Source organism: Hemitrygon akajei, chromosome 19 (assembly GCF_048418815.1).
Source record: "Hemitrygon akajei chromosome 19, sHemAka1.3, whole genome shotgun sequence".
In the NCBI taxonomy this organism is placed as follows: Eukaryota; Metazoa; Chordata; class Chondrichthyes; order Myliobatiformes; family Dasyatidae; genus Hemitrygon; species Hemitrygon akajei.
Window position 1 is genome coordinate 1615172 of NC_133142.1, and position 288358 is coordinate 1903529.

At 43.6% G+C, this 288358-nt stretch overlaps 2 protein-coding genes across 8 annotated transcripts in view; both read right to left on the reverse strand.

The window, feature by feature from the left end:
* Positions 1-8938: 8938 nt before the first annotated feature.
* Positions 8939-227631, reverse strand: usp19 (ubiquitin specific peptidase 19). Of its 7 annotated transcripts, none has more exons than XM_073071970.1 (28): positions 227312-227629; positions 225373-225493; positions 217168-217461; positions 209990-210034; positions 189021-189149; positions 170791-170927; positions 156733-157245; positions 139287-139677; positions 123458-123614; positions 120742-120813; positions 115559-115674; positions 110811-111025; positions 105879-106071; positions 105167-105300; positions 95318-95476; positions 93121-93231; positions 87765-87875; positions 82134-82235; positions 69383-69523; positions 66662-66777; positions 62585-62722; positions 52809-53173; positions 46474-46584; positions 28314-28530; positions 26549-26701; positions 23129-23292; positions 19201-19379; positions 8939-10611 (listed from the first exon to the last, which is right to left on the reverse strand). In XM_073071970.1, the coding sequence occupies exons 3-28, from the start codon at positions 217304-217306 to the stop codon at positions 10471-10473; spliced, it is 4449 nt and encodes a 1482-aa protein (XP_072928071.1). In that variant the 5' UTR covers positions 217307-217461; positions 225373-225493; positions 227312-227629; the 3' UTR covers positions 8939-10470. The 7 variants fall into 7 exon arrangements, with proteins under 7 accessions (XP_072928071.1, XP_072928069.1, XP_072928074.1 ...); XM_073071968.1 differs by lacking the exon at positions 8939-10611 and adding an exon at positions 11811-12649 and having other exon boundaries at positions 110811-111019; positions 227312-227631; XM_073071966.1 differs by lacking the exon at positions 8939-10611 and adding an exon at positions 11812-12649 and having other exon boundaries at positions 227312-227631.
* A 15397-nt stretch (positions 227632-243028) lies between these two features.
* lamb2 (laminin, beta 2 (laminin S)) overlaps positions 243029-288358 on the reverse strand; it is a gene marked incomplete at its 5' end in the record, with an annotated part of 243025 nt that continues 197695 nt past the window's right edge. The window contains 13 exon segments of the mRNA XM_073072944.1: positions 243029-246077; positions 247969-248128; positions 251496-251672; positions 256027-256168; positions 263730-263937; positions 264769-264913; positions 267642-267845; positions 269859-270100; positions 270895-271079; positions 280239-280611; positions 281755-281851; positions 282575-282792; positions 287988-288212. Coding sequence (XP_072929045.1) covers positions 245941-246077; positions 247969-248128; positions 251496-251672; positions 256027-256168; positions 263730-263937; positions 264769-264913; positions 267642-267845; positions 269859-270100; positions 270895-271079; positions 280239-280611; positions 281755-281851; positions 282575-282792; positions 287988-288212 — 2513 coding nt within the window.

Here is a 288358-nt window from a genome sequence, read left to right on the forward strand (position 1 = left end):
AGACATGATAGATGGAGGGATTACAGGGGCAGGGGGTGCATTACTATTAGGGAAAATGTCACAGCAATGTTCTGTCAGAATAGATAGGAGAACTCACCCATTGAAGCTATGTGCGTAGAACTAAGGAATTGGGAAGGTATAACCACGGTAATGGGATTATGTATACTATGGACCACCCAACAAGCCATGGGGATTTAGAGGAGTAAATTTATGGAGATCACAGATTGTTGCAAGAAACATAAGGTTGTGATAGATGATTTTAAATTTCTGCATATGGACTGGGACTCTGTAAAAGGACTGGATGGAAAATTATCTCAAATGTGTTCAGAAAAGTTTCCTTAATTGGTACATAAAAATCCCACCAGAGTGTGATCCAAATCTCCAATTAAGGAATGAGACAGGGCAGGTGACAAATGTCTGTGTAGGGGAACTTTTCACTTAGTGATTTCAATGTCATTAGTTTAAAAATAAACACACAAAAAGATGGGTCTGGTCTGTGGATTGAGATTCTAAATTGGAGTAAGGCTGATTTTGATGGTGTCAGAAAAGATCTGGCAAGCATAGATTGGGATCTGTTGTTTTCTGGCAAAGTTAGTTGTAAATGGGAGGCCTTCAAAAGTGAAATTTTGAGAGCACGAAGTTTGTATGTGCCTCAGAATAAAAGGGAAGGACCTTGGTTTTTGAGGATCATTGAGGCTCTGGTTAAGAAACCAGGTGATTAGCAGGTAGCAACAACTAAGGTATTTGAGAACATGTAAGGAAATTTAGGAAGGCCAAAAAGTATGAGGTTGCTCTAACTGACAAGGTGAAGGAAACCCTAAGGGTTTCTACAGGTACATTGAGAAAAAGGACAGTAAGGGACAAAATTGGTCCTCTGAAATACCAGTGTGGTATTCAATGCATGGAGCCAAAAGAGCATGAGATCTTAAATAGATATTTTACAACTGTATTTACTTGTCTGAAATACCAGTGTGGTATTCTATGCATGGAGCCAAAAGAGCATGAGATCTTAAATAGATATTTTACAACTGTATTTACTTGGGAAATGGACATAAAATCTATAGATTCCAGGCAATGCAACAGCGATGTTATGGACCCTACACAGATGAAGAGGTGGTTGCTTGCATTAGGCAAATTAGGGTGGATAAGTCTCTAGGGGCTAATGCAGAAATTGCAGGGGCCCTAACAGATATTTATAAACTCTTTAGCCATGGGTGAGGTATTGGAGGATTGCTAAAGTTCTGTTGTTTAAGAAAGGCTCCAAGAATAAGACAGGAAATTATAGGCTGGTGAACCTGATATCAGCTCACCAGCTATCGTAAGGATCTGGATATATATATTTGGATTAACAGAGACTGATTAGGGTTAGTCAAAATGGCTTTGTGTGTGGTAAGTCATGCCTCACCAACCGTAGAGGTTTTTGAGGAAGTTACCAGGGAAGCTGAAGGAAAGGCAGTGTGGACTTTAGCAAGGCCTTTGACAAGGTCCCACATGGGAGGTTGGTCAAAAATGTTCAGTCACGTGGCATTCAGGATGAGGTAGTAAATTGAATTAAACATTGGCTTTGTGGGAGAGGCCAGAGGGTGGTAATAGATGGTTGTCTCTCTAACTTGAGGCCTGTGAGTAGTGGAGTGTTGCAGGGATTGGTGCTGGGTCATTTGTTTGCTATCTGGATCAGTGTTCTGGATGATAATGTGGTTAACTGGATCAGCAAATTAGACAATAGACAATAGGTGCAGAAGTAGACCATTCGGCCCTTTGAGCCTGCACCACCATTTTGAGATCATGGCTGATCAATTCCTTATCAATACCCGGTTCCTGCCTTGTCCCCATATCCCTTGATTCCCCTATCCATAAGATACCTATCTAGCTCCTTCTTGAAAGCATCCAGAGAATTGGCCTCCACTGCCTTCCAAGGCAGTGCATTCCAGACCCCCACAACTCTCTGGGAGAAGAAGTTTTTCCTTAACTCTGTCCTAAATGACCTACCCCTTATTCTCAAACCATGCCCTCTGGTACTGAACTCTCCCAGCATCTGGAACATATTTCCTGCCTCTATCTTGTCCAATCCCTTAATAATCTTGTATGTTTCAATCAGATCCCCTCTCAGTCTCCTTAATTCCAGCGTGTACAAGCCCAGTCTCTCTAACCTCTCTGCGTAAGACAGTCCAGACATCCCAGGAATTAACCTTGTGAATCTACGCTGCACTTCCTCTACAGCCAGGATGTCCTTCCTTAACCCTGGAGACCAAAACTGTACACAATACTCCAGGTGTGGTCTCACCAGGGCTCTGTACAAATGCAAGAGGATTTCCTTGCTCTTGTACTCAATTCCCTTTGTAATAAAGGCCAACATTCCATTAGCCTTCTTCACTGCCTGCTGCACTTGCTCATTCACCTTCAGTGACTGATGAACAAGGACTCTGAGAACTCTTTGTATTACTCCCTTACCCAACTCTATACCGTTCAGATAATAATCTGTCTTCCTGTTCTTACTCCCAAAGTGGATAACCTCACACTTATTCACATTAAACGTCATCTGCCAAGTATCTGCCCACTCACCCAGCCTATCCAAGTCACCCTGAATTCTCCTAACATCCTCATCACATGTCACATTGCCACCCAGCTTAGTATCATCAGCAAATTTGCTGATGTTATTTTCTATGCCTTCATCCAAATCGTTAACGGATGACACCAAGATTGGGGGTGTCGCGGACAACGATGAAGACTGAAGGCTTGCAGTGGGACCTAGACCAGCTGGAAAAATGGCAGATGGAATTTAAGGCAGAAAACTGGTGTTCCACTTTGAGAGGACGAACCAGGGTAGGTCTTACACAGTGAACAGTAGGGTAATGAGGAATGTGGCAGAACAAAGGGATCTGGGAATACAGATCCATCATTCATTGAAAGTGGCATCACAGGTAGTAGGGAGGTTTGTAAAGAAAGATTTTGACACATGGCCTTCATAAATCAATGCACTGAGTACAGGAGTTGTGATGCTATGTTGTAGTTGTATATAACAGAGGGCTTAATTAATTTGTCCAGTTTTGGTCACCTACGTACAGGAAAGATGTAAATCAGATTGAAAGAGTGCAGAGAAAATTTACGAGGATGTTTGCTGTATCTTGAGGACCTGAGTTAAAGGGAAGGGTTGAATAGGTTAGGACATTATTCCCTTTAATGTAGAAGAATGAGGGGGAGATTTGATAGAGGTATTGGTGTTGGTAGGGTAAATAAAGCAAATAAATAAAGTAAATAAATAAGTAAGTAAATAAATGGAGGTTAGGTGAAGCTAGAACTAAAGGTAATGGGCAAAGGGTGAAAAGTGAAATGTTTAAGGGGAAAAGAGGAGAAACTACTTCAATTATAGAGTGGTGAGAGCACAAGTGGTGAATGTGGGTTCTATTCCAAGATTTAAGTTTGGATGGGTGGGACTATGGTTCAGGTGCAGGTCACTGGTGCTAGGCAGACAAATGGTTTAGCATGGATTAGATAGGTTGGTTTTGTGCTGTAGTGCTCTATGATACTGTTTGTCCTCCCACAGATGCTGCCTAACCAACTCAGTGTTTCCAGAAGTTAGTAATTTCATCCCTGTAGGTTTCTCTTGGACATTAAGGCCAAGGTCAAGAAAGGATTTCAGGCACTACATGTGGTGGATAGTATTCCTACAGAACAGTAAAACTCTTTTAGACCATTCAGGAATTGCAGAGAACTTTTTAGCATTCTGTCCTTTCTATTGCAATAGGGAAATGGAAATGTGGATAAATTGGAAACTAAAGCCAGTTTGTAAATTAGTGCAGGTGCAGGGGAGGCTTGTGACATGAAAGGAATAGACACTTGGGCAATTAAATGACACTGGGTTGGTGGGCAAGATAAAAGGGAGAACATTGAGTGAAAAGCCACTACAACATAGTTTGGTTTGTGCATGAATAGAAAAGATAAATGATTAAAAGATGAATAGGAAAAGCAAGAAGCAGTAAAAAAAAAAGATGAATTAGATGAATGGAAAGAGGCACCAATCCAAAGATTACTGACTGGAAGCATTTAAACATGGGCAGGTGAAGTATCTTGCAGCAAAGAAGAAAGGATATTTATCGAAGATTGGAGTTCATGGACTGGATTACTATTGAAACTATGGATATCATCAAAATGTATTTCAGAAAACTAGAAATTCTTGCATCCTATTTCTGCATAAAAAGGAGCACTTGTTGCTTAAGTAACAAAGAAACATTGAAATCATCAGGCTCTCCCAACACAGCTGGGACAGTTTGCACCACAACTGGAGGGAGATTAACATCCTAGCAGGAAGGTTTGCTAGTGCTGCACGGGAGGGTTTTAAACTGGAGTTGTGGGGGTTGGGAACCAGACAGACAGATGATAGAGTGGTTGTGGGGAATGGAGTTAAGCCTACATACCAAAACAGGAATCAAGATGTTGAGCATGGTAGATCTAATGTTGCATCTACTTCAATGCAAGTATTGTAGAAAAGCAGATGAACTTAGTGCATGGATGGGCACATGGAATTGTGACATTGTGGTGAGACATAGTTGCAGGGGTAGGGCCTGGAATCACTGTTCCAGGGTTCAGTAGTTTTAGATGTGATAGAGTGGGAGGGATGGTAATGTCATAGCAGTGCTCAGTCAGGACAGAATCAGCTCTTCTACGGAGGCTATAGGGATGCAGCTGGGGAGTAAGAAAGGGATGACCACACTTAAGAGGAGCAGCACACACAAAATGCTGGTGGAACACAGCAGGCCAGGCAGCATCTATAGGGAGAAGCATTGTCGATGTTTCAGGACAAAGGGTCTCGGCCTGAAACATCGACAGTGCTTCTCCTTATAGATGCTGCCTAGCTTGCTGTGTTCCACCAGCATTTTGTGTGTGTTGTTTGAATTTCCAGCATCTGCAGACTTCCTCGTGTTTGCTTTAAGAGCAAACCTGGAGAGGGATTGCAGGCTGTTGCAAAAAACATGAGGTTGCTATAGTAGGTGATTTTAACTTTCCACTTTGACTGGGAATCCTATACTGTAAAAGAGCTAGATGGGATAGTTTGTCAAATACGCTCAGGAAAGTTTCCTTCATCAGCACATAGAAGTTCCAATGAGTGAGAGAGAGAAATTCTTGATCTGCTATTAGGGAATGGGACATAAGTCTGTGTAGGAGAACACTCTGCACTAAGTGATAATGCCATTAGTTCCAAGTTAATTATAAAAAAGGATGGGTCTGGTGCTCATGTTTATTTTCTAAATTGGAAAAAGGCCAATTTTGATGGTATCAACAAGTGTGGATTAGGGCAGGTTATTTACCAGCAAAGGTGTAGTTCGTAAATGGAAGGCCTTCAAAAGTGAAATTGTGGAAACAGAGCTTGGATGTGCCTGTCAGAATAAAAGACAACTTTAACAGGTTAAGGGAACTTTGGCTTTTGAGGATTATTGATACCCTGGTTAAGAAGGAGGCACAAATGAGGAATTTGATGAATATAACTAATGCAAGAGAACACTTAAGGAGGAAATGCAGAGAGCTAAAAGGCATGAGGTTGCTCTAGCAGACAAGGTGAAGGAGAATCCTAAAGGGTTCTACCGATATGTTGAGCAAAAGGATAGCAAGCAACAAAATTGTTCCTCTGTAAGATCAGAATGGTAATCCATGTATGGAGCCAAAAGAGATGGGGGGAGATCTCGAACAAGAGGATCGGCAGATGCTGGAAATCAAAGCAACATTCACAAAAGGAGGAACTCAGCAGTTTGGGCAGCTATGGAAAAGAATATAGTTGACATTTCCAGTTGTGACCCTTCATCAGGAATGGAGAAAAAAAATTATCTTAAATGCAGGTTTTTGCACCTGCATTTATGCAGGAGATGGACACAAGCTATAGAAGTGAGGCAAAACAGCATCAATTCTCCCTCAGAACCTGTAGACGGTAAGTGCAGAAATTGCTGGGGACCTAGCAGAATCATTTACAATGCCCTTAACAGGCGAGGTGCCAGAGGATAGCTAATGTTCTGTTGTTTAAAGCAAGGAAGTTATAGGCTGGTGAGTCAGACATCAGTAGTGGGTAAAGGACTGGAAGCTAGAATAGTCTTTTAGCTATTCTAAAAGACTGGATATATGTGTTTAGATAGACAAGGACTGATTAGGGATAGTCAATATGGCTTTGTGTAAGGTAACCAATCTTTTTGAGGTTGAAGGCAAGGCACTGGATGTTGTCTATATGGACTTTAGCAAGGTTTTTGACAAGTTTCTGCATGGGAAGTTGGTCAAGAAGGTTCAGTCACTCAGCATTTAGGAGGAGATGGTAAATTGGATTAGACATTGACCTTGTGGAAGAAGCCAGAGTGGTTGTAGATGGTTGCCTCTGACTGGAGACCTGTGACTAGTGGAGTGCCACAGAGAGGGTCCTTTGTTGTTAGTCATCTATATCAATGATCTGTATGAGCAAATTTGTGGATGACAGGTGAGATAGGTGGCATAGTGAGGAAGATGTTCAAAGCTTTCAATGGGGTCTGGACCAGCTGAAATATGGGCTGAAAAAATGGCAGATGGAATTTAATGCACCTTGGAAGGACAATCTAGGGTTGGAAATGCATGCAAAGCAGTGTTTTCTCCACTGAGGTTGAGTGAGACTAGGAGAGCTCATGGGCTAAGCTTGAAAGGTGCAACATTTAGGGGGGCCTTCAGAGGGCGATGAGAGTGTGGAATGAGATGCCAGTGGAAGTGGTAGATGTGGGTTTGATTGTAAGGTTAATGGAAAACATTGACTGGGTACCTGGATGAGAGGGGCATAGCAGACAGGTCAATGGAATTGGGCAGATTAATAGTTTGGCACACTAGATTAGCTGTAAGGCATGTTTCTGTGCTGCAGAGCACTATGACTCTAAATCACTGCAATTTATCCATGTCACATCTGCTCCAAATTTCAGCCAGAACTAGAGCTCTGAAGGTAGATCATGAATAATCAGGGTCAATCGTCAAGCGGAGAATTCAGATTTGAGTCTGTGCCCCCAGATGGGGAAAGTATTTTAAAATAACTCTTAGTAAAGTGCAGCATAAAATCAAAAATGAGCACAGCAATCCATAAGACAAAAGCAGAACTATCATGTTTAATCAAAATGAGATCAAACTGAAGTAAACAATTCTTCTTGACAAATTTTGATAAAGTTGGGGCTGCAGAGAGAGAGAGAGAGAGAGGGCAACTATAAATCAGTAAACATCATTGGGGAACTGCCTGAGAACGTGAGGGAGATGCAGGAGTAGTGTTTAAAGCAGAAAAAGATGGTGTGCACATGGGAAGGGGAGGAATGTGTGAAGGAGGGGGGAAATGTGGCTGGAAAGTGAGCATGAAAGGAGGAAAGAGCAAGGAAGGGGAAGGAAATTGAAATGTTGGGACAATAGCGGGAGTGACGAGGAAAAGATTGAGAAAAGTGAAGTTATGCACACGTTCTACTATTTAAAAAAGCTGCCGATCTGTGAATAGGAACTGAAACAGAATAATTTCTTCTGTTAGACATTTCAGAATCTCAAGTGCACTTCAGGAAGTCGGAGGCAGTGTCCAAGGGCTCTGTACCTAATGGCATTCCTAGCCTGCAGCCCCAACTTTTGGAGGCAAAGAGTCCTCAGCCACCGGAAACAAAGCTTGTGCCTGTTAACCGCCGATATAACATTAAAGTCAACGCAATTAAGGCCACTTGCATAAAAATAGAAATACAATTTTGCTTACTTTCCTATTCCTAACATGTCTTGTGGCTTTCTGACATGAGACCATAAGACATTGGTTCTGAATTTGTCTATCTGGCCCATTGAGTCTGCTCTGCCATTCCATAATGCTGATTTATTATCCCTCTCAACTAATCAAGAACCTATTAATCTCCACTTCAAATACCCACTGACTTGGCGTCCATAGAGATGTGTGGCAGTAAATTCCAGACTCATCACACTGTGGCTGAAGAAATTCCCCCTGAACCCTGTTCTGAAGGGATGTCCTTGTATTCTGAGACTGTGCCCTCGAGTCTTAGACTTCCCCCAAAACAGGAAATAATCATGTCCCAAATCTTTCCCGCTGGTTGTTCAGGAAGGCACTTACTCACCAGATGAGATGAGCAGGATTGGAGAAGAAAGGTGCAATCACTGTCCTATCATGTCTCCACCATCCCCATGCACGGAACTCCATACTGGATATCAAGAACCCAATCTCCCCCCTCATGTACTTAAAGACAAGGTCTAAATCCTGAAAATGTCTTCACCAAATGGGCTGAAGAGCTCTGGAAAGAAGGTGAATCACAATGAGGGATTGGTAATAAGAGGCAGTGGCACACGAGGAGTGCTGGGGTGAGGTTTTATTCATTATATACTGGTCAACCAGCTTTCCTTGAGGTTGTTATAGCCAGGGGAGATAGTGGGAATAAGCTCCCACTACCTATTAAATGCTCCCAATAATGTGTGCCTCAAGTAGCCACTGACAACCAAATCCAGCTACCAGCCTTCATGTGTCGCTTAGCTATCAAGCCCAGCAGAACCATTTCTACTGACAGGAGAAGGGGCAAAGGCAGATTACTGGCATCTTAAAACCAGTTGATTTGAGAAGATGGGGCTCATCAGCCATGGTTGGCAGCTCATCTAGAAGGAAAACTCTGATCTCAAACCTCCACTGCCTTGTGGCAAAACCCCACTCATGGGGAAGTCTTCAGGAGTAAACAGAGAAAAAAAAATCCACAGTTGGAGTCCCTAAGGCTGAGTTCAAAGCTGATGAGCAATGCCTGCATTAGCTGTGTGGAAGGGGGAGCCTGCTATAAGGGCCTAACTGGTCGTACATATAGGTCTGTACAGCTCTTACCCTGAATCGCTAAACACATAGATCCACTGGGAGAAGATTCAGAATAAACCATGGTTAACAGGGGATTACATGCAGCTACTGAAATAATGAGACACGAGCCAAGCCCACTGGAGTTTGTTTTTTAGTATATTATAGCAAATACATTTTGAGAATAAAATAGGAAACCAATTCAATAAGGGAAGAGTGTCTTTGGAAATTTATATTGGAAAGGGAAGGTAGAGAGTCAGCTTGTGGATTTAACAACAGCTTCAGAAACTCAATGGTTGCTGCTCCTTGGTAATGGAAGTTGGTACAAAAGGAAATGTGGCTTCTCCCGGTGATTGTCAGCCTTGCCCACTGGCTGCAAAAGCAGCCTCATCTTGAAAACATCTTTCAGCCGAAGTAGGAGTAGACAGAAGATTGGGCACTGTGTTGATTCCTGCGTTAGTCACCATATTGTGGGGCCGCTTTCCCTCAGGTAATACTTAACTTGAAGCAATTGAGAGTTAGTTGGATAAAATGACAAGGCAGAAATCCCTAAAATGCTGGTTATTATAGTTGCACTGTATTTTTAGGGCAACTGAATTGCAAGGAAACCCTGAATGATCCAATTTAAGCTGTAATTACTATTCAGCAGGCTGCACAACAGTTGCTGTGTTGTTTCGTAGAGCCCAGTGTGTTGAGAGGACATCCAGCTTTCTTTCCAATTGCATGAATGACAGATCACCAATATCGCAAAAGGAAAATGCGATCATGCCCTCACACACAAATATCCACACACACACACACGCATGCGCACATTTCTATACCACTGACAGATGTCAAAAAACATGGGCAAGTTAGAGACGAGCTTCAGCACTCAAGGACACCAATTTTCCAGAGAGGTTTAGAGGGGGTGAGGAAAAGCATTGAGAATAACCTTCATGCAAAGATATCACCAATTACAAGAGCACACAGAGGTCAAGAAATCACTCCATTCTCCTCTCAGCCAGCAGATAGTCTGATTAACACCAATGCCTTTTACTACAGAAATACAACTCCTCTGGGCTCGTTTTGTGTTATGTTGAGCCACGAATCCAATGCACACCCCGAAGAGCACCACAGTATCTCTGCTGGCTCTACTCTCCAATGCTTACCATCTTCACTTGCAAGCATACGAACAAAAACAATCCTCCTTTTGCTTTTCCTTCCTTCAAAGGTTCAGAAAACATTATACAAATCAAAAGGACCCCCTTTTTTTATATATATAAAGCAGCGTGAAGAGAGGTTTTAAACAATAGCTGAAACAATAATCATAAACAGGTGACCCCGGATGTTATTGCCAGAACAAAGAGCACATCAGTGCTGATGATCCATTCATGTGCACATTGGTAACAGAATCATTATTCAAACACACTTATTTAAAAACCCACTTCAGCAGTGTTCTCACCCAGAACAGCATCAAAACACCAAAACAAATTGTCCCCAACCATCTCGTTCCTAGTGGCTACAGTTCAGGCCCCAGACACAGGCATGGGGAAGGTACACGGAGTTGAGGTTGGGGGAGGAAAAAGGGAAATAAATTAGTTTATGAATTGAGGGATTGTATTTTTTTTTGTCCAAAGTGCCAGGTCTCTTGCTGCGACATGCAGTTTTATACACAGTCCCCATGATCAGGACAATCAGTCTACTTCTTCCACGTTTCCATAGGCCGGGGTGCAGTGCTCGGCTGGATGTGTGAACAAGTCAGACACCGTGTCTGCAGTCAGCTGGGGAGAGTCTTCGGGGTCCAGACCTGCCCCCCGCACTGCCTGACTAGAAGCCTGCAAATATATTAATCCCAAGATTTAGGACAAAAAGAGTGTACAGAAATGCTGTGCAACTCAAAGTTGGCTGAAAAAGTGCAATAAAAATTTATTACAAGGTTTTTGCATTCAACTGCACAATATATTTTAAGGAACATATTTAAAGCTCAAATCGATAGAATTTATCGATTTATCGATGACGTAAATGCCCTGAGTAAAAGTATTTTAAATTATAAATCAGGTTTAAACTCCCCGGCTTTACACACTTTAAACATATCAACATTACAATTTTTAAAATATGTTAAAATATACATTTGGTGGGGAGAGGCATCATCGTAACATCTAATTTTATACAATCCAATGACAACCAACACCACCCTCCCGCCACAAAGACAGACAGACACACACCCACACAGAGCATTAAGCAACCTTTACATGCAACATTTGAGATACAAGATACAATGTTAGGGACTTTTTTAAAAAAGCAACAGAGCATGAATGATCAGCAGTTTATAATCCTAATCAAGTGTTAGATTTTCAACGCAAGATATAAACATCCTGCAAAGACACAATTAACATATTTTATTTCTTGCTTGGCTGTCTCATTCTGCACAGCTCTGAATTTATTAATGATTTCTGACATTTAGGCTCCAAGTTCAGCTCTTTGATGTGGCAGTGCTCAACCGGCCTTTGGTGGAATGAGATAGTTGCACCTGAGCCCCAGCGGAGATATTCGACAGTCGCCTAAGGTAGATTCACCTGTACTTGCCCCTCCATCCAAAAACTGAAGGTGGGAGGCAGATGGGTTCTGCCCCTGTGTGAGAGGGGCGGGAGGACGGCGCACGGCTACGCAGGTGTGTGGGAGGGGGAGGTGCCCAGCAGTGCGGGTGTGGGGAGGGGGAGGTGCACGGCTGCGCAGGTGTTGGGGATGGCTCCGGCAGTGCGGGTGTGGGGAGGGGGAATGCTCCGGCTGCGCAGGTGAGGGGGAGGCACACGGCTGCGCGGGTGTGGGAGGGGGAATGCTCCGGCTGTGCGGATGTGGGGGAGGGGGAATGCTCCGGCAGTGCGGGTGTGGGGGGAGGGGGAGGCACCCGGCTGCGTGGGTGTGGGGGGGAGGGGGAGGCGCGCAGCTGCGCGGGTGTGGGGGAGGGGAGGCTCCCAGCTGCACGGGTGTGGGGGAGGGGAGGCGCCCAGCTGCACGGGTGTGGGGGAGGGGAGGCGCCCAGCTGCATGGGTGTGGGGGAGGGGGAGACCTCTGGCAATATTGCGGGGGGGGGGGTGGGTGGGTGCGGGCTGCATGGTTGCCTGTGCTCTGCTCTCTCGGTAGCACAAAGAAAATAGTTCTCCGTTCAGCATTCAGTGTATTTCACGGGACAAAACAAAAATCTCACATTGCTTTCAGAGGTTTATTAACCAGATATCCTTAAATTCTAAACTATAATTTAAAAAATAGTATTAAGATTAATCAGTAGGCAGAGGTCCAAGGCTACCAGTATTCAAGTTTTATTCGTTTAATTTTAAGAACCATGATGTAAGTTTTGGTGAGTGAAGATGTCATCACTAACTCTCACCATCCAACACTGGCTCACAGACGGTAAGCGGACTCTTCAGAGCACTGTTCTATTAAAAAATCAATAATCTGTGGGGAAACAAGGCAGCTGTGTGCTGTACAACTGGGAGTACACAAATAACTGGGACCCCATGTCTGTACCGTGCAAATCACAACAGTGAAAATGGGGAGGATGCAAGAGACACAGAGGGGGCTGGTGTTGTGGAAGTGTGTACAATTGCTGCCTCCCCCTACTACTGCGATACACAGGTGCTAGATGAGCAGAGGGTACAGGACATTTACAAAGAGAGCTAGCATGGCAGCAAAAGTGCTGAGGACAAAATATCGGATGTAATCCTGGTCTGAGTAGTCTGAGAGCCAGGTTCCTGAGAGCTCCTCGTGGATCCGAGACTGCAGTGGCCTAAGTCCCTGATTATGCCTGCCTGGTGTGCGTGGTGCCTCTTCCCCAGTATCTTCTGCCTCCAGCTCCTGCCATATTAGAGAAGCCTGCGATTTGTGGAAACTCCTGTCAGCCTCTCAATAAAACAGTTGTAATACAGGCCTTCACTAACTCACTGTCCAAAGCAACACAACTACTTAGACACAGTAAGCCAGGAATGTGCAAGAGGTTCTGTGACAATCATGAACAAAACAACCAGTTCAATACTTCCACGTTAAGGTAAAATGGATACGACAAACCTACTGACATCTGTGTGTACAAGGTGATGCCCTGTGCACGTAAGTGTAAGTATGAGCTAGTGGGTACGTTTGCAGTGTTATCACAGACTTCACACTTTGCCTCACACAATTAACATTTGTGTCAAATGAAGGAAAAGAGATATTGAAAACATTTCTTTTTAAATGAAAAAAAAACAAAGCCCAATACACTGGAGAAGACTCAAGGTTTCAGGCCAGTGTGGGTATTCATTCAGATGCAAAAAGGCAGACTCAATCCACCATTACACTGCACCTCACAGAAACTTCACAAGGAACGGATTGCGGTGATGACCTGCATTTCTGTCCCAAATACTGTTGATTGAATGCTTCATTGTTGGACCTAATCAGTGAGAAGGATCAAAGATTCATAAGCCAGTCGTTTTGCAAACTTATTTAAAGTGACTGTAATTATGTGGGACACACTTTTCATGAATATTGCTGCAGAACATATTGTACATTCCAAGATGCCACTGATAAACCAGGTTAAAATATTCAGCCTGACTTAGGGTCAGGCTCATTTGAGAGTAAGCTTGGTAACACTCAAACTGGCTTTAACAGCTCTGTTGGCCAGTCGTGCAAGGTTACAGCTTAAGTTGAATTTAACACTTGAACCTGCCACCCAGCAGAGTTTAAAGCAGCACTACTCTCAGGTTAGCCTGCCTTAAGTTATTGGACTGCATGAAACCAAGATAAAATACAACTGTGTAAACATCAAAGGTCTAATTTAATGTTAACTAGAACGTTAAATATACGTAACATCGCTGCAATAAAATTAACACAAACTATGTAAATATAAGCATTCAGCTGTGTTTAAAACTTTTTTTGGAAGATATTCTAGTTACTTATAATTGAATGGTAGCTGTGGTGGATTTGTTACTACACCATATCTAGATGTTAATGGTGTGCTGGCTAGAACTGTTGAGAAGTTGTGTCCCACACATGATCACTACGGGGGGGGGGGGGGGGGTGGGGTGGGGGTGTGTGTGTGTGTGTGTGTGTGTGTGTGTGTGTGTGTGTGTGTGTGTGTGTGTGTGTGTGTGTGTGTGTGTGTGTACGCGCGCGGAACAGGGGTTCACTATGATGCTGCTTTGTTGTATAACTACCTAATGTTAGGGAAAGGTTCTGAGCCAGAGAAATGCTAGAATGTCTCCAGTCTTTTCTGTGGAGACAGGGAAAAGGAGCAGGAAAAATAACAAGACCACAGAAAACCATATAGAAAAAGGCAAAGTTTCCTCTGGCTGAATGACACAAGGGGACTACAGAAAAGTCTCATGTAATAATAGTGTTTCCTTAATCCATAAGGAAATGTCCCCATTTTAAACAAGGCAGTTCAAATTTGGAGCAATACAATGTCAGTCCGAGCAAGCTTTCTTATACAAACACAGCCTACAAGGTTAGGATTAAATTCTGTACTTCTTAACAAGGACATTTCCCTGGTGTCCTCAATGTTGTAAGCAGCATAGTAACTTTAAAATCAATTAGAATTATTCAGCTTGAAGGAGATAGTCACACAGGGAATATGTGCAAAGTTTACTTGGACAGAGCTAACAAATTTATGGTGAGATGGTGATTTCGGCCAGGGGCAGAAACAAGGAAGACTAACGTACTATGAGGGCTATTGTTCAGGTGTAGGTGTGTGGCAGAACAATAGATTATCATGGACTACTAGATGGACTGAAGGCAGTTCTCTGACTTGTTACTGGAACACTTTTAATAATCTGAATATCCTTCTCGCCTGTTGGGCTTGCAGTCAGTTGCAGTGTTTTCAATTTTCACTGCCGTTTCCTTTTGCCTCTACAACGCTTTGCCCAAGGCCAATCCCCAGTAAACTCACTTCTCACAAGGATATCCCCAGATGTTGGGAAGGATAGAGTATGAGCAGCAAGAGCAGACAGATGGAGCAGGGCTACAGGGAGGCAGGCAAAGCAGATCTGCTGAAGGCAATGAACAGCAGGCGGCCTTCAGGGACTGTGGCTAAATTAAGAAAGGTCACCTTGGAGCACTTAATCTTACCAAGACTGTGAACATGGAGGCCTCCAGCAGACTGTTACACAAAACTATTTTTAGCATGTTTTGTATTTGAAGGAACAGTTGCAGAAAATCTTAGAATTTAGAAACTTTAGTAAACTGCTGAGCACTGACTGGGAGTCATGGGTTACGAATGAAGAATGCTGCAACTTCCTCAGACTTTCCTGCTGTGACTAAGGACAGAATCATTTCAGAACATCTCCCTAATTCACTGAGAAGCAGCAATGGCATGGGCCATTTCCAGCAAGTGGCTACCATGTTAGTCAGCTTGGTCTAGCAGTGCAGTACGTCAACCTCGGAACCCATGGTCATTGACGGCAGTGTCTGAAATGCCTTTCCCACCAATTTCCCCGTCCGGTCAAGATTAATACCAACAATGTGCTGGAGGATCTCAGTGGGTAATGTAGGGCAACACAGTAGTGCAACACTATTACAGTGACCTGGGTTCTGTCGCTGTCTGTAAGGAGTTTGCATGTTCTCCCTGTGACCAAGTAGGTTTCCTCCGGGTCCTCTGGTTTCCTCCCACTTCCAAAGTCCTGTTGGTTAGGGTTAATAATCTGTGGACATGTTATGTTGCTGCCAGAAGCATGGCGACACTTTCAGGTTGTTCCTAGCACATCCTCAGACTGTGTTGGTTGTTAACATAAACGATGCATTTTACTGTACAGAGCCCTTACCAGCTCGGTGCAAGAGTTATCCAGCCAGTCACCCCCAGAGACTCAATCAAGGTCCCTACAACTGAATTAGCTGAATTTTTAAAAAAGTGTTTGGTGTGCTGACCTTCATTAATCAGGGGATTGAGTTCGAGAGCCATGAGGTAATGTTGCATCTTTACAAAACTTTGGTTAGACCACAAACCCAGTTTACATGCAAGGCCACTCAGGTTTTGAAAATATTTCCTTTTTTTGTTGCAATTACTCAAGGACAAGGTCACTTTGGGAATATTATCTGTGGATATTCAAAGTAACAGAAGTTACTCATGAAAGTGAAATAATTCTTGGTTCAGTGGTGTTTATGATACATTACTTCAACTCTCAATCTTGTTGCAATTTCTGATCGGCAACACATGAGGAATTTAACTTTTAATCAGTTCTACTAAACAAAACTGGTTCATAACACAAAAATACAACTGCAGATGCTGTGGATCAAAGAATACGTACACAACGCTGGAAGAACTCAGCAGGTCAGGCAGCATCCGTGAGAAAAGAGTAGCCAACATTTCGGGCCGAGACCCTTCATCAGGAATGGGGGGTAAGAGAGGGCCGAAGCCCAGTAATAGAGATAGGGGAGGGGGTAGGGCCTAGAGGTGCCAGGTGGAAAACCAATCAGAGGAAAGATAAAGGGGGAGGGGATAAGCATGAAAAAACTGTAGAGATAAAGAAGCAGAAAGTTGAAAGGGGAGAGAGGCAGAGAGGGACCTGGGATAGCGGAAGGGGGAGGGAGAGGGAATTACCGGAAATTGGAGAAAGAATAATCTAGTTTATATACATTTCCATCAGCATGACTAACACAGAAAGATTAGATTAGCTTTATTTATCACATGTACATCAAAACATACAGTGAAATGTGTCATTTGCATCAATGACCAACAAGGATATGCTGGGTGTAGTTGCAAGTGTTGCCATGCTTCCAGTGCCAATGTAATATGTCTACAACTTACTAACCCTAATCTGTACACTTTTGGAATGTGGGATGAAACCAGAGCACCCAGAGGAAACCCACATGGTCACAAGGAGAATGTTCATACTACTTGCAGTAAGCAACAAGAACTGAAACCCAATTGGTGACTGCTGGTGCTCTATTAGCATTATGCCAATGGCTACATTACTGTGGCACCCGTAAAAAATACACGTACGTGTGAACATGAGACACAAGGCAGTGGCGGAGTGGGGGTGGGGAGATGGGGCACGGGGGGGGAGAGAGAGAGGAGGGGAGGAAAGGAGAGGAGCAGGGGAGGGGGAGGGGGAGGAGGGGGGAGAGAGAGAATGAATTTATGTACATGTGACTATCTGCATAGAGTGCCAACAATACTCCCCAATGCCATTCGGCTTTACAATTCAACCGCCAGGAGTAAGATATGTTAAAGTGCCGGGGTTAGGACTCAATGTATTTAAGTAAACTACTTAAGAACTTTTTAAAAGCTATTATTAATGCTTTTTGAGAGGGTGATTTTAGATGCAAATCATATTTTTACTGAGTTAAGTATTGTATGTAATTAGTTTTGCTACAATAAGTGTATGGGACATTGGAAAAAATGTTGAATTTCCCCATGGGGATGAATAAAGTATCTATCTATCTATCATAATCCTGTTCAACTTGCTCAATATTATAACAGTGAAAATGTACTTCAAAGTGAAAACACGATAAATGATCTGCTGCCACATCAGAAATTATTTGAAGCACAATACTAAGTACAGTGAAATCTACAATGTGGCTAAATTAGGTGTGAGTGAGAAACCCTTCGCCAAACTAAATACAAGTTCTGTGGGCAGGTAAAGAGAGTAGGGGGGACAACCAGGAACTAGTTGCAGTTGTGGCCAAGTTTGTGGATGATATAAAGATAGGTAGAGAGGAAGGCAGTGTAGAAGAAGTAGGGATCTGCAGAAGTTAGATAGATTGTGAGAATAGGCAAAGAAATAGATGATGGGATAGTGTAGGGAAATGTATGGTTATGCACTTTGGTAGAAAAAATAAACCCGTGGACCATTTCCTAAACGGGGAGAAAATACAGAAATCTGAGGTGCAAAGGGACTCAGGAGTCCTCGTGCAGGATTCCCTGAAGGTTAATTTGCAGGTAGAGTTGGTGGTGAGGAAAGTAAATAAAATGCTAGCATTCATTTCTAGAGGACTAGAATATAAAATCAAGAATGTGATGCTGAGCACTGACACCTGTGGAACACCACTAGTCACTGTCAGTCAACTGGAAAAGGCCCCCTTTATTCCCACTCTGTCTCCATGCAGTCAGTCAATCTTCAGTCTCTGCTGTTATCTTTCATTGAATACCATGGGCTCTCATCGTTAAGCAGCCTCATGTGCGGCAGCTTGTCAAAAGCCTTCTTAAAATTAAGTAAATAACATCCACCAACTCACCTTTGTCTATTCTGTTATTTTCTCAAATAATTCCAACAAATTTGTCAGGGAAGATTTCCCCTTAAGAAAACCATGTTGACTTTGGCTGATTTTATCATGTGCTTCCAAATACCCCAAAATCCCATCCTTAATAATGGACTCCAACATCTTCCCAACCACTGGGCAGACTAACTGGCCTATAATTTCCTTGCTTCTGTCACCCTTCCTTCTGAAAGAGTAGAGTGACATTTGTAATTTTCCAGCTCTCTGGAACCATTCCAGAATCTAGTGTTTATTGAAAGACCATTACTAATACCTGCATAATCTCTTCAGGCACCTCTTTCAGAACCCTGGGTCTAGTCCATATAGTCCAGGTAATTTGAGGAAACAACAAACAGAGACAAAGGAGAGCCCGTGAATGTGGTCTACTTGGATTTTCAGAAGGCTTCTGACAAGGTGCCACACACGAGGCTGCTTAACAAGAGCCCATGGTATTACTGGAAAGATACTAACATGGATAGAAGATTGGCTGACTGGCAGGAGGCAAAGAGTGGGAATAAAGGGGATAATTTTCCCACTGCCATAACAGTGACAGAGTTCCTCTTACCTACCACCCCATCTGCCTGCTATAGAAGGATATGGGAAATGTACTGCCAAAGAGGATAATGATTTGTATCCTTCTGCATGACTATGCAGTGATGTGGTCACAAAACCAGCTCAGTTGGCACCCCTGAAGCAGAGCAAATAACCTTGAGAAAAGTGGCACAGTGGAACATATTTCAACCACAAAATGCTGGAGGAACTCAGCAAGTCAGGGAGCATCTAATTGCTGAAGTGTTTTAGCCTGAAACATCAACTGTTTATTCTCCATAGATGCTGCCTGATCTGTTGAGTTCCTCCAGCATTGTGTGTGTGTTGTTTTTCAGCATCTGCAGACTCTCGTGTTTAACATATTCCAATCAACTTTCACTGTAAACACCATGGCTAACTTGAGAGATGTTTATTATGGCACCTGTAATTGCTCAATGGCCAGGGTAGTACATAATAATTAATTAGCAAGTCTGGGAAACGGCACATCAAATAGCTACACCCTTCTTGATTATGGAAGAGAAGGAATGATACTATAGCATTGAGAGGTGGCAAGTTTGATGTCAGTCTCTAGACAGGCAACAAAACCAATAGATAGCATCTGTGACAAAAGACTGAAGAGCAGGGGAAAGAGATGCCCCACCCTGTCTACAAACCTGGGAGGCTGTTCCATCCGTCTCTGCCGGGCACTCTGCTCCCCGAGTAGCAGCTCTTGTCCGTGAAGGCCTCACTACGGGAGAATTGCGGCGGCGATAGAACAGCACGTAGGCATGCCGAGCTACCACTTGGCTTTCATCAACCGTTGTGACAGTGCTGTCGTCAAAGAGGCGCCAACCTGAGCAGACAGCACAGACAATGCATCAACTTAGTTGCCAGCATGAAGCTAGTGATTCCCACGTTGTCCATCGACACGGCTAGAGCCAAAACAGATGGGGAACTGAGGGAGATGATACACATGTGATAAAGAACACACAACAGTACAGTTCTCAGTGTATGTGTCCACCATGATGCCAATCCAAACTCATTGCATCTGCCGCACACGGCCCATTCCCCAGTTGTTCATGTGTCCATCCGAATACCTCTTAAATGTTGACATTGTATCTGCTTCCAGCACCTACCCTGGCAGTGTTTTCCAGGCAAGTGTGCTAACTGCATTCTTCTCTGTGTTACTATTTTCAGGGAGCACAAGATTCCTTGTACATCAATACTCCAATAGGTCCTGCCATTTACTGTACAGTTCCCAAAGCGCCAAACCTCACATGTTGGTGAGCTTTCTCATCTGTGGTGTCTACTTTGTCTCACCTGTTCAACTAACTTATCTCACTAGTCTACACAGAAAGACAGGGATAGGCTTGCCTTCAGAATGGGAACCACTGAATCCTAGAGCAATTCATTGTAATGAGGACTTTTAGATAGCAGGAACCAAACAGATGTATTTATGGTTGTTTTACAACACCACAGGACTATTTCCTCTCTACCATTTATCACCCAACCTGCACCATTCAATCTGTAAATGGAGTTTGCTCACAGCACTCTTTCACTTTTGCTTAAAGCAGACTTTCTACAAACACAATGTATTTCTTAGACATCAAATGAGCAAAATACTTAATTCGGCATCAGCTGGGCGAGGTACTTACACTATGTACACAGAATAACCCAAGACATGCTGCCCGCCGCTCTTCATTATCAATGCTTTTAAGGCCAGTAGAACCTGATGAGATGCTGTGCTGTTTTTAGAGGGATATTTATAGGGGACATTAGAACAGAGAACACTACACCTTTGGCCCATGATGTTGTACCAACCCTTTCACTTACTCCACTAACCTGTGAGTGTGAGTGAGGGCCTCCATCGGTCAGAGTTAACCATGGATATTGTGTCCTAGCTGCCTAGATATACAAGCCAGGGCTGTACAATATGAAGAGCAAGTTGTTGCCCATGTAGCAAGCTCCCTCTCTCCACACATCTGATGAACTCAAAGGAATGGCAGAGACCAATACAAGTTAGTACCAGCAGTGTTGCAGGAGTTGCCAGTCAATATTGATCACAAGGTAGGCCTGCCAAAGGAACTCCAGCTCCGGACTTTTCCCCTCATGAGCGGGTAAAGCTGCAAGGCAGCAGGGGTTTCCTTCTCCTGGATGAGTTGCCAACCATGGCTAATGAGCCCCATCTGCCCGAAGTGACTGGCTTTAAGGTGCCAGTAATCCACCTACGTCCCCTCTCCTGTCAGTAGAAATGGTTTCACCAGGCTTAATAACTAAACCATATGTGAAGGCCAGGAGTTGGACATAGTTGTCAGAGGCTATTTAAGCCTCCCACAAAACCCTCCATTTTTCTATCATCCATGTACCTATCTAGAGTCTCTTAAATGTCCATAATGTATGTATCTGCCTCTACCACCACCACCACCCCTGGCAGGATGTTCCATGTACCCACCACTCTACCTAACTCTGACATCCCACTAATCAGTAAGAAGCAGCCATTTTGCTGAAGGTTTAGGTACAATAGGCAGGATCTACATGAAGTGTCCCTGCATCATACACCATCCACAGAAACAGATGGGTATTCTTATTCATCTGAAACTGGTGGTTCAACAATGAGTTACCAATTTCCCAATCAGCACACACAAAATGCTGGAAGAACTTGGGACTGACAAAGGGTCTCAACCTGTAAACTTCCCTCTGGAGATGCTGTCCGATCTGAGATTCTCCAGTATTTTGTGTGTTGATTCAGATATCTGGCATCTGCAACTCTTGTGAGTCTTACTAATTGTCTTATGAGGACAAGTTGGACGGATTTCAGTCGAGACAAAACTGTGATGAATCAAGGCATATGAATTTTACTTTGAGGGTCATGAGTTTTTTTTTAAAAGAGACCCTCCCCCTCAAAGGGTAGAGAAAACAGCTGAATATTTTTAAAACAGAGTTTGATAGATAATTAAAAGGTGAAATTTATCATGGGTCATAAGATAGTAGGGGTGCAGAAGATGAGAAGACATTAATAGCAGAGTTAGGCAATTCGACCCATAGTCTCTTCTGCCATTCAATCATGGCTATATATATTTCCTCTCAACCCAAGTTTCCTACCCTTCTCCCTGTAACCTGTGATGCCCTGCCTAATGGCGTTTGCTTTAAATATACCCAATGACCTGGCCTCCACATGCATCTGTGGCAATGAATTCCAAAGATTCACCACCCTCTGGCTAAACAAATACCCTCTCATTTGTTCCAAATGGATATCTCCCTATTCAGAGGCTGTGTCCTCTGGTCATGGACTCTCCCACTGTGGAAACCTCCTCCCCACACCCACTCTATATAGAGCTTGTCTTGCAAGGGGAGGTTTCTTTGGTGCAGAAGAGCCTGAGGGGTGAGCTTTATAAAAGAATGAGGGGCTTAAGGAGCATGGTCACAGGATTGGTGAGGGTATAAGCTTAAGGAGAGAGGGGTAAGATTTAAAAGGGATCGATGAGTAATATTCTCACATAGGGTTTGGTGGGTACATGGAACAAGCAAATTGGAAAAATGGCCAAAAACATGGCAGATGGAATACAGTGTTGGGAAACGTATGATAATGCATTTTGGTAAAAGATAGTGTGGATTATTGAAATAGGGAGAAGGTTCAAACGCCAGAGGTACAGAGGGACTTAGGAGTCCTTGCGCAAGACTCCCAGAAGGTTAATTTGCAGGTTGAGACTGTAGTAAAGAAGGCAAATACAATGTTGGGATTTATTTCAATAGAAATAAAAGCAAGGGAGTAATGCTGAGGCTTTATTAGACACTAGTCAGGCTGCACTTGGGAGTATTGTCTATAGTTTTGGATCCCCTATCTCAGAAACAATGTGCTGTCATTGGAGAAAGTCCAGAGGACGTTCATGAGGATGATGCTGGGAATGAGGCAGTTAACATATGAGGAGTGTTTGGCTGCTTTGGGTCTGTACTCATTGGAATTTAGAAGGATGTGGTGGGGGGATCTCATTGAAACCTACCGAATGTTGAAAGGACTATATAAGGTGGATCTGGAGAGGATGTTTCTTCTGGTGGGAGTATCCAGAACCAGAGGGCACAGCCTCAAAATTGAGGGGTGACCTTTTAGATCAGGGGTAAGGAGAAATTCTTTTAGCCAGAGAGTAGCAAATCTGTGGAATGCTCTGCCACAGACTCCGGTGGAGGCCAAGTCTGTGGGTATATTTAAGGTGGAAGTTAGTTTCCTGATTGTTCAGGGCATCAAAGGATATGGTGAGAAGGCAGATGTATGAGGTTGAATGGGATCCAGAATCAGCCATCATGGAATGGCAAAGCAGACTCGATTGGCTGAATGGCCTAATTCTGCTCCTATTTCTTGTGGTCTTATGAGATTCATTCTAGTGACAAAGCTGCCCGAAGAAGTGGTTGAGGTGGGTACAGTTTATATTTAAAGACATCTGGATGGGCACATTGATAGGAAAGATTTTGAGGAATATGGACGAAGTGTAGGCAAATGGAACTTCAGATAAACATCTCAGCATGAGCTAGTTGGGCCCAAATGTTCTGTATAATTCTGACATCATGTATCTGTAACTTGGACAGATCTGGTGGTTACCAACTCACCCACATCACTCCGCTGACTGTTCTTGTCATTAGGTAGGCGTGCATAGGCAGTGTAATGACCCCCAATCATTCCACCATAGTGATTGATTACTGCATACAGATCGTAGACAGGAGGCTGTCGGTCATCCTTCTGACCAATGCAGAACTTACTCAGGTCCAAGTTCCTTTAAGGCAAGTAGAGTGATGTTAAACAAGAAATTACCACTTCAAGTACTGTAAAAACATTTCAAGTTCGAAGGGCAGTTTTATAAACAACTCAAAGGAATCTCATTCAGATCATCAATATCGGGCTTCATTGCCGAGGCTGTTATGCAAAGGGTAGAAAAGAGAGTGCTTCTAGTCCTCAAACCCAAACTCCGGGTACAATACGTAGACGATGAAGACCATAGGATATAGCAGCAGCATTAGGCCATTTGGCCCATCACATCTGCTCTGTCATTTCATCATGGCTGATCCAATTTTCCTCTCAGCCCCTATCTCTTGCCTTCTCCCCGTACCCCTTCATGCTATGACCAATCAAGAAACTACCAACCTCTGCCTTAAATATATATAAAGACTTGGCCTCCTCAGCTGTCTGTGGCAAAGAATACCACAGATTCACCAAATTCTGGCTGAAGAAATTCCTCATCTCCATTCTAAAAGGATGCCACTCTATTCGGAGGCTGTGTCTTCTGGTTTTAAACTCTCCCACCATAGGAAACATCCTCTCTACATCCACTCTATCAGGGCCTTTCAATGTATGATAGGTTTCAAGGAGGTCACACCCCATTCTTCTAAATTCTAGTGAATACAGGCCCAGAGCCATCAAACACTCTTCATATGACAAGCCATTCAATCCTGTAATCATTTTTGTGAGCCTTCTTTCAACCCTCTCCAACTTCAGCATATCCTTTCTAAGATAAAGGGCCCAAAACTGTTCACAATACTCCAAATGAGGCCTCACCAGAGCTTTATAAAGTCTCAACATTACATCCTTGCTTTTATATTCTAGTCCTCTTGAAATGAATGCTAACATTGCATTTGCCTTCCTTACCACATATCCAACCTGCAAATTAACCTTTAGGGAATCCTGCACAAGAACTCCCAAGTTCCTTTGCTCCTCAGTTTTTTGTATTTTCTCTCCCTTTCATTTCTTCTACCAAAGTGCATGACCATACACTTCCCATCACAATTGCATCTGCAATTTCTTTGCCCATTCTCCTAATCCGTCTAAGTCCCTCTGAGGCTTCTCTATTTCCTCAAAACTACCTGCCCCTCCACCCATCTTGATATTGTCTGTAAACTTTGCAAATCATTGACATATAACTTACAAAAAATCATTCCAACACAGACCCCTGTGGAACACCACTAGTCACTGGCAGCCAGTCAGAAAAGGCTCCCTTTATTGTGACTCTTTGCCTCCTGCCAATCAGCCACTGCTTTATCCATGCTTGAATCTTCTGTAATACCATGGGCTTGTAGCTTGTTAAGCAGCCTCATGTGTAGCGCCTTGTCAAAGGATTTTTGGAAAACCAAGTACATACTCCTTTGTCTACTCTGTTTGTTATTTCTTCAAAGAACCCCAACAGTTTGTCAGGCAAGATTTTCCCTTGAGGAAACCATCCTGACTATGGCCTATTTAATCATGTGCCTCAAGTACCCTGAGACCTCATCCTTAATCGACTCCAACATCTTTCCAACCACTGAGGTCAGACTAACTGGCCTTAAGTTTTGTTTCTTCTGCCTCTCTCCCTTCTTGAAGAGTGGACTGGCATTTGCAATTTTCCAGTCTTCCGGAGCCATTCCAGAATCTAGTGATTCCTGAAAGATCATTACTAACACTTCCACGATTTCTTCAACCATCTCTTTCAGAACCCCTGGGGTGTACACTAACTGGTCCAGGTGACTTATCTACCTTCAGACCTTTCAGTTTCTCTCTGGATATGGTAACTTCACACACTTCATGCCCCCTGACACCTGGAACTTCCACTATACTTTTAGTGTCTTCCACAGTGAAGAATAGTGCCAAATTTCTTATTCAGTTCATCTGCCATTCTGTTGTCTCCCATTCTACCCCTCCAACATCATTTTCCAATGGTCTGATATCCACTCTCACATCTGTTTCACACTTTATATATCTGAAGAAACTTTTGGTCTCTTCTTTAATATTACTGGCTAGCTTACTTATCTTTGTCATACTCAAATGAAATGAAATAGAGGATACCTTTAACCAAATCGACTATGTATTTGGTGAGATCAAGTTTACAATGGAAAGAAAAAGTGAGAACCGACTTGCATTCCTGGATGTACTTGTTATAAAAGTGACGGACATCTATTGGAAGGGTACATACACAGACCAGGTATTGGGCTACCACAACAACTATCCTGCCTGCCTCAAGAAAAGCTCATCTGAACAAACACACTGCAGCATCACCGAACTTTGGGCGAGGGAAGAGAAGCACTCATTTAAAGTGCTCCAGAACAATGGTTACTCACGGAATTTCATCAGGAGATGCTCACTAAGGAGAGAGAGTCATGTAGATCTTACTCAACATGCACTGAAACACACAACCTTGCCCTACATCAAGAAAATCTCAGAAATGATAGCTTAACGGCTCAAACCTCACTGCATCACAATTGCACACAAAACAACAACAACTTTTAAGGAAGCTTATCTCAAGAACCAAGGTACCAGGAAAGACAACTGACAAAAACCGATAACAAACAGACATCAAAATTGACAACATCTACAAAACCTTAAGAGCTAAAGAAACACAAGCCTATAGAATTCAAAGGTCAACTAACAGGGAGCTATATAAACGAGCACTCCCAGAGAGAAACACCAACAACTGTGAACTGAGGATGTCACCTCAACTGGTGATGAAATGTCTACAAGCTAATTGCCAAACTCAGCTAACACCACAACATCAGGCTTATTGAGTATACTCACAAGAAATTATTCTCAAGTTTGTATATAACATGTATGTACTTTGATAACAAAATCTACTTTGAACTTTGAAACACAGTTACTTGCCCCAAGCCGTCAGGTTAACTTTAACATTTCCTGTCAGAATCACCTTAAGTACAGATAGTCTGGTACCTAGTGTCACTTTATGTACATTCAGTCTATGTATATAAGCTCATCTTATGTTTATTATGTTACTTTATTTTTTATGCTTATTGTATTATTTTAATGTTGCATCAGTTCTGCAGCAACAACCATTTTGTCCTCCTTTACACTAAGTACTGATGAAGGATATTAAATAATATTGAATCAGCCACAATATTAAACTGAGATATTCTTCAGAGGTCGATGTGGACCTCACTATGATATTCTTTCCAAGAGCCTCAGGTACACTGGTCTGGGTTGCTTCCCCCTGCACTCTGATAATGAAAAACAGGGAATAATCAAACATGCACTGGCTTTGCTGTGCTACTTACCTGACAGGAAACTCCACCATATCATTGATTTTATCTCTCCAGATGAAATTGCGAAAGGAAAAGCGTTTCAGTTGAATGATAAGGACATTTGGGAGCCACCATAACATCAACTGCTTGGATGCCTCCCTGTGCTGTTTACATTTGGGACAGTACCTACAACAGATCAGAGGCAGGGTCAGTCTACGTTCTGTACAAGCCAAGCATGTGCAGAAAGAATAAATACACTAATCATGCAGAGAGCCTTACAGCTACCTGGGCCTTTACCCTATCAATTTACAACTCAAATCCAAACATAAAAGTAACATTAGCTACTTTTAAAGAAGTTCTATTTATTTATTGATTGTGATGCAGTGCTGATTAGGCCTTCCGGTCCTTTGAGCCGCACTGCCCAGCAACCTCCGATTTAACCCTTGCCGAATCAAGGGACAATTTACAATGAGTACTTAATATATCAACCTGTATGTCTTTGGACTGTAGGAGGAAACCCGCATGGTCACAGGGAGAGAATAAAAACTCCTTATTGACAGCAGTGGAGGGATTACAGTTATTCTTGCAACATCAGTAATTTGCAAAACCAATTTCAGCCAGCAGTGGTCAATAATTTGGGAGGAGATATCACTACTATTTGGGCTAGTCATGACAGAAAGTTCTTGCAAAAGAATCAATTTCAAAAGCAATGGATTATGGTCTGTCCTACCCCTGGGCACTGCCCAGTGTCAAGAATTGTATAGAGTGCTGTTCATTATAGGTTCTATCCATGGGAACTGCACAGCTTTGAGAATTGTATAGAGTACTGATCATTATTAATTTTACCCTGGGCACTGGCCAGTGTTGAGAATTTTTATAGAGTACTGATCTATTCTACCCCTTGGCATTGCTTAGCTTTGAGAATTGATGCAAACTTATTCCAGCCACTGGTGAGCATTCCATATCTGGATTATGAAAAGAGGAAAAATACAAAGCTGAACTCTCCCTTTCACAGAAGAAAGAACTGTCCATATTGTTAAGTCTTCTGGAACTTCCCTTTAGAATACTAGAACAGCTGCTATTAGAATAGGTGTTGTATAAACTATGGAAAGCGAGCCATGTACAGGAAGTTAACACAATGTCAGTAATGGCCATTAGTCTAGTTAAAGGGATATTGGTAGAGAGCTAAATTTGGCCAGTACACTGGAGAAATATTTTCGAAATAGTGTTGAGATATTTTACAGCGATTGAAAGAGGTCAGGAACGCAATGTTACAACTTGTTTGAGCATTAGCATCACTGGTGGTGTAGTTGTTTCTTCAGGAGTTCTTTGAAGAATCAGTTTGAATGACTCAATGAGGAATAGCTGAATCATGTTGAGAGTAAACATTGAGACCCTTGCATAAAGTGATTTGACACAAATGACACATTTTACTGTGACAAGTAAAGCTAATAGAACGACGAACAGCGCAGGCCCTTCGGCCCACATTGTTATGCCGACCAGTTAACCCAGACTAAGATCCATCTAATGCTTCCCTCTGACATAACCCTGCATTTTTCTATCATCCATGTGCCTATCTAAGAATCTCTTAAATGTCCCTAATGTACCTGCCTCTAACACCACTCCTGGAGTGCGTTCCACACCCACCTATCTCTGTGTGAAGAACCCATCCTTGATGTCCCCCTTATATTTTCCTCCAATCACCTTCAATTGATGTCCCTGACAACCTTTATCATTCAGAACAGCACTCAAAGTCAGTGTTGAGGGTGGCGGTGGGAAGAGCTAGATGAGGTCTTACCAGGCTTCCTCAGGTGCCAGCACCTCGGGTTTAGTGAAGAGATTCAGACATTGCTCCAGTGTGAAGTAGCCGGCTTTGGCTGCTTCATTGGCTGAATTGGGATCTTCAATGTACTCAAGTTCTTTGGATTCCACCAGCACATACTCCTTCTGCCGCTCATTGTTCTTCCAAACCATTGCTAAAGAAACATTATCAGGAAGTTCCAAGGGAGCATCACCTGTGCAGGAGGGAGATGAGATGAGAAGGTATTGACTACGAGTAAATATTCAATGTAGCAGATTAGACTGTACACAATTTATCATTCGAGCCCACTCTTCATGTCAATTTTGGATGAGGGGTAAATATCATCCAAACTACTTCTCTACTTAACAATCAACATAGGGGTCCACAGTTGATTAACGCTGCATCACTTTCCCAACACTGACCCTTCCCCCACTGGTAGTGTAGCGTGCTGCCCCAGTCTTGAATGCCTTTCTTGCAGAAGCTGGTAAAATTGCTTCTTCCCAAGGAGATACTGATGCAATGCTACACTGCCATCATAGAGAAGATCCTCACATCAGCCATTATTGGGAGCCGTTTTGGGCCCTTATCTAAGACAAGATTTGCTAACAAGGGTCCAGAGGAGGTTTACACGAATAATCCTAGAACTGAAAGGGTTAACATATGAGGAGCGTTTGAATACCCTGGGCTTGTACTTGCTGGAGTTTAGAAGAATAAGAGGGGATCTCATTGAAACCTATTTAATATTGAAAGCCCTAGATAGAGTGAATGTGGATAGGATGTTTCCCATGAGGGGGGGAAGTCTAGGACCAGAGGTAAAGAGGAAGTTCTTCAGAGAGGGAGGTGAATTTGTGAAGTTCATTATCATAATTGGCTGTGGACACCAAGTCATTGGGTATATTTAAAGCAGAGGTTAATAGGATCTTGATTAGTCAAGATGTCAATGGTTTTGAGAAGAAGGCAGGAGAATGGGGTTGAGAGAGAAAATAAATCAACCATGATCAAATGGCAGAGAAAACTTAAAGGGTCAAATGGCCTAATTCTGCTCCTATATCTTCCGGTCTTATTACTGTCTGGTTTGGTTCTTTCTGAAGTGCCTCAAGACTATTGAAACAAAAACTTAATCCCACCTTAAAATTTCTTCCCCCAAGCAGGTAGTCCCCTCCCAGCTAGTACCCCCGTCACTGTAAACACATGCTGGTGTTTATGTATTGATGCACATTTTATTTCACACCTGTACTGTAATCTGATTTTATTAGCTTTTATAACATATATAATGTTTTTTTTAAAAAAAAACACTTCTTTATAATGGTTGAACGTCTTTTTTTGTTGCATGTTACACCCTGACCACCACACCACAGCAAATTCCTAATACATGTAAATAGTGAATAAAGTTGACCCTTGACAATATGGCACTCCCTCGGTACTGACACCCTGACATAGTTGAGTTTCATGGTACCGTTCAGATCATGATATACCAGTGTAGTAGAGCCAAAGAAATTATCAGAATGCGATTGCTGTACAACTGTAAGACATGTTGGAAAGAATGCTACACCTCCACATCTCCCAATTCCCCCTTCCCACTCTCAGTCCACAATAGAGACCCATATCAGAATCAAGTTTATCATCACTCAAGTCATGGGATGTTCTTATTTTGCAGCAGTACAGTACAGTGCAATACATAAAATTACTAGTTTTGTGCAAAAGTCTTAAGACACCTTAACTATACATATGTGCCTAAGATTTTTGCACAGTACCGTACAAATAATTATATAAAAAAAGTTGTAAGTACAAATATAGAATAAAATGTGCAAAAATACATGAGTACCAGTAGGTAATTATAATGTAAACAGCAGAACAAAATTGGTTTAAAGTGTTTACAGTGCAGAGATGTGATGGGGCTAATAGAAAGGGGTGGGGTCTAATTAAAATTACTGATCAGATTAACTGTCTGGGTGAGAAAGAGTTAATGGAAGATTTCACAAGGCACTGGGAAAGTTTGAAGGTGATGCGCAGGTCTCTATGCACCACAGCTAGTTCTGCTTACCGGTAGTGCACAGATTCAGAGTTGGGAATGATGGCGATGTCAAACAGCCACTTACTGTCCACCTGGGTGGCTAAGGCAGTGACAATTTACCTTTTTAATAGTCCAGTATACACAGTTTCATGCAGAAAATTATTAAAATATTACATAAAACTACTTTAAGGGTATATGTATAAGCTGCATATGCAATGTAAATGAATTTTGTTTAGACTTGGGTCTCACTCCGAGCTATCTCATTATATAGTTCCAAATATTCCAAAATCCCAAAAAAATCCAAAATCCAAAACATTTTGTACTCTAAGCATTTGGATAGGGAGTGCTCAACTTGTAGTCTTGTGGAGCTCTCCAGCTGTATTCTCACTTCTCCTTCCCTATAGCCATGCCAATGTTTGACCCTCCAATATTTCTCCAATTCCCTTCTGGATTTATATCGACTACATTATCAGTCACAACTACCTAGTATACAAACATTTGTATGTCACGTGACAAGTGGACCCTCATTGGTGCAAAGCCAGAGCACTTGGAACATATCATCGCTACAGCTAGCCATACAGCATATCAAGCATCATTTTCTGAAAGAAATCTAATTTTCACAACTAAGATGCCACAAGGGAGGCAGGTTCAGGATAATAATGAAGGCTGTAAGCCTGGGGAGAGTTTCACTGAAACATAAATTAGAACTGAGGGTAATTTTCCTTCACACATCAGATGAGCTATATTGCATTCTCCATTTTATTATTGGTTCTGTAAGTGATAAAGGAGTATTTCTAAATGACTGTAATTATTAAGACAGAACCAGAGTGGTCAGGCAAGTGACCCGAATCATTCGAAGGAGATTAGTTATAGTGAAAGGTTGAATAGGTTAGGACTTTATTCCCTAGAGCATCAGAGATTGAGATGAGATTTGACAGAGGTATACAAATTTACGAGGGGTGTAGATAGCGTAAATGCAAGCAGGCTTTTTCCAGAGGCTAGAGGTCATGAGTTAAGGATGAAAGGTGAAATATTTAAGGGAAACATGAGGAGAAACTTCTTCAATCAGATGTTGGTGAGAGTAGAAAAATACTCAGTAGAAGTGGTGGATGCAGGTTTGATTTCAACCTAAAAGTACATGGATGGGAGGTGTATGGAGGCTATGGTCTGAGTGCAGGCTGATGGTACTAGGTAGAATAACAGATCAGCATAGACCAGATGGGCTGAATGGCCTGTTTCTGTGCTGAAGTGCTCTATGACTCTATATTTCAGGGTGTGGAACATAGTTATTGTTTGAATGATTGATTTGTTGAAAACACTAACATCTTTTTAAATATACCAAATGCAGCTTTTGATGACATGCTTCAGAACATCATCGGGACAGCAGTATCCATCCGTTTGGTGTTTGAACCTCATCGGGATACCAGTATCTGTTCACGTATGGTGTTTGAACATCGTCGGGATACCAGTATCTGTCCACATTTGGTGTTTAAACCTCGTCAGGATACCAGTATCTGTCCGTTTGCTGTTTGAACATCGTCAGGATACCGGTATCTGTTCACGTTTGGTGTTTAAACATCGTCAGGATACCAGTATCTGTCCGTTTGGTGTTTGAGCCTCATTGGGACACCAGTATCTGTCCACGTTTGGTGTTTGAACATCGTCAGGATACCAGTATCTGTCCATTTGGTGTTTAAACCTCGTCAGGATACCAGCATCTGTCCATTTGGTGTTTAAACCTCGTCAGGATACCAGTATCTGTCCGTTTAGTGTTTGAACCTCATTGGGACATGAGTATCTGTCCACGTTTGGTGTTTAAACCTCGTCAGGATACCAGTATCTGTCCGTTTGGTGTTTGAACATCGTCGGGATACCAGTATCTGTCTGTTTGGTGTTTAAACCTCGTCAGGATACCAGTATCTGTCCACGTTTGGTGTTTAAACCTTGTCAGGATACCAGTATCTGTCCGTTTGGTGTTTGAACATCATCAGGATACCAGTATCTGTCCGTTTGGTGTTTGAACATCGTCGGGATACCAGTATCTGTCCGTTTGGTGTTTGAACATTGTCAGGATACCAGTATCTGTCCGTTTGGTGTTTGAACATCGTCGGGATACCAGTATCTGTCCGTTTGGTGTTTGAACATCGTCGGGATACCAGTATCTGTCCACGTTTGGTGTTTGAACATCATCAGGATACCAGTATCTGTCCGTTTGGTGTTTGAACATCGTCGGGATACCAGTATCTGTCCACGTTTGGTGTTTGAACATTGTCAGGATACCAGTATCTGTCCGTTTGGTGTTTGAACATCGTCGGGATACCAGTATCTGTCCGTTTGGTGTTTGAACATGGTCGGGATACCAGTATCTGTCCGTTTGGTGTTTAAACCTCGTCAGGATACCAGTATCTGTCCGTTTGGTGTTTGAACATTGTCGGGATACCAGTATCTGTCCGTTTGGTGTTTCAACCCCGTCAGGATACCAGTATCTGTCCGTTTGGTGTTTGAACATCGTCGGGATACCAGTATCTGTCCGTTTGGTGTTTGAACATGGTCGGGATACCAGTATCTGTCCGTTTTGTGTTTCAACCTCGTCAGGATACCAGTATCTGTCCGTTTCGTGTTTGAACATTGTCAGGATACCAGTATCTGTCCGTTTAGTGTTTGAACCTCGTCAGGATACCAGTATCTGTCCGTTTAGTGTTTGAACATCGTCGGGATACCAGTATCTGTCCGTTTGGTGTTTGAACATCGTCGGGATACCAGTATCTGTCCGTTTGGTGTTTGAACATCGTCGGGATACCAGTATCTGTCCAGGTTTGGTGTTTAAACCTCGTCAGGATACCAGTATCTGTCCGTTTGGTGTTTGAACATCATCAGGATACCAGTATCTGTCCGTTTGGTGTTTGAACCTCATCGGGACACCAGTATCTGTCTACGTTTGGTGTTTAAACCTCGTCAGGATACCAGTATCTGTCCGTTTGGTGTTTGAACATGGTCAGGATAACAGTATCTGTCCACGTTTGGTGTTTAAACCTCGTCAGGATACCAGTATCTGTCCGTTTGGTGTTTGAACCTCATTGGGGCACGAGTATCTGTCCACGTTTGGTGTTTAAACCTCGTCAGGATACCAGTATCTGTCCGTTTGGTGTTTGAACATCGTCAGGATACCAGTATCTGTCCGTTTGGTGTTTGAACCTCATTGGGACACCAGTATCTGTCTACGTTTGGTGTTTAAACCTCGTCAGGATACCAGTATCTGTCCACGTTTGGTGTTTAAACCTCGTCAGGATACCAGTATCTGTCCGTTTGGTGTTTGAACCTCGTCAGGATACCAGTATCTGTCCGTTTGGTGTTTGAACATGGTCGGGATACCAGTATCTGTCCGTTTGGTGTTTAAACCTCGTCAGGATACCAGTATCTGTCCGTTTGGTGTTTGAACCTCATCGGGACACCAGTATCTGTCTACGTTCGGTGTTTAAACCTCGTCAGGATACCAGTATCTGTCCGTTTGGTGTTTGAACCTCATCGGGACACCAGTATCTGTCTACGTTCGGTGTTTAAACCTCGTCAGGATACCAGTATCTGTCCGTTTGGTGTTTAAACCTCGTCAGGATACCAGTATCTGTCTGTTTGGTGCTTGAACATCGTCAGGATACCAGTATCTGTCCACGTTTGGTGCTTAAACCTCGTCAGGATACCAGTATCTGTCCGTTTGGTGTTTAAACCTCGTCAGGATACCAGTATCTGTCTGTTTGGTGCTTGAACATCGTCAGGATACCAGTATCTGTCCACGTTTGGTGCTTAAACCTCGTCGGGACACCAGTATCTGTCCACGTTTGGTGCTTAAACCTCGTCAGGATACCAGTATCTGTCCGTTTGGTGTTTAAACCTCGTCAGGATACCAGTATCTGTCCGTTTGGTGTTTGAACCTCATCGGGACACCAGTATCTGTCTACGTTCGGTGTTTAAACCTCGTCAGGATACCAGTATCTGTCCGTTTGGTGTTTGAACCTCATCGGGACACCAGTATCTGTCTACGTTCGGTGTTTAAACCTCGTCAGGATACCAGTATCTGTCCGTTTGGTGTTTCAACCTCGTCAGGTTACCAGTATCTGTCTGTTTGGTGCTTGAACATCGTCAGGATACCAGTATCTGTCCACGTTTGGTGCTTAAACCTCGTCAGGATACCAGTATCTGTCCGTTTGGTGTTTGAACATTGTCGGGATACCAGTATCTGTCCGTTTGGTGTTTAATCATTGTCGGGATACCAGTATCTGTCCGTTTGGTGTTTAAACATCATCAGGATACCAGTATCTGTCCGTTTGGTGTTTGAACATTGTCGGGATACCAGTATCTGTCCGTTTGGTGTTTAAACATCGTCGGGATACCAGTATCTGTCCGTTTGGTGTTTGAACATCGTCGGGATACCAGTATCTGTCCGTTTGGTGTTTGAACATCGTCGGGATACCAGTATCTGTCCACGTTTGGTGTTTGAACATCATCAGGATACCAGTATCTGTCCGTTTGGTGTTTGAACATCGTCGGGATACCAGTATCTGTCCACGTTTGGTGTTTGAACATTGTCAGGATACCAGTATCTGTCCGTTTGGTGTTTGAACATCGTCGGGATACCAGTATCTGTCCGTTTGGTGTTTGAACATGGTCGGGATACCAGTATCTGTCCGTTTGGTGTTTAAACCTCGTCAGGTTACCAGTATCTGTCTGTTTGGTGCTTGAACATCGTCAGGATACCAGTATCTGTCCACGTTTGGTGCTTAAACCTCGTCAGGATACCAGTATCTGTCCGTTTGGTGTTTGAACATTGTCGGGATACCAGTATCTGTCCGTTTGGTGTTTAATCATTGTCGGGATACCAGTATCTGTCCGTTTGGTGTTTAAACATCATCAGGATACCAGTATCTGTCCGTTTGGTGTTTGAACATTGTCGGGATACCAGTATCTGTCCGTTTGGTGTTTAAACATCGTCGGGATACCAGTATCTGTCCGTTTGGTGTTTGAACATCGTCGGGATACCAGTATCTGTCCGTTTGGTGTTTGAACATCGTCGGGATACCAGTATCTGTCCACGTTTGGTGTTTGAACATCATCAGGATACCAGTATCTGTCCGTTTGGTGTTTGAACATCGTCGGGATACCAGTATCTGTCCACGTTTGGTGTTTGAACATTGTCAGGATACCAGTATCTGTCCGTTTGGTGTTTGAACATCGTCGGGATACCAGTATCTGTCCGTTTGGTGTTTGAACATGGTCGGGATACCAGTATCTGTCCGTTTGGTGTTTAAACCTCGTCAGGATACCAGTATCTGTCCGTTTGGTGTTTGAACATTGTCGGGATACCAGTATCTGTCCGTTTGGTGTTTCAACCCCGTCAGGATACCAGTATCTGTCCGTTTGGTGTTTGAACATCGTCGGGATACCAGTATCTGTCCGTTTGGTGTTTGAACATGGTCGGGATACCAGTATCTGTCCGTTTTGTGTTTCAACCTCGTCAGGATACCAGTATCTGTCCGTTTCGTGTTTGAACATTGTCAGGATACCAGTATCTGTCCGTTTAGTGTTTGAACCTCGTCAGGATACCAGTATCTGTCCGTTTAGTGTTTGAACATCGTCGGGATACCAGTATCTGTCCGTTTGGTGTTTGAACATCGTCGGGATACCAGTATCTGTCCGTTTGGTGTTTGAACATCGTCGGGATACCAGTATCTGTCCAGGTTTGGTGTTTAAACCTCGTCAGGATACAAGTATCTGTCCGTTTGGTGTTTGAACATCATCAGGATACCAGTATCTGTCCGTTTGGTGTTTGAACCTCATCGGGACACCAGTATCTGTCTACGTTTGGTGTTTAAACCTCGTCAGGATACCAGTATCTGTCCGTTTGGTGTTTGAACATGGTCAGGATAACAGTATCTGTCCGTTTGGTGTTTAAACCTCGTCAGGATACCAGTATCTGTCCGTTTGGTGTTTGAACCTCGTCAGGATACCAGTATCTGTCCGTTTGGTGTTTGAACATCGTCAGGATACCAGTATCTGTCCGTTTGGTGTTTGAACCTCATTGGGACACCAGTATCTGTCTACGTTTGGTGTTTAAACCTCGTCAGGATACCAGTATCTGTCCACGTTTGGTGTTTAAACCTCGTCAGGATACCAGTATCTGTCCGTTTGGTGTTTGAACCTCGTCAGGATACCAGTATCTGTCCGTTTGGTGTTTGAACATGGTCGGGATACCAGTATCTGTCCGTTTGGTGTTTAAACCTCGTCAGGATACCAGTATCTGTCCGTTTGGTGTTTGAACCTCATCGGGACACCAGTATCTGTCTACGTTCGGTGTTTAAACCTCGTCAGGATACCAGTATCTGTCCGTTTGGTGTTTGAACCTCATCGGGACACCAGTATCTGTCTACGTTCGGTGTTTAAACCTCGTCAGGATACCAGTATCTGTCCGTTTGGTGTTTAAACCTCGTCAGGATACCAGTATCTGTCTGTTTGGTGCTTGAACATCGTCAGGATACCAGTATCTGTCCACGTTTGGTGCTTAAACCTCGTCAGGATACCAGTATCTGTCCGTTTGGTGTTTAAACCTCGTCAGGATACCAGTATCTGTCTGTTTGGTGCTTGAACATCGTCAGGATACCAGTATCTGTCCACGTTTGGTGCTTAAACCTCGTCGGGACACCAGTATCTGTCCACGTTTGGTGCTTAAACCTCGTCAGGATACCAGTATCTGTCCGTTTGGTGTTTAAACCTCGTCAGGATACCAGTATCTGTCCGTTTGGTGTTTGAACCTCATCGGGACACCAGTATCTGTCTACGTTCGGTGTTTAAACCTCGTCAGGATACCAGTATCTGTCCGTTTGGTGTTTGAACCTCATCGGGACACCAGTATCTGTCTACGTTCGGTGTTTAAACCTCGTCAGGATACCAGTATCTGTCCGTTTGGTGTTTAAACCTCGTCGGGATACCAGTATCTGTCCGTTTGGTGTTTGAACATTGTCGGGATACCAGTATCTGTCCGTTTGGTGTTTAATCATTGTCGGGATACCAGTATCTGTCCGTTTGGTGTTTAAACATCATCAGGATACCAGTATCTGTCCGTTTGGTGTTTGAACATTGTCGGGATACCAGTATCTGTCCGTTTGGTGTTTGAACATCGTCGGGATACCAGTATCTGTCCGTTTGGTGTTTGAACATCGTCGGGATACCAGTATCTGTCCGTTTGGTGTTTGAACATCGTCGGGATACCAGTATCTGTCCACGTTTGGTGTTTGAACATCATCAGGATACCAGTATCTGTCCGTTTGGTGTTTGAACATCGTCGGGATACCAGTATCTGTCCACGTTTGGTGTTTGAACATTGTCAGGATACCAGTATCTGTCCGTTTGGTGTTTGAACATCGTCGGGATACCAGTATCTGTCCGTTTGGTGTTTGAACATGGTCGGGATACCAGTATCTGTCCGTTTGGTGTTTAAACCTCGTCAGGATACCAGTATCTGTCCGTTTGGTGTTTGAACATTGTCGGGATACCAGTATCTGTCCGTTTGGTGTTTCAACCCCGTCAGGATACCAGTATCTGTCCGTTTGGTGTTTGAACATCGTCGGGATACCAGTATCTGTCCGTTTGGTGTTTGAACATGGTCGGGATACCAGTATCTGTCCGTTTTGTGTTTCAACCTCGTCAGGATACCAGTATCTGTCCGTTTCGTGTTTGAACATTGTCAGGATACCAGTATCTGTCCGTTTAGTGTTTGAACCTCGTCAGGATACCAGTATCTGTCCGTTTAGTGTTTGAACATCGTCGGGATACCAGTATCTGTCCGTTTGGTGTTTGAACATCATCAGGATACCAGTATCTGTCCGTTTGGTGTTTGAACCTCATCGGGACACCAGTATCTGTCTACGTTTGGTGTTTAAACCTCGTCAGGATACCAGTATCTGTCCGTTTGGTGTTTGAACATGGTCAGGATAACAGTATCTGTCCACGTTTGGTGTTTAAACCTCGTCAGGATACCAGTATCTGTCCGTTTGGTGTTTGAACCTCATTGGGACACGAGTATCTGTCCACGTTTGGTGTTTAAACCTCGTCAGGATACCAGTATCTGTCCGTTTGGTGTTTGAACCTCATTGGGACACCAGTATCTGTCTACGTTTGGTGTTTAAACCTCGTCAGGATACCAGTATCTGTCCACGTTTGGTGTTTAAACCTCGTCAGGATACCAGTATCTGTCCGTTTGGTGTTTGAACCTCGTCAGGATACCAGTATCTGTCCGTTTGGTGTTTGAACATGGTCGGGATACCAGTATCTGTCCGTTTGGTGTTTAAACCTCGTCAGGATACCAGTATCTGTCCGTTTGGTGTTTGAACCTCATCGGGACACCAGTATCTGTCTACGTTCGGTGTTTAAACCTCGTCAGGATACCAGTATCTGTCCGTTTGGTGTTTGAACCTCATCGGGACACCAGTATCTGTCTACGTTCGGTGTTTAAACCTCGTCAGGATACCAGTATCTGTCCGTTTGGTGTTTAAACCTCGTCAGGATACCAGTATCTGTCTGTTTGGTGCTTGAACATCGTCAGGATACCAGTATCTGTCCACGTTTGGTGCTTAAACCTCGTCAGGATACCAGTATCTGTCCGTTTGGTGTTTAAACCTCGTCAGGATACCAGTATCTGTCTGTTTGGTGCTTGAACATCGTCAGGATACCAGTATCTGTCCACGTTTGGTGCTTAAACCTCGTCGGGACACCAGTATCTGTCCACGTTTGGTGCTTAAACCTCGTCAGGATACCAGTATCTGTCCGTTTGGTGTTTAAACCTCGTCAGGATACCAGTATCTGTCCGGTTGGTGTTTGAACCTCATCGGGACACCAGTATCTGTCTACGTTCGGTGTTTAAACCTCGTCAGGATACCAGTATCTGTCCGTTTGGTGTTTGAACCTCATCGGGACACCAGTATCTGTCTACGTTCGGTGTTTAAACCTCGTCAGGATACCAGTATCTGTCCGTTTGGTGTTTAAACCTCGTCAGGATACCAGTATCTGTCTGTTTGGTGCTTGAACATCGTCAGGATACCAGTATCTGTCCACGTTTGGTGCTTAAACCTCGTCAGGATACCAGTATCTGTCCGTTTGGTGTTTGAACATTGTCGGGATACCAGTATCTGTCCGTTTGGTGTTTAATCATTGTCGGGATACCAGTATCTGTCCGTTTGGTGTTTAAACATCATCAGGATACCAGTATCTGTCCGTTTGGTGTTTGAACATTGTCGGGATACCAGTATCTGTCCGTTTGGTGTTTAAACATCGTCGGGATACCAGTATCTGTCCGTTTGGTGTTTGAACATCGTCGGGATACCAGTATCTGTCCGTTTGGTGTTTGAACATCGTCGGGATACCAGTATCTGTCCAGGTTTGGTGTTTAAACCTCGTCAGGATACCAGTATCTGTCCGTTTGGTGTTTGAACATTGTCGGGATACCAGTATCTGTCCACGTTTGGTGTTTGAACATCGTCAGGATACCAGTATCTGTCCGTTTGGTGTTTGAACCTCAACAGGACACCAGTATCTGTCCGTTTGGTGTTTAAACCTCGTCAGGATACCAGTATCTGTCCACGTTTGGTGTTTGAACATTGTCGGGACACCAGTATCTGTCTACGTTCGGTGTTTAAACCTCGTCAGGATACCAGTATCTGTCCATTTGGTGTTTGAACATCATCGGGACACCAGTATCTGTCTACGTTTGGTGTTTAAACCTCGTCAGGATACCAGTATCTGTCCGTTTGGTGTTTGAACATCGTCAGGATACCAGTATCTGTCCGTTTGGTGTTTGAACATCATCAGGATACCAGTATCTGTCCACGTTTCGTCCATGTGCTCTCCCAAACTGTAATGTCTCCTTTTATATATGATGTTTGGATTTAGGAAAATAAACCTCAAGATATTCCAGTAAGTCTGCAGGAGAGTCCTTGACCAGAAACGTTAATCCAGTATCTCTTGAACAACACACACAAAATGCTGGAGAAACTCGAGTTGGGCAGCATCTATAGAAAGGAATAAACATTTGACGCTTCAGACTGAGACCCTTCACCAAGACTGGAAAGGATGGGGGCAGAAGCCCGAATAAGATGGTGGTGGGAGTGGAAGGAATACAAGCTGGCAGGTGATATGTGAGAACAGGTGAGGGGGTAGGTGGATGAGTGGGGAAGGGAGGACGAGGTAAAAAGACAGGAGGTGATAGGTGGAAGAGGTAAAGGACTGAAGGTGGAAGAATCTGATAGAACAGTGGGTCATGGAAGAAAGGAAAGGGGGTGGGGAACCATAGGGAGGTGATGGGCAGGTGAGGACAAGGGATGTGAAGAGAACCAGAATTGGGAATGGAGAAAGAGAAAGGGCGGGGGGGGGGGGGGGAGAGAAATCACAAGAGGAAATATGAATGTGGTCAACATTGTGGCACCAGAGGAGACCATGAAGCGATATGTCAGAATAGGAAGTCAAAATGAAATGGGCTGCCACCAGGAAGTCCTGCCTACTATGGCAGATGTATCAAAGGTTCTCGACAAAGTGGCCCGCAGCATCTCTCTCTACAGTTACTGCCCGGAAGAGGTGAGCTTAATGGGTTGAATGGAATGGGTTATAAAATGTGTACTGTGGACTGAAGGATCCACTTCCCTGATGCTTGACTGTTTCCAGTGTTTTAACTTCAAATGTCCAGCACTGGCTGTTACAGCCCTTGGACTCCAGTTTCAGTGCACCCATCCACTTTGCCCCATGTCATCAGTAATTGGGCATGGGTGATACTTTTGAATAGGAATTGTGGACTCTCCACAGGGCAGGTCTGCACGATCAGTACTGTTCAATCGTTTAAACATATGCCACATGAGAGGCATAGATAAGGTGAAAGCATTCTATCTTCTTGCCAGAGTTGGGAAGCCAAGAACTAGAGGGCACAAGTTTAAGGTGAAAGGGGAGAGGTTTAGGCAGAACTTTTTTGTTTTATCTATGTGGAATCAGCTGCCAAAGGAACTGTGAAAGGCAGGCACACTGATATTTAAAAGACAGTTGGACAGATCAATGGAAAGGAATTGTTCAACATATGGGACTGTCATATGTTGAAAGATTGGAGCGACTGGGCTTGTATACACTGGAATTTAGAAGGATGAGAGGGGATCTGATTGAAACATATAAGATTATTAAGGGATTGGACACGCTGGAGACAGGAAGCATGTTCCCGCTGATGGGTGAGTCCAGAACTAGAGGTCACAGTTTAAGAATAAGGGGTAGGCCATTTAGAACAGAGATGCGGAAAAACTTTTTCACCCAGAGAGTGGTGGATATGTGGAATGCTCTGCCCCAGAAGGCAGTGGAGGCCAAGTCTCTGGATGCATTCAAGAGAGAGTTAGATAGAGCTCTTATAGATAGCGGGGTCAAGGGATATGGGGAGAGGGCAGGAACGGGGTACTGATTGTGTATGATCAGCCATGATCACAGTGAATGGTGGTGCTGGCTAGAAGGGCCGAAAGGCCTACTCCTGCACACCTACTGTCTATTGTTCAGAGAAATATGAGCCAAACACTAGCAAATGGACCAGATGGGCTTAAGGGCCTGTTCTTTTACTATATAACTACGACTCTACTCAGGAAAAAATTAATTTATCAAATAACGTAGGTAAATGATGGTTCTTTGGATAATTTAGGGACTTTCCAGATTATGGAAGACCTGACCTACAAAAATCTATGCAAACTCTGCAATAAATTAAGAATTTTTCAAGATAGCAAAACTTGTTACAGGAATGCAAATACCTCCTGGGGTTATAGAAATGCAGTAGCAGCTAGTTAATTCAAACGACATCATCTTTTAAAAAATTACATGCAACTTCTTGGCAGTAATAAGACACCATTGTCTTGAACACAGGGGCTACTTCACAACAGGAGGCCATTCTAATCATTTGCTTTGGAAACTGCTAAGGCAATCTCATCTGACAGTTGTAAGAATCATCAATCAATTTAACATCCTTTGATACTAGAAGGCCATCAATTGTGTTTCATTGTAACTATACAGGGGAAAGCAATAAATCAATGTTTGTGCTGATTGACCCTCACTGAAGTTTCTGAGCTGTGGAACAGTCTATGACAATTTTCAGAAATCGATCTCTTGCGTTTCCCAGGAACTCCTTGTATTGAGTCAAGCTCATGAAACAAGGAAGTTAAACATTCAAACCCCCAAACCCCCCCCACCCCAAAAAACACTTCCGCTATTTTATATGCCATTTCATTAATAGACAGTGGTTACAGCAAGTGCAGTGGCAGGGGTAGAAAATGAAATGTCATCATTTGGAAGTCTGGCAATTCTCTCTGATCAAATCTTCATACTAATCTCATATGATATAACAGACAGTTAACAATACTTAGAATTTAACTGAAACAGTTTGTCAGAAACAGAGTACTTCAGTAATGGGCTGCCAGGTTCAGCATGAGAATAACAGCCAGCTTGGATGGAGAAGCCACATTGACACTGTTGCCTCTGCTCTGGCAGAGTTGCTGCGACAGCTGCCACTGACATTCTTTGTACATGGTTTGGTCTGGGGGTGACAGCAGTAAACCTTCCTGATGGGCGACCAAGGGATACAAGAAGGCCCTTTCCTCCCGAACAACCCCAATAAATAGGAAACAAATAAAGTTCGAAGTACATTTATTATTAAAGCATTTATATGCCTCTATACTATACTGCCTTGAGGTTCCTTTTCTTAGACCATAAGACATAGGAGCAAAACAAGGCCATTTGGCCCATCAAATCTGCTCTGTCATCCCATCATGATCAATTTAATATCCATCCAAACTCCACTCTCTTTCTTCTCTTTGTAACCTTTCCTGTCCTGACTAATTAGGAACCTATCAAACAATGCTTTAAATATACGCAATGATTTGACCTCCCCCATTACCTGTGGTAATGTATTCTACAGATTCACTACTGGCTGGTGACAGAAATTCCTCCTCATCTCTATTCTAAATTGATGTCCTTCTATTAAGACTGTATCCTCTGGTCCTAGACTCCCCCACTATCAGAAATATTCTCCCCACATCTACCATATCCAGTCCTTTCAATATTTGATGGGTTTCAATGAAATCTCCCCTCATTCTTCTAACCACAGCTATCAAAAGCTAATACATTAACCCTTTCATTCCAAGCATCATTCACATGAACCTCTAGACCCTCTCTAATGTCAGCACATCTTTTCTTAAATAAGCGGCCCCAAAACTGTGCATAATACTTCAAGGGCAGAATGCTGAAAATGCCTTATAAAGCCTCGCATTATATCCTTGCTTTTATATTCTAGTCCTCTCATAACGAATGCTAACATTGATTGCATTTGCCTTCCTCACCAACCCAACTTGCAAATTAACCTTTAGGGAATATTGCACAAGGTTACCCATGTCCATTTGCACCTCTGCTTTTTGAATTTTCTCTCCATTTAGAAAATAGTCAACAGAATTAATTTCCTCTACAAAATGAATGACCCCACATGCCCCGACACTGTATTCCACCTGCTATTGCTTTGCCCATTCTCCCAATCTGTCTCGGTCCTCCTGCAGATTCCTTGCTCCTTCAATGCTATCCGCCCCTCCACCTATCCACCTACCTTCATATCGTCTGCAGACTTGCCACAAAGCCAATAACCTTGTCATCCAAATAATAGACATACAACATGAAAAGAAAAGATCCCAACACCAACCCCTGTGGAATACTATAGCTAACCAGAAAAGACTCCCCTGTTGCCTTCTGCCAATCAACCAATGCTCTATCCATGCTGGTATCTTTCCTGTTAATACCATCGGCTCTTAACTTGTTAAGCAGCCTCATTGTCGCACCTCGTCAAAGGCCTTCTGACAATCCAGGTACACAACATCCACCAATTCTCCTTTGTCTATACTGCTTGTTATTTCCTCAAAGAATTCCAACAAATTTCTGGTGGATTACATTTTTGTGTGTGTTTGAATTTCCAGCATCTGCAGATTTCCTCATGTTTGATTCCAACAAATTCGTCAGGCAACATTTTCTTTTGAGTAAACAATGCTGACCACAACCTATTTTATTGTGTGTCTCCAAGTACTCTGTGACCTCATCCTCAATAATCGACTCCAACATTTTCCCAACCACTGAACAGACAGACAGACATACTTTGTCTGACTAACTGGCCTAAAGTTTCCTTTCTTCTGCCTCTCTCCCTTCTTAAAGAGTAGAGTGATATTTCCAAATTTCCAGTCCTCCAGCACCATTCCAGAATCCAGTGATTCTTGAAAGATCACCACTAATGCCTCCACAATCTATTCCGCTACCTCTTTTAGAACCCTAGGGAGTAGTCCAACTGATCCAGGTAACTTATGTATCTTCAGACCTTTCAGCTTCCCAAGCACCTTCTGCTTAGTAATAGCAACTAATATCACCTCTGCTCAATGACACTCTGGATTTTCTAGCATAATTCTAGTGTCTTCCATAGTGAAGACTGACACAGAATACTTAAAGTTCATCCACCATTGCAATCCAATATTCACACTCACTTCTCTGTTTCTCTATGTATTTGAAAAACGTTTGTTATCCTCATACTACTGGCTAGCTTACCTTCATATTTTATCTCTTCCCCCTTTATAATTTTTTTAGTTGCCTTCTGTTGGTTTTTAAAAGTTTCCCAATCCTTTCTAAATTCCCACTAATTTTTGCTATATTATATGCCCTCAATTTTGCTTTTATGCTGTCTTTGATTTCCCTTGTGAGCCACGGTTGCCTTATCCTCCCCTTAGAATGCTTTATCTTTCGGATATATCTATCCCGTGCCTTCTGAACTGCCCCCAAAAACTTTAGCCATTGCTGTTTTGCAGTCATCCCTGCTAGTGTTCCCTACCAATCAACTTTGGTCAGCTCCTCTCTAATCCCTCTGTAATTCCCTTTACTCCATTAGAATACTGATAAATCTGACTTTAGCTTCTCCCTTTCAAACTGCAGGGTGAATTTTACTATGTTATGATCATTGTCTCCTAAGGATTCCTTTACCATAAACTCCCTAATCAAATCTGGTTCATTATACAACACCCCATACAGAATTGCCCTTTCCCTAGTGAACTCAATCACATGCTGCTCTTAACAAGCCACCCTGTAGGCATTCTACAAATTCCCTTTCTTGAAATCCAGTACCAACCTGATTTTTCCAATCTATCAGCATACTGAAATCCCACAAGATTATCATAACATTGCCCTTTTTAACATTCCTTTTCAATCTCATTGTAATTTGCATCCTACATCCTGACTACTGTTTGGACGCGTGTACATAACTCCCATCAGGGTCTTCTAGTTTTTTAGCTCTGCCCATGGTCTCTACATCTATGTCACCTCTTTCTAAGAATTTAATTTCTTAGAAAGTCCCCCAGAGTCCCCCACTCCCTCATCCTACCTGCCTGTCCTTTTGATACAAGCTGAATCTTATGATGCTAAACTCCCAACTACAAATTTGTTTCAGCCATGACTCAGTGATGCCCACAATGTTGCACCTGCCAATCTCTAATTGTGCTACAAGATCAAACATTCCATATACTGCGAGTAATAAAATGTAACACCTTCAGTCTTGTATTCATCAGCATTTTCAATTTTGCCCCATGTTGCACTTCAATTCATCCCACTAACTACAATTTTGCCCTATTATCTGCTTGTTCTGTCTCACTTGGGGTTATTCACAGTAAAACAAATATCAACAAAAAGCTCCAAGAAAGAAGCAACCAATGTGCAAAAGGGAGTTAATTTTCATGGTAGATTCTTGGCCAAAGGTGTAAAGCAGGAGCTAGCAGATAACTGAAAGACGAATGTGTTTGTAAGGGCAACACTACAGGACTTGTGCTGAGGCCATTTATCTGGAAAGATTCTGGTGTAACTGGATTAAAGCAGATGTGCTCAAAATGACTAATGTTCCCAAAATAGCTGCAGTTGCTCTACATTTCAAAACAGGCTTTTTCTTTAGCAGCCTGGTACAGTACAACAGCTGGCAACAATCATAAAATGCCACCAACACAGACATACACTAACAGATAGCCACATCCAGAAAACTCACTAAAATAGGTATGAGCCCCATTTCTTTGACCTCACCTTTGTCTTCCATTTTCTGCTCTTTGTTTGATGGGTCAATGAGTTTGATGTAAAACTGTGGTGTGTGAAAACGCACTGATGCAGACGGTTGCTGGTAACCAGGAATCACAGCTGTGGAACAAGAGTTCAAAAACTATGTTATACTGACATTTCCTAATAAACCTTTGAGAGGTCAAGCCACTACTTATCACAAGGACACTCAGCTTCAAGTGCACCAGGTAAAACTGATGACGGAATACAGGCAGTCCCCGGGTTACGTACGAGTTCCGTTCCTGAGTCCGTCTTTAAGTCGGATTTGTACGCAAGTCGGAACAAGTATTATTTAGTGTCAGTTAGTCAAACGTTTGTCTTAGTATATAGTATATATTTTACCTTTCTATGCATATAAAACACTTAAGAAACATATGTATTCCAATAATTAAACCACTGCGTTGCTTAGTAATAATTGTAGCTTTCATCGGGGCAGGGCCTTTCACATGCTCCATTATTCTTACTTTATCCGTTATCCTTTAAAATTGTTCCAATCGTTGACCGACTGTAGCCTAACGCTTTTCCAATGACCGATGGCATTTCACCTCTTTCCAAACGCTTTATTATTTCCACTTTATTTTCAATCGCGATTGCTTCCCGTCAATGGAACAGAAACACTACGGGCGGCAGGTCCCGACCTGCGCCGGCTCCCGAGGTCCACTGGGTCCTAAGGACCACAGCACTGAATTCCCCAGGTCCTAAACTGCACCGTACTGAGACAGGTTAAATGGGACAAGTGGGGGCTGTGCTGGGTTTGGGTATTTGATCCTCCACAATATTCCACGTGGGAATTTAAACTGGAGGTGGCAGTTTTTTTTTTTTACGAAGTCATGTTGTGAGCTCGACATCAACCTGGCACGGTTGGTACAGGAGTAACTGGATCGACATCAACCCAGCACGGGAACTCGGGAACTAAATTGAACTCGGGAACCTCCATTCTCTGGCCCGGCGCTGATCTCACTGCGCCACCAGCTGACTGGAACGGTCAGGGTGAATCTTACTAAGAAAATTTTAAGCCAAATACAAAGTCAAACACTCAACACAGTGTCAACGGCAACAACTTAAAATGGCGGACGGCGTTCTCCTTCCTCGGTTCATAAGTACGAGTTGTTCGTAAATTGGACGTTCATAACTCGGGGACTACCTGTAAACGGAAAGTGGTTTCCAAGCTTTCAGAGAACATTTGTTAGTTCTCCAGGAAAGATTTCCAGGAGATATTTTAGTCAAACTAAAGGGCACAGGAATGAAGATGATTGTAGGAAATGCAATGTCCTAGTGTTTGGTAGAGGGTGGATGATGAAGTGAGAATAATGGTCCTTTGCTCCCAAATCTATTTTCATTAGCCTTACACATATAGACTTTAAATTACAACATTACAGGGGGATAGAAACCAGAGAGCCAGAAGAGTCAGTGGACAGGTTGTGGAGGCAGATGTTGGTAAGATCTCAGACAAAGTCAGGAATCAGAAGGTTAAGCATGGTGTGACTAGTGTTCTGAACTGTGTATATTTCAATGCAAGAATTATCATAGGAAAGGTGGATGAGCTCGGGGCAAGGATCAACACCTAGAATTATGATGTTGTAACCATTAGTGAGACTTGGTTGCAAGAGGGGCAGGACTGGCAGCTCAATATTCCCGTGTTCTGTTGTTTTAGATGTGACAGAGTGGGAGGGATTAAAGGAGGAGTGGTGACATTACTAGCCAGGGAATGTCATGGCAGTGCTCAGTCAGGACAGACTGAAGAACTCAACTAGTGAGGTATATGGGTGGAACTAAGAAATAAGAAAGGTATCATATTAATGGGGCTATATTAAAGGAACAAATTTATAAACAGATCGCATGTTGTTATAGTAGGCAATTTTAACTTTCCACCTATTAACTGGGAATCTCATACTGTAAAAGGACTAGATGGGACAGAGTTTGTCAAATGTGTTCAGGAAAGTTTTCTTCATCAGTACGTAGAAGTCCCAACGAGAGGGCATGCGATAGTGAATCTACTATTAAGGAATGAGACAATGCAGGTGACAGAAGTTTGTGCAGCGCAACACTTTGCACCCAGTGACCACAATGCCATCAGTATCAAAAAAATATGCAAAAAGATAGGTCTGGTTTGCGGGTTGATGTCTAAATTGGTGAAAAGCCAATTTTGATGGTATCAGAAATGATCTGGCAGGTGTGGTTTGGGATTGGCTGCTTTCTAGCAGAAGTGTACTTGGAAAGTGGGGAGGTCTTCAAAAACAACATTTTGGGAGTACTAAGGTTGTATATGCTTGTCAGAATAAAAGGTAAAGATAACACATGCAGGGAAGCTTGGTTTTCAAGAGATATTGCAGCCCTAGGGAAAGATGTTAAAAGCATTCTTTGCATATTTACTTGGGAAGTGAATACAGAGTCTATAGAAGTGAGGGAAAGCAGCATCAACTTCATGGACCCTGTACAGATTACAGAGGAGGAGGTGCTTGCTACCCTGAGGCAAATTAGGGTGGATAAAACCATAGGGCCTGACTAGGTGCTCCCTCGAACCCTATGGGAGGTAAGTACAGACATTGCCAGGGCGCTAGCAGATATATTTAAGGCATCCTTGGTGAGAGGACACATACCAGAGAATTGGAGGATGGCTAATGCTGTTCTGTTGTTTAAAAAAAGCTCTAAACAGAAACCAGGAAGTTATAGACCGGTGAGTCTGACATCAGATGTGGGAAAATTATTGGAAAGTATTCTAAGGGACTGGGTATATAAGCATTTGGATAAACATGGACTGTGTAGGATAGTCAGCATGGCTTCAGGCATGGTAGGTCATGCCTAATCAATCTTATCAGGTGTTTTGAGAAAGTTATCAGGAATGTGGATGAAGGCAAGGCAGTGAATGTTGTCTACATGGAGCATTTGACAAGGTGAGGCTGGTCAAGAGGGGTCAGTCACTTGGCATTCAGAATGAGGTAGCAAACTGAATTATACATTGGCTTTGTGGGAGAAGTCAGAGAGTGCTAGTAGAGGGTTTCCTCTCTAGCTGGAGGCCCGTGACTGGTGGTGTGCTGCAGGGATCGGTGCTGGGTCCTTTGTTGCTTGTCATCTTTATCAATGATCTGGATGATACTACAGTTAACTGGATCACCAAATTTGTAAATAACACCAAGACTAGGGGTGTACTGGACAGTGAGGAAGGCTATCAGGGCTTGCAGAGGGATCTGCATCAACTGGAAATATTGTGCTGAAAAATGACAGATAGAATTTAATGTAGACAAGTGTGAGGGTTTGCATTTCAGTTGGTCTTACACAGTGAATGATAAGGCACTGGGAACTGTGGTAGAACAAAGGAATGTTGTTTAAGATGTACAAGATGTTGGTGAGCACTAATTTGGAGTATTGTCTGCAGTTTTGGTCACCACCTACAGGAAAGATGTAAACAAGGTTGAAAGAGTGCAGAGAAAATTTACAAGAATTTTGCTGGGGCTAGAGGGCCTGAGTTATAGAGGTAAGGTTTAATATGTTAGGATCGTATTCTTTAGAATACAGAAAATTGAGAGGAGATTTAATAGAGGTATACAAAATTATGAGGGGTATAGACAGCGTAAATGCAAGCAGGCTTTTTCCACTGAGGTTGGGTGGGACTACAAGCAGAGGTTGAGGACAGACATGCGTGAAATGGAAGGGATGTGGGTGAGGGTACCGTTGATGGTAGAGGAAAGGAAGTCCCTTTTTTTGAAAAAGGAGGACATCTTCATTCTGGAATGAAAAGTCTCAACCTGAGAGCAAATGTGGTGGAGGTGGAGTAAATGAGAGAAGGGGATGACATTTTTACAAGTGACAGGGTGGAAAGAGGTATAGTCCATGTAACTGTGAGAATCAGTGGGGTTAGAAAAGATCAGTGGATAAACTATTTCCAGAGATAGCGACAAAGATTGAGAAAGGGGAAGGAGGTGTCAGATATGGCCCAGGTAAACTTGAGGGCAGGGTGGAAATTGGAGGCAAAGTTGATGAAGCTGACAAGCTCCACATGAGCAAAGGAAGAAGCACCAATGCAGCTGACATAGCATAGGAAAATTTAGGGAATGATACCAGTGTAGGCTTGGAATGTAGACTGTTCCACGTAGCCAACAAAGAAGCAGGCATAGGGGGGACCCATGCAAGTGCACATGGCTACACTTTTTGTTTGAAGGAAGTGGGAAAGGCCAAAGAATAAATTATTGAGAGTGAGGACAAGTTCTGCTAGATGGAGGAGAATGCTGGTGGAGTGCATCCGGTGTCCAGAAAGAAGCAGAAGGTTTTAAGGCCAACCTAATGGGGGATGGAGGTAGAAAGGGACTGGATAACCTTAGTGAAAATGAAACAACCAGGGGCAGGGAACTTGAAGTCATTGAAAAGATCAAGAGCGTGTGAAATGTCACGGATGTACAGTGCTTATAAAAAGTATTCACCCCCTTGGATGTTTTCATGTTTTACAACATTGAATCACAGTGGATTTAATTTGGCTTTTTTATGACACTGATCAATAGAAAGAGATTCTTTCATGTCAAAGTGATCTGAATTAATTACACAAAAGCAACATACACAAAATGCTGGTGGAACACAGCAGGCCAGGCAGCATCTATAGGAAGAAGCACGGTCAACGTTTCGGGCCGAGACCCTTTGTCAGGACTAACTGAAAGAAAAGATAGTAAGAGATTTGAAAGTGGGAGGGGGAGGGGGAGATCTGAAACAATAGGAGAAGACAGGAGGGGGAGGGATGAAGCTAAGAGCTCGAAAGTTGATTTGCAAAAGGGATACAGAGCTGGAGAAGGGAAAGGATCATGGGACGGGAGGCCTAAGGAGAAAGAAAGGGGGAGGAGAGCAGAGGGAGATGGAAAGCAGGCAAGGAATGATTGTGAGAGAAGCAGAGAGATTGAACTCCATCTGCCACTTCTCAGCCCAGTTTTGCATCTTTTCGATGTCCCACTGTAACCTCTGAAAGCCCTCCAAACTATCCACAACACCCCCAACCTTTGTGTCATCAGCAAATTTACTAACTCATCCCTCTACTTGCTCATCCAGGTCATTTATAAAAATCACGAAGAGAAGGTGTCCCAGAAAAGATCCCTGAGGCACATCACTGGTCACCATTGGTAAAGCCGAGACAGTTATCATCTTGTTGGCAGTTAGTAATGAAAAGATCCAGAACAGGCAGAAGACCTGAGAGGGGTTTCCAGGAAGAGGAGAAGGGGTCATTGGTGCAGGGTTAACAGGTCTTGCCAAAGAAGTAGGCACGGTGACAGGTGCAGCAGAAGAGTTCAGTGTCATGGTGGCGCCAGAACTCACTGAGGCATGGGTGCAGAGGGATGGAGGTGAGGCCTTTGCTGAGGACAGAATGTTCTGCCTCAGAGGGAACTGTGAAGACCCAACACGAATGAGACCTGGGGTTGGAGGGGAGAAGAGGGTTGGTAGAGTCTGAGGAGAGGGGAGGGTTGGGGTGTTCAGGGAAGGTAGGGTGAGAGGAAGATGGAACTTCCAAGGACGGTGGGTCCTGAGAGACATGGGATGACAAAGTGGTGGTGGGGGAAGGGGAGACTGGTGTTCCAGCGGCAGCACGTAAAGACCAGGTCTGGAAGTGTTGTCAGTCAAGGTCCAGTCTGGAATTGGAATTGGAGGTTGCACAACAGGCAACAGCCTGTTGTCCATATTGTACTGTCCTGGCTTGTATATCATGTAGACAGCTGAGACACAACATCCATGGTCAACCCCGACCAATCATCTCTCCCTATACATCACCATCCAAATGAAGAGCCCCAACACTATGAGCAAATAAATTAGCAGAGAGCACAAAGCAGCAGCTGATGCATTAGTGATGGTATACAACAGTTCTAGGTGGTCTCTGTACAATAACATCAAGCAGCTCCAGTGGAATCGCAGCTTGACCAGCCAAGTATTTACAGTTGTTACAGTAATGATTAAGGCTTCACTTTCTTGCTGAGTTTAAGGATCATAAAGTTTCGAACCTGAACGTGGTATTAATAATTGAAGTGACTTTCCTCATACCTTGCTTCCCCCTATCTGTGAGGTGAGGTGCAATGGGGTAAGGGGCTTTTACTGGGATTTATTTGATATTGGTTTATTATTGTTAAATTTTCCAAGGTACAGTGAAAAGCTGGTCTTGCATAGTGTTCATACATGGTGCATTGAGCTAGTACAAGGTAAGACAACAATGCAAGATAAAGTATTAATGATATGGAAAAAGTGATAAGGTGCAAGATCATAACGAGGAAGATTGTGAAGGTAAGAATCCATTTTATCTTACAAGAGGTCTTTGTGAAGAAAACTACAAAGCTTACCCTCAGGCTTTGGAGCTTTCTCGTAAGAGGTTTCCTTCTCACATCCCAAGTGGTCCTGTGATTCCGGCTGCATTTCCGAGAACCCCGAGTCGTAGCTGTGAATTGAATCCCTCTCTCTGCCCGGCCAGCTTGTTCCCTTTAAGAAAGCAGAGGCCAGGAGGGGCTCGGACATAGAGCTAGTAATGTGAGTACGTTGGAGGGGCCGGAAGTCTCGTTCCTGAACTTCCAGTGGCAGATTTCCATCTCCAGTTTCAGAGCCGGGACTGATTCCAGTGCTGGGCTGCATATTGTCCATCTTGGAAAGGGGTGGCTCAGGTGAGATTCGACCAGGTTGGAATGGGGGCTGGAACACATTAACTGAATATCTGTAGCAGAATACAATGCAAATATGAATCAGAATCAGGTTTATTACCACTGACATTCAGTATGTTGTTTTATAGCAACAGTACAATGCGATACATAAATAAATTACTGCAAGTTACAATAAGTAGGTTAGCACACCAGCTTACAGCACCAGGGAGCACCAATCGCTGAGTGCAGGTTTTCAGGCTCCTGTACCTTACAGACATTCATATCATTATACCCTATATAACATAGGAGGTGGCCATTTGGTCCATCATGGTGATGCCAGCTCGGTAGTTAGTCTTGTAACCAATGCAACAGCCTTCCTTTTGCAATATTCACTCCAGTGCAACACAAATCTGCTTCCACTGGTTTCTGTACATCCCGTCATAGCTCAATGAGCATAATACATTTCTCAACCAGTGGAACTTTTTACCAGTGATCAGATCTAGTCATAGGTCTACTGATTATTGACCTCCTCAGTGTAAACACTTTCTGTTAATTTTCTCTGCAAAATCTTCTCATATTTTGGAGTATGATGACTAACCAGCTGTTGATTGCAGTTACTGATTAGGCAGCAGCCTGAACTGACCTGTGGTATGGTACCCGAAAAGCAGATTGCCCTTGAAGATAGAAGGCATAGATCAGAGGCAAGTATTACCCACATGGTACATTTCGTCAAGCACAGGAGTCAAGCACAAATTACAGCTGGTTGCTTGGATTTGTTCCTGGTTAGAGAGGCACCATTGTCGTTGGCCATATCAAACATGGTGACAAATCAGCAAACTGGCGTGGGATTGTAAATCTGTCTGAGTGGTGTTTCAACAACAATCTCTTACTTGCTGTAGCAAGGTCCGGGAGCCGATTATTGACCAGGAGGGAGAAACTGGGGGTCCATCAGCCAGTCCTTATCAGGGGATCAGAGGTGGAGAGGGTCAGCAACTTTAAACTCCTCAGTGTTCATATTTCAGAGGATCTGTTCTGGATCCAGCATGCAAGTGCCATTACAAAGAAAGCACAGCAGCACCTCTACTTTCTTAGAAGTTTGTGAAGATTTGGCATGTCATCTAAAACTTTGACAAACTTCTATAGATGTGTGGTGGAGAATGAATTGGCTGGCTGCAACGTGGCCTGCTATGGAAACCAATGCTCTTGAACGGAAAGAAACCTACAAGTAGTAGTGGATATAGCCCAGTTCACCACAGGTAAAGTTCTTCCCACCAATGAGTGCTGTTGCAGGGAAGCAACACCCATCATCAAGAACCACCACCACCCAGGCCATGCTCTCTTATCACTGCTGCCATCAGGAAAATGGTACAGGAGCCTCAGGATCCACACCACCAGGTTCAGAAATAGTTACTACCCCCTCAACCTTTAGGCTCTTGAACCAGAGAGGATAACTTTATTCTACTCACCCCATCACTGTACTAATCCCACAACCAAAAGACTCACTTTCAAGGACTCTTCATCTCATCTCCTCAATATTCATTGCTTATTTATTATTATTATTTCTTGATTTTGGTATTTGCACAGTTTGTTATCTTTTGCATATTGGTTGTTCATCCTTTTGGGTGCAGTCTTTCATAGATTTCATTATGTTTCTTGTATTTACTGTGAAAGTCTGCAAGAAAATGAATCTCAGGGCTGTATATGGTGATATGTATTATACACGTGATTATAAATTTACTTTGAATTTTAACAGAGCGATTACACAAGCTGTTCCTGCTGACAGAAGGCTCAGTAACTAGAAGACCAGACAACTTGGCAAGACAAGTGGACAGGGTGGTAAATAGGCAATATGGGACAGCATGGTGGCGTAGCAGTCAGCACACTTTATAGCGCCAACAGTAAGATCAAGGTTCAATTCCCAATTTATACATTCTCCCCATGACTGTGTGGTTTCCTCCCACATTCCAAAGACATATGGATTATTGTTAATGAGTTGTGGGCATACTACGTTGGCACCAGAAGCATGGCAATGGAGGAGCAGACACATGAACAGGCAGGGAATGGGGAGGGTGAGATATGGACCATGGACAGACAGGGAATGGGGGGGGTGAATATGGATCATGGACTGGCAGAGAATGGGTAGGAGGAGATGGATCATGCACAAACAGGGAATGGGGGTGGGGGGTTATGGACCATAGATGGGTAGAGATGGATTATGGACAGACCGAAGGGATTTAGTTGATTTGGCAGCATTATCATTGCAGACATGGTGGGATGGAGAGCCTTTTCCTGATCTCTACTGTTCTAATACTGCACATCACCCAGGTAACACCTTACCTACTGTAAAGTATGGTGGAGGTGGCATCAAGCTATGAGGATGCTTTTCAGCAGCAGGGACTGGAAATCTGGTCAGGATTGATAGGAGGATGAATGCTGCTAAATACAGAAAGATCCTGGATAAAAACCTTCTGGTCTCTGCTAAAAATTGGGGAGGAAGTTTATCTTTCAGCAGAAAGGCAAGTCAATGTATACTGCCACAGCAACCATGGAATGGCTTCAAATGAAGAAAATTGATGTCCTTTACTGGGCCGGAGAATACTGACCTTAATACAATCGAACATTTCTGGCAAGACCTCAAGATTGTTGTCCACTGCCAATCCCCAACTAACCTGGCACAACTTGAGCAAATTTGTAAGGAGGAATGAGCAAATCTTGCCCTATCACCTTGAGCAAAGGTAATAGAAACTTATCTAAAAAGACAACTGTGCAAAGAGGAATGAGTACTTTTGAACTGCCGACATATCAGTTTTTGAATATTTAGTTTTTCATTCTTTAAAATGTTGCCTTCTTTTTGGATCTACTGTGGGGAAAAAAGGAGCATGTGATTCACAAATAAAACTTCTCAACTAAGTTGATCAAAATCCCTGATTGCAATACTCGTTTATATAAACAAATAGTTAGGGAATGTATACCATGACAAGAATACTGATCGTAGAATTGAGCCCTATCAGCTGACTTCACCCATGTCGACTGTGATGCTAATCTACACTAATCCTTTTCGCTTGTATTAGGCTCACAAGCTGCAAGAACCATGCCTTGAGGAATAACACTATGCTTCAGGCCTCTACCAAACACAAATATTTTGTTGGCTCTTTTGCTGCACCTGAAACCCTGCTATTCATTCACATTTTTAAGTCATAGAAGTCACAGAGCACTATAGAACAGAAACCGAACCTTTGGCCCATCTAGTCCATGATGAATTGTTATTCTGCCTAGTTCCATCGACTTGCATCCATACTATAGCCTCCTTACTCCTCCCATCCATGTATCTATCCAAACTACAACTGAAACCCCATCTATCTCTTCCTCTAGCAGCTCGTTCCACACTCTCACCACCGAGTGAAGATCTCCCTCATGTTTCCCTTGAGCATTTCACTTATTACTCTTACCCAACCTCTGTTGAACAAGCCTGCTTGCCTTGTCCACAGTATAGCCCTCCTAATTTTGTATACCTCAATCCTATCTCCCTTCATTCTCCTTCACTACATGGCACAAAATCCTATCCTATTTAGTCTTTCCCTGTAACTCAGGACCTCAAGGATCAGCAACATCCTTGCCAAATCTCAAGCTTATTGTTATCTTTACTGTAGGTAGGTGACTAGAACTACATAGAATACTCCAGATTAGGCCTCAATTAATGCAGACAAGGGTGAGGTGTTACACTTTGGGAAAACAAACCAGGGTAGGACTTGCACAGTGAGTTGTAGGGCACGGAGGAGTGCAAAAGAACAGAGGGATCTGAGAATAAAGATTCTTAATTCCTTGAAAGTGGTCTCACAAGTAGATAGGGTCGTAAAGGCAACTTTTGGCACATTGGCCTTCATAAGTCAAAGTATTGAGTACAAGTGTTGGGATGTTTTGTTGAAGTTGTCTTAGATATTGGTAAGGCCTAATTTTGAACATTGTGTCCAGTTCTGGTCACATACAGGAAAGATGTTAATCAGACTGAAAAGAGTGTAGAGCAACACACACAAAATGCTGGAGGAACTCAGCAGGCCAGGCAGCACCTATGGAAAAAATATATAGTCGACATTTTGGGCCAAAACTCTTCGGCAGAACTGGAGAGAAAAAGGCTGAGTGGTAGATTTAAAAGTTGGGGGGGGGGGGGGGGCGGAGAGAGAAACACTAGGTGAATGGTGAAAGCTGGAAGGGGAGGGATGAAGTAAAGCAAAGAGTTGGAGAGAAGCAGGGATCATAGCAGAAGAGCAGCAGTGAGAGTGTGTTTCACTGAACTCCCATCAAAGGGAAGATTTAAGTTTCTTCAGGGTAGGCATCCCTGAAAGAGATCTGCAGATCTTCTCTTGTTCATGAAAGTGGAGAGAAAATTAACAAGGATGTTATTGTGACTTGAAGACCTGAGTTATAGGGAAAGATTGAAGAGGTTATGACTTTACGCCATGGAGTATAGGAGAATGAGGGGAGATGAGGAAACACCCTAAAGATTAACTTGTAGGTTGAGTTGGTGGTGAGGAAGGCAAATGCCACGTTAGCATTCATTTCAAGACGTCTAGCAATGATATGATGCTGAGGCTTTATAAGGCACTGGTGAGTCCTCACCTTGATTATTGTGAACAGTTTTGGGCCCCTCATCTTAGAAAAGATGTGTTGGCATTGAAGAGGGTCCAGAGGAGGTTCACAAGGTGAATTCCAGGAATGAAAGGGTTATCATATGAGGAACATTTGATGGCTCTGGGTCTGTACTTGCTGGAATTCAGAAGGATGAGGGGGGATCCCATTGAAACCTTTCGAATGTTGAAAGGCTTAGACAGAGTAGATGTGGAAAGGATGTTTCCCACGTTGGGAGAGTCTAGGACAAGAGGGCACAGCCTCAGGATAGAGGGGCGCCCTTTCAAAACAGAGAAACAGAGAAATTTCTTTAGCCAAAGGGTGGTGAATTTGAGGAATATGTTGTCACATGCAGCTATGGAGGTCAGGTCATTGGGTGTAATTAAGGCAGAGATTGATAAGTTCTTGATTGGACATGGCAACAAAGGTTACAGGGAGAAGGCTGGAAACTGGAGTTCAGAAGGAGATAGAAAAAAAGGATCAGCCATGATAGAATGGCACAGCAGACACGATGGGCTCCTATGTCTTATACGGTCTTGATAGGGGTATACAAAATTATGAGGGGTATAGATAAGGTAAATGCAAGCAGGCTGTTTTTAGAGGCTGGGTGAGACAGGAGCTAGAGACCATGGGTTAAGGATGAAAGAAGAACTGTTTAAGACTATAACCCCGAAAGACACAGGAGTGGAATTAATTCATCTGACCCCTCGAGTTTGCTCCACCATTCCATCAAGGCTGATTTATTGTCCCTCAACACCATTCTCCTGCCTTCTCCCCATAACCTTTGGCGCCCTGACTAATCAAGAACCTATCAACTTCCACTTTAAATATACTCAATGACTTGGCCTCTACATCAGTCTGTGGCAATGAATTCCTTAGATTCACTACCGTCTGGCTAACAAAATTTCTCCTCATCTCTGTTCTAAAGCGATGTCCCTCCAGTCTGAGCTCTGGTCCTAGACTCACCTACAGTAGGAAACATCCTCCCTACATCCAGGCCTTTCAATATTCAATAGGTTGCAATGAGATTCCCTCCCCCCATGTTTCTAAACTCCACCAAATGTAGGCCCAGTGCCATTAAATGCTCCTCATATGTTAACCCTTTCATTCCCAGAATCATTCTTGTGAACATCCTCCGGACCCTCTCCAATGGCAGCACATCTTTTCCCAAGCCTGCTCGCAATACTCCAAATGTCGTCTATCCAATGCCTCATATGCTTACCACCGACTCAACCTGCAAATTAACCTTTAGAAAATCCTGCTCAAGGACTCCCAACGCCCTTTGGACCAGTCTGGCAAACAGCCAACGCCTTTATTCCTTGTACCAAGTGCATGACATTATACTTCCCTATCTTATATTCCATCTGACACTTTGCCCAATCTCCCAATCCAACTCCTTCTGCAGACTTCCTGCTTCAACACTACTTGCCCCTCCACCTGTCTCCGTATCAACTGCAAACTTGGCCACAAAGCCACCAAAATCAGTGACTTATAACATGAAAAGAAATGGCCCACCACAGACCCCTGTGAAATACCAATAGTCACTGGCAGCCAGCCAGAAAATGCCCCCTTTATTCCCTTACAGCCTCCTGCCAGTCAGACAATATTCTATCCCTGTTAGCATCTTTCCTGTAATACCATGGTCTCTTACCTTGTTAAGCATCCTCATGTGCAGCACCTAATCAAAGGACTTCTGAAAATCTAAATAAACAACATTCATTCATTCTCCTTTGTCTATCCTGCTTGTAATTTCCTCAAAGAATTCCAGCAGATTTGTCAGACAAGAAACCACGCTAACTTCAGCCTATTTTATCAGGAGTCTCCAAGTAACCAGAGCCCTCATCCTTAATAATGGGACTCCAACATCTTCCCAACCACTGAAGTCAGACCAACTGGCCTATAATTTTCTTGCTGCTCCCTCTCTCCCTGCTTGAAAAATGGAGTGACATTTGCAATTTTCCAGTCCTCTGGATCTATTCAAGAATCTAGTGATTCTTGAAAGATGATTACTAATGCCTCCACAATCTCTGCAGATACCTCTTTCAGAACCATGGGGTACAGTCCATCTGGTCCAGGTGATTTGTCTACTGTCAGACCATTCATCATCCCAAGCACCTTCATCATAGTAATAGCAACAAAGCTCATTTCTGCTCCCTGACACAACTGAATTTCAGGCATACTGTTGGGAGTCTTTCACAGCAAAGACTATGCAAAATACTTAAGCTCCTCTGCTATTTTTTTTTGTCCCATTACTGCCGCTCCAGCATCCTTTTCCAGCAGTCCATTATCCACACTCGTCTCTCTTTTGGTCTAACTATTTGAAAAATTTTTTTTGTATCATCTTTTATTATTAGCTAGCTTATCTTCATATTTAATCTTCTCTCTCCTTTTTTAGTTGCCTTCTGTTGCTTTTTTAAGTTTCCCAATCCTCTAATGTCCAACCAAATTTTGCTATATCACAGGCCCTCTCTTTAGCTTTAGCTATATATGACTTCCTTGTCATCCATGGTTGCCTCATCTTCCCTTTAGAATACTACTTCAACTTTGGGATGCATCTATCCTGCACCTTCCTAGTTGCTCCCAGAAACTCCAGCCATTGCTGTTCTGCTGTCATCTCTGCTAGTGTTCCTTTCCAATGAACTTTGTCCAGCTCCCCTCTCATGCTTCGATAATTCCCCATAATATTGACACATCTGATTTTATGTTCTTCCTCTAAAACTGCAGTGAATTCTATCATATTATGGCACTGCTTCCTAAGGGTTCATTTACCTTAAACTCCCTATTCAAATTTGTTAATTACAGAACACCTAATCCAGACTGCCATTCCCCTAGTGGGCTTAACCGTAAATGGCTCTAAATAGACATCTTGTAGGGATTTTCCAAATTCTTTCTCTTGGGATCCAGGACAAACCTGATTTCCTCAATCTCCCTGCATATTGACAGCCCCCATGACTATCATTGTAATTTGCACCCCATATCCTAGCTACTTGGAGGACTGGATACAACACTCATCAGGGTCTTATTACCCTTTCAGTTTCTTAACTCTACCAGCGACTATTATACATCTTCCAATCCAACTATCTCATCCTCAGCCCTATGATTCCGATTCCCATCCAGCTGCCTAATGAGTTTAAACTATCCCCAGCATCTCTAGCCACCCTGCATATTGGTCCCTCTCAGGTTCAGGTGTAACCAGAAAAGATTCCAATGATCCAGAAATCTGAAACTGTGCCCCCTGCATCAATTCCTTAGCCACATGTCTATCTGCCAAATCATCTTATTCTTACCCTCACTGGCGCATGGTACAGCAGCAATATACAGCGATTACTACCTCAGAGGTTCCGTTTTCCAGTTTTCTACCTCATGCCCTATATTCTCTCTTCAGGACCTCCTCCCTTTTTATCCATGTCAATATGTACCAAGACTTCTGGCTGCTCACCTTCGCCCTTGACAAAGCCATGGACCCAATCCAAGACATCCCTGACTCTGGCACCTGACAGGCAAAATACCATCCAGGTATCTCTTTCACATCCACAGAATCTCGTCTGTCCCCAAAACTAAGGAATCCCCTATCACGACTGCATTCCTCTTCTGAGTCACAGAGCCAAACTCAGTGCCAGAGACCTGCATGCTATGGTTTCTCCCTGGTAGATCAAACCACAACACCTCCCCCCCGCACCATCCTTCCCCCAAAAGAATCCAAAATGGTATACTTATTCTTGAGGGGAAGGGTCACAGTGGTACTTTGTACTGGCTGCCCACTTTTCTTCCTTCTCCTGACAGTCACCCAGTTATCTGCCTCCTGCAACCTAGGGGTGACTACCTCCCTGTAGCTCCTGTCTATCACCTCCTTATTCTCCCGGATTAGCAGGTTAGCAGCAGCTTGTGCACATTGTGCAGATGTAGTTATCAGGGAGACTGGAGGTCTCCCAAGGTTTGCACATCTCACAGAAGGAACATACCACTACCTCTGGACCCATTCTTGGTGTATTCACTATGTACTAACAGAAAACAACAAGCTTACTAAGAACTCCACCTGCTTTAAGCAGGACATGAGGGGGAACCTCTTCACTTAGAGGGTGGCATGACCTATCAACAGTAGTGGTGGATTTGGGTTTGCCATCAACATTTGAGAGAAATTTGCACAGCTACATGGATGGGAGGGGCATGGAGGGCTAAGGTCCACGTGAGGTCAATGGGACTAAGCAGGTTTTGCACAGACTAGATGGGCTGAAGGGCCTGTTTCTGTGCTCAGTGTTCTGTGATTCTATGACCAATGTCTTACATAACTTCAAACCAACTAATTGAAACAATGGTAACAACAATAAGCCTAGCTTTCCGTTGAGTTAAAGCAGAAAGGGCATTCAGCCTTAAAATCATGCACCACTCCATTCTCATCTAAGGTTCCAACACACATTTAAAAGCAAGGCATCGAGAGGTCATGACACCAACAATGTTCTGATGCTGAACTTCCTTGAGCTTTTCCAGGAAAACTGTTCATTTGCAGCTGCAAGCACCCACCCCAGTCTCCAACCCACTGACTGATTAGTTATAACAGCTAACTCAGCACTGACCACACAGCTTGAAGAGGAATTAAAATTCACACCCCATGCATTGCAGAACAATAGAGTCAGTCGACCCACCACATAGCTCAAGCGTCAAAGTCATATCCCTGTGACTAGAGCATTCTTGTATATCACTTGTTTCAATGATTCATAAAACCCTTCGGTAATGTTGAGATAACCTGAAAGACATGCATGTGTTCAGCCATTGTTTCACAACCCAGCGGGAGTACGGAACAGCTGTTTCTTGGAGCCAGTGCTGTGCTAACCCTATATATTCACTGATTTCCATTGTACCTTGAATATCCCTCCAACAGTTGAGTCAGCCTGGAATAGGTAAGCCGCGATTCCTGCACACTAATTATGAAGGGCAAGCCGATGTTTTCTGCTCTGCATTGGTTTTTGTGATCTGACCAATGATTCATTTGACAAGTCCTGTGGGAGGGGAAAAAAGAATTACTCCAACAAATTTATATTAAAAGTACATACATTATCACAGGAGAGCAATTCTTCATCTTCTTCAAATAATTAGAAAAATTATTTATTCAGAAGGACAGAACTACAGGCCATTAAGCCAGAAAGAGAGCAAAGGAGATTTTATGAAGATGTTACAGGGACTCAAGGGACTGAGTTATAGAGAGAGGCTGAGAAGGCAAAGAGAGAACCCTGATCTTTCAGAGGAGTACAGAAAGGGTGAACATATATACTCTTCAGGGGTTGGGAGTCAAGAACTAGAGGGTCATAGGTTCAAGGTGAGAGGGGAGAGAATTATAACCATATAACAATTACAGCACGGAAACAGGCCATCTCGGCCCTTCTAGTCCGTGCTGAACGCTTACTCTCACCTAGTCCCACTGGCCCGCACTCAGCCCATAACCCTCCATTCCTTTCCTGTCCATATACCTATCCAATTTTACTTTAAATGACAATACCGAACCTGCCTCTACCACTTCTACTGGAAACTCATTCCACACAGCTACCACTCTCTGAGTAAAGAAATTCCCTCTCGTGTTACCTTAAACTTTTGCCTCCTAACTCTCAACTATGTCCTCTTGTTTGAATCTCCCCTACTCTCAATGGAAAAAGCCTATCCACGTCCACTCTATCTATCCCCCTCATAATTTTAAATACCTCTATCAAGTCCCCCCTCAACCTTCTATGCTCCAAAGAATAAAGACCTAACTTGTTCAACCTTTCCCTGTAACTTAGGTGCTGAAACCCAGGTAACATTCTAGTAAATCTTCTCTGTACTCTCTCTATTTTGTTAACATCTTTCCAATAATTTGGTGACCAGAACTGTACACAGTACTCCAAATTCGGCTTTACCAATGTCTTGTACAATTTTAACATTACATCCCAACTCCTATACTCAATGCTCTGATTTATAAAGGCCAGCATACCAAAAGCTTTCTTCACCACCCTATCCACATGAGATTCCACCTTCAGGGAACTATGCACCATTATTCCTAGATCACTCTGTTCTACTGCATTCTTCAATGCCCTACCATTTACCATGTATGTCCTATTTGGATTATTCCTACCAAAATGTAGCACCTCCCACTTATCAGCATTAAACTCCATCTGCCATCGTTCAGCCCACTCTTCTAATTGGCGTAAATCTCTCTGCAAGCTTTGAAAACCTACTTCATTATCCACAACACCACTTACCTTAGTATCATCTGCATACTTACATATCCAATTTACCACCCCATCATCCAGATCATTAATGTATATGACAAACAACATTGGACCCAGTACAAATCCCTGAGGCACACCACTAGCCACCAGCCTCCAACCTGACAAACAGTTATCCACCACTACTCTTTGGCATCTCCCATTCAGCCACTGTTGAATCAATTTTACTACTTCAATATTAATACCTAACGAGTGAACCTTCCTAACTAACCTTCCATGCGGAACCTTGTCAAAGGCCTTACTGAAGTCCATATGGACAACATCCACTGCTTTACCCTCGTCAACTTTCCTCGTAACCTCTTCAAATGTACACTGTACACCCATGATTGTGTAGCCAAGTTTCCATCAAACTCAATATATAAATTTGCTGATGACACCACAATTGTAGGCCGTATCATGGGTAATGATGAGTCTGAGTACAGAAAGGAAATATATCAAATATCACTGTGATGATTGTAAACTCTAGTATCAATTGTTTGGTGACAATAAAGTAAAAAAATTCAATAAGATTTGTCAAACATGACCTTCCACGCACAAATCCATGCTGACTGTTCCTAATCAGACCCTGTCTATCCAGATAATTATATATACCATCTCTAAGAATACTTTCCATTAATTTACCCACCACTGACATCAAATTGACAGGCCTATAATTGCTAGGTTCACTCTTAGAACCCTTTTTAAACAATGGAACCACATGAGCAATACGCCAATCCTTTGACACCATCCTCGTTTCTAATGACATTTGGAATATTTCTGTCAGAGCCCCTGCTATTTCTACACTAACTTCCCTCAAGGTCCTAGGAAATATCCTGTCAGGACCCGGAGATTTATCCACTTTTATATTCCTTAAAAGCGCCAGTACTTCCTCCTCTTTAATCATCATAGTTTCCATAACTTCCCTACTTGTTTCCCTTACCTTACACAATTCAATATCCTTCTCCTTAGTGAATACCGAAGAAATCGTTCAAAATCTCCCCCATCTCTTCTGGTTCCACACATAGCTGTCCACTCTGATTCTCTAAGGGACCAGTTTTATCCCTCACTATCCTTTTGCTATTAATATAACTGTAGAAACCCTTTGGATTTATTTTCATCTTACTTGCCAAAGCAACCTCGTATCTTCCTTTAGCTTTTCTAATTTGTTTCTTAAGATTCTTCTTACATTCTTTATATTCCTTGAGCACCTCATTTACTCCATGCTGCCTGTATTTATTGTAGATATCTCTCTTTTTCCTAACCAAGTTTCCAATATCCCTTGAAAACCATGGCTCTCTCAAACTTTTAACCTTTCCTTTCAACCTAACAGGAACATAAAGATTCTGTACCCTCAAAATTTCACCTTTAAATGACCTCCACTTCTCTATTACATCCTTCCCATAAAACAAATTGTCCCAATCCACTCCTTCTAAATCCTTTTGCATTTCCTCAAAGTTAGCCTTTCTCCAATTAAAAATTTCAACTCTGGGTCCAGTCCTATCCTTCTCCATAATTATACTAAAACTAATGGCATTGTGATCACTAGACCTAAATTGCTCCCCAACACATACCTCCGTCATCTGACCTATTTCATTCCCTAACAGAAGATCCAACACTGCCCCTTCTCTAGTCAGTACCTCTACGTATTGCTGCAAAAAACTATCCTGCACACATTTTACAAACTCCAACCCATCCATCCCTTTTATAGCATGGGCTTCCCAGTCTACGTGTGGAAAATTAAATCTCCCACGATCACAACCCTGTGCTTACTACAAATATCCGCTATCTCCTTGCAAATTTGCTCCTCCAATTCTCGCACCCCATTAGGTGGTCTATAATACACCCCTGTAAGTGTTACACCTTTTCCATTCCTCAATCCCACCCAAAATAAGCTCCCTAGACGAGCCCTCTAATCTATCCTGCCAGAGCACCACAGTAATATTTTCTCTGACAAGCAACGCAACACCTCCCCCTCTTGTCCCTCCGATTCTATCACACCTGAAGCAACGAAATCCAGGAATACTTAGTTGCCAATCACACCCCTCCTGCAACCATGTTTCACTAATAGCTATATCATCATATTTCCAGGTATCAATCCATTCTCTAAGCTCATCCACCTTTCTTACAATGCTCCTAGCATTACAATAAATGCATTTAAGATATCCTCCACCTCTTCCTCTCTGTTTATCTCTAACAGTACAAAGAACTTTACTGTCTTCTTTTTCTTCCTTCTCCCATACATCTGTTAATTAAAACCCGAGGGGCAAATGTACATAGAAGAAGCTGCCAGAGGAAATGGTTGATACATGTGTATTAATAACATTTAAATACATTTTGAGAAGTACATTTACATGATAGGAAAGATTTAGAGGGATAAGACCAGAAGACACAGGAGCAGATTTAGTCCATTTGGTTCATCTAGTATGCTCCACCATTTAATCTTGGCTGATTTATTTTCCCTCTCAATCCCAATCTTCCGCCTTTACCCCATGACATTAGGTGCCCATACTAATAAAGAACCCATCACCCTCCACTTATTGAATGATGTCACAGGCTCCAACAGTTAAAGAGCCTCTTGCTATTCCATTGTGGACCATCAGACTGTCACTTTACTCTATTCTCCAACGTAATTGCTGTAGGACATGAAATAAGGCAAACCCGGCTCACACCCGTGTACATGGGAAGGAAGGACCAACTCACTGGTTGCAGTAGGCAACTCGGTAGCAGCTGGTGCAACGACGCAGTTTCTCCTCTGGCTGTTGTGGCTTCTGGCAGGCAGCACACTTGTTGATCGCAATGTTTGGGATTAACAACCTCTGTAGACAAACAAAGCATGAAGTTACTCATGTCCCACCATCATGGCACAGGTAATGCAGTCAGCAAGTTCATATACAGCCAGTGTGTTCCTGGCTCATTTTGAGACAAACGAAAACCACGTTAAACACCAGCCAGAGCATTTCACCAACACACAAAATGCTGGAGGAACTCAGCAGGTCAGGCAGAATCCATGGAAATGAATAAACAGTCAACATTTCAGGCCGAGATCCTTAGTCAGGATTGGAAAGGAAGAGGGAAGAAGCCAGAGTAAGAAGGTGGGGAGGTCAAGGGTTACAAGCTGGCAGGTAATAGGTGAATGGGGAAGCAGGGGTGGTGAGAACCTGCAAGGTGATAGGTGGAAATTGTAAAGGGCTAGAGGGGCACCAGAGGGAGGTGATAGGCAGGTTAGAAGAGGTAAGAGGTCAGAATGGGGAAGTGAAGATGGTGGGGGGGGGGGGGGGGGGGGAGGAGAAGAGAGGGGGAAATGACCAGAAGTTGGAGAAACCTATGTTCATGCCATCAGGTCAGAGGCTACCAAGATGGAATGAGGTATTGTTCCAATCTGAGCATTGTGGGTTAACACCAACAGAACTCTACATTATTGAGCAAAAGGAGAAGACAGGACAGATGTCGATGAGCACTGAGCCTGTTCCACAGAAAACACAGTGCAGTTCAGAATTCAAAGACCCAATACTGAATTCTCCAACCTTAGATAAATGGGTAGCACAATAGTGTAGTGGTTAGAGCGACACTTTACAGCACCAGCAATCCAAATTTATTCCCATTATCTGTAGGGAGCTTGTACGTTCTCCTCATGACTGCGTGGGTTACTTCCAGGTGCTCTGGTTTCCTCCCACGGTTCAAAGATATACAGGTTAGTAGGTTAATTTGTCACATGGGTGTAATTGGGTAGCGCAAGCCTGTTGGAAAAGGCTGTTACCATGCTGAATATCTAAGAACAAATGTATAAATAACTTGCTTTCTTTCAGTTTATATCCAGACTGGCTATCACAATCTGGTATAATATCACTGGCATAGGTCATGAAAATTGTTGTTGTGTGGCAGCACTTCATTGCAATACATAATAAAAAGTCTAAATTCTAATAATTATACTTACATAAATAAGTAGTGCAAAAAGAGAGGGAAAAAACTGAGGTAGTGTTCATAAGTTCACTGTCTATTCAGAAACCTGATGGCAGAGGGGAAGAAGCTGTTCCTGAATCATTGAATAAATGTCTTCAGGTTCCTGTTCCTCCTCCTTGATGGTAGCAATGAGAAGCTGGCATGTCCTGAGTGATAGGGGTCTCGAATGATGGATGCTGCCTTTCGAAGGCATCCTCATACTTGGGAGACCAGTGAGTTTATAAATCTCTACAGCTTGATCTGCTCTCTTTTGTACATCTGGATCATTGTGGTTATACTGACCAGACTTCATTAATAACACAATGGCCAATTATTACATTACTACACCCTTTATCCAACCACTGACCTCCCACACCTTCCCTGTCACTGAGCAACTTAATTTCTCTCTCTGTGTGCTCAAAGGGTCTTCAACTGGAAAAGATAATTCAATCAATTTCCACAGATGCTGTCTGACCCAGCCGAGATTTTGCAGCAGTTTCTGTTTTAAAATTCCATTAGGGAAAATCTTTAAAATTCTTGCTTTCATGGACTGGCAATGCTGACATCAGTATTGGACAAATGGCCCATGATGCAGGCTAACCTACCAAATTGCATCTCTCAGTCCATTAGAAAAACAAAATCACCACGACTGATCTGTTACATGCAGCTTACATTCACCAAACTGACCCAGTGCCTTTGAGAAATGACAGACCACCAATAAATGTACTGAGCTCAAGCCTAGGGTAAATCTCTTCCTTATCCTAGAATATCTGCAAGTTCTACTCAGTTAAGACTATAGGACATAGGAGCAGAATCAGGCCATTCAGCCCACTGTCTGATCTGTCATTTGATCATGGCTGATTTCTTTTTCCTCAAATGCCATTCTCTTGCCTTCTCCCCATAACATTTGATGCCTACATTTATCATGAGCCCATCAACCCCTGCTTTAAGTACACCCAATGACTTGACCTCCACAGCTGTCTGTGGCAATGAATTTCACACATTCACCACTCTCTAGTCCTAGACTTTCCCACTATAGGAAACATGCTCTCTCCATCCACTCTGACTAGGCCTTTTTGGTAGGTTTCAATATCGCCCCCCCCCCCCCTCATTCTTCAAAAAACTCAAGCAAGTATAGACCCAGAGCCATCAAGTGTTCCTCATACAGTAACGATTCCATTCCCAGGATCATTGTCATAAACCTCCCCTGAACACTCTCCAATGCCAGCACAGTGTTTCTTAGATAAGGGTCCCAAAACTGCTTACAATACTTCAAGTGCAGTCTGACCAATACCTTATAAAGCCTCAACATTAAATCCTTGATTTTATGTTCCGGTCCTGTTGAAATCAATTGCATCTGCCTTCAGGAGAAAGAGGAGAAGAGCTCTCTCTGCCTTGGAGCTCAGGTAACCTCTACTGCCATTCCATCAGAAAGAGGGAACATAGAAAAGCTCTGCAGAAGCAACAACTGGTGACTCCTACCTGTTGTACTTGCAACTCGACTACTCTCTCCTTTGTAAGGTCTTGAGACAGCACCTCGAAGCAGAAGAGTGTATCACTGGGAGACACTGTATCCAGGGACTGAGATGCCAGAAATAGCCGCTGGAATCTATTTCTCACAACCTACAGGAGAAAGTGTCAAACAAGAGTGATAGAGCTGTCAGTAGCAAAGAAACCTGCAGCATTGAGATTTGTACAGTATATCAACGAGATATTGCTCAAATTGTTAAACCACCTTAGTTCACTTGAGTTATTTCACCAATTTCTTCATTTTGGTCTGAAGCAGTGAACAGACAGTGGAAGAAAAAAAGAGAAGAGTATAAGGACCTTCAGCCCATAATGATGGTCAACCTTTTAATCTACTCTGAGATTCAACTAACCCTTCCCTTTCACATAGTCTTTCATCCATTTGCCTATCTAAGAGTTTCTTAAATGTCATCAGTATATCTGCCTCTATCACCACCCTGGTAGCATGTTCCATGCACCCACCATTCTGTAAAAAAAACTACCTGTGTCACATTTATTAATGCATTGACCTGAATATTAATAATAAATTGGAATTACTTCATGAGATTTTTGATGTTGTTCTGAAACCTGGATCAGGCAGTGCAAGAGAAACTCCTTTTCACTTTCAAATTAATTTTAGAGGTGTCAGAATTTACTATTTAAATTAATAGCTCTTCTATGACTGGAAATTATTGCTGGGGCAGCTGATAGTCAGTGTACATCTATAAAGAGAAGTGTGAGGTACCACACGTGGGGAGGTGCAATAATGCAAGGGAACGTATGACAAATGCAACAGTAGCGAGTGTTGCTGAAGAACAAAAGCACCTTGGAATAACATCCACTGATTCATCCAGGTAAAAAAAATATTTCCGTATAAGCCAAAGCACAGACGGTTCAGTAGCATAGTAGTTAGCAAAATGATTTTCAGTGCCAGCGATCACCATTGACTGTCAGGAGTTTGTATGTTCTCCTCATGATAACGTGAGCTTCCTCTGAGTGCTCTGGCTTCCTGCCACACTTCAAAGTGGGTTAGTAAGTTGTGGGTATGCTATGTTGGTACCAGAATCACAGCAACACTTGGGAGGCTGCCCAGCACAATCCTCGTTGATTTGATTTGACACAAACTCTGCACTTCACCATATGTTTCAATGTACATTTAAAGCTAATCTTTAATAAATTTTTGAATACAAGATCAGGGCGTCATCACATTTCTGCATAAGTACTACATACAGTCTAATCACCAGATTACAGAAAAGATGCCATTACACTAGAGCTTGGGTAAGAAGAGTGTGGCTACAAAGACTGACTAGATAAGCTAATTATTTACCTGGGAAGAGTGTGGCTACAAAGACTGACTAGATAAGCTAATTATTTACCTGGGAACAAGGGAAGCTGAGACTTCACTGAGTTGCATAATTGAGGGGCCTCACAGTCAGTTGGAACAATCATTTACGTTACATAATTATATAAAATATGTGTTAATTTAAGTTTGTTAATTTATATGTCCTTGCCTTATGCTGCTGCCAAAAATCTAACTTTTATGGCATGAATGAATTGAATTGAATTAGAAACATAGAAAACCTACAGCACATAACAGGCCCTTCAGACCACAAAGTTGTGCCGAACATGTCCCTACCTTAGAAATTACTAGGCTTACGCATAGCCCTCTATTTTTCTGAGCTCCACGTACCTAACCAAAAGTCTCTTAAAAGACCCTATCTTATTCGCCTCCACCACCATGGCTGGCAGCCCGTTCCACACACTCAACACTCTCTGTGTAAAAAAACTTATCCCTGACATCTCCTCTGTTCCTACTCCCCAACGCCTTAAGCCTGTGTCCTCTTGTGGCAACCATTTCAGCCCTGGCAAAAAGCCTCTGACTATCCACACGATCAATGCCTCTCATCATCTTATATACCTCTATCAGATCACTTCTCATCCTCCGTCACTCCAAGGAGAAAAGGCCAAGTTCACTCAACCTGTTTTCATAAGGCAAGCTCCCCAATCCAAGCAACGTCCTTGTAAATCTACTCTGCACCCTTTCTATGGCTTCTACATCCTTCCTGCAGCGAGGCGACCAGAACTGAGTGCAGTACTCCAAGTGGGTTTGACCAGGGTCCTATAATAGCTGAAACATTACCTCTCAGCTCCTAAGTTCAATTCCACGATTAATGAAGGCCATTACACTGTTCTTAACCACTTCTTAAACAATTCTAGTTTAAACTCTCCCAGTAGCCTTAGCAAACCTCCCCGCCAGGATGTTGGTCCCCCAGGATTCAAGTGCAACCCATCCTTTTTGTACAGGCCACACCTGCCCCAAGAGGTCCCAATGATCCAGAAGCCTGAATCCCTGCCCCAATCCCTCAGCCACGCATTTATCCTCCACCTCATTCTATTCCTATTCTCACTGTTGTGTGGCACAGGCAGTAATCCCGAGATTACTACCTTTGAGGTCCTACTTTTCAACTTCCTTCCTAACTCCTTGTAGTCTTTTTCAGGACCTCTTCCCTTTTCCTACTATGTCATTGGTACCAATATGTACCACAACCTCTGGTTCTTCTCCCTCCCACTGCAGGTTATCTTGGACGCGATCTGAAACATCCCAAACCCCAGCACCTGGGAGGCAAACTACCATCCGAGTTTCTTTCCTGCGTTCACAGAATCTCCTGTCTGACCCCCGACTAGAGAGTCCCCTATCACTACTGCCTTCCTCTTCCTTTCCCTACCCTCCTGAGCCACAGGGACAGACTCTGCCAGAGGCACGGCCACTGTTGCTTCCCCCAGGTAGGCTGTTGCCCCCAACAGTACTCAAACTGGAGTACTTATTGTCAAGGGGTACAGCCACAGGGGTTCCCCCAGTACCTGACTCTTCCCCTTCCCCCTCCTGACTGTGACCCACTTGTCCGTCTCATGTGGCTCTGGTGTGACCACCTGCCTATAACTCCTTTCTATCACCTCCTCGCTCTCCCTGACCAGGTGAAGTTCATCGAGCTGCATCTCCAGTTCCCTAACCCAGTCCCTTAGGAGCTGCAGCTCGACACACCAGGTGCAGATGTGGCTGTCTGGAAGGCCAAGACACTTCAGGACCTCTCACATCTGCCACCTGTATTACTCACATCCTTCACATACATGAGGAGTAAAAATTTTTACGTTACGTCTCCGTCTAAATGTAGTAATTTGTAATAAATAGAACAGTCAATGTAATATAGAGTACACTCAAATCAGGTGGAAGAAGCTGTCCTGGAGCCTGTTGGTCCTGGCTTTTATGTTGCAGTACCGTTTCCCGGATGGTAGCAGCTGGAACAGTTTGTGGTTGGAGTGACTCGGATCCCCATTGATCCTACGGGCCCTTTTTACACACCAGTCTTTGTAAATGCCCTGAATCATGGGAAGTTCATAACTACAGATGTGCTGGGCTGCCCGCACCACTCTCTGCAGAATCCTGAGATTAAGGGAGGTACGATTCCCATACCAGGCAGTGATGCAGCCAGTCAGGATGCTCTCAATTGTGCCCCTGTAGAAAATTCTTAGGATCTGGGGGCCCATACCAAACTTCCTCAACCGTCTGAGGTGAAAGAAGCGCTGTTGTGCCTTTTTCACCACATAGCTGGTGTGTACAGATCAAGTGAGGTCATCGGTGATGTGGAAGCTGAGGAACTTAAAACTGTTTACCGTCTCAACCCCGGATGTCAATAAGGGTTAGCCTGTCTCCATTCTTCATGTAATCCACGACCAGCTCCTTTGTTTATGCGACATTGAGGGAGAGGTTATTTTCTTGACACCACTGTGTCAGAGAGATGACTTCTTCCCTGTAGGCCACCTTGTTATTGTTTGAGGTAAGGCCAAGCAATATAGCGTTGTCTGCAAATTTAATTAGCAGATTAGAGCTGTGGGTGGCAACACAGTCATGGGTATACAGGGAGTAAAGGGGGGGGGGGCAGTACAGAGCCCTGAGGGGCACCTGTGTTGAGGGGCAGAGGTGAGGGAGCCCAGGTCTTGCCACCTGCCAGTGATCTGACAGGAAGTCCAGGATCTAGTTACACAAGACAGGGTCAAGGCCGAGGTCTCTCAGCTTCTTGTTGAGCCTGGATGGAACTATGGTGTTGAATGCTGAACTGTAGTCCACGAACAGCATCCTCACATAAGCATCTTCTTCTCCAGAAACAAACTTATTAACAGAAACAAGAGCAACCAAGAAGTCAAAAGTAACTGGCTTTCTCCAAAGGCTTGGTGGGAATCTGGAAACCACTGGCTGAAAAAGGAACTAAGTGGCAGAAACGCTAATAATATTTACAATGTAGTTAAATTTTGGACCACTTTGGGAATATTGTGTTTAGTTCTGGTTGCCTTGTTATAGGAAGGATGTGGAAGCTTTAGAGAGGGTGCAGAGGAGATTTACCAAGATGCTGCATAAATTGCAGAGCATATCTCATGAGGTTAGGCTGGGCAAGCTGGGGCTTTTCTCTTATAGAGAAGGAAAATGAGAGGTGACTTGATAGAAGTGTATTACGAGATAAGAGACAAAGAATGGATAGCCAAAGGCTTTTTCCCCAGGATGGAAATGGCTAATACAGGGGCTAAGTTCTTAAGTTGATTGGAGGAAAGTATAAGGGGAATGTCAGAGGTAAGTTTTTTAAAAAAAAGAGCAGTGGGTGTGTGGAAGTAGAAGCAGATACACTGCCGACATTGAAGAGACTCTTAGATAAGCACATGGATGAAAGAAAAATGGAGGGCTATGTGGGAGGGAAGGGTTAGATTGATCATAAGAGTAGGTTATAAGGTCAGCACAACATCGTGGACCAAAGGGCTGTGTTGCAGTACTGTATTAAAGAACTATGATGGGCAAGACTATAGACCTGATACTGAAAGGTTGCTGCCTCTGTTGCAAGTTTTCTAAAAGTCAAGGCAGCTGGATATAGGTCACAACCAGCCACGATCTTACTGAACAGGCTCAAGGGCAGAATGGGCCATTGTATTACTATATTAAGAAAGTGTGCCAGCATCTTAATCAATCGCAGAAATTTCATTTGATGCCCAGCTCACGCCTCAGTTTTCATTCATAAGTGCACATTTTCCAAGCTGAAATCATTTGTCGACCTTCAGGATCAGAAACATCAGCTCCATTTGCCTTTAATATGCTCAGGGAAACATACAAAGGAAAAGCCTCACTTCAGATTCAGATTATTGTCATTTAGAAACCACAAATGCAATGCAGTTAAAAAATGAGACAACGTTCCTCCAGAATGATATCACAAAAGCATATGACAAAACAGACTACACCAGAAAATCCACATAACGCTTGGCAATCCCCAATCCAGAGTCCAGAGAGGTTTCTGCTGCATATTAATATCGTGCTACCATCTTAGCGCGTTCCCTGGAAAGGAGCTCCAAATCCAGCAGACAAAACAAGACCAAAAGCTAAAGCTACAAGACCTGCACAAAACCACATAGTTACAACAGTGCAAACAATAGAATAATTGATAAAAAAACAGACCATGGGCACAGTAAAAATAGTCCAAAGATGTTAAAAGACTAAGTTCAAAAGAAACCACCACACAGTTTCCACAAGTCCTCAGGGTCCCGATTTGACTCGTCATCTCACGCTGGCGGCAGAAGGGAATACCCCCGCTATGGACTTCCACGGCGCCGCCCGACTCAGCCTTGCAGACCAGCACACAATGAAAGCTCTGTCGAACCCAGCCTCGCAGACACAGCACACAATGAAAGCTCCGTCGAACCCAGCCTCGCAGATGCAGCACACAGCGAAAGCGACCTGACCGCAGTGGACTCCGAGTCCGTTGAAACTCTGAGCCTCCGACCATCCCCTCCGGCACAGCTTCTCCGAGCACCATCCTCTGCCGAGCATATTAAGACGTCCCTGCCAACGGCCATCGGCAATGCGACCCCGAGGACTGGGTGCCTGTTCTTCCCAGCAGAGACCCGGACCTCACAGCAGCAGCAGCAACGAAGAAGGTCTTCCTGGAGATTTTCAGATGTTCCTCCGTGCTCCCAAGTCCGTTTTTCATCCGATTATGATTGTGCACGGCACCCCGCTTCACAAATAACAGATAATCAGCTCCGGAGTGGTGGACTTGTGGTCTTTTTGCAGTTAGACAATACTATAGGGGTCAAAATCCACTGTAACCCCTCTTGGTCTACATCCAATGGACCTACAGAGGTATGAATAGGTGATGCAGAATATTCCCAGTTCACTAGATCAAATGGTAATATTTTTAGGAAAGTATACCCCAAAGGAACATGTATTTAAAATTATAAAGATATTGAATTGAATTCTCTGGCATTTGTTGGAAGCTTACGTACGTTTTCTCTAGCTGCATGGGTACAGAAAAGATTCATGAAAATGTTAGTGAGACTGTAGGGCCTGAGTTATAAGGAGAGGCAGGAAAAGCTGGGACTTCTTTCCTAGGAGTGGGGAAAACTGGGGGAAGATAAGGTGGATGGTCACAGAGTTTTTTAGCCCTCCAGAATCTAAAACCAGAGGAAGGTGTTGGCCAGAAGAAGCTACAATCAGTGAACAGGAATGGAGGTGCCCATTTTGTGAACTGTTTGATGAAGCAATTCTTGCTCTGGGATAACTTAATCAGAGCAATTGAACACGGGCACAAGGAGTTTCTGTTAATGATCTGCTAAACCTGAGGCCATTCTCAGATAAGAAACATGTTTATTGTGTAAAATGATAGGTTTGTGGAAGTAATCTCATCACCTGGTCTGAGTATCTGGATGGACCGGTTTGACTGGTTTGAGCCAGTCAGAGTTGAAGGCAGAACCTAAAAATAATACTGCTTATAGCACTGGCTACATCCAACGGGAATTTGACACAGATCAGTCAGATGATTGAGGGAACAAAATTGAAACATCATAGGATTGACCTTGTAATGTATGGATCTGTTGTCTGTGCACGCGCATTGTTCTTTCTCTCTGGCTGCAATGTGAATACACCAGTTAAAGCCATCTCTTGCGTGCATGCTTATATTGAATTGATATGTAGTTGTGCGCAGACACAACAAATTGGTGACATGTATGAACCTAAATGTCACCAACTGCACTGATAGTTACGAGACAAAACAACAAGAATTAAATAGCATGAGAAAGCCGAAGGACCCGTGAATAACAGTGAAAGACAGGCTGAATTTAAAGTGAAAATAACGTAGCAATGTCTTCAGTCAGGAAAGTTGGTGAATTTGATAGCACTAATGAAGGCTGGGAGTCATATATCAAGAGAGTGGAACTGTATTGTAACGCGAACAACGTGGAGGAGCAAAATAAAGCCACTACATTTCTTAACTTAATTGGCCCAAGAACGTACAGTCTCTTATGCAACTTAGTAACCCCTGCAAAGTCAGCAAAACACTCAATGAAATTATTACAAGATTACAAAATCACTTCAGCCCTAAACCAATGGTAATAACTGAGAAATTTAGATTTTACAAAGGAACCAGTTAAAAGATGAAAGCATTTCTGAATACATTGCAAAAATGCTCAAACTTTCCCAGTACAGTGACTTTAGAGATGGAGTTTCTGATGCATTAAGAGACAGGCTTGTATGTAGTACACACAGTCAAAACACTCAAACGAGGCTATTATCCGAAAGAAACCTAACCTTAGAACGGACATTAACCATTGCAATATCATTAGTGACTGTAGCAAAAGATGCAGCAGAACTACAGAAGAGGTGGTTAGAATGTCAAATGCACAAAACGTCTCTGAATGGTGCGAAAAGCCAAAGATGTTATCAATGTGGCAAATCCTCCCATGATGCAAATGACTGCTGGTTCAAAGAAAAGTCTGCAGAAAGTGTCACAGACAAGGTCACATAGAAATAATCCGCAAGGCAGACAAAAAGTACAACTGGGTGAAAAGTCTTAAACACAAAACTACGGTAAGTAAATGCATAAAGTTACCAAATGTAAAACAGATTCAGACAACATAGAGTCTGACAAAGGTGAACTGTCATGCCTAGAACTGCATAATTAGATCACAATAGATGATCTGGATTACAATAGATGCGTCCAGTGTAAAACTGAAAATAGAGCAGCTTTGTCCATAATTCTGAGGTTGACAACAGACCCTAAGATACCATTGGAGAAGACCTCAGGGATGCTAAAGACTTAGACAGGTAAAAAAGTGTCTCCCAAAGGCAATCTGAAAGTAAGTGGAGGCCAAGCACAATGTATTGAAAAGTGGATGGCCAGCACTTTTTGGACGTGAATTATTGAGAAAAATCCAACCAGACTGGCACTCAATCAAAGCTCTTAGTGTGACATCAACAGGAAACTGCAGCCCAAATGGTAGCACTGGCAGAGACTGGCACAGCTGCTAATGCTAGTGAGGAGGTGATTGAGAAGGTAAACTCAAAGGCATGAGGGCCAGAATTGAACTGGATGAAACAGCAACACCAAGATTCCATAAAGCTCGTCAAGTGCCTTACGTACTGTCTTAAAGTGGATGCTGAACTGCAGAGCTTGGAGGCGTCTGGCATTCTCTCCAAGGTTGAGTGGAGCGACTGGGCCATGCCCATCGTCCTGATGATCAAGAAAGGGAAGGCTGGAGGCATTTGTGTATGTGGGGGTTTCAAGGTGAGCAACAACCCAGGGCTGCGTCATGTGCAGTATCCCCAGCCACAAATAGAAGACATTTTTGCATCTATGGCAGGCGGGGAGAGGTTTTCAAAGATTGACTTGTCACAAGCTTATCTGCAAATAAAGGTTGAGAAGTCAAGCAGGAAGTTCCTCAAAATCAACACTCACAAGGGATCGTTCTAGTATAATCATCTCGTCTTTGGCGTCGAATCAGCTCCAGCAGTTTGCCAAAGAGCAATGGACCAAGTGCTTCAGGATATCCCAGGAACTCATTGTTACCTTGAAGATATCATTGGGACTGGCAAAGGTGATGAAGAGCACCTCCAAAATCTGGTAAAGTGCTTACCAGGCTGAGTGAGCATGGTCTGTGCGCAAAGAGAGAGAAGTGTGAGATTTTTGAGAATGAAATCTCCTATTGTGGATTTGTCATTGACAAGCATGGCTTACGTAAGTCATGAGAAGATTATAGTAGTGTTTCAGACACCCAAACCAGAAAATATGTCACAACTCAGCTCTTGTGAACCTTGTAAACTACTACCACTGGTTTCTCTCAAACATTGCAACAGTGCTGCATCCATTGAAAACACCGTTACAGACAGGAGCAAAGTGGGAATGGTCAGAAAGATGTGAAAAAGCATTCAAGCAAACAAAGAGACTAATAACTTCCAATGAACTGCTCACCCATTATAACCCATCCCTGCCCATCTGACTGGCATGCGATGCATTCCCTTATGGCATTGGAGCTGTTTTGCCACATATTATGAAAGATGGATCTGAATGTCCGATTGCATTTGCTTCAAGATCACTGATGAGTGCAGAATGCAGCAATGCACAGATTGGCCAAGAGGCCCTAAGTCTAATATGGGGAATAAAGAAGCTCCACCACTACCTGTACAGAGAAAAGTTTATGCTAGTGACAGATCACCATCCCCAAGAATGGTGATTTTCAATCCCAGGAAGGGAATTTCTGTGATGATTGCTACCTGGCTACAATGTTGGGCACGGTTCCTTGGAACCCAACTCTGAACATAGAGTTCGAGGGTACCGAACTGCACAGCAACACTGATGGCTTGTCATGTCTTCCACTATTGGCAATTGAAGAAACGAAAGTCTTCATATTGTGACCCAGCAGAAGTGTTCTACACTGCACTGGTGGACCAGTTGTTGAAAACAAATTCCAAAATACAAAGGGAAACAAGGAACAACCTAACATTGTCAAAAGTCTATGAAATCAGCATGCAAGGATGGCCAGCTCATGGTACATCTTACAATTCCAGAGACCAACTGTTGGTATGTCAAAGTACACTGATGAGTGGCTCTTGTGTTGTGGTTCCCTCTAAACTACGCACCAGAGTGCTAGAAAATCTGCATGAAGGACATCTGGGTTAAGTCAAGGTGAAGAGTCTCACTTAGAGCTACGTGTGGTGGCTAGGGATACAAAACAGGATTAAAAACTTGGCCAAAAGCTGTTTGGAATGCCACAAAATTCAAAATGCAGTGCACAGGCACTGTTACACCCATGGGAGTGCTGACATCACCTTGGCAAAGAGTACATATTGATTTTGCAGGGCTATTCATGGACTTCATGTTTCTGATGCTCAATGTGGCCGGAGGTCATACCAATGAAGTCAACCATGTCAGCAAAGACCGTCCCTGCTCTGAGGACTACCTTAATCAGAAATGGCTTACCCAACCAAATTGAGTGACAACAGACCACAATGTACATCAGAACTTTGACTTTATGACGAAAAATGGTATCAGACATTTTAAATCAAACACGAGAAAATGTGTTGGAAATCCAAGCCACACACACAAAATGCTGGAGGAACTAAGCAGGCCAGGCATCAACTATGGGAAAAAAGTACAGCTGACGTTTTGGGCAGTGACCCTTCGGCAGTCCTGGCCTGAAACGTCAACTGTACTTTCCACCACCCCTCCCCCCCCCCCCCCCCCCCCCCCCCCCATACACACTGCCTGGTCTGCTGAGTTCCTCCAGCATTTTGTGCATGTTGAGCACACATTTCAAGTCAGCTCCTCACCAACCAGCAACAAATTGGTTAACTGAAAGGTTTATCCAAACCTTCAAGTCGTCCATTAGTGTGATGGACAAGGAGGACATTTCTCTACAGCAAAAGTAGACAACTTCCTTCTTGTGTATCGGAACGCTGTTCATGCAATGACAAATCAAACTCCTGCACAGATGGAATCTGAGATCTCACGTAGACCTCCGGAAAGGTACAGAATAAACAATTCAGCCAGTTGCAAAGTAAAACATCAAGGAGCTTCGAGATTGGACAGTAAGTCCTAGCGCGTGATTACCAAGAAGATAAGTGGACACCCAGTAGGATAGCTACAAGAACTGGACCACTGATATACAGAGTGAATGCTGGAGATCAGACATGGAGAAGTCAGGTGAACTATATACTGGATGCTCAACCAAAGAACACACCTGAGTCGATGGCATCCGACAAGACAGACACATTTCAGTCACCGGACCTGCCTCCCAGTAATGATCATGTCACTGACAGCATAGTGACACAGGAAACTGAGAATGTTGTCTTAGATAAGATGCTTACCAAACCTGATACCACTCCTTGGGTCCAGAGGTGTGACAAGAACATTATTGTTGACAAGACTTGTCAAACCTGATGTCACTCCACAGTCCAGAGGTGCTATCCTGAAAGGAACAGAGCATCACCCAAAAGAACTGTGAAGTTAGTTATGGACTGTTGTTGTGAAAGCATGTTTATTTGGAATATGGGTTTATGAAAGGAAAATTTAATGTTTTCTACATATACAGTTCATGTTGCATTAATCCAAAGGGGGAGGAAGTGTAATGTATGAATATATTTCTTTTAGAGCAATGACACCCCTCTTAGCACTACTTATTGATCTGTTGTCCGCGTATGCGCATTGTTCTCCTTCTCTCTCTCACGGCAATGTGAATACACTAGTGAAAGCCATCTCCGTGTGCGTGCTTTTATTGAATATACAGTATATGTAGTTATGCACAGACACAAAACACCTAATGAGGAAAAGTATAAAAATAGAGGATTTTGACAGCTCAGGAAGCAACAACTCCTCAGTGACCAACCACTGCAGATGTGGAGGACCCCACATCAGACATATGGGGATTAGATCAAGGCCATGAAGAACACATGGTTAGTTGGATTTTTCCCAGGTAATGACTTTTCTATTCTTTGACTGTTCATGGAGGGGCAGGAAAACTTAGTTCATGAGCACTTAGATATTCAGTTGTGTAAACTCACATGCTTGTAAACTGAGCCAATAAAAGTACTTGTAACACAGGTATAAGGTGAGAAAGGAATGATTTAAAAGGGACCCAATGATGATGGTTATCTGGAACAAGTTGCCAGAGGAAGCTGTAGAAGTGGGTATAATTACAATGGGGTTTAAGATGTTTTGACAAGTACACAGATAAGAAGGTTGAGAGGAATATGGGCCAAATGCAATCAAATGGATTACCTTGGTCAGCTTGGACCACAGGTTGTGCTTCTGAGTTGTTTGGTCTGTGACTTTCTGACCGCGAACTGGCTAAGTTAAATGCCATTTGCCATTCTGTAACATCACTGTCCACTACACTACCAATTTTGGTGTAGTCCACAAACTTACTAACCATGTTAATAACAATTCCATCCAAATCATTGGTCAACAGCGGACACACACTAATCTCTGTGGCATACCAGTGGTAACAGACCCCTCATCTGAAAACTGAACGCCCACTACCAGCACTTGTGTTCTACCACCACACCAATTAGCCAACTCATCCTGGACCCCATGTGATCTAACCTTCCAGACAGCCCTTTCCTTGCCTTCTGAAATAAACGCACAACTTTAGCCACCCTCCAGTCATCTGGTATCTCACCCATGGCTAAGGAAAAAAATCTCTGCCAGTGCCTCAGGAGGTTCTTTCCATCATGTCCTAGGATGCACTCTGGATTTGGCCACCTCAATGTGCTTCAAGACCACCAGCACCTCTGGAGGAACAAGTAACTCTTTAGATAAAGATGAACTTCAAGTCAGGAGAACTTTCTTGCTCAACCCATCTTCCCATCACCTTCCCTAGTTTAATCACAAGTCACCTTTGCACAGTTATAAGGACTTACCTCAGCTAGTCGAAGAGAGTCTACTTTTACCTTCATGTTCCGGGCAACAGCTTCAAAGATGTCCGTGGCGCTGGCATTTTCCTTGCTCACACTCACCAAGATCTATTAGCAGAGAAGGAGAAAAGGAGCAATCAGGTTAACTAAAATACATTTAGAACATGCTTAAATGAATAAAACATTCCAAGGCTTTTCTCAGAATCAAAAACAAATTCTAACACCAAGCAACAATTAACTTGTTTAAGCACATTGGCCTTCATAAATCAAATCATTGAGTACAGGAGGTGGGATATTATGTAGAAGCTGTATAACACAATGGTGAGGCCCAATTTGGAGTACTGTGTCCAGTTCTAGTCACCTACCTACAGGAAACAGAACAGAGAAGTCTACAGCACATTAGAGGCCCTTTGGCCCACAATGCTGTGCTGACCATATAACATACTCTAGAAACTGCCTAGAATTTCCCTACTGCACAGCCCTCTATTTTTCTAAGCTCCACGTACCTATTTAAGAGTCTTTTAAAAGACCCCATCATGCTGGCGGTGCATTCCAAGCACCTACCACTCTGTGAAAAACTTACCCCTGACATCCCTCCCTGTACCTACTTCCAAGCACCTTAAAATTATGCCCCCTCGTGTTAGCCATTTCAGCCCTGGGAAAAAGCCTCTGGCTATTCACACGATTAATGCCTTTCATTTTATAATCTCTATCAGGTCACCTCTCATCCTCCATCACTCCAAAGAGAAAAGGCCAAGTTCACTCAACCTATTCTCATAAGGCACACTCTCCAATCCAGGCAATATCAATGTAAATTTCTGCACTCTCTCTATAGTATCCACATCCACAGTGAGGTGACCAGAAGTGATCACAAAGATTGAAAGAGTACAGAGAAAGTTTACAAGATGTTGCTGGGTCTTGATAATCTGAGTTATAAGAAAAGATTGAATTAAGTTAGGACTTTATTCCCTGAGGTGTAGGAGAATGAAGGGAGATCTGTTAGAGGCATATAATATTATGAAGGGTATAGAGTAGATGCAAGCAAGATTTTCCACTGAGGTTGGGTGAGACTAGAACCAGGGGTCATAGATTAAGAGTGAAAGGTGAAATATTTAAGGGGAACCTGAGGGGGCAACTTCTGCACTAAGAGGGCAGTGAGAATGTGGAATGAGCTGCCAGTGAAAGTGTTGGATGTGAGCTCAATTTGAATATTTACATTGTTTGGATAGGTGTATGATTGGGAGGTTTATGGAGGACTATGAACCAGGTGCATGTCGATGGGACTCAGTAGATTAATAGTTTGGCACAGACTAGATGGATCAAAGGACCTGTTTCTATGAATATTTGGACAGCTAACCAAGAGCTTGAACAAAGCAGCAAAGTTTAAGAGCATTCTAAGAGAGGAGAGAGACCGAAGGAGAGAACCTTAGAATTGACATTCCAAACCTTAAGACACAGGATACAGAAGAGAAAGCCTTAAATTGGGGTGATTAAATCTTGGAATCCATTGAAGGACAAGAAAGGAAGATCCCAGGGATATGATGGATGGATGTGACAAAATGGTAGAGTGCAGAGTGAGTTTTACAACTGAAGGGACATGTATGTGGTGGGAAATTCTCTATTCAAACTCATGTGGTTCCAGAATCATTTAGCATATTCCAGGCAAAGACTGAGGTTAATGGAGAGTAAACAGGTAGAGATGAAAGATTAGGTCTATTTGTCACATTTACATTAAAACATTGCCTCTGGCGATGATCCCTGCATTATCAATGGGGACGGGAGAGGTTCCGGAGGATTGGAGGGTTGTGGATGTTGTCCCTTTATTCAAGAAAGGGAATAGAGATAGCCCAGGAAATTTATAGACCAGTGAGTCTTCCCTCAGTGGTTGGTAAGTTGATGAAGAAGATCCTGAGAGGCAGGATTTATGAACATTTGTAGAGGTATAATATGATTAGGAATAGTCAGCATGGCCTTGTGAAGGGCAGGTCATGCCTTACGAGCCTGATTTAATTTTTTCAGGATGTGACTAAACACATTAATGAAGGAAGAGCAGTGGATGTAGTGTATATGGATTTCAGCAAGGCATTTGTTAAGGTAAGTCCTATTGAGAAAGTAAGGAGGTATGGGATCCAAGGGAACATTGCTTTGTGGATCGAGAACTGGCTTGCCCACAGAAAGCAAAGAGTAGTTGTAGACAGGTCATATTCTGCATGGAGGTCAGTCACCAGTGGAGTGTCTCAGGGATCTGTTCTGGGACCCTTTCTCTTCATGATTTTTATAAATGACCTGGATAAGGAAGTGGAGGGATGGGTTAGTAAGTTTGCTGATGATACAAAGGTTGGAGGTGTTGTGGATAGTGTGGAGGGGTGTCAGAGGTTACAGTGGGACATTGATAGGATGCAAAACTGGGCTGAGAAGTGGCAGATGGAGTTCAACCCAGATAAATATGAAGTTGTTCATTTTGGTAGGTCAAATATGATGGCAGAATATAATATTAATGGTAAAACTCTCGGTAGTGTGAAGGATCAGAGGGATCTTGGGGTCCAAGTCCATAGCACATTCAAAGCAGCTGCGCAGGTTGACTCTGTGGTTAAGAAGGCGTACAGTGTACCGGCCTTCATCAATCATGGAATTGAATTTAGGAGCCGAGAGGCAATGTTGCAGCTATACAGGACCCTGGTCAGACCCCACTTGGAGTACTGTGCTCAGTTCTGGTTGCCTCACTACAGGAAGGATGTGGAAGCCATAGAAAGGGTGCAGAGGAGATTTACAAGTATGTTGCCTGGATTGGGGAGCATGCCTTATGAGAATAGGCTGGGTGAACTCGGCCTTTTCTCCTTGGAGCGAAGGAGGATGACAGGTGATCTGACAGAGGTGTACAAGATGATGAGAGGCATTGATCGTGTGGATAGTCAGAGGGTTTTTCCCAGGGCTGAAATGGTTGCCACAAGAGGATACAGGATTAAGGTGCTGGGGAGTAGGTACAGAGGAGATGTTGGGTAGGTTTTTCTCCTCAGAGAGTGATGAGTGTGTGGAATGGGCTGCTGGCAACGGTGGTGTAGGCGGATACGATAGGGTCTTTTAAGAGACTTTTGGATAGATACATGGAGTTTCGTAATTTCTAAGGTAAGGACATGTTCAGCACAACTTTGTGGGCCGAAGGGCCTGTATTGTGCTGTAGGTTTTCTATGTTTCTAACATACAATGAAACAGTGTCAATGACTAACACAGTTTGAGGATTGTAGGGGGTAGTCCACAAGTGTCGCCATGCTTCGGGCACCAACATAGCATACCCATGCTGACTGCTATGTTATCATGGCTGCTGATGTTTTGACACAGGAGATTGTAGCTACTGAGATTTGGAGCTGATAAGGTAAGAGAATGGGTATTGAGATAGAGAAAAGGCATAAGCTATCACATGACACAGCAAGCCGAAGGGCTGAATGGTCCTCTCCTACTTTCACTGTATGCTTGTACGGTGGAGTGAATTAGTACATGGACACCAGATCAGGATGAGATCAATTCTTTCCATAATATGTCGATTTGAGGGTGAGTGAGACAGCAAAGGAAGCACTGAATCTAGCAGGAAGAGGAAATGGATAACAATCTTGGCAAATAAAGCAAGGTTAGAAGGGCATGTTGGGGAGGAAGCATTAAGAAGAGGGACGCCTCACGTCTTAATAAGCTGGTAAGGAAGGCGGGCTCTGTCGTGGGCAAAGTACTGGAGAGTTTAACATCGGTAGCTGAGCGAAGGGCGCTGAGTAGGCTACGGTCAATTATGGATAACTCTGAACATCCTCTACATAGCACCATCCAGAGACAGAGAAGCAGTTTCAGCGACAGGTTACTATCGATGCAATGCTCCTCAGACAGGATGAAGAGGTCAATACTCCCCAATGCCATTAGGCTTTACAATTCAACCGCCAGGACTTAAGAACTTTTTAAAAGCTATTATTAATGCTTTTTGAGATAGTGATTTAGATGTATATCATATTTTTTACTGAGTTAAGTATTGTATGTAATTAGTTTTGCTACAACAAGTGTATGGGACATTGGAAAAAAGTTGAATTTCCCCATGGGGATGAATAAAGTATCTATCTATCTATCTAATGTTAGGAGATGGAAGTATTCAGTCTTGGCAGACAGTGGGGATGTGGAGTCGAACTCCTGCCTATAGTCAGATTCAGCTGAGAAAGGGAGGGAGCCGGGTACGGGAGCGGAGGCAGAAAATTCAAGAGATATCCCACAGATCAGTTTACAAATGGCAGAAGACCTAATAGACTGGGTGGGGAGGGGGAAAATACCTGATTGGGAAACACTAAATTACGAGGGCATGGCTAGGACTGAGAGCAAGGAACCTTCCTCAGAGTGGTGATATCTGCAACCAGAGAGCTCATTTACAGTAAGGGGTAAGAAATTTAGAAAGAATCTAAATAAAAACTTTTTCATCTAGAGTGGTTGGAATCTGGAATACTACCAGAAACACTTGCGTAAAGGAGTATCTGGATGAAGACTCCAGCGCCGGTATTAAATTAGCACAGCTGGGTATTTCATGGTTGGCAAAGGGCCTGTTGCTATATGAATGTAAAATTCAATTGCAGAGTGGTTAGCATAACAGTATTACAGCATTGGTGACCCAATTCAATTCTTGCTGCTGTCAGTAAGGAGTTTGTATGTTTTGCCTGTGACCGAGTTAGCCTTCTCCGGGTGCTCTGGTTTCCTCTTGCATCCCAAAGACATACAGGTGGTTGGTAGATACATTGGTCACATGGGTGTAATTGGATGGTGTGGTTTGTTGGGCTGGAAGAGCCTGTTGTCATGCTGCATCTCTAAATAAAAATAAAATAACTCCAGCTAATTTTACATGCAAATCTTCTTTAGGGGACAAGCCATTAAAGTTCAAAGTAAACATATTATCAAAGTACTTATGTGTCACCATATACTACCTTAATATTGATTTCTTGCAGGAGCTTATAGGAAAATAAAGTAGACTTTATGAAAATCTATGCATAAAGACTGAAAAACAACCAATGGCAAAAGACAAATTGTGCAAAATATATAAATTAATATTGTTAATCGGTTAAATAATCAGTTCAATGTCAAGGTGAGTGAAGTTATCCACACTGGTTCAGGAGCCTGATGGTTATAGTGTAATAATTGTTCCAGAACCTGGTAGTGTGGGACCCAAGACTCTGTACCTCCTTCCCAGGGAAGCTGTGACAAGAGAGCATAGCTTGGATTCCTCCCAAAATTGCCAAGGAGAGAGACTAACCAATGAGAACAAACTGCTGTCAGGAATTACAGTCTCTATCACCAAGGACAACATGCAAACTGGCCATACATTGCACTGTGTCTGAGGGAGGACAGTATATACAAGCCAGCTAACATTGTTGCAGAGTGCTTTGTGTTGACTTGAGAATGTGCGTATGAGTATATAAATGTAGACTTTGTTTCAAGCAAAGAGAATGTTATCTACTTAGTGTTTGTCATCTGATTAGTGGCATGAAAATTTACTTTCTAATGAAACTTATTCTTTCCTGTCATTTTTGTATTGGCCCATGTCAAAGCAAGCCTCAGCAGTTTGAAGACTGTGGAAGGAACAGTGCACGGTTCTGCTCACTGCGACATGACTCTTACCTTGATGGGTTTTATATGGGGCTCTTTAGCAAAGTAGAAAACAGTCAGCACCTTCTGCTTCTGTGGCAGTGGGACAGATAAGTAGAGGAATGGATCAAATGTGATCGATACCTAGAAAACAAAATGCACACAAAATGAATGGGAGACAGGCAGAGACACATGCAGACAAAAACAGAGTCATCCTCACCTTCACCATATCTACAGGACAACAATGCCTCCAGTTCCTTCCTGCAGACTGAAGCTCTCGGATATTGTGCACAGCTCGCAAAGGAGATTCCTATCCCAATTAAGGATAAATTTGATTCCTGGCCATGGGAGATAATAAGGCAGCATCCTGCTTCTCCCTCCGCCCTTATTCTCAGTAGTACTTTCGTCAAATTAGTTTCAATATTTGAGTGTGGGATCTCAATGATCACTGAGGGGATGCATCACCTGTCATTCTCTAGTGCAAATACAAGCCTCTCCACCATCTCATATTACCTTTTTAGAAACATAAGAAAACCTACAGCACAATACAGGCCCTTCAGCCCACAAAGTTGTGCTGAACATGTACCTACTTTAGAAATTACTAGGCTTACCTATAGCCCTCTATTTTTTTTATTTTGAAAGGAGCTCCATTTGATCTGGACACCAGATGGAGTAAACGCTGGGGATAAATGGAAATCCTTTCATTTAGAGCCTACATGAAAAGCAGAGTATGTGATGGAGTCTGCACAACCAAACACCCACTCTCCTAATCCCTACATTTGGCATCTGGGGGTGGGTTGGGGGCAAGAGGAGTCTTTGAATCAGATTAGGGCAATATTGAAAGCAAGAAATCATGAGATTAAACACCAATCCCTGCAAGGCTAAAGTTAGAACAACTCACACTAGTAAATTAGAGAGTTTACGATCTAAAACACGCATCCAGTGATCTCCAATGACCACTGGCAGAGAGAATTCCAAGTGTGACATTTGGGTGCCAAGGCAGCGTAGTGGATAGCACAACATTATTACAGCTTGGGGCATTGGAATTTGGAGTTCATTTCTGGTGCTGTTTTGTAAGGAGTCTCTGTACGACCTCCCCGTGGAATGCATAGGGTTTCTCTGGTCCTCCGTTTCCTCCCACAGTCCAAAGACATTCTGGGTAGGTTAATTGGTCATTGTAAATTGTCCCATGATTAGGTTAGGGTTAAATCGGGGTTGTCAGGGGTTGCTGGGTGGTGCAACTTGAAGGGCCAGAAGATCCTAGTCCACACTGTATCTCTAAATCATTACCATTACTTGGTTCTGACACACCTTTCTCAATGAATGGCAGAACATTTGGTAGAGGACATGTATAATAATGGTGCTGAGGAATGTTTATGAACTGAAGGACGTCGTGGTTCAAGTTGATATTACTCTGAAAATGGCAACACAGGCGGATAGGTTGAAGGCAGATGTATGCTTGACTTCATTAAGAGGGGTACAGAATATAAAAGTTGGTATGTTATTGTGTTCAGTTCTGTTCACCTCATTGTTGGAAGGATGTAGAAGCTTGAGAGAGGGTGCAGAGCAGATTTATCCAGATGCTGCCCAGATTACAGAGCGTGTCTTATGAGGATAGGATGAGTGAGTTAGGGGTTTTCTCTTTGGAGTAAAGGTGGGAGAGAGGAGACGCGACAGAGGTGTACATGATAACAGGCATAGATAGAGTGGACAGTCAAAGACTTGTCCCCAGGATAGAAATGGCTAATATGAGTATAATTTTAAGGTGATTGGAGGAAATATAGGGAGGAAGGATGGCAAGTTCTTTCCGGAGAGCGGCGAGTGTGTGTAATGCTCTGCTGGGGTGGTGGCAGAGGTAGATACATTAGGAGAATTTAATAGCCTCTTACATGGGTGCATGGTGCATGGATGATCGAAAAAGCGAGGGCTATGTTAGAGCAGGTTAAAAGGTTGGCAAAACATCATAGGCCGAAGGGCTTGTACTGTTCTATGTTTTGCTGCATCTTTGTAAACTGATGGTTCCACCACACTCGGTAGCATTGTGAGCAGATCACATCTCCACTCTACAGAAAGAATGTCATTGTGCTGGAGAGATCAGAAGACGCTCACCTGGATTGGAAGGCTTTGGTTATGTGCTGGACAGGTTGTGTCTGGTTTGGATTGAGTGAAGAAGGCCTAGGGGTGCTCTTATAGAATCACCAGGGGTGGATAGTTACAGTCTTTCCCCAGGGTTGAGGAGTCTAAAACTAGAACACATAGGTTAAAAGTGAAGGAAAAGATGAAAAGGGCACCAGAGGGGCATATGGAATGAGCTACCACAGGAAGTGGAAGAGAGAAGTACAATTATAACATTTATAAGATACTCTTACAGACTCACAGAAAGGAAAAGATTAGAGGGAAATGGGCCAAATGCAGAAAAAGATGGGACTAACTTAGATAGGTGCCTTGGTCAGCATGTTTGAGTTAGGCTGAAGAGCCTGCTGTATAGCTTTATGACCATAAATACACACAGAATAGGGTAGATAGAATATTTTTCTCATTATAGGGGCATTGAGAAGGGCAAGTTTGAGGTGAGAGGAAGAAGTTTTAAAGTGGATTTATGGGGAAAGTTATTTATTTGACTCTGTGCAGTGGAGGTGGTGGGTATTAGATGCAATCAGTATGCTAGAGGGGCATTTAGTTGGGCACTTAAATAGGCAAAGCAAAGAATATTATCATCCAACTGAGTGTAGTGGACAAATGGGTCAGCACTGTTGTGGTGGAAGGAAGGGCCTGTACTATACATTACAACTCTGACATTAATGCTCTGAACCTTGAAAGTCCAGAAATCCCCTTTTGCCTGGTGTGGATTATTTTTCACAAGAACTGGCAGACTGGAAGCCATTGCTTACGTGCTAGTTCCTGGGTTGAGGTTTACATCTTTACATGGCTGTAACTTCAACTGAACAGCACCACCTAGTGTTAAGTTGCCTGCAAACTGTTCCTCACAATCTGATATATTATCACCGACTTAAAAGACATGAATTTTTTTGTTTTAAGGCAAATCCTAACAGTAGTAAAATTTGTCCAAATTCCTTCCTTCCGACAACAGCAGGCAATTTGAATTCAATAAAATCATGGTATTCAAAATAAGTTCACCATTCCAGCCTACACATTTTCAGTTGTTCTCTCTCAGCCAGCCAGTCGGAGTTTAGAAACACTTGATTCCATTCCAATTCTACAGGCTCTACTGAAGCCAACATGCGATCTGCTGGCACTGGCATGGACAGGGTTGCTGGAATTGATGGGAAGCAGATAGGTTCCCAGGCGATGTGCACCACAGAAAGCTCTGAGAAGTGAACTCACATATGTAATGAATAGAAGTTAATAAAGAATAGAAAAACACTGCATAAAGCAAAAAAATGAAGATCTCGATCATGCTTTGACAATGGATTCCTCAGCATCAGAGAGAACATATGCCACCTAGTGGTATGCCGATCATGAAACAAGCAAAGATCTATCACAACAAACTCAAAATTAAAGGTAGTTGTGAAAAATCAGCAGGCTGGTTGCAGAAATTTAAGTCTACAATGCTGATTGTTTTTATACCTTACATAAAACCTAAAAAAGTAAAACACACCATTTAATCAAACACAACATTGTAGGTGGAGACTGAACGCCTGCTGTTGTTTGTTGTTGTTCAACAGCTGATTCAGGTTTTCTCCTGATGCTACCGTGCTGCTTCTGTCACCTTGCACACATTATATTTTCATTATATTCATGGTATCTAATCACTTTTACTGTTAAGTACAGTAAATGAAGTGTGATGGACACTGGTAGCACATAAATTCAAAGTCAAAAATGATGGCGATCCAAGCTCTCTCATGATAAATTGCAGAAACAAAAAAAATCCAAAATACTTCTGGCCCCAAGAACTTCAGACAAGGGGTACTCAACCTGTACTTTTTACTGACTGGTGATTCCCAGCTATTAGAAATGATCCATTGATCTATATTTCCCCAGATCTCATTGTACATCTAGATTATCAGAAGTACTATTGTTTTGTGAGGCTGGGGAGTGTGCAAGGACAGGGTTAGGTTGGTAGAGGACTTTGTCTTTATGTAGTTCAGTGAAAAGCTCATTCTTTAACTAAGGGAGTAAACAATGAGCTGGAGCTGTCTCCAATCTTTCCTCAGTGAAAAGTTTCCAGTGATCATTAACCCTTTCTTCACCCTCTCCATACCAATCACATTTCTCTTGTAACAGAGGCACCATAGTGTTCCAAAAACAACACACTGAAAGTCAGCAACATGGGTAGATAGGCAGTGAAGAAGGCACATGGCATGTTTACCTTCACAGGACTGACACCAACTTACTGCCCTCTAACTGTGCCTATTGTCTTGTCTATTATTTATTGTAATGCCTGCACTGTTTTGGGCACTTTATGCAGTCATGGGTAGGTCTGTAGTCTAGTGTAGTTTTTTTTTCTGTGTTGTTTTTCACGTAGTTCAGTGTAGTTTTTGTACTGTTTCATGTAGCACCATGGTCCTGAAAAACATTGTCTCGTTTTTACTGTGTACTGTATCAGCAGTTATGGTTGAAATGACAATAAAAAGTGATTTGACTTGACAAGACATACATACACATAAGGGCACTATATTAAAATGTTAGAGAACATTGGTTAGACCATCCTGAGTACTATGTGCCGTTCTGGTCACCACTCTATATGATGCAATTGAGATGGAGAGATCCAGAAGAGATTCACTGGGATTTTTCTCTGGACTGGAGGCCTTTAGTTTTGAGGAGAGATTGGACAGGCTGGGCTTGTTTTTCATGGAGGGAAGGAGACTGATAGAAGTATGTAAAATTATGAGGCATACATAGGGTAGATAGTCCGATTCTTCTGTCCCACAGAGGGAGTAAAGATGGCATAGGTTTATATATAGTTTTTTCATAAATTCTATTGTATTTCTTTATTTTCCTTTAAACGCCTGAAAGAAAATGAATCGCAAGGTAATATATGGTGAATATACGTACATTCTTTGATTATAAATTTACTTTGAACTTTGAAGGGCTTAGGGTGAAAGGAAAGGGTTTTAAAGAGGATGTGAGGAGTAGTTTATTTACACACAGTGGTTGATATGTGGAATGTGCAGCTAGAGGTGGTGGTGGAGTCAGATACTGACTTTCTTTAAGAGACATTTTGACAGGCGAGGTACAGGAGGATAAGGATCTTGGTGCAACAGCGATTAGAATGCAAGGTTGGCATGGACATTGTGGGCTGTGTGACCATCAGAAGTCAGATGGGGCTTTGGCTTAACTTCTCATAACACTGTTGCCATCCTTAGTATAGTTTCTCAGGGTGAACCACACTAACCCCCTCACCCCATCTCATTTTCTGCATACTCACCTTGAAACACATGGGACACACCAGCTTGGACTTGTACTGGCCCTGGAACAGGTCCACAATGAAGGAATCATTTCGCATCTTGTGACGCTCCCAAGCTTCCTCTGCCACCACCTATAGAGTTCAATGAACAGGAGATGCTGCAGGTGAAACATGTGATAAGACTCCTTTGCTTATTTACACCACAGCAAGTACTGGCAAAGTGAGATCACCTGCACTTAATCTGCTCTCTTGGTTATTTACATACACCTCCCGCTGCTGTCCAAACATTCTCTCCGTGGTTTCCTCAAAGTACTCCGATTTCCTCTCACAGTCCAAGGACATGCCAGCTGGTCGGTCAATTGGTCATTGTAAATTGTCCCACGATTAAATTGGGGAGCTGCTGGGCAGCGCAGCTCAAAGGGACAGTTCCATGTTGTATCTCAATAACTTCCGGTAATGTTCCCCTCTACCCCTCTCCATTCCCCATCCCTTTTCCCTCTCTCACCTTATCTCCTTGCCTGCCCATCACCTCCCTCTGCGACTCCTCCTCCTTTTTCTTCCTTCCATGGCCTTCCGTCCTTCCTATCAGGCTTCCACTTCTACAGCCCTGTATGTCCTTCACCAATCAACTTCCCAGCTCTTTACTTCAGCCCCACCTCTCCTGGTTTCACCTGTTGCCTTTTGTTTCTCCCTCTCACCCCCCACCTTTTAACTCTACTCATCTTTTTTTCTCCAATTCTGCTGAAGGGTCTCAGCCCGCAATGTCGACTGTACTCTTTTCCATTGAAGCTGCCTTGCCTGCTGAGTTCCTCCAGCATTTTGTGTGTGATGCTTGGATTTCCAACATCTGCAGATTTTCTCTTAACTAAGATCTCAGGACATCTTTAGAGAGCAGTGTCTCAGAAAGGCAGCGTTCATTGTTGAGGTCCTCCAGCACTCAGGGCATGCCCTTTTCTCACTGTTACCATCAGGTAAGAGGTGTACAGAAGCCTGAAGGCACACACTCAGTGATTCAGCAACAGCTTCTTCCCCTTTGCCATCTGATTCCTAGGTGGATATTGAATCTTTGGACACTACCTCACTTTTTAAAAAAATATACAGTATTTCTGTTTTGGCACATTTTTAAATCTATTTAATATATGTAATTGATTTACTTGTTAATAAATGTTATTATTATTTTTATCTTATTTATTATTATAATTTTTTCTCTGCTAGATTATGTATTGCATCGAACTGCTGCTAAACAAATTTCACGTCACATACCGGTGATAATAAACCCGATTCTGATCTCCCCCATCCGTTTTGGCTCTACACATCGATTAACATTCTGGTCATTCTGCTGGAATGCTCTTTGACTAATCTGCTGCTGTTATTGACACTACCTCAGACTGCCCTACAGTCTCTACACCATTCTGCTAGCTTGCTCCTTAATTATTATGTACTGTTACTCCGTGAGCCTGATGTACACGACAGTAAACCCACCTCATCTAATTCTCTCCAAAATACAACTTTAACCTCAAGACAGGAAATTCTGCGGATCAAACACAAGAAAGTCTGCAGATGCTGGAAATTCATACAAAATACTGGAGGAACTCAGTAGGTCAAGGAGCATCTATAAGCAGTTAACTTTCTGGGCTGAGACCCTTCATCAGGACTTTGCAAAACTGCTTTTGATGTTGTGTCTAGTTGATAACACTTCTCCTTTCTCACCAAAAGCCCGGTTTAACAAGCTATGGTAAACACTAGTTCAGAGGAATGTCAATGCTTTGGAGAAGGTGCAGTGTAAAAAATGCCAAGGATATTGAAGGTTTAAGTTGAACAGAGGATCATAGAGATGTGTAAATGCAATAATTTAATGTCAGAACTAGACTGGAAAATGAAGCTGGATTTTTCTTTAGCCATTCCTCCAAAGGAGTCACAAAGGCCTCTTCAAATTACCAGAGCTCCAGTTTTCCTGACATTATCTGAACACTCCTCTTTGTAAACAGACTGGCCAAACTAAATGGTGACACGACAAAGTGCTTAACAAACAGGCACACACAATTGTTGTGCACAGGAGGCAATGTCGAGGGACTCGTGCACTAAATCCAAGCTGCCAGAATGCAATATCTGGAACAAATGCAACAAAAGGCAACAGCTGCAGCTGTAGATCTGAGGTACCCAGTATAGCTCAATGGGCTGAATTGCCTAATTCTGTTTCCATTTCTCATGGTCTTACCTCATCGGGACGTCCATCGGAGTCCACTGTCTCTGTGTACGGTTTGTTCTGTATCCTATTAAGGTCCTCATGCAGGCCATCCAATAGAAATGCCATAAACTCCTGTGCATCGTGCTGTGCGTAACCAGTGAACTGGCTGGCTTTACTGGCCACAATAGCCTGGAAAGAAAGAGCGACATGTAGCCAAAACAACAGACACATTTATTTGCATCACACCACAGATTTAGGCAATGAGATACCAGTAATATCTATTTTATCCTTTTACCTGTCATGGGTGCCCTTTGCCCTGGGCCAAAGTCTCAGCAGATGCCAGAAAGTGACACATCAGAATAAAGAACATAGAAACCTACAGCACATTACAGGCCCTTCGGCCCACAACGTTGTGCTGACCATGTAACCTACTCTAGAGACTGCCTGGAATTTCCCTACTGCACAGCCCTCTATTTTTCTGGCCCCATGTTCCTATCTAAGAGGTTCTTAAAAGACCCTATTGTATCTGCTTTCACGACTGCTACCAGCAGTATATTCCATGCACCCACCACTCTGTGTGAAAAACTAACCCCTGACATCCCCTTGGTACGTATTTCCAAGCACCTTAAAACTATGCCCCCTCGTGCTAGCCATTTCAGCCCTGGGGAAAAAAAGCCTCTGACTATCCACATGATCAATGCCTCTCATCATCTTATACACCTCTATCAGGTCACCTCTCATCCTGTGCCACTCTAAAAAGGCCAAGTACACTCAACCTATTCTCATAAGGTACACCCTCCAATCCAGGCAACATCCTTGTAAATCTCCTGTGCACTCTCTCCACATCCTTCCTGTAGTGAGGTGATCAAAATCAAATGCAGTACTCCAAGTGGGGTCTTCTATAACTGAAAAGATGTGGCACTGCCACTGTACACTGGCTGGCTGGCTGAGTCTCTGCAGTACATTCTTCCTGCGAGCTGAGCCACAGATTCCAGTGTTTGTACAGCTTTTCCTAGTAATGCTGTGGAAACTGTGTGCCTATTACATTTTTAAAGACTGCTTTGTGTGATAATGATCTCATCACATTTATAAGAAAAAAGCAGCAGTCAGCCAATTGGCCCCCTGAGCCTGCTGTACCATTCAGCACAATCACCTCTCACACCCAACCTTCCTACATGCAGTTACAGAAAACTACATGAGGAACAGGCCATTCGGCCACTTAGCCCATGCTGATATTTTGCCTACTCCCATCGACTCAAGGCTGGACCATAACCCTCCCATCTATATACTTAACCAAACTTCTTTTAAATGTTGAAATCAAACCAACATCCACCACTTCCACTGGTAGCTCATTCCACACTTGTATCACCCTCTGAGTAAAGAAGATCCCCCTCAGGTTCCCCTTAAATACTTCACCTTGCACCCTTAATCTATGACTAGTTTTAGTCTCACCCAATCTCGGTGGAAATGCTTGCTTGCATTTACCCTCTCTATACCACTATCAAATCTCCCCTTAATCCTCTACATTTTCTGGATTAGTATGGATTCAAAAGCTACCAGGAGAAGGTAGGAAAATGGGGTTGAGAGGGCCTATAAATCAGCTCTGCTTGAATAGAGGAACAGTCTCGATGGGCTGAAAGGCCTAATTCTGCTCCTATATCTTCTGGTCTACATTATAGGGGTTGAACTAGTGAACTGTCTCAGTGCTCACCTCTCACTGACATAAAGCAGTGTTCCATTATCACTACTGTTTAACAAGCTGTCATTCACAGCTTTGGGAAATTCATTTTTGAGAAATGAGTTTTGGCAGATTAACAGCAGCATGACATGGTGTAAGATGAGCAGAGGCTGTACAAAGTTACTTTCTGGTGTCACTTGCCTGGCAGAGCCTGGGGCGATAATGCTGGCTGCACAAAACTGCCAGATATTCATTACTCCTGATGCATGATTTCAAAGCATGCCTGATGCACTCAGTGCCACAAAGCAACCCAGGAGTTGAAAGCAGGTCACACTGCTCCTGCAACTAGTGCAGTCTAGAATGATAAGGCCAATTCCTAGGATTTGCTCTGGGAGGCTGAAAACCAGATCAGCACACAAAATGGTGGAGGAACTCAGCAGGTCAAGATGCATCTATGGAGCGGAATAAACATTTGATGTTTCAGGCAGAGACCCTTCAACACTGTATTTCCAGTATTTACAGATTATCTTGTGTTCATAAACTGCAAAAAAAAGTCTAGAAGTAGTGAATAGAGCAGAGTCCATCACAAGCAAAGCCCTCCCCACCACTGAGGAGGAAAGCAGAATCCATCATCAAGACCTCAGCCTTGAAACCTCCTTGTGCAAGTGTATCCCAGGTTGTCTCTAATGTAGATCCCAGTCAGTTCGGATTGGCAACATCTCCTCCAGTACAGATGCACCACAAGGCTGTGTGCTTACATTTATGGCTAAGCACAGCTCCAATGCCATATTTAAGTTTGCTGACAACACCACTATTGTTGGTCAAATCAAAGGTAATGACAAATCAGCATATAGGAGGCAGATTTGAAATCTGGCTGAGTGGTGACACAACACAACCTGACTCAATGTCACAAGGAGCTGATTATTACCTTCAGAAGTGGGAACTGGAGGTTCATGAGAAGCAGGACCTCAAAGGTAGTAATCTCGGGATTATTGCCTGTGCCACGTGACAGTGAGTATAGGAATAGAGTGAGGTGGAGAATAAATGCGTGGCTGAGGGATTGGAGCAGAGGGCAGGGATTCAGATTTCTCGATCATTGGGAGTTCTTTTGGGGCAGGGGTGATCTATACAAAAAGGATGGATTGCACTTGAATCTCAGGGGGACCAATATCCTTGCAGGGAGGTTTGCTAAGGCTACTGGGGAGAGTTTAAACTAGAATTGCTTGGGGGCGGGGGTGGCAACCGAACTGAAGAGACGGAGGAAGGGGTGGTTAACTTACAAATAGTGAAAGCTTGGAGACAGTGCGAGAGGGAAGATAGGCAGGTGATAAAGAAGGATGCATGCAGACTGATGGTCTGAGATGTATCTACTTTAATGCAAGAAGTATCAAGAAAAAAGCGGATAAGCTTAGAGCATGGATCAGTACGTAGAGCTATGATATTTGGCCATTATAGAGACTTGAATGGTTCAAGGGCTGGAATAGTTACTTAAGAGTGTCAGGCTTTAGATGTTTCAGAAAGTACAGGGAGGGGGCCATAAAAGGTGGGAGCATTGCATTGTTATCAGAGATAGTGTCACGGTTACAGAAATGGTGAAAGTCACGGAGGGATCGTCTACTGAGTCTCCGTGGGTCTAAGTTAGGAACAGAAATGGGTCAACAACTCTACTGGGTGTTTTTTATAGACCACCCAATAGTAACAGGGACATCGAGGAGCAGATAGGGAGACAGATTCTGCAAAGGTGTATTAATAACAGCATCATCATGGTGGGAGATTTTAATTTCCCAAATATTGATTGGCATCTCCCTAGAGCAAGGGGTTTAGATAGGGTGGAGTTTGTTAGGTGTGTTCAGGAAGGTTTCCTGACACAATATGTTTAAAAAGCCTACAAGAGGAGAGGCTGTACTTGATCTGGTATTGGGAAATGAACCTGGTCAGATGTCAGGTCTTCTTAGTGGGAGAGCATTTTGGAGATAGTGATCATAATTCTATCTCCTTTACCATAGCATTGGAGAGGGATAGGAACACACAAGTTAGGAAAACGTTTAATTGGAGTAAGCAGAAATATGAAGCTATCAGGCAGGAACTTGGAAGTATAAATTGGGAACAGATGTTCTCAGAGAAATGTACGGCAGAAATGTGACAAATATTCAGGGGATATTTGCTTGACTTTCTGCATAGGTACGTTCCAATGAGACACGAAAAGGATGGTGGGGTGCAGGAACTGTGGTGTACAAAGGCTGTTGAAAATCTAGTCAAGAAGAAAAGGTTAAATAAACTAGGTAATGATAGAGATTGAGAAAATTATATGGCTAGCAGGAAGGAGCTTAAGAATGAAATTAAGAGCGCCAGAAGGGGCCATGAGAAGGCCTTGGCGAATAGGATTAATGAAAACGGCAAGGCATTCTGCAAGTACGTGAAGAGCAAGAGGATAAGACGTGATAGAATAGGACTAATCAAGTCTGACAGTGAAAAAGTGTATGGAACCAGAATAGCAGAGGTACTTAATGAATATTTTGCTTCAGTATTCACTACGGAAAAGGACTTTGGCGATTGTAGGGATGAATGACAGTGGACTGAAAAGCTTGAGCACATAGACATTAAGAAAGAGGATGTGCTGGAGCTTTTGGAAAGCATCAAGTTGGATAAGTCACCGGGAACAGACAAGATATATCCCAGGCTATTGTGGAAGGTGAGGGAGGAGATTGCTGAGCCTCTGGCAATGATCTTTGCATCATCAATGGGGACAGAAGAAGCTCTGGAGGATTGGAGGGTTACAGATGTTGCTCCCTTATTCAAGAAAAGGAACAGAGATAGGCAAGGAAATTACAGTGAGTCTTACTTCAGTGGTTGGTAAGTTGATGGAGAAGTTCCTGAGAGACAGGATTTATGAACATTTGGAGAGGCATAATATGATTAGGAACAGTCAGCATGGCTTTGTCAAAGGCAGGTCGTGCCTTACGAGCCTGACTGAATTTTGAGGATGTGACTAAACACATTGATGAATGTAGAGCAGTAGATGCAGTGTATATGGATTTCAGCAAGGCATTTGATAAGGTACCCCAATGCAAGGCCTATTGAGAAAGTAAGCAGGCATGCAATCCAAGGGGACATTGCTTTGTGGATCCAGAACCGGCTTGCCCACAGAAGGCAAAGAGTGGTTGTAGATGGGTCATATTCTGCATGGAGGCTGGTGAACAGTGCTGTGCCTCAGGGATCTGCTCTGGGGCCCCTACTCTTTATGATTTTTATAAATGACCTGGATGAAGAAGTGGAGGGATGGATTAGAAAATCTGCTGTTGACACAAAGGTTGGGGGTGTTGTGGATAGTGTGGAGGGCTGTCAAAAGGTTACAGCGGGACATCGACAGGATGCAAAACTGGGCTGAGAAGTGGCAGATGGAGTTCAACCCAGATAAGTGTGAGGTGGTTCATTTTGGTAGGTCAAATATGATGGCAGAATACAGCATTAATGGTAAGACTCTTGGCAGTGTGGAGGATCAGAGGGATCTAGGGGTTTGAGTCCATAGTACACTCAAAGCTGCTACGCAGGTTGACTGTGTGGTTAAGGAGGCATATGGTGCATTGGCCTTCATCAACTGTGGGATTGAGTTTAAGAGCCTAGAGGTAATATTACAGCTTTAAAGGACCCTGGCCAGACCGCACTTGGAGTGTTGTGCTCTGTTCTGGTCACTTCACTACAGGAAGGATGTGAAAACTATAGAAAGGGGGCAGAGGAGATTTACAAGGATGTTGCCTGGATTGGTGAGCATGCCTTATGAGAATAGGTTGAACTCAGCCTTTTCTCCTTGGAGTGACAGAAGATGAGAGGCGATCTGATAGAGGTGTATAAGATGATGAGAGGCATTGATCATTTGGATAGTCAGAGGCTTTATCTCAGGACTGAAATGGCTAACATGAGAGGGCACAGTTTTAAGGTGCTTGGAAGCAGGTACAGAGGAGATGTCAGGGGCAAGTTTTTTTAATGCAGAGAGTTGTGAATGCGTGGAATGGGCTGCTGGCGACAGGGGTGGAGGCCGATACTACAGGGTCTTTTAAGAAACTCCTAGGTAGGTACATGGAGCTTAGGAAAGTAGAGGGTTGCCCCAGGTAATTTCTAAAATAAGTACATGCTCGGCATTGCATCTTGGGCCTGTTTTTTATGTTTCTAACTTCACTTGCCCAGTACTGAACTGTTCCCACATCCTACGGACTCACTTTCAAGAAATCTTCATCTCATGTTCTCAATATTTATTGCTTATTTATTTATTATTATTTTTCTTCCTTTTTGTACTTGCACAATTTGCTATCTTTTGCACATTGGTTGTGCACTATCTTGCTGGTGCTCCAACATGGTGGTTTTGTGGAGCTCATGTTCCATTGACTTGGAACACCTAACCTAATGGACCTAATTGGTCCATTCTATTCACCTTGGGAGTTCTCTTCTGTAGTCCTGACTGCAGTTTACATACCACCAACAGCCGACTATAGTTGCACGTTGTACAACACTTCATGATGTCACCTCCAAACAAGAAGCAGTCTATCCTGACACATTTCACATCACAGTTGCAGATTTCAACCAGGCTTGTTTGAAGAAAGTGCTGCCCAATTACCACCAGCATATAACCTGTAGCACTGGAGGTTCCAATTATACTAAGACAAGGAATGCCTACCGTTCTTTGCCCAGACCGTAAGTATTTTGGTAAACTGGATCACTTGGCTTTCTTTCTCCTAACTGCATACAGGCAGAAGCTAAAAAGCAAGGCTCCAGAGATTCGGACAACAAAGAGGTGGTCACTGGAGGCAGAGGAGCAATTACAAGATTGTTTTGAGTCAGTGGACTGGATTGTGTTCAAGCACTCATTTAGGAATCTGAATGAACACACCATGGTTGTAATGGACTTTATTAAAACAGCTGTACATAATTGTGTCACTTAAATCATTCAGAGTCTTCCCCAATCAGAAGCCCTGGATGAACCATGAGATCTGAAATTTGCCAAGGGCCAGATCAGAGGCATTCAAGCCTGGAGACCAAGAAAGTTACATGAGGTTCAGGTACAATCTTCAAAAAGCCATCTCACAAGCAAAGTGGAAATTCCAGACCAAACTTGAATCAATAAGGGATGTTCAACAGCTGTGGCAGGTCTTGAATGCCATAACTTCTTATAAAGTTAAATCAAGCAGCATAGGAGACAGCAGGCTTCATTTCCAGATGAGATCAAAGCCTTCGCTTTGATTGCCCAGAACACAGAAGAACCATCTCAAACTCCTACATCCAATGATGTCAGTCTCTGAAGCTGACATGAGGGTGAACCCAACGAAAGCATTTGGACTGGACAGACTACCTGGCCATGCACTAAAGACCTGTGCTGATCAACTGGCAGGGTGTTTTCACTGAGATCTTTAACCTTTCACTTTGGTTAACCTGCATCCCCTCAACTATTAGGCTCCTGAACCAAAGGGGATAACTTCACTTGCTCCCACAAACAATGGACTGATTTTCAAGGACTCTTCATCTCATGTTCTTGTTTATTGCTATTTAACTATATTCGCATTTATACAGGTTGTTGTCTTCTGCACTCTGATTGAATGCCCTAGTTGATCCTGTTAAAGTTATTGTTCTATAGACTTGTTAAATAAGCCCACAAGAAAATGAATGTCAGGGTTGTACATGGTGACATACACGTACTTTGAGAATGAAATTTACTGTGAACTTTATGGGTGTGGTATTTCATCAATTCTATTATGGTTCTTTGATTTATTACTTGCCCACAAGAAAATAAGTCTCAGGGTTGTATATAGTGATGTATATGTAATTTGATAATAAATTTACTTTGAACTTTGAAGCACACCACCATCCAAAGCAATGCTCTCTTCTCACTGTTGTCATCGGGAAGGAGGTACAGAGGCCTTAGGCACCAGGTTCAGAAATAAACATCAGGCTCCTAAATCAATGTGGATAACATCACTCACTTCAACACTAAGCTAATTCCACAACCTATGGGCACACTTTCAAGACTCTACGAGTCATTCTCAATACAATTTATTACTAATTTTTTTTTGTATTTGCACAGTTTGTTTTCCTTTGCACATCTGTATTTCTTCCTCTTTCTGCTTAGTCTTTTATTTAATCTATCTTTTGTGAATGGCCACAAGAAAATGAATCTCAGGGTAGTACGTGGTGACATACACATACTTTGATAATAAGATTATTTCCAACTTTAAAAACAAATGGTTGACACTTTCACTAAGAAAGAGAAGTGACAGTCAGGATACAGAGTAGGATTCACAAGACAGGTGGCAAAGTTACTTCATGTTCAATTCACTGTCACCTGACTGTATACAATCAATGAAACGTTCCTCCGGACCATGGCGCACCCATAAGACATATCACACAAAACACAAACCAAAATATTATCATAAATAAATTAGTAAAATATAACTCAAAATGCATGTAGTGTGCAGCACAGGTAAAGAGCTCACTGACCTAGTGACGAGACCTCTAGTGGCAGGGTATTCATTAGTCTCACAACCTGAGGGAAGAAGCTGTGTCTTCCACAGGCTAGTGCCTCAAGAATTAGGGGAAAAGTTTTAAGTAAGGGGTTACTTATTTAATACTGAAAAGTCCTCACTTGAAGGCTGCTTTTTATTTGTGATTTCTGTATTGCGGTTGATCAGCTATTGCTCATTTTCATGGCTCTGGTGATATATAGGAACAAGGCAAAGAATCGGTCATCATCTTATTAAATGTAATGTTTCAGCTCTATACAACACTTGGAATATTGTGTTCAGATCTGGCTGCCTCATTATAAGTAGAATGTGGCAGAGAAGATTTACCAGGATGCTGCCTGGATTAGAGAGCATGTCTTATGAGGATAAGTTGAGAAGGTAGGGCTTTTCTCTTGGAGTGAAGGAAGATGGAGAGGTGACCTGTTAGAGATATAGATTGAATGGACAGCCAGAGACATTTTCTCAAGATTGAAATGGCCAATATGAGGGGATGCAAATTTAAAATGATTGGAGAAAAGTATGAGGGATGTTAGACGGAAATTGTTTTTTTTTAATGTACACAGAGTGGTGGGTGCATTGAATGTTCTGCCAGGGTTAGAGGCAGATACATCAAGGACATTTAAGAAACTCTTAATTAGGCACATGGATGATAGAAAATTGGAGGGCTATGTGGGAGGGAAGTTAGATTGATCTTAGTAGATTAAAAAGTCAGCACAACATTGAGGCTGAAGGGCCTATACAATTCTATATTCTATGAATGCAGATCAACAATGAGTGTTCACTACTATTTCTAACAACACAGGAGACAATCCCATTAGAACCTGATAGACAGAAATAGAGGACTGCCATTCAAACTCTCCAACCCATTTCACTGGTCAATTACATTACAAACAACCAAAAGATCACATTTCAGAAACTGAACTAACTCAATTTGGGGCAAGAGGTTAAGGAAAGGTTAGAAAGATTACCTTTATTTGTCACACGTGTATTGAAACAGAGTGAAATGTTGCTTGCATCAAATCAGCGAGGATTGCACTAGGGTTTTAGAAAATTCTTCAATTCTTCAGCCCAGCCCACAACATCTCCCCAACACTAGTCAACCATTTCAAGAGGCAACACTGCCATGAGTTATTTCATTGAACCACTGTGTCTGTCAGATCTCCGGCAGAGCAAATTCTCACTCAGTGCCAAACCCGTAATTACTGGTATTACCTGGAAGAAGGGCACCCACCTACACCTTTTCCTTCTGTAAAGGAAGCTAAATACAACATTTAAACCTCCCCATAACATAACATAGCTATTTAAAAATAAGAGATTCTGCAGATGCTGGAAATCCAGAGCAACACACACAAAATGTTGGAGGAACTCAGCAGGCCAGCATCTATGGAGGGGAATGAACATTCAATGTTTTGGGCCAAGACCCTTTAACAGGTGCGTCTTGGCCTGAAATGCTTATTTCCTTCCCTAGATGCTGCCTTACCTGCTCAGTTCCTCCAACATTTTGTGTGTTACATAGCAACTTAAGCTTCTAGTTCCTCTTTCAGCCATCAGATGATCAATGCCCAATGAGCTGAATGGCCTCATTCATTCTCATGTTCCCACAGTTTGAGCTGTGCCCAAGTTGCCAACTTGCTGGCAGATCTGGCAGTGTTTCTGCTGACTCCAGGGTTTTGTCAAGTATGGTTCACTCACCTTCAGCTTAGACGGCTGGTAGGCATGGTGCGTTCCTTTCCACAGAGCCCTCAAAAGCACTGCAAAACCAATGGCCAGTCGTCCGCCCGTTCCCAGAGGGTTGTTGTAATTTATTTCAGACTCAAAGGATTGATCTAGGAGCACAATCAGAGTTCCTGGTTAATCTTTCTTCAAACATGGCTAGTATCAAAACAAAATCCTAAAAATTTGTAAGCATTAAAATATAGCAATGTATTTCCCAATTAATCACTTAAGGTCACAGCTATGGATATAAGCAGATGCTGTTCCAAGACGACCATTTCCTTTAATGCTAATGATGACTGTGAGAAGAATCTTAGCAACTATATAACAGCCATACACAAAGTGCTTTGCAGCTCAACACGTTCTGAAGTGTAGCCACTACACGCTGCATACTCTCAGAAACTAATATGACAACCACTGTGAACTGGTTTATGCCTGTTGGTTCAGGATAACTACATAACTCTCATACTAAGCAGCAACTGGTTTAACATCTGAGTCGACAGCTGTTGTCTGAAATGCCAGACTGGACCACTGCAGTACCACTGAATCAGTATTCCCCTGATTCTACAGCTGGCCAGGATGAACTGGATTCTTTAGGAAAGGACTCAAGCCCATAACACTGGTTTAGAGAGAGGGCTACCTTCTGCAGCCACACCACTGTTAATGTTTTGGCTTTTCACACTTCACTAACCGTGGAAGTAGTCACGAAGCTCCCGTGTGTTGGATAACGATTGGATGACACTGTTCATGAAGCAAGTGTTGCCCAAGTTGACCAATCCTGTAAAGCCTGGAAGACAGACCTTCTTTTCTTCCTCTTCCTCCTCTGTATGTTCAGCCCCAGTGATGCTGTGAGTCATTGGAGTCACCATACAGGTAGGCTTGGGCTGCAAGCACATGAGACAGCTTAGAGGAGATCAGAATCAGAATTAGCTTCATTACTGACATGTGTCGTGAAATTTTATGTTTTGCAGCAGCACCACAGTGCAATACATGAAATATTACTATAGGTTACAAAAAGGAAAACAAAATAAACAATGCAAAATGAGAGCAAAATAGTGAGGAAGTATTCATGGACTGTTCAGAAATCTGATAGAGAAGCTGTTCCTGAATCGTTGAGTATGAGTCTTCATGTCCCTGTATCTCCTCCTCAATGGTAAAATAAGAAGAGATGCAGAAGGTTTTTAATGATGGATGCCACCTTACTACCTGATTATTTGTTCTTTGCACTATTTAATATCATTAAACTATAAGACATAGGAGCAGACTTTGGCTATTCAGCCCATTGAGTCTGGTCTGCCACTACTCCATCATGGCTGATTTATTATCCCTCTCAACCCCAATTTGCTGCCTATGTCCTGTAATCTTTGATACCCTGACTAATGAAGAACCTATCAATCTCTGCTTTAAATATACCCAGTAACTTGGCCTTCACAGCCCTCCATAGTGTGGCAATGAACTCCACAGATTTACCACCCGCTAGCTCAGGGTTTCTCATCTAGGGTTCCTTGAGAAGTCGCCAGGGGTTCCACGAGAGATCATGACTGAAAATAATAAACATCGTTTTTTGAACTTCGTACAACGCACGATGCTAGCGCTTGCAGTGGTGTGCAGTGACTGAGCAGCCCCATTTGAAATCTCTTTAGAGGTCTCTCAGCCCAGTATGGCTGTGTGCAGTAGGACCATGTTTATTTTCAGTTCTTGATGCAAGATAAGGGAGGCCGCTGATAATTGGCCGCTATATTGCACAGAGGAGAGGCTGGCAAACTGATAATGAACGCTGTATTGCACAGAGGGGAGCATGGTAGGTTGATGAGCATGAAGTACGTTTTCTGAGCATTGAAAGGACTTGCCTAACTTGGGCTGTGATGTCAGCCTCTCACTCCCGAATTGCCTCTCCAATCTTCCAATTAAGTGCCGCCAACTGACTCACGGGAGTGAACAAACTCCAGCAGTGCAGTAGAAAATTGGAGGGAAATTTTCATTCTAATGTAGGAACTTTTACATATCCTGACTCAGCTGCTGCCCTGCCGCTTTACTGTTGTTGTAAACATCGCAAAAGATGGATTGTGTAGGTTAGAAGTGAATTGTATTGTGATGTGTTTGTATTCTTTGTGATTTTCTTGTTTAGTTATCTATTATGCTGTTTTTTAAAAAAATATCTTGTTAACCCCTGTTTCTTTGAGCCTAGAATATGAAAAACAACATACAAATGCAGCAGTGGTTCCAACAAAATTAAAAGACATCTACAAATCACAGCCATACGACAGGTAAAAGTGCTGATGATTTTAAACGGCTGCTGGAATCTCAAAACAAACAGTAAAGCTTTTAATAAAAATCAATTTACAACCTTTATTTAAATTAAATCTACTAAGTCTACCTTTAGAAAAGTTAAATCCCATTTTGGCTTAAGCCAGTTATTTAACAGAAATTTATTATGTTTGACTTGAGTTTTAAAAATTTACATTCTCCACTCAAAAGATCATTGACAATTATCTGCGTGAACTGCATCTGGCTGCAGCTCCTTGAAGACAGTGTTAGGGATCTGGAGCAGCTGCTGGATGACCTTCGGCTTGTACGGGAGAGTGGGGAGATAATTGATCGGAGTTAGAGAAGTAGTCACCCCTAAGTTGCAAGAGGCGAGTAGCTGTGAAACTGTCAGGAGAAATGGAAATGTGAATAGGCAGTTGGTGCAGAGCACCCCTGTGGCCATTCCACTCATTAAGTATACAGTACCATTTTGGGTACTGTTGTGGGGGATGCCACAGAGACCAGGTTACTGGGACTAAGCATGGGTCCGTGGTGCAGAAGGGAAAGGGGGAGAAGAAGGGAGAGGTAGTGATAAGGGACGTAATAGTCAGGGGAACAGACAGGAGATTATGTGGGCATGAACGGGACTCCTGAATGGTATGTTGCCTCCCAGGTTTCAGGGTGAGGGACATCTCGGATTACGTCCACAACATTCTGGAGAGGGATGGAGAGCAGCCAGACGTCTTGGCACACATTGGTACTGATGACATAAGAAGGAAAAGTAAAGAGGTCCTAAAAAGAAAATTTAGAGCTAGGTAGAAAGCTGAGAAGCAGTAGCTCCAGGGAAGCAATTTCTGGATTGCTGTTTGTGCTATGCGCCAGTGAAGATAGACAGCGTGATCTAGCAGATTAATGCGTGACTGAGAAGCTGGTGCAGGGGGCAGGGCTTCAGGTTCTTGGATTATTTGAATCTCTTCTGGGGGAGGTATGACCTGTACAAAAGGGGCGGTTTGCACCTGAACATCTGAGGGGGACCAACATTCTTGTGGGCAGGTTTGTTAGAGCGTTGGGAAGGGTTTAAACTAATTTGGCAGGGGGTTGGTGGAAGCTGGAGTGAAGGGACTCAGGATAGAACAAATGGTTAAAAAAAAGCAAAGATAACATACAGTCAGACTGTCAGGAAGGGCAGGCAGATGATAGGACATAATTGCAGCCAGCAGGGTGTGTATCAGTGCATTAGGGAAGCAGTATCAAAAAGGGTAGCAAATACAGTATTTAGTGTTAAATCTCAATGCATGAAGTATAAGAAATAAGGTATATAAGATCTTGTTGCATGATTACAGATTGTCAGGTATGATGTTGTGGCCATCACTAAATCATGGCTGAAGGACGGTTGTAGTTGGGAGCTGAATGTCCAAGGTATCGAAGGGATAGGAAGGTAAGCAGAGGGGGTGGCATGGCTCTGTTGCTAAAGAATACCATCAAATAAGTAGAAAGATGTGACATAGGATCGGGGGATGTTGAATCCTTGTGGGTTGAGTTAAGAAACTGCAAGGCTAAAAGGGCCCTGATGGCAGTTATGTACAAGCCTCCCAACCGCAGCTGGGATGTGGACCACAGATTTCAACAGGACATGAAAAAAGTGAGTCAAAAGGGCAATATTATGATAGTCATGGGAAATTTCAACATGCAGGTTGATTGGGAAAACCTGATTGGAAAAGGGTTTGTTGAATGCCTATGAGATGGCTTTTTAGAACAGTTTGTCAACGAGCCTACTAGGGGATCAGCTATACTGGATTGTCTGTTACGTAATCGGCCGGAGGTGATGAGAGAGGTAAAAGAACCCCTAGGAGCCAGTGATCACAATATGATTGAATTCAACTTGAAATTTGATAGGGAGAAAGTAAAGTCTGACATTGCAATATTTAGGTGGAGTAAAGGAAATTACAGTGGTATGAGAGAAGTTGGCCAAAGTAAGTTGCAATGAGATGCTCACAGGGATGACAGCAGAACAGCACTGATGTGAGTTTCTGCATGGATAGATATATTACAAGAATGAAGAAACACTCAAATGGCAAAATAGTACAACCATGGCTGACAAGGAAAGTCAAAGCTAATGTAAAAGCAAAAGAGAGAGCATACAACAAAGTAAAAATTAGCCAGCAGACAGGATTCGGAAGCTTTTAAAACACCACAGAGCAAGTAAAAGAATCATTAGGAAGGAAAAGATGAAATATGAAATCAAGCTAGCAAACAATATCGAAGTGGATAGTAGAAGATTATTCAAGTATGCAAAAAATAAAAGAGATGAAAGTGGATATAGGACTACCAGAAAATGAGGACAGAAAAATAATGAAGGCCAAGAAGATTGCAGATAAACTAATTTGAGTCTTTTGCACACCCGAAGAATGTCCAGGGGGTAGCCTGCAAGTGTCACCACAAATTCAAAAACGGAAGGTGCTGGAAATCCAAGCAATGTACACAAAATGCTGGAGGAACTCTGGAAGTCCAAATATACAACATTCACAGATCCACACAGTGCCAGATGTTGAAGGGTGTGAGAGAAGAGGAGTGCAGTTACCATGACAAGGGAGAAAGTGCTCAAAAAGCTGAAAGACCTAAGGGTACATAAGTCACCCGAAGCAGATGAATTGCACCCCAAGGTTCTGAAGAAGTAGTAGAAAATGTGGAGGCATTAGTAATGATCTTTCAAAAATCATTGGACTCTGACATAGTGCCAGAAAACTGGAAAATTGCAAATGTCACTCCACTCTTTAAGAAAGGAGGAGGCAGCAAAAAGTATAGACCAGTTAACTTGACCTCAGTGGTTGGGAAGATGTTGGAGTCAATTGCTAAGGATGAGATTAAGAAGTAATTGGAGACACAGGACAAGATAGGACAAAGTCAGCATGGTTTCCATAAGAAAAAATCTTGCCTGACAAACCTGTTGAAATTCTTTGAGGAGATTACAAGCAGGATGGATAAAGGGGATACAGTGGATGTTGTATATTTGGACTTCCAGAGTTCCTCCAGCATTTTGTGTACGTTGCTTGGATTTCCAGCATCTTCAATTTTTCTTGTTTGTTTTGAGGTTGTTGTTTGTGTTGTTTTGCTGAACATTGTGGATATGCTCTGCTGGCACTGGAATGTGTGGTGACACTTGCAGGCTGCCCCTAGACACTCTTTGGGTGTGCTGGTTATTAATACAAATGACACACTTCACTGTATTTTTTGATGTACATGTGATAAATAAACCTGAATCTGCAATGCAAAGAGACAATGGACAATAATTTTTGGCTTTGTCCCCAACGGGAATAAATCAAAATCTGACCCTCACCTTAAGAACAAGGACAAAGGTGAAATAAACTTTACTTACCGATGTTACCAGCGTGTCCTGCTTAACCTGGACATTCTCGTGCGCTGGCCTGATTGCCACCGGGTCGAGGCTGGCCTCCTCAGAGCGTATCTTCTCCTTCTCATTTGAGCGTGGCTCCTCCTTGGGAGGAAGTGTGTGCTGGCTGCTCCCAGGCTGAGCTTTGTCTAGTGACGGTGGGCCTGCAGGCACAGCTACTTTGGCACCACCCACTGCACCTTAAACAGGGGAGCACATGGCTTGTGTTTAGAAGGTCTAACGAAAACACAAAGGTATTTCGACACTTTTTAAATCAAAGCTGTAGGTCACTTCTCATATGGGCTGGACACAGTGAAAATCTCTCCACGTCCAATTGCATATTGCCAGGATAGGAACGGGGTAGTTTTAGTTTTAGAATCTTCAGCACTATTACCATTGGGAAGGAGGTACAGGAGCCTGAAGTCTCACACCACTAGGTTCAGCAACAGTTATTATCCTTAGGCTATTAAAACAGTGTAGATAATTTCACTCTCTGTAACACTGAACTAACTGCACAACCTACAGGCCCACTTTCAAGGACTCTTTACAACTCATGTTCTCAGTATTATTTATTTTCTTATTTTTATTTGCACAGTTTGCTTTCTTTTACACATTGGTTGTTTGTCAATTTTTAGTTATATTCATGAACTCTATTGCATTTCTTTATTTTCCTATGAATGCTTGCGTTAATGAATCTTTGGGTAATATGTTGCAACATGTACGTACTTCGATAATAAATTTACTTTGACTTTAAATTCCATCTACAATGTTCGGTTAAGTACTTAAGGAAAAAGCAAACAACCTGCTGGGGAAGATCAGCAGGTTGAGTAATGCAAGTGGTGGAAAAGAATTGGATCAAACCCACTACTAGAACTCTCAAAGCAGAATTCCATTGTTTAGTGGGTTATATACTGAATAAATTCCCTCCATGCTACTCTATTTCAGTATCTATGTTCTATCTTATATCTATGGTCTGTCTGAATGTGACTTCCAAGCAACCGGAGAATGAAAGATACTCCAATGCTGTAAATATACAATGTAATTTCAGGTAGAGCCCTTGTGGACAATTTGGCCTGTTTTCTATTTAGATTCTCAAGCAGAAGGCTAGAATGCCACTCAGCCAACTGGTCTTAATGCAGAGAATGAAAAACCATTTTCAGTTTTCAAGAAAACATCACAACAATATAGAATATGCCTGAAAAAACATACAAGAATGCTTTTCATGTACTTCCTAATTCAAAGTACATAATCAAATTAAGCACGATGATCGCGTTAAGTAAAGGCTATTTGATTTTCTATGATTATTGAAAAATAGCTTGAATATCTTTAACCAAAAAGAAAATTACAGCAAATAAGTGTCTACCGGGACAGATAAGCAAAAGTCTGGTAGAAAGGAAAGAAAACCTGATGATGCAACTCTGAAATAGAAATACAAGAAGTGCTCGAAATGCTCAGGTGCTATTAGCATCTGTGGAGACAGAAACAGCATTATGTTTCGACCTCAACAGATACTGTTCACTGGTTCAAGTACCTGCATCTCTTTGAAAAGGTACACCATAAAACAGTGAGCAGAAAGGTAATCAGCAATAAGGACTACAGAAGCTGAGGTACAGCCACTTTAATGGTGTCAGGGAGGATAGAACTGAAGATTGGAAACATTACTACCACTAGGATGTAGTAGAAATTATGTGATAGTTATATTCTAGTATCCATTTGGAATCCAAAGAGCAGGTATCTGCAATTAGGTTATAAAAAACTTCCCTTCACACTCAGTAACACAGAAAATACTGGTCTGGCAGCATCAACGGAGGGGAATAAACAGCTGACATTTTGCACCAAGACCCTTCATCAGGACTGAGTCTCCACACGGAGCCTGTTGTTTCATCAGCTAAATATGCAAGTGCTATTAATGTAGTCATTGCAGTCCTTGTTCACAAAGACAAACACCACCTGAAGTATAATCATCTGGGCATTGCACAGCAATGAATGATCACAAGGCACCTTCATTGTACACAGAGTAACATCCCAACTCAGCATCATCACTGAGCAGCGGCGACTATCCCAGGGTCTCGACCCGAAACGTTGACTACTTCTTTCAACAGATGCTGCCCAACCTGCTGAGTTCATCCAGCTTTTTTATATGTCTTGATTTGACCACAGCATCTGCAGTGTACTTTGTGTTGACTATCCCAGTATTGTCATGGAATAGCAGTAACAGACAGAGCAGTCTATAGCACATTACAGGACCTTTAGCGCCCAATGTTGTGCCAACGTGAAACTGGCTAGAATTTCCTACCACATAGCCCTCTATTTTTCTAAACTCTGTGTACCTAAAAGTCTCTTAGAAGACCCTATTGTATCCGCCTTTACCACAGTCTCTAGCAGTTCATTCCAAGCACCCACCACTCTGTGTGAAAACCTTACCTCTGACATCCCCCTTGTACCTATTTCCAAACACCTTAAACCATGCCCCCTCATGTTAGCCATTTTAGCCCTGGGAAAAAGCCTCTGGCTATCCACATGATCAATGGCCTCTCATCATCTTATACACCTCTATCAGGTCACCTCTCGTCCTCTGTCGTTCCAAGGAGAAAAATCCAATTTCACTTAACCCATTCTCATAAGGCACACTCTCCAATCCAGGCAACATCCTTGCAAATCTCTTCTGCACTCTCTCTATAGTATCCACATCTTTTCTGTGGTGAGGTGACCAGAACTGAACACATACCCCACTTGGGGTCTAATTAAAGTCTTACATAGCTGTAACATTACCTCATGGCTCTTGATCTTAATCCCATGGTTGAGGAAGGCCAACACACCATATATGTTCTAACTACACTGTCAACCCGCGCAGCAGCTTTGAGTGTCCTATGGACACGGCCCCCAAGATCCCTCAGATTCTCCACACTGCCAAGTCTTATTAATATTATATTCTGTCTTCAAATTTTACCTACCAAAATGAACCATTTCACACTTACCTGGGGTTGAACTCCATCTGCCACTTCTTGGCCTAGTTCTACATCCTATTGACGTCCCGCTGTAACCTCTGACAACCCTCCACACTATCCACAACACCCTGAACTGTGTCATCAGCAAACTTACTAACCCACCGTTCTACTTCCTCATTCAGGTTATTTATAAAATTCTCAAAGAGGAGGGGTCCCAGAAAAGATACCCCACAGAACACCATTGGTCACCGACTTCCATGAAGAATACGAACCATCTACAACCACCCTTGTCTACTGTGGGCAAGCCAATTCTGGATCCACAAAGCAAGGTCTCCTTGAATCCCATGCCTCCTTACCTTCTGAATGAGCCTTGCATGGGTAACCTTATCAAATGCCTTACTGAAATCCATATACACTACATCCACTGCTCTACCTTCATCTGCTCCCAAATTCCTGCCTAACAGCATATTTCCCCCTACCCCAATTAAATGTCTTCCCAAATTGTTGGCTCCTATCCCTCTCTATCTCTATGGTAAAGGAGTTATGATCAATACTTCCAAAATGCTCTCCCACCAAGAGATCTGACACCTGACCAGGACATCCATACAGGACTGAACTATACACTTCTGTACTCTACCCACAATATACCCTGACTGACTTGTGTTACATCAAGAGCAACTCATACCCATCTGTATGCCTAGCTTACGTGATGTGTACCTACTGCACACATGTGGTTTGATGTGTTCTCTACCCTAGAGACAAACCCTACTGCCAGACAACAGATTTTGATCATCTAAATTCAGAAATTCAGCTACTGTCTGTTCCTCAGCTTCTTACCAGACTCTATGCAGACAGCTTAATGATTTACTGAAACTCCAAAAGCAAACCTACACAGAATCAAAGAACACTATACCACAGAAACAGGCTCTTCAGCTCACCTTGTCCATGCCAAACTATTTATCTAACTAGTTTCATCAACCTGAACCCGGACCATAGCCTTCCATACCCCTCCCATCCATTACCTATCCAAATTTATCTTAAATGTTGAAATCCAACCCGTATCATCCACTTCTGCTGGCAGCTTGTTCCACACTCTCACTTCCCTCTGATTGAAGATATTCCTCCTCACGATCCCATTGAACATTTCCCCTTTCACCCTTAACCTATGACCTCTAGCTCCAGTATCTCACAATCTCAGTGGAAAAAGCCTGCTTACATTTACCCTATCTACATCCTTCATAATTTTGTATACCTATATCAAATTTGCCCTCAATCTTCAAAGCTCCATGAAATAGAGTCCTAATTTAACTTTTCCCTATAATTCAGCACCTCAAGTACATAGTATGTACAGTACTATATTATAACAATAATTTGCATGCTGCAGTTGCAATGGGATTAAAGCAGCCCTGGTTAGCACAATGCTTTACAGTATCATCAAGTGGGTTCAATTCCCGCTGCTGCCTGTAAGGAGTTTGCACATTTTTCCCGTGACCACATCTGTTTCCTCTCATGGTCCAAAGACGTACCGGTTGGTAGGTTAATTGGTCATTGCAAATCGTCCCATGATTAGACGAGGATTAAATTGGGTTTTGCTGGATGGTGCAGCTTGAAGGACCAGAAGGGCTATTCTGTGCTGTATCTCAATAAATAAAAAGCCAGAATAAAACACAGCAGCCCAGTCAGTATCTGGGAAGAAAGTAAGGTGTGTTCCCTTTGTCATCAGATGCTGACTGGCCTGGCTTCCATTTGTAGTAATGTGAAGCACTCGGATGTCACTCTGCAGACCTTGTGCTGCCAGGGCTTCGAGCCCTCCCCACCGCTGGTTCCGCCTCTTCTTCAGACAGATGTCAATACGTGATGCCGTGAAGGTATAGTGACACTGCTCTGGATTAATCAGGTTCCTACAAATGATTAAAACAGATTGTTAGACAACCTTTAACGCCCCCCATTTATCTTGCTCTGTAGCTGCTGCCATTCTGATGTCTTACCCTGGAGAGGTAGCTGAGAACAGTGCAGTGACAGGGACTGCAACACTTTTGTGTTCAGATTAGAGAAACCTTGTACTGCACTTGACAGAAAACTTAAATACAAAGCTGATTGCAGGACAATGGAACAGAATCAGAATGGCTATGACATGATATTGCTGTTGCAAAGATGTGAATAGTTGAGATAGAGGAACAAATATTTGTTTTTACAGGAAATAGTGATTGACAGGGGAAGAAACACCAGACAAACAAGCTTTGCTACCAGCAAAGAAAATGACAGCAAATCAGTGGGTGTTGTCTACATGGACTTTAGTAAGGCATTTCACAAGGTCCCACACTGGAAGCTGGTCAAAAAGATTCAGTCACTTCGCATTAAGGATGAGGTAGGAAACTGGATTAGACATTGGCTTTGTGGGAGAAGCCGGAGTGTGGTAGTAGAGGGCTGCCTCCTTTACTGGAGGCCTGTGACTATTGGTGTGCTGCAGGGATCATTTCTTGTTTGTCATCTATATCAATGATCTCGATGATAATGTGGTCAATTGGATCAGCAGATTTGCGGATGACACCAAGATTGGGGTAGTAGTGGACAGTGATGAAGGCATGGCTTGCAGAGGGATCAGCTGGAAAAATGGCAGATGGAATTTATAATTGTCAAGTGTGAGGTATTGCACTTCAGTAGGACCAACCAGGGTAGGTCTTACACAGTGAACATTAGGGGGCTAAAGAGTGTGATATATAAAAAACAGGTCCATAATTCATTGAACATGGCATCACAGACAGATAGGGTCATAAAGAAAGCTTTTGGCACATTGGTCTTTATAAATCAATGTATTGAGGACAGGAGATGGGATGTTATGTTGAAGTTGTATAAGATGTGAGACCTAATTTGGAGTAATGTGTACAGTTTTGTTCAGCTACCTACAGGAAAGATTGAAAGAGTAGAGAGAAAAATTTTGAAGAATGTTGCCAGGTATAATTTATAATTTTATTTTTAAAAATCAATAAAAAAAGATTGAAAATGAAATGAATGTTGCCAGATCTGAAGGATCTGAGTTAGAAGGAAAGATTGAGTAGATTAGGACTGCATTCCTTAAAATATAGAAGTTCGAGAGATTTGATAGAGGTATACCAAGTTATGAGGCGTATAGACAGGGTAAATGCAAGCAGACTTTTTTCTGAGTTGGGTGGGAACATGAGGGGAAACTTCTTCACTTAGACAGTCATAACAGTGTGGAATGAGCTGCCAGCACAAGTGGTACAGGTGTGCTGAATTTCAACATTTAAGCAAAGTTTAGATAGGTATATGGACAAATGACATATGAACAAAACAGAGGAGCTCAGTAGGTTATGCAGCATGTATGGAGAGGAATAAATAGGTGTCTTGAACAAAGACTTCATATTATTTTGTTATAGTATATAGGGGTGGACACAGATTTATTTCACAAATCTGGACTGAACTGTAGTCAGTGGCAGCCTTGTCCATTTTCTATACCAAATCTCTTGACAAGAACTCTACTCAAACATTAAAAACAATGAACAGTGTAAGAAAAAGAATTGGAATTGCTGTACTGAGATAGAGTAGAAAGTTTGTCTTGTGTACTGTTCCTTTCGATCAGATCATTACAGTGCATTTAGGTACTGCAAGGGAAAAACAATTAGACAATGCTGAATGAAGAGCAACAACTACAGAGAAAGTGCAGTGCAGGTGGACAATAAGGTGTAAGAATTCACACAGAGAGCTCTACTTGCTTGGCGTGTTTGATATAACACCCTATAAAAGCTTTGTACATACCACTAGATGTGTGAGCTCTAGAATTTAATTTGTGGAACTACTTCCATGAACAGCCCAGACAATCAATGTGTTAAATGAACATTAATTATACATGAAAACACAAGCAGGAGTAGGTTCTATACTCCTTGTAGTCTACTCTGCCATTCAATATCATGGTTTGTTTGACCATAAGACATAGGAGCAGAATTAGGCCATCCGGCCCATCGAGTCTGTTTCGCCATTCAAACGTGGCTGATCCTTTTAGTCTACCTCCTGCCCAACCCCAGTTCCTGGCTTTCTCGCCGTAACATCTGATGCCATGTCCAATCAAGAACCTATCAATCTCTGCCGTAAATACACCCAATGACCACAACTGCATGTGGCAACAAATTCACCAGCCTTTGGCTAAAGAAATTTCTCCACATCTCTATTTTGAAAGGGCGCCCCTCTATCCTGAGACTGTGCCCTCTTGTCGTAGACTCTCCCAACATGGGAAACATCCTTTCCACACCTAGTCTATCTCGGCCTTTCAACATTTGAAAGGTTTCAATGAGATGGCCCCTCATCCTTCTGAATACCAGCGAGTACCCAGATCCATCAAATGTTCCTCATATGATAACACTTCCATTTCTGGAATCATCCTTGTGAACCTCCTCTTACCCTTTCCAATGCCAGCACAACTTTTCTAAGATGAAGGGCCCAAAACTGTTCAGAATTCTCAAAGTGAGGCCTCACCAGCGCTTTATAAAGCTTTAGCATCACATCCTTGCTCATGAATTTTAGACCTCTTGAAATTAATGTTACCATGGCATTTGCCTTCCTCACCACCGACTCAACCTGCAAGTTAACCTTCAGGGTGTTCTGCACAAGGACTCCCAAGTCCCTCTGCATCTCAGATCCCTGGATTTTCTCCCAGTTTAGAAAATAGTCTGCACATCTATTTCTTCTACCAAAGTGCATCACCATGCATTTTCCAACATTGTATTTCATTGACCTTTGCCATCAAATCTACTTCCCCGTCTGATCCCCAGAACCCTTGATTTTTCCAGTCTAAAAATCCCAGCCTTGAATATATTCAATAATTCCAAAAATTCACAGCCCTCTCCAAAAGAATATTCAATAATGCCTCTTCCTGGGCTGAAGTGGCCAACCCATTATTCTTGTATGATGTGCTCAGTTCTAGATACTGAAATCAGATGAACATCCAAAATCATCTACTGTCAAGCCATAATGTTTCTTTTAACTCCAGTGAGCATATTTTATTTTGAGATACAGCATGGAAAAGGGCCCATCCAGCTCAATGAGTCCACACCACCCATTTACACCCATGTGACTAATTAACCTACTAGCCCATATGTTGTGGGAATGTGAGAGGAAATGGGAGAACCCAGAGGAAACCCACAGATCCCTTGGTACCCTATATCCTATCTCCAATGCAAGTGCATTTTGTGTAAACACAATTAAAAATATACACAGGACAGCAGATATGATATTACAGAAACCTTGTTGATTTGTCACTGAACTTTTGTATTCACTGTTACAAGATTCTTGAACAGACATCTTGTACAATGATCGATTTCACTGCACCTCGCTTTCTCTGTAACTGTAAAACTACATACAGCACCTGTTGTTCACCTTTCCCTTGTACTAAGTTACACAATGTACTTAAGTTGTGAAATGATCTACATGGATGGCATGTAAAACAAAGTTTGTCACTGTATCTCTGTACTCATGACAATAATAAACCAAAAAACAATACCCCATTTTCCATTAAGATGGACAATCCATGGATAGTAATTGCACTCCTTGTAGATGATAACTATCCCTATTTAATCTTACACTTACAAATTAATAAGGTTAGAGAAAGTAGTGGATATGGCCCAGTACAGCACAAGAAAAGACCTCCCCACCATTGAGCACATTTACATGGAGACCTGCCACAAGAAAGCAACATCCACCATCAAGGACCCCCATGATCTCGGCCACGCTCTCTTCTTGCAGAGTGCTGAGTGCATGGAATGGGCTGCCGGCAACGGTGGTGGAGGTGGATATGATAGGGTCTTTTAAGAGACTTTTGGATAGGTACATGGAGCTTAGAAAAATAGAGGGCTATGAAGAAGTCTAGTAATTTCTAAGGTAGGGACATGTTTGGCACAACTTTGTGGACTGAAGGGCCTGCATTGTGATGTAGGTTTTCTATGTTTCTATTAGCTGTTTCTTTATCTCTTTATATTCCTTTGAAGACAATGTGTTCTCTTCATAGATTCATTGCTAACAAACTGAATACATTATTCTTTGTGCCCATAGCAACATTAAAGATGGCATATATCAGGGGTGTCAAACTCATTTTAGGTCACGGGCCGGATTGAGCAAAATGCAGCTTCATGCGGGCCGGATCAGTCGGACGCATGCGAACGCAGCTTTCGTTGCCTCCGTTTTTTCAGCCTGCTCTCATGTGTCTCAGTCTCTGCTATAACTACATAAGTATTTCACTTTACAAATTCCATTTCTTATGAAGAAGACTGCCGAGCAAGACTGCCGAATAAACACTAAAAACCCTGAAAACCCGGTACCTGAATAAACTCAGCATTAGCCATATCATACGCCATAGGCGCTTCGATTACTGGGGCCAGCTTTAATAGTAATTAGATATTATCTCGCGGGCCAAAGATAATTCCACCGCGGGCCGGATTTGGACCGCGGGCCTTGAGTTTGATATATATGGCATATATAGTAGTTCTGGCATTAATTTCCTGTTTAATAGACTAGATATAGTTTGTTAACTGGAAAGTAGCCTGTTTATCCCTGTTCTTATCTATTAACTAATCTGCTAATCATGGATTACCCTCAATGATAAACCCATTCAAAAAACAGAAGCACTTGATCCATCTGCTCAATGTGGCAAACAAATCACAGCTAGGAGCTCAAGGGACCTCATTCTGCACATCATTTTCCACTTCGCAGAGTTTCAGTACTATAGCATGTCACGCAATTGAAGCAAGTCAAGAATATGCCAAACTATTCACATCAGTTAAAGATCTGCTCCAGTCAATAATATAAAATGCTTATGAACATTTTACATTCTTTCCAAACAATCCTCTGTTAACAACTTACTTCAGCAACAGGAGCTTTGCTATGACCTACCACCCATTGAAGCTTCTCATAAACAACGCAAATTCTACGCCAAACATTTACAACACAACTGGTCTTACCGAACTTTCACCTGCCACTTGAAGATGGTGTTTGGTCCACTGTCAGGGTGGATACGCAGAAATGGCTCGTGGCTTTAAAAGAAAACCAGAACATTAGTTCAGCAAATTCAGTCTGCTTATTAATCAATCACATATATAATACCAATACTGGCTCATATGAAGTAGTACAAAGTAAGAAAACAGTATTAATGAACACTACTCCTCTGAAGTACAAACTAGGCTTCAGTACATGCCAATGCCAGCTGAAATTCAGTTCTACTGGGAGTCACAAAATGTAATGACAAAGAGTCACCATTTACAAAACAGGATTTATCTGCAACTTGCAAATTAACTTAAACAAGTGAACAGGGTTAAATTGAGTGTCTTCCGGGCTTCCTGTTTGGGTGAAAGTGTAATGATGAGAAAATTCCTGTTCATATCAATAGTGGCAGAATTATTGAAGACTGCAGAGAGTGGTGAAGATATGGGATGCCACATTTCATTAACTGATGTGACGACAGAAGTTATAAGAATACAAAAGAACTACAGTAGTTCAGTCACAGATGTCTACACACAAAATGTAGTAGTGGCCTCAGATCAGCCGCAGATGCCAGGGAAATCTTGGAGAAAGTTCAGGTAAATGCAATCAAAATAATTAGAGGCCTAAACCAATCAACAGACAGAGAAACAGGTCTCATTGGTGCAAGGATCTGATTCTGATTTAAAAGGAGATTGGCAAAATAACCAAAGTACAACCATTCTCCCATAGCAAGTAGTTGGCATTGGAAATGCAGCAAAAAGCTGGAGGAACTCAACAGCCAGGCAACGTTGCTGGACAGTTGACACTTCGGGTTGCTTTAAAACCAGAGACATCAGCTGTCCATTTCCCTCCACAGATGCTGTCTAACCTGTTGAGTTTTTTTTTGTATAAAGGGATATAGCAGAGCAAACAGACCCAACTGTACCCATATAACCAATCAACCTGCTGATTCATGTCTTTGGAATGTGGGAGGAAACTGGACCACCTGGAGGGAACATGTATAGATATGGGGGGAACATACAAACTCCTTACAGACTGCAGTGAAAATTGAACCTGGGTCAATGGTGCTATAATTGTGTTACACCAACCACTACACTGCCAGGTCACCCAAAACTGGAGTTCGTTTATATTTTATTTAGAGATACAGCATGGAACAGGCCCTTCCGGCCCAATGAGCTACACTGACCAGCAACCCACCTATTTAACCCCAGCCTAATCACAGGACAATTTACAATGACCAATTAATGGAGGAAACTCACACAGTCACGGTGAGAACGTACAAACTCCTTACAGACAATGACAGGAAATGAACCCGAGTCACTGGTGCTGTAAAGGAATGTGTTGAACTGCAATGTCACCATGCCACCTCTTCCAGCTTCCTGTGTGTTGCTCCGGATTTACAGTATACACAGTCACTTGGAAATGCATTGACCAACTGGCAGTGGATTTCAAAAGGGAGTTTAATAGCACTTGAAAGGGGAACAAAACACAGCTTTGAGGGAAGGGTAGAGGACTGGGACAGCGGAAATGTTCCGCTATAAACCTGAAGAGCCTTTGGTCCTCCTGTCCAGTTACCATTCACTGCCCAACAGTGTGTTCAGGTTAGGAGATATGGAAGTTGAGTTGATGAAGACAGAGCTTTGGATGTGCTGCATTTGGATTTTAGTGACGTATTTGATAAGGTTCCCCATGGTAGGCTCATGGATTCGAGGGAACCTGGAGGCAGAGGATTCGAGGGAACCTGGCTGGGTAGATTCAGAATTAGCTTGGCTACAGAAGCCAGAGAATGGTAGTAGATGGAGTGCATTCTGTCTGAGGGTCCGTGACCTGTGGTGTTCTGCAGGGACTCGGATGAGGAAGTGAAGGTGTGGGTTAGTAAGTCTGCAGGCGACATGAAGGTTGGTGGCGTTGTGGATAGCGTAGAAGGTTAAGATGTCGATAGGCCGCAGAGCTAGGCTGAGAAGTGGCAGATGGAGTTCAGTCTGGAAAAGTGTGAAGTGATAGAGTTTGGAAGGTTGAACTTGAAGGCAGAATACAGGATTAATGGCAGGATTCCGAGCAGAGTGGAGGACAGAGAGATCTTGGGGTTCATAGATCCCTCAAAGTTGTTGCACAAGTTGATAGGGCAGTTGAGGTGGTGTATAGTATATTGGCCTTCATTAGTTAGGGGAGAGTTCAGGAGCTGCAAGATAACGTTACAGCTTTATAAAACTCAAGTTAGACTACATTTGGAGTATTGTGCTCAGTTCTGGTCATATTATAAGAAAGATGCAGAAGCTTTTAGAGAGGGTACAGAGAAGATTTACAACATCATGGGCCGAAGGCCTGTACTGTTCTGTGTTTTACATTCCCACAAACAAGAAACAAACATTGATGAGGTGAGAGAAAATTCCCATTTTTATCAAAAAAAGCAAAGAAATTTTTCATTTCCTGCTGACAGGGAAACTTCTCAATTCATGCACAGCCCCAAGATTACCACACTCCCTCTGTGGTAGCTCTGTGCACCTCTTGCAGCATGCAAACTGAGGGGGCAATCTCAGACTCAAAAGCAAGCATGCTACCCACCTTGCAATGGTACACTCTGCCAATGTGGGAGAAGATCATATTTCACGTTCCACAAAACTAGGTTGCATTTTTTCCTCTGCCGATGGAGAGTAAATGTTCATCTCTGAAATTTGCTCGAAATCTGGAACTCACCTGGTTTGGAAAATCAAGGTAAAGTCTTGCTCGCGGAAGAGCACCTTCGACGTGGATTTGCAGATCTCCTTCACGTACACATGGACCACCATTGCATCTGTGCCCTTCTCGTACGAGTCATACTTAACAAAGCTCAGATTCACATAACCATCTGGCACTGCAGGAGATTAAAGAGATTAACAATTTGTTTTATTTGTCACATGTACATCAAAACATGCAATGAAATGCATCATTTGCATCAATGCCCAATGTATTCTGAGGATGGTGCTGGGGACAGTCCACTAGTGTCGTCATGCTTCTGGTACCAACATGGCATGCCCTCAGCTTACTAACTCTAACCCATTCTGTTGGCCCAAGAGCAGGCCACAGCGATGAGGTTTCTTGCAGATCAGCAACACTTGTTCAAAAGTTCAGTAGGGACAAGCTGTTGTTGGGAGTAGGCCAATGGTGAGAGTAAAAGTGTCAGGCTTTGGCTCAAAGAAGGCAGTGGGTAAGTTTTTGTTAAGGTTCCCTTTGGTCTCTCTTATAGTACCTAGTGTAGTAAATGGCCTAGCTCACTAAGTTCTCAGGAAACTACATCTGCATGAAGGCATCCAGCTGCAACTCCTTGAAGATCGTGTTAGGGATCTAGGGCTCAGCTGGATGATCTATGGCTTGTACGGAGAGTAAGATAATCAATCGGAGTTACAGGAAGTTGCAGGAAGTGGGTAGGTAGGGGACTGTCAGTAGAAATGGAAATGTGAATAGGTAGCTAGCACAGAGCACCTTGTGGCCATTTCCCTCAATAATAATTATACCCTTCTGGATACTGTTGTGGGGGATGACCTCCCAGGGGAATGCCACAGAGACCGGGTTACTGGCACTAAGCATTGCTCAGTGGCGCAGAAGAGAAAGAGGGAGAAGGGAGAAGCAGTAGTGATAGGGACTCAATAGTCAGGAGAACAGACAGGAGATTCTGCAGACATGAACAGGACATCTAACTGGTATGTTTCCTCCCAGTTGCCAGGGTCAGGGATGTCTTGGATCGTGTCCACAGCATTTTGGAGAGGGAAGGAGAGCAGCCAGATGTCTTGGTACATATTGGGAGCAATGACATAGGAAGGATGATGCACCATTAATAACTCACTCTGAGACGTAAAAGTGAGGTATCGACTTTTATTGACTGGAAGAAGGAACAAGCAGTGAGTGACCACCATACTACATCCTGGAGACTGAGAGGCCGGGCTCAGACCTCCATCACCTTTATACAGGGGTCTGTGGGAGGAGCCACAGGAGCAGTCATCAGGGGGCGTGTCCAGACAGGTATATGTAGTTCACCACAAAGGAAAAACAAAGTCCTGAAAAAGAGAATTTAGAGTGCTAGGCAGAAAGCTGAGAAGCAGGATCTCCAGGGTAGTAACTTCTGGACTGCTACCTGTGCCATGTGCGAGTGAGGGTGAAAACAGGTTGATTTGGCAGATAAATATGTGGCTGACAAGCTGGTGCAGAGGGCAAGGCTTCAGGTTTTTGGATCATTGGGATCTCTTCTGGAGAAGTATGACCTGTACTAAAGTGGCAGGTTGTACCTGAACCTGAGGGGGACCAACATTTTCGTGGGCAGGTTTCTTACTGCTGTTGGGGAGGGTTTAAACTAACAGCAGGGGATGGGAACTGGAGTGAGGAGCTCAGGATAGGGCAAATGGTAAAAAAGCAAAGATAGCATACAGTCAGACTGTCAGGAAGGGCAGGTAGATGACAGGACAAAATTTCAGCCAGCAGGGTGAGTATCAGTGCATTAGGGATGAAGAATCAATAAGAGTAGCAAATACAGTAGTCAAAAAGTTATATCTCAATGCAGGGAGTATAAGAAATAAGGTGGATGATCTTGTTGCACTATTACAGATTGTCTATGATGCTGTGGCCATCACTGAATCATGGCTGTAGGATGGTTGTTTCTGGGAGCTGAATGTCCAAGGTTATAGATTGCATTGAAGGGATAGGAAGGTGGGCAGAGGTGGTGGCATGGCTCAGCAGGTAAAGGATGGCATCAAATCAGTAGATAGATGTGACATAGGATTGAAATATGTTGAGTTAAGAAATGCAAGAGTAAAAGGACTCTGATGGCAGTTATATACAGTAGCTGGGATGTGGACCACAGACTACAACAGGAAATAGAATAGGCGAGTCAAAAGGGTAATGTTACGATAGTCATGGGAGATTTCAACATGCAGGTCGATTGGGAAAATCAGGTTTGTAATGGATCGCAAGAGAGTGTTTATTAAATGCCTACAAAATGGCTTTTTGAGCATTTTGTCGTTAAGCCTAATAAAGGACGTTGCACCTGAACCTGAGAGGACCAATATTCTCGTAGTATTGTTTATTAGAGCTGTTAGGGAGGGTTTAAACTAATTTGGCTAATTGGTTAAGTAATGAACTGGAGGTGATTAGGGAGTTTAAGTTAAAAGAACCTGTAGGAGGCAATGATCACAACATGATCAAGTTCAACTTGAAATCTTTTAGGGAGAGAGAAAAGTCTTCAGCAGAATTTCAATGGAGTAAAGGAAATTACAGTGGTATGAGAGAGGAGTTGGCCAAAGTAAATTGGAAGGAGATGCTGGCAGGGATGACAACAATGGTGTGTGTTTCTGGGGAAAATAAGCAAGGTACAGGATAGACTTATTCCAAAATCAAAGGAATAATCAAATGGCAAAATTGTACATCTATGGCCAACAAGTCAAAGCTAATGTAAAAGCAAATGAGGGCATACAACACAGCAAAAATTAGTGGGAAGACAGAGAATTGCGAAGCTTTTAAAAACCTACGGAAAGCAACTAAAAGAATCATTAGGAGGGAAAAGATGAAATAGGAAAGTAAGCTAGCAAACGATATCAAAGTGTATAGTAAAAGCTTTTTCAAGTATGTAAAAAATAAGAGACGAGAGTGGATATAGGACCACTAGAAAATGAGGCTGGAGAAATAATAATGGGGGCCAAGGAGGTGGCAGATGAACTAAATGCCATCAGTCTTCACTGTGGAAGACATTAGCATTGTGCCAGATGTTGAAGGGTGTGAGGGAAAACAAGAGAGTGTAGTTCCTATTACAAAGGAGAGGATGTTCAAAAAGCTGAAACACCTCGGGTACATAAGTCACCTGGAGCAGATGAACTGCACCCTAGGATTCTAAAACAGTTAGTGGTAGAGACTGTGGAGGCATTAGTAATGATCTCTCATACATCACTGGACTCTGGCATGGTGCCAGAGTATTGGATAATTGCAAATGTCACTCCAGTCTTTAAGAAAGGAGGAAGGCAGCAGAAAGGAAATTATAGACCAGTTAGCCTGACCTCAGTGGTTGGGAAGATGTTGAAGCCAAATATTAAGGATGAGGTGATGGAGTACTTAGTGACACAGGACAAGATAGTGCAAAGTCAGCGTGGTTTCCTTAAGGGAAAATCCTGCCTGACGAACCTGTTGGAATTCTATTTAGATGATGGAATAGATGGCATTGCTGCCAAGTTTGCAGATGATACGAAGATTGCTGGAGGGGCAGGTAGGGGATGCAGAGGATTTAGACAGATTAGGAGAATGGGCAAGAAAATGGCAAATGAAGTACAATGTTGGGAAATGCATGGTCATGCACTTTGGTAGTAGAAATAAATGGGTGGACTATTTTCTAAAGGGGGAGAAAATCCAGGAATCTGAAATGCAGAGGGACTTGGGCCTTCTGAAGGTTACCTTGCAGGTTGAGTCGATGGTGAGGAAGACAAATGCCATGTTAGCATTCATTTTAAGAGGTCTAGAATACAAGAGCACGGATGTGATGCTGAGGCTTTATAAAGCACTGGTGAGGCCTCATTTTGAGTATTGTGAACAGTTTTGGGCCCCTCATCTTAGGAAAGATGTGCTGGCATGGGAGAGGGTCCAGAGGAAGTTCACAAGGATGATTCCAGGAATGAAAGGGTTATCATATGAAGAACATTATCATTGATGGCTCTGGGTCTGTACTCGCTGAAATTCATAAGAAGGAATGGGGGAGGGGGGCGGGAAGCAACCTCATTGAAACCTTTCAAATGTTGAAAGGTCTAGATAGCGTAGATGTGGAAAAGATGTTTCCCATGGTGGAGAGTCTAGGACAAGAGGGCACAGCCTCAGGATAGAGAGGCACCCTTTCAAAACAGAGATCCAGAGAAATTTCTTTAACCAAAAGGTGGTGAATTTGTGGAATTTGCTGCCACATGCAGCTGTGGAGGCTGGGTTGTTAGGTGTATTTAAGGCAGAGATTGATAGGTTCTTGATTGGATGTGGTACAGTCGGCCCTCCTTATCTGCGGATTCTGCATGCGCGGATTCAACCAACTGCGGATCAGGAAAACCCGGAAGTTCTCTCTCCAGCACTCGTTATTTGAGCATGTACGAACTATTTTTTCTTGTCATTATTCCCTAAACAATCCAGTATAACAACTACTTACATAGCATTTACGTTGTATTAGGTATTGTAAGTAATCTAGAAATGACTTAAAAGTACAGGCAGTCCCCGGGTTATGAACGAGTTCCGTTCCTGAGTCCGTCTTTTAGTCGGAATTGAAGTCGGAACAGGTACATCCGGTATTATTTAGCGTCAGTTAGTCAAACGTTTTTCTTAGTATATAGTACATATTTTACATTTCTATGCATATAAAACACTTAAGAAACATACGTATTTCAATAATTAAACCACTGCGTTGCTTAGTAATAATTGTAGCTTTCATTGGGGCAGGGCCTTTCACATGCTCCATTAAAATTGTTCCGATCGTTGACCGACTGTAGCCTAACGCTTTTCCAATGACCGATGGCGTTTCACCTCTTTCCAATCGTTTTATTACTTCCACCTTATTTTCAACCATGATCATGATTATTTTTATGAACAGAAACGCTGTGGATTCAGAGCTGCACCGCCAGGTCCTAATGTCCACCGTATTGAACATGTTAAATAAAGTCTGGGGTTCTGCTGGGTCCTAAAGACCACTGCATTAAGCCAGGTTAAATAAGGGACTTGAGCATCCGCGATTTTTGGTATCCGCGGGGGGTCTCGGAACCAATCCCCCATGGATAAGGAGGGCTGACTGTATATCAAAGGTTATGCGGGGGGGGGGGTGAAAGGTCAGGAACTGGGGTTGAGGAGGAGATTTAAAAAAAGGATCAGTCATGATTGAATGGCAGAGCAGGCTCGATGGGCCAGATGTCCTAATTCTGCTCTGATGTCTCAAGGTCTAAGTTTGTTTTAAAGCAGATTGGTAGATGCCTGGAATGGGTTACCAGTGGGTTATAGCAGTGACAGCAGGCAGTTTGGAGGAGTTTAAGAAGTTTTTCCTATATAAAAAGAGTTCAGAGACTGGAATGATACATAGGAGGACAGTTAGTACAAATTGCTATCAAGTTCAGCATAACATCATGGGTTGAATGTACTGCTCTATGAGACCCTGGTTTCCTCAAATGTATTAATACTTTAACTTATCAATCTTTGATTTAAAATGAAGAGAATTTTTTTTGAGTAAGTAACTAAGAGAACTGAGAAAATGCGGTACACATTGTCTATGTGGAGGGCCTTTGACAAGGTCACACACTGTTGGTCTGGAAGGTCAGAACATATAGGATCCAGGGTGAGAGAGTAACTTGGATGCAAAAATGGCCTGCTGGTAGGAGGAAGAGGATGGTAATGAAGGGTTTATTTTCAGCATTTGTGACCTGTGACTTAGAGGTCTGCCTCAGCAGGTTTTTCGTTGTTTGCCATACTTCAAGACCTTGAATTCTACAACTGAGCTTGACTAGTTTTTTTCCTCCATTCTCCTCTTTATATATGCTCAGCATGGACAGTTGGGATGGTCAGCAGGAGAGTGGAATGCTTCTCTTGCAGGATGTGGGAAGACAGGGTGATCTCCAGTGTCTCTGACTATAACTGCGAGAAGTACATCCAGCTGCAGTTTCTAACAATCTGCATTAAGGAGTTGAAGCTGTAACTGGATGAACTCCGGATCATTTGGGAGGCTGAAGGGGTGATAGATGGGACATATAGAGAGGTAGCTGCATGACACAGGAAACTGGGTGACAGTCAGAAAGGAGAAAGGGGTTCAGAAGCCAGTGCAGAGTACTCCTGTGGCTAGCCCCCAACAACAGGTGTACCACTTTGGATACTATTGGGGAGACTGACCACACAGAAGAAAGTCATAGTCTCAGGCTCAGGAGTCCGGCTCTGTGACTCAGAAGGTGGGGGGGGGGGACAGGCATACCATCGTGATAGGGGATTCGTTAGTATGGGAAGTGGACAGGAGGTTCTTTGGGGAGAACGAGATTCCGGGATGGTATATTGCCTCCCAGGTGCCAGAATCCAGCATCCTTAAGTGGGAGGGTGGTCCATGTAGGTACCAATGATATGGATACGATGAGTGATGAGGTTCTGCACAGGAAGTTCAGGGAGTTACATGCTAAGGACTTCCAGGGTTGGGATCTCAGGATTGTTAACTGTGCCAGGTGCTATTGAGGACAGAACCAGGAATCTCATACTGTTTAACACATGGCTAAGGAGTTGGTGTGGGAGGGTGGGCATAACAATTTTTGGATCATTGGGCACTCTTCCAGGGAGGATGGGACCTGTACAGAAGGGACAGTTTTCATCTGAACTGTATGTAACATGATGTAGGGTTTCACTGCTGTGTAACATGCTGTAAGGTTTCACTGATAATGTAATTGTTTCTCTCTAGCAGCAATGTTTGGGTTATGACTAGAGATAATGGGGTTTGGAATGCTGTTTTTCTTCCTTGTGAGCTGGAAGAGAGATTTTCATGGTCTTTTTGCCGGGGAGAGATGAGGAGAGAAGACACGAATGGAGACAGTTATAGACCGCCAGATGGGGTGGATTTGAGCGAGGGTATGAAGGGCAGCAACGACTGGAGAAGGTCGATGGAGGATGATTGACTTATCAGTGAGCTCAAACATTGCGCAACAGACTGTTTAATAAGATTGGGCCCTTTTTCATTTCTTTACTAACCATATAGTCAAAGAAAGAATTATACAGCTTAGTTGTTTAATTGCATATTGTGTACTGTTTGTTATTTTGGGGTACCGATTTGTAACAGGGGACACATTGCGCAGCATCCACACAAACAAGATTTCTTAAGTTTGGCCAGGCGGGGGCTATCACCCCCCCATATTAAGCCGCTAGCCGAAGTAAGAGTTGCATGTAGGAGGACTAATATCCTAGTGGGAAGGTTTGTTAATGTTACACAGTAGTGTTTACACTAGATTTGCAGGGGGACGGGAACCAGAGTGCCAGAACAGTTAATGGAGAGGTTATGCAGGCAGATGTTTGTAAGACCTCAGACAAAGTCACAAATCAAAAAGCTGAGTTGGTGCAACTAGTGTCTTGAGAAGCATATACTTCAATGCAAGAAATATCGCAGGAAAGGCAGATAAGCTCAGAATCAACATCTGGAATTATGACGTTGTAGCCATTCATGAGACTTGACTGCAAGAGGGGCAGGACTGATAGCTCAATATTCCAGGGTTCCATTGCTTTAGTCACAACTGAGTGGGAAGTGGCAGGGAAAATGCCACGGCATTGCTTCATCAGGACAGACTAGTGAGGGAAATGAGAACTAGGGAAGGTATAACCGCATTAATTGGGCGATAATACAGACCACCCAACAGTCCTAGGGATTTAACTTGTTAGAAGAACAAGTTGGTAAAGAGATCCCAGTGTTGAAAGAAACATGAGATTGTTATAGTAGGTTATTTTAACTTTCCACATATTGACTGTAGTCTCATACTGTAAAAGGACAAGATGGAATGGAGTGCATCAAATGTTGTCAGGGAAGTTTCCTTCATCAATACGTATAAATCCCAACGAGACAAAGTGTGCAACACTAGATCTGTTATTAGGAAAAGAGACAGGGCAGGTGACAGAAGTTTGTGTGGGGAAACTTTGCATCCAGCGTCCTCAATGCAATTAGTTTCTTAGTAAATATGCAAAAATTTGGGTCTGGTCCACGGGTTGGGATTCTAAGTTGGAGAAAGGCCAATTTTGATGGTTCTGGCAAGTGTGGATTGGGACAGGCTGTTTTCTGGCCGAGGTGTACTTGGAAATGGGAGGCCTTTCAAACTGAAATTTTGGGAGTACAAAGCTTGCATGTGCCTGACAGGATAAAAGGTAAGGTTGACAAGTGTAAAGAACCTAGGTTTTCAAGAGATATTGAGGTCCTGATTAAAAGAAAAAACAAAGGTGCATTGTAGATATAGGCAAGAAGGAATGAATGCTTATGAAGTACAAAAAATGCACAAGAACACTTAAAAAAAAAATCAGGAAGGCTAAAAGGGAGCATGAAGTTGCAGACATGGTGAAGAAGAATCCCAAGGGATTCTGCAGATGTATGTTAAGAGCAAAATGATTGCAAGGGACAAGATTAGACCTCTGTAAGACAAGAATAGTAAACTATGCATGGAGCTAAAACAAATGGGGGAGATCTTAAATCTTTATATCTAAGATGGATGCAGATTCTATAGAAGTAAGGCAAAGTGGGATCAACTTTACGGACCCTATACAGATTACAGAGGAAGGAAGTGTTTGCTACCCTGAGGCAAATGAGGGTGGATAAGTCCCCAGGGCCTGACAAAGTGTTCCCTCTGACCCTGTAGGAGGCAAGTGCAGAAATTGATGGGCCCTTAGCAGAGATATTTAAAAGATCCTCAGCAACCAAAAGAGGTACCAGAGGATTGGAGGATAGCCAATGTTGTTCTGCTGTTTACAAAAGGCACTAAACATAAACCAGGAAGTTATAGGCTGGTGAGTCTGACATCAGTTGTTGGAAAGTTGTTGGAAGGTATTTTAAGGTACCGGATCTATAAGTATTTGGATAGACATAGACTGATCAAAGATAGTCAGTACTGCTTCGTGTGTGGTAGGTCACGTCTAACTAATCTAATAGAGTTTTTTGAGGAAATTACGGTACCAGGAAATTGGATGAAGGCAAGTCAGTGGATGTTGCCTCATGGACTTTAGTAAGGCATTTGTCAAGGTCCTGCAAGGAAGGCAGGTCAAGATGATTCAGTCACTTGGCAGTCAGGATAAGGTAGTAAAATGCATTAGATATTGGCTTTGTGGGAGAAGCCAGACAGTGCTAAGTAGAGGGTTGCCTCTCTGACTGGAGGCCTGTAACTAGTGGTGTGCTGTAGGGATCAGGCTGGGTCCTTAGTTGTTTGTCATCTATATCAATAATATAGATGTGGTTAACTGGATCAACAAACTTGCAGATGACACCAAGATTGGTGCAGTGGACAATGAAGAAGGCTATCATGGCTTGCAGAGGGATCTGCATCAGCTGGAAAAATGGGCTGAAAAATTGCAGATGCAATTTAATAGTGAAAGTGCAAGGTTTTCCATTTCAGCAGGACCAACCAGGGAAGGTCTTATACAGTGAACGGTATGGTACTGAGGAGTTTGGTAGAACAAAGGTATTTGGGAATACAAGTACATAATTTGTTGAAAGTGGTGTCACAGGTAGATAGGGTTATAAAGAAAACTTTTGACACTTCATAAATCAATGTATTGAGTACAGAAGGCAGGACGTTATGTTGAAGTTGTATCAGACATTGGTGAGGACTAATTTGGAGTATTGCATGCAGTTTTGGTCACTTACCTACATGAAAAATGTAAACAAGGTTGAAAGAATGTAGAAAAATTTAGAACGATGTTGCTGGGTCTGAGTTATAACGAAAGACTGAATAGGTTAGGAAGGTATTCTTTAGAACATAGAAAATTGAGAAAAGATTTGATAGAGGTGTACAAAATTCTAAAGGGTATTGATAGGATAAATGCAAGCAGGCTTTTTCCAATGAGGTTTGGTAGGACTACAACCAGAGGTCATGGGTTAAGGAGAAAGGTAAGAAGTTCAAGGGGAAACTTCACCCATACGGTCCTGAGAGTGTGAAATGATATGCCAGCGTAAGTCATGTACGTGATTTTGATTTCAACATTTAAGAGAATTTTACATAGGTATATGGGTAGTAGGGATATGGAGGACTATGGTCCTGGTGCAGATTGATGGGAGTATGCAGTTTAAATGGTTTCGACATTTACTAGATGGGCCTAAGGGCCTGTTTCTGTGTTATACAGCATGAAAGTGAGCTCCTCAGCACAACTTGTCAATGCTGATTTAAGTACCTACATGAGCTACTCCCATCTTCCCAAATCCCTCTAAATTTTTCCTATCCACGAACATGTCTATATGTATTTTAAAAACTGTAATCCATTTATTCTGCATGCCCACCACTCTGTGGAAGAAGTTGTACCTCAGGTCCCTTTTAAATCTTCAACCTTACCTTAATTCTATGAAATCTAGCTTCAGACATGGGGTGGGGGGAGGGGGGGGAGGTTGATGGTGAGAGAGATGTTGGCTATTCACACTATCTATGTCCATCATGATTTTAGAAAGCTGTATTAGGTCACCCCTCCGTTTCACATGCCACATTGAAAAGAATCCTAATCTCTTCTTACAATTCATTCCCTCCGGTCCTGACAATATCCTTGCAAATTAAGTCAAGTTAATAAATGACCTTCAGTATCATGACTTTCACCCTTAAGTTAGACGTACATGTGTTGATCTGATTCAGTCACTTCTGGAAGTCTATATGCGTAACCTCCATAGACATTTCCCTGCAATTTCTTCAAAAACAAACAGCAGGTTTGTCAGGCAGGACCAATCTCTATGAATCAATGCTGTCTGTCTGATCAGCAGAACAATTTGAAGATATTGAGACACTCTGTCTTAAATTACATGCCCATCTAATTTCCAAATAGATGTTGAGATAACTGGGCTATACTTGGAAAACCGACTGATGTCATTGCAGACATTAAGCTGTGACAATCCATACGGTTAAATGCAAAACATGTTGGTTCATTCTTTCATTGTTAGGAATCTTTTAAGACTCTCTGTCTTAGATTAACTTCACTATTTATCACACATACATGGAAAAACATAGTGAAATGTGTTGTGCATCAAATCAAATCAGTGAGGATTACGCAGGCCAGCCTGCAGTGTCATAATGCTGCCGGTGCCAAAACATTCCCTAACAACACATCTTTGGAATGCAGGAGCAAATCGGAGCAGCGGGAGGAAACACATGCAGTCATGGGGTTTGAGTTCGCCAGCATCAACACTGGACCCAGGCGACTCCCTTTGTCGCCACTGACACCAGGCCCGGGTGACTCCCGACACCAGCAACAGTATATCCGAACAACATTCTTCACCACTATTGGTAGTATATCAGTGCAACTCCCTTCACTATCTGATATAGCCTCCAGCTGCAAGTGGGAAGGATTTCATAGTCATTCACATTACTTTCACTGTTTTTCATCTTTTGTCCTTGGTGTTCTTCAGTCTTTACGTATAGTTTTTAATAAATTCTATTGTATTTCTTTTCCCTGTAAAAACCTACAAGTGAATCTCAAGGTAGCATATGATACCATCTACTTTTAATTTGTACTTTGAAATTGAGAATATTAAAAAGAGAATATTCACCAGTTCTTTCCACTGTCTGATGTCAGTCATTAAAGAAACAGAGAACATATGATAATATTTTGCAATATGATGATCTAATGTGATCCAAATACTTTGCTCCAAAGGTATGAAAACAGGTCTTTCAGAAATTAAAGATTTGAAATTGTATGGGGAGGAGGGTGGGATTATTAGTATTTTCCCCCCAAGGTTATTGGAGTGACAGCATGGGCTGAAATGACTGTGTTGTTTAATTTCTGGGGGCAAAGTCATCACAAGAATGGTTCAACATTGTGCAACTCACCTAATCCTGCGTCAGGTGAATTGGCTCAAAAGGGATAAGCAAGGCATATTCTTTTCTACTTCCATGTCCAGATATTTTTAGAGACATCGCACTCAAAAACTTCTATAGTTGTACTGTGAAGAGCATTCTGACAGGCTGCATCACTGTCTGGTATGGAGGGGCTACTGCACAGGACTGAAAGAAGCTGCAAAAGGTTGTAAATCTACTCAGCTCCATCTTGGGAACTAGCCTACAAAGTACCCGGGAAATCTTTAGGGATCAGTGTCTCAGAAAGGCAGAGTCCTTTATTAAGGACGTCCAGCACCCAGGGCATGTCCGTTTCTCACTGTTACCATCAGGTAAGGAGGTACAGAGGCCTGGGAGCACACACTCAGTGATTCAGGGACAGCTTCTTCCCCTCTGCCATCTGATTCCTAAATCAACATTGAAGCTTTGGGCACTGCCTCACTTTTTTAATATACAGTATTTGTTTTTGCACATTCTTAAAAAATCTATTCAATATATATAATTGATTTACTTGTTTATTTATTATGTTTTATTTTATTTTTTTTCTCTCTCTCTGCTAGATTATGTATTGCATTGAACTGCCGCTAAGTTAACAAATTTCATGTCACATGCTGGTGATAATAAACCTGATTCTGATTCTATGATCAACTTTTTAAAAAACTGATGTAGGAATTGCCATGGGACAATAAAGATTGAGGGTGTGAGGCAGGGCCTGGACCAGAGAGCATGAAACAAGCCGACGTATGGCCATTGCTGGAGTGGATGGAGCCAATTCAAAGCAGCAGAACTGAGGCAAGGCGAGGAGAAATCAAGGCAGCAGGACCCAGGTCCAAGAGTGAGGAACTAGCTGACGTCTGACTGATTTAAGGGCCAGGCCAGATTGGGGACAGGTCGGAGCAAGGCTGCGGTTCCCACACCAATCTCAAGTCTGTATATTGTATAAGTTGAAAATAAATGCACTTTTGAGTTTTGAAAAGGTTTTACATTTCCAATTCAAAAATGATTAGGGGTGGTGTGGATGGATTGAGTTAATGTGATACCATCTTATGCGAAGTTAAAGGCATGAACTTTATCCCACGATTCCATTGTTGCCTCTCTAACACTCACCTCAAAAACATACTCTCATGATGCAGATTATTCTACCAACGTTATGTAAAAATTGGCAGTCATCTCTCCCCTGGGTCTGATGTTGCAAAGTCGATAGACTGGAAACTCATCAATGTCCTGGCTTCATGCACTTTGTGTGCAATCTGAAGCCAGGTTTATACAGGATGTGGTGTGTGAGCTTTTCTGGGAATGGATTTCTTACTGCTGCTTCGTGAATCAGTCAAGGTGAGGAAGGGCATGCTTCTGAATTACATAAATTCACAAACTCTGCATGACATCACTCTTAACCAAGAGTGCAGTTTAGCATTCACATAACTGGAGAAAACAGGCAGCACAGTGACAGCTGAAAGATTTCTGAACATACAGAAAATGAGCAATGATCCAAGTTTGAGAATGGCCTAGACCCTTGGTCAATTCATTCCCCAACTAGTGCAGTACAGCAATCACTCGAAGCACAAGTTCCGAGTATAAACCATGTCAGCTCATGACCAAATTTCTTTGACTGATTAGAATGTGTCCAACTGTAGTTACTGGTCACCGAGATGGAAGGGGCAACACAATGGCTCAGTTAGTATACATAGAACACTACACTACAGTAAAGGCCCTTCAGTCCAACATGTTGTGTTGACCTTTTAATGTACTCAATGATCAATCTAAAACTTCCTTCCCACGTAACTCTCCATTATTCTAGCATCCCTGTACCTAAGAGTCTCTTAAATGTCCCTAATGTATCTGCCACTACCACCATTCCTAGTAAGTCATTTCCACTGCTCTCTGTGTAAAAAAACCTAACTTTAACATCTCCCCCCATACTTTTCTCCAATCGCCTTAAAATTATGCCCCCTTGTATTAGTCATTTCCACCCTGGGAAACGATCCCTGGCTGTCCACTCTATCAATGCCTCATTATTTTAAATAGCTCTCATCTTCCTTCACTCCAAAGAGAAAACCCTTAGTTCATTCAATCTATCTTCAATGTTCTCTAATCCAGACAACATCCTGGCAAAGTTCCTCTGCACCCTCTCTAAAGTTTCCATGTCCCTCTATGAGGCAACTATAACTGAATACAATACTCCAAATGTGGTCTAACCAGTTTTAGAGATGCAACATTACTGTGGGCTCTTGAACTCAATCCCGACTAATGGAGACCAACACACCACATCCCTTCTTAACCACCTTATCAACTTGAGCATTAACTTTCAGGGATCTATAGACACAGACCCCACAATCCCTCTGTTCCTCCACACTGGTAAGTTTCCTGACATTAACCCTATTAACTTGAAGTCAGAACAATCTTCCAAAGTGAATCATTTCACACTTTTCCGAGTAGAACTCCTCTGTCACTTCTCAGCCCAGCTCTGCAACCTGTCAATGTCCCATTGTAAACTATGACAATCTTCTACACTCTCAACAGCTCCACCAACCTTTGTGTCATCTGCAGAAAGTAAAGCTGTCATCTGTCAGCTTCAGCAACCCAGGTTTATCTGTGCTGTATGAAGCTTGTTAGTCCTTCCTGTGATCATGTCAGCTTGCCCAGTATTCCAGTTTCCTCCTACAAGGTAAATACATGCAAGATGGCAGGCTAATCCTTCACTAAGTTGTCGATGAGTGGTAGAGGAATGGATTGGGGGGGGGGGGGGGTAAAAAAGTTTTAAGCAATTGGATTACTCTATAAGCTGGTATGGACCTGATGGGCCAAAATAACTCATGGCTTCAGAAGATACGAATGAAGACAGTACAAAGGTACTGAATCTGTCTGAGCACCAACCAAGATGCTCCAGTTGGAGTGTGTGCCAAGAAAAAACCCATGGTTGCCCTTCAGCATTGATCAATCTCCTGGTGAACAGAACTAACATATTGCTGCTGGATAATATCGAACTGGGCATACAGCTTCATAGAATAAGCTGCAAAGATTACTAGCAGGAGAGCTGATCAGATAGAACGCATATGAAGTGGTCTGGGAAAGGAGACATTGGGAAGATGGGTCCACTTGGGAGAAAACAAATCTTCAAGTTAACTACAAAACTGTTACTATTAGATTGAGGAAAGATAATAGATTTAAAGATGAGCTCTATTTGTCACATGCACAGCGAAAGTCGCCATTTTGCATCAAATCAAATCAGTGAAGATTATGTTGGGCAACTCACAAGTATCGCCACACTTCTAGCACCAACACAGCCGTAACCTGTACATCTTTAGAATGTGGGAGGAAACCTACATGGTGACTGGGAGAGTGTACGATCTCCTTAGACAGTGACATGAATCAAACCCTGATCTTACAGGTGGTACTGCAAAGTTCCACACTAACCACTACCCCACACCTCTTTAAATTCCGTATCCAGATTAAATAATGAAAAGAAAGAACATGGAACTCTCTCACATGAGAAGCATTAAGGTGAAAATAACTACATTCAATGGAATTAAATATAATATACAAACATATAAACGAGCAGCAGGAGGTTACTCAGCTTCTTGAGCCAGCTCTGTCATTTATGACAAGTGCAGCCTCAACTGGAGGCAGACAGGAACTCTTCATAGCCACCTGCCTCTCATAACCCTTCATCCCTTTGCTTAACAAGAAACAATCTACCTTACCTTAAAAATACTGAGAGACTCTGTTTGGAAGAAGAGAGTTCCACAGACATACAGCTTAGAGGGAACAAATGTCATGCACTCCCTCTGTGGCAAGCAGCTCTTCTTAGATAGGGTAAAACTCCTGGCATGTTCTCACCAAGGCCTAATATAATTATAACTAGACAGCTTTTACACCATACAAATTCTCTCATTCAGAAGTCCAATGCCTCAGCAGAGGTACAAAGCAAAGCAGCAAACCAAAAAACAGAAGTTCATTTATAGCATCTCCAACCTCTAAACAGTACTAAATTTTAAAAAGATACAAAAGGTGATCACCTTCAACTTTTTCCTCAGAAAGACTTTCCTTCATCTGGTTGGTGCTCTCCATAGATGAATGAGACGGTGATGTGGTGCCCTCACTAGGCCTTTCTAATGGGACCTGCCCTTCAGTCAGTTGTTTGATAGGGTCCATTTGGCTTCCAACAGATGTGTCAGAATTCTCATTTACAGAATCACTCCATGTCACTGTCCTTTCAACAGTTACATCAGCAACCTCAGGACAGTTTCCAACAGATTCCTGAGCCTTTGTCCCAGTGTCACCCACTATTGGATTCACGGGAACATTTACACCTGAAGGCTGTGCCACACTTTCACAGAATAATCGAGCTGATGTAGCGTTGATATCATGGCTCTCAGGAAGCAGTTTCTCCTTCTCGGTCACTTCCAACTTGTGCAAAGAGAAGAGAAGATAAGCATTAGTATCATGGGAGAATTCACTGGCAGAGCATCACAATCTGAAAGCAGCCAGATTGGCTCAATTGACATCATGCTTCCAGAAAACCAACCCAACCATCTTCCTCAAAACTGTGTGCATCATTCACAGACAAATGCAGTCAGTTTAAACTAAACAGCACGAATCAGTCAGTCAAATAGTATGAAAATGGCTTTTGGCCCACTAATCTGTACCTACCACTGAGTCCATACCTACCAGAAAACACCAGTGTTACCCACCATAAAACCCTGTCTGTAGCTACTAGAAAACACCAGTTACCTACCGTAAAAACCCTGTCTGTAGCTACCAGAAAGCACCAGTGTTACCTACCGTAAAAACCCTGTCTGTAGCTACCAGAAAGCACCAGTGTTACCTACCGTAAAAACCCTGTCTGTAGCTACCAGAAAGCACCAGTGTTACCTACTGTAAAAACCCTGTCTGTAGCTACCAGAAAGCACCAGTGTTACCTACCGTAAAAACCCTGTCTGTAGCTACTAGAAAACACCAGTTACCTGCCGTAAAAACCCTGTCTATAGCTACCAGAAAGCACCAGTGTTACCTACCATAAAAACCCTGTCTGTAGCTACCAGAAAGCACCAGTGTCATTTTACTCTTCTCACATTCATAGTCACTGCTCACCTTGCCCTGTATATGCTCATCCCATTTGCCAGCATTAGTCCAGTTCCATCAATGCCTTTCCTACCTATTGTCCAAATGCCTTGTATATGTTGCAATTGTATCTGCTTCCACCTCCTTTGACAGCTTGTTCCAGATATTCACCACCCTCGAGGAAAACTTATTCAAATCTCCTCTCAGGTTAAGTTTACAGCTCGCCAGACCATGTTAGGGAATGGAGCTTCAGCTTGACGACCTTCAGATTATTAGGGAAAGCGAAGCAGTGATGGTCAGGAGCTACAGGGAGGTAGTCACCCCAAGGCTACAAAAGACAGATAAATGGGTGATTGCCAGGAGAGGGAAGGGAGATCGACAGTGGAGAGCACCCCTGTGGCATTCCCCTCAACAACAAGTACACTATTTTGAGTCATGTTTGTGGTGGGGGGGGGGGAGAAGAGAAGAACACCTTCCTGGGGGAAACAACAGCTGCTGTACCTCTAGCACCGAGTCTGGTCCTGTAGCTCAGAACAGTAGGGGAATGAAGAGGATGGCAGCATGGCAGCAGTAGTAGGGGACGCTATAGTCAAGGGGACAGATAGGTGATTTTGTGGACACAAAAAGGAAACATGGATGGTAATTTGTCTCCCAGGTGCAAGGGTCTGCAATGTTTCTGAACATGTCCACAATATCCTGTGAAAGGAGGGTGAGCAGCCAGAAGTTGTGGTACATATTGGTACCAACGAATTAGGTAGAAAAAGGGAGGTCTTGAAAACAGAATACAGGGAGTTAGGAGGGAAGCTGAGAAGCAGGACCTCGAGGGTAGTAATTGCGGGATTACTGCCTGTGCCACGCGGAAATGAGGATAGGAACAGAATGAGGTGGCAGGTAAATGCATGCCTGAAGAATTGGAGCAGGGGGCAGGGATTCAGATTTCTGGATCATTGGGACCTCTTCTAGGGCAGGTGGGACCTTGATGGGTTGCACAAATCTGAGGGGTCCAATATTCTTGTGGGCAGCTTTACTAAAGCCGTTGAGAGTGGTTTAAACTAATATGGTAGGGGGATGGGAACTAGGAGGATAGAGCTGAGGATAAGCCACCAGAGTTTACAAGTAGATGATGGGTGTAACATGAATGTAAAGAAGGACAAGCCAATGATTGGGTACAAATGCAGACAGAGCAAAGAGTTAAATTGTACCACAGAGGAAAATTCAAAAGGGTGAAGAACACAGGACTGAAGGTACTGTATTTAAATGCACGCATAATTTGGAATAAGGTGGACGAATTTGTGGTGCAATTAGAGATTAGTTGGTATGATGTTGTAGGCATCACTGAGTCATAGCTGAAAGGTGGCCGTAGCTGGGAGCTTAACATCAAACGATATAACTTGTATCACAAGAACAGGCAGGAAAGCATAGGTGGTGGTGTGGCTCTATTGGTAAGAGATGGAACATCTTTAGAAAGAGGTGACAGAGGGTCAGAGAATATTGAATCTTTGTAGGTGAAATTATGAAAATGCAAGAGTAAAAAACACCATTATAGGAATCACATATAGGCCTCCAAATAGTAGCCAAGATGTAGGGTTAAGATTGCAAAAGGAGCTGGAAAAGGCATGTAATAAGGGTAATGACACAATTGTAATGGGGTATTCAATATGCAAGGAGATTGAGAAAATCAGGTTGGTGTCGGATCGCAAGAGAGGGAATTTGTTGAATTCTTATGAGATGGTTTTTTTTAAAAGAGCAGATTGTGCTTGAACCCACTCGGGGAAAGGTCATCTTAGATTGGATGTTGTGTAAAAACCCAGACCTTATTCAGGAACTATATGTAAAGGAACACTTAGGAGGCAGCAATCATAATGTGATTGAATTCATACTGCAATTTGAGAGGCAAAAGCACAAGTCAGACGTATCGGTATGGGAATGGAATAAACGGAATCACAAGAGAGGAACTTGCCCAGGTGGATTGGAGGACACTGGTGGGGACAACAGCACAGCAGAGATGGCTTAAATTTCTGGGAATAGTTCACAAGGTGCAGAATAGATATATCCCATAGAAGTTGTTCTCAAATGGCAGGTGCAGGCAACCCTGGCCTACATGGGAAGTTAAAGAATGCATTAAAGTCAAGGAAAGGGTATATAAAGTAACTAAAGTGAATGGGAAGCTTTTAAAATCCAACAAAAGGCAACTTAAAAAAGCTATAAAGAAAAAGATGAAATAAGAGGGCAAACTAGCCAATAATATAAAGCAGGATACTAAAAAAATTTTAGTTATATAAAGAGTGAAAGAGAGGTGAGAGTTGATATTGGACCACTGGAAAATGATGCTGATGAGGTAGTAATGGGGAACAAAGAAACAGCAGATTAACTTATTGGGTACTTTGCATTTGTCTTCACTATGGAAGACCCAGCAGGGTTCAGAGGTCTGTGAGTGTCAGTGAGCAGGAGTGAGTGCTGTTGCTATTACAAAGGGAAAGGTCTTAAGGTGAATAAGTCACCTGGACCAGATGGACTACATCCCAGAGTCTTGAGAGAGGTTGCTGAAGAGATAACTGAAGCATTGCTCACGATTTTCAAGAATCACTTGATTCTAGCATGGTCCCAAAGGACTGCAAATGTCACTCCACTCTTTAAGAAGAGAGGAAGGCAAAATAAAGAAAATTATAGGCAAGTTAGCCTAACCTCAGTGGTCAGGAAAGTGTTGGAGACTAATGATAAAATAAGTCAAAGTCAACATGGTTTCTATTAAGGAAACCATTGACAAATCTCTTAGAGTCCTTCGAGGAAGTAACAAGTAGGGTGGATAAAAGAGAGGCAATGGATGTCACTTACTTGGATTTTCAGAAGGTATTTGATAAGGTACCACACGAGGCTGCTTAACAAGATAAAATCTTATGGTGTTACAGGAAGATATTGGCATGAACAGAGGAATGGCTGACAGGCAGGAGGCAGCAAGTGAGAATAAAAGGGGCCTTTTCTGGTTGGCTGTCAGTGACTAGTGGTGTTCCTTGGGGACAGTATAGGGACTGCTATTTTTCACATTGTTTGACAGTAATTTAGGTGATGGAATTGATGACTTTGTGGCAAAGTTTGTGGATGATACTAAGATAAGTGGAGGGGCAAGTAACGCTGAGGAAGCAATGCAATTGCAGCAAGATTAGACAAATTGGAAGAATGTGCAAAAAAGTGGCAGAATGGAATACAGTGTTGGGAAATATATGATAATGCATTTTGGTAAAAGGAACAATATTGCAGACTATTATCTAAATGGAGAGAAGATTCAAGTATCAGAGATGTAGAAGGACTTGGCAGTCCTCGTGCAGGACTCCCAGAAGGTTATTTTACAAGCTGAGTCTGTGGTAAAGGTGGCAAATGTGATGTTGGCATTTATCTCAAGGGGAACAGAATATAAAAGCAAGGAGATAATGCTGAGCCTTTATAAGACACTAGTCAGGCCACACTTGGGAGTATTGTCAACAGTTTTGGTCCCCATATCTCAGAAAGGATGTGCTGTCATTGGAGAGAATCCAGAGGAGGTTCACACCAATGATTCTGGGAATGAAGGGGTGGACTGTACTCTTTTTATTAGATGCAGCCTTGCCTGCTGAGCTCCTCCAGCATTTTGCGTGTGTTGCTTGGATATCCAGCATCTAGATTCTCTCGTTTATGAGGAGCATTTGGCAGCTTTGAGCCTGTACTCACTGGAATTTAGAAGAATGCGTGAGGTGGGAGTAGAGAGGATGTTTAACTTGAGCCTTAAACTTGAGGAGTGACCATTTTGAACAGAAGTAAGGAAGAATCCTACTAGCCAGAGTAGTGAATCTGTGGAATTCTCTGCAGCAGACTGTAGTGAAGGCCAAGTCTGTGGATATATTTAATCCAGAAGTTGATAGTTTTCTCATTCGTCGGGGAATCAAAGGATATGGCAAGGCAGCTATATGGGGTTGTGGTATTCCTGAATGGCCTAATTCTGCTCCCATGTCTTATAACTCTAACCATCTATACAACTCATTTTATAAACCTTCACAAGGTCATCCCTCAGCTCCAATTTTCAGAGAGAAGAAACCCAGTCTCTTCACTCCAGGTAACATTTGGTGAATCTGCTGTCATCTTCCAAGTATTTCCATATCCTTCTGGTAGGGTGGTGACCACAACTGGGCATGATACTCGGTGCAGCCATACCAGCGTTCTGTGCAACTAAAACATGACGCTAAGCACGTCAAATAGCATTTTCACAACCTTATCCACCTGCATCCATTTTCAGGAATCTGTAAATTTGCAACCCAAGATCTCTCCAATATATATATATATAGAGTACATATGATCTATAGGTCCCATTGGTATTTAAAATCTCGAAGTGCATGGCCTGATTCTTGTCTGGATTAAACATTATAAACCACCATTCCTTGCAGTTTTTCCAGATGATTTGTATGTGCTGTATCCTTAGACAACTATCTTTGCATTGGACATCAAAACCAACCTTTATGTTGTCTGCAAATGTACTAATCAGACCCCTATGTTTTTCTTCCATCGTTTATACCTGTTAGAAACAAAGCTTCCAGTTCCAGTCACTGTGGAACAGCACTGGCCACAGCCTTCTAGTCTGAAAATCCATCCACCACTCTCTGCTTCCTATCACCAAGACAACTGGGTTCCAGTCTGCCAACACTCTGCAGACCCTTTGTGCCTTAACCCCTTACCCATGGAGACAAATAGAAAACAAACACGAGATTCTGCAGATGCTCAAAATTCAGAGCATCACACACAAAATGCTGGAGAAACTCAGGTCAGGCAGCATCCATGGAAATGAATGAACAGTGAACATTTCAGGCCAAGGAGAGGAAGGGGGAAATTGTAGGAATAAAAAGGTGGGGGGGAAGGGAAGAATGACAAGCCAGAAGGTGATCAGTGAAGCCAGGTGGGTGGGAAAGGTAGAGGGCTGGAGAAGAAAGAATCTCATAGGAAAGGACAGTGGAGCTTGGGAGCAAGGGAAGTCGGAGGGACATGAAAGATGCAGGAAGGGGTGGGGGAAAAATTACCAGGAGGAGAAATTGATATTCATGCCATCAGGTTGGAATATGAGATGTTGCTCTTCCAACCCGAGAGGTGATTCATTGGGACAAAAGAGGAGTCCATGGACTGACATGTCAGAATGGGAAAAGGAATTTAAATAGTTGGCCACGGAGAAATTCTGCTTTTGGCAGATGGAGCGGAAGTGCTCAACAAGCGATTCTCCAGTTCATATCAAGTCTCACCAATGTAGAGGCAGTGGCATCAACATTGGGAGAATCAGATATATTAGACAACTCCATTAGATTCGCAGGTGAAGTGCTGCCTCACATGGAAGGTCTGTTTGAGGCCCTGAGTAAAAGCGAGGGAGGAGGCAAATTTCTACCCTGCCTTTAAATTCACTTGGCCCATTTCTGATCACTGTCTCCATCTCCAGAAATACACTGTCAACTGACATATTTTATAAACCTACTAATTTCCAAGGCTATCTTGACTATACGTCTTCCCACCATCTCTCTTGTAAAAATGTTCTTCCCTTTTCTCAGTTCCTTTGTCTCCACCGCTCCTGTTCTGAAATGCAAGTTTCCTTTCCTTCTTTAAGGATTAGCCTCTCTTTCTTCAAAGAATGGGGATTTCCTTCCTCCACCATTGATGATGCCCTCACCTACATCTCCTCCATTTCCCAGACATCTGCACTCACCACATCTTCCGGTCACCTCAACAGTGGTAGAGTTCCTCCTGTCCTTACCTACAACCCTATGAGCCTCCACATCCAACACATCCGCCATTCTCCCCAACTTCCACCATCCCAAAGGAATCCTACCACCAAGTACATCTTTACTTCCTCCCCACTCTCCGCTTTCCATAGGTACATTTAACGTCCTACATGATCCTCTTGTCCATTCATCCCTCCTCACTGATATCCCTTTTGGCACATATCCCTGCAAGGAAGTGAAATGCTACACCTGCCCATTCACTTCCTCCCTCCCTCAAGGCATCAAAGATTCCAGTGAGAGGACAGAAGAATAGGGTTGACAGGGATAATATATAAACCATGATGGAATGGCAGAGTAGACTAATTCTACACCTATGTGTTATTTTAAAATCTTATTTATTATCAGTGGTTAAGATGATACAGTGCCTATAGAAAGTATTCACCCCCTTGGGAAGTTTCTATAATTAATTGTTTTACAACATTGAATTACAGTGGATTTATTTTGGCTTTTTTTTGACAATGATCAACAGAAAAGACTTTCATGTCAAAGTGAAAACAAGTTTCTACAAATTGGTCTAAATTTACTGCAATCATTAAATACAAAATAATTGATTGCATAAGTATTCACCACCTTCAAGTCAGTATTAAGAAGATCCACTTTTTTTTTACAGTAGGTGCAGGAGTAGGCCATTCAGCCCTTCTAGCCAGCACCACCATTCACTGTGATCATGGCTGATCATACACAATCAGTACCCCGTTCCTGCCCTCTCCCCATATCCCTTGACCCCGCTATCTATAAGAGTTCTATCTAACTCTCTCTTGAATGCATTCAGAGACTTGGCCTCCACTGCCTTCTGGGGCACAGCATTCCACATATCCACCACTCTCTGGGTAAAAAAGTTTTTTCGCATCTCTGTTCTAAATAGCCTACCCCTTATTCTTAAACTGTGGCCTCTGGTTCTGGACTCCCCCAACATCGGAAACATGTTTCCTGCCTTTAGCGTGTCCAATCCCTTAATAATTTTATATGTTTCAATCAGATCCCCTCTCATCCTTCTAAATTCTAGTGTATACAAGCCCAGTCGCTCCAATCTTTCAACATATGACAGTCCCACCATTCCGGGAATTAACCTTGTGAACCTACACTGCACTCCCTCAATAGCAAGAACGTCCTTCCTCAAATTTGGAGACCAAAACTGCACACAATACTCCAGGTGGGGTCTCACCAGGGCCCTGTACAGCTGCAGAAGGACCTCTTTACTCCTATACTCAATTCCTCGTTATAAAAGCCAGCATGCCATTAGCTTTCTTCACTGCCTGCTGTACCTGCATGCTTGCTTTCATTGACTGATGTACAAGAACACCTAGATCTTGTTGTACTTCCCCTTTCCTAACTTGACTCCATTTACATAGTAATCTGCCTTCCTGTTCTTGCCACCTAAGTGGATAACCTCACATTTATCCACATTAAACTGCATCTGCCATACATTTGCCCACTCACCGAACCTGTCCAAGTCACCTTGCATTCTCATAACATCCTCCTGACATTTCACACTGCCACCCAGCTTTGTGTCATCAGCAAATTTGCTAATGTTACTTTTAATCCCTTCATCTAAATCATTAATGTATATTGTAAACAGCTGCGGTCCCAGCACCGAACCTTGCGGTACCCCACTGGTCACAGCCTGCCATTCCGAAAGGGACCCATTAATCACTACTCTTTGTTTCATGTTAGCCAGCCAATTTTCAATCCATGTCAGTACTCTGCCCCCAATACCATGTGCCCTAATTTTGCCCACTAATCTCCTATGTGGGACTTTATCAAAAGCTTTCTGGAAGTCCAGGTACACTACATCCACTGGCTCTCCGTTGTCCATCTTCATAGTCACATCCTCAAAAAACTCCAGAAGATTAGTCAAGCATGATTTTCCCTTTATAAATCCATGCTGACTTGGACTGATCCTTCTACTGCTATCCAAATGTGTCATAATTTCCTCTTTTATAATTGACTCCAGCATCTTTCCCACCATTGACGTCAGGCTAACCGGTCTATAATTCCCTGCTTTCTCTCTCCCTCTTTTCTTGAAAAGTGGGACAACATTAGCCACCCTCCAATCAGCAGGAACTGTTCCTGAATCTATAGAACATTGGAAAATGATTACCAATGCATCCACAATTTCTAGAGCCACCTCTTTAAGTACCCTGGGATGCAGACCATCAGGTCCTGGGGACTTATCAGCCTTCAGACTCAACAGTCTATCCAACACCATTTCTTGCCTAATATAAATTTCCTTCAGTTCATCCTTTACCCTAGTTCCTTTGGCCACTATTACATCTGGGAGATTGTTTATATCTTCCCTAGTGAAGACAGATCCAAAGTACCTGTTCAACTCGTCTGCCATTTCCTTGTTCCCCATAATAAATTCACCCGTTTCTGTCTTCAATTGCCCAATTTTGGTCTTAACAATTTTTTTGCTATTCACATACCTAAAGAAGCTTTTACTATCCTCCTTTATATTCTTGGCTAGTTTACCTTCGTACCTCATTTTTTCTTGGTGTATTGCCTTTTTTGTTATCTTCTGTTGCTCTTTAAAAGCTTCCCAATCCTCCGGTTTCTGGCTTATCTTTGCTATGTTATACTTCTCTTTTATTTTTATACTGCCCTTTACTTCCCTCGTCAGCCATGGCCGCCCCTTACTCCCCTTAGGATCTTTCTTCCTCTTTGGAATGAACCGATCCTGCACCTTCTGCATTATTCCCAGAAATACCTGCCATTTTTGTTCCACTGTCTTTCCTGCTAGGGTATTGTTCCATTGAACTTTGGCCAGCTCCTCCCTCATAGCTCCATAGTTCCCTTTGTTCAACTGTAATACTGACACATCCGATTTTCCCTTCTCCTTCTCAAATTGTAGATTAAAACATATCATATTATGGTCACTACCTCCTAATGGTTCCTTTACCTCAAGGTCCCTGATCAAATCCAGTTCATTGCACAACACTAAATCAAGAATTGCCTTCTCCCTGGTAGGCTCCAGTATAAGCTGTTCTAAGAATCCATCTCAGAGGCACTCCACAAGCTCCCTTTCTTGGGGTCTAGTACCATTCTGATTCTCCCAGTCTACCTGCATGTTGAAATCCCCCATGACAACTGTATCATTACCTTTGCGACATGCCAATTTTAACTCTTCATTCAACTTACACCCTACATCCAGACTGCTGTTTGGGGGCCTGTAGGTAACTCCCATTAGGGTGTTTCTACCTGTTAAGAATTTCTCAGTTCTATCCATACTGACTCTACACCCCCAGATTCTATGTCCCCCCTCACAAGGGACTGAATATCATTCCTCACCAACAGAGCCACCCCACTCCCTCTGCCAGTCAGTCTGTCCTTTCGATAAGATGTATATTCTTGAATATTCATTTCCCAGGCCCTGTCCACTTGAAGCCATGTCTCAGTTATTCCCAGAACATCGTACTTGCTAATTTCCAACTGAGCCTCAAGCTCATCTATTTTATTCCTTATACTTCATGTATTCATATATAATACTTTTAATTCAGTACTCCCCTCTCCTTTCATATCAATTCCTATTTCACTTGGCCATACTGTATGATCTCTTCTTGAGCTTTCTCCTCCATTGATTCTGTTGTCCTTTTTAACTTTTCTTATTTTCACTTTCCCTTTAACTCCATCCTTATATTTCCAATTCATCCCCTCCCCCCCACTACTTAGTTTAAACACATCCATGTTGCAGTGGCAAACCTGTCTGCCAGAATGCTGGTCCCCCGCCTATTAAGGTGCAACCCGTCCCTTTTGTACAATTCATCCCTACCCCAAAACAGATCCCAGTGGTCCAAGAATCCTTGCTTCCTGCACCAGTTCCTCAGCCACACATTCAGATCCATTATCTCCCTGTTCCTGCCCTCTCCAGCACGAGGAACTGGAAGCAAACCAGAGATAACCACCCTGGAAGTCCTGCTTTTCAGCCTTCTTCCGAGTTCTCCGAAGTCCCGCTGCAGAATGTCCTTCCTCTTCTTCCCGATGTCATTTGTGCCGACATGCAATACCACTTCCGGCTGTTCACCTTCACCCTTGAGGATTCCCTACAATCGGTCCGTGAAGTCCTGGATCCTAGCACCAGGGAGGCAACACACCATCCTTAAATCTTGCCTGTTGCCACAGAAACCCCTTTCCGTACTTCTTACTATGGAGTCCCCTACTACCACGGCTCTTCCTGATGTCTGACTCCTCGGCTCTGCTTCTGCACTAATTTTCGGCTCGCAGACCTGTCCGCCTCTCAGACTGGCAGTATCTTCTGTCCTGACAGCTTCCAAGGAGGTGAACCTGTTTACGAGAGGTACATCCCCTGGGGTCTCCTGTACTTCAAGCATCCTTTCCTTCCTCATCGTCGCCCCCTTTCTCTCTTCCGGTATCCTCAGTGTAACGACCTCACTGTAGGTCCTGTCCAGAAAACCCTCGTTTTCGCGGATAAACCTGAGGTCATCCCGTTCTTTCTTCAGTGCTGCAACATGTTCCTTCAGAAGCTGAACCTGGACACACTTTCCACAGCTGTAGCAGCCGGGGGCACCATCAGTGTCCCTGACCTCCCACATCATGCACGTAGCACACTGAATCAGCTTAGCGGTCATGTCTTCGCCCTCTTCAATTGTGCCTGGCGTAGTCTCCTCGCCGAAGACTCTCGAGCCAAAGACTAGCACTTTTCACACCAGGCACTTCCCTCGACCAGGCCACTTCTGGCAGCGATTACAGCCTTGAGTCGGTGTGGAATAGGTCTGTATCAGCTTTGCACATCTGAACACTGCAATTTTCACCCATTCTTTTTTACAAAACTACTCATGCTGTCAGATTGCATGGGGATTGTGAGTGACCAGCCATAGATTCTCAATTGGATTGAGGTCTAGACTCCAACTTGGCCACTCCAGGACATTAACTTTGTTGTTTTTTTTAAGCCATTCCTGTGTAGCTTTGGCTTTATGCTTGGGGTCATTGTCTTGCTGGAAATCAAGTCTTCTCCCAAGTCACAGTTCACTAGACTAGATCAGGTTTTCCTCCAGGATTTATCTGTGTTTTGCTGCATTCATTTTACCCTCTACCTTTACAAGCCTTCCAGGGCCTGCTGCAGTCACCATGCTTCAAGGTAGGGATGGTGTGTTTTTGATGATGTGCAGTGCTTGGCTTACACCAAACATTGTGTTTAGTCTGATGGCCAAAAAGCTCAATTTTGGTTTCATCAGACCATAGAAACTTCTTTCAACTGACTTCACAGTCTCCCAAATGCTTTCTGGCAAACTCTAGCCAAGATTTCATGTGAGTTTTTTTTTAAAACAGTGGAATTCTCTTTGCCACTTTCCCATAAAACTGTGACTGGTGACGCACCCGGGCAACAGTTGTTGTATGCACAGTCTCTCCCATCCCAGCCACTGAAGCTTGTAACTCCTCCGGAGTTGTCACGGGTCTCTTGGTGGCCTCCCTCACTAGTCCCCTTCTTGCACTGTCACTCAGTGTTTGAGGACGGCCTGCTCTAGGCAGATTTACAACTGTGCCATATTCTTTCCATTTCTTAATGATTGATTTAACTGTACTCCAAGGGATATTCAGTGACTTGGAAATTTTCTTGTATCCATCTCGTTCTTTTCAATAACCTTTTTGTGGAGTTGCTTGGAGTGTTCTTTGTCCTTGTGGTGTAGACTTTGCCAGGATACTGACTCACCAGCAGTGGGACCTTCCAGACACAGGTGTATTTCTACCGCAATCAATTAGAACACCTTGACTGCACACAGGTGATCTCCGTTTCACTAATTATGTGACTTCTAAAACCAATCGGCTGCACCAGTGATGATTTGGTGTGTCATGTTAAAGGGGGTGAATACTAATACAATAAGATAAGACTGCTGAACAGATCCTGACCCGGATCTGGGCCATACCTTCAAAATATCTGGACCTGACTTGCACTACCTTACTTTCCCTTTTCTATTTTCTAATTATGATTTATAATTTAAATTTTTAAATTATATTTATTTTGATTTGTACTTCAGGGAACACGAAGCGCAGAAACAAATGATCACTGTGATGATTGTATGCTCTAGTATCAATTGTTTGGTGACGATAAAGTAAAATCAATTATTTTGTGTTTTATATTTGTAATTAATTTTGATCACTTTGTAGAGATGTTTTCACTTTGACACAGAGTCTTTTTCTGTTGATCAGTCAAAAAATCTTAATTAAATCCACTGTGATTCAATGTTGCAAAACAAGAAAGCATGAAAACTTCTAAGGGGGAGGGTGTGGTGGTGAATACATTGTAAAGGCACTGTATACTTTTAAAACTTAATTAGTAAAGAAGAAAAGCAAAGAAAGCTGCAATTGAATGAAGTTGTCCCAATGCCAATGGAATGTGAGCACATGCATGAGGCACAGAAACAAAGTTAGAAATTAAAATGAAGCTTGTGCTGATGTCACTCTGGCAATTTCATGTATATACACTGGGTTCTTGTTAATTGGGACACATCAGGACCAGTACACTTTGGCTCAACTAGCTACCCTGAAAAGCCAAAGCTTCATGGAAATAGTTATAAAGGTATAAAAAAGACAATCAGAGTAACAAATTATGTATTTAAGTGAAATACAGAACAAATATGAACACTATCAATACCACTACAGTACTAGGAAACTACAACTGTCCCTAGCAATTACTGGAGTAATTCATCCAGTGTACTCTGCCGTGTTCTTTTGACTGACTGTAAATGAACACCTAGTGCAGATAATGTCTGCCTTCACACAATGCTTTCAATTATTGCATCCTCCAAATCTTTATTTTTATTGTAACATTCAAGATGATTGTTAATACCTTCAAATTCTTCATAGCTCCTAACATGAAGTAGTGAAATTGTTTCACTTTCACTTCCAGTCGACTCTGGTATCTCCAAGCCTGAATGCTTGAAAACAGTGAGCAAATCAGTTCTGAATTGACTTACTGCTTCTTTCTCGCTAACCATCAGTGACAAAAATTGCTGCTTTTTGAACACAAGCATTTGCAATTGACAGTGCTTAAAAACTGTTTGCTCTGAGCATGGTGTAGCGACTAATGGCCACACAAATGCACACTATTGACGCTAGTTAGAAACTGTTCACAATAGTTTCCTGCCTCAATTATGTGGCACGGTGTTCCAAATAAATAACGGGAATCCCAACTATTTTCCTGATTAGGTTTTTGTTCTTTAAGTGTTGTCCAAAATAAGTGGCTGCCACAATTAACTAATTGCCTAATTAACCAGAATCCAGTGTATAAGGAAAAATGGCTCCCCCCCATTCATTGGTACTTTACACTTACACTCCACATCTCATACCTAACACTGACACACTCCTCTCCACCCACTTCATCCCCACTTGCTGTCACTTTACACTGACACTCCACACCTCCCACCTACACTGACACACTCACTCTATTGTGTTTTCATCTGCCCTTGCTGCTACCTAGAAGAGTTTCTCTTTCCAAGAGTCACTATTTCCTGTCACAGTCTCCTCATGTACAGATACCCCTGCATGTAGCATCACTATATGTGTGTGTGATATACACACACACTTTTTTTTGATATGGAGTAACAATCATTTTGTTCTCGTTTTCACTCGTGAACTGAAGAATGACAATGAACAATCTTGAATGGTGAATGCATTCACTGGAACATAATGATGCAGCTGCTAGACAACATTTTCTACAGAAATTAATGGAAGTACTTTCTTGTCAATTCAATAGTTTCATGATGTAGGTTAATATCTAAACTCCTTTCCCTTTTTTCATGACTACTCCACTCATTTCAAAATGACAGATTTTAGACTGCTTCCTGCAAAGAATGTCTCCCAAGGTCAAGTTTTCACTGCATTGAGAGATCAGGCAACACAATTCTGTTTGAATATGCTGTTAACCTGTTGGCCAAGCTTCAGTTTTCCAGCACAAGGATTATTAAATGGGTCAAGGGAGAATGGGGTGTAAGGTTTGGGAAGTGGAGAAAGGCCAGATGGATATTAAAGTGTTGTGGAACGCCATAATGGGACGAGGTCAATGCATTCTAGGATATAGTGCTGGGCAGTAGGATGTCAGTGGTATTTTGAAAGGGAAGAGGAGAATAGGGATGGATTGGGTGAGATGTTTCTGGGTTCACTAAGGAGCTGATGACAGACATATGGAAGGCGAGTGGAATGGGTCTGGGGTAGTGGACAGCTGGTATGACATTGTGGGCATCACTGAATTGTGGCTGAAAGAAGGTTATAGTTGGGAGCTTAATAACAAAGGATATACTTTGTATCAAAAGGACAGGCAGGAAGGCATAGGCAGTGGTGTGGCTCTGCTGGTAAGAGATGGAATTACATCTTTAGAAAGAGGTGACATAGGGTCAGAGAATGTTGAAGCTTTATGGATAGAGTTAAGAAACTGCAAGGATAAAAAAGAAATTATGGAAATAATATATAGGCCTCCAAATAGTAGCCAAGATGTGAGATTGAGATTGTAAAGGGAACAGGAAAAGGTATGCAATAAGGGTAATATCACAATTGTAATGGGGGATTGCAATATGCAAAGGGAATGGGAAAATCAATTTGGTGTTGGATTGCAAGAGAGAGAATTTGTTTAATGCCTACAAGATGGCTTTTTAGAGCAGCTTGTGCTTGAGCCTGCTCGGGCAAAGGCTATCTGAGATTGGGTGTTACGTAGTAATCCAGATTTTATTAGGGAGCTTAACGTAAAGGAGGCAGTGATCTTAATATGATTGAATTCATACTGCAAGTTGAGAAGGAGAACCATAACTCACGTATATCAGTATCGCAAAGAAATGGAGGTAATTACAGAGGCATGAGAGAGGAACTTGCCTAGGTGGATTGGACGGCGATGATGGCTGAAGCTTCTGAGAGTAGTTCACAATGCGCAGGATAGATATGTTCTACAGGAGATGTTGTCAAACGGCAGGGGCAGGCAACCATGGCTGACGAGGGAAGTTAAGGACTGCATAAATACCGAGGAAAGGACATATAATGTAGCAAAAGTGAGTGGGAAGTTGGAAGATTGGGAAGTTTTTAAAATCCAACAAAAGGCAACTAAAAAAGCCCTAAGGAGGGAAAAGATGAAATATGAGAGCAAACCAGCCGATAATATAAAGCAGGATACCAGAAGTTTTTTTTCCCAGTTATAAAAAAAGGGAGGTGACATTTGATATTCGACCACTGGAAAATGATGCTGGTGAGGTAGTGTTGGGGGACAAAGAAATGGCTGATGAACTTAATCATTTCTTTGCATCAGTCTTCACTGTGGAAGACACTAGCAGTGTGCCAGAGGTCCATGCATGTCAGGGAGCAGGAGTGAGTGCCATTGCTATTACAAAGGAATAAGTGCTGGCAAACTCAGAGGTCTTAAGGTGGATAAGTCATCAGATGGACGACACCCCAGGGTTCTGAAAGAGGTTGCTAAAGAGATTGTAGAGGCATTAGTAATGATATTTCAAGAATCACTAGAGTCTGGAATGGTTCCAGAAGACTGGAAGATTGCAAATCTCACTCCACTCTTCAAAAAGGAAGAAAGACAGAAGAAATTGGAAAGTTAAGATTGGATCAGCCATGATCTTGTTGAATGGCAGAGCAGGCTTGAGGGACCAATTGGCCTACTCCTGCTCCTATCTCTTATGTTCTTATGTAAATTATAGGGCAGTTAGCCTAACCTCAGTGGTTGGGAAAGTGTTGGGAGTCCATTATTAAGGATGAGGTTTTGGGTACTTAGAGACTAATGATAAAATAAGTCAAAGTCAGCATGGTTTTTGTAAAGGGAAATCTTGCCTGACAAATTTGTTAGAGTCTTTCGAGGAAGTAACAAGCAGGGTGGATAAAGGAGAGGCAGTGGATGTCACTTATTTGGATTTTCAGAGGGCATATGATTAGGTGTCACACACAAGGCCACTTAGCAAGTTAAAGATGCTGTAATTGGTGGAGGAACTCAGGATGCCAGGCAGCATCTAGGGAAAAGAATAAACAGTCGATGTTTCATGCTGAGACTGTTCATCAGGATTGAAAAGGTAGAGGCCAGAATAAGAAAGTGGAGGAGGAGAAGCTAGAACATGATAGGTGAGACTAGGTGAGGGGTAAGGTGGGCGGGGGGAGGGGAAGAGTTAAGAAGCTGGGAGGTGATAGGTGGAAGAAGTAAAGGGCTGAAGGGAAGAATCTGATGGGAGAGGAGAATGGACCATGGGAGAAAGGGAAAGAGGAGAGGCAGGAGAGAGGGTGATAGACAGTTAAGGAGAGAAGAGATAAGAGAGGAGCCAGAATGGGGAATGGAGAAAAGGCAGACAGATGAAAGGTTTTGGCCAGAGGTACTGGAATATATTCCCACCTCTAGTTGCCCAGTGAAGGTGGAAGTGTGCTAATTGAATCACTATGGACAGACCAATCTTTTGCCAGGCCACTGGACATCCATTGGACTTGCATTCACTCCATTTATGTGACATTCGTTTTTACAAATCTGAATGCCTAATGGTGAAGTAAACTGTGACCAACTTTATGTTTTACAAATGTTGTCTCAAACAAGCTAAAAAAGAAAATGCTTTGTATTTTAGGCCACAGGCCTGCACACAGTCCCACATGTGAAAGATACACAACTGCAGCGTGGAAAACCTACCTCAGCTTTCTCAGTTGATACTAGCCCTGTATTGGCCTCACATTTCTCCTCCATGTGCCAGTCTCCCTGAGGACCCCGGCCATTCCTCTTCACCTTACATTCAACTGTTGAATCCAATAGTCCTCCATCAGAGTCACTTATATGAAGTTCATTTGCTGTAGTTTTTGGACTTTCAGCACACTTTGCGTCCTTTTCAAAGGAGACAGAGTCGGTTCCTTCACTGGACTTGACGTAGACAGGCTGCGTTGCAATGGGCTCGTGGATAACTCGAGTGTTATCCAGATTCTTACACTGAATGGTACGTTTTACCCCAGGCTCAGGTGGCGATTCTGTCTTTCCCAGGGCTTTCACTTTGATGGGGCGTTTGATTCCGCGCTCGGATTTTGCTCTTTTTTCCGTGAGGTCAGACAATTTTCCCGATTTTACCTCTTCGGAACTTTCAATGGGTGAAACCTTCTCTTTCCCAGCATCCTTTGGTGGAATAATCGTGGCCTGCCCTTTATTTTTCTTCTTCTGTAATGGTAATGAGAACACAGGTGAGTGTAAACCCTGCACCTTCAAACTGCATTTTAAAGATCTGTTGAATCTTCCAACACCAATTCGACCCATTGTCTGTGCTGAACTCCTGAAAGACATCTCATTGTCTCACTCCCTGCACTTGCCCCAATCAACCTGCAATATTTTGTTCAAGAACATGTGTATTTACTTTTGGAGAATTATTACTCAACTTGTTTCTGACGCCATTACACTGCGTACACCAAATTCTCAGAATCAGAGTTAATCCTGGATTGGGGAGCATGCCTTATGAGAATAGGTTGAGTGAACTCGGCCTTTTCTCCTTGGAGCAACGGAGGATGAGAGGTGAACTGATAGAGATGTACAAGATAATGAGAGACATCGATCATGTGCATAGTCAGAGGCTTTCCCCCAGGGCTGAAATGGCTAGAACGAGAGGGTACAGTTTTAAGGTGCTTGGAAGTAGGTACAGAGATGTCAGGGGTAAGTTGTTGTGTTTTTTTTGTTTTGTTTTGTTTGTTTGTTTGTTTGTTTGTTTTTTTTAACGCAGAGTGGTGAGTGCGTGGAATGGGCTGCCGGCGGTGGTGAAGGCGGAAACGATAGGGTCTTTTAAGAGACTCCTGGATGGCTACATAGAGCTTAGGAAAATAGAGGGCCATGGTTAAAGCCTAGGTGGTTTTAAGGTAGGGACATGCTTGTCACAGTTTTGTGGGCCGAATGGCCTGTATTGTGCTATAGGTTTTCTATGTTTCTATAACCGGCAAATGTCATAAAATTTATAACTTTACAGCAGCAGTACAATGAAATACATGATGAATAAATATAGAGGAAAAAATGGAATTGCATTAACTATATATACGTCTATTAAATAGTTAAGTTAAAATAAGTAGTGCAAAGTAACAAATAAAAAAGTAGTGAGGTAGTGAACATGGAGTCAATATCCATTTAGAAATTGGATGGCAAAGGGGAAGAAGCTGTTCCTGAATTGCTGTGAAGCCTTCAAGCTCTGTACCTCCTTCCTGATGGTGATAGTGTGTAGAGGGCAGTCCTGAATGGTGGGGGTCCTTCACCGCCTTCCAAAGGTGTTGCTCCTTGAAGATGTCTTGGATACTACAGAGGCTGGTACCCATGATAGAGTGGACTAATTTTACAAGTTTCAGCAATTTACTTCAGTCTTGTGCAGTAGCTCCCCCACCCGTATACCAGACGGTGATGCAGCCAGTCAGAATATTCTCCACGGTACATTCGTAGACGTTTAAGTGTATTAGTTGACAAACCAAATCTCCTCAAACTCCTAATGAAATATAGCCGCTATCTTGTCTTCTTTATAGCTGCTCAATATGTTGCATCCAAGGTTAGGTCCTCAGAGATATTAATACCCAGAAACTTGAAATTGATCACCCGCTCCATTTCTGACTCCTCTATGAGGGTTGGTTTGTGTTTCCTCGTTTTACTGAGGTCCACAATCAGCTCTTTGGTCTTTCTGACACTGAGTGAAGGTTAATGCAGTGACACTGCTCAACTAGTATACCTCGCTCCTGTACACCCTCTCATCACCGAGAGCGGCCAGTGAAGGAGTGCAGCTTAGAGGCTTCAGCGAGAAGAGGCAGAGGACGTGCTTGCTCCCAGTGAGGTAAGGCCAGGTAAGTTTCTTTAATTAATTTAATTAACTTAGGAGTTAATGGAGGCAGCAGTTACGGCAGTCAAGTGCTCTGCATGCAGGATGTGGGAAATCAGGACAGCACAATTGTCCCTGACGACTACTCCTACAAAAGGTGCATCCAGTTGCAGCTCCTGACAAACCAATTTAGGAAACTGGAGCTGGATGAACTTCCGATCATTCGTGAGGCAGAGGCAGAAATAGACAGGAGTTTCAAGGAGACCGTCACCCCTAAAAGTCAGGAGACAGGCAACTGGGTTACTGTCAGGAAAAGGGAAGGGGAATAGACAGAAAGAGCAGAGCACCCCTGTGGCCGTTCCCATCAACAATAAGTATACTGTTTTGGATGCTGTTAGTGGGGACGACCGACCAGGGACAAGTTGTAGTGGTCACGTCTCTGGCACCTAGACTGGACCCTCAGCTCAGAAAGGAAGGAGGGAAAAAGAGGAGAGCAGTTGTGATAGGGGATTCGACAGTTAGGGGGGACAGATAAAAGGTTCTGTGAGAGAGATTGAGAATCCTGGATGGTCTGTTGCCTCCCTGGTGCCAGGATCCGCTATATCTCGGATCTCAGTATTCTCAGGAGAGAGGGTGAGTAGCCAAATGTCGTGGTCCACATGGGGACCAATGACATAGATAGGAGTAGGGATGAGGTCCTGAAGAAGGAATATAGGGAGGTAGGAAAGTTAAAAAGCAGGACCTCAAGGGTGGTAATCTTGGGACCACTTGTGCTGGGTTCAGGATAGGTTACAAGAGGATATAGACAGGATTCAGAGTTGGGCAGAAAAGTGGCAGATGGAGTTCAATCCAGATAAGTGTGAGGTGATGCATTTTGGAAGGATAAACCAGAAGGCTGAGTACAGGGTTAATGGTCGGTTACTTAAGAGTGTGGATGAACAAAGGGACCTTGGGGTTCAAATACACACATCCTTCAAAATTGCTGTACAGATTAATAGGGTAGTTAAGAAGGCCTATGGGATGCTAGGCTTCATTAACAGGGGGATTGAGTTCAAGAGTAGAGAGGTCATGTTGCAACTCTACTCTTAAGTGTGGTCTCACCAGAGATTTGTATTCTGTTCAGTTCTGGTCACCTCATTATAGGAAGGATGTGGAAGCTATGGAGAGGGTGCAGAGGAGATTTACCAGGATGTTGCCTGGATTGGAAAACAAGTCTTATGAGGCAAGGTTAGCAGAACTGGGACTTTTCTCTTTGGAGCGTAGAAGGATGAGAGGGGTCTTGATAGAGGTCTACAAGATTATGAGAGACATAGATAGGGTGGATAGCCAGTACCTGTTTCCCAGGGCACGAATAGCAAACACCGGAGGGCATATGTACAAAGTTAAGGGGAGACATAAGGAGTAATTTTTTTAAAATATATATACAGAGGGTTCTGAGTGCCTGGAATGACTTGCCAGGGATGGTGGTGGAGGCTAAAACATTACGGGTGTTTAAGAGCCTCTTGGACAGGCACATGGATGAAAGAAAAATAGAGGGTAGTGTGGGTTTAGCACTTTTTTTAAGGAATATATGGGTCGGCACATTGAGGGCCGAAGGGCCTGTACTGTGCTGTAGTATTCTAGTGTCTAGTGTTTACATCATTAGCAAATTTATAGAGGCTGTTTGAGCTATGCCTAGGGACATAACCATGAGTGTAGAGAGAGTAGAGCAGTGGGTTAAGCACCTGACCCTGTGAAACGCCAATGTCAACTGTCAGCGAGCCGGAGACGCTATAATCAATCCACACAGATTGTGGTCTCCCATTCAGGAAGTTGAGGATCCATTTGCAGAGGGAAGTACAGATACCCAGGTTCTGTATCTTTTCAATCAGGGCTGTCGGAATGATGGTGTTAACTGTCGAGCTATGGCCAATAAACGACATTCTGACATAGGTTCTTGCATTGTTCAGTTGATCCAAGGCTGCACAGAGAGCCATTGTGACTGTGTCCACTGCAGACCTAACGTGGTGATAGGTGAAATGCAGTGGGTCTAAGTCCTTCCTGAGACGGGTGTTGATTTTAGCCACGACCAGCCTCACAAAGCTGTGAGCGCTACTGGATGATATTCACTGAGGCAACTCATGCTGCTCTTCTTGGGCACTGGTACAATAGTTGACCTTTTGAAATTCCAACTGTAGCAGTGAGAGATTGAAAATGTCTTTGAATACTCCTGTCAGTTAGTTGGCACAGGTTCTCAAAGCCTTAACAGGTACTCCATCAGGCCCGCTGTCTTGTGAGGGTTCACCTTCTTGAAAGACAGCCTGACGTCAACCCCTGAGACAAAGATCACAGGGTCATCAGATGCTGCAGGGATCCTCATAGATGTGGTTCTATTTTCCCTCTCAAAGGGAGCATAAAAGGCATTGAGCTCGTCTGGTAGTGAAACATGGCTCCTGTTCATGATGTTGGGCTTCACTTGTAGGAAGCAATGTCCTGCAAACACTGCCAGAGTTGATGTGCAACCGATGCCGTCTCCAACCTCGTCAGAACTGTTTCTTCGCTCTTGAAGTAGCCCTCCCAAAGTTATCCCTGGTTTTCTTGTACAGACCTGGGTCACCAGACTCAAATGCCACAGATCTAGCCCTCAAGAGACTATGAGTCCCTTGGTTCATCCGTGGTTTTTGGTTTGGGAATGTACAGTAAGTTTTCGTAGGCGCACACTCATCCACACAGGTTTTAATGAAGTCGGTGACAACTGTGGTGTACTCATCCAAGCAATAAGATGGCTCCCTGAATACAGTCCAGTCCACTGATTCAAAGCAGCCTCCCTGGTCCTCACTACTGGTCTCTGCCTACACTCTGAGTGTAGAAGTACAGGCAGGTGACCACACTTACCAAAGTGCGGGCATGGCATAGCACGGCAAGCAGTCTTGAACTCAGTGCAACAGTGGTCCAGTGTGTTATTTCCTCTAGTACTACAGATGATTTGTTTATAATAATTATTTAATGACTTTATCAAGCTGGCGTTGTTAGAATCCCTCAAAATGCTGGGGAAGGCATCAGGATGTGCTGTTTCATGCCTGTTGACTCCATCGTTCAGTTCTTCTAGAGCCTGTTTCACATTAGCCCAAGGTGGAATGTACACTGCTACCAAAAAGATCAATGAAATCTCCCAGGGCAGGTAAAATGGCTAGCTCTTAATTGCAAGGTATTCCAGGTCTGGTGAGCATTATTGGGATGTCACCAACACATTAGTACACAAGGAGTTGATCACAAGGCATAGATCTCCACCTCTCCTTATGAGACACTTGATCCAGCTTTCCTGATAATGAATCATGAACACATCTATTCGAATTGCTGTGTCTGGCACGGAAGGGGGTAACCAAGACTCTGTAAAACAAAGGACACACGTGCTCCTAACGTTCCTCTGATACAGAACCCCAGCTCTGAGATAGTCAATTCTATTTATCAGAGACTGTGTTTGCCAGCAGTATAGTTGATCTTGGGAGTCAGAAACCTCAAATTTTTAAAAATGTGGCATCAGATCAGGCATTGACCTTTCTTTTACCAGTGGTTTCTTAAAGGGCAGTGTGCTGCCCACAGTCAGTTTTAAGAAGCACTAGATCTGACTGAAGCCTCTCTTTGTTCAAGTCTTGAAGAGCTAAAGCCTCAAGATCACCACACGATGTCTATTCCTACTATGGCGGCTGCGACAATGGCTGCTACACTTGTCCCTGCCTTCCTTATAATTTGCTTTTGCTAATCAATCCCAAACGCTGAATAATCAAACTTACAGTTAAATGAGCTGCAGGCAAAGTCCAGATTAACTCCTAGGTTCCCTGGGCATTCTCAAACCCAGGTTTCCTTCCAATGGTCAAAGCCACACTTTCCTTTGCAGATGTCTATGGATGTAATTACACCACAGCTCTCTTGGACATGACACTATTCCGTGAAGAAGTTTCAATTCATTTAGCACGCTTTAACCAGTTGGAATAGAGTCAATGGACTGCCGTGACTTTTAAACTGATCTTACCTAAAAAAAATTTTTGGGGGGGAGAGAGAGAGAGAGAGAGAGAGGGAGGGGGGGAGGGGAGAGAGAGAGAGAGAGAGCGCACACACGCATGAGCGAGCAAGAGAGATTGCTAGCTCAACACTCAACCCAGGCACAGATGCAGAGTGTGCAAAGGAGCCAGCTGGATTCGAACTCGGGACCTCTTGCCCAGAAATCCAGCACTGATGCCACTACGCCACTCCCTATGTAGGCTTATAATATTTTCTGCAGTTATCTTTTAACCTTGACAGAGGCCATTGAAGCATTAAGCTGCTGTTCAGCAAGTCAACTGCTGTTTATTTCAGAGTCCACTTCACTGTAGTGGGAAGTGAAGCAGAGCAAAAATAGCACAGCATTTGCACCTAGTCAGCAAAGCAAGGAAAGGCAACATCCAGAATAGAACCCAGGTACACAAACCCGCAAGAAAAATAGGCTGTCTGTCAACTCACACCAGCCAAGCACTGATCTCAATGCCATTGTATCTGTGTAAAGAGGTGATGGGAACAAGGAAAAGAAACTCAGTGCCCAATGCTCTAATAATCTGACAGATTTGAAAATGATGGGGCAAGAACAGGCAGAGCTGGACGCACTATAGATCAGCTTGCTTTTTTTAAAATCAGTTTATTCTCAGGTACTGCGTTTCAGTCAACATGACTGAAACGTCTGTCCATTAGCGCAGGAGTGCTGAAAATTGGCAGCTGATGAGAGTAAAGACTACCAAGGCTGACAACAGTTAGTCCAAACTCAATGCTTTCAAAGAGGGTAAATTTTAAACTATAGGTGGGAATCTACGAATAACAAACACCCACAAAAACACCTGACAAAAATCAGTGGGACACATACACATGCTTAGTGGAAGGACAGAACCAGAATATGGTGCCACAGTAGCATAAAGGTTAGCTCCGTGCTGCATCAGAGTTCAGAGTTTACTTCCAACCACACATTGCCAGGAAATCCTTTGGGACTAATATCAGCTGAGTTTGAAACAAAGTCATGTGTTGGGATGCAAAATTCTTTTACAAGAATTAAACTGAAAGCAGGAGTAGCCTCCAACCCTACAGTGCTATTCACAATTCAGTTTCTTTAGAGACATCTTACAGATAGTGAAGCATTTCTGAGATGCAGTTACCATGGTGACGAGAGAGCTTTGACCGACAAGACAGCATTGTGAGAATGACCTAAAATCATTCTGTGATATCAATGAAAATTTTCAAAATTATTTCAGGAGATTTTTGCATAGTAAGCTCTGACAGCAGGTAAGCAATGGCCTGATAGATCTTAAGTTAAAATCACATCCAAAAGCTGGCACCTGCAATGGCCTCATCTCTGGCTTGAGAGCACAATTCAAAGCTGAGTGAGGATAAGCCCAACAAACAAAGGCTGATCTGTTTAACGTTACTGAGAGGAAAGGCTTTAGAAGCATTAGAAAGTTAAGACTTTATTCCTTGGAAGGTAGAAGATTGAGGGGGGGGGGGGGAGATTTGATAGAGGTATACAAAATTACAAAGGGTATAGACAGGGTAAATGCAAGCAGGCTTTTTCCACGACTAGAACTAGAGGTCACGGGTTAAGGGTGAAAGGGGAACTCGAGGGGGAACTTTTTCACTCAGGCAATGGTTAGTGTGTGGAATGAACTGTCAGCAGAAGTGGTGAATGCGGGTTCAGATAAATACATGGATTTGGGAGGGAGAATATGGAGGGCCGGGGTTCAGATGCAGGTTGATGGGACTATGCAGAATAGCGGTTCGGCATAGATTAGATGGGCTGAAGAGCCTGTTTTTGTGCTGTGGTGCTCTAAGCTTTGATCTGGGACAGGATCGATAGATATCTGAAAGGACATGGTTTAACCGAGGCATTTATTGAGGGCAAATCTTGCTTAGCCAACTTGATTAAAAAAATTTTAATGTGGTAATGGAAGATTTAATATAGGTAACACACACAAAATGCTGGGGGAACTCAGCCAGTCGGGAAGCATCAATGGAAATGAATAAATAGTCGACATTTTGGGCCAAGACCCTTTGTCAGGACTGGAAAGGAAAAGGGAAGAAACCAGAATAAGGTGGGGGGGGGGGGGGGGGAGAAGGGCAAACTAGAAAATAATAGGTGAAGTCAGATGGTTGGAGGAGGGGTGGCAAAGTGAGAAGCTGAGAGGTGATATGTGGAAAAGGTAAAGGGCTGTAATCTGACAGAAGAGCGGACCGTGAAAGAAAGGGATAGAGGAGGGGCACCAGGGAGAGGTGATCAGCAAGTGAGAAGAGGTCAGAGGCCACAGTGGGGAATAGAAGAAGGGGGAAGGGAGAAAAAAAATTATCAGGAGGAGAAATCGATGTTCATGCCAATAGGTTGGAGAATAACTAGATGGATTATGAGGTGTTCCTTAACCATGAGAGTACCCTCATCATGGCAGAAGAGGCGGCTGTGGACCAACGTTTCGGAATGAGAATGGGAGTAAGAATTAAAATGATTGGCCATGGGAAATTCCATTTGTTGCGAATGAAGCAGAGGTACTAAAGGTAATATAGACAATGTGGCATACATGGATTTAGAGAAAGAGTTAACTGAGCTTTGCAACAAAGTAGAAAAGGGACAATGGGAGCACAGATACAAACCTGGTTAAGTAACAGGCAGTGAATCATGATGAATTGTTGGATTTCATACTGGAAGAAGGTGAATAGCAGGATTGGTGTTAGAGTTTTTTTTTGATATATTAATGATGCAAACTTTGAGTGAAAGCCACAATTTCTAAATTTTCAACAAACTTTGGCAGCATTGTGTACCATGAGAAGGAAAATGATAGACAGTAGGAGATAAACAGGTTGGTAGAAAAGGCAGGTGTGACGGAAAAGCAAAGCAGGCTAATGCACTTTGGTAAGAAGAGTGAGGAGAGGCAACACCAGAATAAAGGATGGGATGAAAGAGTTGGTAAAGAACATGATATTCTTTCATAAATTAGCTAAGGCACAGGAGGTCATCATTTGGCTCTGGGCTTGTATTCAATAGAATTCAGAAGAATTTCAACCTCATTGAAACCTATCAAATAGTGAAAGGCCCTGATAGAGTGGATGTACAGATGATGTTTCCCCTGGCGGGAGAGTCTCAGACCTGAGGTCACAGCCTCAGAATAGGGGGTGTCCTTTTAGAACGTAGATGAGGAGGAATTTCTTTAGCCAGAGAGTGGTGAATCTGTGGAATTCTTTGCCACAAGCAGCTGTGGAGGCCAAGTCTTTATGTATATTTAAGGCAGAGGTTGACAGATTCTTGATTGGTCAGGGCAAGGCGGCAGGAGATTGGGGCTGAGAATAAAATTGGATCAGCCATGATGAAATAACAGAGCAGACTCAATGGGCCAAACAGCCCAATTCTGCTCCTATATCTTATGATACTGTTCTGAAAGGGATGCTGGATCTTATGAACACACAAGCCACTGAAAATGGGAGGGTGTACTGACAAAGCAGTTAATAAGGTATACACCACAGTGTTTCATCAATGCAGGAAGAGAGTATAAACACAGAAGTCATTCTGAGCCTTTGTACAGCACTGATACGGCCTCACCTGAACCACTGTGTCTAAAGCTGGGAGCTACATTAGAGGACAAATATTAATGAATTAGAGAGTCCAATGACATTTAAAGGAGGGTTTGTGGAATGAGGGACTGTACTTATAAGGCTATCCAAGAGGGGCCGGGGACCAGGAAATTGAGATCTGATAGGGTGCTGGACACATTGAATGGAAGGAGGTTAATCCCATTCATGGAAGGGTGGAGGTCTCAGTGGCTACAGGCACAAAGTTGAAAATATTTTAAAAAGACACATTGATGCAAAGTGTAAACACGAGGAAATCTGCAGATGCTGGAAATTTAAACAACAACACACACAAAATGCTGGTGGAACACAGCAGGCCAGGCCGCATCTATAGGGAGAAGCGCTGTTGACGTTTTGGTCCTGACGAAGGGTCTCGGCCCGAAACGTCGACAGCACTTCTCCCTATAAATGCTGCCTGGCCTGCTGTGTTCCACCAGCATTTTGTGTGTGTTGTTGATGCAAAGTGTGGTTGGAATCTGTAATACACTGTGTGAATCTGCACTGTGCAATGCAGACAGATTCCAGTGCAGTTTTCACTACAGAATTGAATAAAAATATGGTCTGGACAAATCTGCAAGGTGAGAGAAAAGGCCAGCAAGCAGAACAAATGGATTCCACCTCCCCCCCCCCCCACCCCCCCCTCTTCCTTCCATGGTCTTCTGTCTCTTTCACCAATCAGCTTCATAGCTCTTTGCTTCACCTATTGCCTGGTGCTTCTCTCTCCCCTCCCCCCACCTTTCAAATCTATTCCTTAGCTTTTTTTTCTCCAGTCCTGCCTAAGGGTTTTGGCCTGAAACGTCAACTGTACTTTTTCCACATAGAAGCTGCCTGGCGCACTGAGCTCCTCCAGCATTTTGTGTGTTTTGCTTGGATTTCCAGCATCTACAGATTTTCTCGTTTGTACACTGGTATAGTGTTGTCATGGACACAAGAAGCCAAATGAACTCCTTCTGTGTCTTAACCAATTTATGAAAGAATATCATGTTTTTACCAACTCTTATCTGATTCTTTAACTTTTCCTACATTACATCTCACAGACCTGACTTTATTCATTCTCTCCCATCACAAAACTGATCACCCCATTTCTTCTTCTTTAATTCAGTTACATCTTCACATTCCCAGTTAAAAAATGTCTTTCACCTGCTCCTCCTGTGAGTTTCTGAAGGTGATGGGATTTTCTGTTGCTAGCATTAAGCATAGTCACTTAAGCAGTGAGCCACTACATGCCATTACATAAGAAAATTGTCTTTGGAGATCCAAAGCCCTTTTCCCAAGGGTGGAAATGGCTAAATGAGGGGTTATAAGTTTACGATTGGAGGAAAGAATAAGCAGGATGTCAGAGATAAGTTCTTTACACAGTGGTGGGTGATGCAGGTGGTGGTACAGACAGTTACAATAGGGGTATTTAAGAGGCACATGGATGATAGAAAAGGGCTCTGTGGAAGGGGAGGGTTAAATTGATCTTAGAGTAGGTTAAAAAGTGAGTACAACATTGTGGGCTGAAGGGCCTGTACTGTGATGTTCACTGTTCTAAGTTGTAGCAGGTTAGGCAGTACCCATGGAGACAGAAGATTAATGTATCAGGACACTTCATCAGTACTCATGAAGGGGGTTAATATTTCTGAGACAGTCTATTCTGCTAAATATTTCCAACATATGCTGCTTTATTTCAGATTTGCATTTGATGCTTTCTGATTTTCATTTGTGTCTTGTGCAAATAGTGCATGTATATCCAGCAAGTAGGGACGGAGAGGCACTGCTCATGCCAGCTTCTGGATGCGTTGGCATCCTGAACAGTGCATGGTGAGCTGCTCGATCTCCTGATCTATCACAGGCCACCATTAAAAGCTTCGAGCCAATACTTTCATTTTGATCATACCTAGATGACCAACATGTAGCTCCTCCAACACTTTAGCTCTCAGCTTGGATGGTACAACTCTCAATCTCCACATACAAAGCAATGTCCATCAAGAAAAAGTTCATCCCAGTGCAGATAAAAATGGGGGATCTGCAATTTCTGCTGCACATTCCAGCCATTTTGAGTTGCCATGTATACCTGAGACAGTTTGGGGTCTTTTCTGATTTCCCTTTACATCATCTGTGTTGGTGCATGGCCAAGTGGTTAAGGCGTTGGTCTAGTGATCTGAAGATCGCTAATTCGAACCTCAGCTAAGGCAGCGAGTTGTGTCCTTGAGCAAGTCACTTAACCACATATTGCTTTGCGACGACACCAGTGCCAAACTGTATCGGCCCTTGCCCTTCTCTTGGACAACATCGGTGGTGTGGAAAGGGGAGATTTGCAGCATGGGCAACTGCCGGTCTCCCATACAACCCTGCTCAGGCCTATGCCCTGGAAACTTTCCAAGGCGCTAACCCATGGTCTCTCAAGACTAACAGATGCCCATATTACATCATCTCTGCCATAATAGGAGACTTTCGATTTCCATTAGGGAGCACATGTCAAGAAGAATGTTCTCTTTTGTACAGAAATGCTTTAGTGTGTATTGAGTATGCACCAAGACAAATATACCATATACTGAAGGAACTCCTCAGCATTTTGTGCGATTGCTCAAGATTTCCAGCATTGCCGAATTTATGTTCCAGATATTGTAAAGCTTGTTTTTGATTTACCTTAAAGATGTGACCTCACTGCATGCTGTAATATTTATATTGCAATTATCACATGATGTGGAAATAAAAGACCCATAGATAGCAAGGAAATTACGGGGTATAGGGTTTACTGCAGGGGAACGGCACTGAGATAGAAAAATGAGGCATAAATAGCAAAGTAGTCACTAGGTATAGAAAGGCTTCTAGTTTTTATGTTTTCATCTTACATAAAGAAGAGTTTGTTCAATTACTTGTCACTGAAACCAACGACTCAAGAAACAAAAAGTAAACACATAGTACAAGGGATATTGACCATAGACTCAGAGATCAATTACAAGTAGGTGCTTCAGCTGTAGAGCCTAGGTCAGACCTAACTTGGAACAGTCTGTCCTATTTTAGGCACTACTTTTCATAAAAGCCACACAAGACATGGGAGGGGTCAAACAAAAACGAGCAAAGATGAAAGGAGATCTAAAATAGTTAAGTTATAAAGTTTAATTACAGAAACATGACTTAAAAAATCCAGTGTTTAGAAATCGTATGTTTCCTTTGTATATAATAAAGGTTTCAGTAGTTAACCAGAAGTCTTTTCTGGAAATCATAACAGATCTTTAAGTTACAGATGAATTATTTAGCAATGAAATAAAGTAGTACTTTATGCATAGTAGGGATAATAGAATTTCTCCATAAAAAGCTATGGATGTACGCATGTGTATCAAACTATTCAAGGCTAAAAGGAAGATTTTCTTGCAAGCGAAAGAGCTTGGAATTAAAAATGGGCCCAGAAGTCAAGGCCCAAAGATCAAATTTGTGACTGGTGTCTTGGTGATGAAGTACAAAGTTGGAGAGCTGATGTCAGACTCCGAGGCCTCCCTGTGGGTGGAAGGGATGGGAAAGGGGCCTATTTTGCCTATTGTCTTGTTTTGTTGCTGTTGTTTGTGCTGTTTTGCTGAACATGGTGGGTGTGCTATGTTGGTGCCAGAATGTGCAGCAACACTTGTGGGCTGCCCCTAGCATATTTTTGGGTGTGCCAGCTGTTAATGCAAGTGATGCATTTCAATATATACATCGATATATATGTGATAATCAACCTGAATCTGAAACAAAAGAAATGGTAGCATCTGTGTAGGTAAAACGTAAGAGGCAATATTTCGGGTCAAGACTGAGAGAGAATAGGAAACAGTGACAGTACAGAGCAATACAAAGGGAAGCCGGTTGGAAACAGGTAGATAATTGGTGAAAGGGCTTAAGAGCAGATGGAACTAGGTGGTGGGAGGATTCATGAGACCGGGGGGAAAAAAAATCAACATTGTCAGGTGAATGAGAGACAGATCAGGGAACTTGCGGTGTTGGTCAACCGAAATTGGAACTACAATCGGAAACCAACTGAAATTGGGTTGCAAACTTGTGGAAATGTTTTCACTAACAAGAAAAAGTTGGACAAGGAGCAACCTGAGTGGTAATTAAGATGAGGAGCCTATAAATCTTACATAAGGTAGTGAATTACTAAAATTCTCTGCCCCAGAGTTGTGGAGACTTGCCCATGAAAGAACATCGCCTGCAAATACATACTGGCCATGGGTGCCATGCCCCATCCAAGAGAACCATAAAAGCCACTTATCCCACTGAATCTGCAACCACCTCAGTGAAGAACAGTTCTGAGAGAAATAACGGTTGTTACATATGCCAGTGATTTACTGTACCATGAGTGATGACCATGTGTATAGAGGAATCTTCTTTGGCATAACAAGCTGCAGGAATTTTCCCTTCTCCTTGTACTGCAACTTAGTGCACGAGCTCTCAATCTCTTCGTGGAACTGACAACTCCACTGGCGTCCATCTATGTTACAAGGTGTCACAGCAAGACAAAGTACAAGGTTAAATGAAAATTAAAATATATACGTATAATTTTTTTAAAAAAGAGTACAACTCAATTAGTGAAACGTGAGCCACTTTGCTGCATTGATAGCCTACATAGCTCCTTTTTCAAATGCAACACCCACAGAATGCTCGAGAAACTCAGCAAGTCAGGCAGCACCTATAGAGCTGATGAAATGTCTCAGGCCTAAACATTGACTCTTTATTCTGTATCCCACAACTTGCTAAGTTCCTTCAACATTTTTTTTGTGTTGCTCAAAAATTACAGCACCTACAGACTCCCGGTTCAAATTCCTATTTTAATAACTATGATTTTATATAAAAATTAAATTATATAGAAGTCAAAATTGAACGAACAGTTTCAAATCAATTTCAAATTATTTCAAGCCTTCCCCAGCCAATGACTAAAGGGGGCTCAGGAAATTGTGAAATACAAATGCAGGTGTGATCTGGCAAGACACTACAGCAGACTGTAAAGGCTCCAACATACATGGTAAGATAAGCCCCTTACAGAATGAAAAGAAAATTGAATAGGAAAATGGCAGAGAAATTAAACGAATATTTTGTCTGTCTTCATAGTACAAAGTAATGTCACAGAGCAGCACAAATAGTGAATAAACTGGAAGTTAGCATTAGTTAAAGAATGAGGAGGAGAAAATAGTGGGACTGTTAAGGCAATAGATCCTTGCAAATTGATGACCTATATCCAAAGGCTTTGAAAGAAGTGGCTGTGGAGATTCAAAACGGCAACTAGACATTGCACCAAAATTTCACAGTTCCTGTGGTAGTGAAGGTAACCCCACCATTTACAAAAGGAGGATTGGTGGAATATGGGGGAGTAAAAAAAAATCAGCAAACCTGGGAACATGTTCCAATTTCCTGAACCTCCTTCAGACAGCACCTGTTTTCCCCCTAGGGGAGCGTCTGTTTAAGGTGAGTGAAGTCAAGTTAGGGGAGATGCCAGAGGTAGAAATTCTTTTAAAAAACAGTGGGAGGTGCCTGAAATGCACTGCTAGGCATGGTGGAAATATAATAGAAACATTTAAAAGACTCATATGGGCACACAGATAGAAGGAAAATGAAGGGTTATAGGTTATGTAGATAGGAATGGTTACTTTGATTGCAGAGTAAGTTAAAAAGTCAGGTCAACATCATGGGTTCAAGGATCCCTTACTGTGCTATAATGTTGTATATTCTATCCATCACTTCCTGCATATCTCTTTTAGATTTGCCCTCTCTCACCATAAACCTATGGTTTCCAATATTTCAACATTTTCACAATGGGGAAAAAGATGGTAACTATCTCTACACTCAACTAACTATCTTTAATAATTAAATATTTCCATCAGATCTCCATTCAGCCTTCACCATTTTAGAACAAACAATCCAGGTTTACCCAACCTCTCCTTTTAGCCACATTCTGGTGACCCTCTTTAAAGTCACCACATCCTTCACCTGATGTGGCAACAGCTACTCTGCACTTTGCTGCACGGAGGCTGACGCTACGGGCCTGCTCAGGGCTTCACAACGTTTACTCCGCTACGTGCTGAACTGATGCTGTGGTCTGCTCCATCTGTTCCAGGCTTCGTGTCCGAGGATTCACTTTCATTCTAAATGCTATTTGCTTGCAAATGACCGGGCAGACTCAACATGCTCCTAAATGAGAAACTGAATTTGACAATTTTTTCTTATATCTAGCAGTCTATCACAGGCAATGCCTTCCAACCATTAAGCACAAAAAAAACAGGATCCAACAAGGACCTCACCATCCAGGCCATACCCTCTTCTTGCTATGACCATCGGGAACCTCAAGTCCCACAGCATCAGGTTCAGCAACAGTTACTACCCTACAACCATCAGGCTCCTGAACTTCACTCACCTCAACTCTGAACTGATTCCACAACCTATAGGCTTACTTTCAAAGACACTTCACAAATTATGTTTTCAGTTTTTTTTTATATGCACAATTTGTCCTTTGCACATTGGTTGTTTTTTAAGTCTTTACGATTTTTATAAATTCTATTGTATTTCCTTATTTTCCCATGAATGCCTGCAAGAAAATGAATGACAAGGGAGTACATGGTATCATATACGAAATTTGATAATAAGTTGACTGACTAGATAAGGGGGCCTTTCTGATGATATTTGAAAAAAGCACATGCAATGGCACAGATTGAAGAGCCACTGCCTCAATGCCAGTGGCCCAAGTTCAATCCTGACCATCACTACTGTGTGGAATTTCTATACTCTCCTTGGGACTGCCTGGGTTCTGAGAACTCAAATTTCCTCCCATCTTCCAAAGACAGGGAAATTAACAGGTTAATTGAAGATGAATGGTGGAACCTAGCTTGGCGTCAATCAATAAAGAATGTATAAAATGGGGTGCCCAAGGGTCAGCAAGGACTCAGGGACCGAAAGGTATGTTTCTGCATCTCTCTATGGTATGTGGCAAAGGTAATGTCGCAGTAGTTATGGGGGATTTCAACATGCAGGTGAACTGGGAGAATCAGGTTGGTGCTGGACCCCAGGATAGGGAGTTTGTAGAGTGCCTACGGGATGCATTCTTGTACGAGAGCCGACCAGGGACAAGGCTATTCTGGATTTAGTGTTATGTAATGAACAGGATTTGATAAGCGATCTTGAAGTAAAGGAGCCATTAGGAGGTAGTGATCATAATATGATGTTTTTATCTGCAATTTGAGAAGGATAAGGGCAGCTCAGAGGTGTCAGTGTTGCAGTTGAACAGGGGAAACTATGGAGCCATGAGGGAGGAGCTGTACAAAGTTAACTGGACGGATATCCTAGCAGAAAAGACAGTGGAACAGCAATGGCAGGTATTCTTGGGAATAATGCACAAGGTGCAAAATCAGTTCATCCCCTGGAGAAGGAAGGATTCAAAGGGGGGGGAAGGGGGCCACTGTGGTTGACAAAGGAAGTCAGAGATTGCATAGCATTAAAAAAAAAGGAAGTATGACAGAGCTAAGATGATTGGGAAATTTTTAAGGAACAACAGAACTTAACTAAAAAGACAATACGGGGAGAAAAAAATGAGGTACTTACGCAAGCTAGCCAGGAATATAAAGGAGGATAGCAAAAGCTTTTTTAGGTACGTGAAGAAAAAGAAGATAGTTAAGAACAATGTTGGGCCCTTGAAGAATGAATTGGGTGAAATTGTTATGGGAAACAGAGAAATGGCAGAAGAATTTAATGAGTACTTTAGATCTGTCTTCACTAGGGAAGACACAAGCAATCTCCCAGATGTATGGATGGGCCAAGGACATAGGGTAACAGAGGAAATGAAACAGATTGACATTAGGAAGGAAACAGTGATGAGTAGACTGATGGGACTGAAGGCTGACAAATCCCCAGGTCCAGATGGTCTGCATCCTAGGGTACTAAAGGAGGTGGCCCTGGAAATTGCGGATGCATTGGTAATCATTTTCCAATGTTCCTTAGATTCAGGATCAGTTCCTGAGGATTGGAGAATGGCTAATGTTATCTCACTTTTTAAGAAAGGAGGGAGGGAGAAAACAGAGAACTATCGACCTGTCAGCCTGATATCGGTGGTGGGGAAGATGCTAGAGTCCATTATTAAAGATGAAATAGCGGCATATCTAGATAGCAGTGATAGAATTGGGCCGAGCCAACATAGATTTACCAAGGGTAAATCATGCTTGACTAATCTGTTGGGAGTTTTTTGAGGATGTAACCAGGAAGTTAGACGGGGGAGATCCAGTGGATGTACTGTACCTCGATTTTCAGAAGGCATTTGATAAGGTCCCACATAGGAGATTGGTGGATAAAATCAAAGCTCATGGCACTGGGGGGAAGACATTGACATGGATAGAAAACTGGTTGGCAGATAGAAAACAAAGGGTAGCGGTGAATGAGTGTTTCTCGGAATGGCAGGTGATGACTAGTGGGGTGCCACAGGGCTCGGTATTGGGACCACAGCTGTTTACGATTTACATCAACGATTTAGATGAAGGCATTGAGAATAACATCAGCAAGTTTGCTGATGATACTAAGCTGGGTGGCAGTGTGACATGTGATGAGGATGTTAGGAGAATTCAGGGTGACTTGGATAGGCTGGGTGAGTGGGCAGATACTTGGCAGATGACGTTTAATGTGAATAAGTGTGAGGTTATCCACTTTGGGAGTAAGAACAGGAAGGCAGATTATTATCTGAACGGGGTAAAGTTAGGTAAGGGAGAAATACAAAGAGATCTAGGAGTCCTTGTTCATCAGTCACTGAAGGTGAATGAGCAAGTGCAGCAGGCTGTGAAGAAGGCTAATGGAATGTTGGCCTTTATTACAAAGGGAATTGAGTACAAGAGCAAGGAAATCCTCTTGCATTTGTACAGGGCCCTGGTGAGACCACACCTGGAGTATTGTGTACAGTTTTGGTCTCCAGGGTTAAGGAAGGACATCCTGGCTGTAGAGGAAGTGCAGCGTAGATTCACAAGGTTAATTCCTGGGATGTCCGGACTGTTTTACGCAGAGAGGTTAGAGAGACTGGGCTTGTACACGCTGGAATTAAGGAGATTGAGAGGGGATCTGATTGCAACATATAAGATTATTAAGGGATTGAACAAGATAGAGGCAGGAAATATGTTCCAGATGCTGGGAGAGTCCAGTACCAGAGGGCATGGTTTGAGAATAAGGGGTAGGTCATTTAGGACAGAGTTAAGGAAAAACTTCTTCTCCCAGAGAGTTGTGGGGGTGTGGAATGCACTGCCTCGGAAGGCAGTGGAGGCCAATTCTCTGGATGCTTTCAAGAAGGAGCTAGATAGGTATCTTATGGATAGGGGAATCAAGGGATATGGGGACAAGGCAGGAACCGGGTATTGATAGTAGATGATCAGCCATGATCTCAAAATGGCGGTGCAGGCTCGAAGGGCCGAATGGTCTACTTCTGCACCTATTGTCTATGACAGAATGCAGAGCTTTAATAGTCAAAGTAAATTTATTGTCAAAGTACATATATGCTCAGTGATTCATAAACACAAGAGATTCTGCAGGTGCTGGAAATCCAGAGTAACATACACAAAATACTAGAGGAAACACACATAATGCTGGAGGAACTCAACAGGTCAGGCAGCATCTATGGAAAAGAGTACAGCTGATGTTTCAGACCAAGACCCTTCAAGAGGAATGGAGAAAAAAAACATGACAAGTCACAATTAGAAGGTGGGGGGAGGGGAGGAAAAACACAAGGTGATGGGTGAAAGGAGGGGGTGAGGTAAAGAGCTGAGATTGGTGGGAGAGATAGAGGGCTGGAAAAGGGGGTAGCTGATAGGAGAAGACAGAAGACCATGGAAGAAAGAAAAATGGGAGGAGCTCCAGAGGGAGGTGATGGGCTGGTAGGGAGATAACGTGTAAGACTGGTGAGGGGCGGGTGCATTATCAGAAGTTCAAGAAATCAATGTTCATGCCATCAGGTTGGAAGCTACCCAAAGACTGTGTGGGGCCCTGAATGGTAGTGAGGGAAAAGATGTAGGGGCAGATGTAGCACTTGTTCCGTTTGCAAGGATAACTGCCAAGAGGGAGGGACATCAGTGGGGAGGGACAAATGGACAAGGGAGTCACGTAGGGAGCGATCCCTGCGGAAAGCAAAAGTTGGGGTGTGAGGGAGTTGTGTTTGGTAGTGGGATCCCATTGACAGAAGTTACACAGAATTATCTGCTGGATGCAGAGGCTGGGGGGTGGTAGGTGGGGACAGAAGGAACCCTATCCCTGATGGGGTGATGGCGTATGTGCGGGAAATGGTAGAGTCCTTCCAGGTGAGGCCACATGTCACCTGTGAGTCTGGTGGGGTCATCTACTGTATCTGGAGCTCCTGGTGTGGCCTCCTGTATATCAATAAGACCCAATGTAGATTAGAGACCGCTTCACTGAACACCTACATTCCACTCCCCAGAAAAAGCAGGATCTCCCAGTGGACACCCATTTTAATTCAACTTCGCAGTCTCATTCTGACATGCCAGTCCATGGCCTCCTGTACTGACGCGATGAAGCCACACACAGGTTGGAGAGGCAACACCTTATATTCCGCCTGGATGGCCTCCAACCTGATGACATGAATATCAATTTCTCAAACTTCCAGTAATGCACCCCTCCTGCCCGTCACCATTCCCCATTTTCTTTTCCCCTCTATCACCTTACCTCCTTATTACCTCCCCCTTGTACCAGCCCTGTACCTCTCTTTCGCCAGTTAACTTCTCAGCTTTTCTTTTCATCCCACCTCCCCCTTCCCAGTTTCACCCATCAGGTTGTGTTTCTTCATCCTCCCCCCCCCCCTCTCCTAACCCCAACACCTTTTTTTCCTCCAGTTCTGACGAAGGGTCTTGGCCCGAAACATCGACTGTACTCTTTTTCATAGGTGCTGCCTGGCCTGCTGAGTTCCTCCAGCATTTTGTGTTGCTTGGCCTTCCAGCATCTGCAGATTTTTTCTTGTTTGTGATTGAAATACTAGAGGAACCTAGTAGGTCTAGTAGCACCTATGGAAGTTAATAACCAGCTGATGTTTTCGGTCAAGACCCTTCATTAGGTCTGGACAGGAACGGGGAAGAAGACAGAATAAGAAGGTGGAGGGAAAGAGAGGTGCAAGCCAGAAGCTATTTGGTGAAGCCAGGTGGGTGGGGGTATTTGGTGAAGCCAGGTGGGTGGGGGAGGGAGGCATGAAGTAAGAAGCTGGGAGCTAACAGGTGGAAAAAGTAAATGGCTGGAGAAGATGGAATTGAATGAGAGTGGACAATAGGAGAAAGGGAAGGACGTTGAGCACTAGGGGGAGATGATAGGCAAGTGACAAGAGGTAAGAAGTCAGACTGGGGAACTGAAGAAGAGGGAAGAAAATTACCAGAAAATGGAGAAATTGATGTTCATTCCTTCACATTTGAGGCTACCTACACGGAAAACAAGGTGTCGTTCTTTCAAACTGAGTGTAACCTCATTGGAACAGAAGGAAAGCCGTGGATCGACAGATTGCAATGGGAATGGGGACAGGAAATCCTGCTTTTTTGCAGATGGAGCTGAGGTGCTTGACAAAGCACTGAGAGGCTACTTTATTAGGTATACCAGTACACTTGCTCATTAAGAACATAAGACATAGGAGCAGAGTTGGGCCATTCAGCTCATCCAGTCTGTCTACCATTCCACCATGGGTCATTTATTATATGCTCAACCCCATTCTCCTGCCTTCTCCCTGTAACCATTGAAGCCCTGACTAATCAAAATGTTAATCAACCTCCGTTTTAAATATACCCAATGACTTACCTTCCATGGTCATCTGTGGCTATGAATTTCTACGAATTAATTACCTTCTGGTTAAAAGAAATTTCTTCTCAAATCTGTTCTAAACAAAGGTTCCTCTATTCTGAGGCTGTGCCCTCTGGTCTTAGACTTTCCCACTATAAGAAACATCCTCTCCACATCAACTATACCTAGGCCTTTCAATATTTCGTAGGTTTCAATAAGATCCCCTCTAATTCTTCTAAACACCAGCAAGCGCAGGCCCAGAGTCAAATGCGCTTTATATGTTAACCCTTTCATTCCCAGAATCATTCTTGTAAACCTCCTCTTGACCCTCTCCAATGCTAGCACATCTTTCTTAGATAAGAAGCCCAAAATTGCTCACAATACTCCAAGTGCAGTCTGACCATTGCCTTATAAAGCCTCAGTATGCTAGAAAGAATATTCTGCAGCCAGAGTCATACTTTGAATGTGATAAACGAGCCTGTTTGTTGTTGACGGTGAATTACCTCAGCTCCATCACAGAAGAATCCCTCAGGACAGTGTGCAAAGCCCTAATGCTCTCACTTGATTTCCATTGCAGAACCAGAGATGGTGGGATGGTGGATGGTTGCTAAACAACATTTAATTCTGTTAACAAATCCACTGAAAATTCAAGCTATTTAACCTGCATGCAACAAGATCTAGACAACAGTCAACTATCTGCCTATAAGTACATGTTCATCCCACATTTTTACATTCAATGAGCTTGTCATTGCCAAGTCCTTCATTATCAACATTGTTGGGACCACAAGACACAGGAGCAGAATTAGGCCATTCAGCCGATCCAGTCTACTCTGTCATTCCATCATGGCTGATCCCAGATCCCACTCAACCCCATATACTTGCCTTCTCACCATATCCTCTGATGCCTTGACCGATCTGGAAATAATCAACTTCCACCTTAAGTATTCCCACAGACTTAGCTTCTACTGCAGACTGTGGCAAAGCATTCCACAGATTCCCTCTGTTCTACAGAGGCGCCCCTCAATTTTGAGGCTGTGCCCTCTAGGTCTGGATACCACCACTGTAGGAAGCATCCTCTCCACATCCACCCTATCTAGTTCTTTCAACATTCAGTAGGTTTCATGAGATCACCATGTATTCTTCTAAATTCAGTGAGTACAGGCCCAAAGCTGCCAAATGATCCTCACATGTTAACCCCTTCATTCCCAGAATCATCCTTGATAACCACCTCTGGACTCACTTCAATGACAATACATCCTTTCTTAGATATGGAGCCTAAAACTGCCTGACTAGCGCCTTATAGAGGCTCAGCATTATCTCCTTGCTTTTATTTCAAGGGGAATAGAATATAAATATCAACATTGCATTTGCCTTCTTTACCACAGACTCAACTTGTAAATTAATCTTCCGGAAGTCTTGCACGAGGACTTCAAGTCCCTCTGCACCTCTGATGTTTGAACTTTCTCCTAATTTAGATAACAGTCCACAGTATTACTCCTTTTACCAAAATGCATTATCAATAGGTTGAGTGAACTCGGCCTTCTCTCCTTTGAGCACTGGAGGATGAGAGGTGACCTGACAGAGGTGTACAAGACAATGAGAGGTATTGATCGTGTGGATAGTCAGAGGCTTTTTCCCAGGGCTGGAATGGCTAGCATGAGAAGGCACAGTTTTAAGGTATTTGGAAGCAGATACAGATATGTCAGGTTATGATTTTTTTTAAAAAACACAGAGTGGTGAGTGCGTGGAATGGGCTGCCAGCAATAGTGGTGGAGGCAGATACAATAGGATCTTTTAAGAGACTCCTGGATAGGTACATGGAGCTTAGAAAAATAGAGGGTCATGGGTAACTCTAGGTAATTTCTAAAGTAAGTATATATTTGGCACAGCATTGTGGGCTGAAGGGCCTGTATTGTGCTGTAGGTTTTCTATGTTTCTATACATTTCTCCACACTGTATTGCATCTGCCACATTTTTTGCCCATTCTTCCAATTTGTCTAGGTCCTGCTACAATCACATTGCTTCCTCAATACTACCTACCCCTCCACCTATCTTCGTATCATCCACAAACTTTGCCACAAAGCCATCAATTCCATTATCCAAATAATTGATAAACAATGTGAAAAGCAGTGATCCCGATGCTGACCCCTGAGGAACATAACATCATTGGCAGCCAACCAAAAAATGCCCCTTTTATTCCCGGTCGTTGCCTTCTGCCTGTCAGTCATTCCTCTATCCAGACCAGTATCTTTCCCATAACGGCAACAGGATTTATCTTGTTAAGCAGCCTCATGTGTGGGACCTTATCAAACGCCTTCTGAAAATCCAGGCAAATGACATCCACTGCCTCTTCTTTGTCCTCCCTGCTTGTTACTTTCTAGAAGAACTCTAAATTATCAGGCAAGATTCCCCTTAATGTTGATTTTGACTTATTTTATCATTAGTCTCCAACTACCCCGAAACCTTATCCTTAATAACAGACTAATAATAACACTTTCACAACCACTGAGGTTAGGTTAACTGCCTATAATTTCCTTTCTTTTGCCGCCCTCCCCACCCAATTTGCAATTTTCCAGTCCTCCTGGACCATGCCAGAATCAAGTGATTCTAAACAGATCATGATCAATGCATCCGTTATCTCTTCAGAACCTCTCTCAGGACGCTGAGATGTAGTCCATCTGGTCCAGGTGACTTATCCACCTGAGTTTGCCTAGCAGCTTTTCTTTTGTAATAGCAATGGCACTCATTCCTGCTTCCTGACACTCACGGACTATTAGAACACTGCTGGTGCCTTCCACAGTGAAGACTGATGCAAAATACCAATTAAGTTCATCTGCCATTTTTTATATAACTGAAGACTTTTAGTATCCCGCTTTATATTACAGGCAGTCCCCGGGTTACGTATGAGTTCCGTTCCTATGTCTGTCTTTAAGTCAGATTTGTACGTAAGTTGGAACAAGTACATCCGGTATTATTTAGCGTCAGTCAAACGTTTGTCTTCATACATAGTATATATTTTACCTTTCTATGCATATAAAACATTTAAGAAACGTATGTATTCCAATAATTAAACCACTGCATTGCTTAGTAATAACTGTAGCTTTCATCGGGGCAGGGCCTTTCAAATGCTCCATTATTTCTCACTTTATCCTTTAAAATTGTTCCGACTGTAGCCTAATGCTTTTCCAATGACCAATGGCGTTTCACCTCTTTCCAAACGCTTTATTATTTCCACTTTATTTTCAATCACGATCGCTTCCCATCAATGGAACAGAAACACTACGGGTGGCAGGTCCTGAACTCCGCCGGCTCCTGAGGTCCGCTGGGTCCTAACGACCACTGCACTGACACAGGCTAAATGGGACAAGTGGGGGCTGTGCTGGGTTTGGGTATTTGATCCTCCACAATATTCCGCGTTGGAATTTAAACTGCAGGTGGCTGTGTTTTTATTATGAGGTTGAGTTGCAAGCTCGAAATCAACCCGGCACAGATGGTACAGGAGTCACTGGATCAACATCAACCCGGCACGGGAGCAATCTGTCACTGGATTGAACTCACAAACCTCCATTCTCCAGCCCAGCGCTGATCTCACTGCGCCACCAGCCGACCGGAACGGTTGGGGGGGGGGGGTGGTCAGGGTGAATCTTACTAAGGACAATTTAAGCCAAATATAAAGTTAAACACACAACACAGTGTCAACGGCAAAGACTTAAAATGGCGGACGGCATTCTCCTTCCTCAGTTCGTAAGTACAAGTTGTACGTAAGTCGGACATTCGTAACTCAGGGACTGCTTGTATTGGCTACTTTGCTTTCATATTTCATTTTTTTTTCCTTTCTCATTGCTTTTTTAGTTGCCTTTTGAAAGCTTTCCAATCATCCAACTTCCTGCTCACTTTGCTACCTTATATCCCCTCTTCCTTGGCTTTTATGCAATATTAAATTCCCTTGTCAGCCATTGTGCCTACCCCTGCCATTTGAGAACTACTTCTGTGGGACACATCTATCCTGTGCCTTATGAAGTATTCCCAGAAACCTCAGCTACCATTGTTTTGTCATCATCCCCGCCAGTATCCTCCTCCAATCCAGCTGGGCAAGCTCCTCTCTCATGCCTCTATAATTCCCTTTATTCCATTGTGATACTGATACATGTGACTTGTGCTTCTCCCTCTCAAATTGCAGTATGAATTCAATCATATTATGGTCACTGTCTCATAAAGGTTTCCTTACCATATAGCCATTACAGCACGGAAACAGGCCATCTCGGCCCTTCTAGTCCATGCCGACACTTACACTCACCTAGTCCCACTGGCCCGCACTCAGCCCATAACCCTCCATTCCTTTCCTGTCCATATACCTACCCATATACTTACAATAAGCTCCCTGATAAGATCTGGGTTATTACATAACACCCAATCTCAGATAGCCCTTCCCCAAGCAGACTCAAAAACAAGCTGCCCTAAAAAGCCATCTCGTAGGCATTCACGACTTCTCTCTCTTACGATCCAACACCAACCTGATTTCCCCAATCCCCTTGCATATTGAAGACATCATTAGAATTGTGACATTATCCTTATTACATGCCTTTTCCATCTCCCTTTGCAATCTCAACCCCACATCTTGGCTATTATTTGGAGGTCTATATATGATTCTCATAATGTATTATTACCCTTGCAGTTTCGTAACTCCACCAACAAAGATTCAACATTCTCTGACCCTATGTCACCTCTTTCTAAAGATGTAGTTCCATCTCTTACCAACAGAGCCACACCACCACCTATGCTTTCCTGCCTGTCCTTGTGATATAAAGTATATCCTTTGATGTTAAGCTTCCAACTATGAGGTCCTTTGAGTCACGACTCAGTGATGCACGCAATGTCATACTGATCAATCTCTAATTGTGCCATGAGTTTGTGCACCTTATTCCGAATGTTACTCACATTTAAATACAGCACCTTCAGTACTGCATTCTTTACCCTTTTTGAGTTTTGCCTCTGTGGTACAATTTAACTCTTTGCTCTGTCTGTATTTGTATTCAGTCATTGGCTTATCCTCCCTTACATTCATGTTACTTGTATCTACTTGTAAACCTGCTGGCTCGTCCTCATCTCCATCCCCCTGGTTCCCATCCCTGTCATAATAGTTTAAACTACTCCCAATAGCTCTAGTAAACTGCCCTAGATAGTCTGCATTGATTAGAAACTCAACTGGTACTATCATATAAGCCAAAAGTAAAGTTGTTGTTACATATACGTCACCATATACAACGCTGAGATTAATTTTTTGCTGGCATACTGAATAAATCTAATAACCATAATAGAATCAATGAAAGACCAACAGAGCAGACACCAGCAATGCACAAAAACAAACTGTGCAGATATAACAGAAACAAGAATTGATAATAATAACCAATAAAAATTGAAGACATCTTCATAAGCTATCATGTGTTATGTGTACTACAGTGCTTTACACCCTGGTTCAGACAAACGTCTCGTTTCTATATACATTATATGGTTAGGTATATTATATACATGTATGTAGTTAAATGACAGTAAGCTTAACTTGAGATGAAGTTTCCTTGAAAGCAAGTCCATAGATTGGAGGAGCTGTTCAATGATAGGGCAAGTGAAGTTATCCCCTCTGGTTCAAGAGCCTGACGGTTGAGGGGTAATAGCTGGTCCTGATCCTGGTAGTGTGTTTCCTGATGCTCCTGTACCTTCTTCCTGAGAGTAGCTGCAAGAAGAGATGGTGGATGCTGCTTTCCTGTGACAATGTTCTGTGTAAATTAACCATGACGGACTGGGCTGTATCTCCTACTGTTTGTAGGATTTTCCATTCAAGGGCATGATACACCACACACATACAGAAGTTTGTCGAAGTTTTAGATATATTGCTGTCATGCTTCTTCATAATTGCACTTGCAAGCTGGGCCCAGAACAGGTCCTCTGAAATGATAACACTAGGAATTTAAAGCTGATGATCCTCTCCATCTCTGATGATCCCCTGATGAGGACTGGCTCATGGACCTCCCGTTTCCTCCTCCTGAAGTAAATAATCAGCTCCTGGGCCTTGCTGACATTGAGTAAGATGTTATTGCTGTGGAACCATCAGCCAGATTTTCAGTTTCTCTCATGCTGATTCGTCACCACCTTTGATTCAGCCATGACAGTGGTGACATCAGCAAATTTAAGTATGGCACTAGAGCTGAGCTTACCCACAGTCATAAGTGTAAAGCACAAAGCATTGTGATGTACCTGTGCTGATGGAGATTGTGGAGGAGATGTTGTTGCCAATCCAAAATGACTATGTTCTGCAAGTGAGGAAATCGAGGATCCAATTGCACAAGGAGGTTCTGAGGCCAAGGTCTTGAAGCTAATTGATTAGTTTTGAGGGATTGATAGTATGACTGCTGAGCTGTAGTTGATAAAGAGCATCCTGATGTATGTATCTTTGCTGACCAGATGTTCCAGATTTGTGCGAAGAGCCAATGAAATGGATCTTTTATGGACCTATTGTGCAGGGAGGCAAATTGGAGCAGACCCAAGTCTGCTCAGGTAGGAGTTGATATGTTTCATCACTAACCTCTCAAAACACTTCATCACTGTGGTTGTAAGTGCATTGAGACAGGTTATCACATTCTTCTTGGTCACAGGTATAACTGAAACCTGCTTGAAGCAGGTGGGCACCTCAGAAGGAAATGTTGAAGATCACAGTGAACACTTCAGTCAATTGATCAGCACAGGTCTTTATTACTCAGCCAGGTACCACACCTGGGCCAAATGTTTCTGTAAATTCACCCTCCAAAAGAATGCTCACTCGTTGGCCTCAGCAAATAGAATCATAGGGTCGTTGGGGGCTGTGGGTGCTAGTGATGGTTCCTCCATGTTTTGTTGGTCAAAGCGAGCATAGAAGACATTGAGGTCATCTGAAGCAAAGCCCTATTGTCACCTATGTCACTTGATTTCACTTTGTTGTGGTGATAGCATTCAGGTCCTACCACAGTTGTTGAGAATCCTTCATGATTCAAGTTTGGTCTGGAATTGCCACTTTGCCTGTGAGATGGCTTTCTGGACCTAGACCTCTTGTAACAACACACTAAATATACCCTCAATAACCACTTTATTAGGTACACCGGCTCATCAATACAAATATCTAATCAGCCAACCACATGACAGCAACAATGCATAAAAGTGTGCAGAGTGTTCAGACCAAACATCAGAATGGGGAAAAAATGTGATCTAAGTGACTTTGACCATGGAATGATTGTTAGTGCCAGACAGGCCAGCTTTTGTATCTCAGAAACTGCTGATCTCCTGGGATCTTCATGCACAACAGTCTGTAAGAGTTTATAGAGAATGGCACAAAAAACAAAAATAACATCTGGTGATCAGTTCTGTGGGTGAAAATACCTTGTTAATGGGACGTTAGAGGAAAATGACCAAACTGATTCAAGCTGACAAGAAGGCAACAGTGACTCAAATAACCATGTGTTATAACAGTGAAATGCAGAAGAGCATCTCTGAATGCACAACACATCGAACCTCGAAGTAGATGGGCTACAGCAGCAGAAGACCATACCGGGTTCCAATCCTGTACCTACCAAACTTTGTTTGTAGATGACCAGGTGGCCAGAGTTAGAGCACAGCAGTGCTGTGCAGAATATTGGAAGAATTTTGTATGTTTAAGCGTGTTGATTCAGGAGCCAAAGCAAATCAGTGACTATGCATTTAATGTGGTGAGCTCTGATGCAGACTGGTCAGGTTTCTGATAAATTGCATCCATGTTTATATGGAGCAGAGGTTCCAACTTCATTAGTCATTAATGGCAGGTATATAGTAGATTATTCCACTATGAATATTCTGGACATTTGGCTTGGGTATACATATTCAGTGCTTCTGCTGAAGTCAGACACTCATTGGCTTTGTGTGCTGTATAACTATTAATTACTTTAATCAACTCAATGAGCTGTGGCATTTCTCACAAAAACTGCCAGTTCCACCGTTGGGCTCTTTGAACAGCAATGTCATGTGTAATTTGTTCAAGATAAATACACACAAATTGCTGAAAGATCCCAGTAGGTCAGGCTGAATCACTCTCAAACCTATTCTCCTATCTTCTCTCTTTAACCTTTGATGCCCTCACAAATCAAGAAGCTATCCACCTCCACCTTAAATATACCAAATGACTTGGCCTCCACACTGGTCTGTGGCAAAGAATTCCACAGATTCACTACCTTCTGGATAAAGAAACTCCCCCTCGTCTCAGGTCTAAAGGGATTATTATGACAGTCAATATTTCAGGGCTCCTGATGAAGGGTCTCAGCCCAAAACATTGACTGTTTATTCCTTTCCATAGATGCTGCCTGACCAGATGAACTCCTCCATCATTTTGTGTGTATTGCTCTGGATTTCCAGCATCTGCAGAATCTCTTGCGTTTATTATTGCTTGAGAATAAATGTTTTAGAAAAGAAACCTAGTATCATACACATGAAAACAATGAAAGTGTGCCCTTCTAGCCCACCTCTTAAATATCTACTGCCATGTTTATCTATGCTGGTTCCATCTGGCCGTCAAGTACTCCACCCAGCTTCCAGACTGATCTACATACCGCTGTATTGTTTAAACATTCTTCAACTTCGATGACTCCAATTATTCTTGTGTAGATTTAAACCTACTAATCAGACCACCTACATTCTTGTTCATTTATAGACATAACAAAGGCCCCAGTAACAATTACAACACGCTGGAGGAACTCAGCAGGTCAGACAGCATCCATGGAAACGAGCAGACAACGTTTCTGGCCGAGTCCTGACGAAGGGTCTCGGCCCGAAACGTTGACTGCTCATTCCCACAGATGCTGTCCGACCTGCTGAGTTCCTCCAGCGTGTTGTACGTGTTGCTTTGACCACAGCATCTGCAGTGTACTTTGTGTTTGCCTCAGCAACAATTCCTGTTGAACATCACTCAGTATAAAACAAGTTGGAAAAACACTCAAAGTTACACTTCTATTAATATTCAAAGATCTTTTGGACAGGTACATGGATAAGAAAGATTTGCAGTAGGGCTTCCCAAACTTTTTATGCCATGGACCTATACCATTAGGCAAAGGATTCAGGTTGGGAACCCTTAATTTAGAGGGATATGGGCAAAACATGGCAAATAAGACTAGCTTAGATGAGCACCTTGGCCAGTGTAGATCAGGTGGGTTGACTCTAAATACCATCTTCCAAGATAATTTTGTCAGGATGCCTCCAATCCTTTGAGTTTTAACATTCTGGATCACATTAATTCCATGTAGATCACGTTAATTCCATGTAGATCACATCTAACCCTCTGCCTTCATCAATTTCCCAAGTTTGTTCCTCAAAAGATTCAGATTTGAAGGTCATGACCTTCCCTGCACAAGACCATACAGACACCTCCTAAATCAGTTCCTGCTTCTGATATACACAGCTTTTAGGATTATCTGACCTAACTTGCCAAGGTCATTTCACGGCCTTGGTTTGCCTTTCCATTCTCTAAGATCTTTCTAATAATCCCTTTAAGCCTTCTGACTCATTCAATAGCCACAGACTTTTCCCCAGGTCAGAAACAGCTAATACAAGAGGGTATAATTTAAGGTGTCTGGAGGAAAGTATTGTGGGGGATGTAGGAGGTATACACAGAGTGATGGGAACACCCTGCCAAGGATGATGGTAGGGGCAGACAGATCACGCTATCTAAGAGAAAAATGCAGGACCATGCAGAAGGGAAGGGTTAGATTGATTTTGGATGTTTAAAAAGTCGACACAACATTGTGGGCTGAAAGGCTGGTTCTGTGCTGTTATGTTTAATGATATCAATATGCAACAGCTCTCTTGATTCACAAGGGTCAGAAAGAAACCATACAGTGAGGTATTTACTAATTAGCCACCAATCTTTCTGAAATTGTATTGAACACCCTAAGAGTGGGAATACAAAAATTAAAAGATGACAAGTGGCCATGGAGAAGTTTCATGATGCAGCCAAGTAGGGACCAAACCCAGGAAAAGATCTTGATGAACAAGGAGGTTTTAGTTAAATAGAATTGCAGATAATAATAAAAGTAGGCAAACTATCAGAAGCTTTAGCAACTTAGGAGGAGAAGCAACTGAGCTGAAGGATCAGGGAGATTTGGGGCTTGGGTGGTGTTGACAGTAGGTCATGATACAGAGTAATAAGACATTATCTTCTGGAGCAGCATCACATCAGTGCCTTAATGACAGTATAGAAGTGGATGATACAGAATACTTCAGGTTTAGAAGCAATAGGAGGGGATGGGAGGATAGGGTTGACAGCAAAGTACATCGAGAGAAACCCATGAGTGAAAGATTAAGGTCTTAAAGATTCAGCTTTGTCATGTATATGTTGAAGCATACAGTGAAATGAGTTGTTTGTGTCAAATCAAATCAGCTGGGTCACCATACTTCCAGGACTAACACAGCATGTTCACAACTTACTAACCCTAACTGTATACTTTTGGAATGTGGGAGGAAACCCACACAGTCACTGGGAGAACATACAAACTCCTTACAGACAGCAGCTCGAATTGAAGCCCGGTCACTGGCACTGCAAAGTATTGTACTAACCACTATAGTTTCTGTAATAAAGACTAAGGAAAAGATAAATTAAATGCACAAAGGAAGCTTAAAGAAACCCAGGGACTTGGCAGTGGAGGAGTTCATCATTACACACCTGCCACCATGTCCCAAAGGTTGCTCTTTGCTGTGCACGATCAATTAAAAACAGCAACAACTTTCCCAGCACGCATCAACAGCTCACCTGGTAGTGTAATGATGCAGTCAGAGTCTGTGAAAGCTGCATCAATCTCTTCAACCTTTAGGTTTCCCTCGCCTGGCTTCAACTTCACAATAACCTCATCTGCATTCTGTTTCCAGTCAACAAACAGATCTGTAAGACAAAGCAGATTTACAGGAAATATTGGCAATGTAAAGCAATCTAACCACATTTCACTGTGCATTAGTTTGAGGTATTAACAAACAGATCAGATTAACATAGTCATTAAACAGCAATACATCATTGTACCAAGTTCAAATGTCAAAACTGAATAATTATTAGGCTAGCATTTCCTTTTTAAAACTTATCAATCTAATGGGAAGGCAGCTGCCCAGATAGTTTAAAGGTACAACTTCCTGGAGTAATATTTTGCTGATCACAAGAGATTCTACAGATGCTGGAAATCCAAAGCAACATGCACAAAAAGCTGGAGGAATTCAACAAGTCAGGCAGTCTATGGAGCAGAATAAATAGTCGACGTTTTGGGCCGACACCTTTCATGAGGGCTTGAAAAGTGGGGCAATAGGTAGGTGGGGGTGGGAAAAAGCCTAAGTAAGGTAGTGGGGAAGGGAAATTTCTCCGCCCGCCCCTCTCCCTTTCCATTCCCCATTTTGGTTCCCATTTCACCTGCTCATCACCATCCTCTAGTTCCCCTCCTCTGACATTTTCTCCCATGGTCCACTCTCTCCTATCAGATTTCTCCTTCTCTGGCCCTTTACCTTTTTCACCCATCATCTCCCAGCTCCTTACTTCTTCTGTCCCCTTTTCCAGTCCTGATGAAGGGTCACGGCCTAAAATATCCATTGTTCATTCATGTCCATAGATGCTGTCTGACCTGAGTTCTTCCAACATTTTGTTTGCTTTGCTTCATTTTGTATTTTCCTGATGTGGGAGTACAAAACAAACCTGAACCAAACCCACAGATTCTACAGATGCTGGAAAACCACAAACACAAAATGCTGGAGGAACTCGGGTCAGGTAGCATCAATGGAAAGGAATAAAGAGCTGATGTTTCGTGCCAAGAACCTTCATGAGGACTCACATAGTTCCAACTACCAAGACTCAGTTTATACTATTACCATAACTAGGCAAGTGACAACAAAGAGTAAAATATGAGTCCAGACACGAGCTGCCTATCAGTGAAGAAAGAAGGGAACAAACCCAAAAACCTTACCACTGCCACACTGTAAAACAACCCAAGCAATAAACAAAAACCAATGTTTGATAGCAAATGTCAAACAGGTAACTGGGATGAACCCTGTGCAAATGCAGGCCAATCCTTTAATCTGGAATGAAGTACTTCACCCATTAGTCTGCAAATGTTTAGGCATGTTTATTATTAAAGCACAAAGAAAGCTATAAATGAATAGGCTGCTAGATGTCTAACCCACCCTGCCTTTCATTAGCATGGTTGATTTGACCTAGGGCTGAACTCCTCTTCTTTGAGTTCCTCAAAGCCCTCAATTCCCCATTGCTCCAATGGTGTTTACCTCTTCTAAGTATTTGTACCAGAAGTATGGTACCAGAATGTAGAGAATTCCAGAAGTTCAGCACTCTGAGAAGATCCAACATATTTTGGTTTTCAATGACCATCTTTCATGATTCTTCCATGGTGAAAACAATCTCAGCATCTCTCCTGTCATGCCCTCCCAGGGTCCCTCATTCTTTGCAATTCCAACTAGGGACTGAATATTTTTAGCTGCTGTGACAAAGCAAAACTGCCATTCTGGGAAATAGCCAACTGACTCTTTTTCACTGGTATACCCTTTCTTCAACAGAGAGGAAAAATGCATTGCTCCAGGTGTGACTCCACTCATGCAATTATCATGGAATTTTAGTAGAGCACAGCACAAAAAGAAGCTTTTAGCCCATCTAGTTCATGCCAAAACCACAAACTGGCTACTGCCATCAATCTGCTCCAGGACCTCTGCCCTCCATAGCTCTAAATCGAGCTTGCGTGCACTTATGTTGTCAGCTTGCTCCACACTCTTACAACCCTCACATTCATCTTAAACTTCTCATCTTTCACTCTTAACCTATCACCCTAAGATATAGGTAGGTGAACAAAATGGCATGCAATACTCCAAATTAGGCCTCACCAATGCCTTATACAACTTCAACATAACATCCCGTCTCCTATATTCAATACTTTGATTTACAAAGGCAAATGTGCCAAAAGCTTTCTTTAGGACCCTATCTACCTGTAACATCACTTTTAATGAACAATGGACCTGAATTATGAATTTGTTCTACCACTTTGATTTTTAGAACCTTTCTTAAACAGAACAACATTGTCTAACCTCCAATCCTCTGGTACCTCTCCTATTGCTAAGAATAATTTAAATATGTCTGCTAAGGCCCCAGCAATTTTTGCACTTGCCTCCCGCAGGGCCTAAGGGAACACTTTGTCAGGCCCTGGGGATTTATCAACCTGATTTGCCTCAGGACAGCAAGCACCTCTCACTCTATAATCTGTATAAGGTCCATGAAGTTGATGCCACTTTGCCTCACTTCTATAGACTGTGTTCGTGTCCTGAGGAAAAACAGATGCAAAAAAATTATTATTTTTAAAAGATCTCCCCCATCTATTTTGGCTCCACATGGATTACCAATCTGCTCTTCCAGAGGATCAGTTTTGTCCCTTGCAATCCTTTTGCTCTTAACATATCTGTAGAATATCTTGGGATTCTTCTTCATCTTTTCTGCTAGAGAAACCATGCCTTCCTTTAACAATCTTGATAACTTTAAGCATTCTCTCATGTTTCTTATATTCCAAAAGCACCCAAATTCCTACCTGCCTATATCTGCCACACATCTTTTTTCTTCTTAACCAGAGCCTCAATATCTTTTGAAAACTAAGGTTCCCTACATTTCTTATCTTTACTTTTTATTCTGACAGGCACATAGAAGTGTTGTGCTTGCAAAATTTCACTTTTGAAGGCCTCCCAATTACTAAGTATACCTTTATCAGAAAACAGTCTGTCCAAACCACACCTGCCAAACCATTTTTGATACCATCAAAATTGGCCTCTCTCCAATTTAGAATCTCAACCAGTGGACCAGACCCACATTTACTTTGAAACTAATGACACTGGAGTCCCAGTCAATATGTAGAAAGTTAAAAATCACCTACTTTCACAACCTTATGTTTCTTGCAATAAATAATCTGTGGTCTCTCTATAAACTTATTCTTCTAAATCTGACTCTTGGGTGATCTATTATTTTCCCTCATTAATGTGGTCGTACCTTTCTTATTTCTCAGTTCCACCCATAACACCTCACTAAACAAGTTCTCCAATCTGTCCTAACCAAGCACTGCTGTGACATTTCCCCTGATCAATAACACCACCTGCCCTCCTTTAATCCCTCCTGCTCTGTTGCATCTAAAACAACAGAACCCCAGAATATTGAGCGCCAGTCCAGCCCCTCCCACAACCAAGTCTCGCTAATGGCTACAACATCATAATTCCAGGTGTTGATCCATGCCCTTATCTCATCCGCCTATTCTGCAATACTTTCTGCATTGAAATATACGCAGTCACATTTTACACAACCTTTTGATTCCTGACTTTGTCTGAGGTCTTGCTAACATCTGTCGCCACAACTTTTCCACTAACTGTTCTGGCACTTTGGTTCCCACCCCCTGCAACTTTAGTTTAAGCCCCACTGTGCAGCACTAGCAATCTTTCCTGCTAGGATATTAGTCCCCTTCTGGCTCAGGTGCAAAATGCCTCTTCGGTACAGATCCCACCTAACCTGGAAGGGAGGTCAATGATCCAAAAATCTTAGGCCCTCCTCCTACACCAACTCCTTCACCACATGTTAAACGGTATAACCTTACTACTTCTGGCCTCACAAGCATATGGCATGGGCAGCAATCCTGAGATCAGAATCCTGGAGGTTCTGCCCTTTAACTTAACACCATCGCCCTGAACTACCTTTGCAGAACCTCATCACTCTTCCTACACGTTATTGGTAACTACATGGACCACAACCTCTGGCTGTTCACCTTTCCTCTTAAGAATGCTGAGGACTCAATCCGAGATGTCCCAGACCCTGGAACCTAGGAGACAAGATACCATCCGGGAATCTTGTTCTGGTTCACAGAATCCCCTTGCTATTCCCCTAACTAATGAATCCCTCATCACCACAGCTCGCCTCTTCGCCCCCTCTTCCCTTCTGAACCACAGTATCACAGACCTGATCACTATGACTTTCCTCTGCTAGGCTATCCTCCCCCCGAAGTGATCCAAACTGATATATCTGTTGTTGAGGGGGATGGCCACGGGTACTCTGCACTGGCTGTTTGACCCCTTTACCCTTCCCGGCCCAAAATGTCGACTACTTACTGTTTTTCATGGATGCTGCCTGGCCTGCAGAGTCCTCTCGCACTTTGTGCATATTGCTTCGGATTTCCAGCATCTGCAGATTTTCTCATGTTTGTGGTTGTACCTCTCCACATGTCCTATGTATGACACCCTCAGCCTCCCAAATGACCCTGTGTTCACACAGTTCCAGCTCCAACTCCTAACACAGATTGTTAGAAGCTGCAACTGGAAGGACTTCTCACAGGTATAGTTATCGGGGGCACCGGAGGTCTCCCTGCCTTCTCATTACCTGCCAGAATAGCATTCAACTCTCCTGCCTGACACCTCTACTGTTCGAACTGAGCAAATCTAAATAAAGGGGGAAAAACTCTACATCTTTTATTTTAATTGTAATACTACCCGTTTCTGAATACCAGCCATCTCACAATAAAGGCCAAAATGTCATTTGCCTTCCTAACTCAATAGATCTGATGGTTCTCATTTTGTGATTTACGTTCAAGGACATCCAGGTTACTCCAAAAGATTTTGTCACGATGGATAAAATAAAGGGTTAATGAGATCAGGTGGAAAAATTATAGCATACAGAAACAGTTACAATTACTTTGTTATGCTTGAGGGATCTAAAACCTATTCCTGCTTCTCTTTTCTTAAATCATTGATTTTTGTTCCTCAATCTCTAGCAGAGAACAACATAAATCAGTATAAATCAGTGTAAGGATTTGGAAATTGAATACACTGGACAACAAATTTTTTCAGAAATGTTGGTTCCTCAGAATTTTTTTGTAGTTATGATAGACCACTTGAAGCTGAACACACATATCATTTCAGACTACCTGTATCATGTAGGAATTTGGAGAAACAAGAAATTAACTTTTATTGAATATAGTGCGCTTTGTTGTGAATGGTGCTGATGCTTTGCAATTGTTCATCTAAGCTAAAAATGTTTTGTCAATGATTTTCATTTGTATGCAATGTCTGAGGCTTCACGCTTCAATGTCCAACACTAAATCAGCCAACACTAATGGACTCCATTTGCCCGAATATTGCAGCGCCATGACTGCAATGTCCTGGTGAAACTTTTCACCATACTCATTACTGACAGCGCTACGATTTGCAGGGAAGAATGGGAATGCAGAATAGTAATCTTCAGTGACATGTTTCACTTCATAGCCGTGTATGCTTGAAGCATGTTGTCAACCAGCTGCATGTAGCTCAATGCTGTGGTTGCCAAGAACATTTTCAACAACATCCTTCAATGTTTCCATGCGATTTTCTCCAGACCAACTACAAGTTCTTCCAATGACCTGTTATTGATGACCTGTTTGATTTGTGGACCGACAAAAATGCCTTCCTTAATCTTGGCGGCAGTTATTCTGGGAAACCTCTGCCTCAAATATCAAAATCCTTCACCTTCCTTGTTCATCACTTTCACAAAATTTATTACAAGCCTCAGTTGTATATGAAGAGGAGGCAATTGTTGAGTCTACAAGTAGCTTATGTGCCACATATTTCTGACCTGCAACCAACTACTTACAGAACAGCCAATCCTTTTTAACGTAATTAAAAGGCACTTGACAAGGTACCCAATGCGAGGCTTATTGAGAAAGTACGGAGGCATGGGATCCAAGGGGACATTGCTTTGTGGATCCAGAACTGCCTTGCCCACAGAAGGCAAAGAGTGGTTGTAGACGGGTCATATTCTGCATGGAGGTCAGTGACCACTGGTGTGCCTCAGGGATCTGTTCTGGGACCCCTACTCTTGGTCATTTATAAAAATCACTAAGAGTAGGGGTCCCAGAACAGATCCCTGAGACACACCACTGGTGACTGACCTCCATGCAGAATATGACCCATCTACAACCACTCTTTGCCTTCTGTAGGCAAGCCAGTTCTGGATCCACAAAGCAATATCCCCTTGGATGAAGAGTGGAGGGATGGGTTAGTAAATGGGCACGAATGGAGATCAAACCCAGTAAGTCTCGCAGTATCTCAATTGTCAAAGGTCGGCTCACCGACATAAGGTCTCGTATCAACGCTGAGACAATACCAACTGTCCTGGAGAAGCCCATCAAAAGCCTTGGATGTTGGTACAACGCAGACCTCAGAAACACCGAGCAGGTGGAAGAACTAAGGCAGGATACAATCAGTGGCCTCAAGCTAATCAACAACACGGCTCTCCCAGGGAGGTTGAAGCTTTGGTGCTTTCACTTTGGACTGCTGCCCCAACTTATGTGGCCAATTACCATGAGGTCACTACGTCTCATGAAAATCAGCTGGAGAGGCCGGTGAACTCACATGTGAGGAAGTGGCTTGGGCTACCGAGATGCCTTAGCAGCATAGGACTTTACGGGAATTTCTGCCAATTTCTAGCCTGGTGGAGGAATACAAATGTGACAAAGCAAGGCTGGAAATGACACTCAAAAAATCTCGGGACCCAACTGTAAGAGGCGTTGCTCCTGCTCTAGCAACAAGGATTTTTTGAAGCAATTACTAGGAAAGTTGACGAGGGTAAAACAGTGGATGTTATCTATATGGACTTCAGTAAGGCCTTTGACAAGGTTCCACGCGTAAGGTTAGTTAGGAAGTTTCAATCGTTAGGTATTAATATCGAAGTAGTGAAATGGATTGAACAGTGGATGGATGGGAGATGCCAGAGAGTAGTGGTGGATAACTGTTCATCAGGTTGGAGGCCGGTGACTAGTGGTGTGCCTCAGGGATCTGTACTGGGTCCAATGTTGTTTGTCATATACATTAATGATCTGGAAGATGGGGTGGTAAATTGGATTAGTAAGTATACAGATGATATTAAGATAGGTGGTGTTGTGGATAATGAAGTAGGTTTTCAAAGCTTGCAGAGCGATTTAGGCCAGTTAGAAGAGTGGGCTGAAAAATGGCAGATGGAGTTTAATGCTGATAAGTGTGAGGTGCTACATTTTGGTAGGAATAATCAAAATAGGACATACATGGTAAATGGTAGGGCACTGAGGAATGCAGTAAAACAGAGTGATCTAGGAATAATGGTGCATAGTTCCCTGAAGGTGGAATCTCATGTGGATAGGGGGGTGAAGAAAGCTTTTGGTATGCTGGCCTTTACAGATCAGAGCATTGAATATAGTAGTTGGGATGTAATGTTAAAATTGTACAAGGCATTGGTAAGGCCAAATTTGGAGTATTGTATACAGTTCTGGTCACCAAATTATAGGAAAGATGTCAACAAAATAGAGAGAATACAGAGGAGATTTACTAGAATGTTACCTGGATTTCAGCACCTAAGTTACAGAGAAAGGTTGAACAAGTTAGGTCTTTATTCTTTGGAGCGTAGAAGGTTGAGGGGGGACTTGATAGAGGTATTTAAAATTATGAAGGGGATAGATAGAGTTGATGTAGATAGGCTTTTTCCATTGAGAGTAGGGGAGATTCAAACAAGAGGACATGAGTTGAGAGTTAAGGGGCAAAAGTTTAGGGGTAACATGAGGGGAAACTTCTTTACTCAGAGTGGTAGCTGTGTGGAACGAGTTTCCAGTAGAAGTGGTAGAGGCAAGTTTGAATTAGTCATTTTTAAAAAAAAAATTGGATAGGGTATATGGACAGGAAAGGAATGGAGGGTTATGGGCTGAGTGCAGGTAGGTGGGACTAGGTGAGAGTAAGCGTTCGGCACAGACTAGAAGGACCGAGATGCCCTGTTTCCGTGCTGTAATAGTTATATGGTTATATGGAAGAAATGGACCCCAGCCGTAGCAGTACTGGATGCAGAAGCCACCCTCCAATACAGGGACATAGTGGGCTATGTCCAACAGAGTAGAGGAGGCTTCGGCCTTGAAGCAATGAAACCTACCTGGCAAAAGGCTACTACAACTGAACGCTGGCACCTGGTGGTGGAGGAGGTGCACCACCAAGAAGAAGCAGCTAGATGTGCCAAAGCAATATCCCAAGCCAAGCTAGACTGCTGGATGAGGTGGGAGGGTGTTGAGAGGAGGGAAATCACATGGAGTGAGCTGTGGAGCATGGAGTCAAACAGATTCAGCTTTATCATCAGAGCAACATATGATGTCCTGCCCTCTCCTACAAACCTAAACCTTTGGCTGGGAGAGGATCCAGCCTGTCCTCTTGTGTCCAGTTCCGGCATCCCTCAAGCACATCTTGGTTAGTTGCAAGACCAGCCTAATACAAGGCAGATAAAACTGGCAACACAACCAAGTGCTGAGGTGTCTGGCAGCTGAACTTGAGTGTAAGAGAGTAACCATCAACGTCAGGCCTCTCGATGCCCAGACTACGTTCCCACAACTACCATCCTTCATCCAGGAAGGAGAGAAACCAGGGGTTAATCCCTTGCCTCATGACTCATGCCCACTGAGTGCAGCCAGGGACTGGGAAATGCATGTCGATTTAGGCCAGAAACTTACCTTCCCATCTGAAACTGCAACGACCAACCTGCAGCCTGACCTGGTCCCTGTCTTTATCACTGAGCTGCCAGTCTCTTGGGAGGATGCTGTGGATGGGGCTTACAAACAGAAAAGGCTGCGATATGCCAACCTTGCAGATGAAGAAGAGGAGCGAGGCTGGAAAGTAAAACTGTGCCCAGTTGAGGTGGGGTGCAGGGGCTTTGTAGCCAGTTCCACCATAAGGCTGCTGAGGGAAGTATGAGTCAGAGGGCAGACCCATAGGAAGGCAATCAAAGCACTTGCTAATGCTGCCGAAATGAGCAGTCACTGGCTGTGGCTGAAAAGTAGGGATGCTGTCTGGGCTGCCAAGTGACCATCTAGAGACTAACCATGTGACACACACCCAGGTCTGATCAGCCTGTGGTGGGCCTGCCTCAGCTGAGGGTGTCTTGTGATAAAAGGCCAAAACACCCGGTAATGTCCAGATACACAACTGAAGATGTGTTGTAATGGTAGAAACAGCATCTAGTGGTCATCTTTAAGAACTACTTCCACTCAAGTCAAGTGCAGTGCAGAGAACTTTAGGGATTGTAACATCCAGTCCTATTATTCAAACTGCTGATGACTCAAAGGTTGGGGGTGTTGTGGATAGTGTGGAGGGCTGTCAGAAGTTATAGCAGGACATTGACAGGATGCAAAACTGGACTGAGAACCCAGATAAGTGTGAGGTGATTCATTTTGGTTGGTCAAACATGATGGCAGAATAAAGTATCAATAGTAAGACTCTTGGCAGTGTGGAGGATCAGAGGGATCTTGGGGTCCGAGTTCACAGGACACTCAAAGCTGCTGTGTAGGTTGACTCTGTGGTTAAGAAAGGATACTGTGCATTGGCCTTCATCAATTGTGGGAATGAGTTTAGGAGCCAAGAGGTAATGTTACAGCTATATAGGACCCTGGTCAGACCCCACTTGGAGTACTGTGCTCATTTCTGGTTGCCTCACTACAGGGAGAATGTGGAAACTATAGAAACGGTGCAGAAGTTCGCTGATGACACGGCCATAGTGGGGTGTGTCAGGAATGGACAGGAGGAGGAGTATAGGAAACTGATACAGGACTTTGTGATATGGTGCAACTCAAACTACCTGCGTCTCAATATCACCAAGACCAAGGAGATGGTGGTGGACTTTAGGAGATCTAGGCCTCATATGGAGCCAGTGATCATTAATGGAGAATGTGTGGAGCAGGTTAAGACCTACAAGTATCTGGGAGTACAGTTAGACGAGAAGCTAGACTGGACTGCCAACACAGATGCCTTGTGCAGGAAGGCACAGAGTCGACTGTACTTCCTAAGAAGGTTGGCGTCATTCAATGTCTGTAGTGAGATGCTGAAGATGTTCTATAGGTCAGTTGTGGAGAGCGCCCTCTTCTTTGTGGTGGCGTGTTGGGGAGGAAGCATTAAGAAGAGGGACGCCTCACGTCTTAATAAGCTGGTAAGGAAGGCGGGCTCTGTCGTGGGCAAAGTACTGGAGAGTTTAACATCGGTAGCTGAGCGAAGGGCGCTGAGTAGGCTACGGTCAATTATGGATAACTCTGAACATCCTCTACATAGCACCATCCAGAGACAGAGAAGCAGTTTCAGCGACAGGTTACTATCGATGCAATGCTCCTCAGACAGGATGAAGAGGTCAATACTCCCCAATGCCATTAGGCTTTACAATTCTACCGCCAGGACTTAAGAACTTTTTAAAAGCTATTATTAATGCTTTTTGAGATAGTGATTTAGATGCATATCATATTTTTTTACTGAGTTAAGTATTGTATGTAATTAGTTTTGCTACAACAAGTGTATGGGACATTGGAAAAAAAGTTGAATTTCCCCATGGGGATGAATAAAGTATCTATCTATCTATCAGAAGAGATTTACAAGGAAGTTGCCTGAACTGGGGGGCATGCCTTATGAGAATAGGTTGAGTGAACTCAGTCTTTCTTCCTTAGAGCGACAGAGGATGAGAAGTGACCTGATAGAGGTCTATTAGATAATGAGAGGCACTGATTGTGTGGATAGTCAGAGGCTTTTTCCCAGGGCTGGAATGACTAGCATGAGAGGGCACAGTTTTAAGGTATTTGGAAGTAGGTACAGAGATGTCAGGGTTAAGTTTTTACTCAAGAGAGTGGTGAGTGCATGGAATGGGCTGCTGGCAACGGTGGTGGAGGCGGATACGATAGGGTCTTTTAAGAGACTCCTAGATAGGTACATGGCGCTTAGAAAAATAGAGGGCTATGGGTAACCCTAGGTGATTTCTAAGGTAAGAACATGATCGACACAGCTTTGTGGGCCGAAGGGCCTGTATTCTGCTGTAGGTTTTCTATGTAACTGGACTCGCTCGCATGGCTGTTCCATTTGCAAATAAAACAGCACTACTTGGTGTATCTGAGCTGCATTTCTAGTAGCAGCACTGCTACTTTCAGATCACACAGATATTCCAGTTGTAGTTGCTGTACCGTACATGCTTCACCAAGACTTACAGATATCAGTTTTCTTTCATGTGTACGGCTCAGCCAATTGGTATTGAAGGATGAAAATTGCCGTTCTGTAGCAACACAACTTTCAGGCTTAACACTGAAGAATCAATAAAAAGAAGCCATTGTAGTGGGCCCTGCTGGCAACCCAAAGCAGTCAAAAGCCCACTAACATCAGAAATTTTCAACTTGACCAAAGAATTCTGTCAAATCTTCATGGTGGCTGCGAAAGACAGACATAGTGCTGTGGTAGGGAAATTTCATGGTGATTTTCATGATCAGCAGCCCAACATTCATAAGATATACCCAAAAGTATCCAAGAAGCAAAATCTTTGTTGTCCAGTGTTACCAAATATAGAACTGTGCAACACAGGAACAGGCCTTTCAGCCTGCAATGTCTGTGACATATTCAGTAACTCCATCTGCCTACACTATCTACTTCCCTCATTCTCTGAATACTTATTGCCTTACTTAGAAGTCTCTGAATGTCAATATTGCAACTTCTTCCACTATCACAATTGCTAACATGCTCCAAGCACCCACCTCTTTAACATTGCCTTGCATGCTCCCATTATACTGTCTGCCCCAACCCCCCCACCACAATCTTACAAAGCTACTACACTTCTTTCTTAGGTAAAAGGTTCAGGCTGCTCTAATTTTATAAACTACTCTCCGGTCTCCCCTCATAGAAAACAATGTAAGCTTGTCCAGCCTCTCTGCAGCTCATGCCCTCTAATCCAGGCAGCATCCTGGTAAACTACTTCTGCATTTCTCCAAAGTCTGTACCTCCAACTCATAATGCACCCTAACCACAATTTTATATGATTGCAACATGACTTCTGACTCATATTAATATTGTATACAATTGCGTTGTCACTTTCACTGGTACGAACTTGGACCCCAAAATCCCTGTCTGTCAAAATTGTTAAGGGTGCTGCCAATAACTATACATATCCCTTGCATGTGATTTCTGACTTACCTGCATTAAGATTCATCTACCATTTAGTACTGCCAATATCAAACATACATTGCAAAGTCCACACCCCTTTATCTACTCCTGTAGTCACATTCCTCAAGAAACAAGTCTCAATGGGTTTCCTTAAATCTGGGCTGATACTGCTCAATCCTGATATTCTTTCAGAGTAATAGTCACACAGCACTGCAGCACACAAACAGGCTATTTGTCCCATCCACTCTGTACTGGTGTTTTTCTGGGGCAATGGCACTTGGACCCTAGCCTCCACATTCTTTCCATCCATGTACCTCATCCAAACTGTTACAATTAAACCTGCATCAACCATTTCAGCTGGCTATTTGTTTCACACTCTCACCACCCTCTGAGAGAAGTTTCCCCACAAATATTTCACCTTGAGTCCTGGTAACATCCTTGTAAACTTTCTCTGCACACTTTCAGTCTTATTGATACCTTTCCTGTAGGTAGGTGACCAGAACAGGGCACAATACTCCACATTTGACCTCAGCAATGTCTTATACACCTTCAGCAGAATATCCCATCTCCAGTACTCAACACTCCAACTTGTTTGGATCGGTTATTCTATCCTTCAGTGTAGATTCCAGGACAGACAATTAACTAATAGATTCAGGAGCTCCCTATTTTCTCTTTTTTAAAATAAATTTGATACCATACAATAAAGGCTGATTTATATTTCTGCATCAAATGAACGCCGTAGGTACCCATAACCTACACTGTACCCTACGCCATAGCCTGACGCGCACCTCTCCAAAAATGTAACTGCTTGTCGTGGTGACGCAGACCGCAATAACTGATTGGTCCTCTTGGTAGCATCGCATTTCCTCCTCTCTATAGGCATACTGTACATACACTGATGCGAAATAAATGGTTGGAGACGATGAACCAAATCGTCAAATCTACCTGCCGACATCCGAAAATATCTGAAATGCATTTCCTCGTCCATGTCTCTCAGAAAATTCACCCTCCTTCTGCCTCAATCAGTTCAATGGTCATACATACCATCTCCTCTGACGTCTTCTCTCTTTTCTGCGTTGCAGTAATTTCAATAAAAATAACCCCTGTTCAACATTTATTAGCTCCAACTCCAACATGCTGCGCTCAATCGCCATTAGAAACCCTACCGCCAACTAGCATTTTGGCAGTGAACTGCAGAGCGACACAGACACATCAACGCATCAGAGGTTTAAATGCTCACAATGGCGCGGGCCACTTACGAAGGCTGCGGCATAGGCTACTATGCAGAAGTATAAATTAGCCTTTAGTGGAAACTCCAGAACCTATTGACCAGGACCAGTTTCTGCTGTTCTGATACAGGGCCTTGACCTGAAACATTAATCACCCTGTTTCCTCCACAGAATTGCTCAGTCTGCTGAGTTCTGTCAGAAGTTGGATTCTTGCTGAAGATTACAGCAACTATAGTCCTTTGTCTCCGATTTCCCCACAGAGAGGTTTGCTAATGTCACAAAGGGTTTAAACTAATTTGGCTGGGTAAGATATTGAGCAAAGATTCAGAAAGAAGAAATGCATAACTAGAAGAAGGAAGACTAGAAAGTTCACAAAAGTGTTTTAAAGACAAAGTTTGAAGATAGACAAAAGGTATTCTGATATGCTTAATGGTTTAATCCTAAATGCAAGTGGATTAGGCAGGCAGGTTGAGAGAATGTTACATTCTTTCACATGCCTGTACTGAAACACGGTTTGAAGAGGGGTACGGCTGCGAACAATGCTCTTGATTGCGAGGTTTTCAGACAAAATGGAGAACAACACACACAAAATGCTCAAGGATCTCATTAGGTCATATATGAAAATGAACAGTCAACGTTTCAGGCCAAGGCTATTCATCAGAACGAGAAACAAAGGGAAGAAACTATGATGGTGCTAAACAGTGTCTTCTTCAAGTTCATCTGTGGAAACAGCTTCATTTTTACCTTTAATATCTCCCTTTTTCCTTTTCAAGGTGGAAGGAGTTCTGTTGAAGACCCTGCCCGAGAGCTACACTCAAACTTTAGTTTGTTGCGGCGATGGGACCCACTCCTGGGATTCAGGGGTAGGCACTAGAACAGCTGTGGCCTTCAGTTCAATGGGCCTAGTGCTGCAAGGTGAGATTAAGCCAGGCTAAATCAGCTAGCAGAGGAATGGGAATAATTGCTTCCCTCTGTACCGCCACTGCATGATATTCCAGCAATGAAATTGTGGATTTACATAGTCCGTAGTTGCAGATTCACTGCTACACACAATGATGGAATTAGGAGACACACAGCATTTAAGTACTAGAATTGGAGAATTAAAAGTCCTGTTCACCAGATTGCCACTCACAGTTCTGGGCACTCCACGTAAAAGAACACGTAGACTTTGCAAGGAATATTGCACAAATTGCCAAAAAGTTATCAGCACACACTGGTGTCATTGCTTAACAGCAGTTGTTACAAACACTAAGATCAGGCAGCCTGTAAAAAGATTCAATTCAAATTTCAGGCTTGGGACTTTCCATAAGACCATAAGACAGAGGAGAAGAATTAGGCCATTTTGCCCATTGAGTCTGCTCCACCATTCAAACAGGGCTTATCCTTTTTTCCTCTCCTCAACCCCATTCCACAGCTTTCTCCCAGTAACCTTTGATGCTGTGTCTAATCAGGAACCTATCAATCTCTGTCTTAAATACACCTAATGACCTGGCCTCCACAGCTGCCTGTGGTAACAAATTCCGCAAATTCGCCACCCTCTGTCAAAAGAAATTTCTCACCATCTGTTTTAAATCGATGCCCCTCTACTCTGAAGCTGTGCCCTCTTTTCCTAGACTCCCCACCATGGGAAACATCCTTTCCACATCTTCTCTGTCTCGGCCTTTCAACTTTCGAAAGGTTTCAACGAGAACCCCTGTCATCCTTCTGAATTCCAGCAAGTTACAGACCCAGAGCCATCAAATGTTTTTTGTGCGATAACCCTTTCATTCCCACAATCATCCCTGTGAACTTCCTCTGAACTCTCTCCAATGGCAGCACATCTTTTCTAAGATCAGGGGCCCAAAACTGTTCATAATACTCAAGGTGAGACCTCACCAGTGCCTTATAAAGCCTCAGCACCACATCCTGCTCTTGTATTCAAGACCTCCTGAAATGAATGTTTACATTGCATTTGCTTTCCTCACCAATGACTCAACCTGCAAGTTAACCTTTAGGGTGTCTGCACAAGGACTCCCAAATCTCTTTGCATCTCAGATTTTTGGATTTTCTTCCTGTTTAGAAAATATCTCCACATTTATTTCTTCTACCAAAGTGCATGACCATGCATTTTTCAACACTGCATTTCATTTGCCACTTTCTTGCCCATTCTCTTAATCTGTCTAAGTCTTTCTGCACCCTACCCATTTCCTCAACACTAACTGGCCCTCCACCAATCTTCGTAACATCTGCAAACTTGGCAACAGAGCCACCTACTTCAACATCTAAATCATTGATACACAGCATAAAAAGAAGTGGTCCCAACACTGACCCCTGCGGAACACCACTAGTCACTGGCAGCCAACCAGAAAAGGATCCCTTTATTCTCACTCGCCGTCTCACACCAATCAGCTAATGCTGTAACCATGCCAGTAACTTGCCTGTAATACCATGGGCTCTTAACTTGGTAAGTAGCCTCATGTGTGGCACCTTGTCAAAGGCCTTCTGAAAGCCCAAATCTACAACATCCACTGCATCCCCTTTATCTATCCTACTTGTAATCTCCTCAAAGAATTCCAGCAGGTTCGTCAGGCAAGATTTCCTCTTAGGGAAACCATGCTGACTTTGTACTATCTTGTCCTGTGTCACCAAGTAGATAGATAGATAGATAGATAGATAGATACTTTATTCATCCCCATGGGGAAATTCAACTTTTTTTTCTTTTTTCTCCATGATCTCATCATTAATAATTGACTCCAACTACTGAGGTCAGGCTAACTGGTATATAATTTCATTTCTGCTGCCTTCCTTCTTTCTTAAAGAGTCGAGTGACATTTGCAATTTTCTAGTCCTCTGGTACCATACCAAAGTCCAATGAGTTTTGAAAGATCTTTGCTGATACCTCTAAAATCTCTACCACTAACTCTTTCAGAACCCTAGGGTACAGTTCATCTGATCCAAGTGACTTATGTACCCTTGGGTCTTCCAGCTTTTGAGCACCTCCCTTGAAATAGTATCTGCACTTGCTTCTCCTCCTTCACATACTACAACATCTGGCACGCTACTAGTGCCTTCCACAGTGACGACTGATGCAAAATACTGATTTATTTTGTCTGCCATCTCCTTGGCCCCTGTTATTATTTCTCCGGCCTCATTTTCTAGCGGTCCTATACCCACTCTCATTTCTCTTATCTTTTTAAGATACTTGAAAAAACTTTTACTATCCACTTTGATATTGTTTGCTAGTTTGCTTTCATATTTCATCTTTTCCCTACTAATGATTCTTTTAGTTGCTCTCTGTGGGTTTTTAAAAACTTCCAAATCGTCTATGTTCCCACAAATTTTTTTCTTTGCTGTATGCCCTTTTTTATTTTTACATTAGCTTTGACTTCGCTTGTCAGCCATGGTTGAATTATTTTGCAATCTGAATATTTCTTTGTTTTTGGAATACATCTATCCCACACTTTCCTCATTTTTCCCAAAAACTCATGCTGTCTTCCCTGCTAGCATCTCCTTCCAGTTTACTTTTAGCTATCTCCTCTGTTGGGGGGCCTGCATATAACTACCATCAGGCTACTTTTACCCTTTCAGTTTCTTAACTCAACTCAAGGATTAAATATCTTCCAACTCTATATAACATCCTTCTACTGATTTGGTGTCATTTGTTACCTGCAGAGCCATGCCAACCCCTCTGCCTACCTTCCTATCCCTCCGATACAACATGTAACTTTGGACATTCAGCTCCCAACTACAGCCATCCTTCAGCCTTGATTCGGTGATGGCCACAACATCCTACCTGACAATCTGTAATAGTGCAACAAGATAATCCACCTTTTTTTTATACTCTATGCATTAAGATATAACACTTTGAGTGCTATATTTGCTATCCTTTTTGATTCTGCATCCCTAATGCACTGATACTCACCCTGTTGGCTGCAAATTTGACCTGTCATCTGCCTGCCCTTCCTGACAGTCTGACTGCACCACATCTTTGCTTTTTTTTACCATCCATCCTATGTTGAATCCCTTCATTTCAATTCCCACCCCTTGCCAAATTAGTTTAAACCCTCCCAACAGCTCTAAAAAACCTGCCCACGAGAATATTGGTTCCCCTCGGGGTCAGGTGCAACCCATCCCTTTTCTACAGTTCATACCTCCCCCAGAAGAGATCCCAATGATCCAAGAACCTGAAGCCCTGGCCCATGCACCAGCTTCTCAGCCATTCATTTATCTGCCAAAGCATCCTGTTTCTACCCTCACTAGCACCTGGCACAGGTAGCAATCCAGAAATTACTATCCTGGAGGTCCTGCTTCTCAGCTTTCTCCCTAGATTTCTAAATTTTCTCTTCAGGACCTCATTGCTTTTCTTTTCTATGTCATAGATACCAACACGTACAAAGACATCTGGCTGCTCTCCCTCCATAAGATGCTGTGGACGTGATCTGAGACGTCCCCAATTTCTGGCACCTGGGAGGCAACGTACCACCTGGGTGTCCTGTTCATGTCCACAAAATCTCCTGTCTGTTCCTCTGACTATTGAGTCCCCTATTTTGAGTACTGAGTACCATTCACCTCTTCTCCCTCTTTACCTTCCACACCATGGACCCATGGTCAGTGCCATCACAACAGTTTCATCACAACTGTTCTTTTTGTGTCTGCAGTTCTTCTTTGATTTTCATATTGAACAAGGTTTCCATTCCCTGCTCAACGGATGGTTCCAGTGTTTTGATAAAGGCTTTTCGAATTAGGAAATGAATTTGCAAGCCATTGTTGGGACAGGCTACAAAGAAGGACTGACTCTGTTACATGTTCTAATCAGTTTTAAATAACGTATGTAAACTTGGTGAAGCAGTCTTTCAGTATGCTGCTTTTCAGTATGAATGCTCTCAGTGAGGGCATTCAGTATATATGTTGGGATGTCATGGTATGGTTGTATAAGGCCATATTTAGAGTGTGTACAGTTTTGGTAACCTTTATAGGAAAGATCTTACTAAACTTGAAACAGTTAAGAAAAGATTTACAAGGGAAGTGGTATACATGCTTTTGTCTACATCAATGGTGTTGAAGCTGAGAGCCTCAAGTTTCTAGCACTGAACATACCAATAGCTTGCCCTGGTCTGACCACGTAGACAACACGGCCATGAAAGCTCGCCAACACCTCTACTATCTTAGAAGGATAAAGAAAATTGGCATTTCCTGTTGAACCTCATCAATTTTTAATTGATGCCCTACAAAAAGCATCCTTTGCTGATCCACAATGAATTAGTACAACAACTGTTCTGCCGTGACCACAAAAAAAAATGGATACTACCCATAAAGAAACCATCTTCCCCTCCAAGGACTCTATCTACCCTTCTCTCTGCCTCAATAAAGCAGCCAGCCACTCTGGACATTCTCTTTTCTTCACCCTTCCATGGAGCAAAAGATGCCAAAAGCTGAAAGCATGTACCACCAGATTTAAGGACAGCTTCTACACCACTGCTATGAGGCTACTGAATAATTATTGACTTGAGTATGATAAGATGGACTCTTGACTTCACAATCTAGTGTATGATTTTGCAACCTTCTTGTTTACCTGAAGTATACATTCTATGTAGCTGTTACACTTTATTCTGCATTCTGCGAAATGATCTGATCTGTATGAACTGTACAAGATAGACTTTTCACTGGATCTCAGTACATGTGACAATAATAAACCAATAGCAATTTTCTTAGTTACTTCCTCAAAAAACTCAATTAGATTTTTGATACATGATCTCCCCTGCAATAAAAATGCAGACTCCTCCTAATCAGACCTTGCCATCCAGGAGAGAATTTTTCCAGTCCATGTTACCTCATTACCTACTCACAAAATATCCATTCTACAACTAAATATTCTGATCTAATGGGTTACTTACTACTGCCCAGAGAGCTTCTAAAATTGGTTCAAACAGCATATTGGAAAATGTAGCCATACAATGCAAGACTTAAGGAGGGTAGATATATTGGCAAGTTCAGAGAATAGAGCTCATAGACATAGAACACTACAGCACAGTATAGGCCATTCAGCCCACAATGTTGTGCTGACCTTTTAACCTACTGCAAAGCCAATTGAACCCTTCTCTCCTACATAGCCCTCTATTTTTCCTTCATCCATGTGCCCAAGTCTCTTAAATGTCCTTACTGTAACTGTCTCTACCACCATCCCCGACAGGGTGTGCTCCATGCACCCACCACAATATGTTAAAAAAAACAATCTTTGACATTTCCCACTATAGTTTTCTCCAGTCACCTTCAAATCATGTCTCCTCATTTTAGCCATTTCTGCCCTGGGAAAAAGTCTTTGGCTTTCCACTCTATGTTTCATATCTTGAACACAAAGCTCAAGGCACAAAACTGGGAAATATCACAAACACAGAATAGTTATAGCAGGTAAGGAGGCCATTTAGCCCCTCTGCCCCATTCCCCACACCACTTCCTTATCGCACTGCTTTCCTCTTAGACACCCTTTGAAGGCTACAGCTACCAAGGAAAAATGTTCCACACTCTATCCACTTGATACATAAAAGCGTCTCTTTGAATTCAATTTCTGTTTGCATCTCAACTACATCTTCCTTGGTAAAGACTGATAGCAAGTACACCTTGTTTTTTTTTTAATGAAATGCACAGTAATAAGTAACAGAAGTACACACCAACCTGTATGGTTTTTAAATGGGGTGCAAGTTAATGGGGTGGCACGGTGGTGCAGAGGTTAGCACAACATGTTACAGTATAGGCGACCTGGGTTCAATTCCCACTCTTGCCTGTAATGAATTTGTACGTTCTCCCTGTGACTGTGTGGGTTCCCTCCCACAGTCCAAAGATGTTTCGGTAGATAGATTAATTGGTTATTGTAAATTGTCCTGTGATTAGACTAGGAATAAATCAGGGGATTGCTGGGTGGTATGGCTTGTAGGGCTGGAATGGCCTGTTTCATGCTGTATCTCAAACAATAAAATAAATAAGAAAATAGTTGCACAAGCACACAGCATTAGGAGGAATTCAGTTAGGAGAACTCCTGATTTTTAGAAGCACATTGAATTCCACACAACCTTAGTTATTAAACTGAAAAACTATTGTAACTAATCCAAAATGTAGCTGGCCAGCACCAAAGTACTTCAGTATTTGGCTACAACTGTCAGAACAGTACCACAGTGGCAGAGAGCTCAGAACGATCACAGCATTTTACTTAAGTGAAAGACAAGAGTCAGTAAATGCAGTGATAATTGATTTTGGGAGGTTGTGGACCCACAATCAGACAGCAGAGCATATGTGAGGCAATTGTTCCCCATGTTAGTCAAAACTCTATGGACAATTTCCCTGTCTCACAGATCAATGTATAACAGAGTTCTGTGAAAATGGCCATATTCCAAAAATACTTTTAAACTAAAGACATTAAGTAAATAGAAATACAGAGTGAAGCAATTCACCAATTGTATTTTTAGAACAAAAGGAGGATTACTTCCTAGAGGAGAGTCACTACCACCATTAATTGCAAGCTTCTCAACAGTTAAACTTCTCACCAGTTAAAAAGGCAAGCTCTGAGACTTACCATCACTACCTATACTGTGCAAAGCATCTTGATTGCTTGGTAAACCTGACAGTCAAAACAAACAGAGAAAGATTCAGTGGATCACATGGACCTCAAAAGAAACATCATTTCCTTCTCTCCCAATCAATTGAAATGTTTAAAAGCTCGGCATTTTCCAATGGTCACACACTGAAGTGGCATGCAAGATGTTGCACAAACATACAACCTGTCTGAGCGGACATCACTCCCAAGATGTCCTGCCTTCATTACATGGTTGGCACACAAAGCAGAGAGTGATTGATACATACCAGTAAATGAGTATGAAGAAAACCAGAGCTCCATAAGCCCACCCTCATCAGAGGATCAGAGGTGGAGAGGGTCAGCAACTTTAAATCCCTCAGTGTTATTATTTTGGAGCTGTCCTGGACCCAGCACACAAGTGCAATTATGAAGAAAGCACAGCAGCGCCTCTACTTCCTTAGAAATTTGTGAAGATTCAGCATGACACCTAAACCTCGACAAGCTTCTATAGATGTTAGTGGAGAGTATATTGACTGGCTGCATCATGGCCTGGTGTGGAAACACCAATGCTTTAAATGAAAACTCCTACAAAAATTAGTGGATACAGCTCAGTACATCACACATAAAGCCCTCCCCACCATTGAGCATAACTCCACGAAACACTGTTGCAGGAAAGCAGCATCCATCATCAGGGACCCCCACTACCCTGGATGTGCTCTCTTCTTCTTTATGCCATCAGGAAGGTGATTCAAGAGCCTCAGAACTCTCGTCACCAGGTTCAGAAACAATTACCCTTCAACCATCAGGATCTTGAACCAAAGGGGGTTCGCTGAACTTCACTTGCCCCATCATTGAAATGTTCCCATAACCAATGGACTCCCTTTGGAGGACTCTTCATCTCATGTTCTTGGTATTTATTGCAAATTTATTACTATACCTTTTTGAATTTGCACATTATTTTGTCTTTTGCACGCTGGTTGGATGCCGAAGTTGGTGCAGTCTTTCACTGATTCTGTTATGCTATTGTATAGATGCACTGAGTATGCCCACAAGAAAATGAATGTCATAGTTGTATATGGTGACATATATGTACTTTGATAATAAATGTAATTTGAACTTTGGAAAAGTGGGAAGGAAGACATTTTAAGAGCACCAATAATTGTATTCATACAAAGAATTCTCATCTATAATCTGCATTCAATGATTCAAACACATGGGCTAATTCTGATGAAATTTTTCAGCTACAAATTGAGCAGCTTATCTTCAGAGAGGATGTAACAGATCTGTTCAGTCACCAATGCTGCTCCAGCCGCACAGCTCCTCCAGCACAGGGGTTGCCGACCTTTTTTATGCCATGGACCAATATCATTAAGGAAGGAGTCTATGGACCCAGACTGGGAAGCCCTGCCCTGGCAGATTATTGTTGTTCCATACTGCAGCATCTGCATGTCTGCACTACACCATTGCTGGTTTACAGCAGCACCAAAAACATGGAGGAACACAGTGGTTCAGGCAGCAGCTATGAAGGGAAATATACAGTTGCCATTTTGGGCTGAAACCCTGCAACAACATTGGAAGAGAAGAGGGCAGAAGTAAAAATAAAAGGGTGAGGAGTAGGGAGAGGAGCAAGAGCAGGCAGGCGATAGGTGAATTCAAGTGAGAAGGATGATAGGTATGTTGGGGAATGGAGTAGAATGATGTGAGAAGCTTGAGGTGACAGGTGGAAGACACAAAGAGTTGAAGAAGATGGAATCTAATACAAGATGGCAATGGACCATGGGAAAAAGGGAAGGAGGGGAAGCAGATGGAGGAAGATATGGGTGAGGGGCAGGAGAGGGGAAGAGAAGGGGTAACAGAGCCAGAGGCATAAAGGAAAAAGGGGGGGGGGGGAGACAGGGGAAGGGAGACAAAGGGAAAGTGTTTATGGAACCAGAGGAAATAGCAGATGTACTTAATGAATACTGTACTTCAGTATTCACTATGGAAAAGGATCTTGGTGATTGTAGTGATGACTTGCAGCAGTCTAAAAAGCTTGAGCATGCAGATATTAAGAAATAGGATATGCTGGAGTTTCCATCAAGTTGGATAAGTCACTGGGACCAGATGAGATGTACCCCAGACTACTGTGGGAGGTGAGAGAGGAGATTGCTGAGCCTCTGGCAATGATCTTTGCATCATCAATGGGGATGGGAGACGTTCTGGATGATTGGAGGGTTGCAAATGTTGTTCCTTTATTCAAGAAAGGAGTAGAGATAGCCCAGGAAATTATAGACCAGTCAGTCTTATTTCAGTGGTAGGTAAGTTGATGGAGAAGATCCTGAGAGGCAGGATTTATGAACATTTGGAGAGGTACAATATGATTAGGAATAGTCAGCATGGCCTTGTCAAGGGCACATCGTGCCTTATGAGCCTGATTGAATTTTTTCAGGATGTGACTAAACACATTGATGAAGGAAGAGCATTAGATGTAGTGTATATGGATTTCAGCAAGGCATTTGATAAGGTACCCCAAGCAAGGCTTATTGAGAAAGTGAGGAGGCATGGGATCCAAGGGAACATTGCTTTGTGTATCCAGAACTGGCTTGCCCCCAGAAGGCAAAGAATAGTTGTAGATGGGTCATATTCTGCATGGAGGATGGTCACCAGTGGGGTGCCTCGTGGATCTGTTCTGGGACGCTTACTTTTCGTGATTTTTATAAATGACCTGGATTAGGGAGTGGAGGGATGGGTTAGTAAGTTTGCTGATGACACAAAGGTTGTAGGTGTTGTAGATAGTGTGGAGGGCTGTCATAGGTTACAGCGGGACATTGATAGGATGCAAAACTGAGAAGTGGCAATGGAGTTCAACCCAGATAAGTGTGAGGTGGTTCATTTTGGTAGGTCAAATATGATGGCAGAATATAGTAATAATGGTAAGACTCTTGGCAATGTGGAGGATCAGAGGGATGTTGGGGTCCGTGTCCATAGGACGATCAAAGCAGCTACGCTCGTTGACTCTGTGGTTAAGAAGGCATACGGTGTATTGGCCTTCATCAATTGTGGAATTGAATTTAGTTGAGAGGTAATGTTGCAGCTATATAGGACCCTGGTCAGACCCCACTTGGGAGTACTGTGCTCAGTTCTGGTCACCTCACTACAGGAAGGATGTGGAAGCCATATAAAGGGTGCAGAGGAGATTTTCAAGGATGTTGCCTGGATTGGGGAGCATGCCTTATGAGAACAGGTTGCGTGAACTCGGCCTTTTCGCCTTGGAGCGACAGAGGATGAGAGGTGACCTGATAGAGGTGTATAAGATGATGAGAGGCATTGATCCTGTGAATAGTCAGAGGCTTTTTCCCAGGGCTGAAATGATTGCCACAAGCGGACACAGGTTTAAGGTGCTGGGGAGTAGGTACAGTGAGATGTCAGGGGTAAGTTTTTTATTCAGAGTGGTGAGTGCATGGAATGGACTGCCGGCAACGGTGGTGGAGACAGATACGATAGGGTCTTTTAACAGACTTTTAGATAGGTACATGGAGCTTAGTAAAATAAGGGCTATAGGTAAGCCTAATCATTTCTAAGGTAGGGACATGTTCAGCACAACTTTGTGGGCCGAAGGGCCTGTATTGTGCTGTAGGTTTTCTAGGTTTCTATGGTGCCTGGAAGTTGGAGAAATTGATAATGCTATCAGATCCCACTGAAGTAGAGGAGGCTGCATTGAGCACTCAATGCAATAAATGGATTCAATGTGAAGGTGCCTCAACTCGAAGGACTGCTTACGGTTTTCTTGTAAATACAAGAGAATCTTCAGATACTAGAAATCCAGACAACATACAAAAAATGCTGGAGGAACTCAGCAGTTCAGGCATCATTCCAAAAGAGCAGCAGAAATGTACTGTTTTATGCCCAATTGCCCTCATCAATTGTATTGCAACAATTTTACGACACGTCCTCCCATACCCAGCCCATGTACCAAGAGCTATTAGGGGGTGATATGCACCCAATTCCAGGCCTCCCTCAATCAACAGGGCCACAGAAACTTTGTTCCAAACCTATTACCTGTCTTCTCACAAAGGGCAAATGCTTTTGAGCCAAGTTCAGACATAAAAATCAACAATTCTACACCCTATAAAAAGTAGAAAATTGCTACAAGGAGTCTACGGGTTGGAGATGTACTCATGCCCAGGAAATTGCAGGTTAGAGGAGGATTTTCAGTTAGGGAACAGTGACAACAATTCCTCAACTTTCAGGCAAGCTATAGATAAAGATAGGGATCGTCCTTGTGGGAGAGTTTTAAATTGGAATAGGGCAAATTTTTGAGGGCATTAGACAGGAACTAAGAAGTGTTAATTGGGAACACCTTTTCTCTGGTAAGTCCACATCAGACATGTGGAGGGTGTTTAAAGATCAACTGCACAGAGTACAGGAAAGGTATGTCCCTATTAAAAAGGATGGGAATGGAAAGATAAGAGAAGTTTGGATGTCCAGAGAGGTGATGAATTTACTCAAGTAGAAAAAGTAGCATGTAAAGCTTTAGAAGTTAAGATCATACGAAGCACATGATGAGTATAAAGAAGCCAGGCAAGAACTCAAGAACAGAATTAGGAAAACCAGGAGGGGCCAGGAAAAGTTCTTGGCAAGCAAGATTAAGGTGAATCCCAAGGCATTCTATACATACATTAAGAGTAATTAAATAACTAGGGAGAGGGTGGGACTACTCAAGGATAAGGGTGGAGGGGGAGAACATTGCATGTTTGCAGAGAATGTGAGTGAGATACTTAATGGGTAATTTGCTATAGTATTTACAATGGAAATGGAAGATCAGGAGATCAGTGCTGAGTGTATAAATATGCTAAAGCATTTAGAGATCAAGTAGGAGGAAGTGATAAATCCCTTAGACCTGATGGGATTTACCCCATGTTATTGAAGGAGGCAAGAGATGAGATTGCTGGGGACTTGACCAGTATCATTGTGTTCTCTCAAGCCATGGGTGAGGTCCCCGTGGACTAGCAAGTGGCTAATATTGTACCACTACATAATAAGGGAACAAGGGCAAATCCTGGGAATTCTTGGCTGGTGTAGGGAAATGATGGAGAAAATTCTTAGGGTTAGGATAAGAGCATTTGGAAACCCATGAACTAATTAATGGTTTGTGCATGGCAGGTCATGCCTTACCAACCTGATTGAGTTTTTTGGGAAGGTAACGAGAGAGATTGATGAGAATATGTTGTCTACATAATTTTAGTAAGGCATCTGACAAAGTCCCTCATGGAAGGCTAATCTAGAAGATTAAAATGCATGGGCTGTGATGAATTGGCTGTTTGGATCCAGAACTGGCTTGTGCACAGAAGCCAGAAGGCGGTAGTCAAAGCAACTTATTCAAGCTGGTGGTCTGTAATTAGTGGAGTTCCATAGGGAGCTGTGCTGGGACCTCTGCTGTTTCTGACGTACACAAAATGACCTGGATGAAAATGTTGAGAGGTGAGTTAGTAAATTTGTAGATGATACCAAGATTGATGGAGTTGTGGATCGTGTGGAAGGCTGGCAAAGAGTACAGCACAAAATAGATCAGCTGCAGATATGGGCTGAGATACGACAGATGGAGTTTATCCCAGATAAATGTGAGGTGTTGCACCTCAGTAGAGCAAATGCAAGGAAACAGTACACTTACGGGCAAAATTCTTAAGTGTTGCTAAGCAGAGAGATCTTGGGATCCAAGTTCATAGCTCCTTGAAAGTGGTTACACAGGTCGATAAGGCGGTTAAGAAGGCTTATGAAATGCTTGCTTTTATTAGTCAAGACACTGAGTTCAAAAGTCAGAAGGTTATGTTGCAACTTTATAAAACATAGTTAGGCCACATCTGGAGTATTATATGCAGTTCTGGTTGCCCCACCCAAAGGTTGTTCGTGCTTTGGAGAGGGTGCAGAAGAGGTTTACTGGGATGCTGCCTGGTTTAGAGGACATGTGCTATCACGAGAGGCTGGATAAACTTAGGTTGCTTTCTCTGGAGTGTCAGAGGCCAAAGGGAGATCTGATAGAGGTTTAACAAGATTATGAGGCATAGAGTGGACAGAGAGGATATGTTTCCCAGGGTTGAAATATCTAATACCAGAGGGCATGCATTGAAGCTGAGAGGAAGTAGGTTCAGTGGGGACATGAGAAGCAAGTTTTTTTACTGAGAGAGTCCCAGATGCCTGGAATGTACTGCCCAGTATGGTGGTAGAAGCAAATACATCAGAGGCTATTAAGAAAAGTTTGGATAGGCACATGGATGTAAGAAAGATGGAGGGATAAGGACATGGTGCAGGTAGGAGGAATTAGTTTTGGGTGTTTTTGATTTGGTTCCTAGCTGGTTTGGTACAACACTGTGGGCCGGATGGCCTGTTCTTGTGTTGTACTAAACTGTTCTATGCCAAAAATAGCAAATCAGAAAAACTAACCAAAAACCTATATCCAAATTCACACCAAGCTATAATGTAAGACTAAAATCCTGATGAATAGTCTTGGCCCAAAACGTTGTTTATTCTTTTCCAGAGATGCTGCCTAACCTGCTGTATTCCTCCAGTATTTCTATGTGAAGCTACTGTTCTCATTGGTTGATATCAGTTCCCAAATCTCATCAATTTCAAATGTCTTCTTGGCCTTGCTGCCGTCTGTGCTCTTTCAGCTCTGTCCTCTTGTAGAACTTATTTACTTTTCCTGATCTCTGGTGGCCTCACCTTCATCTCACAAGGCCCTTAACTGCCCCACTTCTTCCTCTGTGAAAGCACTCATTAAAATGTACATGTTTAACACCCGTCTTTTGTAATCTGACTTAATATCTTTACTTTCAGCCTTGTGTAAACGTTGTTTGTTCTGTGAAACACTTTGTGATGGTACTCCTTACAAACAGGATCTGTAGCTGCAGTTTGATCGATGAAATGCACACGAGTGTGGTGCGGAGAGTTGTAGGCCCTCGCTAATGGGCCATGCTTCCTACAACCTGTCAAGAATTATTGGGGAGTGGGGGAGGAGGAGGCGGAAGGCAGGAAAATGGGGTTGAGAGGGATAATAAATCACACCCATGATGGAATGGCAGAGACGACTAAATGAGCTGCATGGCCTAGCTCTACTCCTGTATCTTATGGTCTTACACTAGGGTGACAGCATGCTGTGTTGAAGAATATTCAGTCCATCACCACAAGTGCAAGGGTCGTACCTTTCTTTGGCTCACTGTCAGTGGTAATTTTCCCATCTTTGTTCTCCTGATTGACTTTGTCCTTCAGCTTCTTCTTGTTTGCGGCCTCCTCCCGATTCCGTCCCAGTCTCCTCCTGCCGTTCTCGGCTGTACTGGCCATTTTCAGCCACTTGGCTGACAGAGGAGCACTGCTTGCGTCACTGATGGGATCTGGCTCAGGGTTTCGTCGTTTCTTTCCTGGCCCAGCTATTTTGGCGGCTCTGGATGGATAAGCTCTCAGACAAAGAAAGACTGGCCAGAACGCCCAGGGTTAGGCTGCAACAGAAGGCAAAAGGCACATTATTCATAGTTGCCAATTCAGGGAAGGGACCTTCCAGCAATTAGTACCTAACATAATCGAACTGCAATAATTTGTAACACCGAGTATTTCTTAGCATCATGTTCATCCCCTCAAGCAACCAGTACTGCTGAAATATTTAGCTTATCCAAGCTCAATCAGCACCACTTGACTTGGCAGTGGATTCATGATCCACAAGTTTTGACAGGCACTTTCAGAGCAGTGCTAAGGGAGCACTTGGGCTAAAATGTTAAACCAAGCCCCTCGTTCTTCACTGAGGTGCACACACAGTCACACAACAATACTGCAGTGTTTCCCTTGTGTACTGCTCCATCCTTCAACTGACAGTACACAAAAATAGATCTTCTCATTATCACGGAAGTAAGGCAAAACAGCAGTGAGATCATGGACCGTATCTGGATTACAAAGGATGTGCTTGCTGTCTTGAGGCAACTTAACAGGGATAAATTCCCTTAGATCTGACAAGGTGCCCCCTTGGATCTTATAGAAGGCTAGTGTAGAACTTGCAGCAGCCGCGGCAGGGGCATTTAAAACATCCTGAGTTGCCATCAGATTGATGCATAGCTAATGTTGTTCTATTGTTTAAGAAAGGCTCTAAGAATAAACCAGGAAATTATAGTCCATTGAGCCCGATGTCAGTAATGGGTAAACTATTGGAAGGTATACTAAAGAACCAAATATATATTTGGATAGACAGAAACTGATGAGGAAGTCAACTGGCTACATGTGCGGCATGTTGTGTCCTAAGAGTTTTTGGAGGAAGTTACCTGGAAAATCTATAAAGGAAAGGTAGTGGATGTTATCTTGTGGACTTTTGCTAGACCTTTGACAAGGTCCCACACAGGAGATTGATCAAGAAGGTTCAGTGTCTTGGCATTCAGATGAGGTACTGAATTGGATTAGACACTGGCTTCGTGGAAAAAGCCAGAGTAGATGATTGTCTCTCTGACTAGAGACTAATGGAGTGCTGCAGGGATCAGTGCTGGGTCTGTTGTTGTTCGTCAACTATATCAATAATCTGGATGGTACTGCAGATAACATCCAACATTGGGAATGCAGTGGACAGTGAGGAAGGCTATCATGGTTTGCAGCAGAATCTGGACCAGCTGTAAAAATGGGCAGAAAAATGGCAAAATACACAAAATGCTGGAGGAACTCAGTAGGCCAGGCAGCATCTATGGAAAAATGCAGTTGATATTTCAGGTCCAAACGTTTCGGCAGGACTCAGAAAAATGGCATGTGGAATTTAATGTAAACAAGTGTGAGGTGTTAAACTTCGGTAGGATCAACCAGGGTAGGTTTTACACAGTGAACAACAGGGGACCAGAGAGTGTGATAAAACAAAGGGTACTGGGAATACAGGTCCATAATTCATTGAAAGTGGAACCACAGGTAGATAGAGTCGTAAAGAGAGCTTTTGATACCTTGGCCTTTATAAATCAAAATATTGAGCACAGGAATTAGGAGTTACATTTAAGTGTAGAAGACACTGGTGAGGTAAAATTTGGAGTATGCAGTTCTGGTCACCTGTTAACAATAAAATTGAAAGAGTGCAGAAAAAAATTACAAGTATATTGCCAGGACTTGAGAACCTGAGTAATAGGAAAATATTGAATAATAATATTAAATATTTTATTGATCCCAAGCCGGAAATTATTTTGTAACAGCAACATTTGAAGACACACTTAATAATAAATATAATATTAACTAATAATAAAGTACAGAATAATAATTTACCAATGTGCAATAATAAAGCATGAAATAATAAAACAGAGTCTATTGTACTATGATATGTGTTCTCCTGTCACAGAGATGAATTGCTGTATATAGGTTCAATAGGTTGGGACATGATTCCCTAGAGTGTAGGAGAATGAGGGGAGATTTAATAGAGTTATACAAAATTATGAGGGGTACAGATAAAGTAAATGCAAGCAGGCTTTTTCCTGAGGTTGGGTGAGACCAGAACTAGAGGTCATAGGTTATGGGTGAAAGCTGAAATGGTTTAAGGGGAACCTGAGTGGGAAGTTTTTTTTACTCAAGGGTTGGAGAGAGTGTGGAATGAACAACCAGCAGAGGTAGGAGATAGGGGTTCCATTTCAACACTTAAGAGAACTTTAGATAAGTACGTGGGATGGTACGGAGGAATATTGACTGGGTGTAGGTCAATAGGACTAGGCACAAACTAGATGGGTCCAAAGGCCTGCTTCTGTGTTAGAACTCTCTATGTTGAAATAGTGCTCTGGAAAGTTCCAAAGTTGTTAAAACCCCATTCAAAACTAAACAATATACAACGTGAAAATCTTCCATCTATGATAGTTCGAGGCAAGAATCAGAAATCACATTAGAAGGGAATGGCCTTCTGAGATTGTACAAAGTGACACCCTGCATTCACACCAATGCTTAATATTGCAGACGAGTGTGTATGAAGTGTCACCCTGCCACATTCACACCAGTGTTTACTATTTCACACGAGGGCGTACAAAGTGACGCCCTACATTCAGACCAATGTTTACTATAAACAAGCTGGATGAAGTCAGCAGATCAGGCAGCACCCGTTGAAATGAGTAGTCAATGTTTCGGGTCGAGACCCTTCGTCAGGACTGAAGAAGGAGGGGGCAGGGGCCCTATAAAGGTGGTGGGGGGAGGGTGGAAGGTGCCAGGTGAAAAACCAATCAGAGGAAATATCAAGGGTTGGGGGAGGGGAGAACCAGGACCCTACACCTCCTCTCTTACCACCATTCAGGGCCCCAAAAAGTCCTCCCAGGTGAGGCAACACTTCACTTGTGAGTCTGTTGGGGTGATCTATTGCATCTGGTGCTCCTGGTGCGGCCTCCTCTACATCGGCGAGACCCAACGCAGATTGGGGGACCGCTTCGTTGAGCACCTCTGCTCTATCCGCCACAACAGACAGGATCTCCCGGTTGCCACCCACTTCGACTTTGCTTCACATTCCCATTCGGATATGTCCATACATGGCCTCCTCTACTGCCATGATGAGGCCAAACTCAGGTTGGAGGAGCAACACCTCATATACCGTCTGGGTAGTCTCCAGCCCCTTGGTATGAATATCGAATTCTCCAACTTCCAGTAATTCCCTCCCTCTCTCTTCCACCATCCCACTTTCACTCTGCCTCCTCTTCTAGCTGCCTCTCACCTCTCTCATGATTCTGCCTTCTACTACCCATAGTGATTTTCCCTTACATTCCTTCTTCACCTCTCTGGCCTATCCCCTCCCAGCTTCCCCTCCCCCAACCCTTGATATTTCCTCTGATTGGTTTTTCACCTGGCACCTTCCACCCTCCCCCCCCACCTTCTTTATAGGGCCCCTGCCCCCTCCTTCTTCAGTCCTGACGAAGGGTCTCGGCCCGAAACATTGACTACTCATTTCAACGGATGCTGCCCGACCTGCTGAGTTCATCCAGCTTGTTTGTACGTGTTGATTTGACCACAGCATCTGCAGTGTACTTTGTGTTTACCAAATGGAAAGTGTTCCATGTTCCAGCAAATACATAGTTGAACCTCAGCTTAACTTCACAAACTGCATATCATTTGCTTAAACTATGCCAAATGTACCTGACAGGTACTCTGATAATAAAATAATTCAGGCTTATTTGCAAATACAATCAAATAAGCCTTGGACAGAGTAAATAAAAAAACTATTTCTGAAATCAAACTCTACTTACAATCATTCTGTGACCATTGTAAAACAACTTCAACATCTAGTAAACAGGTCATTCATTTAGTCATTAAATCTGTTAGGGTTATTGTTCTATAGATTTATTGAGAATGCCCACAAGAAAATGAATTTCAGGGTTGTATATGGCAACATATGTACTTTAATAATAAAATTTACTTTGAACTTTGAAATTATCTCTTCTCGTCGGCATTTTTAAAGACTGTAAAATCCTCTACAGCACTTGAATGTGAGGAGATATTTTCAAGCTAAACAGACGGAGCACAGCAGCGACAGTAAACAATCTCCAACTTGGCCTCTGGGTACTTTAGCAAAGCAGACCTTATCATTCATCCCAAACTCAATGGCTTCAAAAGACAGTTAAAACACCAACAACAGTGTGCATGCAATTTACAAACAGTGATAAAAGTACAGAAATATTACAAGGCAGATTTTGTCAAAACCAGCTGGGACAGAACATATGACAGCAGTGAAGTTGTGGTGGAAAAATAACCCAATACGGTTCAAAAACAAAACATGTCATCAACCTCCAATTTGATGCAAACATCTCCCTCAGGTGATGCACTTGATTCTCAAGTGTGTTAGCACATACAGCACCATTCTAAAAAGTAACTACCCAGTTCACTGCCTCTATGATACAGCGTACAATGTTTTCTAAAAAGACAAGAGTGAACAGGGAAAAAAGCAGCCTGCATTTGCTTAAATCCTCTCCAAATTTCATGCTGTAATGTTTTAGTCAGCATGAGATGGCAAAATGAGATACATGCTATGGTGGAGAATGATTAGATTGGCTTGAATTGTGGCATCCAGTAAAATGTGTCATTCTGCGCCAACAACCAACAGAGTCCGTGGATGTGCTAGGGGCTGCCCTCTCAAGTGTCTCCACACTTTCATCACCAACGCAGCATGTTCACAACTCACTAACCATAACCTATACATTTCTGGAATGTGGGAGGAAAGCAGAGCATGTGGAGGAAACCCATGCAGTTACAGGTAGCAAGTACAAACTCTTTACAGACAGCGGTGTAAATTGATCTGCAATTGCTGGTGCAGTAAAGCGTTATACTAACCACTATGCTACCATGCTGCGCCATCCATTTAATCATAAATGTCACAACATGGTGATAGAATGCTTGCACAAATAAACCAACCAATTTTATTAATAGTGTTTTCCACTTGTTAAAGCACCTGCAGATTAATGCAAGTAAAAATTAAATTAAAAAAGAAAATCATTTAAAATTCAGGAGTATTTATAATAACTTTATTATAAAGAAGTTATTCTAGGCTATAAAGTTTAACTGACTGCTTTAGGCTGGTTCTTGAACATTGTTATTGTCAGGGGAGGTAATGGGGACAAGCTCCCACTACCAATTAAATGCTCCCAATAGCGTAAATCCCAAGTAGCCTCTGACAGCCAAGTCCAGCTCCTGGCCTTCAGGTGTGGAATAGCTACTAAGTATAGCAGAACTGTTTCTACTGACAGGAGAAGAGATTGCTGGTGCCTTAAAACCAGTTACTCCAGGCCAATGGGGTTTGTTAAATATGGAAGGCAGCTCATCTAGAAGGAAAACTATGACCACAAACCTCTACCACTTTGCAGTTAATCCACTCACAGGTAAAGCTTCAGGAGTAAACCCAGAGCAAAGATCTGGAGGAGTCCCTTAGGCAGTCCTACATTGAGTTCAATGCTGACTGGCTACTCCTGCGACATCACTGGTGCCAAACTGTATGGTTCTCTGTATTCCTTTGGATTCATCAGAGGGAAAAACCTGCTACATGGACAACAGTTTGCTCTCCATATGCAGACACAGCAAAGAGTTAAATTGTACCAGAGAGGCAAAATTCAAAGAGGGCGAAGAATGCAGGCCTGAAGGTGCTGTATTTAAAGGCATGTAGCACACAGAATAAGGTGGACGAAATTATGGCGCAATTAGAGATTAGTCGGTATGACATTGTGGGCATCACTGAGTCATAGCTCAAAGAAGGCCATAGTTGGGAGCTTAACATCAAAGGATATAAAAACGGCAAAGGTGGTGGTCTGTTTCAAAACAGCAGGAAGGCAAAGGTGAAGGTGTGGCTCTGTTGGTAAGAGATGGAATTACATCTTTAGAAAAGGTGACATTAGGTCAAAGAATATTGAATCTTTATGGGTGGAGTTAAGAAACTGCAAGTGTAAAAAAATCCATTATAGAAATCATATATAGGCCTCCAAATAGTAGTCAAGATGTGGGATTGATAAGGTTTATAAGATTATGAGAGGCACAGATACAAGTAGATAGTCAGCATCTTCTTCCTCTGCGTTGAAATATCCAATTCTGCATTTGGGTGAGGGGTGGGGTAGGAGTGTGAAAAGCATGGATTTCCTCCGGGTGCTCCAGTTTCCTCCCACATTCCACAGTAGTACAAATTAGGGCAAGTAAGTTGTGGGCATGCTATGTTGGTGCCAGAAACATAACATATTTGCCTCAGAACATCCTATGTTTGATGTTGATGCAAACAATGCCCTTGACTATATGTTTCAATGTACATGTGACAAATAGTGCTAATCTTTCAGGGGTTTAAGAGACTCTAACATACATAATTATGTGGAGAAAGCAGGGATACACACCATGTGCAGGCTGAACTAGTTCAACAGGGCATCCTGGTCAAAGGGCTTGTTCCTGTGCTGTACTCTCTGTGTGGATGGAGAAGGGAAAAGTGGAAGTAAAGGACTAAAGAGAAATGAGAGGCGAATGCACAAAAGTGAATGGGGCTGTACACAAGCAGAAGCTACGAATGAGCTCAACTTCAGAGGTCAAAAGGTACAAGGCTGAGCAAAGACAGTCCAGTGAGTGGGTGGCAATTTTAGCAAAGTAGATAGTTATGACTTACAGTGAAAAGCTTACGTGAAACAAAACTGCTAACTTCACTGTCAAATTGAGCAGCAGAGCCATGCAGAGGGAAAGAAAAATCACCAACTTGAACCCAAATGTAAAGAGCAGAGAGGTGAGCTTGCTGTAAGGTCTGTAAAACCCTTTAAAAACTGAACAAGCTTATGATAATATTTACATAGAACATGGAAAACCTACAGTACAATACAGGCCCTTTGGCCCACCATGCTGCGCTGAACACGTACTTACTTCAGAAATTACCTAGGGTTACCCATAGCCCTCTATTTTTCTAAGCTGCATGTATCTATCTAGGAGTCTGTGAAAACAGTGGTCCCCACCCACTGGGCCACAAAGCATGTGCTACCGGGCCATGAGGAAACGATAAGATTTGGCAGTATGAAGCAGGGACCACTGTCTTAAAAGACCCTATTGTTTCCGCCTCCACCATCGTTGCCGGCAGCCCATTCCACACACTCACCACTCTCTGCGTAAAAAAACTTACCCGACATCTTCTCTGTACCTACTTCTAAGCACTTTAAAACTGTGACCTCTTGTGTTAGCCATTTCAGCCCTGAGAAAAGCCTCTGACTATCCACACGATTAATGCCTTTCATCATCTTATACACCTCTATCAGTTCACCTCTCATCCTCCTTCACTCCAAGGAGAAAAGGCCAAGTTCACTCAACCTATTCTCATAAGGCATGCTCCCCAATCCAGGCAACATCCTTGTAAATCTCCTCTGCACCCTTTCTATAGTTTCCACATCCTTCCTGTAGTGAGGTGACCAGAGCTGAGCACAGTACTCCAAGTGGGATCTGACCGGGTCCTATATAGCTGTAACATTACCTCTCGGCTCTTGAACTCAATAATATTTATCAGTTAAACGTGCCTCTATTAAAAGAGTTGCTGCATAACAAAAATGTGACTACATCCAGCTTTAGCAGTCATACCAATAGCAAGCCTCTGTGCAACCAATTCCAAATTTGTGAATCAAACTGTAGTAAATGCAATGCACAAGCTCTTTGGAGGCTGTCAAGTTCTGAAATGTTACAGTTCTACAATAGTAACTAAACTTCACGTCCTTTACTAACTGCAAAAAACGCTTCCGGACACAGAAGTTGCTTGTTATTTCTGTATCAATGGAACAGCGCACTACAGGATTCACCCCCATGCTTGTTCAGGACCAGGTGAAGACCAAGAAAGCAGCAATGTAAGAACCCAGAAGAACAAGTATGTGGATTAGCATGTGGATCTCTAAACCAACTCACTCAGAATTACTCTGGATTGATGCACCAACACTCACCTCAGATAAAAATTTAACGGACCCGTTTCCAAACGTGTGTGCTATTTACAAAGCAGATGAGCACAGTAACACATCAGAACATTAACATCTACAGGACACAGAATTTAAATGCTTCCACGACCTGACAAAACAAAAAGAAAACATACAATAAAGGGCTTTTGCTTTCTGAAAAGGACATTGGGATGCGAGTGGAGGGACAAGTGTCAGTGGGAAAATGCACTCATAAATTGGACTCCATAACAAAAGGACATGTTTATCAACATATAAATACCAACATTCTGTTCACAAGGTTACACAAGCAGTGTTTGGGGAGGTAAACCCACTGTGACTCAGTGTGCCTGTGTCAATCCAACTTCTGATGCAGTGTATCCGTGTAAACCTCACAAAACCCACCTCCACCCAACTCTGTACCCACATAACCTGCTCCCCAACCAAACCTATCCCTCTGACTTCACACACCCACATCAAACAGCTTACACAATTTGTCCGTGTCAACCCTCTTCCACATAATTGCATTCCATGGACTCGATGACCCAATGTGCCCACATAACTAGAATATTCAAATAGACCACAGGAACAGACCATGTGGGTCAGTGTCTGCGCCAATAACATAATGCTATCAGTCTACACACCATCGGACCTGCATAATCATGAGCCCATCTCAAATACTAGAAAAATATCTGTTTACACCATCTCTCCAGCCACCCACCACCCTTTAAGAAAAATTCTTGCCTTGCACATCTCTCTTAAATTTTTCTCCTTGCAAGTTAAATGCATGCCCTCTAGTACAAGACCTCTCCACCCTGGGAAAAAGAATTTGACAGAGTACCTATCTATGACCCTCACAATTTAATAAACATAATATCTCCCCTCAGCCTCTGACTCTCCCAAGAAAACAACTTTGTCCAACCTTGGCTGAATAATGTGGACGTTTGGATTCAGAATTGGCTTGCCCATAGAAGATCGAGGGTCATGGTCAACGGGACCTATTCTGGCTGGAGCTCTGTGACAAGTGATGTTCCACATGGATCTATACTGGGACCTCTGCTGTTTGTCATACATGAATGATATCAACAAAATCACAAGTGGAAAGGTCAGTAAATTTGCAGATGATACAAGGATTGGAGGTGTTGCAGATAGCACAGAAGACTGGCAAAGAATACAGAGGAATACAGATCGCTTGAAGATATGGGCAGAGAAATGGCAGATACAAAGAAATACTCTTTGGGAAATCAAATACAACGACAGTACATTGTTAACAGCAAGACCCAGTGGTGATATGCAAAGGGATTGAGGGGTCCAAGTCCATAGCTCCCTGAAAGTGGCTACACAGGCAGATAAGGTAAGAAAGAAGGCGTATAACATGCTTGCCTTTATTAATCAAGGAAATAAGTTCAAGAGTGAGGAAGTTATGTTGCAGCTTTATAAAATGTTAATTAGGCCACATTTGGAGCCCCATTACTGAAAGGATGTCGAGGCTTTGGGAGAGGGTGCAGTAGAGGCTTACCGGGATGCTATCGGGATTAGAGAGGATGGACAGACTTAGGTAGTTTTCTCTGGAAGCTGAGGGGAGATTGGATGTTTATATTATGAACCTTTCATAAGATTAAACCTCCTCCACACCCTGGTGTACGTTCCACACTGATCCAGTCACACCCAGCCTGGAGTGAGTCCCACACTAACCCAGTCCCCCCAATCGCACCCCGGTGTGTGTGTGTCCCCTATCACCATTCCATTGTGAGTGTGTCCCACACTGACCCAAACCTCCATCACCACCCCGGTGTGTGTGTCCCACACTGACCCAAACCCCCATCCCCATTCTGGTGTGTGTGTCCCACACTGACCCGTCCGCCCGTCTCCAGGTGTGTGTCAGCATTAACCGTCCCCCAGCACCGTGTGCACTCTGTTTCTTTCCCGTAGCAGGGGCCTCGACTCCTACCTCCAGCCGCGAGCTTCGCCGGCTCTCGGGCTACCGCCCGACTCCAGACCGCTCACATAACCGACACTTCAGCGCCCGCGGTGTCTCAACGCCGCGGCCTCCCGCTTCCTCAGACGGAGGGCCTGGGTTTCCCTGCGCTGGGCCGAGGCCGGCCGGCGCCGTGGCCTCTAGGCGGATCCGGACCCACACTCGAGGCCCCGGTGTCAGATGGGAGAGGTGGAGAGAGTGAACGGGGGACACGGGGTCGCGATTGTCCTGTTCGGGGCCTCAAGTGGACGCGGAGCGACGGACAAACCCAAACTTCCGCCGTTGGGTTACGTCACCGGCCGGAGGACGCTGCGCGAGCCGGCCCGTGCCCACGTGACCGCGTCGTCCCACGTGACACACAGACGCTGCTGACCGCCCCTGTCAGGTAACGCGCAGGCGCAGCCGGACAAGGATTCCCGCCTGTTGACGAGCGTGGGGTGCGGCCTGGATCCTGGGGTGAGAGCTGGACTCGGAGCCTGGGGCCTGGGCGGTGAGGGAGGTACCTGTCCTGGAAACTGGTTCTCCATCACTATGTATTTATTATGTTTCTTATTGTAACACACCGTGACCACAAAACAACATATTTCACCATTATGTCGCTGATAATCAGCCATGATCTTATTGAATGGCAGAGCAGGCTCGACAGGCTGGAGGGCACAGGTTTAAGGTGCTGGGGAGTAGGTACAGAGATGTCAGGGTAAGTTTTTTACTCAGAGTGGTGAGTGCATGGAATGGGCTGTCGCCGACGGTGGTGTAGGCGGATACGATAGGGTCTTTTAAGAGACTTTTGGATAGGTACATGGAGCTTAGTAAAATAGAGGGCTATGGGTAACCCTAGGTAAAGTTAAGTACATGTTCGGCACAGCATTGTGGGCCGAAGGGCCTGTATTGTGCTGTAGGTTTTCTATGTTTCTATAATAAACCTGATTCTGATCCATCTCTCTCAATTCAAATGTAACACCCTGGTTAAGATTTTACTGATAGTGCTGTAGGGTATTTCTTTTTAGAAACGAGAAAATCTGCAGATGCTGCAAAACACACTAAACACTGGAGGAACTCAGCAGACCAGGCAGCAACTATGGAAAAAGTACAGAAGACATTTTGGGCCAAGACCTTTCAGCAGGACTGGAGAAAATAAAAAGATGTGGAGTGGATTTCTATTTCTTTTTTAATAGTTTTCTGTAGAAGCAGCTTATTCTGCTGGTAGAGTTTGGAGATAAGCAGTTGTAAGGTTCTAGGGAAAGCTGGATGGAGAAGTTTTGTGATAAGGTCCTTTTTCGGAAGATGGAGAGAGAAGATTGAGAGAGGCAGTAGTAGGATTCAATCCGACTGGAATGCGCGATTTGATGAATCTAGGATGGAAGTTCTATCGGTGATCAGTGAATAAGTAGTTGTTGCCGTGAGTACAAGGATACCTTCAGCTTTTGGAAGAGCTGAGTTCCAAATTTGTGCATATTTGACTTTTAATTTTAATGGCTCTTTTAATTTTTTAAATTTTTCTTCTTTAACAACTTTTTGATTAAGTGATATTCATATACATATCTTTTTTATAATTTTGTATGCTGTTACGAAGGATGAACATCTCTGATGGGCAGAAGGGTGCAGAGTGGCCCATGCCCTCCCCCTTTTTGGAGAATCACAAATCGCTACTATTTCGATGCTGCTAACAAGGAAGTAAGAGAGACAAAAGGAAATCTGCCAGGGCAGTTGTTATTGATAACAGCTCATGAAAGAGAATGAGAGAGAGACACAGCTAAGGTGGAACGGCTCCTATTAACAAAAGAAGAGTGGAACCATTGATTACTGCTATTGTCTTTTGGAGAAGGATTGTTTACTTGGTACTGTTCTATTCATTGAAACCCCTCAGGGGGCAACCAGAGTGGGCTGGTTTGATGGGTTACATCATCCCAACCTGATTGACACCTGAGACCCCGTGAGTGGGGATAAAAGTGAGGTCTGGGGTAACACCCCTCAGACGCACCAGGAGAAACGCTAGTGAGCAGCAGAAACCCATGAGACAGTGTGGGACATCGGAGACCGAACGAAGGGTTGGTAAATTTTAACTCACAGTGTTTATAGCGAGACCGGTGGGGCTTGTGTGTGTGTCCACCCTTGCCTGGGTGACGAGTCCACCACGGAAGAACGGTCTAGCTAAAGGATGGAGGGGTCACACTTGAATGGCCACAACAACGACACATCGACGGATCAAAATCGTAAAGGAAGGTTGGCAAAGACCATAGCTGTTACTGTTTGCGCGCTCTCTTTCTCTCATCTCTCTCTCTCCAACAATTGCAACACATCGACCGACAACTACCGCAGCCTGCATGAATTGAACTGAACTTTATATTTCCATCTGACAATTCATTATCCCCTCGACAACGATAGAGCTTGTTTTATTATTGATTATTATTATTATACCCGCACTTTTAGGTTTAGTATTGCTAACGTATATTATCTGTATATTTGCATTGATATTGTTTTGTATATTTTTACAAATAAATACTGTTGAAAATAGCATCACCAGACTCCAACTGACACTTCTATCTTTGCTGGTAAGACACCCAGTTACGGGGTACGTAACAAAATTGGGGCCTCGTCTCGAGATTTGATACCTAATTGGAGGGCCAGTGAATCGGTCTATAAGTCCAGACTTTGATCTGGTTGCATGGGTAACCAGACGGGAAACCAGCAAAGATGGACGTAGACAAATTTACACAAAACCCGACTTTGAAGGCGCTAGAGGATGCCACAAAGACGGACTTGGTAAATACTGTGAAAGGATTAAATCTCACAGAGGTGAAGTCGTCAATGAAAAAGTGGGAGATGCAGAGGGCTATAGCTCAGTATTATATTGAGAAGGATGTGTTTTCGGCTGAGGTATTGAAACATATCCCTGAAAAGGTAACAGCTATTGGGACGGTTCAGGTAGTGTTGGAAAAATTGAGGCTGGACGCGGAAGAGAAGAAAAGGGAGCATGAATTTAGGTTAAAACAGCTGGAAGCAGAGGAAAGGGAGAAGGAAGGAGCTGAAAAGGAGAAGGAAAGAGCTGAAAAACAGAGGGTGTATGAGGAGAAGGAGAAACAGAGGCAGCATGAGCTGGAAATGGAGAAGTTAAAGCAAGAAAGAAGATTCCCAGGGGCAGACCGAGAGGAGAGGTTTAATGTTAGTAGGTAGTTTAGGTTAGTACCTCCATTCGAGGAGACAGATGTTGATAGTTATTTCTTGCATTTTGAAAAGGTGGCAGTGAATCAGAAGTGGCCCAGAGATCAGTGGGTGGCGTTGTTACAAAGTGTGTTAAAAGGGAAGGCTCAACGGGCATATGCGGCATTGTCCATGGACACATCTGTGGATTATGAGGAAATAAAGCGGGCCATCCTTCAGACCTATGAGTTAATCCCTGAAGCATATAGACAAAAGTTCAGAGATTTAAAGAAAGTGTGCAATCAGACGTATGCAGAGTTTGCCTATGAGAAGGGTGTGCTCTTGGATCGCTGGTGTGCAGCAGAAAAGGTGGAGGAGGATTTCCGGCGTTTCAGAGAGTTAATTCTGATTGAGGAATTTAAAGGTTGTGTTCCGGATGATATCCAGACGTATTTGAATGAGAAGTCGAACAAGTCTATATCAGAATTTGCCAGGTTTGCAGATGGATATGCCCTAACCCACAAGACAAAGTTTTCCTCAAATAAGAGTTACCAGAAAGACCGTAGAGAAAGCCCGCCGGCTGAGGTAGAAAATAAGCCGGGAGCTAGTGGTAAAGGTAAGGAGGAAGAAAGGCAGGCTGGCAGGAGGGTTCCGGGCTTGACCTGTTTTAATTGTGGAAAGGTTGGTCATATTGCATCGAAGTGCTTTGCTCCGAGGAAGGAGACAGGAAAAGGGAACACAGCAGTCCCTACAGGGTGTATTGTGTCGATCAGCAAATCGACGAGAAAGGCCCAGGTAGATAAAATATGAGAGGGGCGTGAGAAATTTATTTCAGAAGGGACCGTGTCTGTGAAAGAGGGAGAAACCCCAGTTCCAGTGAGGATCTGGAGAGATACTGGAGCTGATCAGTCATTGATTCTCAGTAAGATACTAGATTTTGGTCCTGAGACTGGAGAGGTAGTTTTAAGAGGTATAGGAAAAGGGACAGAAGCTGTGCCTTTGCATGGGATCATTATAAATTGTGACCTGGTATCTGGACCAGTTGAAATAGGGGTACGGTCAGAATTACCGAGAGACGGCGTGGACGTCCTCCTTGGTAATGATTTAGCAGGGGGTGAGGTGTGTTCAGCCGTGAAGCTGACGAGCAAGCCTGTAAGTGTTGAGGACCCGCCCCTAGGTTCCAGGATCTATCCCGCATGTGCGGTCACTCGCAGCATGTCGAGAAAGGCAGCTGAGAAAGAGACCAGTTTAAATCAGTCCAGTGTCAATTTGGCTGAGATGTTTTTACCGACCCTGTACCAAGAGGGGTTAGGGGATGGTAAAACGGAAAATAGGGAGGTGAAAGAGAGTAAAGGAGAGGAGGTAGACCTACCCTTAGCCAAGAGGGAATTTATAGAGGCACAGAATAAAGATGAGAAACATAAGGCAGTTAGAAGGTTCAGGGTTGGACATGGATGATCTGTCTGGCTTGATGGAACTGTTTGAAGAAGTTGAAAAATTGAAATGTGTTCCCGATAATGATATAAGGGCAGTCCTAGATGAAAAGGATGCCATTACCTTGAAGGAGTCTGCTGGGTTAGCAGATGAAATTGTTTTAACCCGCAGGGTTGAGTTTACTCCGGATGGGAGTTGCCCAGAGAGTAACTGGGAGGATCAGGGGAACTTAGAATTTGAAAAAGGGACTGGTATGGAAAGCCTGGAAGAGGTAGATGTCCCATTTGAGTGTGTTCAAGATGTGGATGCACATGGTACTGAACCTAGTAATGAAACTCAGGAAAAGTCTGAGGTATCTGATTTAGTTGAAAAGGAATGCAGTCCTTTTGGGTCAGATGGACTTGGTTCAGTGAAGAAAGGGTTAACCTTGGTACCAGTGGGAAGTGAGAATTCTCAGTTGTTTGTGTTAGAAGGTGTGTTAAAAGTTAGTGAGGAGATGGGAGCTGGTGATGTGAATATTATTATTGAAGGAGAAGGGAAAAGTGTAGTTCCTAAATTAAATAAAGAAAATTTAAAGTCTGGATTGGTTTCAGAAGCAGTAACCAGGCTGAAGGAACCGGCTTGTTAACAAGGTGCCTGTGAATCAATTACAGTTTGTTTTGGAATTTAAAGGTAAACAACTTGCAGATGTTAAACTGAAAACTAATAGAATGAAGGGTCCTGAAGATAAAACTAATGACTTGCTTAAAAATAAAGAATTGTGTGGAAGTTCAGAAGATAGGCTAAGTTTGGAAAACATTGTTGATAAAATAACTCCTATGAAAGGAGTATGCAAAAGCCTATTCCACACTGGTGAGCAAGCTAACCACGTGAGAGTTAAATGGAAAAGAGGCAAAGGTTGACAAAATGCCACTTTAAATAACAGGATCTGGTTTTGAGGGATTTCGACAAAGCATGTAAATAATAAAGACAACACCATGGAAGATTGACTGTTGAGTTTAAAAGTAAAATAAAGATTAGTATTTGCATAAACTTTTGTAATGTACTACAGAATAATCACACATGTATTGGTTCACATTTTGTAATATACACTTAAGCTAAGGTCACAACTCTTTAGTTTTGTTTTGCTGAAGAAAAGGAATAAAAACAGGAGGTTATTAAGTTGGAGTCTGATGCTGCAAGAATTTGATATTAAGATACAGCATGTTAAAGAAAGATAATGTACTCGCTGACTGCTTATCTAGATGCTAAGTTGAATGTATGTCTGTATTGCTCTGTAGTTAAAAAAACTTCTGTATTTTGTTAGATTCTGTAATTCTGTAAGACTCTGTATTAGTTAATTTTCCCCTTTGGTGAAAATTCCTAGAAGGATGGGGGTGTTACAAAGGATGAACAACTCTGATGGGCAGAAGGGTGCAGAGTGGCCCATGCCCCCCCCCTTTTTTTGGAGAATCACAAATCGCTACTATTTCGATGCTGCTAACAAGGAAGTAAGAGAGACAAAAGGAAATCTGCCAGGGCAGTTGTTATTGATAACAGCTCATGAAAGAGAATGAGAGAGAGACACAGCTAAGGTGGAACGGCTCCTATTAACAAAAGAGGAGCGGAACCATTGATTACTGCTATTGTCTTTTGGAGAAGGATTGTTTACTTGGTACTGTTCTATTCATTGAAACCCCTCAGGGGGCAACCAGAGTGGGCTGGTTTGATGGGTTACATCATCCCAACCTGATTGACACCTGAGACCCCGTGAGTGGGGATAAAAGTGAGGTCTGGGGTAACACCCCTCAGACGCACCAGGAGAAACGCTAGTGAGCAGCAGAAACCCATGAGACAGTGTGGGACATCGGAGACCGAACGAAGGGTTGGTAAATTTTAACTCACAGTGTTTATAGCGAGGCCGGTGGGGGCTTGTGTGTGTGTCCACCCTTGCCTGGGTGACGAGTCCACCACAGAAGAACGGTCTAGCTAAAGGACGGAGGGGTCACACTTGAATGGCCACAACAACGACACATCGACGGATCAAAATCGTAAAGGAAGGTTGGCAAAGACCATAGCTGTTACTGTTTGCGCGCTCTCTTTCTCTCATCTCTCTCTCTCCAACAATTGCAACACATCAACCGACAACTACCGCAGCCTGCATGAACTGAACTGAACTTTATATTTCCATCTGACAATTCATTATCCCCTAGACAACGATAGAGCTTGTTTTATTATTGATTATTATTATACCCGCACTTTTAGGTTTAGTATTGCTAACGTATATTATCTGTATATTTGCATTGATATTGTTTTGTATATTTTTACAAATAAATACTGTTGAAAATAGCATCACCAGACTCCAATGGACACTTCTATCTTTGCTGGTAAGACACCCAGTTACGGGGTACGTAACAAAGTAGTGCATGACCTGTTATTTTTTGCTGATGGGTAATTGCTAGTGGGCAGCACTTAGACAGTATTTGCTCAGATTGAGGTGCTGGTCATTGAAACATCCCAGCTGTCCCGGTCTGGTGGGACCCTAGTCATATTGACAGTAAATGTACAGAGTTCGAGAAAGGTGATTGTCTCACCACTGAGTCCATTAGCTTGTTAGAGAGTGGCTAACCACTTGTATTTCTAGTGATGCCCAGTAAAAAGGAGTTTCATTGTGGGGGCTTTCAACCACAATCTGATTCGTTAATGCTGTGTGTTTGCTGTAAGAATTGAATAAGTAGTTTGTGTGTTTAAACTAGTGTCCGGGAAAGTGATTATGGATGCTGCTGAGATTACATTTTGGTGCGATTCAAAGAGATTACCCACAACTAATGCTTGTGTTCTGAACAGGGTGAATATCCGCAGCCTGGATGAATTGTTGATCGAGGTTTAAATACCGTTGAAGTATTAAGGGAAGTTACCTTTGTTGAATGGCGTTTTCAAGTCGTCAACTTTTATTGTCATTTCGACCATAACTGCTGGTACAGTGCATAGTAAAAATGAGACAATGTTTTTCAGGACCATGGTGTTACATGACACAGTACAAAAAACTAGACTGAACTAAGTAATAAAAAAGAACAGAGAAAACTATACTAGACTACAGACCTACACTGGACTGCATAAAGAGCACAAAAACAGTGCAGGCATTACAATAAATAATAAACAGGGCAGTAGAGCAAGGTGTCAGTCCAGGCTTCGGGTATTGAGGAGTCTGATAGCTTGGGGGAAGAAACTTATATAGTCTGGTTGTGAGAGCCCGAATGCTTCGGAGCCTTTTCCCAGATGGCAGGAGGGAGAAGAGTTTGTATGAGGGGTGCATGGGGTCCTTCATAATGCTGTTTCCTTTGCAGATGCAGCATGTAGTGTAAATGTCCGTGATGGCAGGAAGAGAGACCCCGATGATCACAGCTGACCTCACTATCCACTGCAGGGTCTTGCGATCCAAGATGGTACAATTTCCGAACCAGGCAGTGATGCAGTTGCTCAGGACGCTCTCAATACAACCCCTGTAGAATGTGATGAGAATGGGGGGTGGGAGATGGACTTTCCTCAGCCTTCGCAAAAAGTAGAGACGCTCCTGGGCTTTCTTTGCTATGGGGCTGGTGTTGAGGGACCAGGTGAGATTCTCCGTCAGGTGAACACCAAGAAATTTAGTGCTCTTTATGATCTCTACCGAGGAGCCGTCGATGTTTGGCAGGGAGTGGTTGCTCCGTGCCCTCCTGAAGTCAACAACCATCTCTTTTGTTTTGTTCACATTAAGAGACAGGTTGTTGGCTCTACACCAGTCCATTAGCTGCTGCAGCTCCTCTCTGTAAGCTGATTTGTTGTTCTTGCTGATGAAACCCACCACGGTGGTGTCATCGGCGAACTTGATGATATGGTTCGAGCTGTGTGTTGCAGCACAGTTGTGGGTCAGCAGAGTGAACAGCAGTGGACTGAGCACGCAACCCTGGGGAGCCCCCGTGCTCAGTGTGATGGTGTTGGAGATGCTGTTCCTGATCCGGACTGACTGAGGTCTCCCAGTCAGAAAGTCTAGGATCTCAGTTGCAGAGGGAGGTGTTCAGGCCCAATAGGCTCAGCTTTCCAATCAGTTTCTGAGGGATGATTGTGTTAAATGCTGAACTGAAGTCTATGAACAGCATCCGAACGTATGTGTCTTTTTTGTCCAGGTGGAGGGTGGTGGCAATGGCGTCATCTGTTGAACAGTTGGGACGGTTTGCAAACTGCAGGGGGTCCAGTGAGGGGGGGCAGCAGGGTCTTGATATGCCTCATGACGAGCCTCTTGAAACACTTCATGATGATGGATGTAAGTGCAACGGGACGGTAGTCATTTAGGCAGGACACTGAAGACTTCTTCGGCACGGGGACGATGGTGGCGGCCTTGAAGCACGTTGGAACGGTTGCGCTGCTCAGGGAGATGTTGAAGATGTCAGTTAGAACATCTGCTTGCTGGTCTGCACATCCTCTGAGCACTCTACCAGTGATGTTGTCTGGTCCAGCAGCCTTCCGTGGGTTGACCCTGCACAGGGTTCTTCTCACTTCGGCCACGGAGAGACACAGCACCTGGTCATTCACAGGAAGGGTGGACTTCCTTGCCGCCACGTCATTTTCCGCCTCAAACTGGGTGTAGAAGTTATTCAGCGCATCTGGGAGGGAGGCATCACCTGCACAGTCAGGTGATGTTGTCCTGTAATTGTTGATGTCCTGGATGCCCTTCCACATGTGCCGTGTTACCGCTGTCCTGGAAGTAACTGTGGATTAGCTGGGCATGTGCAAGCTTTGCCCCTCTGATGGCTCGGGACAGTTTGGCCCTTGCTGTTGTTAAAGCTGCCTTGTCGCCTGCTCTGAAGGCGGAGTCGTAGGACCTCAGCAGCGCACGCACCTCTGCGGTCATCCATGGCTTCTGGTTGGCACGTATAGTGATGGTCTTGGACAGAGTAACATCATCAATGCACTTGCTGATGTAGCTGGTCACTGATGCCTTGATCAATTGGCTGGTAAGGATGTTGTGTTAGTTCAGACTAGCAAGGACGTGACGAGAGTAGATCTGCCCGGTACAATTGGGGCACCTGGAGAAGTGGGGCTATGGGCCATCCATTCTTTTAGAGAAAGGGGAGTGTAGCTGAGGTGAGGAATTTGGAGACAAGTTTCCTGCATCTGAAGGCGGAGACTTTAAGGACAAGTTGTTGTCATTTTCTGTGGGATGGGGGGTAGGAACAGTCTGATGTGAAAGGTCTAATGGGTCCCTCAGCGGCGGTGAAGACTCTGAGCTGGCTTCAGCAACTACCTCCCTGGTGGATAAATGCCACAGTGCACCGGCAGAGAGCTGAAGTTATGGTAGGCTGAGAATGTTCTTGGGAGTGAAGCCAGCTCCTGAGGGGAGGAGGAATATGAGACTTGGGCAGAGCAGATCTCTCAGTTACTGGATGAGTGGCAGTGCTCTGATAAGATGAAAAGACAGTGACTGGTAGAGAGTCTAAAAGGTCCAGTTGCTGAGGAAGTGAGGTCCCATTTGCCACTTCTGCGGGCTACATGCAAGCATTAGAAAGTGTTTTTGGCACGATGGGAAGCCCACCGGAGCCAATAATGAGGTTCAGGTGCACGATCCAGCAGGAAGGGGAGAAACTGCCTACATTTTTCGGCTAGAGAGGCAGCTGCTTTGCTTGTGCCATAAAGGGACCATTCCACAGGCTGATAGGAATCAATTAAGGATGGACCAAGTGGTGAAGGGCGCAGTCATGTGACATGAATGTCTGGAAAGGCGCGCCTGCCCCCCCTCACTTGGTGAGCTGATCAGGGAAGTATGGGAGGAGTAAAACATGATGAAGGAGTGGGAGGCCTCTGTCAGCAGGGCACAGTACTCAGTAGCCTCTGTTGCTGAAGCAACCCCTGATGCCAGACAAGCTAGGGCTCTGCAGGATTTCATGAAAGATTTTAGAAACGAGGTATCTTGGCTGGTGCTGCCACCAAGTATGACAATAGGGAGCCAGACCCACTGGAGGGACTTAATAAGCAGAGGGCTGCTACTGGGTGGGATCCCTTGACCAGAGGAACGACAGGTATTTTCTGTTACAACTGTGGTGAGGATGGACATTTCAAGCAGGAGCATGAAGGATAGGAAAACTTTTGAAAAATGAACCAATGGTTACTAAAACAGAAGAGGAAGTCAGGGAACCAGAGGGACCCAGTGAGGGAAGGGCCTGGCATCTCAGGGGGAATAAGTCCAAATCAATGTATCAAGGGACTCACACGTGTGAACCCTTATTCCTGAAAGCTTAGTGGGGCTAAGCTCCAGTGTATTCATTTGGATCGAGGGTATTTATGCCAGAGCCATACTCCACACAGGTTCTCAGGTTATTCTACTGCACAGATCCTTCTACAGCCAGTATTTGACACATTTACCATTGACACCACTCAGTGCATTAGAGCTTTAGGGTTCTGGTACTGATGTCTACCCATAAGATGGTTTCTTGTCATTGAAGCTGGAGTTTTCGGAAGCAGATCTTGGAGTAGCTGAGGCCCTTGATACGTTGGTGTTGGTCCATCTGAACCTGATTGAGAAGGGTGAAGCTTCCATTCTTTTGGAGACAAAGACTCCTATTGTGAGGAGGGTAGTTGGAGCCTGCAAGGAGACAATTAGAGAGAGCTTTCTGAAAACCTTGTTCATTCAGAGCTGTTTTTGAGAACGTACAAGCTCATCCTAAACCAGATGATTAGCACAAATGAGGAACTGTGTGGTACATCCAGTCCAAACCAATCTTATTATGGCCTAGGGAAGTAGCTAGAATTACAGGAAACCCCAAATTTCCTGGAATGCCTGATGCCGAAGCCCTCCTGGTAGGTGCTCTGTAAGATCACAAAGAGGAGTCAAGCCCACTTGCTGGGGTACTGGTGAGGCCTGAACCGCAGAAACCATTGGCTGTACACGTTAACAGGACAACAATGATTGTCAGGAACACCTTGGAGAGAGAGATCACCCTCAGGTAAGGGATGTCAATAGCACATCTTTTCCCTGTGACTGTAATGGCTAGCTTTCCTGTGAGAAAACCAGGAGAGAGACAATCTCCTGGATCAGGGAAGTTGACAGCCAAGTCATTCAACTTTGGTAACTCTCCAGTATCCAAAAATTGGAAAAGGAGACTAACGGAGAAGATGTTGAAGTTCAAGGATAACTTTTCTACTGACGTTTGATGTGAGTTGCTCCAAGAGTACTCGTCACAACATCCGAGTGACAGAGGACACCCCTGTTAGAAAGGTCTCGACGATTAACACCTACGGAGGTGGAAGATGTTTGACAACATGTGCTGAAATTGAAGGAAGCTGGGATTATCATTAAGTCACAAGAGTCCCTACGCATCACTCGTAGTGGTGGTCAGGAAGAAGAATGGGAAAGTATGAATGTGTGTTGACTATTGGACACTAAACTGACGTGGAATCCCTAACCAGTAGACTGTTCCATGAATCAAGGATGCACTGGCCTGCCTGAGTGGAGCAAAATGATTCAGCGTTTTGGACCTAAGGAATGGGTATTATCAGATACCCGTGAGTGAAGCTAACAAAGAAAAGATGGGATTCATATGTGCATTTGATTCTTTCAGTTTGAAAAAATAACTCAGGGCATATCAGGATCACTGGCTACTTTCTAACATGTCATGGAGAAGACTGTTGAGGACATGAACTTGTTTGAGGTGTTGGTGTACTGGGATGATCTAAAGTGACGTTTCACCACTGCCCCACTGCTGAACACCCAGACCCTTCTCAGCCAAGGTGGGTGCATTGGAGCTGTCCTCTCTCAGCACTCGTCACCGGATAGCCTGCTGCACCCTTGTGCCTTTCTTTCCTGTTGCTTGACGCTGGCCAATAGGAATTACGATGTTGGGGACTGGGGGCTTCTAACTATCAAGGAGGCCCTAGGACTAACAACACTGGCTGGAGAGTGAGTAGGAATTGGTATTGTGAGTACAAAGACACCTCCAGATTTTGGAAGATCTGAGCTCCAACTTTGTGTATATTTGTTTTATTTATAATGGACCCTTTTAGTTTTTTTCTTTTTGATTAAGTTGACATTCATAAATTCACCTTTTTTATAATTGTATACAGTGTATGATCTGTTATTTCTCGCTGACGGGTGATAGCTAGTGGGCAGCATTTACACAGTATTCACTCAGATTGGGGTGCACGTGGTCAAAACATCCCAGCTCTCCCAGTCTAGTGGGAGCCAAGTCATATTGACCCTAGATGTATGGAGTTTGAGAAAGGAGGTTTTCTCACCACTGAGTCAATTGGCTTGTTAGCAAGGGGCTAACCAGTCATTTTTCTAGAGTCCCTCAGTAAAAAGGGGTTTAATGAACAAATGTCACTATCAACAAAAATTACTGGAGGAACTCAGCAGGTCAGGCAGCGTCTATGGAGGTGAATATAAACAGTTGATGTTTCCGACTGACACCATAAGACCATTAGAAATAGGAGCAGAATTAGGCCATTCAGCCCATCGAGTCTGCTCCACCATTCCATCATGGCTGATCCCAGATCCCACTCAACCCCGTACACCTGCCTTCTCACCTTACCCTTTGATGCAGTGTCCAATCAGGAAACGATCAACTTCCACCTGAAATGTACCCACAGACTTGGCCTCCACCGCAGTCTGTGGCAGAGCATCCCACAGATTTACTATTTTCTACCCAAGAAATTACTCCTTACCTCTGTTCTAAAGGGTCACCCCTCAATTTTGAGGCTGTGCCCTCTAGTTCTGGATACCCCCACTATAGGAAACATCCTCTCCACATCCATCCTGTCTAGTCCTTTCAATATTCAATGGGTTTCAATCAGAACCCCCGTTCAACCTCCCCCCCCCCGCATTCTTCTAAATTCCAGTGAGTACAGGCCCAAAGCTGCCAAACACTCCTCACATGTTAACTCCTTCATTCCCAGAATCATCCTCATGAACTCCTCTGGACCCTGGAATGACAACACATCCTTTCTGAGATATGGACCCCAGAACTGTTGACAATACTCCAAGTGTGGCCTGACTAATGTCTTATAAACACTCAGCATTATCTCCTTTTATATTCTAATCCCCTTGAAATAAATGCCTACATTGCATTTGCCTTCTTTACTACAGACTCAACCTGTAAATTAACCTTCTGGGAGTTTTGCACAAGGACTCCTAAGTCCCTTTGCATCTCTGATGTTTGAACCTTCTCCCCATTTATATAATAGTCCACTCTTGTTCCTTTTACCAAAATGTATTATCATACATTTCCCAATGCTGTATTCTATCTGCCACTTTCCCCCCATTCTTCCACAGGGTCAGACTCAATACCAGAGGCACGGACACAGTTGCTTCCCCCCAGGTAGGCTGCCCTCCCAACAGTACTCAAAATGGCAAACACGAGGAAATCAGCAGATGCTGGAAATTCAAGCAACACACACAAAATGCTGGTGGAACACAGCAGGCCAGGCAGCATCTATAGGGAGAAGTGCTGTCGACGTTTCGGGCTGAGACCCTTCGTCAGGACTAACTTAAAGGAAAGATAGTAAGAGTTTTTTAAGTAGTGGGGGGAGGGGAAAATGCGAAATGATAGGAGAAGACCGGAGGGGGTGGGGTGAAGCTGAGAGGCGGAAAGGTGATTGGCAAAAGGGATGCAGAGCTAGAGAAGGGAAAGGATCATGGGACGGAAGGCCTGGGGAGAAAGAAAGGGTGGGGGGGAGCACCAGAGGGAGATGGAGAACAGGCAGAGTGATGGGCAGAGAGAGAAAAAAAGGAGGGGGAAAAAACTAAATATATCAGGGATGGGGTAAGAAGGGGAGGAAGGGCATTAACAGAAGTTAGAGAAGTCAATGTTCATGCCATCAGGTTGGAGGCCACCCAGCCAGTATATAAGGTGTCTGACTCTAAGGTGACTTCTCTAACTTCCGTTAATGCCCCTCTTTACCCCATCCCTGATATATTTAGTTTTTTTCCCCTCCCTTTTCACATCCTACTAAAGTGAAAATGAAACTAATCACACACATCTTTGGGCTCTGTGTTTTTCAATTAGTTTTATGTTTTGGAATTACAAAACATTCCTTATAGTGTAGAATGTGATCTGGGATCATGAGAAGTTTTGCGAGAATTCCACTCCCAAGAGTTTGAAACTGCTTTCAGTTTCCACTGCTTTGCTGTTGGTGCACGGTGGGATGTGAGTGGTGCAAGTTCTCCTGAAGTCAGTGAACATCTATTTTGTCTTGTTGACATTGAGAAAGGTGGTTATTTGCTTGGCATCAGGTCTTGAACTCTTCCACTCCATAGGCCTTCTCATCATTGTCGGTGATGAGCCCCACCAGTCATTGGCGAAGAGGAAGGAGCAGTTGTGCATCCTGAATATCTGAGGTCTGGTTGTTAGGAAGTCCAACACCCAGTTGCACAGTTATGTATTTAGATTGAGGAAATAGGAGTTTGTTCACTAATGTCTTTAGGGCAATAGTACTGAATACTGAACTGAAATCCAGAAACAGCATTCTGACACAAGTTTCCTTGTTTCTTGGGTGTGTCAGGACCAGGTGTTGGTAGAATCTCAGAATGCGATGAGGATGTGTACAGATGATAAATTGGCTGGTTGAGTGGTGTAATCGTGCACATAATGTCAGCAAGACCAAGTAAGTTTGCAGATGACATGAAGGTTGGAAGTGTTGTGGATGGTGTAGAAGGTTGTCATAGTTACCACGGGATATAGATAGGATGCAGACTCAGCCAACTCCAACATGTGCAGAGCCCTCCCAATCATCAAGGACATCTTCAAGAGGTCATGATCAAGAAGACAGCATCCACCATTAAGAACACTCACCATGCAGGACATGCCCTCTTCTCGGTACAGGGGAAAGATAAAAGTCTATTGATTACAAAAATCAATACCATTGGGAAGGAGGTACAGGAGTCTTAAGACACACATTCAACAATTCAGAAACAGCTTCATTCCCTGTATCAGATTTCTCAATGGTCCATTAATCCATGAATGGTAATCTGGTAATCCCTTTTGCAGTATTTATTGATTTTTGTAATTATAGATTTTTATCTTTTCCCTGTACTGCTGCTGCAAAACAAAATATTTCACTTCGTGGATTAGTGATAATAAATTTGATTCTGATTTTGACAATAAGTTCAATATCTGAAGATCAATTTATTAGCAATTCTCCATCTACTTTGGAGGAAGATTAACAAGTTACTTTGGCATTTAGTGTTTTGGATCTTGCTTTGCTGAGCTGAAGGTGAAAAGCAAGGTTCCCAAGTCAACAATACATCAGCTGTTCAGCAGTTTGGATATCTTTAGAATAAGAAACATTTAACAATAATGGAAAGATCCATCTTGAACTCAGTGCATTGTTCTTGGCAGGATACTTGGTAGTGTGGAGGAGCAGAGGGATCTGGGGGTACATGTCCACGGATCCCTGAAAGTTGCCTCACAGGTAGATAGGGTAGTTAAGAAAGCTTATGGGGTGTTAGCTTTCATAAATCGAGGGATAGAGTTTAAGAGACGCGATGTAATGATGCAGCTCTATAAAACTCTAGTTAGGCCACACTTGGAGTACTGTGCCCAGTTCTGGTCGCCTCGCTATAGGAAGAATGTGGAAACATTGGAAAGGGTACAGAGGAGATTTACCAGGATGCTGCCTGGTTTAGAGTGTATGGATTATGATCAGAGATTAAGGGAGCTAGGGCTTTACTCTTTGGAGAGAAGGAGGATGAGAGGAGACATGATAGAGGTGTACAAGATATTAAGAGGAATAGACAGAGTGAACAGCCAGCGCCTCTTCCCCAGGGCACCACTGCTCAGTACAAGAGGACGTGGCTTTAAGTTAAGGGGAGGGAAGTTCAAGGGGGATATTAAAGGAAGGTTTTTCACTCAGAGAGTGGTTGGTGCGTGGAATGCACTGCCTGAGTCAGTGGTGGAGGCAGACACACTAGTGAAGTTTAAGAGACTACTAGACAAGTATATGGAGGAACTTAAGGTGGGGGGTTAAATGGGAGGCAGGGTTTGAGGGTCGGCACAACATTGTGGGCCAAAGGGCCTGTAATATGCTGTACTATTCTATGTTCTATGTTCCACATTTGCCTTCCTTAAGTAGAAAAAGATTAGAATGGTAAGGAAAGTGGGAAAATGAGTTATGAAAGGAATGGGTGCTCTGGGCATCTGTCTCTGAAAAGGCTTTCTTAACACCATTGCCAAGTTAAGAATTAATAAACTCAGTTTCCATCAAAAAAAAACTACTGGACCTTGTGTTTTTAAAGGCTGAATTGCCAAGGGAAAATAATTCTTTCTAAACATTAGTGAAAAGAAGATGCTGATCCTTCCCATTTGAATAATCTGTCAATATCTGATGTTATTATAATAAAGGCAAGAGCAAGTCTGAAATAACAAACCTCATCACTTACTCTGAATTAACCAATATTGGGGTCGATAAAGTCAGTAATTACAAATTGCTGGTTGAATTGACTACAGAGATTCAAAAGATTTGGAAAAGAATATTTCACTTGTATATTTTCCCCTCCCTACTCCTCTTTCACACCAAATTTTAAGACCTGACAAAAGTCTTGGGATATTGGATTTGATTAAAACTTGCCTTCAATGATCTATCTACAGATTACAACAGAACATTGACAGGATGCAGAGTTAGGCTGAGAAGTAGCAGATGGAGTTCAATCTGGAAAAATGTGAAGTGATCTACTTTGGAAAGTAAAACTTGAAGGCAGGGTATTGGATTAATGGAAAGATTCTTAGCAGTGTGGAGGACCAGAGGGATCTTGGGCTTCACATCTATCGATCTGGCAAAGTTGCAGCATAAGTTGATGGTGTTAAAGTATATGAAATGTTGGCCTTCATTAGTCAGGGGATTGAGTTCAAGAGCTACGAAGTAATGTTGCAGTCTGAAAAACTTTGGTTAGACCACACTTGGAGTATTGTGTTCAGTTCTGGTCACCTCATTACAGGAAGGATGTGGAAGCTGCAGAGAAGGTACAGAGGAGATTTGCCTGGATTAGAAAGCATGTCTCATGAGGATAAGCTGAGCAAGCGAGAGCTTTTCCCTTTGGAGTGAAGGAGCATGAGAGATGACTTGATAGAGATGTACAGGGTGATGAGGCACAGATCAAGTGGAGAGTCAGAGACTCTAAGGCAAGGGTGAATCATTTTTAGCCTGAAGGTCATCCTTGAGCAAGGACCCTCCCTTCAGGATGACATGGAGCCATGGGAGCAGGTGGTGCATACCACAAGTCCTGACAGCAGGCAGACAATTTCTGAAGAGTACTGACAATGGCTGGGTTTACTTGTCTTGTGAAGACATAGCCCAGAAAGTGCCAGTCTTGAACTACTGTTGTACAATTTGCTAATAACAATCATGGTCAAAGACCATGGTCTCCCATGTCATATGACACAGCACATAATGATGGTGATAATTTTAAGGTGATTTGAGAAACATATGGGGGTGGTGGGATATCAGAGGTGTTTTTTACACTGGGTGGTTGTGGAACGCCCTGCTAGGAGTGGTGGTAGAAGTAGATACATTAAGGGCATTTTAGAGACTCATAGATAGACACATGGATGACAAAAAAAATGGAGGGCTATGTGGGAAAGATTAGGTTGATCTTGGAGTAGGTTAAAAGGTCAGCACAATACCAAAGGGCATGTACTATGGGCGATATTGAAGCTAGATTTTTACAGGGCTATTGGGCTGCTTTCACTGTTTCACATTGAAATAATCAGATTGTAGTTATAGAGCCTAACAGCATAGAAACGCTCTTCAGCCCAAGTGGTCTATGCCCATTAAGCTGCCTATCCAAGGTAGTCCCATTTTCCTGTGTTTGGCCCAAACTCCTGGATTTCCCTGTGTTTTCAGGGCACTTGGGATGCCAGAGGGCTTGTGTTGGGGCAGTGGGGGAGAGGTACATGTACTAAAGAAAAACCAGAATGTGATGAGACATCATTAATCTGCAGTATAAACATTACATCTGAACAGCTGAGTGCTTGTGATACTGTGGATACCGTACAGGCTTGGTTACACACACTTATTGTCATTCACTGGCAGGTGTTGTAGATTTGAATCTGCTGGTTAATGGCTTTTAAAATGTCTTTCATCTTCTCCTCTAGACCATCTAGCTGTCGTGCCTTATCTTCCAAAATCTTCTCATTTTTTTCATACTGAATCTCAAGAACTGTTGGATAGGAGAAAATTCATCCAGTTAAGGTTGGAAGAACAATGAACTGCAGGTTTATAACATAGAATCAACACCAAACAATATTTCTTAAAGAAAATAGGACTTATGCCCAGAAGTCTCATCAACAGCATGCTTTAAGGAGTTAAGAGAGACAGTAAGGTGTAGAAAGAATTCCAGAGATCATGAGTGGTATAGTACTGTTGTGGTTGGCATAATGCCATAACAGTGCCAGTGACTCAGGTTCAACTCTTGTCACTGTCTGTAAGGAGTCTGTACCTTCTCTCTGTGACCATGTGGTTTTCCTCCGGGTGCTCCCATTTCCTCCCAAAATCCAAAGATGTATGGGTTAGTGGGTTAGTTGGTCACATGAGTGTAATTGGGCAACATGTGCTCATTGGACCACAAGGGCCTGTTACACTGCTAAATCTCTAAATCAAATAAAGATTACTGTACTGCTGAGATGGTTGCGAAGAATTGAGGATCAGGAGTACACCAGATCCAGAATGGAGGGACAGCAGAGACATTGAATTATACATTACAGAAACAGGCCTTTTGGCCCACCTCATCCATGCTGACCAAGGTGCCTACCTGACTTTGTCCCTTTTCCCAGAGTTTGTTCCATATTCTTTTAAACCTCCCCTATCCAAATATTTAAGATTAGCTTTATTTGTGACACATACATCAAAACATACAGAGAAATACATTCTTTATGTCAACAGCCAACACAATCTGAGGATTACACCAGCCAGCGACTGTCACCACACCTCTGGCACCAACATAGCATGCTCACAACTTGCCAACTCTAACCCTCAAGTCTTTGGGATGTGAGAGGAAACCAGAGCACCCAGAGGAAACCTACACAGTCAGAGAATTACAAACTCTTTACGGACAGCAGGGTGAATTGAACAAAGGTCACTGACACTATAATGCATTATGCTAACTATTACACTATCAAGCCAACCACAGCTCTGTCCAAATGTCTCTTAAATAGTGAGGTCTGTGTTGTTTACAGTGAAGGGTACAGACAGGGTAAATGTTACCCTGGGGAATGGTGAGGTCTGTGTTGTTTACAGTGAGGGGTATAGACAGGGTAAATGTTACCCTGGAGAATGGTGAGGCCTGTGTTGTTTACAGGAAGGGGTATAGACAGGGTAAATGTTACCCTAGGGCATGGTGAGGTCTGTGTTGTTTACAGTGAGGGGTATAGACAAATAAATGCTACCCTGGGGAATGGTGAGGTCTGTGTTGTTTACAGGAAGGGGTATAGACAGGGTAAATGTTACCCTGGGGAATGGTGAGGTCTGTGTTGTTTACAGGAAGGGGTATAGACAGGGTAAATGTTACCCTGGGGAATGGTGAGGTCTATGCTGTTTAAAGTGAGGGGTATAGACAGGATAAAGGCAAGCAGGCCTTTTTCCACTGAGGTTGGGAGAGACTACAACAAGAGATCATGGGTTAAATATGAAAGGTGAAATATTTAAGGGGAATATTCACTCAAAGGGTGCTGTGAGTGTGGAATGAGCTGCCAGTGGAAGTGGTGTAAGTGGGTTCAACTGTAACATTTAAGAGAAGTTTGGATATGTACATGCATGGGAAAGGTATAGAGGGCAATGGTCTGGGTGCAGATCCATGGAACTAGGCAGAATTACAGTTCAGCATGAATTAGATGGGCCAAAAAGCCTGTTTCTGTGCTGAAGAGTTCTTTGAGTCTTAAACCTATTTAGTTTGAGTTATAGTCACTTTAACCACTGTCCATGTTAGCTATGATGTCTCTTTCTCAGTGAAATCCGACCAGTGCTTAGTGCTTAGTAGTTGCCGGAACTGGCATGAGAAAGGTCACAAACAGTTCAAAATTCTGGCTTTGAAAGTACATGTGGTATCATCTCACCATTCAGCCTCTTCAACTTGTCCTGTGCATCCCTCAGCAGGTCCTTGGCTTCATCCCGAAGGCTCTCTGCCTTGTGTTTTGCACTGAAGACCGTACCGCTCTTCCGGTCTACCAGACCATGCACTGTTTTGTATTTGTCTGTGAGAGGACCGTGCAACATCTACAAGCAAAACCAAATGTAATCTTGAGGTATTGAAGGACAGAGAAAGAGCAGATGTGTCTGTTAGGACTATACACTCTTCCCCCTCAATGCTGTCCATCCCAGTCCATAACCATCTTCAGGTGCATTCACAATGAGGTCAGTTGGGTTATGTGTACCACCAGCTGGGAAAGAAGTGAGAAATCTCTCCCCTTTCATCAGTTTTAGTAGATGTAAGATAGGTGCTAACTGGCTATCTAACTGACGTTGAATCTCATGCCCTCCCCAAGTGTTTCACTGACAAACAGTATGGACCCATTTTTTCTCTCGAGGTGAAAATGCATAATTTTTGCAGTTAGACTCAGGACCTGACTGGTACATTGCTAGGATCAGTGAGAAACCTGATCACTACAATGAGCAGTCAATCCTTTTGTAAGTGAGATTTCTTATTTTAAAAACATACAATACATCTGAGATATGCAGATAGAAGAATACAGGTACAGTATTATGTATACTGTATAATACAGTCCTTATGTATAATACAGTCGGCCCTCCTTATACGCGGGTTCCACATGCGCTGATTCAACCAACTGCAGATCGGGAAAACCCAGAAGTTCTCTCTCCAGCACTCATTGTTTGAGCATTGTTTGCCTCGCATCTCATTCTGTGAAAAAATGGCTCCTAAAAAGCAATTAAGTGGTCAAAGCAATTCCTCAAAGGCTAAGAGGGAGGTAAAGTGCTATCTCTCGCGGAGAAAGTAGAAATCTTAGATCTTCTGAGAAGTGGCATGTCCCTTGCTGAAGTGATCCTCAGCCCTCAACCTCCACAGATCCTGACTTTAGTATTATTGAGCCTCCTCCAAAGCGTCCTTATTCCCTAAATAAGACAGTATAACAACTATTTACATAGCATTTCCCCTGTATTAGGTATTATAAGTACTGTAATCTAGAGATGGTTAAAAGTATTACTCGTTGTTTGAGCATTGTTCACCTCGCATCTCGTACGTTCGCTACTTGTGTTGTGAGTGAGAGGAAGGAGTTTAAAGCTAATAAAGGATGGCTGGCTAGCTATGTAAAGCGCTACAGCCTCCAGAACTTAAAGATCACGGGAAAATTGGGATCGGCTGATGCCGAGGCGGCATCAGTGTTCCCAGAAGAGCTACGATGGTTGCGTCTGTACTGAACATGTACAGACCCTTTTTTTTCTTATCATTATTCCCTAAACAATACAGTATAACAACTATTTACATAGCATTTACATTGTATTAGGTATTATAAGTAATCTAGAGATGATTTAAAGTATATGGGAGGATGTATGTAGGTTATATGCAAATACTACACCATTTTATATAAGGGGCTTGAACATCCGCGTTTTTTGGTATCCACGGGGGTCCCGGAACCAATCCCCCGCGGATAAGGAGGGCCGACTGTATATATTATATGTGCAATTTGTCTTCTTTGTTCATATGGTTGTCTGTCTTATGTATAGTTTTTCATTAATTCTATTGTATTTCTTTATTTTCCTGTAGATGCCTGCAAGAAAATGAATCTCAAGGTAATATAAGTCCCTGGGGCTTGACGGAATATTCCCCAGGCTGCTCCACGAGGCGAGGGAAGAGATTGCTGAGCCTCTGGCTAGGATCTTTATGTCCTCGCTATCCACGGGAATGGTACTGGAGGACTGGAGGAAGGCAAATGTTGTCCCCTTGTTCAAATAAGGTAGTAGGGATAGTCCAGGTAATCATAGACCAGTGAGCCTTACGTCTATGGTGGGAAAGCTGTTGGAAAAGATTCTTAGAGATAGGATCTATGGGCATTTAGAAAATCATGGTCTGATCAGGGACAGTCAGCATGGCTTTGTGAAGGGCAGATCGTGCCTAACAAGCCTGATTGAGTTCTTTGAGGATGTGACCAGGCATATAGATGAGGGTAGTGCAGTGGATGTGATCTACATGGATTTTAGTAAGGTATTTGACAAGGTTCCACATGGTAAGCTTATTCAGAAAGTCAGAAGGCATGGGATCCAGGGAAGTTTGGCCAGGTGGATTCAGAATTGGCTTGCCTGCAGAGGGTCGTGGTGGAGGGAGTACATTCAGATTGGAGGGTTGTGACTAGTGGTGTCCCATAAGGATCTGTTCTGGGACCTCTACTTTTTGTGATTTTAATTAACGACCTGGATGTGGGGGTAGAAGGGTGGGTTGGCAAATTTGCAGACGACACAAAGGTTGGTGGTGTTGTAGATAGTGTAGAGGATTGTCGAAGATTGCAGAGAGACATTGATAGGATGCAGAAGTGGGCTGAGAAGTGGCAGATGGAGTTCAACTCGGAGAAGTGTGAGGTGGTACACTTTGGAAGGACAAACTCCAAGGCAGAGTACAAAGTAAATGGCAGGATACTTGGTAGTGTGGAGGAGCAGAGGGATCTGGGGATACATGACCACAGATCCCTGAAAGTTGCCTCACAGGTAGATAAGGTAGTTAAGAAAGCTTATGGGGTGTTAGCTTTCATAAGTCGAGAGACAGAGTTTAAGAGTCATGATGTAATGATGCTGCTCTATAAAACTCTAGTTAGGCCACACTTGGAGTACTGTGTCCAGTTCTGGTCGCCTCACTATAAGAAGGATGTGGAAGCATTGGAAAGGGTACAGAGGAGATTTACCAGGATGCTGCCTGGTTTAGAGTGTATGGATTATGATCAAAGATTCAGGGAGCCAGGGCTTTACCCTTTGGAGAGAAGGAGGATGAGAGGAGACATGATAGAGGTGTACAAGATATTAAGAGGAATAGATAGAGTGGATAGCCAGCGCCTCTTCCCCAGGGCACCACTGCTCAGTACAAGAGGACATGGCTTTAAGGTAAGGGGAGGGAAGTTCAAGGGGATATTAGAGAAAGGATTTTTACTCAGAGAGTGGTTGGTACATGGAATGCACTGCCTGAGTCTGTGGCGGAGGCAGATACACTAGTGAAGTTTAAGAGACTACTAGACAGGTATATGGAGGAACTTAAGGTGGGGGGTTATATGGGAGGCAGGGTTTGAGAGTCGGCACAACATTGTGGGCCAAAGGGCCTGTAATGTGCTGTACTATTCTAAAAAAAAATATATAGCATTTTGATAATAAGTTTACTTTTAACTTTTTCTTTTGAGTTTTTTAGGGTTACTGTAACTTCATTAAAGGAGTAGATAAGATTCCTCAAATCTAAACTGTTGGTCCCTGCACTCATGCTAAAGGAAATGGTTTTAACAAAGTGAGGACATGCACCAAACAATGGTGGGGTCACAGGAGTCACCAGAACAGAAAGAGATCAGCAGCTCAATGTTCCCACAGCCGTACATGATAAGAGCTCCCCAGTCAGTCTACAAGGCTGAGAGTCTGCTCTCTTTGGTTGTACCTGTTTGGCCTCATTGGCTTTATCCCGTGCTGATGTAGCTGTCCCTACTGCCTGGGATGCCACCAGGTTATTGCTGGCACGTTTCATTTTGAGTGCGTTGATTCCACTGTCTAGCTGTGTTAGCCGATCCATCGCTTCCATCAGCTCCCTCTCTGCACTCGCTGTTCTGTTCCGGATCTGCCAAAAAGTGGGAGAAAGAGACCAGCTCACCATCAGTAATGCCTTGAAGCAGTGTAAACAACCCAATCCATCACAGGCATAGCCATCCCCACCATTGAGCATAACTACAAGGGGCACTGCCACAAGAAAGCAGCTTCCATCATCAAGGACCCTCACCAGCCAGGCCATACTCTCTTCTCACTACTACCAATGGGTAGGAGATACAGGAGTTCTAGGTCCCACACCACCAGGTCCAGGAACAGTCATTACCCCCTCAATCATCAGTACTAGCATGGATAACTACACTCACCTCAGCTCTGAACTCAACATTGGATCCTTTCAGATCTACTTTCAAGGATTCTATCATTCATGTTCTGTTTGCTTGTTGTTCATTATTTACAGAATTTGTCTTTGGCGTATGGGTTGTGTCAGTCTTTGTTTACAAAATTCTATTGTATTTCTTTATTTTCCTGTCATTCCTTAAGGTTGTTATTGCTGGGGGTGGTAGTGGGGATAAGCTCTCATTACCTATTAAGTGCTCCCAAATAGTGTGCGACTCAAATAGCCCAGCTCCTGCCCTTCACGTATGGCTTAGCTACTAAACCCAGCGGAACTGTTTCTACTGACAGGAAAAGGGGCAAAGGCAGGTTACTGGTGTCTTAAAACCTGTCACTTCAGGCAGATAGGACTCATCAGCAGTGACTGACAGCTCATCGAAGAGAAGGAAAACTCTGATCTCAAACATCTGCTGCCTTGCATCTATACCCACTCATGGGGAAAGCTTTGGGAGTAAACCCTGAGGAAAAAATCCAGATCTAGAGCCCCTAAAGCAGTCCTATGTTGAGTTCAATGCTGACTGGCACCAAACTGTATCGGTCTCTGCCGTTCCTTTGAGTTTATCAGATGCGTGGAGAGGGGGAGCTGGCTACGTGGGCAACAGCTTGCTCTCCATGTTGTACAGCCCAGGCTTGTGTATCTAGATAGCTAGGATGCAACTTCCATGGTCGACCCTGACTGATGGAAGCCTTAGTCACTTACTCTTTATATTCTATGCCTGCAAGAATATGAATCTCAATATGGTGACCCATATGTACTTTGATAATAAGTTTACTTTGACTTTCACAATGTGCTCCTCATCTCAGTAACTCACATTACTGGTGAAGAGTGGGGCCAGTGAACAAGGTCATCGGCAGAGCAGCAGTCCATGGTACAGCAGACACAGTGAGTGTCCTGGATAGTTCAATCAGCACACCGACAGGTGGAAAGATCTGAATTATCAGATAGTTTGAAGCTGCTGATGAGGGGTGTCCCCAGTTTAGTTTCTGACAACTCCTCAGAGATTGGAAATGTGCATGTGGGAAACAGCAGTGATGAGAGAGTGAGCAGAATCTTAATCTGAATCAGAATTAGATTTAATATCACTGGCATATATCGTGAAATTTGTGTCAGAAGTACATTGCAATGCATAATAATGAAAAAAATGTATCAATTACAATAGGAAATATACATAAAAGTTAAGTAAGTAGTGCAAAAAAATTGTGATGTAGTATTCATGGTTTCATGGACCATTCAGAAATCCGATGGCTGAGGGGAAGAAACTGTTCCTGAAACATTGAGTGTGTGTCTTCCGGTTCCTGTACTTCTACCATGATGGTAGCAATAAGAAGAGGGCATGTCCTGAGTGATGGGGATTTTGAGGCATTGCCTTTTGAAGATGTCCTGGATGCTGGGGAGCCTGGTGCCCATGATAGAACTGGCTGAATTTACAACTTCCTGCAGCTTCACCCGATCCTATGCAGTGGCCCCTCCATACCAGATTGTGAAGCAACCAGTTTGGTTTGTTGCTCAATGAATAATATACATGTAAAAAATCATATGAAATATTTCTTCTTTCTCGTGTATTGTTCTTTAAGTTCCAGAGAAGTGGACAGGACAATGGGAATGTCAGAAAGGAGGGGAGGCCATGGTTGCTGAGAATTTAGAAGAATGAAGGGAATCTCGTTGAAACCTATTGAATGTTGAAAGGCCAAGATAGAAGGATGACCCTTTAGAACAGAGATTAGGAGGAATTTCTTTAGCCAGAGAGTGGTGAATCTCTGGAATTCATTGCCATAGACAGTTGTGGAGGCCAAGTCATTGGATATAATTAAAGTGGAGGTTGATAGGTTATTGATTATTCAGGGTGTCAAAGGTTACAGGGAGAAGGCAGAAAGGGGTGGAGAAGGATAAATAAATTAGCCATGATGGAATGATGGAGTAGACTCAATGGACTGAATGGCTTTATTCTATTCCTATGTCTTATGCTTTTATGGGATGAATTATTGGGGCTGTTGTAGGCTGATAAAGAAGTGTGATGTGTTGCAAATACAAGGACAGGATATACTACTGAGGGAAAAATCAAATAATTTTAGCAGGATGTTGCCTGGAATAGAGAGCACGGGTGTTTTCTAGGGAGTGACAAAGGCTGAGGGGAGATCTGGTAGAGGTTTATAAGATTATGAGAGGCATTGACAGAGTAGACAGGGAGTATCTGTTTCCCAGGGTTGAAATGCCTAATACCAGAAGGTATACATTCAGTTTGAGAGGGGGTAATTTTAAAGGAGATGTGAGGGGGGAGTTATTTTACAGAGCGTGGTGGGTGCCTGGAATGCACTCTCTGTGGTGGTGGCAGAGTCAGATACATTAGGGACAGTTAAGAGACGTTTAGATAAAGTCATGAATGTGAGGAAAATGGAAGGATATGGACATTGTTTGGGCAGAACAGATTATGAATAAACTCTTTTCGGGCTTCCAGCTGGGTACAGTCATAAATTTTAACCAACATTTTGATGACAAACTCTGCCATTTTCATCAGGGATGATTATGTTTAGTTGGCATTTGGATTACTAATTTAATTGGTTTGGCACAGCATTGTGGGTTGAAGGGCCTGTTCCTGTGCTGTACTAGTCCATGTTCTCTGTTGTATGTTCCAAAACCAGAGACAATATCACAGATGGAGTCTGAATGGTGATCCTGGCTTTAAATAGGTTAAGTGAGTTGACCTTGATTACATGTACTGAGGTACAGTTAAAATCTTGTCTTGCATATACAAAAAAATTAATTACTCAGTGTATTGAGGTAGAACAAGAATGCAGAATAAAGTGTAACAGCTACAGAGAAAGTGCAGTGCTGACACTCAGGAAGGTGCAAAGCCATAACAAAGTAGATTGTGAAGTCAAATGTCCTCTTATTGCACTAGGAAAACATTCAACAGCTGGATAGAGGCTGTCCTTGAGCCTGCTGGGACATGCTTTCGGGCTTTTGTATCATCTGCTCAATGGGAGGGGGAGAAGAAAAAATGCCCAGGGTGGGTGGGGTCATTGATTATGTTGATTGCTTTACTGAGGCTTTGAGAAGTGTAGACAGAGTCCATGGAGGGGAGGCTAGTGTCTGTGATGTGCTGAGCTGTGTCAATCACTCTATGAAGTTCCTTCTGCCAAAAGAGGAATTTCCCAGTGGCCTACTATTTTAATTCCTATTCCCATTCCTGTTCTGGCATATTGCTCTATGGCCTCCTGTTTGCTATGATGAGGCCACTCTCAGGGTGGAGGAGTAACATCTCATATTCCATCTGGGTAGCATGAACATCGATGTTTCCTTCTGGTAAAAAAAAATGGCCCCCTCCCCCCTTCTTCCACTCCCCATTCTGGCCTCATACCTATTCTCCATTCCTGCCTATCACCTCCCTGTCGTATCCAACTTTCCTCCCTTTCTCCTATGGTCCACTCTCCTCTCCTATCGGCTTCCATTTTATCCAGCCCTTCCTTTAACTTTACCACCCACGTAGCTTCACCTATCACCTTCTAGTTATCCTCCCAATCTCCATCTTTTTATTCTTCCCTCTTCCTTTCCAGTCCTGAAGAAGGATCCTCGGCCCAAAATGTTGACTGTTTATTCCTCTCTAAAGATGCTGTTCCTCCAATATTTTGTGTGTTGTCTTGGATTTCCAGCATCTGCAGAATCTCTGGTGTTTATGAGTTGCCTAACCAAGCTGTGATGCATCCAGATTGATGCTTTCTCAGGTGCACTGATAAAAACTGGTGAGGGCCAAAGAGGACATGCAAAATTTCTTCATACAAAACACAATTATGATACAGGAGTGAAATCAGGGAGCAGATTTTAACAGACAAGCACTTGTAGTTTGGGACTCTTCATTGAGAGGCTTCATTCTGAGTTTCAGTTAAATTGTTTAATGACTAGATCAAATGATTTTTGTTGGGTAACTTTATCAGAGATTGAGAATTAAAAACCGGTGAATGAAACACTTTGGGGAAGGGCATGCCCATGTTCTATGGCCAATCTCACAAGGATTATATCGGCAGCTCCTCCTCACCCCATTCAGCGTCTGGTCACTCTCCTCGATGTCTCCCTTGGCTTGTCTGATTGCTGTTTGCGCAGCATCCTGAGCTCGGCCTGCCTCCTCTAGGGCTTGCTTCACCGCCTCAGCCGTGTTCTTCACATTTTCTGCACGGCTCCTTGACAGGAAAATAAACCAACAGTCCAATGCACATTCCCAACTCAAAAACAGAGAGAGATATACGAAAGAGTAACAGAGAGACCGAGAGATCATATGAAAGAGTAACAGAGAGATTATATGAAAGAGTAACAGCGAGACAGAGAGGTATATGAATGAGTAACAGAGAGACAGCGAGATATACGAAAGAGTAACAGAGAGACAGATTATATGAAAGAGAGACAGAGAGAGATATACGAAAGAGTAACAGAGAGACCGAGAATGCCATGGAGAATGGAAGTGTTCTGCACACACAATAGCCCATTATCTCCTGCCGCGACCTTGCTGTCTCACTGAGCCTCTGACTTTTCCTGCACTAGTCATAGAGTCACAGCACACAAACAGGCCCTTCAGACCTTCTAGTCCATTTCATCCTGGTCTTCTGACTAGTCCCATTGACCTGCACCTGGCCCATCCCTCCCATCCATACCCTATATCCTGTTGGGCCCTACATGTACTATACTTATCCAAACTTCTCTTAAATGTTGAAATTGAACCCACATCCACCACTCATTCCACACTCTCCCCACCCTCAGAGTGAAGTAGTTCTGTACTCTCTGATACAATCTCTCATTGATTGCCTCTCTCCCATCACAGGAGTGGCTGAAACAACTGAGCAAGACTCCTGAGTGAGAGGGATAGTTGCATCATTTGATCTCGGTGCTGGAAATGCCCCTCTCTCACTGCTTACCTTCTCACCTGTCTTCCCCCTGGTTCTACTCCTCCTTCCCTTTCTAATATGGTCCACTGTCCACTCCTATCAGATTCCTTCTTTTCAGCCCTTTACCTTTTCTACCCATCTGCTCCCAGTTTCACCCACCCTCCCACCTAACCCCCTCCCCGGGTCTCACCCATCACCTGCCAGCTTGCATTCCTCCCTCTCCCCCCTTATATTTTGGCTTCTTCCCCGCCCCCCCCGCCTTTCCAGTCCTGATCAGAATCAGGTTTATTATCACTGGCATGTGTCGTGAAACTTGTTAACTTAGCAGCAGCAGTTCAATGCAGTACTTAATATAGAAAATAAATAAATAAATTGAATAGATATACTTATATTGAATAGATTAAAAATCATGCAAAAACAGAAATAATATCTATTAAAAGAGTGAAGTAGCGTTCACAGGTTCAATGTCCATTTAGGAATCAGATGGCAGAGAGAAAGAAGCTGTTCCTGAATTGCTGAGTGTGGCCCTTCAGGCATCTGTACCTCCTACCTGATGGTGACAATGAGAAAAGGGCATGCCCGGGGTGCTGGAGGTCCTTAAAAATGGACGCTGCCTTTCTGAGACACTGCTCCTTGAAGATGTCCTGGGTACTTTGTGTAGGCTAGGACATTTAGGCTAGTACCCAAGATGGAGCTGACTAAATTTACAATCCCCTGCAGCTTCTTTTGGTTCTGTGCAGTAGCCCCATCCCCCCCCCATACCAGACAGTGATACAGCTTGATAGAATGCTCTCCACGTATCATATATAGAAGTTTTTGAAGTATAGTCGCTGCCTTGCCTTCTTTATAGCTGCATCGATACATTGAGACCAGCTTAGTTCCTCAGAGAGCTTGACACCCAGGAACTTGAAACTGCTCACTCTCTCCACTTCTGAACTCTCTACGAGGATTGGTGTGTGTTCCTTCATCCTACCATTCTGGAAGTCCACAATCAGCTCTTTCATCTTACTGACATTGAGTACAAGGTTGTTGCTGTGACACCACTCCACTAGTTAGCATATCTCACTCCTATACACCCTCTCGTCTCCATCTGAGATTCTACCAACAATTGTTGTATCATCAGCAATCGATGGTATTTGAGCTATGCCTAGCCACACAATCATGGGTATAGAGGAAGTAGAGCAGTGGGTTAAGCACACACCCGAGGTGCACCAGTGTTGATCGTCAGCGAGGAGGAGATATTACCACCAAACCGCAGAGTGTGGTATCTCAGGAAGTCGAGGACCCAATTGCAGAGGGAGGTACAGAGGCCCAGGTTCTGTAACTTATCAATTAGGATTGTGGGAATGATGGTGTTAAATGCTGAGCTACAGTCCTGACATAGTAGTTTGCATTATCCAGGTGGTCTAAAGCTGTGTGAAGAGCCATTGAGATAGCGTCTGCTGTTGACCTACTGTGGTGATAGGCAAATTGCATTGGGTCCAGGTCCTTGCTGAGGCAGGAGTTCAGTCTAGTCAGGGTCTGGGCCTGAAACTTTAACAGTTTACTCCTCTCCATAGATGCTGCCTGACCTGCTGAGTTCACCAGCATCTTGTGAGTGTTGTTCTGGATTTTCAGCAACTGCAGAATCACTGATGTTTATGACTAGACACTGGTTTTCCCAGTTTCACCGACACTGGTAGATGAATGGCAGGAGCTGAAGAGCATTTGAATATGGACTTTCTATGTGAACCTTCCCTGTGGATATTCTACTGTGGACCTACTGCTGTGAATCTACTGTGTGGACGTAGCATATGGACGTTCTCCTGGGACCTACCATGTGGACATTCCACTGCGGACCTACCACGTGACCTTCCGTGTGGACGTACCACTGCGGACCCACCATGTGACCTTCCGTGTGGACGTACCACTGCGGACCCGCCATGTGACCTTCCGTGTGGACGTACCACTGCGGACCCGCCATGTGACCTTCCGTGTGGACGTTCCACTGCAGACCCAGCGGGTGGACGTACCACTGCGGACCCACCACGTGACCTTCCGTGTGGACGTACCACTGCGGACCCACCACGTGACCTTCCGTGTGGACGTTCCACTGCTGACATTCCACGTGACCTACCACGTGGACGTTCCACTGCGGACCCGCCACGTGACCTTCCGTGTGGACGTACCACTGCGGACCTGCCACGTGACCTTCCGTGTGGACGTTCCACTGTGGACCCGGCGTGTGGACGTTCCACTGCGGACATTCCACGTGACCTTCCGTGTGGACGTTCCACTGCGGACATTCCACGTGACCTTCCGTGTGGACGTTCCACTGCGGACCCGGCGTGTGGACGTTCCACTGCGGACATTCCACGTGACCTTCCGTGTGGACGTACCACTGCGGACATTCCACGTGACCTTCCGTGTGGACGTTCCACTGCGGACCCGGCGTGTGGACGTTCCACTGCGGACATTCCACGTGACCTTCCGTGTGGACGTTCCACGTGACCTTCCGTGTGGACGTTCCACTGCGGACCCGGCGTGTGGACGTTCCACTGCGGACATTCCACGTGACCTTCCGTGTGGACGTTCCACGTGACCTTCCGTGTGGACGTTCCACTGCGGACCCGGCGTGTGGACGTTCCACTGCGGACATTCCACGTGACCTTCCGTGTGGACGTTCCACGTGACCTTCCGTGTGGACGTGCCACTGCGGACCCGGCGTGTGGACGTTCCACTGCGGACCCGGCGTGTGGACGTTCCACTGCGGACCCGGCATGTGGACGTTCCAACTCAGACCTACCGTGTGGACGTTCTGCTGTGGGTCTACCATGTGGATGTGAACATACTGCTGTGGGACTACCATGTGGATGTGAACATACTGCTGTGGGACTACCATGTGGATGTGAACATACTGCTGTGGGTCTACCATGCGGATGTGAACATACTGCTGTGGGACTACCATGTGGATGTGAACATACTGCTGTGGGACTACCATGCGGATGTGAACATACTGCTGTGGGACTACCATGTGGATGTGAACATACTCCTGTGGGACTACCATGTGGATGTGAACATACTGCTGTGGGACTACCATGCGGATGTGAACATACTGCTGTGAGTCCACCAAGTGGATGTGAACATACTGCTGTGGGACTACCATGCGGATGTGAACATACTGCTGTGCGTCCACCATGTGGATGTGAACATACTGCTGTGGGACTACCATGTGGATGTGAACATACTGCTGTGGGACTACCATGTGGATGTGAACATACTGCTGTGGGTCCACCATGTGGATGTGAACATACTGCTGTGGGTCTACCATGCGGATGTGAACATACTGCTGTGGGTCTACCATGTGGATGTGAACATACTCCTGTGGGTCCACCATGTGGATGTGAACATACTGCTGTGGGTCCACCATGTGGATGTGAACATACTGCTGTGGGTCCACCATGTGGATGTGAACATACTGCTGTGGGACTACCATGTGGATGTGAACATACTGCTGTGGGACTACCATGCGGATGTGAACATACTGCTGTGGGTCCACCATGTGGATGTGAACATACTGCTGTGGGTCTACCATGTGGATGTGAACATACTGCTGTGGGACTACCATGTGGATGTGAACATACTGCTGTGGGACTACCATGTGGATGTGAACATACTGCTGTGGGTCTACCATGTGGATGTGAACATACTGCTGTGGGACTACCATGTGGATGTGAACATACTCCTGTGGGTCCACCATGTGGATGTGAACATACTGCTGTGGGTCCACCATGTGGATGTGAACATACTGCTGTGGGTCCACCATGCGGATGTGAACATACTGCTGTGGGACTACCATGCGGATGTGAACATACTGCTGTGGGTCTACCATGCGGATGTGAACATACTCCTGTGGGTCTACCATGCGGATGTGAACATACTCCTGTGGGTCCACCATGCGGATGTGAACATACTGCTGTGGGTCTACCATGCGGATGTGAACATACTGCTGTGGGTCTACCATGTGGATGTGAACATACTGCTGTGGGACTACCATGTGGATGTGAACATACTGCTGTGGGTCTACCATGCGGATGTGAACATACTGCTGTGGGACTACCATGCGGATGTGAACATACTGCTGTGGGTCTACCATGCGGATGTGAACATAACTGCTGTGGGTCTACCATGCGGATGTGAACATAACTGCTGTGGGACTACCATGCGGATGTGAACATACTGCTGTGGGTCTACCATGCGGATGTGAACATACTGCTGTGGGACTACCATGCGGATGTGAACATACTGCTGTGGGTCTACCATGCGGATGTGAACATACTGCTGTGGGTCTACCATGCGGATGTGAACATAACTGCTGTGGGACTACCATGCGGATGTGAACATACTGCTGTGGGTCTACCATGCGGATGTGAACATACTGCTGTGGGACTACCATGCGGATGTGAACATACTGCTGTGGGTCTACCATGCGGATGTGAACATACTGCTGTGGGTCTACCATGCGGATGTGAACATACTGCTGTGGGATTACCATGCGGATGTGAACATACTGCTGTGGGTCTACCATGCGGATGTGAACATACTGCTGTGGGTCTACCATGCGGATGTGAACATACTGCTGTGGGACTACCATGCGGATGTGAACATACTGCTGTGGGACTACCATGTGGATGTGAACATACTGCTGTGGGTCTACCATGTGGATGTGAACATACTGCTGTGGGTCTACCAAGTGGATGTGAACATACTGCTGTGGGTCTACCATGTGGATGTGAACATACTGCTGTGGGACTACCATGTGGATGTGAACATACTGCTGTGGGACTACCATGTGGATGTGAACATACTGCTGTGAGTCTACCATGTGGATGTGAACATACTGCTGTGGGTCTACCATGTGGATGTGAACATACTGCTGTGGGTCTACCAAGTGGATGTGAACATACTGCTGTGGGTCTACCATGTGGATGTGAACATACTGCTGTGGGACTACCATGCGGATGTGAACATACTGCTGTGGGTCTACCATGCGGATGTGAACATACTGCTGTGGGACTACCATGTGGATGTGAACATACTGCTGTGGGTCTACCATGCGGATGTGAACATACTGCTGTGGGACTACCATGCGGATGTGAACATACTGCTGTGGGTCTACCATGCGGATGTGAACATACTGCTGTGGGTCTACCATGCGGATGTGAACATACTGCTGTGGGTCTACCATGCGGATGTGAACATACTGCTGTGGGATTACCATGCGGATGTGAACATACTGCTGTGGGTCTACCATGCGGATGTGAACATACTGCTGTGGGTCTACCATGCGGATGTGAACATACTGCTGTGGGACTACCATGCGGATGTGAACATACTGCTGTGGGACTACCATGTGGATGTGAACATACTGCTGTGGGTCTACCATGTGGATGTGAACATACTGCTGTGGGTCTACCAAGTGGATGTGAACATACTGCTGTGAGTCTACCATGTGGATGTGAACATACTGCTGTGGGTCTACCATGTGGATGTGAACATACTGCTGTGGGTCTACCAAGTGGATGTGAACATACTGCTGTGGGTCTACCATGTGGATGTGAACATACTGCTGTGGGACTACCATGTGGATGTGAACATACTGCTGTGAGTCTACCATGTGGATGTGAACATACTGCTGTGGGACTACCATGTGGATGTGAACATACTGCTGTGGGTCTACCATGTGGATGTGAACATACTGCTGTGGGACTACCATGCGGATGTGAACATACTGCTGTGGGTCTACCATGCGGATGTGAACATACTCCTGTGGGACTACCATGTGGATGTGAACATACTGCTGTGGGTCCACCATGTGGATGTGAACATACTGCTGTGGGACTACCATGTGGATGTGAACAAACTGCTGTGGGACTACCATGTGGATGTGAACATACTGCTGTGGGACTACCATGTGGATGTGAACAAACTGCTGTGGGTCTACCATGTGGATGTGAACAAACTGCTGTGGGACTACCATGTGGATGTGAACATACTGCTGTGGGTCTACCATGTGGATGTGAACATACTGCTGTGGGTCTACCATGTGGATGTGAACAAACTGCTGTGGGACTACCATGTGGATGTGAACAAACTGCTGTGGGACTACCATGTGGATGTGAACAAACTGCTGTGGGTCTACCAAGTGGATGTGAACATACTGCTGTGGGTCTACCATGTGGATGTGAACAAACTGCTGTGGGACTACCATGTGGATGTGAACATACTGCTGTGGGACTACCATGTGGATGTGAACATACTGCTGTGGGTCCACCATGTGGATGTGAACATACTGCTGTGGGTCCACCATGTGGATGTGAACATACTGCTGTGGGTCCACCATGTGGATGTGAACATACTGCTGTGGGACTACCATGTGGATGTGAACATACTGCTGTGGGTCTACCATGCGGATGTGAACATACTCCTGTGGGACTACCATGCGGATGTGAACATACTGCTGTGGGTCTACCATGTGGATGTGAACATACTGCTGTGGGACTACCATGTGGATGTGAACATACTGCTGTGGGTCTACCATGTGGATGTGAACATACTGCTGTGGGTCCACCATGTGGATGTGAACATACTGCTGTGGGTCCACCATGTGGATGTGAACATACTGCTGTGGGTCTACCATGTGGATGTGAACAAACTGCTGTGGGACTACCATGTGGATGTGAACATACTGCTGTGGGACTACCATGTGGATGTGAACATACTGCTGTGGGTCCACCATGTGGATGTGAACATACTGCTGTGGGTCTACCATGTGGATGTACCGCTGTGGACGTAAAACATGGACATTCTGCTGTGGACCTACCGTGCCCTTCTTGCATCCTGAAGGAGCTGACTAGCTCTCCTCACATCATCGGCAGTTTGATCCAAGATGTCATCCACATTAGATAAACTGCTGACCTTGTCCTTGATCTCCTCTGCGAGGTGGCGGATTTGCTGTGGGGAGGCAGGGATCGAGAGCTGGAGCACCTGACTGGCTACCTTCTCAATGCTGTCGGGGTCCGCACCCTCCTCTACGGAGACACAGCACAGAACATTACAACACTGAACAGACACTTCAGCCCACTATACTGTGCCGATCATTTAACCAACTCTAAGACCAACCCAACCTTTTCCTCCCAAATAGCCCTCCATTTTTCTATCACCCATGTGCCACAGGGTCTCCTAAATGACCCTAATGTATCTTCTTCTACCATCACACTGACAATGCAATCCACACACCCACCACTCTGTGTCAAAAAACCTACTTCTGATACCCCTGCTATACTTTCCTCCAATTATCTTAAAAATATGCCCTGGCTGTCCACTCTGTCTGTGTCTCTTATCACCCTGTACACCTCTATCAAGAGGTGGGTTAAAATGAGATACAGAATAAGGTATTTTATGGTCTTATGGTCAGAGACAGCTGCAAGCAAGACCAGATTTATGAATTATTCCTCCTGAGTGTGCAATACAGCATTTTGGGAGATGACGTAAAAATGTTGACTTTTCTAAACGAGATAATGCAGAAATCAGAGGTTAGGATTCCCAATAGGTGTAAGTCAGCTAGAGTGGGTCCAGTCATCACAGACAACATAATGAAGCAGTTCTGCTCCCTGCAGGACATTATTATTGATTTCCCTCCATAGATGCTGCCTAACCTGCTTAGTTCCTCCAGCATTTTGTGTGTGTTGCTCTGGATTTCTAGCATTTGCAGAATTTCCTGTGTTTAGGACATTAGTGATCAGATGCCTCTCCAATCATGGCAGAGTGGCTCCCTAGAGCATCAAGGGTTAGTGTAAATCTTTATCACCACCTGCAAGTGATGGGTTATAACTTTGGCCGTCAAACGCACTGTGTCTTACGTGTGAGGAAGTTGCGGATTTGATTGATGAGGTTGCGGAGTTCTTTGTTAGAGTGACTAATCCGTTCCCTGGCATTGTTTGCTTTGTCCAGGGTCCCCCGAGCTCTCTGCTTTGCTTCGTTGGCTTTCACCTTAGCCAGAGCAACCTACAGGTGCAAGATCAGAGCATGTTACAGACCAGGAGACCATCTGCCTGTGGTTAAAGGTGTGCACGCTGCAAGTGAACAAATTAACAAATGAAACCTGCCCTTCAGCCCGTGGAGACAATACTAACCCATTCATACTAATCCACACAAAACTGCAGAGAGTCAGTGCATCATGGAAGCCAGCCTCCCCTCTGTGGGCAACACACACAAAATGCTGGAGGAACTCAGCAAATCAGGAAACATCAACGAAGGAGAATTAACTGTCAATGTTTAGTCCCCTCCGTAAAAGATGTGTGACTTACTAAGTTCCTCCAGCATTCCATACATGTTCCATCCATTCATTTATTTGTACAATTTCACATTGTTTGTTTGTCAGTCTTTAGTTATGTACAGTTTTTCATAAATATGGTTGTTTTTATTTAGTTTCCCATAAATGCCTACAAGAAAAAGCATCTCAAGGTATTATTTGATGACATATACGCACTTTGATAATAAATTTACTTTGACTTTGACATGTACATTGTACAAATAAGTAAATAAATACTGAGAACATGAGCTGTAGAGTCCTTGAAAGTGAGTCTGTAGGAATCAGTTCAGTGTTGAGATGAGTGAAGTTGTCCACACTAGTTCAAGAGTCTGATGGTTGTGGGCTTTAGTAATGATCTGGCTGACGATAGAGGTGGTCTCATTATTGAATTTGTAAATGACACAGAAATTGGTGGAATTCTGGAGAGTAAGGAAGACTGCGAATGAATTCAGCAGGATATAGACCCGTTTGGTAACATGGGCAAAGACATGGAAGGTGGTGTTAAATCCACCTTTAAATCCAGATGTGTTGCACTTTGGGAGGTCAAATGCAAGAGGAAAATGTACAGTGAATGACAGAACTTTCAGGAGCACTGAGGTACAGAGGGATCTTGGGGTGCAAGGCCTCATCTCCCTGAAAGTGGATAGGTGGTGGAGAATGCAGGTGGCATGCTTGTGTTCTGGGTTGGGACATTGGGTAAGGGAGTAAGGAAGTCATGTTGGCCTTTGGTCAGACCAGATTTGGAGTACTGTGTGCATTTCTGGTCGCCCCATTACAGGAAGGGTGTGGAGGCTGCATTAGCGGTTCATCAGGATTCTGCCTAGATTCGTGTATTAGCAATAAGAAGAGGTTGGACAAAGACTTTTTGTTTTCTCTGGAGTGTTGGAGGCTGAGAGAAAAAAATTAAAAGAATTAAATGCTAACTACCCATATCAAATAATAGATATAGCTACATGGTTGTAAAGTAAGTGTGTGTGTGTGTGTGTGTGTGTGTGTGTGTGTGTGTGTGTGTGTGTGTGTGTGTGTGTGTGTGTGTGTGTGTGTGTGTGTGTGTGTGTGTGTGTGTGTGTGTGTGTGTGTGTGTGTGTGTGTGTGTGTGTGTGTGTTTGTGCAACACAGACCTCACCATCCTGGACGAACTGTCTGAACTTCCTCCTATCCACGACTTCAGTCTACCACCAACCTTCCAGGAGGTTCTATCAGCTGTCCATTCCCTTAAGAACAACAAGTCCTCTAGCACTGACAATATCCCTGCTGAGTTACTGAAGAACGGAGGGTACATGTGTTTGCACACCCTCTACAAGTACATCACCAAGGCCTGGACTGATGAGAACATCCCACAGCAATGGAGAAATGCAGACATCGTTGTAATTTATAAGAACAAGGGTGACAAGGCCACCTGCGGCAAAAGTAGGGGCATATCACTCCTTTCTGTTGCTGGGAAGGTCCTGGCTAAGGTGATGCTTCCGAGGCTCATCAGCAACATCACCGAATCGCCTGAATCGCAGTGTGGACTTAGGAAGAACAGGAGCACAATCGACATAATCTTCACAGCCCGGCAGCTTCAGAAAAAGTGCTGGGAGCAACATCGAGACCTGTTTATGGCCTTTGTCAACCTCTCCAAAACATTCGACACTGTGCAAAGAGAACTCTTATGGGATGTCCTCCTCAGGTTTGGCAGTCCCAATAAATTTGCTAACATCCTCCGCCAGTTCCATGGTGGGATGACTGCTTGGGTGACCATAGGAGGACAAGAGTCTGAGCCCTTCTTTGTACACACAGGGGTGAGGCAGGGGTGTGTGCTAGTGCCAGTGCTCTATAACATCTTCCTCTTGTGTGTTACCAAGCTTCTCCACAATGAGATTGAGGACAGCAGCGGTGTGGCAGTGGACGTCAGATTAGATGGCAACCTCTTTGACATCAGGAGGCTCCATGCAACCACCAAACTCCATAGAGAACAGGTCCTGGAGCTGCAGTATGCAGACGACTGTGCTCTTGTGGCCCATACTCCGGAGGATCTTCAGACTGTCCTTGCTGTGGCGGTGAGAGCGTACAGCAGGATGGGGATGACCGTCAATTCCACCAAGACAGAAGTGGTTTGCCAATGGAGTACCAGTGTCCCACCCATGCTGCATTGGTATTGGAAGTGCAGTGACGGTTGTGGGCTTCCCCCAGCGGATCCTCAGAGTGTATTGATTGTTGATGTTAATACAATGTATTCCACTCAATATATATGTGATAAGTAAATCTAATCTTTATCTATCTTTAAAGATAGATTCTTGATGAGGGGTTACCAGGGGTCATGAGGATTTGGACATTGAGGTTACAATTAGACTAGCTGTGAGATCAGTAAATGGGAGGGCAGGTTTGAAGGGCCAAGTGAGAACCTCCTACTCTGGATTCATGGCCTTGTGTACTCACCTTCTGGAAGAGCTCCTCCACCTCATTCATTGCTTTCTGAATCTCCTGTTCTGACTGCTGAGCCCGGCCAAGGGAACCATCGGCAACCGCCACTGCACCTTCGCAGCTGAGACCGCCACACCGCCTAGTGCCGTCATCGTCGAGGCAACCAGCCCCACCACACGGGCTGTCCGGACAAGGCAGATCTCCAGGGGCACCACACACCTGCAATGCAACAAGCAGTAATGTCAGCACCAAGTACCATGTGAGACCATACCCACTGCTGAGGACACGTTCCTCAGGAAAATGAAGTACTAATAAAGAGCCATTGATAGTATCAATTACACCCATGTGACCCGTTTGTCTTTGGAATGTGGGAGGAAACCAGAGCACCCAGAGGAAACCCACATTCTCATACAAACTCCCTACAGACAACGGTGGGAATTGAACCTGGGTTTCTGGTACTGTAAAGTGTTGTGCTAACCACAACACTACCTTGCTAACTCAGAGATTAGAGAGCTATCAGGATAGGATGAGCGAGTTCGGGCTTTTCCATTTGGAATGAAACAGGATGAGAGAGAACTTTTTGAGGTGTGTAAGAGGCATAGATCGAGTGAACAGTGAGAGACTTCTTCCCAGGGCAAGGACATTTAGATAGGCAGATGGATGATAGAAAAGTGGAGGCCAAAGGGCCTGTACTGTCATGTGTTCCATGCTCTTTATTCTAAAATTGATGGAGGAAGACTTGATTTACATGGACAAAGTCCCACATGTCAGTCTGGTCCAGAAGGCTAGCGTACATGGAATCTGGTGTGTTTTCAAACGGTGATAGGATAGTGGTAGATGGGTGTTTATCTACCAAATGTGGAGGCTGCTGGGGAGGACAACTCTCTCCTTGTTTTGTCAGTAAGGAAGACCTTTCGGAGGCAGAGACGGTATATGTTTGAATAAGCTTACCCATTCTTTTTCTAAATTCCAAGGGATAGAGATCAAGCCTGTCTAACTGCAAGGATTCAGTACACCATCTCAGTGAGTAGGAAGTAGGAGGCGGTCTCCCAACGATGGCCAACATTCAGATTTGTAACGATTTATCACTTGTATATCGAAACATAGTGACATATGTCATTTGTATTAATAACCAACACACCCAAGGATGTTGCTGGAAGTCATCCTGCAAGTGTCGAAATATTCTGGTGCCAACACAGCATGCCACAATGCACAGGAGAACACAGAACCGAACAAGCAACAAAGCAACAACTACAAAACAAGCCCGTTCCACACACACACACACACACTCACTCCCATTCCATCCTCCCAACACACACACACACACACACAGTCCCATTCCATCCTCCCAACACACGCACACACAGTCCCATTCCATCCTCCCAACACACGCACACACAGTCCCATTCCATCCTCCCAACACACACACACACAGTCCCATTCCATCCTCCCAACACACACACACAGTCCCATTCCCTCCTCCCAACACACAGATACACAGTCCCGTTCCTCCCTCCCAGCACATGCACACACAGTCCCCTAATCCCAGTCCCATTCCTCTCTCCCAGCACACAGTCCCTAATCCCAGTCCTGTTCCTCTCTCCCAGCACACATGCACAGTCCCTAATCCCAGTCCTGGTCCTCCTTCCCAGCGCACATGCACAGTCCCTAATCCCAGTCCTGTTCCTCCTTCCCAGCACACATGCACAGTCCCTAATCCCAGTCCTGTTCCTCTCTCCCAGCACACATGCACAGTCCCTAATCCCAGTCCTGTTCCTCCTTCCCATGCACATAGATGGTCCCCTAATTGCAGGATCAGATGGTCTTTCATAGAAAGAATTCTTGAGCATTCACATTGTTTCTGAAGTGAAGCAGGACCTCTGGTCTTCAGAAGACTGTCCATTTCACATTCAACAGCCAACTACCTGTCAACATAGAGTGAGAACTTGTCGGAAACACTTACCAATCAGGCAGCATCTGTGGAAAGTTATACTCCATCCAGTTCTGATGAAGAGTCATTAAACAGAAATGTTAAATGTTTCTCTCTCCACAGCTGCTTCTGGACCTGCCAAGGGTTTTCAATACTTCCTGCTTTTATTGTAGGTTTTCAGCATCTGCAGATTTGTGGTTTATCTGTACCATCTAACAGTGTTAGAATGGGGCTAAAACCCAGAAACGTAAACTCCGCATCAGACAGCTTGGGGTTACTACAGGGAGCAAGTCAACACCAACCTTCTCATTAATGTTCTTCAGATTGAGGGTCTGCACCTTGGCTGCCAGGTCGTTGAGAGCACGCCGGTTGGCGGCATTCTTCCGAATGAAGTCATCCTTCCTGGCTCTCATTAACATTTCTGTCCTGTGGCGGGTGCTTGCCGAATCACTGACAATACTGGGGAAGGTCACAGTGGAGCCATTTACTGTCCTCTCTGCCTGCCACGAGCGACGGTAAGAGTTCTGAATGCTGTCATATGCCCCTGGTGAGAGGAGGCAACATCAGCACTAATCAGCCAGGTCAACTTGACTCAATGAGTGGTTAATCAGAGGAGCAAGGAGGTAACAGCAATAGAACTAGAACATCGAACAGTACAGACACTTCGGCCCATAATGTTGTGCCTACCTTCTCACCTACTCTAAGATCAATCTAACCCTTCCCTTCCACATAACCCTCCAGTTCTCTATCATCTATGTGCTTAAATGTCCCTAACGTATCTGCCTCTACCACCACCTCTGAACCCCCCCCCCCCATACTTTCCTCCAATCAGCCAATCACCTTAAAATTATGCCCCCTCGTATTAGCCATTTCTGCTCTGGGAAAAAGCTGTCCACTCAATCTCTGCCTCTCATCATCTTTTACATCTCTGTCAAGTTACCTCTCATCCTCCTTCACTCAAATCATTCAGGCCAGCAGGTTAAGGAAACCAGTCACTGGGATTTGTGTGTGAAGAATTAGAACAAACACACAGATGTGTTGAACTCTGAGGTCCAGATTTCCTATAACCCCTAGACAACGAATATTTTTATTTCTCTCCTGACAGCCTAATGTCAGCATTAAACTGTGTACCCTGGATGGGATCCCACAATATATTCTTTCCAAAAGTTTAATGCCAGATCTGTTCGAGGTGCTGGGCTCACTGACAGGGGGCAGAGGCATGGTCACTGCGCAGCCTGGCAATGGGCCAACACACTGAAATTCCATAGATACTGCCTGACCTGCTGCGTTCCTCCAGCATTTTGTGTGTGTCACATGGAGAGACAATTGTGCACATACCCAGGAAGTTGGAGTGTTTCAGGATGTCGAGCTGGTGGGCCAGCTCCTTTGCTGAGAGGTTGAGAGCACGCGCCTCACGTTCCAGGTTACTCAGTTCCACACTGGCACCACTGTTTTGATTCTGAACAGCAGTAAGAATGTCTTCCAGCCCATTCAGGATGTCCGACGTTCCTGTGATCTTGTCCCTGGACACATTAGTTTGGTTTTAAATATCACACCTGCAAAAATTGGGTTTTCCACACGCCCCCTCATGTAGCATTCACTCATTCTAAACAAAGTCTCTCACATCAAGCAATAACCCCCCAAACCCCACACCCATTAATACCCCACCTGTCTAACCTACCCCTCCCCACACCCATTAATACCCACCTGTCTAACCTACCCCTCCCCACACCCATTAATACCCCACCTGCCTAACCTACCCCTCCCCACACCCATTAATACCCCACCTGTCTAACCTACCCCTCCCCACACCCATTAATACCCACCTGTCTAACCTACTCCTCCCCACACCCATTAATACCCCACCTGTTTAACCTCACTCCCCACACTCATTAATACCCCACCTGTCTAACCTACCCCTCCCCACACCCATTAATACCCCACCTGCCTAACCTCGCTCCCCACACCCATTAATACCCCACCTGTCTAACCTACCCCTCCCCACACCCATTAATACCCCACCTGTCTAACCTCGCTCTCCACACCCATTAATACCCCACCTGTCTAACCTCGCTCCCCACACCCATTAATACCTCATCTGCCTAATCGCACACCCTCTCCACACACCAACTGTAGTGATAGGGGACTCAAATATTCAGGGTAAGAGACAGGAGATTCTGTGGATGTGAATGGGACACCTGGATGGTATGTTGCCTTCCAGGTGCCAGGGTTAGGCATTTAAAAGAGGGAGGGAGAGCATCCAGATGTCTTGGTACATATTGGTACCAATGACATAAAAAGGAAAAGCAAAGAGGTCCTGAAGAGAGAATTTAGAGAGCTAGGCAGAAAGCCGAGAAGCAGGACCTCCTGGGTAGTAATTTCTACATTGCTACCTGTGCCACACACCATTGAGGGTAGAAACAGGTTGATTTGGCAGGTAAATGCATGGCACTTTTACAGATTGTCCGGAATGATGTTATAACCATCACTGGATCGTGGCTGAAGGAAGGTTGTAATTGGGAACTGAATGTCCGAAGTTACACATTGTATTGGAGGGATAGGAAGGTAGGCGGAGGGATAGGAAGGTAGGCAGAGGGTGTGGTGTGGCTCTGCTGGTAAACGACAATAAAGTGAGACTGCCTACAAGAAGGGTCAGAGCCGTCTCCGTTTCCCGAGGAGACTGAGGTCCTTTAACATCTGCCGGACGATGCTGAGGATGTTCTACAAGTCTCTGGTGGCCAGTGTTATCATGTTTGCTGTTGTGTGCTGGGGCAGCAGGCTGAGGATAGCAGACACCAACAGAATCAACAAACTCATTCGTAAGGCCAGTATGTTGTGGGAGTGGAACTGGACTCTGACGGTGGTGGCTGAAAAGAGGATGCTGTCCAAGTCGCATGCCATCTTGGACAATGACTCCCATCCACTCTACAATGTACTGGTTAGGCACAGGAGTACGTTCAGCCAGAGACTCATTCCACCAAGATGCAACACTGAGCATCATAGGAAGTCATTCCTGTCGGTGGCCATCAAACTTTACAACTCCTCCCTCGGAGTGTCAGACACCCTGAGCCAATAGGCTGGTCCTGGACTTATTTCCATTTGGAATAATTTACTTATTATTATTTAATTATTTATGGTTTTATATTGCTATATTTCTACACTATTCTTGGTTGGTGCGACTGTAACAAAACCCAATTTTCCTCGGGATCAATAAAGTATGTCTGTCTGTCTGTCAAATAATTAGAAAGATGTGACATAGGATTGAAAGGTGTTGAATCCTTGTGGGTTGAGTTAAGAAACAGCAAGGGTAAAAGGACTCTGATGGCAATTATATACACAGGCCTCCAAACAGCAGCTGGGATATAGACTACAGATTACAATGGGAAATGAAAAAGGTGTGTCAAAAGGGCAATGTTATGATCGTCATGGGAGATTTTAACATGCAGGTAGATTGGGAAAATCAGGTTGATTATGGATCTCAAAAGAGTGAATATGTTGAATGCCTACGAGATAGCTTTTTAGAGCATTTTGTCGTTGAGCCTACTAGGGGATTGGCTGTACTGGATATGGTGTTATGTAATGAACTGGAGGCGATTAGGGAGCTTAAGGTAAAGGGACCCTAGGAGTCAGTGATCACAATATGATTGAGTTCAACTTGAAATTTGACTGGGAGAAAGTAAAGTCTGATGTAGCAGTATGTCAGTGGAGTACAGGAAATTACTCCACTGGTATGAGAGAGGAGAAGATCAAAAGTAAACTGGAAGGAGATGCTGGCAGGGATGACAGCAGAGCAACAATGGCTTGAGTTTCTGGGGAAAATGAGGAAGGTGCAGGATAGAGGTATTCCAAACACAAAGAAATACCAACATAGTACAACTGTGGCTGACAAGGGAAGTCAAAGCTAATGTAAAATCAAAAGAGAGGGCATACAACAAAGCAAAAATTAGAGGGATGACAGGATTGGGAAGCTTTTAAAAACTATATAAAGTATTGGAGTATAAAAGTATAAATTTTGCTGTGTAACCAAAACTATGTAGTCACTTTTGAAACTTGCTATTTGCAATGCATGTACCCAATTTAGTAGGAGAATGAAATCCTAAGAATGTAGAAGACAATGGTGTGTTAATGAGAGGTAGCTAAGAGATGTTGATTAGAACATGATTAAGTCAATGGGTAGAAACAATACTGGCAGGATGTACATGTGATACGCAACTATAGACCGATTGCATATGCTAATGCAACTGGACCAGGAGATTGCTATAAAGAATGCTGTGTCCGGGGATCAGTGGGCAATCAGCGACTAGCTCAATGACTGTCTCAGCTTTGATTTGCAAATTAAAGTTTAATACTTCTTGAAGAATCTTCTGCGTCTCCTGGTCATTTGTGGGGCACAAGAAACCACGACAAAAAAAGCAACTAAAAGAATCATCAGGAGGAAAAAAATGAAACATGAAAGCAAGCTAGCAAACAATATCAAAGTGGATAGAAAAAGCTTTTTCAAGTATTTAGCAAAATAACAGTGTGATGAGAGTGGATATACAGTGGTGCTAAAAAATTTGTGAACCCTGTAGAATTTTCTCTATTCTGCATAAATATAACCTAAAATGAGGTTGTATCTTCATGTGTCCTAAAACTAAAGAGAACCCAATTAAATAAGTAGCACAAAAATATAATTCTTCATTATTTCTTGATAAAAATGTTGCAATGTTACATGCATTGAAAAAAGTATGTGAACCTCTACAAAAGCTATTTGTAGTCAGGTGTTCCAACCAATAAGATGAAATTGGAGGTGTGGGTTGCAGAGGTGCCCTGCCTATAAAAAAGGACACACAATGACAGAGCCTGCTCTTCTCAAGGAAGATCTGTTTATGTGTACCATACCTTGATCAAAACATCTTTCAGAGGACCATAGAAAAAGAATTGTAAAGATGCATGAAGCTGGAAAAGGCTACAAATACATTTCTAAAGACCTGAGTGTTCATCAGTCCACTGTAAGAGAAATTGTGTACAAATGTTGGAAACTCAGTACTCCCTAGGAGTGGGCATCCTGCAAAGATCACTTCTAGAGCACAATGTACAATGCTGAAGGAGGTGAAAAAGAACCCAAGTGGAACAGCAAAAGACATGCAGATATCTCTGCAGGTTGCTGAAGTCTCTGTTCATGTGTCCACTACAAGAAAAATCAATGGTGTTTATGAAAGGACACCACTGAGGAAACCACTACTCTCCAAAAAAAAATTGCTGCACATCTCAAGTTTGCAAAAGACCACCTGGATGTTCTACAATGCTTCTGGGACAATGTTTTCTGGATAAGCAGAGCCAAAAGTTGAACTTTTTGGCAGAAGTGTGCACCACTATGCTTGGAGGGAAAAGGGTACTGCACACCAACACCACCATCACCAAACCCTCATCCCAACTGTGAAGCATGGTAGAAGGAGCATGCCTCAGGGCCTAGACAGCTTGCAATCGTCAAGGGAACAATAAATTCAAAATTGTATCAAGACCATGAAATGTTCATGCAAGGAAGCCCACAAAGGAAGCAGTTTTGTCAGAAGTAATGGCCTAAAATTCCTCCAAGCCATGTACAGGTCTGAACAACAGTTACTGGAAATGTTTGGTTGAAGTTATTGCTGTACAAAGGGGGTGGGGGGGGTCACACCAGTTACTGAAAGCAAAGGTTCACATACTTTTTTCAACAAATACATGTAATATTGAATCATTTTTCTCAATAAATAAATGAACAAATACAATGTTTTTGTGTTATTTATTTAATTAGATTCTGTTTATCTAGTTTTAGGACTTACATGAAGATCTGATCATGTTTTAGCTTAATTTATGCAGAAATAGAGAAAATTTTACATTGTTCACAAACTTTCTAGCACCACTGCAAGACCACTAGAAAATGTGGCCAGAGAAATAATAATGGGGGCCAAGGAGATAGCAGATGAACTAAAAGAGTATTTTGTATCAGTCTTCACTGTGGCTGACACTAGCAATGTGCCTGGTGGTGAAGGGTGTATTGGAACAGAAGTGAGTGCAGTTACTATAGACAATAGGTGCAGGAGTAGGCCATTTGGCCCTTCGAGCCAGCACCACCATTCAATGTGATCATGGCTGATCATCCACAATCAGTACCCCGTTCCTGCCTTCTCCCCATATCCCTTGACTCCACTATCTTTAAGAGTTCTATCTAACTCCTTCTTGAAAGCATCCAGAGAATTGGCCTCCACTGCCTTCTGAGGCAGAGCATTCCATAGATTCACAACTCTCTGGGTGAAAAAGTTTTTCCTCAACTCTGTTCTAAATGGCCTACCCCTTATTCTTAAATTACAATTATGAAGGTGCTCAAAAAGCTGAAAAACCTAAAGGCACAACAGTCACACAGATCAGATGAACTGAAACCTAGGGTTCTGAAAGAGGGAGTGTAGAGATTGTGGAGGCATAAGTAATATCTTTCAAGAATCATTGGACTCTGTGATGAGGCCAGAGTACTGAAAAATTGCAAATGTCACTCCACCTTTAAGAAATCAGGAAGGCAGCAGAAAGGAAATTATAGACCAGTTAGCCTGACCTCAGTGGTTGGGAAGATGTTGGAGTGAATTGTTAAGGATGAGATTATGAAGTACTTGGTGACACAGGACAAGGTAGGACAAAGTCAGCATGGTTTCCTTAAGGGAAAACCTTGCCTGATGAACTTATTGTAATTCTTTGAGGAGATTACAAGTAGGATAGATAAAGGGGATGCAGTGGATGTTGTATATTTGGATTTTTAGAAGGTCTTTGACAAGGTGCTGAATGAGACTGCTTACTAAGTTAAGAGCCCATGGTATTACAGGAAAGTTACTGGCATGGTTACTGAATTGGCTGATTAGTAGGAGGCAGCAAGTGGGAATAAAGCGATCCTTTTCTGGTTGGCTGCCAGTAACTAGTGGTGTTCTGCAGGGTTCAGTGTTGGGATCACTTCTTTTTATGCTGTGTATCAATGATTTAGATGGTGGAATAGATAGTTTTGATGCCAAGTTTGCAGATATATGAAGATTCATGGAGGAGCAGGTGGTGTTGAGGAAACAGGAAGGCTGCAGAAGGACTTAGACAGATTAGGAGAATGGGTAAGAAAGTGGCAAATGAAATTCAATGTTGGAAAATGCTGGTCGTGTACTTTGGTAGAAGAAATAAATATGTAGACTATTTTCTAAATGGAGATAAAATCCAAGAATCTGAGATGAAAAGGTTTTTGGGAGTCCTTGTGCATATCACCCTAAAGGTTACCTTGCAGTTTGAGTTGGTGGTGAGGAAGACAAATGCAATTTTAGCATTCATTTCAAGAGGATTAGAATATAAAAGCAGAGATATGATGCTGAAGCTTTATAAGGCACTGGTGACGCCTCACCTTGAGTATTGTGAACAGTTTTGGGGTCCTTACCTAAGATGTGCTGGCATTAAATAGGGTTCAGAGGAGATTATGAATATGTTTCTGGGATTGAAAGGGTTATCATACAAGGAATGTTTGATGGCTCTGGGCTTGTACTCGCTGGAATTTAGAACGATGAGGGGAGATCTCATTGAAACCCTTTGAATGTTGAAAGGCCAAGATAGAGTCGATGTGGAAAGGATGTTTCCCATGGTAGGGGAGTCCACGACCAGAGGGTACAGCCTCAGGATAGAGGGGCGTGCATTTAAAACAGAGATGCAGAGAAATTTCTTTAGCCAGAAGGTGAATTTGTGGAATTTGTTACTACAGGCAGCTGTGGGAGCCAGGGCATTGGGTGTATTTAAGGCAGAGTTTGATCGTTTCTTGATTGGATGTGGCACCAAAGGTTACGGGGAGAAGGCTGCGGAGTGGGGCTGAGGAGGGGAGAAAAGGATCTGCATTGATTGAATGGTGGGGCAGACTTGATGGGCCAAATGGCTTAATTCTTCTCCAATATCTATGGTCACATACCCCACCTGTCTAATTCCACTGCTTCTCCCACACCCATTAATACCCCAATTGTCTAATCCCACCCCCTCTCCACACACACACATTAATACACCACCTAATTCCATACCTCTCCACATCCATTAATACCCTACCTGTCTAATCCCACCCACTCTCCCCACAAATTGGGAAGTTTTTAAGGAACAACAGAACTTAACTAAAAAGACAATACGGGGAGAAAAAATGAGGTACGAACGCAAGCTAGCCAGGAATATAAAGGAAGATAGCAAAAGCTTTTTTAGGTATGTGAAGAGAAAGAAGATAGTTAAGAACCATGTTGGGCCCTTGAAGAATGAATTGGGTGAAATTGTTATGGGAAACAGAGAAATGGCAGAAGAATTTAATGAGTACTTTAGATCTGTTTTCACTAAGGAAGACACAAGCAATCTCCCAGATGTATGGATGGGCCAAGGACATAGGGTAACAGAGGAAATGAAACAGATTGAAATTTGAAGGAAACGGTGATGAGAAGACTGATGGGACTGAAGGCTGACAAATCCCCAGGTCCAGATGGTCTGCACCCTAGGGTACTAAAGGAGGTGGCCCTGGAAATTGCGGATGCATTGGTAATCATTTTCCAATGTTCCTTAGATTCAGGATCAGTTCCTGAGGATTGGAGAATGGCTAATGTTATCCCACTTTTTAAGAAAGGAGGGAGGGAGAAAACAGAGAACTATCGACCTGTCAGCCTGACATCGGTGGTGGGAAAGATGCTAGAGTCCATTATTAAGGATAAAATAGTGGCATATCTAGATAGCAGTGATAGGATTGGGCCGAGCCAGCATGGATTTACCAAGGGTAAATCATGCTTGACTAATCTGTTGGAGTTTTTCGAGGATGTAACCAGGAAGTTAGATGGGGGAGATCCAGTGGATGTAGTGTACCTCGATTTTCAGAAGGCATTTGATAAGGTCCCACATAGAAGATTGGTGGGTAAAATCAAAGCTCAGGGCATCGGGGGGAAGGCATTGACATGGATAGAAAACTGGTTGGCAGATAGAAAGCAAAGGGTAGCGGTGAATGGGTGTTTCTTGGAATGGCAGGTGGTGACTAGTGGGGTGCCACAGGGCTCAGTATTGGGACCACAGCTGTTTACCATTTACGTTAACGATTTGGATGAAGGCATAGAAAATGACATCAGCAAATTTGCTGATGATACAAAGCTGGGTGGCAGTGTGACATGTGATGAGGATGTTAGGAGAATTCAGGGTGACTTGGATAGGCTGGGTGAGTGGGCAGATACTTGGCAGATGGCGTTTAATGTGAATAAGTGTGAGGTTATCCACTTTGGGAGTAAGAACAGGAAGGCAGATTATTATCTGAACGGTGTAGAGTTAGGGTAAGGGAGAAATACAAAGAGATCTAGGAGTCCTTGTTCATCAGTCACTGAAGGTGAATGAGCAAGTGCAGCAGGCAGTGAAGAAGGCTAATGGAATGTTGGCCTTTATTACAAAGGGAATTGAGTACAAAAGCAAGGAAATCCTCTTGCATTTGTACAGAGCCCTGGTGAGACCACACCTGGAGTACTGTGTACAGTTTTGGTCTCCAGGGTTAAGGAAGGACATCCTGGCTGTAGAGGAAGTGCAGCGTAGATTCACGAGGTTAATTCCTGGGATGTCTGGACTGTCTTACGCAGAGAGGTTAGAGAGACTGGGCTTGTACACGCTGGAATTAAGGAGATTGAGAGGGGATCTGATTGCAACATATAAGATTATTAAGGGATTGGACAAGATAGAGGCAGGAAATATGTTCCAGATGCTGGGAGAGGGCATGGTTTGAGAATAAGGGGTGGGTCATTTAGGACAGAGTTAAGGAAAAACTTCTTCTCCCAGAGTTGTGGGGGTCTGGAATGCACTGCCTCAGAAGGTAGTGGAGGCCAATTCTCTGGATGCTTTCAAGAAGGAGCTAGATAGGTATCTTATGGATAGGGGAATCAAGGGATATGGGAACAAGGCAGGAACCAGGTATTGATAGGAATTGATCAGCCATGATCTCAAAATGGCGGTGCAGGCTCAAAGGGCCGAATGGTCTACTTCTGCATCTATTGTCTATTGTCTAAATTAATACCCCATCCAGTATGACAACACCCTCCACCCACACACATTAATAGACCACTTGCCTAATTCCACCCTCTCCCCACATCCATTAATATCCCAGCTGTCTAATTCCACCTCTCCTAACACACACTGATACCCCACCCAGTCTGACACAACCCCCTGCCCACACATTAATACCCCACCCAGTCTGACATGACCCCCTGCCCACACACACATTGATACCCCACCCAGTCTGACATCACCCCCTGCCCACACATTAATACCCCACCCAGTCTGACATGACCCCCTGCCCACACACACATTGATACCCCACCCAGTCTGACATCACCCCCTGCCCACACATTAATGCCCCACCCAGTCTGACATCACCCCCTGCCCACACATACACTGATACCCCACCCAGTCTGACACGATCCCCTGCCCACACACACATTGATACCCCACCCAGTCTGACACGATCCCCTGCCCACACACACATTGATATCCCACCCAGTCTGGCATCACCCCCTGCCCACACATTGATACCCCAACCAGTCTGACAGCAGCCTCAACCCTCTCACTCCTCACTCAGTGTAACTGATCTGCACAAGGGTGGGCAGAGGGGAAGGGACAACCTGTTGGGACATTGCGGGCATCAAACCACTCACCGGATATCATTGATCAGGTTCATCAGCTGAGCCACGGCCACTGCAGTTGTGTTGCGGGCAGCGACAATCCTCTGTGCCTGCGCCAGCTTCTCCTCCAACTCCCGGAAATTCTTCTCATACAGGCCAGCGACCCCAGAGATCTGGATCTCTCGCGCTCTCTCGGCCAGGAGCCTGGTCTGTGCAGCCAGGTCCTGCACAACGCGGTCCCAGTCTCCGAAACACTGGTGGCATGGGTGGCAGTCCGGGAACTCCCCCCAGAAGCCCCGGGCACACGTGTCACAACGGACGCCAGAGATGCCCAGGCGGCACACACAATGGCCGGTGACGCGGTCACACTGCCTAGTCTGTACACCTCGCTGCTCACAGTCACACACTGGCAGAGAGAAGGAGGAAAAATGAGTGTGACAAGTGTGGAAAGTGTTCGAGGCAGATCGCTCGAATGAGATTACCTTAGATTGGCATACTCATTATCATGGGCCAGTTGGTCCGAAGAATTTGTTTTCATTCAGTACGAAAATAAAAAGTAAAAACAGATGGACAGAAATGTCGATGTAGGAAGGCAGTGAAGTTCACCCCAGATTCACTCTGTGTCTGACCCCGGGAGTGTGTGATGGGACAGTGTGGAGGGAGCTTCACTCTGTGTCTGACCCCGGGAGTGTGTGATGGGATGGTCTGGAGGGAGTGTGTGATGGGACAGTGTGGAGGGAGCTTCACTCTGTGTCTGACCCCGGGAGTGTGTGATGGGACAGTGTGGAGGGAGCTTCACTCTGTGTCTGACCCTGAGTGTGTGATGGGACGGTGTGGAGGGAGTGTGTGATGGGACAGTGTGGAGGGAGCTTCACTCTGTGTCTGACCCCAGGAGTGTGTGATGGGAGGGTGTGGAGGGAGCTTCACTCTGTGTCTGACCCGGGGAGTGTGTGATGTGACGGCGTGGAGGGAGTTTCACTCTGTGTCTGACCCCGGGAGTGTGTGATGGGACGGTGTGGAGGGAGTGTGTGATGTGACGGCGTGGAGGGAATTTCACTGCATGTCTGACTCTGGGAGTGTGTGATGGGATGGTGTATAGCTCCCTCTGTACTGTCGCATCACACATCTGAAGAATTACTGATTTATTTGGTGTTACACTGAGAAGTCGGCCTTTCCAGCCCTTTGAACTACGCCACTCCAGCAACCCCACACAACCTCAATTAATCCTAACCTAATCGCAGGACAATTTACAATAACTGATTAACCTATCCAGTACATCTTTTGACTATGGAAGGAAACTGGAGCCCTGTGGAAAACCCACACATTCCTTGGAAATGTATAAGGATTGATGTACAGATGTAGATGGTGTTGGAATTGAAGTCTGAAGTCTATCACCCTGAGCTGTAATAGCGTTGCACTAACCACTAAGCTACTGTGGTGCCAACCAGAGACTAGTACAGTCTGATGCCTTGTCTCCAATCACTCTGTAATCCCTCTGTTGTGTGAAGACAACTGACTGTGGTGAGAAGGTTTGAGCCGCCATTCTCACCTCGACACTGCACGTTTGGATCACCCCAGTAATTCTCCTGGCAACCGGTGCAGGTACGGCCTCCAAAGCCAGGGCGACACTGGCACTGGCCACTAAACTGTGGAGAGAAAGAGACTGTTGTCAGACCCCTGCTTAACTGAAGAATATACTCACAGATCATCTGCTGCATGCCACGTCTCTCAGACCACACTGGGGATCAAACTACCCAGCAGCTGGGTTCACAAGGGCAGGTCGTACAAGGACGGACGTAGAGATGTACTGTGGAGAGCATTCTAACTGGTTGCATCACTGTCTGGTGTGGAGGGGCCACTACACAGGATCAGGAAAAGCTGCAGAGGGTTATAGATTCAGCCAGCTCCATCTTGGGCACTAATCTCCCCAGCAGTGAGGACATCTTCAAGAGGTGTTACCTTAAAAAGGTAGCATTCATCACTAAGGAACCCCACCACCCAGGATATGCCCTCTTCTTACTGCTATAATCAAAGAGGAGGTACAGGAGTCTGAAGATACACTCTCAGTATTTCAGGAACAGCTTCTTCCCCTCCACCATCAGATATCTGATAATAAGTTTGATTCTGAGCCTGGACTCGTGGACACCAGCACGGCTGGCCATCTGGAGTAAGAGTACTATACTAGACCACAACTGAATTCACAAGTAAGGATTATACATAGCACAACATCTGGAGATTGTACACAGTACATTAGAGTCTTCCAATGCACTTTGAGTATTTCAGCTCCTTTGACCAGTCTCACAGCTGTGTGCTGTCAGATGTGCCAGCCCGGCATGCTGCCTTGGTTCTCACGTAGGCATAATACCCACCTCGTTACAAGTGGCTGAGAAAGAGTTGGCGATGGCACAATTACATGGCAGACAGCCCGAGCCACTGCGGAGGTTCCAGTAGCTAGGAACACAGTGGTCACAGTTCTGACCAATGACATTCGGCAGGCAAAGACACTGCCCTGTCTTCGGATCACAGTTGCACTCTTCCCTGGAGCGGCACTGGTCCCGGCCAGTACCCAGCTGGTTACATGTACACGCTATATCAAGAAATGGAGACAAGACAGTGGAAGTGATGAAGTAAAGCAATAATTTCCTCATGAGCTCTAAGCACAGAGCCCGGATCCTTCCCCAGTATCAGAGCCCCAGAATGCTGAGACAGATCTAACCTGAACACAACCAAGACCTCCAACCCCATCAGCTCACTGAGACCTCTGACCCAACTACCCTACAAAGACTTCAAACTGGACCACCACACCAAGAACTCCAACCCCACCAAAGCATCAAGACCTCCAACCCAGATCACCCCACCGAGTCCTTCAATTGAACTATCCCACAAAAATACTGAGACCTCCAACCCCACCACAGCACTGTTACCTCCAACTGGACCAGACCACCGAGACCTCCAACCAGGCCATCCCACTGAGACCTCCAAACATACCATCCCACCGAGATGTCCGACCCCACCAAAGCACCGAGACCTTCAACCACATCAAAACACAGACCTCCAACCCTACCATCACACTAGGACCTCCGACCCCACTACATCACCAATACCTCCAACCGGACCACCACACTGAGAACCCCAACCCCACTCCCACACCGAGACCTCCAACTGGACCACCCCACCGTGACTTCCAACCGGATCAGTTCACCGAAACCTTCAATTATATCACCTGCCAAGAGCTCCAACGAGTCCAGCCCGAGATTTCCAAATGGATCATTCCAGTGGAAACCTCCAACCTCACCAAAGCACCCAGACCTACAACCCCACCATCTCACTGAAACCTCCAACTAGACCAGCCCACCGAGACCTCCAACCGCAGCACAGCACTGAGCCCTCCAACCGGACCACCTCACTGAGACCTCCAACTGGATAAGTACACTGAAATATCCAAGCAGTTCATTCCACCAAGATTTCCAACCACACCACCTACCTGAGACCTCCAACCCAACCACCTCATTGAGATTTCCAACCCAACCACCTCATTGAGACCTCTAACCACCTCATTGAGATTTCCAACCCCACCACCTCATTGAGATTTCCAACCACACCACCTCATTGAGATTTCCAACCACACCACCTCATTGAGATTTCCAACCCAACCACCTCATTGAGATTTCCAACCCAACCACCTCATTGAGATTTCCAACCACACCACCTCATTGAGATTTCCAACCCAACCACCTCATTGAGATTTCCAAACCCACCACCTCATTGAGATTTCCAACCACACCACCTCATTGAGATTTCCAACCCAACCACCTCATTGAGATTTCCAACCCCATCACCTCATTGAGACCTCCAACCCAACCACCTCATTGAGATTTCCAACCCAACCACCTCATTGAGATTTCCAACCCAACCACCTCATTGAGACCTCCAACCCCACTCCCCAACAGATACCTCTAACCAGAACATTCCACGGAGACCTCCAACCCCACCACCCCAATGAGACTTCCAACCTGACCACCCATCAAGAACACCAGCCCAGCTCCTCTGGGATCTTCAGATGGTCACACGGTCACAGAGAATCCAATGTCTGGTTCTCAGCCAACCATTGCTCTAAACTATCTCCATTACCAATGTGATTTACTTATCGAAAACCAGGAGAGTGGTGGCTTTTGTACATGTTGATGGGAACATGGGAGAATAATAAATGGGATTACTGTAAATTCTGGTTGATGGTTGGAATGAATTTAGCAGGCTGAACAGCCCGTTTCCTGCTGTAACTCTCTCTAGGGAAACATTGGAGAGAATTTTAAGAAATTACAGGGGCAAAGAGTTGACATGAAATAAACTGGGCAGGTAGGATTAAGGAGAATCTGAAAGTTTATAAAGTCATAGAGCACTACAACATAGAAGCATGCCCTTCAGCCCATCTGGAACATGCCAGTCTAGTATTCTGCCTAGTCCCATTGACTCACACTTAGATCATAGCCCTCCATACACTTCCCATCCTGTACTTATCCCAACTTCTGTTAAATGTTGCAATCAGACCCTAACTGGAAGACCACAATCTCTGTAGTGATGATCAACACTGGCACACCTCAGGGGGTGTGCTTAGCCCACTGCTCTACTCTCTCTATACCCATGACTTTGAGGCGAGGCATAGCTCAAATACCATCTATAAATTTGCTGATGATACAACTATTGTTGGCTGGATCTCAGATGGTGATGAGAGGGCATACAGGAGTGAGATATGCCAACTAGTGGAATGGTGTCACAGCAACAACCTGGCACTCAACGTCAGTAAGAGGAAAGAGCTGATTGTGGACTTCAGGAAGGGTAAGACGAAGGAACACATACCAATCCTCATAGGGGGAATAGAAGTGGAGAGAGTGAGCAGTTTCAATTTCCTGGATGTCAAAATCTCTGAGGATCTAAACACAAAGTACACTGCAGATGCTGTGGTCAAATCAACACATACAAACAAGCTGGATGAACTCAGCAGATCGGGCAGCATCTGTTGAAATGAGTAGTCAATGTTTCGGGCCGAGACCCTTCGTCAGGACTGAAGAAGGAGGGGGCAGGGGTCCTATAAAGAAGGTGGGGGGAGGGTGGAAGATGCCAGGTGAAAAACCAATCAGAGGAAAGATCAAGGGGTGGGGGAGGGGAAGCAGGGAGGGGATAGGCCAGAGAGGTGAAGAAGGAATGTAAGGGAAAAGCACTATGGGTCGTAGAAGAAGGCAGAATCATGAGAGAGGTGAGAGGCAGCTAGAAGAGGAGGCAGAGTGAAAGTGTGATGAGGGAAGGGAGAGGGAGGGAATTACAGGAAGTTGGAGAATTTGATGTTCATACCAAGGGGCTGGAGACTACCCAGACGGTATATGAGGTTTTGGTCCTCCAACCTGAGTTTGGCCTTATCATGGCAGTAGAGGAGGCCATGTATGGACATATCCGAATGGGAATGTGAAGCAGAGTTGAAGTGCGTGGCAACCGGGAGATCCTGTCTGTTGTGGCGGATAGAGCAGAGGTGCTCAACGAAGCGGTCCCCCAATCTGCGTCGGGTCTCGCCAATGTAGAGGAGGCCGCACCAGGAGCACCGGATGCAATAGATCACCCCAACAGACTCCAAAAGTAAACCAGGTAATTACAGGCCAGTGAACCTGACATCAGTAGTAGGTAAATTATTGGAAGGTGTTCTGATAGATCGGATATACAAGTATTTGGACAGCCAAGGGTTGATTAAGGATAGTCAGCATGGCTTTGTGAATGGTAGATCGTGTTTAACAAATCTTGTAGAGTTTCTCGAGGAGGAAACCAAGAAAGTAGATGAAGGAAAGGCTGTGGATGTTGTCTACATGGACTTCAGTAAGGCCTTTGACAATGCCCCATATGGGAGGTTAGTTCAGAAGGTTCAGACACTAGGTACCCATGGAGAGGTTGTAAACTGAATTCAAAATTGGCTGTGTGGGAGAAGACAGAGAGTGGTAGTGGATGATTGCTTCTCAGACTGGAGGCTTGTGACTAGTGGTGTGCCTCAGGGATCTGTGCTGGGACCATTGTTGTTTGTTGTCTATATCAATAATCTAGATGATAAGGTGGTAAATTGGATCAGCAAGTTTGCTGATGACACTAAGATTGGAGGTGTTGTGGACAGCGAGGAAGGCTTTCAAAGCTTGCAGAAGGATCTGGACCAACTGGAAAAAATGGGCCAAAAATGGCAGATGGAATTTAATGCAGACAAGTGTGAGGCGTTGAATTTTGGAAGGACAAATCAAGGTAGGACACACACAGTAAATGGTAGGGCACTGAGGAGAGCAGAGGAACAAAGGGATCTGGGAGTTCAGATACATAATTCCCCGAAAGTGGCGTCACAGGTAGACAGGGTTGTAAAGAAGGCTTTTGGCATCCTGGCATTCATAAATCAAAGTATTGAGTATAGGAGTTGGGATATTATGGTGAGGTTGTATAAGACATTGGTGAGGCCAAATTTGGAGCATTGTGTGCAGTTCTGGTCACCTAACTATAGAAAGGATATCAGTAAGATTGAAAGAGTGCAGAGAACATTTACTAGGATGTTGCCGGGTCTTCAGGAGTTGAGTTACAGGGCAAGATTGAACAGGTTAGGACTTCATTCCTTGGAGCATAGAAGAATGAGGGGGGATTTGATAGAGGTTTACACAAGGGGTATAGACAGAGTAAGTGCGAGTTGGCTCTTTCCACTTAGATTAGGAGAGATAAATACAAGAGGACATGGCTTTAGGGTGAAAGGGGAAAGGTTTAGGGAGAACATTAAGGGAACTTCTTCAGTCAGAGAGTGGTGGGAGTGTGAAACGAGCTGCCATCTGACGTAAATGTAGGCTCACTCTTAAGTTTTAAGAATAAATTGATTAGATACATGGATGGGAGAGGTCTGGAGGGTTATGGGCTGAGTGCAGGTCAATGGGAATAGTGGAATAAAGTTCCGGCACAGACTAGAAGGGCCGAAGGGCCTGTTTTCTGTGCTGTAGTGCTCTATGGTTCTAACAGTACAATGAGTGCATAAATCTACAGGGGCAGATAGGATTTACCTTGAGATGCTAAGCAAAGCAAGGGAGGAGGTTGCTGAGCCTCAGATGGAGATTTTTGTAACTTTGTAAGCTATGGGTTAGCTACCAGAAGTCTGGAGGACAACTGATATTATCCCCTTGGCAAAGGGCAGTGCTTTAGATCTGCAAGCTACAGGCCGGTGAGACTGCACTCTACGGTAGGGAAGTAGTTGACAGGATTTACATTCACATGGGAAGGAGGGGACTGATTAGGAGCAGGGGAGATCATGTGTCACAAATCTGAGTTAATTGAGGACAGAACTCTGTCCTGATGAAGGATCTCAGCCCGAAATGTCAACTGTTTATTTCTTCTTCCTAGATGCTGCCTGACTTGTTGTTGATTTGGACAGAAGAGGGTATGAGCCTAATGAGGGCAAATGGAACCAACACAGATATGGTTAGCACAGCCGAGTTGGGCAGAAGGGCCTGTTTCTCTGCCTCAAGATTCTATGTTTCCTTCAGGTGCTGAACACTCCCCACTGAATCTCTACAGTGCAGAAAGGGGGTGTTCAGCCCCTCCAACCTACAGCAGATCATCAGCCAAACCCACTGGCCCATTTCCCTGAATTCCTGACGGCCCAGTGCTGATCCAGTTCCCAATCCTGAACCGTCCTGGCGTCTGGGAGGAATATCACTGCACCCCTTCCCATGGTGCAAATCACTGCCATAACCCAGCAGACCCATTTCAGGACATACTTACGTCTGCAGTTGTGTTGCCGGGCGTTGCCATAGAAGCCCATCTTGCACTGCTCACAGTGTGGCCCGTCTGTATTGTACAGGCACGTCAGGCAACGGCCCGTCTCCCGGTCGCACGACTGTGGGTTGCTGACGTCAATGTTGCCGTGACACTGGCAGGGCTCACACCTGCCGCCCGGTAACAGGGGGTTTCCGTAGTAACCAGCTGCACACTGCTCACATCGAGAACCTGTCAACAAAATAGCAGGGTTGACGAGGTAGATTTTAATGACATTTTCAGTCAATTATTTCTGAGGGCTTACAGTGGCTACAGGTGCCCCACAACTCTCCATCAGGGGTTTGAGGAGATTTTGTCTTTCACCAAATTTGCCAGGT

What these genes read in the sequence shown, in the direction of transcription:
- usp19 (XM_073071973.1), bottom strand. Translation starts at nt 217,306, where the DNA reads ATGGCCAGTACAGCCGAGAACGGCAGGAGGAGACTGGGACGGAATCGG. An exon ending in ACACATGGTCATCACTCATG is followed by an intron (nt 157,246 to 170,790) that starts GTACAGTAAATC and finishes TTACCATTACAG; the next exon opens with AAGAAGAAAAATAAAGGGCA. An exon ending in ACCAGCCGTCTAAGCTGAAG is followed by an intron (nt 95,477 to 105,166) that starts GTGAGTGAACCA and finishes CTTTCTTTCCAG; the next exon opens with GCTATTGTGGCCAGTAAAGC.